The 244,238-nt window shown below is 43.5% G+C and overlaps 1 protein-coding gene across 3 annotated transcripts; it reads left to right on the forward strand.

Moving 5' to 3' along the window:
* Nucleotides 1–83,069: 83,069 nt before the first annotated feature.
* On the forward strand, nt 83,070–228,448 carry CAMK2A (calcium/calmodulin dependent protein kinase II alpha). 3 transcript variants are annotated; one of them, XM_072145593.1, is made up of 19 exons: nt 83,071–83,723; nt 121,170–121,264; nt 138,765–138,824; nt 166,757–166,811; nt 167,881–167,946; nt 169,158–169,230; nt 174,241–174,343; nt 180,603–180,686; nt 181,155–181,249; nt 186,477–186,599; nt 186,686–186,769; nt 202,035–202,077; nt 202,916–202,956; nt 216,535–216,567; nt 218,382–218,430; nt 220,646–220,721; nt 224,488–224,582; nt 226,122–226,350; nt 227,696–228,448. In XM_072145593.1, exons 1-19 carry the CDS (start codon nt 83,662–83,664, stop codon nt 227,697–227,699), a joined length of 1,470 nt encoding a protein of 489 aa, XP_072001694.1. In that variant the 5' UTR covers nt 83,071–83,661; the 3' UTR covers nt 227,700–228,448. The 3 variants fall into 3 exon arrangements, with proteins under 3 accessions (XP_072001696.1, XP_072001694.1, XP_072001695.1); XM_072145594.1 differs by lacking the exon at nt 216,535–216,567 and having other exon boundaries at nt 83,075–83,723; XM_072145595.1 differs by lacking the exons at nt 216,535–216,567; nt 227,696–228,448 and having other exon boundaries at nt 83,070–83,723; nt 226,122–226,354.
* The last annotated feature ends 15,790 nt before the right edge of the window (nt 228,449–244,238 follow it).

Here is a 244,238-nt window from a genome sequence, read left to right on the forward strand (position 1 = left end):
GAAATACTCGTCCGAGCAACGAGCCGTTTCGAGTACCTTAATACTCGAACGAGCATCAAGCTCGGACGAGTATACTCGCTCATCTCTAATAATAAACTTATATACTTACCCTGTGGCGCTCACCTGCGGGGTCTTCTTCTCCCTGGATCTCCTTTTCCGCTCTTCGGGTTTTTGGCAACATGGGCAGAGGCAAGTCTATGTGCTCTGCCCGCGCATACACTATGACATCATACTGTATGCACGAGCAGAATGCAAAGACACAGGGACACAGGTGAGCGCTGGACGGAAAGTATATACATTTTTTTTGTTGAGGGGGCTAAATATTTAATTAGTGAGTGGGCTTGGCTGGACAATTAATTACTGAGGGGGCAGAACAGGACATTTAATTATTGAGGGGTATGACATCGACATTTAATTAGTCTGGGGGCATGGATGGACATTTAATTAGTGAGGGGGCACAGTAGGACATTTAATTAGCGAGGGTGTAGGACAGGTCATTGAGGGGGCATGGCTGGACAGTTAATTAGTGAGGGGGCACTGCTGGAAATTTAATTAGTGAGGTAGAAATGCAGGAGATTTAATTAATGAGGGGGCATGGCCGGATATTTAATTAGTGAGGGGGCACGTCTGGACAATTAGTAAGGGAGCACAGCAGGACATTTACGTCTGGAAATTTAGTTAGTGAGGGGGCACAGCTGGATGTTTCATTAGTGAGGGGAGGCTGCTTCTGGATGTTTCATTAGTAAGGGGAGGCTCCTGGACATTTTATTAAAGAGCAGTGGCTGCAATACTCGAGTCAATAATCTTGAGCAAAAGTTTTCCCGTTTTTTCTTGGTAAAATAAGGTCCTTGGCTTATACTCGGGTCGGTATATATGGTAGGAATAAGTAAATTCCTGATGAGTACTTTAATTAGTAGGAACTCCAGGTCCAGGTTGAGGGGGTTTGTTGTTGTTTCATGCATGAACCTCTCTGCCCTTGCCCAGCTTGACTTTGTTCACTGGATTGAGGTTGACCTGCAATACCAAACCTAGCCAGGGTACTACGGTGGCGCTATTTGTGCTAAACTAAATCCTAATAGCTATAGATATATTTGATGGAGGAATTGGCATGCAGGCAATGAAGTAAAAATAACCTTTAAAGTTGTATTGTGCGAGACACTTTTGTTTAAAATGGAAATGGAATTTAATCTCTATACACCCCCTTCATAGCTAGAAATGTTATAAAAGATTGCCTCTCATAATAATGACTATCATCATAAAAACAACAGATTTTCCAAGCCTCGGGTAATGTCACGTCACTCAAGCACCAAGGGCACAAACATATGTCCTGCCACTTAGTCTTATATATTACAAATTCAAGTCCGAATGCTGCGTGCCTCTCGATTGGACACAGAGGACTGATGGTTTTTTACCCCCTGATGAATACCTGTTCTAAAACATATCCAAAATCAATATGTACATTAAAATAACATTCATAATCAGATATGGGGCAGTAATGTTGTCATCAAAGTATAATACATATCAGTATAATGAATTTCAACTGACTCAACCATAAGGATTAAGAGAAGGAAACTGTAAAGTAAATTTGGCAGCCAAAATTATACGTTGGAGTCATTGGGTGGGGAAGAGGTGGGGCATATGTTATGAGATATGATACCCTCTTGCCCCAGTGCTACATGCACCTAATTTATCATGAGACACAGACCTCATTATAAATGGGGCGAGAGGCCTCATATTTGAGTAGCTAGAAGGAAAGCTGTGTCTGTACAGATATGTGGATGCAGAAGTCTTCTATACAGAAAAGTGAGGTAGAAAGGTTCCCATGTTCTCTTTCAGGCCCTCCATCTCGGACTGTGATTCCTCAGAACTTTCTTTGTCTCTCTTTGTACCACAAGCTGTGTCATAGACTCTACTTTAGTGACCTTAACTCACTGTCTGCACTCTGGAAACTTTCTACACAGCAGGAAAGCTGTTAAAGGATATCTTCCATCAAATGTAAGCATGATAAACCAGGGGCACGTACTGAAAGATCCTGGCACTACAACAGTGGTAATCTTCTTATAATTGTTATCCATGGCCTCCTTATTTCTAAAATAAAATTATGCTAATGAGCCAAAGGGGCTATGGCCGGTTTATGTGAAGCCCTCTGTGACGCAGCTACATTGGCTGTTACATTTAGAAGGAGCACATCCCCCTCTCACTGTATGCTCACTGCTGCTGAGATAACCAGAAGTACCAAGGGAACGTGAGGGGGAGGGGGAGAAAGAGACAGGCTGCTGCAGTGTAACAGCCTGTTAATTACAGGACAAGAAGGTCTTCTGTAACATGCTTACAGCCTTTCTTTCTCATACACATAATTACAAAAGGGAGGAGGCCATGGACAACAAATATTAGAGGATTACCACAGTCACAGTCCCTGGTTTATCAAGTTTGATTTGGATGGTAGATTTCTTTTAACCCTTGGAGCTCACACAGCACAGACTTTAGATTTTATGTAACTGTTTCACTGTTGGTTTCTACTACTTATTCCATGCTCATCTATGTGATGAAAGCTGCCAGGCTAGTCACTATGTAGATTATGTATGTACATACTATACAGTGTTCAATGGATTTAATTGTATAAATATCATTGGATTTATTGTGTTCCTTTAGTTAACTCTGGGTTATTTCTCACTGGAGTTGCTTCATGAGAGAACACAAATCATTACGGGAGATGATGGCAGCTATGATTTACTCAGATTTAGGACAAAGACAGGAAGAAGTTAGTTTACTACCAATTCACTGCTGTTGAGGAAGATTTCTGACAAGCAGCTTCAGAATCGAAAATGCCATAAGTCTTGGAAGGAAAGGACGAACAGCATAATATGGGCAACATTGCATTTATTTTGAAAGTGGAACATATCATTATTAAATCAGAGTTAGGCTACATTCAGACAATCATCAGGGGACATATATACGGCTGGCAATGGGCACACCGCGCAGTACGGAGTGGTAGGCTGCCGTACCCGTGAAAACATAGGGCATGTCCTGTCTTTTCCTGTATTACGGTGCCACGTTCCATATCTATGGAGAGGGGCGGGGCGAGCAGGGCTCACCCCACCTCCTCTCCCGTGCGCCGACATGTGCCCACTGTGCTACGGCACGGTGGGCACACGTTTTTCTGAATGTAGCCTTAATAAAGCATATTGTAAAATTTACTATTGTCACCTGCACTATTCATTTCTAAAATTAAGAATATGTTAAAGGGCTTAGATACACTATATAACTTCCCTCAGGCATCCATATTGAATACAAAAGCCAATTCTTGTAAGTGTAGGGTGTATGTTTTATTGATTTTTCAGGAAAGGGATGGAGTATTTCCAATCACCCGAGACGAGACAATGACGAGGTAAGTCACACTTGTATCACTATGTAGACTTCCAGTAGACCAATAACGTGATGAAGTAACTCTGCTAATCCAGTTCCAATCTACACAGCAAAGCCAACAACTAAAATGCTGTAAACAATATGTGTTAGACTTCTTTGACTGCTTGAATGGCCAGTGAAAAGACCATTACCAAATTTTTGTGGATAGACGCATAATTATTTTTTTTTTTACACTGTATTTAAAATAAAACCTGATGGAAATACTATGTCTTCTAGTAGCTGTAGTTTGTGAATGAGACCACCATCGTTTAAATGGTATAATTACAGGGAATACAAGAGATGAGTAATTAGAGTGTCACACCGGACCTCTGTTTCCCAGCGACAGCTGACAGCAGGAGCGAGTTTATTTTCCAATAAACAGCGCCCTACACAACTTCAATTACAGAGCAGAGAAGACATGCGGTGACAGGCGTCTGTAAATGTGTAATAATGATAGGCAATGCTTTCCGGGATGGCCTGAGGGGCTTTGTGGGAGTTCTGGGGCCAAATACTATTTTCAGGTTTTATTTTCCACCCCTGAGGATTTTTGTGCTTCTTACGAGACACATGACAGGCTGTTGATTCTTCCTAATAAATGTAGCCTTTAGAGGAATTATAGAGGAATGTTCATCCATGAGCATAGTGATTGGTCTAGAGCTCAGATATCTGGGTCAATAATGTACAAGTCATGTGATTTCTCATGTATCCATTTAAACCAGCAAAAGAGACCTGGTCGGGAACGGGAGAGGTTAGAAAACCGATGTCAGTTGACCTAGGACCATAGGGAATCTTTGAGGTCAATATAATTGTTCTATTATTTTACACCATTCTGACTATTTATTTAAAGAGGACCTGTCACCCAATTTATCGGCACTAGGAGCTGCTTACTAAAGTAAGCAGCTCCTAGTGCTTGAACAAACCCCGCAGTGTTAGAGTGATAGCGTTACCGGAAACCTCCGATAACGCTATCAAATACTGCGGCGGGGTCCAATGTAATTGTCGGACAGCTCGCAAGGCTGTCCGACTTATTCATGAGGGGGCGGGGTTGGGGCATGGCTAGGCCTATGGAGCGAGCGGGGCGGTCTGGGGTAGAGGCAGCACCTCGGACCGCCCCCTCATGAATACACCGGACAGCTTTGCAAGCAGTTCGATGATTACATTGTACCCCGCCGCAGTGTTTGATAACGTTAACGGAGGTTTCCGGTAACGCTATCACTCTAACACTGCGGCGTTTGATCAAGCACTAGTGCCGAAAATTTAGGTGACAGGTCCTCTTTAAAAGAAACCTACCACTTGTAGTGGCAGGTTTCTGATGGAAATACCGGGCACCAGCTCAGGGTGAGCTGGTGCCGGAGCTTATTTTCGTTAGTGTTTTAAACCACGGTATCGCGGTTTAAAACACTTTTTAAACTTTATAGCCGGCGCAGGCAGGTACACGCTCGGCGCTTACCATGCGCGCGGCTCTCATTCACTTCCTATGTAGCCGCGCGCACGGTAAGCGCCGAGCGCGTACCTCCCTGCGCCGGCTATAAAGTTTAAAAAGTGTTTTAAACCGTGATACCGTGGTTTAAAACACTAACGAAAATAAGCTCCGGCACCAGCTCACCCTGAGCTGGTGCCCGGTATTTCCATCAGAAACCTGCCACTACAAGTGGTAGGTTTCCTTTAAAGGATTTTTCCAAAATCAAACACCTATGGTATATCCCTATAATATGCCATCTTTAGCTGATAAATGAGTGCTGGATTGTACAGCACAGACTGTACAAGTTACTGCTTATGATTTGACAGGTCCCAATGAAGAAGTTACAATGAAGATCATAGCAGTGCAGCCTCCCTGGCAGTATAATTACAATTTTGGAGATTTTTAGGAAAAAAGGTAATCACACTTTCTTCACTGCAGGTAAATATGGTACAATCTGTAGCTGCCAATGTGATGCTGTGCTGAGGCATCATGAGAATGATAAAAAGATAACACTGAGATAGAGAAATCAAGATGTTTCTCATAAGAGTAGACAGAAGGCTGTGCTGCAAAGAAACGTGTATTTCTCACACTCCGCATTCAGGCAAGGGGTAAAGGGAGAGCTCTACTTACAAAGGTACTAATGATTTGACAGGTTCCTGCCACACAGTTACAATGAAGAAGATGGCAGTGCAGCCTCCCTGGCAGTATAATTACAATCTTGTACATTTCAGGAGAGAAGGCAATCACACTTTCTTCCCTGCAGGCAAATACGGTACAATCTGTAGCTACCAATGTGATGCTGTGCTGAGGCATCATGAGAATGATATAAGACAGCACAGATATAAAGAAATCAAGATGTTTCTGAAAAGAATAGAAGGCAGTGTGTAGAGAAATGCATGTTTTTCACATGCTGCATTCAGCTAAGGGGTACAAGTGGGTGGATATTCTTGAGGGCACACTATATGATAACATGATCAGTTTTGGGGGAGCATATTTATTCTTCTTTAGAAGTAAACTCAATATACAGACTTATTGGCAATGCTCCATGGCGAAATAAAAACTATATGCGGGCTAATTTGCATACAAATATATATCCATATGAAATGCCCCTGAGGTGTCCAGCATGTAGGGTACAAGTCTGGAGTTTGCTTTCTAAACTACAGCAAAGACTCCACAGCCCCGGCGGCACAGTATTGGGTTATTAAAGTGTCGCCTGCCGCTCTATTCAATGAATGATTATGGATAATACGCAAGTGCTTCTATTTCTGGCTAAACATAACTTCCCCGTACAATGAACAGTTTGTTCAAAACAACAATTTTAAGTTGGGAAAATGCGTTTTTAAAGGATTTTAACTTTTAAGTCTTTTGCTTTTTTTAATTTAATAGATTGGTTTATGAAAAGCACATTATCGTTGATCCCTTGATCTTGGTCGTGGACCCTTAAAAGGCTGGGTTAGGAAAAGGACTACTAATGGCTTATTCTGAAGATAGACTATCAATAGTTAAAGTTGGGGATGATACCAGATCCCCCTTTCCGTAACTGTTCAGCTCTTTGGATCACTTTCTGGTTCTGTGTCTATTTTGGAGTCAGAAGCCATTACAAGAGATGAGCTGACCCAAACTTTAGGTTCATCGTCCTCTGTTAGGCAGCTCCTCCTACCCCGGAGCTTGATGGGCTGCATTGGAGCCAATCAGACAGCCTTGTTCCTGTGGTATTCCCGTGGTCCTATGTTGCTGTGGTGGTCCTGTCTTCCTTTGGTGGTCCTGTGTTCCTTTGGCGGTCGTGTATCCAGATGGCCATGCAGAGGTCCTGCCTTCCTGAGGTCCTGCCTTCCCGAGGTCCTTCCATCCCGAGGTCCTGCCATCCCGAGATCCTGCCTACCCGAGGTCCTGCCTTCCCTGTGTCCCTACCTTGGCTGCCACCGGTGGCCTAGTTGCACCTGTGGAATGACCTGGTGGCTGTCCGCCTCAGCAAGACCATGCCGCTTTGCGGCGTGCTCTGGCAAAGACCAGGGGCCACTTAGATTCCGGTCCCGGGTTGCGGCTAGTACCATCATCCCCCACGGTGGTCCAGGGAGTCCCAGACTTTTAGCCCCAAGAGACTCTCCCACACCCCAGTGTATGACAAAAACTACTGAGATTATAGCAACTGCAGGGGAGGTGCAACAGCGTGTGAAGCCAGAGCACAAAGGGCTTCTGTAACACAATGCTCTGAATGACTTGCACAGAATTTTCCTAAAAAGTACCATACAACTCCCGGTAAACCCTGCCCAAGAAGTACCATAGAGTTCCTCAAAATCAGTGCTCCGAAGTAGCAGTATTACGCAGATGGAGGTTTTTTTTCACCCATGACACTTTCCAAATACGTGTCTAGATATTAGGGGGAGATTTATCAGAAGTGTCGGCGGGCAGAACTGTTCTAGTTGCCCATGGCAACCGGCAACCAATCAGAGCTCAACTTTCATGTTCCCACAGCTGTTTATAAAATGAAAACTGAGCTCGGATTGGTTGCAACAGGCAACTAGAAAGATTTAGCTCTCTTCAGATAAATCTTCCCCCTAGAGTTAATTCCCCTTAAACTCATTTCTTGCTATTTTTTATCAAAATAAGAAATTAGGATTTATATTTTGCATCTCTGTTCAGTTCGCTCTCCAGATTTAATCATTCACAAATGATGTTCTTCATGTAGGTCATGTAAGACTTAAAAAAAACATTCTTATGGACAATTGGAAGATAAAACATCTATAATAGACCATGGTCTAGATGACAATCAACTGGAAGCTACTGTTTCAGTGAGTTTGGTGAATTTGTGTTTATTAGGCCTGATAAAGATTGATGAGACATGACAAAAATAAAATCTGCAGCAGGTGTGCTGGTCATTATGTCCCGATGCCAAAATGTTAAGATTCGGTCCATTAAACAATGTCTGTGACGTCTCATGGACTGTCAGTCATTCCAAGAAGAAATGAGATGTTTGTCCTTGCTTAGGACATCTCTATTACTTGAGGAACTAAGGGAAAGGACATCCACCCTCCACGTCAAAGAATGAGAATGAGATAGGGGAACAGTCCATCTTAGCCTCTTCTGGTCATACCCTTAAAGGGATTATCCATGTTTTTAAAAAAATGCTGTGAAATTAAAAAAACAAACAAAAAACATTACTTACATACAATGACTGAGCAATGCAATCCTGGTGGTCACCTGGTGGTTCTGGTGGTCTCTACTGTGTTAGAGAGGTTTGTCCACAAGAGCGAGCTCTCAAATTTTAATCGCCTAGTGATGTTTACACAATAAATATGATTTTTTTACCCTTATACTTTGATGTTTTAGCTCCGATCACTCAGCGATGATCATTGTAAAATTCCAGAGTGTGAAGCAGACACTTCATGATCCCTCTGTGCTATGAGATAATCTGCCCAGATCATCAAGGTACAGGGTTTATCTACAGTTTTTTTAGCTCTTGAACATTCTTCTAGTATCTGACACATAGTAAAAGAGAAATGAGACACATCAGAGATGACAGATCAATGAGAGGGATATAATGGCACTCTCAGCCCTGCTACATAACCTATAACACCCACTGTCAGCTGTGCTATAAAGACCCTATCCTTCTGTAGCTTGTAGACTGCAGACTGTTGCTTGCTGGCAGGTAGTGCCTGTGTCTGAGCTGGTCTTGTAATGCAGGGGGGAGGGGCAGGAGACAGACAAAACTGCAGTGTGCAGACAAGAGAAGCTATTCATGAGAATAATCCCACAAAAGGCAGAAGATTTACAGTCAGATCCAGGGGAAACCAAATTATAAACACCAGGACTGATAGAGACAGGATGGAATTATATCTGTGAAATGCTGTATTTTTGTTAATAACAGTGAATTAGAGAATGTGTTATTTTGTTGTTTATGAATCTTGTCTTCATGGGAATACCCTTTTAATGCTGTTCCACTTGAAAAGGAGCTGAGCTGCAGTTCTTGGAGCCGTCCACTACACTGTTCTACCAGCTCCATTCTTTGTGTTAACTTGATCGCAGTGCGGGCCCTAAGAGTCAAACCACCACGGGTCTGATATTTATAAGCTAATAGGATCTTTAATAATACAAAACTGTAAAACTCCCTTAAATATTAGGTCTAACATGTCTTTACTGCACTTTTCTATTATTCGTGGAGGAGGATAGGACAATATAAAGCTGGTAGATCATAATGGCCAGATTTGACGACTATTACTTAGGAGACAACCAGTAACGGGATAAATATAGGCTGTCAGAGAGACATTTACCTTCCCCAGTGGTGGAGTTGGTGGGGTTGGTTGAGAACATGTGAGATTGGCTTTATGATGGGCTACATGGTGACTTGGACTTTGCCACAAATTGTGCAGATACATCACTTCTTATCTAGGTAAGTTGTGAGAATGAAGTGTTGGCTGTAAAACCGGTATAAAGTGTCGAAATTTTGGAATATTGGTGGTTCAAAAGCTCTGATCTTGACCTATGTAACAGGTGAGGCACATGATGACTCTTCAAAGCAAACAGGAACCAGTCCTAAATTATCCTCAACTTCTAAGACATCTTCCATTTCTTAATCGCATCAAGCTCTTACACTTCCAGGGTTCCACTGCTTAATTTTGGATTTGTATTAGAACAAGGACCAAGATTGCACCTTCTTCCAGGACAACGATCTACCTCCATCCTATAAAGAGAAGAGGTGTTTTTAGTAAAGAGTCTTATCCTGGTGGACCCAATTGGACATTTCTAAGGGTCATATACCCAACAGGATCTACACAAAGGTGGTGTCTAAGCCTGTAGTCTATACTTTATCAAAAATAACATTCACCTGGTGACATTTGCAAGATGCCATGATGGGTTTCTCCAGGGGCGTAACTACAGCGGTAGCAGCCATAGCAGCCGCTATGGGACCCGCAGTGTCAGGGGGCCCCATCATCCGACCTGACAAAATAAAAAATGGAGGATGTGCACCATTATATCTATATTGTACTGCACATTGTCCAGCATAATATGTATACAACATATACTGTGATGTATATATGCAGTATCTATGATGTGTATATGGTGTCTGTATACTCTGTATGTGAGTATGTTACCTATGTGTGTATATGTTGTGTGTGCACATGAGTGTGTATGTAACTCACATGTGTGAGTATACTAATATGTATATTTTGTAAGTGGGAAGGGGGGCCCCATGCAGTAGCCTGCTAGGGGCCCTGTCTCTCCTAGTTACGCCACTGGGTTTCTCCTAAACAACAACAAGGTGCAATAAAAAGTGTGATTGAGTATAAAAACAAGAGAACAAGACAAAATATTGGAAAGATATTGGCAAAACCAGATTATCTTGATCAACAAATGGAATAGGCACAGGATAATCTAATATTCAGAATTTACCGGTTACCCTGTAGTCCGATATATATAAGGCTATATTCACACTGCCGTTGCCCGCCCGTACCGTACCGTAGCGGGCAACGGCAGTGTACGGGGAGAGGAGAAGGAGGTGAGCACAGCTCACCCCCGCCCCTCTCCATAGGAATTAATGGCGCACGGCGCCGTACTACGGAGAAAGATAGGACAGGTCCTATCTTTTTCCCGGGTACGGAGCGGTACGGTGCCGCACGTGTGCTGCACCGTACCGCTCCCGTAGGGCGCCGTGCACCCATTGACGTCTGTGGAGAACGTATATCAGCCGTATATACGTCGGCCATATATACGTCCTCCATACGTCAGTGTGAATGTAGCCTTAGGTAACTTCAATCTAGAACATCCAGCTTCACCCTGGAGGTAATCATCCACGAAAACTGGAATTCCATAACTTCTGAAACATTTTTGTGGGATATAATACGATGAATGGAAATGCCTTTAACTTGAATATGTTTACTTAACAGACGTAGGAGGATGAGAAATAATGTTACGGCAGGAAGCGTCCTTGATGGATTGAGTGACATGTGCATGGACTGAACCAGTGAGCAGTGTCATCTGCCTCTCTTCCCCTTCCTATATCCATTTTTACCGGCACATAATAAACCTACTCCGAAAACTATCCATTAAAGAGCCATCAATAACAGAGTACAGTCACATCCAACATAGTATGGACTAAATTATTTTGGAAGTTATTTAAGATTTCTTGATAATAATGTCTTATTATTAACTGTTTGATATGATTGTAGAAAAAAATTTCTCTAGGTCATATAGTTTAGAAATTCTTAAGAACAAATTCCTAGATCATGCGTTGTTCAATAAATGCAGTAATAGTCCTAAATACCGCAGAATGATAATGATAAATGAATACAGCTAGACAGATTGTAGAGAGTTTCTGTAGACAGCACATTATAGAGCAGTATAAGTAGAGCAGGACTGAGTAGATTAAGCAAAATGTCCTATCTTCAGAGAGCTAAACTGAGCACAGTGTCCTATATGCCGGCATTATATTACCGAACAGGAGGAGCTCAACAGATAGTAAATACAGTAGTGTCCTAACTGCAGGCAGCATATTATAGAGCAGGCGAGCCGATCAGCTTGTACATAGTGTCCTATCTACAGGCAGCATGTTATGTAGCAAGAGGGGCTGAGTAGATTGAACATAGGGCCACATTTATCACTTTTGTGCGCCTAAGTGTAGTAGCTGCTCCTAAATTCTGGCGCACTGTTTTGCCAGAATTATCACAAGCTACAACCATCTGTGATAAGTATATTTTCTGCCTATTATTAATCACTTTACTTTAACACAGTTTAGGCGCAATTTTGGCGCAGTTTAGGCGCAATGTTAGAATCGGGCACTTACATGTCATCCTGCTACAAGCTCCTCTCTGCTTCTCCCACATCCCAGCATGAAGATAACACTCACAGCAGCACCCAGGTGTGTGACACCCAGCACCCAGTGATGTCCTCAGCAGTGGCTTCTCCTGGAGGGGATCCCCCAGTGCTGGTCTCCTGCTGCACCCCTGTACTTCTGCACAGTATCCCCCTCAGACACACTGGTGATACTGTGCAGAATTACATGGGGGACACTTGTATGTCGTATCTGCAACATTCTGCAAACTTATTTTGCTCTTGCTGTGAGCTCAGGAGTTTGCAGAATGTTTTGTAAATAGAAGGTGATGAACTGTAAATAGAGTCTGCAGCTCCTGTCTGCAGAGTATCTAATGTATCTATTATATGTTCCAGTGTCTGGCTGAGCTCTGTTGCTAGAAATGAGCTGTTCTGCAAAGGGGCTCAGTGCTTTCTTCTCAGATAACGCCACCTTCGGGCTGGAGTGTTTTTGCGCCCGTTTTTGTGCCTAAATGAAAACGTTGCAAGTGATGAATATCATTAGGCGCAGCAAAACATCTGGATTGGTAAGATAGATGAGGGAAAGCTGCTTATTTTAGCTGTGCGGCTAATTTGACGTTTAATCGCAAAAATGGCGCAAAAACGGTGCGCCTGAATGAAAAGGCGCAAAAACAACAGAAAAAACTAGTGATACATGTGGCCCACAGTGTCCTATTTGCGGGTGGCATGTTATAGAGCAGGATGAGCTGAGCAGATTGTACATAGTGTCCTATCTGCAGTTAGCATGTTATAGAGCAGGAGGAGCTAAGAAGATTGTACATAGTGTCCTATCTGTGAGTATGCAGATACAGGTATTCCCGGGATACCTACAAGATAGGCTCTTTAGGTTTGTCTTTAAGTTGAATTTGTATGTAAGTCGGAACTGTTTATTTTATCATTGTAACTACAGACAAAATTTTTTTTTGTCCCAGTGACAAGGATTATCAGTAAAACCTCGTTACAGACACCTTACAGCTGATCATTGCAGCCTGGGACTATAGTAACATTCAGAGAGGTCACTAGAGGTCCCAGGGGGCGGAGAGATCCGTCTGTAACTAGGGGTCGTAAGTCTGGTGTGCTTAAGTAGGGGACCACCTGTACTTAATGGGGCACATTAACTTACCCGGCCAATGGAGTTCACCCGAAGTGCATTGTCCAACCGCAATGTGCTGTGCCGCGATTCACTAAGATTGTGCGCCCGATATCCTTCATGTGTCGCTTCCCCGCTCCGGTCCGACGGACTTCACCTTCTTCTTCCTGGTTCATGTTAGTGCTTGATCATGCGACACAATGTTAAATCCCGCTCTCAGTCCGAATCAGTCGGATCGTCCGACGGCCCACCCCCGCCGATTTCTGTCGCATGAAAGCCAGCGCAGCTGCACCCCAATCCAATTGCGTGAAACACAATTCCCTGCCAAATACCTGTCCCAGCAGCACAAATCCCGAAAACTTTGGATAGTCCAATGAAAATGCGATCTGCGGACCCTTAGTAAATAAGCCCCAATGTCTCCTGTGGGGACAGTGCAGGGAATTTAAAACACTTGCTTTGACCTTACAACAGAGATTACAACCATTTGCCTGTTTTACATAATTCAAAAAAGAACTAAATGTCCCAAAATGTGGGTTTTTTCTTTATGTTTTTTTAAGTCCTTTCAGAACATTACCTCTCCGTTAACCTGCAGAATACAAAATGTAAATGCTTTATAAATTATTTCAAATGAATAATAAAAATGAAAGTGGTTTTTTTTCATTTTTTTTCCCATTTAATCTGAAGCTTCGTGTATCCATTATGTGCATTAACATCTGTGGTCGCACGGCTCTTCACTGCGGGGAGAAGTTACACATTTAAGTGACTTTGTCGCGGGGTGTTGTGTATTCAGAGAATCTCTGACTGGGAATTGTTAGCATAATGTTTTGTAGCAAATTAAAAGTTCACCCTGGTTCCTTGTAGCTTGTGATTACTCCCACACAGAGGTGTAACCTGAAGCTGCTGGGCCCCAGGCCAAAATTTATCCCCTCAACTATATATATATTGTTAGTTGTACTGGTCTCTTTACATGGAGGACAGACTCATTGGGGCACATTTATTTACCCGGTCCCTGCGCGATCCCCGAACCGGAATGTCAGACGAGGATGAAGTCTGCTGGGATTCACTACCTGCGTGAGCCCAATATCCTGCATGTGTCGCTTCCCCGCTCAGGTCCGCCGGAGTTCATCGTCTTCTTCCTGGTGCATGTAATTCAGATTGTCCAACGGTTGGCGCGGTTGGCGCGGTTGCGACACAATTCGATTGCGTGCACGAAAATGCAGCTGTGGGCCCCTTAGTAAAAAAAGCCCCATTATATACCTGAGGCTCCTGCTCTCAGGTACCACTGCACCCTCTCTACAGGGTGCAGTCATATTGAAGGGTGACAACCATCAAGAATGTAAACATTAAGGAAATCTATAAATGACTGTGTTGTCCATTGCAAGCAATCACATCACAGCTTTTATTTTAAATTCTCCTCTTGAAAATTAAAGCTGTACTGTGATTGGCTGCTGTAGATAAAAAGACCAGGCTTTCTATACAATCAGTTTTGCTGTGCGGTTTCTCTCCAAACACGAGTGCTTCTGCGACCCATGTCCCGGGTGTACCTCCCTGTGCCCCAGTATGGCCGCGGCGGGAGGACTTACCTTCCCGCGGTCCTGCGATGGTTCCTGTGTTCTAGTGCACGCGTCAACGCATCCTAGGGCGCATGTACACCGGCTCTCTGAAATGTAAAGGGTGAGTGTGCCGCTAATTGGCACTGGCCATCCGCTGATCTATAAATGCCCTGCCTCTTCCTGTTACCCCTGTCAGATCATTGTGTCTTGTTGCCATTCATAAAGCTTGTTACCTATGCCCTGTACGATTTTCTGTTGTGACCAGGGTTCCATTATTTACTTTGATCCGGTGCTGCCTGTCCTGACCCTCCTTCCTGTCTCTGACTACGATTCTGCTATAGGACTTTGTACTTCGCCTTGGCCAACACCGCGGACAAAGTTACGCCAGTAGAGCGACCTGGTGGTACCACGCCTTAGCAAGTCCAACACACTTTGCAACAGGCTCTGGTGAAAACCGGGTACCACTTAGGCCCGTTCCACACTTGCGAGTGTGATGTGATGAACTCGCATCACACTCGCAACGCATGCTGCCGGGAACGCACGGCCCGAACGCTGCACCGCGGGAGTGAACTGACATGCTGAGTTCACTCCCGCGGTGCAGCGTTCGGGTCGTGCGTTCCCGGCAGCATGTGTTGCGAGTGTGATGCAAGTTCATCGCATCACACTCGCAAGTGTGGAACGGGCCTTAGACTCTGCTCCTAGGTATCGGCTTATGTCATCGCCCGCGGTGGTCCAGTGGGTCCACTACCCCTGGTGCCTGACACAAACTGAATTTTTTAATAATAATAATAATAATACTTTATTATCCCAAAACGGGAACTTAAAGTGTCACCTCCGCAAAACAACAATTTGACAAAAAACATCACATATATAAAAAGTCACATAAAAACACATATACCATAAAACAGAAAGAGAGCACTGGTACACATAAATATACATTTCATCGGATTTACAATAAATAGTTAAATGAGTTATTAAAAGTAGTTAATTATAACCTTCCCTTTCTTGTAGTCATACATTATAAGACTTGCATATTCTACCCCTAATCGCTGTATTTGACAGCTCGAGAGCGGCCGGTATAAACGTCTTTCTGACTCCATTTATATTGGAATCATTGTCCCAATCTCTAATGTTTAGCAATAGCACTTTCCTTTAATGATTACTTCTTATCCAGGTATCCTGCTAGTAACACATTAGCAGCGCAATTGTCATTGATTTTATCCCATGAATTCTTCACCCATGTCACAACCTCTTGCAGTATCTACATGATCTACTAATACTAATGGTGTGGGGGGAGCTGCTGCGCTGACTGCCGCTAGGTCTTATTTTCAGGGGAGGCCTTATATTAAGGTTTGAGGGATATCCTATTTTGGGCAAAACAGGGTAGTGCCAAATGTCCAAATCGGTACTTATTTGCTATTTTGCAATACATAAAAACTCGATTGAAAAGTGATCAATAGGACGTACAGTCTCCAAAATGTCATCTTAACCCGCAAAAAATGAGACTGAAAACTGAAGTATGAAAAAATTATCGGGCCTCAGAATATGGAGATATTTTTTTGAACAAAAGATTTCCTTTTTTTTTTTTTTTTAAATGTACCAAAATATAATTAAACCTATAGAAATTGGGATCCCTGTGATCATACCCACCCAAAAAATAAAAGGAAGTGTCATTTGGAGCATACAGTGAAAGTCATAAAGACAGGAGTCAAAAGAAAATGGTGCAAATGTGTTTTTTTTGTCAATTTAGCTGCATTTGGAATTTTTTCTACCTTTCCACTACATGGACCATTAAATATCGTCATTAGGAAGTACAATTTGTCACACAAAAATCAAACCCCCATACTTCTCTGTATAATGAAAAATAAGAAAGTTTGAATGTGGGGAATGAAAAATGGAAGTGCAAAAACGGGCTATGTCCTTTAAGGGATTTCCCACTTCAGAGTCATATTTTGGTGAGTCTCTTCATACTGGGAAGAGACTCCATTTGGTTCCTGGCATGAGTGAGTTTGCACTCAAGTCAGCCTGCCCGGCAATGTTTGCTGAAGGACCAACCCTCTGTGATTATGAAAATCGGGGGTTCCCTCAAGTGCCCATGGGAAGGAGAACTATTGACCAAGAAGTGCTCCATTTACTTTCAAAGAACTGATGGGACAGTCCCATATTTCTCTGTGTGGTGAGATGGCCCATCATGCAATTCGCATGGTGCACTTGCGGACCCCAGTTTTTTTGATTGCTGGGGGCACTAGTAGTCGACTTGTATGTATAGGATAGATGTGTAGAAAGGAAAACCCCTTTAACTGAATCCCAATCTATGTTATCATTGAACACACAGGGCTATCAAACTATTGTTACGTAATATAAAATATTCCAAGGTAATATCCTAGGAATCAATAAACAATATTCCAGGATGATCAGTTTTGTATCTCCCTATTTATAAATGTCAAAGTAATCATTAATCAGTAATCATACAGGAATTTTCTGGAAAAAAAACATATCCTCAAACATACAAACATACAAATGACAGAGTGGGGCACATTTACTTACCCATCCCGTCGTGATCCCCGAGGAGCGCTGTCCGACGAGGATTCGGAGATGCCGCGATTCACTAAGATCGTGAGTCCAATTTCCTGCATGTGTTGCTTCCCCTGTTCGCCGGAGTTCACCTTCTTCTTCCCGGTGCATGTAAGTGCATGGCTTGCGACACAATTTTGAATGTTAAATCCTGCAGTTACTCCGAATCAGTTGGGTTGTCTGACGGCCACGCCCCCAATTTGTGTTGCATGAAAGACAGCGCGATTTAGCCAAAATCCGATCGTGTGCGCAAAAAACCCCAGTTAAATGCGGCGCAATACGGAAAAAGGTGGGAAACCCGGGAAGCCCCAGTGTGATAATAGGCCTATTCTTTAAAACAAACCTGGGAACATGAACATTTATAAACCGATGCACATTACAGTAAAAAACTATTACTTAGGATTCTTTAGGATTTTCAATTGTCGGCCTATCCTGAAAAAAAGGTATCAGAACATGATAAAATTCAACCTTAAAGGGGGTTTCCCACAATGGTCCATTATCTGCGAAACCCTTGATTTGACAAAAAGATTAGGCAGAGCTTCAGGCGTTTCAGTAACCCATTCGGTGCATCTTTGGCAGTTGCAGGGATCAGACCCCCAGTAATCTTAACCTTATTGCCTCTCATATGAATAGCAGATAAGTTTTTTTTGTAGCACATGGCCCACAGAAACCCGCCATACAAGCTCTGATAAATCCCCCAAAATCTTAAGTCCCAGCCACACTCCCAGAATTTGGGTTTAGTTGGTTGGTGTATTATAATGGTTTGGCCACCTAGTGTCCTAGTGCATTGTGGGTTCCATTGGAGCTGGTACAAGCAAGCACCCATGGGTTAATTTGGCAAGTGCACTGAAGGGAGATAGAAGTCATGTGAGGAGGAAGGTCGGAGGTGGCTCACCAGATTGGTTTATGAAAGCAACCATGAAGTTTCTGCTACGTTTGTAACAGCCAAGCTTTACAATGGATCCTCTAAAAAATATCTTTATTATAAAAATGTTATGAGTATGTAAATTACATTGTTTCATTCCACACGGTTACGTTCTTCTTACCTTAGTATATTATCCTTAGTTTACCTATAGATCTGTTTAAAATTGAATGAGATGCATCCATGAGTAATATGGACTGGTGAGTCATCTCCTACTTATAGCCCCTGAATGTAGACATGCATATCATTGGAGAAGGTCAAGGGGTGCTACATCTACCATAAGTGCTCCCATCTGGCCATCTGGATATGGAATATAGTAGCCAGAATAGTCATCACTTACCATATGGTTTCAAGATGTTCACAATGGTCGAGAAATGGTCACAATGGTCGACCATTGCAAACTAGTTATTGAAGAGTGATTCCTGTAAATCAGGATTTAATCAAATACTTTGTAAAATATTCTTGTCTCTAAGTTGTAAAAATAATTTTTTCTTGTTGTTGAGTCATCCCACAAGGGCAGCATTTTAAGAAAACTTCTAAGAAGGCTTCAAGCTGCTCCCGTGGCCACAGTTGATCTTCCTCTGTATTGGTGAACATCTGGAACCTTGAATAAAGTTGTGTAGTCTCTAGGTTTGCTCTTGGGCAGACGTTGGGGTGGTACGTTGTCCGGTTGTGTGGTATGTTCTCCAAAACATAGACAAAATTTTCTTTACATTTTGTAAAGTGTTTTTGGGTTGGTGTTTGTACTGGAACATTACAACCATGGGGTCCTTCAGGCTGAAACTACGATAAATGGGTACACAAATAAGTACAATTAAAAATATGAAGATTTGAGTAGCCCTAACATTTCATCTTCTTGGTAGGTGGTGTGACCAGGAGTGCACCATCCATGAGGTGAGTTGAGGCTCTTGCCTCAGGCGGCACCACCTGCAGCAAGATGGGGGGGGGGCATCAGGTGCGCAGTCTCCTGCTATTAAGCAGGACTTGAAACCTAAAAAAAGTGTCTCTTCAAATCCCAATGCATCGAGAACCTAAAAAAAAATCTTATATATTAATTGTGGATGGGGTTGAGGAGGTGCCGTTCTTTAGATCGCCTCCAACTGCAGAGACTTTAGATTCATCTCTGGGTGTGACCCAATTTTGATTTGCTCCAATGAGCATGATATTCATTTTATTGAAACACGTCGAACCAACCAACGAAAAATCTCCTAGTCGAAGTTAACATTTTGTAGTTTAACTTCATTAAATGTCTGACTCCTAGCAGTGATGGCATTAAGGTCATTTGCCTCAAATCATTAAAAAATAGTAGCTGCAAAATGTTAGAACGAAAAATCGGAGAAATTATAGTCATTAGTCAATGACGGAGCCTTGGTCCTCACACTTCTGTACGAAGCAACCTCTTAATCACAGGGAACCTGTCCACAGTCACCGCTCCAGGACACTTCTCATTACTTTCTATGGGATTCAATTACAGTATACTAAGAATTACAGTTAAATAACCAAATGACACTTTCCCTCCCCAATAAGGAATCCTGACTCCATTCTTCTACCCAGCCACCGGCGCGTGTATATACACTGCTGCAAGCTGTAACAGAGCAATGCAAATGACTTAGTCACCAGCAGCTTCTACGGGGACGTATGAAACAGAGCGCTGCGTAGGAGGAGAGAGCATAGCTGATGGTGGTGGGAGAGAATGGATTGTATGGGAGTCAGTCAGTAGTAGGAGGAGCGGGATTGTAGTCACAGGTTACCTAGGAAGAATCTTTATGGTCTCACAAAGAACTTTTATACCTCATAGCAAAGTGCAATACATTTTAGTGATCATAAAAGGAACATCATTGTGCACCACTTTTATTTTGCTAATTCAACTTATACACATGGCACATAGGGCATAGTCCATACTGCTGTGCTCTAGGGTGACAAAAAAGACACCTTATAGTCAGGGCCGGCTCCAGGTTTCAGTAGGCCCCTGGGCGACAGGGCCTCAGTAGGCCCCTTTGTAGTGAACTCACGTGGCATTAAAAATTGAGAAACAGACTAGCTTATCATCCCAAACAGCCCCTTCATGGTTATTTTTAAAAAGTCCCCCTCATGCCCCATGAATTTCTCATGTACAGCCTTATGTGGCCCCCCCAGCATCTCTGGGCCCCGTCAATTGCTCAGGTATGCCCAATGCTGGCACTGGCTCTGCATATACTGGTTAGGTGCAGGTCTTCTCGGGTTGGAACTAAGAAGGTTCTTGGATGTCCATCCTCATCCACTATGTGTGCTTTAAACTGTATACGCATCCTTTGGGTGCTTATACAATTTAAAACTGTGGTAAAGAAGGAAACAATAGACTACTGCTCTGCCACTCCCAAGACTTAACTGTGTATGGGGCCCCAAAAAAGCGAATTGCAGCCTTTCTTAGAAGGAGGACACCGTGTTGTGTCACTCTCAGTATTATGATGTCAGTAGGAAGTACCAGAAACAATACGAGAGGCATTTGAATCATCAGATTCAACCCCATTAAACTACTAGTCCCCTCAGGTAGGGTATGTGTAGTGTCCTGTAACGAAGGAGCATTGAAATTTGGAAATTTGTGAATATTTGAATATTTCCCCTATGCTAACTCGGCACTTCTTACTTTATTTAACATCAAGGGTTAACTTGCATTAATCTATGGTGTTTTGTTATATGCATTCTGTTTATTATTACGGTATATGTATAGACATATGTATAGTAGAAAGGGTTAATGAACATTGAGAGACATTTCTGACTGTGTATCTCTAACTAAAGAGAACCCAGTAATTTTCCAGCTATAGTATAGATTGTTTTGCAGAAGAAAAACAGACTTGTTCACCAGAGAAACAGACAGTCTGACCTGTAGAATGACAGGTGCTGTCTGGAAAGTTGTTTACACTTTAGAAACTTGCTGCCATAAAATATTATGGGGAGTCAATGTAAGTGTATGGGAAAATGCTTTGTCATTGTTTTTGTGCTGAAATGTAACATGGTAAGGCATGTTACCATCATATCTGGAGAGAAGCAATACATGGTGACATCTCGATGGTGCTTGGCAGACCAAACGTAGCTTTGGACTACCCCCTAACCCATGAACGGCACATGGCCGCAAATATCAGTAGAGTATCTCAGTAAACAGACCTCAGGCTTTAGGCTTGTAACTTCAAGCAATAATATCTCAGATTTTTAGGTATTTTAGGTATATTTTAATGGAAATCTACATCAAGGTTTGTAAACTGAGAATGCCTACATGCTGGTGTGTGCCCCCTCTGGCAGGATCTGATCTTCTTCTAGCTCCTTATGCCATTTGGAATGAATAAAGTGTTATTAAACCTCTTTTATATATCTGTTTTAAAGATATTTTCAATTCTTGCAATATTTTAGGCTACCAGAGAAACAATAGCTTTCTGTAATATGTCTGTCTACAGAGAAAATATGGAAAACTAAGGGCAGTAAAGATAGGGCATGGCAGCTTGGGTAAGGAGCAGCAGTATACTAGGAGGATTGCCATAGTTGTCACAAGCTACACCTGATGATTGGCATATGAGAGCGGTAATGAGACTAGTTGGAGGTTTGCTGCTCTGTATACTACGGTGGGTAATTGGCATCTCCAGTGGCATGGGAATACATCTCCTATCTCCATGGCTTGTCATGTGTCAGCAGATGCTTTCCTACATCACAAATGATGACGAACTCTTGGACAGGCAGAGCATATGGTAACTCTTCATTCCTTCTGATCGTATCTTGGATTTCTAGAATGACATTAAAGGGGATGGAAAGGAAGCAATCAGTAAGGTCCACGTAACCCCTTCTTGAATAAAACATATTGGTGACATAAGTGACTGTTCATTGCCGCCAAACAGATTCTGATCACATCTGATGGAGATAAGGATAGGGTGACGGGTGGCTATGGATGACAGTACATTTTTTGAAGGCTACTTTTCCCCCGATGACATTAAATCTCCAAGAAGACAGAAATTCTGTTCAACCATTTCTCAATTTCGAGTAGGTTTGGATACATCCAAAGCAGCCAGGAGACGAGGTTCAATAGTGTAGCACAAGACATTTACATTGTAAAAGAACCTACTTGATGTGCGGAACCTGTCCAAGACTCTTCTCTCTAGAGTAGCTCCAACAGGAGGTTGGGTAACTAGAACAAACTCCAGGGGTAGGCTTGGTGAAGTAGCCTTGGAGAAGGCCTCCTAATGTACAGCTCCGCACTGAATGACAGATCAAGGCATCTATTTTTCCTCGCTCTGCCATGGCATTATACACAGGACACTTAAACAGGTTAAAGGAGTTGTCCACTTTACAACATGTCTTTTGTAATGTGTGTGTAAGTGTGAGTGTCAGAAATTAGGTAATTTACCAATATACAACTAGTAAAAGTTTTTCTCCACTTTTTTACTATGTAAAGTGAAGCCTCCTGTTTTTTACCTCATCAGTCAGAGATTCCTGACCATAAAATGGCCGCAGATAGAGGGTCATGTGATCTCTAACTGACCATGAGCAATCGCCCTGACAGGACCTTATGATAGTATTCATGAATATAAGATCAAGGTCCTGTCAGGGCGATTGCTCATGGTCAATAAGGTCCTGGCAGGGTGATTGCTTATGGTCAATAATAAAATTATGATAATGAGTCTCTGTCGCTCCTGTGGCTGCCCAGTGCTTCTCCTTTTACCCTAATTATGCACTGCTGTATTCACTGTGTTGTCCCTGAGAGGCAGAAATAATCAATCGCTGCACCATGCTCCAGCTGCTGTGTATGAGTCATCCAGCTTAGGTTGATTAGTCCTGTCTGGACAGTTCAGGAAGCTCTGAGTAATGTGTATGCACAGCAGCCAGTCTGCACCCAGCGTTCCCAAGGTCCTGAATTTTATAATAGTTTTTTGAGCAAAACCACTCATTAATAAACAAGATATGTTTATGCATCAGTGTCGCTACAACATTCTCAAGGTATGTTTGGAAATGATACATTTTCTTTAAGCTCCATTTGTAAAAGAAAAGAAATAAACACAAAGACCAACCACAGTGAATATAATAATTTAACTTGAAGGAGGAGAAGGCTCTGAGGCTGAGTACTCAGACATTTCTGCATGTTATTACCAGGCTGATCTGCAGCTAAAGGGAGCAATTCTGATAAATCCCATTATTGATCGCTTCTCTCATTATTGATGTGCAGTTACGGTAAAATGTCAATTACCAAGCAATTTTCACACATTAAGGGAATGTGTCATCCAGATTTCTTTTTTTCAAAATTTCCTAATTAAACCAGTGACTACAGAGTAGGACTGCTTTCTAATCAGTTTTAGCTTTCTAAATGTAGATGATTTTATTCTATTTTCTGTAGGTTCTGTAGGGCATCCATTTTCCCTAGTCTAATTTTAATAGCATTTTGATATTTACTGGAGATCAAAATGAGAGAACAACACACAGTTTACTAAATGTCATGGTCATTGTGTAGTCCTATGGGACTATATCCCACCGTGAGTAAAATGGCAGTATTTTAAGTTCATTTAATAAAGTGTATATATTGTAAAGCTCAGATTAAAAAGGTGAATGAGATAATTGTAAAAGAACTCTGATCAAAACTAGAGAACACTTTCAGATACCTGCAAGTTATTGGTGTTAATCTGGCACCTGGTTCCATAGCAGTGGAAGTTGGTGGTTTTAAGTCAGTGATTTTTAAAGTACCGTATATACTCGCGTATAAGCCGACCCGAGTATAAGCCGAGACCCCTAATTTTACTACCAGAAACGGGGAAAAACTACTGACTCGAGTATAAGCCGAGGGTCAGGCCCCATTAGTATATAGCCTGCCAGCCCCCAGAAGAATACAGCCTGCCAGCCCCCATGTAGTATTTAGCAGCCCCTAGTAGTATACAGCAGCCCCTAGTAGTATACAGCAGCCCCTAGTAGTATACAGCAAGCCCCAAGTAGTATACAGCAAGCCCCTAGTAGTATACAGCAAGCCCCTAGTAGTATACAGCAGCCCTAGTAGTATACAGCAGCCCCTAGTAGTATACTTCAGCCCCTAGTAGTATACAGCAGCCCCTAGTAGTATACAGCAAGCCCCTAGTAGTATACAGCCAGCCCCTAGTAGTATACAGCAGCCCCTATTAGTATACAGCAGCCCCTAGTAGTATACAGCAAGCCCCTAGTAGTATACAGCAGCCCCTAGTAGTATACAGCAAGCCCCTAGTAGTATACAGCAAGCCCCTAGTAGTATACAGCAGCCTGCCCCCACGGCCCTTAAAAAAATAAACTTAAATACTCATGCCGGAAGAAAGAAGAAAGAAGAGGAGCTGCGGAGAAGAAAGAAGACAGGACGCGCTGACATCGGGGACATCGGGGAGGCGCTGACATCGGAGGGTGAGTATTTAAGTTTAATAATTTAATAATAATAATTTAATAATTTAAGTGGGTAATTTTTGTAATAGACACGTGTATAAGCTGAGGGGACGTTTTTCAGCACATTTTTTGTGCTGAAAAACTCGGCTTATACACGAATATATATGGTATTGTATCTTTACAACATCACAAGTTCATTCATGTCCCTCTGGTCAGCCTTGGAAGAAAAATGTAAGAGAGGACAGGATGATGCGGAGAATCTTCATGGGTAATCATTACAAACACTGCAGCTGAAATTGCTCGCCAGTTCCGCACTGAAAATAATAAGGATCTGTCTCATCATATAGTGTCTCAACGTTTAATAGCATTTCGACAAAAAGACCACTCTGCAGTGACCAAACCTCTCATTAGCAGAAATAATCATAAGGCTGAATAGCACAGTGTCTGGACAGCGGAAAAGTGGTACATTGTTTATTTTAGTGGTGAAAGCAAAATTTAATTTATTTGGATCTGATGGGAAACATTATATTCATCAACAAACTGGGAAAAGACTGAATTAAAGTGTATAAAGAAGTCAGTGAAGGGTGGTGAAGGAAGTGTCATGGTTTGGGGAATGTTTTCTTCAGCAGTTGGACCTCATATATAGCTATGTAACAGTTAATGTAAGTGTGTATCAGAACCTTCTTCAACAGCTTGTGGTTCCTTCCTTGTGTTTTTCACTCAATCAGTCAGCAATTTTAATCCAGGACAATGCCCTTTGTCACACAGCAAAACAGGTAAAGCAGCTCTTTTAAGCCGAAAACATTGAAACAATGAAATGGCCAAACCAGAGTCCTGATCTAAACCCAATATAAAACATTTGGAAAATCCTCGGTGAGAAAGTTATGGCCAAGAAATCAATAACAGTCACAGAACTGTGGAAGAGACCAGAAGAAGAGTGGACCAAAATCCAAGGAGAGCAGTGTGAGAGACTAGTGATGTCCTGTGGCCGCAGATGTGCAGCAGTGATTCACAGCAAAGGCCTGTGCACGTCCTACTGATCGTTGACTGGTGGGGCCTTTAGAAAATGTTATTTTCATCTCTCTCTGTGCTTCAGCCATTGCTGGTCTCTAATTATCATGATTTTGGCAAAATAAAGATTTTATGTTGATATACTTTGGCTATTTTGTAAAACACTGTTCTACCGGCATGGTGTACCCATCATACATTGTTCTCTAGAGTGTGCTTTACGGCAGCTAGATGGTCCATAGGCTGGAGATGTTCACTGAGATCTTTGATATCAGTTTCTTGACAACCATAATACCTCTTAAAAATTCTCGGCACTCTTGGAACAGTACGTTGTGGTATGAGAATCTAAAAGCAAACACAACTTACATAATTAATATTTATTAAGTGTCCCTAAATCTACCCTCTTTTAGTGGGCATCGCAGAGTATAATGATCCCTTTCATTTGCCCCCCTCCACCCGCACTCTCAAAATTCCCCTTCTTTTGACCTCCCCACTAAAAATACTTTTTTTGTAGTCTTCATCTTACGCCCTATACTTGTCTCTAACTACCTTTTGCCTCTGTTGGCCCCGCCTAAAGACCCCTGTCTGTAGTGACCCTATGCCTCCCTTTTTGTAGCCCTTTCTCCCAACCCCGTATCCTGTAGCCTTCTGCCTTCTCAATAGACTTCTCAACAGAGAAGCCAAACAGTTTGAACCCGAAACCTAGACCACTGGAAAGACCACCTTGAAACTTTCGATAACCAAACCATGCTTTGAATTCTTCTTCAACTGTGCCTCCTCCATACCTGTGGAGGTGGACTATGTTAGCAGGCATCATACTCTACGTTCTCATCTTGTCAAATGCACTTACAATACCTCTCGCTACTCCTACTTTATTCACCCCCTGCTTTTCCCAACCCGCTTTGCACTCCACTATTTAACCCCTTTGTCCCTACGGCACCATTATTCTTTGCCCGTTCTCAAAGGCTTCATCCAGCTGTGAGTAGGAGGGGGTTGGATTATTCAATGGTAAAAAATGCAGAACACATGAGCCAGCACCACCGCGGTAACGTAAGGGTGGGAGGAAGCTGGCTACGACATTGTTCTGATTGCAGACTGCATGCAGTAATTGGAATATCCCCTGGCATATGGATTTAATGTCGATATCAACAAACATATTAACAGAGAGATGCATCTCATCGCGGATATCTGAGGCTGCCATCAGACACGGGGAATCATAGATGATCAAAGGAATTCCATCGCTGCCTTTCAAGTTGTATGCCAAGCACATAATGCGTCTCCTTCTATACGACAGTGGCCAAATGGCTGCAACACTAAACAGATCGGCTGGATCCATCCAAAAAGGAAGTGTTAAATATCATTTTCCTTAGAAGTTCATGATGCAGATGCAGATCAATTAAAGATGTCAATACCTCATTAGGAAATCTAATGTCATTAACCATTTCCAGTTCTAACAGTAGATGTTTTTTATAATACTTTGAGTATTTTTACCAACCAGTGTTTTTAGGATTAACAAAAATACTTTCCAAAAAACCATGATGTTTTTGTAAACCTGTAACCTTTCTTCTTCAACATATGCCGGCCATTGACGATCTAGAGACATTTCTGACTTTGTATCTCACAAGTGAGTAATTTACACAGATAGTTTTTCCAGAAGAAAAATAGACTTGTTTACCATACAAGCAGACAGCTTGACCTTTAGAATGACAGGTGCTGTCTGGAAGTTGTTTACTATTTTAGAGTTTTGCTGCCATAGAATACAAGCCTATGGGAAAGCACTTTATCGTTCTTTTGGTGCTAAAATGTAACCACTCCTCCCCTCATAGAAAGTATGTAAGGAGAAAAATCTCAGTCCTTAGTGTCTTGCAGTAAGGGAACAGAGCTTGGGGGAGAAGAATGCCAGTCTACCTGAGCAACCAGAAGACGAACAGGGCCCCAGTTCCCCTTAAAAAGATATATATATATATAAATTTGTACAGACATATATACACACATTTATATACTTACATACACACGCATAAAGTTCTACACTCATACATTCACTTTTCTATGCTCCCACCCACATACCTACATACATGTCTACACTGATACACACACCGTTATGTATTCATATATACATTTATACACTAATACATTGAGTATATACAAACTATTACAGTACTTACACACATACAGTATAAACATATCAAATTTGCACATGTACTCTATATTACATTTATGTATCATATACTTATACATACAGCATACACTCACCATATATACACATACATGCAGTATAAACACACCATATACACACATACTGTATTTACATACAGAATATAGGCACATATTGCATTTACATACAGTATATGCAGCAGAAGGGGAGGAAGCCATTCACTGTGTCAGTCATGCAGTGGTTGGGCGGATGGGAGGCTGCGTCAGCCGGCGGATGGGAGGCTGCTTGGGAGGCAGTGGGCGGGTTGAGCGTAGTAGGGACACAGAGGGATGGGCCCGGGGGCATGGTATCTTTAAATTATGACTTGGCCGTGCATCCCTGGGCCCCTAAACCTTACAGTGGTAAGAGGCCTAGATTCCATCTATATTTGATCGGGATCTGTGTATCTCCATGAAGGGTAAATTCTAATACTAATTAGGACTAAGGCTTTCCAGCCAAAACGGGTAGATCAGAACCCACTGGGGGTCATTTACTAAGGGCCCGAATCACGTTTTACCGGCGGGTTACGCAAATTTTTCCGTTTTGCGCCGATTTTCCCTGTAGTGCCCTGGGTTTTTGGCGCACGCGATCGGATTGTGGCGCATCGGCGCCGGCATGCATGTGATGGAAATCGGGGGGCATGGCCGAACGAAAACCCGACAGATTCGGAAAAACCGCCGCATTTAATTAAAAAAAAAAGTGTCGCTGGACACGCGCTTACCTTCACCAAGTATAGGATCGTGCACTCCGGCGGGCCTCGGCGGACTTCAACGCAGCAGCGACACCTGCCTTAGTGAATCGCCAGAAGAGCCAAATCCACCGCAGAGAACGCGCCGCTGGATCGCGAATGGACCGGGTAAGTAAATCTGCCCCACTGTGTTTTACCCGATGTATGTCCATGCTGTATGCTGAATAAAGAAAATTTGTTTTTAAAGACCAAGGAGCCTGCGCAGGAGTTTCTCTCCGAATGTTCATGCCTTTTCCTTGGGCACTCCGAGCGCGGCTGGCCGGTCCGCTGTGAGGCGGGGGAAGTTAGAGCTAAACAAGTTGTGTAAATTCTAATAATCCATGTTTGTAAACCATCCCCTAGGGTCAAGGGAAATGCCAATGGGGTTGTCATCTACTTGGTCTATGATAATGTATAAGAGCCTGGACCTATAGGTGATGTGGTGGGCCAGTTCAACCTTGAGTTCAACCAGAAAAGTCCAAGATTGCCAGAGATCTGTTCTTCCTATCGATAATTTCCATGCACGAGAGTCCTTACTCTTCGTAGAGAGGGCCCAACATGTATTATTATAGATGTTAACTTCTCATACTCTCCATGGCTTGCCCGCCTCCTTAAATGAGATTAGATTTAACACGATTTACTGCTTGAAGAGCTTTTAGTTTTTGGCTCACCAAGCAAATTGTTCAACTCTGGCCTAACAGCGGATGCTTCAGTACGTCTAAATTTATAAGGGATTTGATGCGGAGATCAGGGGAATAGGGAAAATGGAGACACGTTATTATAGATATAATTAAAATATTCTTATTGTTAATCTTCATCCTAATTATTCATGATAATAGCTCCCAAGGCGATGCCTGTTGTGATTAGAAGGATCACTTCAATCTACTCGCCTTGGATTGTTTAACAGTCTCTATTTTCATTGCAATGAATTGACATGACAATAGTACAGAAGGTGGATTTGAAGGAAATGTTTGTGCTTTTGTATCAGTGTCTGTAAACACGTATGACGGATTGTAACGAGGTTTATTATACGACAATGACACAAAAACATGGATCCTACAACAATCACTTGCATGTTTCCTGACTACGGATATGTCAAGCTGCTCCGTCTTATACTCTCTCCCCGTGCCCCTTCTCTCCCATGTTTGAATACAAACTACACTGATTTCTCATTGGATAAATTTGGACACAGCAGCAATTGTATCAACGGACATAACAAATAACAGTTATATATATATCATAAACATATATATTTACATAAACATTTTCCCCGGTAGGTGGCCAATCACTGCCAATCTGCAGCCAATATCCCCTATTACCCTCAACCGCTACCACGGGTTTGGAGACACCATCTCACCCCTGCAGATATATATATATGAATATATGTAATTTTCTCCACTCCTCAGGACACCACCCAGCAGGAGCCCAAAGATCCAGACCACCAATCAGGATCCTTTAAAGGATATGGGTTGAAAAGGCCACTCTATTCGTCCCCTTTTCCATATCACCACCCACTCCAAGGATCCCCTAATCACCATCACCGCCGCGACTCAAGCCCAAAACCACCTAACTACCTGTAGACCCTATTACCTCAATTTCCTCCCAAAATACATAACAGCTGACGCCTCATACCCATCAAAAAAGTGGATGGATGGGCTTTGTCTGCTGATCAAACCAAAATTGCTTCTCCTTCTATCCTCCCTATCCCTCTTATCTCCTCCCCCTAGCTACCCTTCTCCATAATCCCTCCTTCCCCAGCTACCTGTCTCCACCCTTCATGCCGTGTCATGATCGTTTCCCCTGACCCTCCGTTCCGGGTCCAGCCTCTCCTTTACTACAGCTGAGAAGTCATTAAACCCACAATGTCCAACCAGCCAAGCCAGACATTTAGGAGACATTTAGGTTTCACTAGTGGTGGACATTCATTGCCACAATGGACATAGAAATATTGATACTGTTCTCCACAGATTATTGCCTAGCTCTTCATACATGTGGGTCCAACCTCTGTGACCCTCAGGTTATTGTTATTTTGTTGGCGATTCACATCTGTCAAGTACTCTGTTCACTTCAGTGGAGAACTCTCCACTAAAGTCAACAGAACATGTGGAGATAGGCAATTGTATTCCAATTATATGTGGGTCACAGAGGTTGGAGCCACAGTTGTCAAGTGTCAACGGGGGTTACACAAAAGTTCAGTGGAACATAATGTTTTGGGAAGGTCATAAACTGTGTACCCTCCCATTCCATGTATGCAGGAGGGAGAAATTAGTTGCCTGAAGTGTTGCCACAATTATCAGAATGGTGTAAATGGTGTAAATGTGTAAATGGAGCAGCTGTTACATATTACCCTATGGATTGTGCCACTCTATCCATGGATCAATGACCTCATACAGGCCTAACCGTCACCTTTTTATAGTCAATGCAACTGCTGAGGCTTTTTGAGGACCGGAACCCTTTAATAAGGTGCCTGAGCAATGTTCTTTTGGTTCCTGAAAAAACCTGTATGAGGTATTTACTTTAACATTAGAACTTAGGATTCTCATAGCCTGCAGGTGACTTGGACAAACTTAGTGTTTGGGCATCCACTTGGAAAATGAGGTTCAATGTAGATAAATGTAAGGTTATGCACCTCGGGGCCAATAATCCACAGGCAACACATGTCCTTAGTGGAGTAAATATGAGTCTCTTGTTGAGAAAAACCTGGGTAGATCATAAATTAAATACTAACATGCAATGTCAATAAACAGCAAGATCTTGTCATGTATCAAAAGCGGTATGAACTCTCTGGACAGGGATGTAACATTGCCACTGTACAAAGCATTGGTCTAGAAAAGAGACGACTACGAGGGGACATGATTAATTTATATAAATATATGAATGATCCATACAAAAAATATGGTGGAATGTTGTTCGAGGTTAAATCAAATCAAAAGACGAGGGGGCACTGTCTCCGTCTGGAGAAAACAAGGTTTAATCCCCAGAGGCCACAGGGTTTTTTTACTTTGAGAACTGTCAATCTGTGGAATAGCCTGCCTCAGGCGCGGGTCACAGCAGGGACAGCAGAGAGCTTCCAGGAGGGTTTAGATGCCTTTTTACACCTAAATATCATGGTTATGTTACATAGAATTGTTCCCTTCCCTTCTTCGTTTGAATGTTATGGACATGTGTCTTTTTTCAACCGTATAAACTATGTTGCTATGTAACATTTGGCACTGATCTGGATTGTATGCTTTTACCTGTCTTACAATCCTGACCTTTGCTTAAAACCTAACCAGGAGGAAACCTAGTATATACCTTTGCCAAATCCATCCGCAATGGCCATGTTCCCGATAAGATCTTGTCCACAGCCAAGCACAACTGAGCTCGATATATGCAAGTCATCCTCTAATTCCATTTTCAACATGTCCAGTGACGACCATTTTTGAGGAGACAAATAGTTTTTTGTTAAAAAAGAACATTTTGAGCAGAGATATCACAGCATTCATGACTCTAGTCTCTATTTCTCTTTGAATCAGGAGATATAGAACTGAAGTGGCTGGAGGTCTCTCTCCATTGCACCTGCTTTTAGATTCTTTTACTGCAGAATGAATAGAGACAAACTATTCTTTAGCTGAAACCTCATTCAATGATAAGAACTTCATTCCATTTTGAAATGAGTCACTCTCTAAATGGCAAATGACAAAGAAAAGAAGATCAGTTTAGCAAAAAACATGATAGTTTAATAGACCTGTCGTATTTGTTAGACCGGTCGTACACATTGGAAAGATTTCGGCTGAAGCTTGCTTGACCGATGGCTATCTCTCTAGACAGGCATGACCAAAGGCATATGTGTTTTTCAGAGGTAAGGGAGGCTGACAGACAGCTTTGACAATGGCCTCTCTCCCCTTCCAACACAATAGGATCGGTCATGTTCTGATATAGCACAGTACTGTCCAGATATTAGGTGCTGTCCTGCTGTCCTGGGCAGTACACAGATCCATACACTGTGACTGTGAAAATCTTCTTAAATTTGTTATCCATGGCCTCCTTCTTTCTAAAATGAGCTTTTTAGCCCCGAGCCCCCTTGTGATTGGGCTTTTAGACTGTTTCAACCTCTCCTCTTCTTCAACTCGAAGAGCTCACAGAACAAGTTTTGAGGTCGATTGAGTAACAATCGACCCTGACCGGGTCTGTGGATGAAGGGGGCCCACAGGGGAAGATAATCAATTGTATGTCTGTAAGACAGGCACACAATTGATAACCGAAGCACACGGGCAGAGACATGTCTGTGCGCTCTGCCCTGTATGATGTGGTGGTGGCACCACTGGATGACATGTACATTGTGCAGGGGCAGAGCGCACAGACATGTCTCTGTCTATACATCTGAATGGAAAGAAGAGGAAGACGCAGTACATGAGGTAAGTACTGCATTCATTTTTTGTTTATAAGACAATGGGTCATGTGACTACTAATTTATGATTTATTAGTGTAGGAGACTGCTGCTAGACATTTAAGTAATAAGAGGAGGCTGCTGCCGGACATTTTAATGAGGGGAGGGTGCTCCTGCACATTTTATTGAGGGGAGGCTGCTGCTTGACAATTTATTAAGGAGAGGCTGCTGCTGTACATTTTATTCAGAAGAGGCTGCTTTAGGACATTTTATTGAGTGGAGGCTGCTGCTAAATATATTACTGAGGGGAGGCTGCTGCTGAATATATTATTGAGGGGAGGCTGCTGGGCACTATATTGAAGGGTGGCTGCGGCAGAATATTTTATTGAGGAGAGGCTGTTGTAAAGCCTAATCACATAAAGGCTAGGGTAGCCTCTCAGGCTCATTAGCATAAAACTTGATTTTGGAAGGAAGGAGGCCATGGATTACGGATATAAGAAGGTTACCGCAGTCACAGTGCCTGCTTATTATGTTTAATTTTGATGTTAAATTTCCTTTATCTTATGTCAGTTTGATACATCACATATCTATCTTAAATGGTACCATTAAAAATACAACACATTCTGCAAAAAACAAGCCCTAACATTGCAAATTCAACTGTAAAATAAATTGATATTGGGCAAAATTAATTAAGACATTTAGAAACCAGTCTTAAAATTACCCTGCCCCCACTGGCGTTCTGACACCCAAACCTACTAAGGCCTCTTCGGAGATCTGGGGGCAACCTAGTCTAAACCCAGTCAAAAGTGGTCTAACCTTGAGGAGATTTCATCTATTGCCTCTGGGTAGATTTTTTTGGTGGAGACTATAGTAAATATGACAAGTTCTGATCTCCACCCAACACATCCACCCAAGTGTCTTGCGGGCGAGAATGCTCCAAACTGGCAAAAATGGGGACATTTACACCCCTTCTCCACCAGAAAAGGCTTAATAAATCTCCTACACTGGCTCTTGGAATTTGACACTTCAGAAATCCAAAATGCATGGTTGGACCTCAAGAACCAAAATAGAAAGTCTTTTTTCGTTCAATATGGGATGGTCACCAAAAGACGACAATTCTACACAGGGAAGATCCACCATGATTTTTGTCCCCAATCAACAGCAAGGGGCATAATATGACTATTACTGTTATTATTATTCTATCATTGATGTTTGGTGAAATTTTTTATTTAATTTATTATTCAATTGAAACCTTCCCCTCGACTATTTTAAGAGGAACATCTCATACAACTCATCGTAATCCTATCCGCAGACTGGGATCCAATTCCGCTCTTATTTCCTTGGGAGATAAACTCTATATTGCGAATGACTGTCACATTCCTAAGGTTTATGTCGTCTTATTCAAGGACAGTGTTTTATGTCTTGAGCTGAGACGTTGGAGGCTCCGGGAAGAAAAAGTATTACGAGTGGAAATGGCGCAATTAGATGAAAATGAATGTTAATGTTTGGTTCGTCCTCCCTCTCTCCCTCCATCATGTTTTTACTCCTCACACCTTTCTTGCACTTTCTTCGCTCCCTCCTTCTTACTACTTTCACCTTCTTAACATCTTCATTTCTGTAAAGCTGATAGCAACTCACATTAAAATAACCATTTCAAGTATGATTATTCACATTCATATTCATACAATCTATTGATACAATTACCATATATACTCGAGTATAAGCTGAAGCCCCTAATCTTACCACAAAAAACTCGGAACACTTAAGTATAACCAAGTATAAGCCTACAGTGGGAAATACAGCCGCCACCAATTGGAGTGTGGGTATCGTTGTATTAGGATTAGTGTAGTCGCTTTAAAGGGACAGTATTAAGGTCCTGCCCTTGCAAGGTCAGGAGCTATAATGGGGATGTGAGGAGTCAGATTTTAGGACAGGGAAACTAGTGACCTCCCAACGACATCCACCCACTCCTGACCTCGCGACTACGCGTCCAGCCGGTGGTAAGATCGTTCCACATTTTCTATTTGAGCACCGGTGGCTCCTGAACACAGGATGTTTATGTCTAAGTTTTGATCTTTTAAAGATATTCTGTAAAAGTTACGTTTTAATTGGTCATACTGTGCTTATAGTTGAGCACGCCACAACTTAATAAAATGGAAAGCAGCCTCCCCTCATTAATAAAATGAACAGCTGCCTCCCATCATTAATACAATGTCAAACAGAGCCCTCTCAATAATAAATATGTCCAGCAGAGTCCCCTTAATAATTAATATATTTCCAGCAGAGCTCCTTAAAAATATAAAAATTAGTATTCATCGCTGCTCTCCTCCCTGCAGCTCCTCTTCTCCTCGTGGCTATGGCTTCTTCTTCTTGTGGCTTTCGAGCAGTGCAGGCAGTGGCTCGTCTATGTGCTTTGCCCATGTGCACACACTATAATGTCACACTATGAAGTCTCACTAGTGTGGCGTGTTATAGTATCTCATAGTGTGTGCGTGGGCAGAGCCACAAGAAGAAGCACCAGACAACTAAGTTTTTTATTTTAATACTTGAGCGGAAAAACTTGCCTTATTGAGGAGGATATATGGTATATAGTACCTACTATCATTATTGACAATGATATGGACAGCAGCACATGGATTGACCCATCTTGAAAATGATTAGCTCAAAGATGATCGCTGCAACCACATATTTCTACTGCAGTGGCCACTGCAGGAGAAATGTGGTATTACATGCCACTGATTCAAGTCAATGGATGATTATATGATATAAATAAACACATAGATGTATGCTATATGACCAAAAAAGTATATACAATTTTATTGATTATACAAAAGCACAACAAGAACAGACAACAATAAAAACATTTAAAAAAGTGTGCAGAGCACACAAGTACAACAAGCAGAGCAACCCAGCATATGATAGTGCTGGTTGCTCTGCACACCACCAGCTCCCCCTACCTGCAGAAAAACCCCTTCTTCTGCACCAATATAAGGCAATATGTTTGAGGTAAATCGGTTGAAAAACCGTGCTGTGTCCCTAGACAAAGATGTGATTTGGCTAGGTAGTCGGATGTGCAAAGTATGGGGGAAAAAAATCCCAATGCTGCTGTAAAGTAAAGTGGGCACAAGCCCAGATCCCATTTCCTAATTTTGCAATGGATGACACATGGGGCCAGGTGTTTCACTTGTTTTTTCTGTTGTTTTTGTGCCTTTTCATACTGTTGCACTGTTTTTGCACCAGTTTTACGTCTAAACATCAAACTAGCCGCGCAGCAAAATTAACCATATATCCTTACAATCCAGATGTTTTGCTGTGCCTAATAATCATTCATTATTAGAAACTTGTTCATTTAGGTGCAATTTGGACCTAAAAACACTCCAGCCTGAAGGTGGCGTAAACTGAGAAGAAACACTGAGCCCTTGTGTAGAAAGCTTATCCCCAGCAGCAGAGCTCAGCAGACACTACAAACACTACGGACACTATGTGCAGCCTCTGTTTACAGTTCTTGACCTTCTATTTACAAAACAATCTACAAAATCAGCAGCTTAGAGAAGAGAAGTTCATAGGAATTTGAAGATAGTACAGAGAAGTCTCCCCGTGTAGCAGGACAGAAGAGAAATGTGTAGAGGAGAGACAGGACAGAGAAGTGTCCCCGTGTAGCAGGACAGAGGAGAAATGTGTAGAGGAGAGACAGGACAGAGAAGTGTCCCACGTGTAGCAGGACAGAATAGAAGTGTTGTGGAGGAGAGACAGGACAGAGAAGTGTCCCCGTGTAGCAGGACAGAAGAGAAGTGTTGTGGAGGAGAGACAGGACAGAGAAGTGTTCCCGTGGAGCAAGATAGAAGAGAAGTGTCTGGGGGAGAGACAGTACAGAGAAGTGTCCTCGTGCAGCAGGATAGAATAGAAGTGTCTGGGGGAGAGACAGTACAGAGAAGTGTCCCTGTGTAGCAGGATGACCACACTTGTGTCTGAGGAGGATACTGAGCAGAGTTACAGGGGGGCAGCAGAAGATCAGCACTGGGGATCACCTCCAGGAGAAGCCACTGCTGAGGAGATCACTGGGTGCAGCTTGTCACACACCTGGGCTCTGTGAGGGTCATTCTAGGTTTCTCTAGGCAGCCAGCATGCCAGCTTTCACAAGATCCTGAATTTTCTAATAGTTTTTTGAGCAAAAACACTCAGTTCAGGGATTAAACAAGTTATGTTTCTGCATCAGTGTAGCTACAGCCTCCTCAAGATATGATTAAAAACAAATGGTAGATTTCCTTTAAAAAAATTCTTCATTATTACTGAAAATGCAGTGTCAAATGAATTCAATTAAATGTGAATGCCCATATGGGAATTCCCCTTTAAAAGAGATAGATACAGAAGAAAAGAGATAGATTGATTGATAGATAGATAGATAGATAGATAGATAGATAGGAGATAGAGAGATAGATAGATAGATAGGAGATAGATATGAGAGATAGATACAGTAGAAGAGAGATAAAAGATTGATACATGGATAGATAATAGATGGGAGATAGGTAGATATTTTTTACTTTTATTTACTTTTAGATAGATAAATAGATAGATAAAAAGCTAAATCTATATAGATAGGAAATAGACAAATTATAGGAGATAGATATCTAGACAGACAGACAGATGATAGATATATAGACAGGAGATAGATGATAGATGTATGGACAGGAGATAGATGATAGATATATAGACAGGAGATAGATGATAGATGTATAGACAGGAGATAGATGATAGATGTATAGACAGGAGATAGATGATAAGCATCTTCACCTCAGCATTCAACGGAGGGGTATTAAAAGAGCAATACATCCTCTGCCCACAATAATCCAGGGGGCCCCTTTAGGACAAGGGGACTTGGGCAGATGCCCAGTTTGCCACCCCCAAACGCCGGCCCTGCACCCATCCCCCTTCCTATGAATAAAATAAGACATGCTTTTCTCTCCCCCCTACTCAACGCCACCCACCACACTGACTTCCTTTCATTGTGCAATAACTAATCATATACAGCGGCAATGTAAGGGATTATTACGTTGCTAATTGCTTGTACGGCATGTATGCAGCTGTTTAATTATCCATACAAGTGCCGTCTATTCATTTATCAGTGCAACCATTGCTATGAATATTAACCTTTTCTTGTACCAATATTAATCAACACAATTGATGCCGAACTTTCCATTGAACAGCATATGTCATTCTGGCTACAATGATGGATGGTGTCACAAATCTAAGGAAAAGTTTCCAGGTCATTAAGCCGCTCGAGATCAGTCAAATAGGATTAAAGGCTATGAGTGATCATCAAAGCTAATACGGTCGAGGTTTGAAGATTGCAATGTTTAGAATATTAACCATAATTCCCTGGGCTTTCTTATTATGGAGATAAGCCATATTCCACTTATGATGGACGTCTGGTCAAAGCCCACTGAAGAAATGTTTGATGGCTTACAAAAAGTACTAAAAAACATCTTACAAAATCTCCAGCCAAACTTAGACTTCCATGTGCTCCATTATGATATTGCATTTCTCAGTCTCTCACTTTTTCATCTTTTCGTTGTTTCTATTTATATATATATATGGTATTGGGATATTGTTTTAGCTGTAGTATGAACTAGCATCTAGTCTAGTTCTTTTGTTGTGCCCTGTAACAGGAGCAATGAACTCTGGACAAGTAGGCAGTCTGAACCTTAGAATGACAGGTGCTGTCTGGAAAGTTGTTTACACTTATGACTCATTAAATGTATAAAATTCTCAGTGCCAGACAGTATTTCTCTATGTATCAGTATGAAAGAGGCAGAAGAAGAATAAGAGGCCATGTTGCAATCTCTTTTCTTCAGTCTATGTGTGAACTTCATACAGTGAGAGGGTAATCATTGCTGTAATTTGTCCTACTTCATCTGTGTATGGAATTCATGCTCTTGGATGGGAGAAGGAGCAGCAGGGAAGTGGTACGCAGCAAAACCTTACAACTCTACACTGACAAAAATTTAAATATGATACTAACAAGAAAAATATTTTCTATAAGTTGTGGTTTATTAATACACAGCGTATTATTAAAAAAAATGAAACCACATGTCTACTAAAGTCTTAATCACAAGGCATTGGAAGGATCCTCTCTGCCGACCAATAGATAAAGTAGTAAGACAACAAAACACCACATGCACCCATGAAAAAGACATTTGAATATTTCCCCTATGTGAATTCAGAACTTCTTACTTTATTACTCTATAGTATTTTGTTATATATATTATGTTTATTACTACTGTATCTGTATAAACTAGTAGAAGGGGTTAATGAACATTGAGAGACATTTATGACTGTGTATCTGTTTTGTAGAAAAAAACAGACTTGTTTACCAGACAAGCAGACAGCCTGACCTTAGAATGACAGGTGCTGTCTGGAAAGTTGTTTACACTTTAGAATCTTGCTGCCATATAATATTATTGGGGCTGAAAGTAAGTCTATGGGAAAATGCTTTGTCATTGTTTTTGTGCTGAAATGTAACCATTCCTCCCCTGGTAGAAGGTATATAAGGTGAACAGTCCCAGTCCCAGAGCTTGGAGAAGATGACTGCCACTTTACCTGAGCAACCAGAAGAAGAAGCTGATGAGGTAAAAGACAGGAGGCTTCACTTTACATATCAAGAAAGAGGAGCAGAACTTTTAATAAATTTTCATTGGTAAATTAACTAATATCCTGCCCCCCACACAAATGACAAAAAACATGAGGTAAAATGGCCAAGCCCTTTAAATGACACCTGTCATCAGGTCTGTGTCACTTGTCCTGTCACCTCTTCCTGTTGGAGCAGCTCACAAGGATCAATCCCAGCCGTTATCTAGTTATTTCATACATTATTCATTGTAAAATCATCTATTTTTTATCATGAACATGAGGCTGGTCACATGGTCAGAGGCAGTGATGTCACCCCTGTTCCCCCTCCCCTCTCCTCCCGCTGCTCAGGTCTGTGTGTAATGTATAGTAAAGCATGGCTAGTGTGTGCTGCATCTGCTGACATGCTGCATCCTCCTAATACACATGTGAGAGACACAGACATCAGCTACACATGAATCTGACATGTTCTGCTGTAACATGGCTGCCTGGAGCTGCTGTATCTCTCCTAAACACACACACACATGCACACACAGGCTGCAGAGGGCGTGGCCACCAGCACCAGGAAGCACATCATTATACAGCCTCACTCCATTATACAGGCTGTCAGTCAAGCACTGGGGGTGTGGCCGTACCTCCCACTCATGAATAGAGTGGACAGCTTGAATTTGCTAATGCTTCATTGGACATTTCACAGGTCATTTGCATACAGCTTTAGGACCTCATTGCTTAGGTTTACAGACATGTAGAGGGACAATGAAGGGATAGAGGCAATGCTCTCTAATGGCAGTTTATGAAAATATATTTAGTTTAGGGGGTTATTTTGCATGACGGGTTCTCTTTAAGGCCCTTCTTAAACATGTACCTAGCATCTGCCATCAGAACATCCTATGGTAGTCTCCTCTTTTACATTGTGTAGAATATAGATGATCCTAAGGCTAAATGGTTTTATAATGCTGTGCTGAGGCATCATGTGGTTGACAACGTAGAAAAGAGGAAGAAAAATACAGAAAGTACAAGAATTAAGATGGCATCTATATAAAAGCAGGAAAGAGATTCCAATGGGTTAAAGTAAACTGTGTTTAAAGGAAACCTACCACTTACAAGTGGTAGGTTTAGACACATATACATGGCACCAGCTCAGGGTGAGCTGGTGCCAGAGCATATTTTTGTTAGGGGAACAAAGCCCCTATCGCCGTTTTATAAGTTATATTAACTTATAACTCGGCGCACCGCACTTGGGCACGGCGCATCATGCGCGTGCCCGTGCGTGCGCCGGATTCTAACGTGCTGGAGAGCCGGTGACGTCACCGAGCTCTCCGGCACACGCGCGCCTGCGCAACTTAGCACGGGCAAACAGGCCGTGCCAAGTTGCGCAGGCGCGCATGTGCTGGAGAGCTCGGTGACGTCACCGGCTCTCCAGCACTTTAGAATCCGGCGCACGCACGGGCACGCGCATGATGCGCCGTGCCCAAGTGCGGTGCGCCGAGTTATAAGTTAATATAACTTATAAAACGGCGATAGGGGCTTTGTTCCCCTAACATGCTCTGGAACCAGCTCACCCTGAGCTGGTGCCATGTGTATGTGTCTAAACCTACCACTTTTAAGTGGTAGGTTTCCTTTAAAGAAATGCAGAGTGAAATACTCAGATTGGAGGGGTGCAGTGGTGGGAGCACCCCCCCAATGTAGGTCTGTGAAACATTTATTACATTCAATGTGGTCTGTATTATGTTATCAATCAAAAGCAATGAACTCATCAATTGTCACCTACATTCTCTTTGCAGATATTCAAAAATCTCCTTATCACTCATAAAATGTATAAAATTCTCTGTGCCAGACAGTATTTCTCTATGTATCAGTATGAAAGAGGCAGAAGGAGAAGAAGATACCATGTTACAGTTCTTTTCTTCAGTCTATGCGTAAACTTCATACTGTGATAGGGGAAGGGGAGGGGGAATCATTGCTTTAGTGTCTCTTACTCTGTCAGTGTATGGGATTCATGCTGTGGGAGGGGAGAAGGAGCAGCAGGGAGGTGGTACACAGCAAAACCTTACATCTCTACACTGGAAAAATGTCCATGTGATACTAACAAGAAAAAAATCTCCATAAGTTGTTGATTATTAATATGCAGAGTAGTTTTTATTTTAAAAAAATGAAGCCAAATACAGGACCTTTACATAACCAGATTGCGTCCCGGTCACCATAGTCATCTGTTGGTAGATGTAAACCTGTGGTTCTGGAGTGTTCAGCATTAAAAATATCCTTCTATTAGGATAGACTTTACTATAATGTAAAATACTATGAATAAATTATGGTTATGAAATAGATGTGAAGTAACTAAAATAAAATCTGCCGGACTGAAATCATTGGTCAAGTGATTAGTTAGAGTTTCATCAGTGTCAGTTCGGGAGTAGTAATTATTTCTTCCCACAAATGTGGATTAATCAAAATTTTATGCAGGAAGAAAGTGATGATCATTGCCCACTGTGGGATATACATGAGTACATATTAGGGATGGAGTTAGGTGTCAAACATCTGGAGGTCCTGATGCCAGTGTGAGGGCCTGTAATCCTAAATATTATTCTTGTGGAGTGGCCCTTAGTACTGTCAGTGGTGTTGGATTATCATTGGATTTTAGCATCTTTGTGTAAAATATTTTTACATCACTGTGTGCATTATCCCTGTACTGTGACATCACTGTGTGCAGGGGCGTCGCTAGGTCAAAAGATCCGGGGCTCGTGCCCCGGATCTTTTGGCCAGTGCCCCGAATCTCCTCGGGTCAGCAGATCATCTGCCCCGCTGCCAGGGAGATTTCTGTGTCTGAGGACACAGATCGTGATGAGAACGAGTGCAGGCGCTGCTTTCCCCTGCAAGGACCTAGCCTCCGGGAGTTCCAGAGGCTGAAGGACCTGTGATGATGTCATGATCACATGACCTGCTGGGGAAAGCAGCGCACAGAAAGAGAGAGCTGCATCTGTGAGGTGAGAAACATGATAGGGACTAGGAAAAGGGGAGAACATTGTGGGCAATGTGAGGCACATTATTTACTGGGGGGATCTGTGAGGCACATTATTTACTGGGGGGGCTGTGTGGGGCACATTATTTACTGGGAGGCTGTGTGAGGCACATTACTTACTGGGGGGCTGTGTGGGGCACATTATTTACTGGGGGGACTGTGTGGGCACATTATTTACTGGGGGCTGTGTGGGGCACATTATTTACTGGGGGGCTGTGTGAGGCACATTACTTACTGGGGGGACAGTGTGGGCACATTATTTACTGGGGGGACTGTGTGGGCACATTATTTACTGGGGGGCTGTGTGGGCACATTATTTACTGGGGGGACTGTGTGGGCACATTATTTACTGGGGGGACTGTGTGGGCACATTATTTACTGGGGGACTGTGGGCACATTACTTACTGGGGGACTGTGTGGGCACATTACTTACTGGGGGGCTGTGTTAGGCACATTACTTACTGGGGGGCTGTGGGGTCACATTACTTACTGTGGGGCTGTGTGGGGGACATTTCTTGGAGCGTGTTCACACATGGCACTAGGACGGGCCTCGGTTTAATCTCATCTGCGTTTCCAGTAATACACATGTGATGGGTAACATGCACCTGGTGTTGTTTAAATGCAAGACAAACGTGTGAGCGCTGCCTTATAGTATTTGGGGAGATTGTTAGGGGCGGCAGCAGGATAACACTGGCAGGGAACCAAGATGTCGGAACAATGAGGAACATAAGATGTGGTGATGGGGATTTCTCCTTTGTTCTCTGTAGCTGTATATACCAGAAGTAACCTTGTTATTGGCACAACCACGTGTGAGGGGGTTATGTACAGGAGGGGGCATTACTGAAAGTGCAATACACGTGCATTGGGGCCCGTGCCCCAAATCTTTTACCACCCTAGCAACGCCCCTGACTGTGTGTATTATCTCTGTACTGTGACATCACTGTGTGTATTATCTCTGTGCTGTGACATCACTGTGTGTATTATCTCTGTACAGTGACATCACTGTGTGTATTATCCCTATACTGTGACATCACTGTGTGTATTATCCCTGTACTGTGACATCACTGTGTGTATTACCACTGTACTGTGACATCACTGTGTGTATTATCTCTGTACTGTGACATCACTGTGTGTATTATCCCTGTACTGTGACATCACTGTGTGTATTATCTCTGTACTGTGACATCACTGTGTGTATTATCCCTGTACTGTGACATCCCTGTGTGTATTATCTCTGTACTGTGACATGACTGTGTGTATTATCCCTGTACTGTGACATCACTGCGTGTATTATCCCTGTACTGTGACATCACTGCATGTATTATCCCTGTACTGTGACATCCCTGTGTGTATTATCCCTGTACTGTGACATCACTGTGTGTATTATCCCTGTACTGTGACATCGCTGTGTGTATTATCCCTGTACTGTGACATCACTGCATGTATTATCCCTGTACTGTGACATCACTGTGTGCATTATCCCTGTACTGTGACATCACTATGTGCATTATCTCTGTACTGTGACATCACTGTGTGTATTATCCCTGTACTGTGACATCACTGTGTGTATTATCCCTGTACTGTGACATCACTGTGTGTATTATCCCTGTACTGTGACATCCCTGTGTGTATTATCTCTGTACTGTGACATCACTCTGTGTATTATCCCTGTACTGTGACATCACTGTGTGTATTATCCCTGTACTGTGACATCACTGCATGTATTATCCCTGTACTGTGACATCTCTATGTATTTTCCCTATTCTGTAACATTAATGTTTGTATTTTCTCTGTACTGTGACATCACTGTGTGCATTAACTCTATACTTTGACATCATTGTGCAAATTCTCTATACATCATTATCTAAGTCTTTAGAAATATGAAGGTGTCATGTTGTAATAGTATGGTGCCTTATGGTTGCCCCAGCTAAACCCTTATGCCTCCAGCTTTGTACATGATGGTCTATGCCTTCCTGAAACTCATGTAAGACTCTGACTTCTGTACATCAGCACATTTCTTGCCTTAAATATAAAAGCCCATGTAAAAAGAATTTCCTTGATTTTTCAGATCAAGAAAGCCAATTTCTGTCCTAGACTCTAAGATGAGATTTTTATGAGAAGACCTCCCTCTTATAAATCAGAATTCTAGAAGACTGGATCTGGAAATGCTGGGAAGGGGAGTGATGGGAAGAACCTCTTTTAAATGTAGACATTAAGCTGTAGCCCATGATATTTTTGTTCTAAAGAATATAAACCTCCTGCGGCAGAAAGTTCCATAGTCTCACTGCTCTTACAGTAAAGAATCCCAGTCTATGGTGATGGTAGAATCCCCTTGCCTCTAGGTGTAGAGGATGCCCCTGTCTATGGTGATCATATAAGAATTACCATATACCTAATTACCATATAAAGAGTAGAAGATTCCCCCTTTATATGGTAATGGTAGAGCTGCATCTCCTCTAGGTATATAGGATGCCCCCTGTCTATAGTGATGGTAGAGGTGCCTTTAGATGTTGAGGATGCCCCCTGTCTCACTGCTCTTACAGTAAAGAATCATTGCCTATGGTGATGGTAGAACCGCCTCTCCTCTAGGTGTAGAGGATGCCCCCTGCCTATGGTGATGGTAGAACCACCTCTCCTCTAGGTGTAGAGGATGTCCCCTGTCTATGGTGATGGTAGAACCGCCTCTCCTCTAGGTGTAGAGGATGCCCCCTGTCTATGGTGATGGTAGAACCACCTCTCCTCTAGGTGTAGAGGATGCCCCCTGTCTATGGTGATGGTAGAACCTCCTCTCCTCTATGTGTAGAGGATGTCCCCTGTTTATGGTGATGGTAGAACCGCCTCTCCTCTAGGTGTAGAGGATGCCCCCTGTTTATGGTAATGGTAGAACCTCCTCTCCTCTTGGTGTAGAGGATGCCCCCTGTCTATGGTGATGGTAGAATCCCCTTGCCTCTGGGTGTAGAGGATGCCCCTGTCTATGGTGATCATATAAGAATTACCATATACCTAATTACCATATAAAGAGTAGAAGATTCCCCCTTTATATGGTAATGGTAGAGCTGCATCTCCTCTAGGTATAGAGGATGCCCCCTGTCTATAGTGATGGTAGAGGTGCCTTTAGATGTTGAGGATGCCCCCTGTCTCACTGCTCTTACAGTAAAGAATCATTGCCTATGGTGATGGTAGAACCGCCTCTCCTCTAGGTGTAGAGGATGCCCCCTGCCTATGGTGATGGTAGAACCACCTCTCCTCTAGGTGTAGAGGATGTCCCCTGTCTATGGTGATGGTAGAACCGCCTCTCCTCTAGGTGTAGAGGATGCCCCCTGTCTATGGTGATGGTAGAACCACCTCTCCTCTAGGTGTAGAGGATGCCCCCTGTCTATGGTGATGGTAGAACCTCCTCTCCTCTATGTGTAGAGGATGTCCCCTGTTTATGGTGATGGTAGAACCGCCTCTCCTCTAGGTGTAGAGGATGCCCCCTGTTTATGGTGATGGTAGAACCTCCTCTCCTCTTGGTGTAGAGGATGCCCCCTGTCTATGGTGATGGTAGAATCCCCTTGCCTCTGGGTGTAGAGGATGCCCCTGTCTATGGTGATCATATAAGAATTACCATATACCTAATTACCATATAAAGAGTAGAAGATTCCCCCTTTATATGGTAATGGTAGAGCTGCATCTCCTCTAGGTATAGAGGATGCCCCCTGTCTATAGTGATGGTAGAGGTGCCTTTAGATGTTGAGGATGCCCCCTGTCTCACTGCTCTTACAGTAAAGAATCATTGCCTATGGTGATGGTAGAACCGCCTCTCCTCTAGGTGTAGAGGATGCCCCCTGCCTATGGTGATGGTAGAACCACCTCTCCTCTAGGTGTAGAGGATGTCCCCTGTCTATGGTGATGGTAGAACCGCCTCTCCTCTAGGTGTAGAGGATGCCCCCTGTCTATGGTGATGGTAGAACCACCTCTCCTCTAGGTGTAGGGGATGCCCCCTGTCTATGGTGATGGTAGAACCTCCTCTCCTCTATGTGTAGAGGATGTCCCCTGTTTATGGTGATGGTAGAACCGCCTCTCCTCTAGGTGTAGAGGATGCCCCCTGTTTATGGTGATGGTAGAACCTCCTCTCCTCTTGGTGTAGAGGATGCCCCCTGTCTATGGTGATGGTAGAACCACCTCTCCTATAGGTGTAGAGGATGTCCCCTGTCTATGGTGATGGCAGAACCACCCCTCCTCTAGGTGTAGAGGATGTCCCCTGTCTATGGTGATGGTAGAACCTCCTCTCTTCTAGGTGTAGAGGATGCCCCCTGTCTATGGTGATGGTAGAACCTCCTCTCCTCTAGGTGTATAGGATGCCCCCTGTCTATGGTGATGGTAGAACCTCCTCTCCTCTAGGTGTAGAGGATACCCCCTGTCTATGGTGATGGTAGAACCTCCTCTCCTCTATGTGTAGAGGATGCCCCCTGTCTATGGTGATGGTAGAACCTCCTCTCCTCTAGGTGTAGAGGATGCCCCCTATCTATGGTGATGGTAGAACCACCCCTCCTCTAGGTGTAGAGGATGTCCCCTGTCTATGGTGATGGTAGAACCACCCCTCCTCTAGGTGTAGAGGATGCCCCCTGTCTATGATGATGGTAGAACCACCCCTCCTCTAGGTGTAGAGGATGTCCCCTGTCTGTGGTGATGGTAGAACCTCCTCTCCTCTATGTGTAGAGGATGCCCCCTGTCTATGGTGATGGTAGAACCTCCTCTCCTCTATGTGTAGAGGATGCCCCCTGTCTATGGTGATGGTAGAACCTCCTCTCCTCTAGGTGTAGAGGATGCCCCCTGTTTATGGTGATGGTAGAACCTCCTCTCCTCTATGTGTAGAGGATGCCCCCTGTCTATGGCAATAGTAGAACCGCCTCTCCTCTAGGTGTAGAGGATGCCCCCTATCTATGGTGATGGTAGAACCACCCCTCCTCTAGGTGTAGAGGATGTCCCCTGTCTATGGTGATGGTAGAACCACCTCTCCTCTAGGTGTAGAGGATGCCCCCTGTCTATGGTCATGGTAGAACCTCCTCTCCTCTAGGTGTAGAGGATGCCCCCTGTCTATGGTGATGGTAGAACCTCCTCTCCTCTAGGTGTAGAGGATGCCCCCTGTCTATGGTGATGGTAGAATCTCCTCTCCTCTAGGTGTAGAGGATGTCCCCTGTCTGTGGTGATGGTAGAACCTCCTCTCCTCTAGGTGTAGAGGATGCCTCCTGTCTATGGTGATGGTAGAACCACCTCTCCTCTAGGTGTAGAGGATGCCCCCTGTCTATGGTGATGGTAGAACCTCCCCTCCTCTAGGTGTAGAGGATGCCCCCTGTCTATGCAATGGCAGAACCGCCTCTCCTCTAGGTGTAGAGGATGTCCCCTGTCTATGGCAATGGTAGAACCACCCCTCCTCTAGGTGTAGAGGATGCCCCCTGTCTATGGTGATGGTAGAACTACCTCTCCTCTAGGTGTAGAGGATGCCCCCTGTCTATGGTGATGGTAGAACCTCCTCTCCTCTAGGTGTAGAGGATACCCCCTGTCTATGGTGATGGTAGAACCTCCTCTCCTCTATGTGTAGAGGATGCCCCCTGTCTATGGTGATGGTAGAACCTCCTCTCCTCTAGGTGTAGAGGATGCCCCCTATCTATGGTGATGGTAGAACCACCCCTCCTCTAGGTGTAGAGGATGTCCCCTGTCTATGGTGATGGTAGAACCACCCCTCCTCTAGGTGTAGAGGATGCCCCCTGTCTATGATGATGGTAGAACCACCCCTCCTCTAGGTGTAGAGGATGTCCCCTGTCTGTGGTGATGGTAGAACCTCCTCTCCTCTATGTGTAGAGGATGCCCCCTGTCTATGGTCATGGTAGAACCTCCTCTCCTCTATGTGTAGAGGATGCCCCCTGTCTATGGTGATGGTAGAACCTCCTCTCCTCTAGGTGTAGAGGATGCCCCCTGTTTATGGTGATGGTAGAACCTCCTCTCCTCTATGTGTAGAGGATGCCCCCTGTCTATGGCAATAGTAGAACCACCTCTCCTCTAGGTGTAGAGGATGCCCCCTATCTATGGTGATGGTAGAACCACCCCTCCTCTAGGTGTAGAGGATGTCCCCTGTCTATGGTGATGGTAGAACCACCTCTCCTCTAGGTGTAGAGGATGCCCCCTGTCTATGGTCATGGTAGAACCTCCTCTCCTCTAGGTGTAGAGGATGCCCCCTGTCTATGGTGATGGTAGAACCTCCTCTCCTCTAGGTGTAGAGGATGCCCCCTGTCTATGGTGATGGTAGAATCTCCTCTCCTCTAGGTGTAGAGGATGTTCCCTGTCTGTGGTGATGGTAGAACCTCCTCTCCTCTAAGTGTAGAGGATGCCTCCTGTCTATGGTGATGGTAGAACCACCTCTCCTCTAGGTGTAGAGGATGCCCCCTGTCTATGGTGATGGTAGAACCTCCCCTCCTCTAGGTGTAGAGGATGCCCCCTGTCTATGCAATGGCAGAACCGCCTCTCCTCTAGGTGTAGAGGATGTCCCCTGTCTATGGCAATGGTAGAACCACCCCTCCTCTAGGTGTAGAGGATGCCCCCTGTCTATGGTGATGGTAGAACTACCTCTCCTCTAGGTGTAGAGGATGCCCCCTGTCTATGGTGATGGTAGAACCTCCCCTCCTCTAGGTGTAGAGGATGCCCCCTGTCTATGCAATGGCAGAACCGCCTCTCCTCTAGGTGTAGAGGATGTCCCCTGTCTATGGCAATGGTAGAACCACCCCTCCTCTAGGTGTAGAGGATGCCCCCTGTCTATGGTGATGGTAGAACCTCCTCTCCTCTAGGGGTAGAGGATGCCTCCTGTCTATGGTGATGATAGAACCTCCTCTCCTCTAGGTGTAGAGGATGTCCCCTGTCTATGGTGATGGTAGAATTGTCTCTCCTCTAGGTGTAGAGGATGCCCCCTGTCTATGGTGATGGTAGAACCTCCTCTTCTCTAGGTGTAGAGGATGCCCCCTGTCTATAGTGATAATAGAACCGCCTCTCCTCTAGGTGTAGAGGATTCCCCCTGTCTATGGTGATGGTAGAACCGCCTCTCCTCTAGGTGTAGAGGATGTCCCTATCTATGGTGATGGTAGAACCACCTTTCCTCTAGGTGTAGAGGATGCCCCCTGTCTATGGCGATGGTAGAACCTCCTCTTCTCTAGGTGTAGTCTAGTGGTAGTCGTCTAGTGGTAGTCTTCTGGAAAAAAACTTCAAAATTAGACAACGTGCAGCCTTTAAATATTTTTAGGTAAATATCCAGTCTCCATCAGATCCTCCACCTGAAGATCGTTGTCATTCTCTCTGGACTGAGGGACATCCCCGTGTGGAGGTGAGATACTAGTAATGTCTGGCATTAAACCTTTGCCTTTTAGACATGCTTCCAACCTTCAGGTAATTAGGCCTGGGGGAATCACCACCATAGTTAATTCATGGGATATTGATGACCTACTTAGCACTAGACACAATACATGAATCTACACATATGTCAAGGCTCCAGTCAAAGTTTTTGTTGATTTCATGTATTTTTTACATTATTTGTCCTTGGTAATATGATTTCATTAGAGCGATACAAGAATCATATGTTCAGTAATTCTGATAAATGTCCATATCGGACGGAATCGATCATATGCCTTGTGATATAAATCATGTTTATTGATGTAGTGGCAGAACTAATGTTTTTTTATTGAAAACCATTCATCACCATCTGTACCAAGAACACATATGCCATATACGGGGGGCCCATTAGGGTGTCTGAGCCCCGGCATAATTTATAGCCTCAGTAATTAAGACTGTCTTGAAGAATAGACTAGTAGTAGCTCCTACTATTCTTTGCTCTCCCAGGACTCTACTAAAATGTATGTTTTTTCCAGTTTTAGTTCCAATACGCTGCAAGCCATGTCTGGACAAAGCCCTATACATTATTTTGTATGCGATACAGGACTACTTAAAGCAAACCTATCACCAGAAATGTCATTTTTAGCTGGTGACAGGTTCCAATAGCCTATACTATGCTGATTTAAAAAATGCCTTTGTCAGCATTCTGAGTACTGCCACTACTTTATAAAATTTTCTTCCACATTACCTGATTACCTGCCATCAGTGTAAGGTGAGTCCCTTGGGAGCAGCTGCAGCAGCATATATCTCCACACTCATTTAGCAACCCTTTGGCTGCTGAAGCTCAACTCCCATGGACTTACCACACACATACTGCTGGCAGGCAATGTGAACTAAAGTTTTATAAAGTACTGAAATTAATTAGAAACCTGATTTTTTTTTCAAAATCTGCATAGCACATGCTATTGGATCCTGTCAAAAGCTAAAAATGATATTCCTGGTGACAGATTTGATTTAAGATGGTCCCTTCAGCATTCCACTTCAAGTGTGTTCTCTGACATCACAGGAAGCAGTAGGAGACATTGCTTAGCCAATCCATGGTGGTAGTGGTGACCTGCCTTAGGTACTGCTTGGCTGATGCAGTTGTCCCAAGTGTTTCCTATGTGATCAGGAGACACACATTCACAGTAAGCACCGCTTTATTACGTTACTGGCCCTCAGCAGACCTTTTTCACTATAATTTTACATAGCTCTTTGTGTATGTTATTGTTTTTAGCCATGGTAACATGGATTCATATTCCAAGATGGAAGCTTCTCCAAGTACACTGGGATCACACTGCTCTTCTCATAGATTGCTGTATTGAGAAGCTTTGCTACACTCATCTCTGATTGTTGCTGTGATATGCAACTCTAAGCATGCTACAGCTTTTACTCAGAGCAGAGCAGCTGTGGAAAAGCTAAATTGAGAAAGCTAACAGCACAAGAGTAAGAGGACATACCCCAACACACTTTAAAAAGCTGCAATCCTGGAATAAAAATCCATAGTCCTGCTGCTACTAACATGGATACAAGTATGAATAAATAGTTCTAAATGGAGGTTACCTAATACTGTTTGGAGTTTTGCATGGTAAAACTGCTAATGTATTCCTTTCAATTCCCTTTATATTAATATTAAAGGGTAAACAAGTTAAGGAGGTACCTTGGACTCCATCAACCCCCCCCCCCCGTTCTTGTGATCTGTGGAGACCCTCACCAATCAGCAAGTTAGGGCCTATCCTGTGGGAAAACCCTTTTAAGGAAAAATTACTCTATGTAATTTATTATCTCTTTTATCAAAAATATGAAGGGCTGATCACAGTAGCTGAGACTAGAATATATTCACCGGCCACTTTATTAGGTACACCTGTCCAACTGCTCGTTAACACTTAATTTCTAATCAGCCAATCACATGGTGGCAACTCAGTGCATTTAGGCATGTAGACATGGTCAAGACAATCTCCTGCAGTTCAAACCGAGCATCAGTATGGGGAAGAAAGGTGATTTGAGGGCCTTTGAACGTGGCATGGTTGTTGGTGCCAGAAGGGCTGGTCTGAGTATTTTTGAAACTGCTGATCTACTGGGATTTTCACGCACAACCATCTCTAGGGTTTACAGAGAATGGTCCGAAAAAGAAAAAACATCCAGTGAGCGGCAGTTCTGTGGGCGGAAATGCCTTGTTGATGCCAGAGGTCAGAGGAGAATGGGCAGACTGGTTCGAGCTGATAGAAAGGCAACAGTGACTCAAATCGCCACCCGTTACAACCAAGGTAGGCAGAAGAGCATCTCTGAACGCACAGTATGTCGAACTTTGAGGCAGATGGGCTACAGCAGCAGAAGACCACACCGGGTGCCACTCCTTTCAGCTAAGAACAGGAAACTGAGGCTACAATTTGCACAAGCTCATCGAAATTGGACAGTAGAAGATTGGAAAAACGTTGCCTGGTCTGATGAGTCTCGATTTCTGCTGCGACATTCGGATGGTAGGGTCAGAATTTGGCGTCAACATGAAAGCATGGATCCATCCTGCCTTGTATCAACGGTTCAGGCTGGAGGTGGTGGTGTCATGGTGTGGGGAATATTTTCTTGGCACTCTTTGGGCCCCTTGGTACCAATTGAGCATCGTTGCAACGCCACAGCCTACCTGAGTATTGTTGCTGACCATGTCCATCCCTTTATGAGCACAATGTACCCTGTAACATCTGATGGCTACTTTCAGCAGGATAATGCGCCATGTCATAAAGCTGGAATCATCTCAGACTGGTTTCTTGAACATGACAATGAGGTCACTGGACTCAAATGGCCTCCACAGTCACCAGATCTCAATCCAATAGAGCATCTTTGGGAGGTGGTGGAACGGGAGATTCGCATCATGGATGTGCAGCCGACAAATCTGGGGCAACTGTGTGATGCCATCATGTCAATATGGAGCAAAATCTCTGAGGAATGTTTCCAGCACCTTGTTGTATCTATGCCACGAAGAATTGAGGCAGTTCTGAAGGCAAAAGGGGGTCCAACCCGTTACTAGCATGGTGTACCTAATAAAGTGGCCGGTGAGTGTATATCCCCTGATGACTTTGTGCCCAATCTTACACACAAAAATTTTTTCAGCAACAGGGGCACAGGCACCTGCTACAAAGCACAACTTGACCCTTAAAATTATTGCGGCACATTTACTTACCAGTCTCTGGTGCGTTCCCCGATCCGGAATGTCCGACTGGAATGCACTCTGCCGCGATTCACTTAGATTGTGCGCCCGATTTCCTGCATGTGTCGCTTCCCTTCTCAGGTCCGCCGGAGTTCACCATCTTCTTCCCAATGCATGTAAGTACATCGTCTTGCAACTTTATAGTTAAATCCCACGCTCAGTCCGAATTAGTTGTATCGTCTGACAGCCCATTCTCCGATTTCTGTCACATGAAAGTCGACATGATTGCACCAAAATCCGATTGCGTGCACCTAAATCCCCTTCTAAATACCTGTCCCAGCCGTGCGAAACCCAAAAACGTTGGAATATCCGACAAAAGTGCGATCTTAGAAAATAAGCCCCATTGTTTCTCCACACCTGTTGTCAGCATGGGTGTGAGACTCCACGGAGAATCCATATACTTTCTATTTTTATAGCCTAATATATGACTACCGGATGAGGTGGAGGGGCGCCATTCTATAGCTCGCCTCAGGCAGTTGAGAGTTCAGGTTCACCCCTGGGAACAACTTGTCTAACACGTGTCTACAACAAAAATATGTGGCTTAGTAAATCTCCTCCTTTGAATGAAATGTAACAATGGAGGACTTGACCTTGCAACGTGCACTTGACAATTTGGAGTGATGATGGAGCTTCAACTTCCATCTGCTGACCATCATCCATTACCACCAAATGACCTGCCGACAAACGTTAAAGTCCTTGCCCTGATAATATATCTCAACAAAGTATGGAAGCCCCTGGGAGGCAAAACACTTCAAGATAAAGCAACATTTAGGAAAGTCATAGAAAAGGCACATTGATATACACATCACAGTGCGACCTCATATGAAGCTTTTCACTTGTCTCTCGAGAATGGAGAAATTTCATAAAAGCTATAAAAGAAGTAATTCTAGAAGAGAAATGCCCCTCATCTCTGTCCTGTGGGTTGTTCTTTGTCAGTACAATAGGGCAATGAGGATGTTTGGTCTCTACAGACATCTATAATTAGACTAGAATTAGACATCAGCGTTAGCAGGCACTTGTGACTGGAGTGGTAAGTCCAGAGTGGTGCAGCATGAGGAGAGAGTGGTCTTTATCATCAATCTCTAGTGCAGGGGTAGGGAACCTATGGCTCTTGTTGTTGGCTGCATCTGGCTCTCAGACATAAATAGTGATGGCTGCTGCGTGTCTCTTAGACTGATCACTGGACACGGGCAGCGATGTTACAGCGAGTATGTGCTGTGCCTACCTATCCACTGGGAGTATGTGCTGTGGCTACCTATCCACTGGGAGTATGTGCTGTGGCTACCTATCTACTGGGAGTATGTGCTGTGACTACCTATCCACTGGGAGTATGTGCTGTGGCTACCTATCCACTGGGAGTATGTGCTGTGGCTACCTATATACTTGGGGCATATGCTGTAGCTACCTATATACTGAGGGCATGTGCTGTGGCTAGCCATCTACTGGGGTATGTGCTGTGGCTAGCCATCTACTGGGGGCATGTGCTGTGGCTACCTACATCCTGGGGGCATGTGCTGTAGCTAGCCATCTACTGGGAGTATGTGCTGTGGCTACCTATCCACTGGGAGTATGTGCTGTGGCTACCTATATACTTGGGGCATGTGCTGTGGCTACCTATATACTGGGGGCATGTGCTGTGGCTAGCCATCTACTGGGGTATGTGTTGTGGCTAGCCATCTACTGGGGGCATGTGCTGTGGCTACCTATATACTTGGGGCATGTGCTGTGGCTACCTATATCCTGGGGGCATGTGCTGTAGCTAGCCATCTACTGGGGGTATGTGCTGGGGCTACCTATATACTGGGAGGCATACTCATGGAGATTGGGTGAAATGCTTCATCTGATCTCCATTACAGCGGTCAGGAGGGTCTAGCATCAAGGGATGACAAAGTCCTGTGTGGACGAAACACGTGTCGGGGAGGTGCTGGGCCGCTCTCTCTTTATGCGCCTTACCACACTCTATTTTTAAGGTATATACTGTGATTTGTTTCCTTGTGCTGCAATTATTTGTTTTTTGTGTTTAGAAAGGATTGTCTTTTTAGGCTTGGCACTATGCACTTTATGACAGTTCTGTACTACATGCATAATGCTCATTGTATACTTTTGCTGCCCAGCACCTTGTTGGCTTCTGCCATGTAACCACCTATATTTATGTGATGTTCTACTTTTTAAGGATAATCAATAAAATTTACATATGTTTTAGTAACGTTTGCTCATGATATTTTTGTTTTTGGTATTGTCTGCTCTTGGAGCATAACAGCTTTACATTGTCCAGTGCCCTTTCCCATTTGAGCAACTTTGCGGGCATATATACTACCTTTTATGGTCCATTTTTTCTAATAGGTCAGTAGTGAAGGAGCAGAAGCAGGAACAGGTCCGGGGTCACAATGGGAGGTCAAAGCTTGCTCAAAGGCATGAAGCACTAAGATCTGACAGGGAATGCTGGTAGCCGCCGGTCTTTATAGGAACCCGGCAAGTGTGGCAGCGCCAATCAGCCGCGCACTGGGTCTCTAAATCTGTGAGTGCCAGCCCATGCATGCTGGCCAGCCGGGATGGGAGCAGGAAAGTGATGAGTTGAGTGAACTTGGAAAGGGGCGCCGCCACAGAGAAAGCCTGCGATCTCAGATGGGGATCGCAGGGGCACCCGTGACACTGGTACTTCCTATCTACCGGGGGGCATGTGCATATGGTACAGCTCTTACGGAATAACATTTTAAAATATGTGCCGTTCATGGCTCTCATAGCCAAAAAGGTTCCTGACCCCTGCTCTAGTGTATCTGGCGGTAATGTTAAAGGGGAGGCCTATGATGTTACACAGCATTGAGCAAGGATAAAACTCACTGGGGCACATTTACTTACCTGGCCGAAGAGTTCCCTGGAAAGTGCATTGTCCGACCCGAATGCACAGGGCGATTCACCAAGATCGTGCGCCCGATATCCTGCATGTGTTGCTTACCCCTCTGGTCCGAAGGAGATCACCTTCTTCTTCTTGGTGCATGTAAGTGCATTGTCTTGTGACACAATGGGGGTCATTTACTAAGGGCCCGCTTCGGGTTTTCACGTGTTACCCGAATATTTCCGATTTTCGCCGATTGTACCTGAATTGCACCGGGATTGTGGCGCACGAGATCGGATTGGAAATGGGGGGGCGTGGCCGAACGAAAACCCGACGTATTCGGAAAAACCGCCGCATTTAAGAACGGAAAATGTGTCGCTTGGGACGCGCTTACCTTCACTCAGCCCAAGCCGGTGAACTCCAGCGCGTTCAGATGCTTTTCAGCGCAGCAGCGCCACCTGGTGGACGGCGGAGGAACTACCTTATTAAATCCCGGCCGGACCCGAATCCAGCGCAGAGAACGCGCCGCTGGATCGCGAATGGACCGGGTAAGTAAATCTGCCCCAATATGAATCTTAAATCCTGCACTCAGTCCAAATCAGTTGGATTGTCTGACGGTACGCCCCCTTTTTCTGTCGCATGCCACAATCTGATATCCGATTGCATGCGGCACAATCCCGAGTTAAATACCTGTCACAGCGGCGCAAATCACGAAAACTTTAAACTGAGAAAGTGCGATCCGCGGACCCTTAGTAAATAAGCATCACTGTTCCTTTAATTAGAACAAGTTATAGGTACAGCAGACATGACCCGGCGATGACTGAGATCAAGGGCTGTGAAAAAACCATACACTTCTAGCCTAACCACCCATCTACCTAATAAAAACACAGAGACAGTTATCTGTTGGAAAGATGAATGGTCACAGCTTTATTAATAATTGTTGAATACAATCTGAAAGTAGAAAAAATACAATTATTCAATGAAATAACATGTATAACATCAAAATAATGATGGCTGAGCTCTTGGCAACACCACTAAAATCGCATGCCTTCCCGGCTAAACGAAAAACATTCAATGACTAGAATAAATTCTAGTCTCCTGAAACCAAAATTGCACGCTCAGCGCACGAGAACCACACCCCCAGCTCCACTTGCCAACAACCTCCTATCTCAGTGGCAAACAAAGGTGTGGTCCTAGACCAACCATTGGAGACTAAAAAACCACCTTCCTCCCGGTAAAGCCCCCCCGGGGGAAAAACATCAGTTATTGTTCTCAAACCACCAACCTTACTATAGTGGTTAAATTCCATAACCACAGAAATTTAAATGCACTAACTGGGTATTGCCAAGAACCCGCCACCTCACAACTGGCATCCTAACTACTCCTACCCTACCCCCTCCTAACAATTAGCTTTTAAACTACGTGTATCCCTACTCCCAAAACACGCATACGCGTCCCTATACAACAAAAGCTAAGGGAGGGTGGGCGAGACAAAAATTTTTCTGGCCAGAATGAGGCTTGCCCTTCCTGCCAGCCCTTATAAGCCCACTAAACTCCTCCCCCCATTTTAAACCCCCTATCACCTCACACTGCATTTCCTCCCCCCAATAAGCTCAACCCAAGTTTATAGCCCCTTCCCAGTCCAGCTAGTTATGCCCGCTCTCCGCCCACCTGCATCAGGCTCCGCGCTCACATTCTGCGAAATGCAAACGTATCGTACTTCCTCCCTCCAGAAAAACGTCCGTGCCGCATATTTGTCGAACTATACGACAAGTACTATACTTTGCAGCGTGGTAGCCTTACACGGTCACGGTGCGATGATGCATGTGTTCTCTGTGCCGTGAACCGGAGCCATAGAAATTTATGAGGGCCTGATTTGCGACAAGATCATGGCCCCTATAGCGGCCGTGTGAATGAGCCCTTACACTAGATGTCTTGAAGTGCTTCTTACAGACTCGGTCCAAGTTGGATGTATTAAAGAGGGTGAGGACTTGGCTTAAAGGGAGACTATAGTTTCATCTGCTCACGGGTACAAGAATAATGGACTGAAACTTAATGTTACTAGGACTAAAGATATGGTCATTCATTTCTCGAGGTCGGCAGCCATTAGTTATTGATGAAGCTGCTATTGAGATTGTCTCGAAGTCTAAGTATCTGGCGTGTGGATAGACGAGACGTTGGATTGGCATGCGCAGGTTGCATCAGTTTTTGCGTTCGTCTCGATCTCCAGAAGAAGGTAATAGGATGTTAATTCCTTTTATCAGTCGACTGTGGCAAGTTTTCTATTTTTTGTAGTGGGCCATGGGGTCTGTTGTGTCTCCTCGTCTGACGCAAAAAGACTACAAGAGGTGATTAAAAAGTTAGAAGCTTTTACAGGTCTTAGGCCCCTTCCACACTAGCGAGTGTGATGCGATGAACTCGCATCACACTCGCAACGCAAGCTGCCGGGAACGCACGGCCCGAACCCTGCACCGCGGGAGTGAACTGACATGCTGAGTTCACTCCCGCGGTGCAGCGATCGGGCCGTGCGTTCCCGGCAGCTTGCGTTGCGAGTGTGATGCGAGTTCATCGCATCACACTCGCTAGTGTGGAAGGGGCCTTAAGGTGGACAATTGGGAAACGGTCTTCTAGAAAGAAACATTATCCAGGTTTTTGAAAATAGAAGAAAATGTTGCTGATCCATTAGATGAACTAGTGAAGGGGCCGTGTAGCAGCTTCAGTAACTGATTTATTCATTTAGGCCGCGTTCTGAAAGGTATCACAAATCCTTTTTTCCATCTGCACTTTAATTGGCTCGCAGGGGTCAGAGCTACATGGATAACTAGCGACAAAATATTTGAACTAACCAATATAGTGATATTATGCTCCTAAAGGCATCAATATATATATACCGTATATATATATTAGAGTAAAAGCCGACGTGAGTATAAGCTGAGGTACCTAATTTTACCACAAAATACTTCTTATTAACTCGAGTATAAGCCAAGGGTGGAAAATGCATTGGTCATAGGCTCCCCCCCCCCGCCCCCCCCAAGAATTTTAGTACCAAGCAGCTTCCCCCAGTAATGTAATGCCTTGCAGCCACCTCCAGTAATGTAATGCTTCATGCAGCCTCCCCCAGTAATGTAATGCCTAGCAGCCTCCCCCCAGTAATGTAATGCCTAGCAGCCTCCCCCCAGTAATGTAATGCCTAGCAGCCTCCCCCCAGTAATGTAATGCCTAGCAGCCGCCCCCCAGTAATGTAATGCCTAGCAGCCTCCCCCAGTAATGGAATGGTAAGAAACCTACCATTTGATTTGATGCATTATGAATAGAGATGAGCGAACATACTCGTCCGAGCTTGATGCTCGATCGAGCATTAGCGTACTCGTAACTGCTCGTTGCTCGGACGAGTATTTCGCCCGCTCGAGAAAATGGCAGCTCCCGCCGTTTTGCTTTTTGGCGGCCAGAAACAGAGCCAATCACAAGCCAGGAGACTCTGCACTCCACCCAGCATGACGTGGTACCCTTACACGTAGATAGCAGTGGTTGGCTGGCCAGATCAGGTGACCCTGGGATAGACTAGCCGCTGCCCGCGCTGCTCGGATCATTCTCTGTCTGGATGCCGCTAGGGAGAGAGCTGCTGCTGGTCAGGGAAAGCGTTAGGGTGTTCTATTAGCTTACTGTTAGGCAGGAGTGATTCTAAAAGAACCCAACAGCCCTTCTTAGGGCTACAATAACGTTATACTTTTTTTTTTTTTATTTGCAGCTAGTACCATATTGTGAGGAATTTGCAGGGGGACTTGCTACCGTTGTGTCTAGCTCTTAGTGACACACATATCCACCTCAAACACCAAAGTGGGAAAATTTATTAGGGGTTTGAGTAGAATTAGGCACAGTCTGCCAGTTTCTTTTTATTTTACGTTTATTGTTTTAATAACTCAGTGTCATCTCATCTGGCATAGTAGTGTGCTTTCATACTTGGCTAGAAAATAGCCATAGGAGAATACAAACGGCTTAATTACGCCTACGGTAGCGTTATATATATTTGATTTCTGGTTGATCTGCTGGTGGCTGTAGTTGTTGCAGTGCATCTACTAGTAAATTGTGAGCAATTTGGAGTCAGACTTGCGACCACTGTGTTTTAGTGACGCACATATCCATCGCAAAGACCGAAGTGGGAAAATTTATTAGGGCCCGGGGTTGTATTTCAATTAGGCACAGTCTGCCATTTCCTTTTTTATTTTACGTTTATTTTTTTCATAACTCAGCGTCATCTCATCTGGCATAGTAGTGTGCTGTAATACTTGGCTAGAAAATAGCCATAGGAGAATACAAACGGCTTAATTACGCCTACAGTAGCGTTATATATATTTGATTTCTGGTTGATCTGCTGGTGGCTGTAGTTGTTGCAGTGCATCTACTAGTAAATTGTGAGCAATTTGGAGTCAGACTTGCGACCACTGTGTTTTAGTGACGCACATATCCATCGCAAAGACCGAAGTGGGAAAATTTATTAGGGCCCGGGGTTGTATTTCAATTAGGCACAGTCTGCCATTTCCTTTTTTATTTTACGTTTATTTTTTTCATAACTCAGCGTCATCTCATCTGGCATAGTAGTGTGCTGTAATACTTGGCTAGAAAATAGCCATAGGAGAATACAAACGGCTTAATTACGCCTACAGTAGCGTTATATATATTTGATTTCTGGTTGATCTGCTGGTGGCTGTAGTTGTTGCAGTGCATCTACTAGCAAATTGTGAGCAATTTGGAGTCAGACTTGCGACCACTGTGTTTTAGTGATGCACATATCCATCGCAAAGACCGAAGTGGGAAAATTTATTAGGGCCCGGGGTTGTATTTCAATTAGGCACAGTCTGCCATTTCCTTTTTTATTTTACGTTTATTTTTTTCATAACTCAGCGTCATCTCATCTGGCATAGCAGTGTGCTTTCATACTTGGCTATAAAATAGCCATAGCAATAGGATAGCATCGTTTGGTTTTAAAAACTAAAAAACACAAAAAAAAACAAAAAAACAAAAAAAAAGTTAAAAAAAAAATTCAAGTTATAACTCTCATTTTCAAAATGTTTAACCCGAGGGCTAGGGGTAGAGGACGAGGGCGGGGACGTGGGCGTCCAACTACTGCAGGGGTCAGAGGCTGTGGTCCTGGGCGGGGTGAGACACCACCTGCTTATGAGGGAGCAGGGGAACGCCGCAGAGCTACACTCCCTAGGTTCATGTCTGAAGTTACTGGGACTCGTGGTAGAGCACTGTTGAGGCCAGAACAGTGCGAACAGGTGATGTCGTGGATTGCCGACAATGCTTCGAGCAATTTGTCCACCAGTCAGTCTTCCACGCAGTCCACCCATGTCACCGAAATCGGCACTCCTCCAGCTCCGGCACCTCAGCCTCCTCCCCTCCAGTCTGCCCCCTCCCAGCAAAATTTGCCATTTGGACCGGCATACTCTGAGGAACTGTTTTCTGGACCCTTCCCACAGTCACAAACCACTTGTCCGGTTGCTGATGAGCAATTTTCCGATGCCCAGGTTTTCCACCAGTCGCAGTCTGTGGGTGATGATGACCTTGTTGACGTACTGGAAGAAGTGTGTAAAAAGGTGTCCGACGATGAGGAGACACGGTTGTCAGACAGTGGGGAAGTTGTTGTCAGGGCAGGAAGTCCGATGGGGGAGCAGACTGAGGGATCGGATCATGATGAGGTGACAGACCCAAGCTGGGTTGAGAGGCCGGGTGAACACAGTGCTTCTGAGACGGAGGAGAGTCCTCGACCAGAACAGGTTGGAAGAGGCAGTGGTGGGGCCAGACGGAGAGGCAGGGCCAGAGCTGGTGCATCAGCGCCAAATGTGTCAACTAGTGAAGCTCCCGTGGCGAGGGCTCCTGCGGCGAGGGCTAGATTTTCAGAAGTCTGGAGGTTCTTTAAGGAAACACCGGATGACCGACGGACTGTGGTGTGCCACATTTGCCAAACCAGGATCAGCAGGGGTTCCACCACTACTAGCTTAACTACCACCAGTATGCGCAGGCATATGAATGCTAAACACCCCACTCAGTGGCAACAAGCGCGTTCACCTCCGGCCGTGCACACCACTGCTCCTTCCCCTGTGTCAGCTGATAGTCAGCCCCCTGCCCAGGACCCTGCCACAAAAACCCCATCGTCGCCTCCACGATCCTCCACAGCATCCACCAGCGTTCAGCTCTCCATACCCCAGACGCTGGAGCGGAAACGCAAATATAGTGCAACCCACCCGCACGCCCAAGCCCTTAATGTGCACATCTCCAGATTGCTAAGCCTGGAGATGCTGCCCTATAGGCTAGTAGAGACCGAGGCCTTTCGTAGCCTCATGGCGGCGGCCGCCCCTCGGTATTCGGTCCCCAGCCGCCACTACTTTTCCCGATGTGCCGTCCCAGCCCTGCACCAGCACGTGTCAGACAACATAATCCGTGCCCTGACCAACGTTGTTTCTGACAAGGTCCACCTGACCACGGACACGTGGACGAGTGCTGCCGGGCAGGGCCACTATATATCTCTGACGGCACATTGGGTTAACTTGGTGGAGGCTGGGACCGAGTCTGACCCTGCGGCTGGTCATATACTGCCGACGCCGAGGATTGCGGGGCCTACCTCGGTCCAGGTGTTTGAGGCCTACTATGCCTCCTCCTCCTCCCACCCCTCCTCCACCTCCTCCGAACGACCATCCGTGGGCATGGCGCCATCAGTCGGTAGCTCTAGGCACAGCAGCAGTGCCGTCGCTAAGCGACAGCAGGCGGTGCTCAAACTGCTGAGCCTAGGCGATAAAAGGCACACCGCCCAAGAACTATTACAGGGCATCACGGCGCAGACTGATCTGTGGCTGGCACCGCTGAACCTGAAGCCAGGCATGGTTGTGTGTGACAACGGCCGTAACCTGGTGGCGGCTCTGCAACTCGGCAGACTGACACATGTGCCATGCCTGGCCCATGTGTTAAATCTGATAGTTCAGCGTTTCCTCAAGACATACCCCAATCTGTCTGATTTGCTCACGAAGGTGCGCCGCATCTGTGCGCATTTCAGGAAGTCCAGCACAGATGCTGCCACTCTCAGGGCAGCGCAGCGCCTCCTCCAACTGCCCGCTCACCGACTGTTGTGCGACGTGCCCACGAGGTGGAATTCAACACTGACCATGTTATCCAGAGTTTACCAGCAGCGCCGAGCGATTGTAGACTGCCAGATGTCAACTTCCACCAGAACTGGTAGTCAGGTCAGTCAGCTTCCTCAAGTCTACAATGAGGAGTGGACGTGGATGTCTGATATCTGTCAGGTGCTGAGTAACTTTGAGGAGTCAACACAGATGGTCAGTGGCGATGCCGCCATCATCAGCCTCACCATCCCGCTGCTTGGCCTGTTGAAAAACTCTCTGGTCAGCATGAAGTCGGAAGCTTTGCGCTCCTCACAAGAGACGGGGGAAGAAGATTCCCTTGTTGATAGCCAAAGCACCCTTAGGTCTGTTTCTCAGCGCATATCGGAGGAGGTGGAGGTGGAGGAGGAAGAGGAGGAGAATGTTGGCGAGACACAAGAGGGGACCATTGTTGAGTCCTTCACTGTTGAGCGTGTATGGGCAGAAGAAGAGGAATTGGAGGAGTTGGAGGAGGAGGAAATGGACAGTCAGGCCAGTGAGGGGAGCGAATTCTTACGCGTTGGTACTCTGGCGCATATGGCAGATTTCATGCTAGGCTGCCTATCCCGTGACCCTCGCGTTCAAAGAATTTATTCCAGCACCGATTACTGGGTGTTCACTCTCCTGGACCCACGGTACAAGCAAAATCTTTCCACTCTCATCCCTGGAGAGGAAAGGAGTGTGAGAATGCATGAATACCAGCAGGCCCTGGTGCACAAGCTGAAACAGTATTTCCCTTCTGACAGCGCTAGCGGCAGAGTGCGTAGTTCTGCGGGACAAGTAGCGAGGGAGAGTAGGCAAGCAGGCAGCTTGTCCAGCACTGGCAAGGGTACGCTTTACAAGGCTTTTGCCAGCTTTATGTCACCCCAGCAAGACACTGTCACCTGTCCCCAGTCTCGGCAGAGTAGGGCTGATCTTTACAGAAAGATGGTGAGGGAGTACGTAGCTGACCATACCATCGTCCTAAATGATCACACAGCTCCCTACAACTACTGGGTTTCAAAGCTGGACATGTGGCACGAACTGGCGCTGTACGCCTTGGAGGTTCTTGCCTGCCCTGCCGCTAGCGTCTTGTCCGAGCGGGTTTTCAGTGCAGCTGGTGGCATCATCACCGATAAGCGTACACGCCTGTCGACTGACAGCGCTGACAGGCTGACGCTTATCAAGATGAATAAAGCATGGATTTCTCCTAATTTCCAATCTCCAGCAGGTGAAGGAAGCTCAACCTGAATAATTTATCCACTCCTCCTTCTCCTCCTCCTCATTTTCCTCCTTCTCCTGCTCTTTGTACAGTAAAGCAGAGGAAACTGGCTATTTTTTGACAGGGCCCACTGGCTCTACCTATAGTACTTTATGCATTTAATTTTTCTGGAGGGCCACCGACCCGGTCCTCTGTTTTAAACAATTTTTGGGAGTGCCACATACAGGCACTCAATCTATTCCATTTTTCTGGAGGGCCACCTACCTGCTCCTCTGGTTTGAAAACTTTTTTGGACTGCCACATACAGGCACTCAATCTATTCCATTTTTCTGGAGGGCCACCTACCTGCTCCTCTGGTTTGAAAACTTTTTTGCACTGCCACATACAGGCACTCAATCTATTCCATTTTTCTGGAGGGCCACCTACCTGCTCCTCTGGTTTGAAAACTTTTTTGGACTGCCACATACAGGCACTCAATCTATTCCATTTTTCTGGAGGGCCACCTACCTGCTCCTCTGGTTTGAAAACTTTTTTGGACTGCCACATACAGGCACTCAATCTATTCCATTTTTCTGGAGGGCCACCTACCTGCTCCTCTGGTTTGAAAACTTTTTTGGACTGCCACATACAGGCACTCAATCTATTCCATTTTTCTGGAGGGCCACCTACCTGCTCCTCTGGTTTGAAAACTTTTTTGGACTGCCACATACAGGCACTCAATCTATTCCATTTTTCTGGAGGGCCACCTACCTGCTCCTCTGGTTTGAAAACTTTTTTGGACTGCCACATACAGGCACTCAATCTATTCCATTTTTCTGGAGGGCCACCTACCTGCTCCTCTGGTTTGAAAACTTTTTTGGACTGCCACATACAGGCACTATCCAAATTAAATTGTCTCCATAGCAGCCTCCACACGTTGTCTCCATTGCTTCCTCCAAAAGTCGTCCATATAGCTGCCTCCATACATCGTCCCTTTATCAAACGAGGTGTGTCAGGCAGAAATTTGGGTTGTTTTCATGGATTCCACATCAAAGTTGTTAACTTTGTCGCCACCCAGCTGTGTTATCCACAAAATATACTGGCAAACTTTTATCATTTACCAATATTATTTCAGCGCTTCTTGCACTTCTGTTTACATTCCCCTCACCCGCCATATCCTAAACTTATAAGAACGCTACTACACTTGATCTTATACAAAAGGTTCTTAGAAGTGCTGTTTGGGGAGTAGCCTAGAGACACGGGCTTGGATTGGCGAAAGCTCGCCTGGCAGCGGAGCGCCAGCTCCATGCCAAGATCCAACTAACATAGTTTTAACTGCAGCACCTTTAATCTACTACTAGTTCACTGCCTCCATACATGGTCCCCTTATCAAACGAGCTTTGTCAGGCAGAATTTTGGGTTGTTTTCATGGCTTCCACAACAATCTTGTTAACTTTGTCGCCACCCTGCTGTGTTATCCACAAAATATACTGGCAAACTTTTATCATTTACCAATATTATTTCAGCGCTTCTTGCGCATCTGTTTACATTCCCCTCACCCGCCATATCCCAAACTTATAAGAACGCTACTACACTTAACTTGGTGCACGCTGGGACCGAGTCTGACCCTGGGGTTGGTGATATACTGCCGACGCAGAGGATTGCGGGGCCTACCTCGGTCCAGGTCTCAAAAGCCTACTATACCTCCTCCTCCTCCCACCCCTCCTCCACCTCCTCCTCCTCCGAATTACCATCCGTGGCCATGGCGCCATCAGTCGGTAGCTCTAGGCACAGCAGCAGTGCCGTCGCTAAGCGACAGCAGGCGGTGCTCAAACTGCTGAGCCTAGCCGATAAAAGGCACACCGCCCAAGAGCTATTACAGGGCATTCCACATCAAACTTGTTAACTTTCTCGCCACCCTGCTGTGTAATCCAGAAAAGATACTGGCAAACTTTTATCATTTACCAATATTATTTCAGCGCTTTTTGCGCATCTGTTTCCATTCCCCTCACCCGCCATATCCTTAACTTATAAGAACGCTATTACACTTGATCTTATACAAAAGGTTCTTAGAAGTGCTGTTTGGGGAGTAGCCTAGAGACAGGGGCTTGGATTGGCGAAAGCTCGCCTGGCAGCGGAGCGCCAGCTCCATGCCAAGATCCAACTAACATAGTTTTAACTGCAGCACCTTTAATCTACTACTAGTTCACTGCCTCCATACATGGTCCCCTTATCAAACGAGCTGTGTCAGGCAGAATTTTGGGTTGTTTTCATGGCTTCCATGTTAACTTTGTCGCCACCCTGCTGTGTAATCCACAAAATATACTGGCAAACTTTTATCATGTACCGATATTATTTGAGCGCTTCTTGCTCACCTCCTTTGGTTCCTCTCTGCCACCCATTGGTTTGAAGCCTGAGTCCATTTAGGGTATGTCGCCATGCCACTCTCTAGCCTGCCGCTGCTGCCGCTGCCTCTGCATGAAGTCCCCTATAGTGTCAGGGTCAATTATTGGATGTTTTAGATGCTATCTAGCTTCATTCTGTCACTCTGTCATGGCCATGCTGTTGCCCATAATTTTGGCATAATGGTGCGATTAAGCAGCCTCAGAGGCATCCATGCATGCTGCCCCTGCTGTTTCCTGTCCATTTCCGTGGTGTTTCCATCCTTTTCTGAGGTTCCCAGGTGTTTGGCCAAGCTTCCCTGTGCAGAGCCTTGGTCCCCTTGAAAAATGCTCGAGTCTCCCATTGACTTCAATGGGGCTCGTTATTCGAGACGAGCACTCGAGCATCGGGAAAAGTTCGTCTCGAATAACGAGTACCCGAGCATTTTAGTGCTCGCTCATCTCTAATTATGAACCAAACATACCTTGAGAATGCTGTACCTGCACTGATGCAAGCACATATCTTGTTTAATCCCTGTGCTAAGTGCTTTTTGCTGAAAAAACAATGATACAATTCTGATAATGAAGCTCTTTCACTGGCTCTGGTGTTTTTCCTCTTACATTAAGTATGCTCTGCACCAAAGAATGATGTAATTACTGTGTTGTCCCTGACAGGCAGAAGTAATCAATCACTGCACCATTCCCCAGCAGCTGTCTATGGGTCATCCAGCTCAGGTTGATTAGTCCTGTGTAGACAATTCAGGAAGCTTTGTGTGTAATGTGTTTATGTAGGCACCCAGCTTTCCCTAGGTCCTTTTATAATTGTTTTTTCAGCACAACCACTCAGCTCAGGGATTAAACAGGATATGTTTCTGCATCAGTGTAGCTACAGCATTCTCAAGGTATGTTTGGTTCATAATGCATGAAATCAAATGGTAGACTTTCTTTAACCCCTTCCCGACATTTGACGTAATAGTACTGCATGGCGGGAGGTGCGTTCCCGCAAAATGCAGTATTATTACGTCATGCTTCTGGCCCCGGCTCCTGAACGGAGCCGGGGCCAGAAGCTGCGGGTGTCGGCTATATATTATAGCCGACACCTGCCCCTAACACCCGCGATCGGAGATTTCTCCGATCGCGGGTGTTAACCCCTAACACGCCGCGGTCGCGCTGACCGCGGCGTGTTAGAGGCATTTAAAGTTTGACAAGAGGGAATCGGACCCCCCCGGGGCGCTTACCGGGGGGGTCCGCTGCTCCGATCGCAGCCCCGGGACTGCCGGTGCCCGGGGCTGCGAGATCTTCATCCCGGTGCCGGGTCCCTGCCTCCTGGCAGGACCCGGCTGTAAGACACTGGGCATGCGCAGCATGCTCAGTGTCTTACATTACACAGTGCAATACATCTGTATTGCACTGTGTAACCTGTAAAATAGCTTGAACAAGTGATCAGAAGATCACTTGTTCAAGCTTAGATGGCAGTAACTGTAAAAAAAGTAAAAATAAATAAATAAAGGTTTTTTTAAATAAAAATAAATAATAAAAGAAAGTGAAAGTCCCCCCAAACACCACATTTCCCTGTACACAAGTAATAAAGTATAAAAAACACTAAATCACAAAAAAAACCCACTTATTTGGTATCGCCGCGTCCGTAACAATCTGTACAATAAATCCTAATCATAATTGGACCCCCTCGGTGAACGTGGTAAAAAAAAAACCCCAAAAACATGCCAAAAATTTAAACTTTTTATCAAATTGCTTTACAAAAAATGTTCTAAAAAGTTATCCGAAAAAGTTACAAGCACCAAAATGATACCAATGAAAAGAACAACTTGTCACGCAAAAAATAAGCTTACAACCAGCTCCGTCAACCAAAAAATACTATAGTTATGCTGCTATAAAAATGGAAATACTAAAACAAATGCAATTTTTTCTATTCTAGTTTTCCTTCAATAAAATTGGACAAATATGAAATAAACTATATAAATGAGGTATCACCGTAATCGTAGTGATCCGTAGAATAAAGATAATATATTATTGTTATGCTACAGTGAACAACCCCCCAAAAAAATGCTAAAAACCCAAAACAAGAATTGATGATTTTATTTTCCTCCACACGTAAAAAGTTAATAAAATTGCTTCAATAAGCTAAAAACCCACTAAAATTAAGTTTTTTTTACAGTGCATCTCATCTCGCAAAAAATAAGCCATTATGTGTCTAAATAGCTTAAAAAATAAATAAAGATTGTATAGCCTATTCCCAACGCGCATTGTTATAGAACGGTGCGGCGGGTAGTGACTTGCCAACACGGTTCAGACACAGTGATCGGGGTAAGACGGCGGCTGTTCCTGACGGCCATTCATCCTGCCCCATGGACCAGAAGGGTTACGTCCCCCCCACATGATCGCTGCTACTGGCTCATCAATTCAGACCAGCCAATAGCAGCGAATTTACTTATGACGTCAGTAATACCGGTCACCATGTCTGTAGACACGGTGATCGGGGCAGGGTGGCGGCTGTTCCTGACAGCCACCAATTTTGCCTTGCGGTCCAGAGGGGTTTTGTTGCCCCCCTCTGTCCATGTTTGCCGCTATTGGCTGGTCGATTTGGTCCAGCCAAAAGCAGCAATATTCGTCACAATGGGCATCGCTAGGGTGAATAAGAGCAACACTTGGCGAAAATTTCCCTACGAAAAAACAAGATTTGGTACAAAAGCGCTGGTCGTGCACATTGTACAGATTACGCTGTACAACTCTTACGTGCTGTTCCAATGTGCAGGTCCTGCCGTATCATTTCTCCATTTTCAAGAGGAAGATATTAGGAAACTAATATTGGGACAAGAAGGACGGAGCCCCAGTACCTCTGGTTTAGATGTTCCTGTGTTTTGCCAGGACAGCATTTTCCCGGTGAATTCTGCTGCTTCTAAAGGTAGGACTCAATAAAGAGTCTGTTCCAAAAGAGAAGTTAGGATGGACACTATATACTAAGGATGGACACTATATACTACTAAGAGACATGCGACAACTCCAGAGTGACAAAAGTTTAGTTGGTCCCTTGGTATATTCCACCTCCTTATACGCAACACATTCACAATTCACGCCCAACCTGTTGTGAATTAATTTCGGTAAAATGAATAATTGTAACAACTGTTAGGTTACGATGCTCCCTATAACCCTCCATTATTTCATATGGGGCGCCACATAACGGGCACTGAACTTTCCAGAAATAATTGAAATTTCCATCTTGGACTCCATTGCACATCATATTTGGAAACCACCTATATGTTCAAAATGCTCATTTCACCACATGTATTACACTATACCACATATTACACCTTGCTATATTCCCCAAGTGGTGTACATTCAACAATTAGGGTCACTTTTCGGGTTTTCCTCTGTTTTGGTACCACTACGTCTCTCCAAATGTATCCTGACACATGTGAAGGATTTCTGTCAAATTTGGCCTCTAAAAGACAAACATCCCTCTTTTCCTCTACTGTGCGCCCATAAAGCATTTTATATGCACATGTGGGGTACTTCTACACTCGGGAGAAATAGTTTCACTCCTTTTTTGGGGTTATTTAATATATTATCCCTTGTGGCTTACAAAAATTAGGGGTAAAGTGACATTTATAGGAAAATTTTCACCTTTTTAATGTTTAGGGCCTAATTGGATCATTCACCTGTAGGGGCAAATACATATATTACACATTGCAAAATTCTCTAAGGGGTGTGCGTTCAAAAATTAGGGTCACTTTTCGGATTCTTATCTGTTTTATACCACTAGGGTTCTCCAAATGCATGTCAAACATTTCTGTCAAATTTGGCTTCTAAAAGGCAAACATTCCCCTTTCCTTTTACTGTGCGCCCATACAACATTTTATATACACATGTGGGGTACTTCTACACTTGAGAGAAATAGGTTTACACATTTTGGGGGGTTATTACATTTTTTTTATCCCTTGTGGCTATAAAAAATTAGGGGTAAACTGACCTTTATAGGAAAATTTTTAACTTTTTCCTATTTAAGTCCTAATTAAATCAAACACCTTTATGGACAAATACACATATTACACCTTGCTAAATTCTCTAAGGGGTGTGCTTTCCAAAATGGTGACACTTGTTGGGGTTCCCCTCTGTTTTGGTACCACTACGGCTCTCTAAATGCATCCTGACATATGTAAAGGATGTCTGTCAAATTTGGCTTCTAAAAGTCCAACGCCCCTCTTTCCCTTCTGAGCTTCACTGCGTACCCATACAACATTTTATTTGCATGTGTGGGGCAATTTTATACTCGGGAGAAATGCTAGTACACATTTTTTTGGGGTTGTTTCATCTTTAATGCCTTATGGGATACAAAAATTAGCCGTAAAAGTGACTTTTTTGGGAAAATGTTCATCTTTTTCCTTTTAGGGACCTATTTGAAGCAAACACCTGTAGGGGAAAATACACATATTACACCTTGCTAAATTCTCCAAAGGGTGCACTTTCCAAAATGGTGACACTTGTTGGGGTTCCCCTCTGTTTTGGTACCACTAGGGCTCTCCAAATGCATCCTGACACATGTAAAGGATGATTGTCAAATCTGGCTTCTAAAAGGCCAAAGCCCCTATTTCCCTTCTGAGCCCTACTTTACACCCATACAACACTTTATATGCAAAAGTGGTGCAGTTCTATGCTTAGGAGAAATAGTTCTACACATTTATGGGGGGTGTTTCATCTTTTATCCCTTGTGGCTTACAAAAATTTGGGGTAAAAGTGACTTTTTTGAGAAAATTTTCACCTTTTTTCCTTTTTGGGGCCTAATTGAATCAAACACCTGTTGGGGCAAATACACAAATTACACCTTGCTAAACTCTCCAAGGGGTGTACTTTCCAGAATGGTGTCTCTTGTTGGGGCTTTCCTCTGTTTTGGTACCATTATGGCTCTCCAAATGCATCCTGACACATGAAAACTTTTTCAGCCATATTTGGCCTCCAAAAACGAAACAACGCTCTTTCCATTCCAAGTGCCCCCCTGTGCCCGTACAGAAGGGTACAGTGACAAAATGGGTATTGGCATACTCAGGAGGAATTGCCCTCAACATTGTAAAATGCATTTTCCTTTTTAACCCATTGTGAAGGTGCAAATTTTAGTGTTCAATGAATCTATAGTAAGATAAAATTACATTTCTGTAATTTCACTTTCATTTATCTTTCACCCTCATGAAACGTTCATAGGGTTAACAAAATTCCCAAAGGTTGTTTTGAATATTTTGAGGGGTGTAGTTTCTAAAATGGTGTCATTTGTGGGGGTTTCTTGTCATGTGGGCCTTATAAAGTCACTTCTAACTAAATTGACCCTCCAAAAGTAGGTTTTGATGATTTTCGTGAAAATCTGAAAAATTGCACCTAAAGTTATAAGCCTCCTAACATCCTAAAAAAAGGAAAAGATGTTTGAAAAATGATGCCAAGTTAAAGCAGACATATGGAAAATGTTAGTTATCAAGTTATTTTAGTGATATGACCAACTTTCCAAAAAGTAGAAAATTTTGAATTTGGAAAACATAGTTTTTTTCAAAATTTTTGCCAAATTTCCATTTATTTCATAAATAAATACTAAACATATTGATTAAATTTCTCAACCAGCATGAAGTACAATGTGTCACGAAAAAACAATCTCAAAATCAACTGGATATGTTAAAGTGTTCCAAAGTTATAACCATTTATAGTGACACAGGGCAGATTTGAAAAAATGGGCCGTGTCAGGAAGGTGAAAAGTGGCTTCAGCGTTAAGGGGTTAAATACACCCCCAACATCCTACCGGTGGCATATTTTATATAAATGTTTGTAAACTATCAGGTAAAACCCGAAATAATTAGTCGACAGCCTTCAGTCATATGGGAATCTGGTTAATACTGTATAATCAGCATCATTTGGAATGCAGATTATATGGGATTGATATGCACCATCTGGAAGGACACTACGGAGCAGGACACTGGCACTGGATTCGGATTCCATCTTGTCTATTGGATACGGTGGGGGGATACGACGGACCCTGTTCAGTATTTTAGAAGCTTATAATCACTGCCAGCAGTTCACAGGTTATCAAGGGGAGTTTTAATGTTATTCCCGTTTATAACAAAATAATAAGCTTTTAGCACACTGAGAATAGCACACTGTGAATGTGTGGGTGTGGGACTATTATGCTGGGTATGTTCTGCATAGCGCTGCTATTAAGCTGCTTTACAGCGCTGACATTGTGCCTGTTATCATAATGAAGATATGGGGGATGTTGCTTAAACTTCTCTGGACACCATAACTTTTGTAATAGAGACTCACGGAGAGATTTATCAGGGCCAATTTCTGGCCTACAAACCCTGAAATAATTGAATTGTGCCAGGTATTGCGATTATTTCCTCCATTACTCCACCTCAATGCCAAGTGGGTGTGGCTGTGGGGGGTGTGCAGGTGGCCGTGGCCTGTGCACTCACTACAGGCAACAAATTATTACCTGGCATAGAATTATCCACCGGTTCTGCCGTTCTGCTGCAAACATCAAGAAGCCAGAGCCTCCTAATGTATCCGGTAGCCGGAGGGGCGAAACTTTGTCTCTCGCGCGCCGGCATATGATAAATGTCCCCTCCGACTGTGTTTGGTTACTTATATCAACAAGCCATACGGAAAACAATGGTTGGAGAACAAAGGGAAAGATCAGTGGCATACATAGATGATAAAAATGGAGCCCCTCATACGGAGCTGCTTGACACCACTACAGTGTCAGACTGGCCCACCGGAGAATCTACCGATGGGCCAAGGCTCTCCCCAATATTGGACCCCAGAAGTCTTGCAGAATACAACCGACTTTGGAAGCTACCAGGGTTTATTTCCTTGATAAAGGGTGATGCAACAAAATAATTGTATGTGGTGGGCCAAGATACCTGAGTCCAACATTGCCACCACACTCCATAAAAGAAGGTGTCATAATAATAATAATTCTTTAATTATATAGTGCACACAGATTACGCAGCGCTGCACAGAGTTGCCAAATCAGTCCCTGTCCCCAATGGGGCTCACAATCTAATCAACCCACCAGTATGTTTTGGAGTGTGGGAGGAAACCGGAGGAAGTGGAGGAAACCCACGCAATCAGTTTTATAGCAAATACATTTTACAAACCCATTCCCGTGGAAGTTGTCACCACCAATGGATATTGACAAGACCCTCTTGTATTGGTCTCCCTTTCTCTTGGGATAGAAATTATATTATATGATATGTCCAACTAACACAGGTCAAAATTGATTACAATGGTCTTCCATAACAAAGATATTGGAGACCTATCAGATCTATGGAGGTCCGTTAACATCCACCCTCCCAGAAAACTGCAATATTCAGACAATCTTTGAAACCCCTTTACTATTCAACAATGTCAGTGGCAACTCGTCTTCCATTCATTTTAATGTCCTAACTGGCCAGTAGGGGTTAGGAAGATGGGGTCCATCCAGGCGGCAGTACCCTAGTTCTCTGACTGTGGTTGGTTACTTATAGCAACCAGCCATACTGAAATCAATGGTTGGAGAATGAAAGGAAAAATCAATGGCATAAGTGGGTGATAAATATTGGGCCCTTTTATGGAGCTGCATGACATCATCACACAGTGTCAGACTGGCCCACCAGAGAATCAGAGGATCCTCCAGTGGGCCAAGGCTCTACCCAATATTGAAGCCTAGAGGTCTCACAACCAAATAACGAGGCTACGAGGGGGCATTTCCCACAAAATAATCTGGTAGGCCAAGTTGCCTGGGTCCAGCATTGCCACCATACTTCATGGAAGGAGGTCTCTTCTAAGTTCTATGTCAAATACATTTTCCAAACCCATTCCTGTGCAAGTTGATACCACCGAAAAATATTGTCCAGACCCTTCTGCATTGGTCTCCCTTTCTCTTGGGACATAGAAGTTGTATTTTCTGCCTCCATGATACGTCCACCTAACAGAGATCAAGTTTTATTACAATGGTCTTCACAACAACGATACTGGTGACCTATCAGATCTGTGGGGGTTCATCCAAAATCCACCACTTTTGAAGACTGCAGAAGTTAGACAATCATTACAACCCCTTTACTGCTCCCCAATGTCTACAGCTCAGCTTCCATTCATTTCAATGTCCAAACTAGCCAGTTGTAGTTGGGAACGTGGGGGGCCTATCCAGGCAGCTCTTCGAGTAACCCGTTCTCATAAATGTCCATTATTGTTATATTTTCCCCCTTTTCTTCTGGTCGATGTGCTCTCATTATGTAACAAATAATAAATCACTTCCAAAGATGATATATAATGAAAGGCACGAGGTAGATAGCAAACATATGAGTACATGGAAAACAGATCCAAAAACCTGGCAACTCTAGCATATGGTGCTTTCACTGTAACAAGAGTTTCTGGAAACAGGCATATCAATGAGGAAATTAGAATATCTGACTCTGAATAGATAGTGAGCCACAGATTTAAAGGGAGTGTTAGATAAGGGGAAGCGGATATCACTTTAATGGGGTCACTAACTGGGGTAAGGAAGCTGATGAGATGAGGAGGAACATTTGTTTCCATGGATGTATTAGTCTTCAATGTGTTAGGTCTTCTGGCAAAATTGTGCAGCAATCATGAAAATCATCCATAATCATTTTCGGAGGGTTCCATCAGTCCCCAATCAGTAGGAAGTGCACAGACCTTTGCTTTGTATGACTTCTCTGTGACCACAGGACATCACTAAGCTCTCACACTGCTCTGGTGAGATTAAGGTCCACTCTTCTTCTAGTCTCTTCTTCAGTTCTGTGACTGTTGTGGGTTTTATGGCCATAACTTTGTCACCAAGGATTTTCCAGAGGTTTTCTATTGGGTTTATATCAGGACTCAGGGCCATATTATTGTCTCGATGTTTTCATTTTCAAGGAACTGCTTTACTTGCACTTGCATTCACTCTGTCGTGAAGCTGTATGATAGATCCTGTTGCACAAAACCATCCCAAACCATGACACTTCCTCTACCACCTTTCACTGACTTCTTTACACACTGTACGTTCAGTCTTTCCCCAGTTTGTGATGAACAAAATGTTTACCATTACATTACATTTTCCATAGATTAAACTTGCTTTCATCACTAAAATGAACTGTAGACCACTTCTCCTCTGTCCACACGACATGTTCCTCAGCCAAGGTAAGTTTAACCTTTTGATTCTTTCTGCTAATGAGTGGTTTGGTCACTGCAGAGTGGTCTTTCAGGCCAGGTTCATCCAGACGCTGTATGATGAGACAGCTCCTTACCCGTTTCAGTGCTAAACTGGTGAGAAATTACCATTGCAATGTTGTAATGATTACCCACGGAGATTCTCACCATTATCCTGTCCTCTCTTGCATTTGTCTTTTGTGGGTGACCATCTTTATTTCGGTAATTGAATGAGTTTGTGACTTTTGACTACGTTCTGGTTTTCAGGTGCAGTTTTCTATGCCCAAACTAGGAGTGGAGTGACATAAAGACACTAAAATCTTCCTTATCTTACTTTGTGACACCAGCAGTGGATAATAGATAGGAGGTTTGGAAGGTAGCTGGAGTCCAAGCCTTCAAGGGGACCCAGGGTCACCCAAACCATGCACCAAATTTTATACTGAGAAGGGTCTTTACCCATGAAATCCTCCTACATCTGTTCCTGCTCTCAATACACATTTAAACAAGCCATTTTGGGACCTTTGAAGATCTTTCAAATGTCCTGAATTGACAGATTGAAGGCAGGCAGAAGGGACATATGCTCCATTCTCCAAGGAGCTGATTCTAGTATCATATGTAAGAAATTATTCCAGGCTTGTAGGGGCTATAATATTCATATATCCCAGGGCCGATGGCAGTCTTAAAGGGAATCTGTCACCAGGAATTTCATTTTCACTAAAGACTTGGTTGCAAAAGCCCATTACACCTGCATTGCAAATCTACCTTTCTGCTTTCTCTGAGCATTTGCATAACAATATAATTGTGTGTTATAACCTACCTTGCACCCTGACAGAATCCTCTGTGTAGTCCCAGGAGTTGGGCTTTGGTTTGGACAAACCAGCACAGCCAGGGCCGCCGATAGGGCAGTACAACTGCCCTAAGACACTAGGGGGGGGCCCGCAGGGCCGCATCTGCCATGAGCAGAGCCGGATCATCATTGGCGCTATTGGAGCGCTAGCGCCGGGCCCCCGGATCCGGATTTATTGGTTGGGGGCCCCCGGCCTGGCGCTCCAATAGCGCCGATATTCATGCTCCTGCTGGGGCCCCGGCAGGCCCCGACACTCTCCACGGTAGACGGGCAGGGACCTCCGTCCGTCCGGACCGGAAGCTCCTGCCCGTCACTGTATAGTGCTCGATGCGGCCGGAAACGGCCGCTCGAGCACTATTACTGGAGCGATGTGCGCCGGGGTTGTCTTCCGGCCACATCGCTCCATGAATTAGGATGCGCGGCCGCGCGATGACGTCATCACGCGGCCGCGCACCCTTTCCTGCCTGGCCGCGGGCTGAAGAAAGAAGATGTGGGAGCCTGAGGTGAGTACGAGTTTTTTTTTTTTTTAAATCAAATAGCAGTAAAAACATGGTGGGGGCTTATTAAAATATGGGGGCAGAACATTATATAATTCATGGTGGGGGAGGAGGCAGCATATTAAATAATTCAGTGTGGAGGGGCAGCACATCATTTAATTCCTTGTGGGGGGGCAGCACATCATTTAATTCATTGTGGGGGGGGGCAGCACATCATTTAATCCATTGTGGGGGGGGGGGGCAGCACATCATTTAATTCCTTGTGGGGGGGCAGCACATCATTTAATTCCTTGTGGGGGGGCAGCACATCATTTATTCCATTGTGGGGGGGCAGCACATCATTTTATTCCATTGGGGGGGGGGCAGCATATCATTTATTCTATTGTGGGGGGGGGGCAGCATATCATTTATTCCATTGTGGGGGGGCAGCATATCATTTAATTCATTGTGTGGGGGGGGCAGCATATCATTTAATCCATTGTGGGGGGGGGGCAGCATATCATTTAATCCATTGTGGGGGGCGGCATATCATTTAATTCATTGTGGGGGGGCAGCATATCATTTAATCCATTGTGGGGGGGGGCAGCATATCATTTAATTCATTGTGGGGGGGGGCAGCATATCATTTAATTCATTGTGGGGGGCAGCATATCATTTAATTCATTGTGGGGGGCAGCATATTATTTAATCCATTGTGGGGGGGGGCAGCATATTATTTAATCCATTGTGGGGGGGGGGCGGCATATCATTTATTCCATTGTGGGGGGGCAGCACATCATTTAATCCATTGTGGGGGGCAGCATATTATTTAATCCATTGTGGGGGGGGGGGGGCAGCATATTATTTAATCCATTGTGGGGGGGGGGGGCGGCATATCATTTAATTCATTGTGGGGGGCAGCATATTTATTCCATTGTGGGGGGGCAGCATATCATTTATTCCATTGTGGGGGGGCAGCATATCATTTAATCCATTGTGGGGGGGGACGGCATATCAATTAATTCATTGTGGGGGGCGGCATATCATTTAATTTATTGTGGGGGGCGGCATATCATTTCATTCCTTGTGGGGGAGGGGCGGCATATCATTTTATTCATTGTGGGGGGGCAGCATATCATTTCATTCCTTGTGGGGGGCAGCATATCAAATAAATCATTGTGGGGGGGGGCAGCATATCAATAATGAGGGGATGTGTTCTATGTGGGGTAGCGTGCGGTCAGTTGTGTTGTGAGGGGTATATATTATTTAGGAGCGCAGTGTTGTTATCCAGGAGACTTTATACTGTAAGTGACTGTGGTATTTTTAGGGACGCCGGGTGGAGATGCTGCACAGAGCTGAAGATATCCGGCTGTGAATTCACCTGTGATACGTCATGGATTGGAGAACCCGGAATAAAGTCCTCCTGATGGAAGAGATTGTCATCTATAAGGTACTAGATGCCACTAATGACTCCCAGATCCTGTAGTCAGTCACACAGTGTCAGGGAGCTGTCTGTAGGGATGTTAATTGTTAGTAAAGTTTTCAGCATTTTCTGAACAGGTAGCGGAATTTGATAAAAGATTTTGCAAATCTGAAAGTAAGAAGACTGATTGCTCCGTGAATCTGAATTTGCGGTTACTTTGCCAAGATCTAGCTGATGTGGCTTCAGGCCAGAGTATAGTTTGTAGAACATGGTCCTTGCTGACCGCGTCACAAGGACTGCACCCTAAGCCAGTTATAATGCAAGGAATTCCACAGTGCTTGGAGTGGCAGTGCACTGTAAAGACAAACGATGTCATTACAGTTCACTGCAGCTCCAAGTGCTCAGAGCTCCCTGCATCATATATGGGTTATGATGTGAGAAGTGCAGTCCTTGTGATGCAGTCAGCACAAGGACCATGTTGCACCAACTGTACACTTTTTTGGAGCTGCTGGGACCAACTGTTTGTTGCAATAGAGGCTCAAAGTGATTTGAGTTGGTTTAATTTTTTGTTTACACCTATGGTGAAGTTTACATATATTTATAAACATTGTTGCATTTACTTTATCCATTGAATGCTGATGCTTATTTATTGGCATTCTTGTGACTACACACTTATAGATGCATGCATCTAATAAAGTTATTTTTACAGTGTGGTACATGAGTATTTTGTCTTTATATATATCCCTTGTTTAAAGGGAATCGAGCACCAGGTGCACAGCATAGTACCTGAAGGTATCATGCTATGCACCTGATGACCCTGACTTCAGCACTGTAAGTTCCATCAAAATGGCCTCTATGGTTATCCTTTAATGCTTTTATAAAGAATTATGTTAATTACCAGCTTAGGAGCAGTGGGAGTGCTCCAGTGCACCTAAGGGCTCCTTATGTCACCCAGCGGCCAGTCCTGCGGACTGCGGTGATCCGAAATCCCGATACCTGTGCCTGCTCAGCAGCCTCTGTGAATCAGTGTGCAGGTGCAGGGACTTTAGGTTTCCTTGGGGCATGCAATGAACGCTCCTTCTTTTCCTTCCCATTGGTTCTGAGGAAATATGAAGTCCTGACCCTTATGCAGTGATTCACAGAGGTTGCTGAGCAGGCACAGGTACCAGGACTTCAGATTACCTCAGGACTGGTGGTGACGTAAAGAGCCCTTAGGTGCACTGGAGCACCCCCACTGGTAATTAACACAATTCTTTATTAAAACATTAAAAGATAGTGGCGGCCCTAGCAATTGCACTTTATAATGTTATATTTGTTATATGTTGTCTGTTAAACACTTTTATATGTTTACTGTTCACCATGCTTTAGTTTTTGATGCCATATTTGCACTATAATAAATATACTTGACCAAAAGTATGACTCCTATTGGCAATCTACCAGAAGAGTGTGCCTTGTCGTAGCAACAGGCCTCAAACCCTGTTTGTGAAAGGTCACTGCGGGGGGCAGGAGGCTTGTTCGGTTTTGGGGTGTGTTCGGGCCCAGACACTTTTGCTGTATGGGGCCCCGAATTTCCTGATGGCTGCCCTGAGCACAGCTCCACAGAGCTTCACAGAGCTTACAGCCTGGCGAGCTGACTTCTGTGGGAGAGGGAGGAGCTGTACAGGAGCACAAAGGTGGGGGCCGAGAGCTGAGCAGTCTGCAGCACAGACAAGTTACATGTTGTTTTTTGAAATGCATCCAAGCCAAAGCCCAACCCCTGGGACTACACAGAGGATTTTGTCAGGGTCCAAGGTAAGTTATAACACACAATTCTATTGCAATGCAAATTCTCAGAGAAGGCAGAAAGACATATATGCACTGCAGGTGTAACGGGCTTCTGTAACTTGTCTTTAGTGAAAATGAGATCTCTAGTGACAGGTTCCCTTTAATGTGCCCCTGTGTGATGGCATGAGAAAATTAATTGTTCACTGTTATCAGCCACCTCAATGGGGAAGATCTGACCGTATTCAGAAGGGTTCTTCACAAAATCAATAACACCAGTCTGTTCTGATGATCGCTCCCTTATCTTACATATCCTTCAGTTCTTAGATTCTTGAGACACATTTATATTCATTTGGAATCATATTAGCATTTTTCTTCATTTATTAGCTCTGTCCTGGGGAAATATGAGCTAATATTACAGAACTTGAGCTCTTTACAAAAGACTCATAGCCTTACACTTTCCAGAGTACGAAGATAAATGTGCAAAATTAGTCGTCATTTGTCAATTTCCCAGAATGCACGTGACCGGCCAGATAAAAGATGGGGATTTTTTTTTTGTCATGAACTGAGACTTTGAATGTCCCCTGAGCTGCCAAGTTGTATTTGCAGAAGAAAAGTATGAGCAAGACTTGTATCCGCTAAAGGTGGCGGAGTGCGAAGATGCGAAAATGAAACACTTGTAACAAGGCGGCGGCTTTTATTGTGATTGACTACAAAATGACTGCAGCGGATAGAAGTGTAGACGCTGACATTTGTGCACTTGAAAGATGAAGAAAACAACTTGTTTTAAACTCACTTCTTGCACATAGCAGGATTTATTACCTCTGGGTATAGGATGTGCAGATTTCCATCAATGAGTCTGTCCTGAAATGCTGTAGCTACACTGATGCAGAAACACATCTTGTTTAATCCCTGAAAACAGTCGTTTTGCTAAAAAAAAAAAATTATAAAATCCAGGACCTTAGGAAAGTTGGGTTGCAAGCAGGCTGCTTACATAAACACATTACACGAAGCTTCATGAACTGTCCAGACAGGACTAATCAACCTGAGCTGGATGACTCATACATAGCAGCTGGGGGATGGTGGAGCTATTGATTACTTCTGCCTGTCAATCGCAATAATAAATAATAATAATAATTCCTGTATTCATATAGCACACACAGATTACGCAGCGCTGCACAGAGCTTGTCAAATCAGACCCTGTCCCCATGGGGCTCACAATCTAATCAACCTACCAGTATGTTTTGGAGCGTTGGAGAAAACCGGAGTACCCGGAGGAAACCCATGCAAACACGGAGAGAACATGCAAACTCTTTGCAGATGTTGACCTGGGTGGGATTTGAACCCAGGACCCCAGCGCTGCAAGGCTGTAGTGCATAATGTGCAGAGCATAATTAGGGTAAGAGGAGAAGCGCCGGGGCAGCCACAGGAGCAACAGAGCTTCATTATCATAATTTTATAACTTTAATTTTACAACTCAGTACAGGGATTAAACAAGATATGTTTCTGTATCAGTGTAGTTACAGCATTCTCAATGTATGTTTGCTTCATAATGCATAAAAGCAAATGGTAGATTTCCTTTAAATCTACCATTAAATACATCATGATACACAAGCAAAGTTATAAAATGATATGTAGCAGAATTGTAAAAATATATACAGTTATAAAAAAGTATTGCAGGATTTCAACATAATAGTCTACTCTTCTTTTCCTTTCTTTTTTCTTTTTTTATTTTAATGTGCCACTTTTGTCCACAGGTTGTGTCTGGTATTGCAGCTCAGATCGACTTGAAAATCTTCTTATTCTTATATTTGCTACCTAAGGTCTCCTTCCATATGGAATCAACTTTTTAAATTATGCTAATGAACAAAAAGAGTTCCTCCATGCTGTAGCTTCACAGGATGTTACACTGTTTCCCCTTTCCCCTTGCCTGCTGTAATCCCACACAGTGTGATGAGGAAGTATTCCTACACAGTGTAACAGCCTGTAAAACTGCAGCATGGAGGACCTCTGGTAACAGCCCCCAGAGCCCTTCTGACTCATTTGCATAATGTTAAAAGTTTTTTTAGAAGGGAGGAGGCCATCGATAGCAAATATAAGAAGATTACCACAGTCACGGTGCCTGGATTTATGAGTAAGGCCCGTTCCACACTTGCGAGTGTGATGGGGTGAACTCGCATCACACTCGCAACGCATGCTGCCGGGAACGCACGGCCCAAACGCTGGTTTATCATGATGGGTTTTAATGGTAGATTTTTTTCTTAAGTCGGTCTGAGCTGCAATACCAGTCACAACCTGTGGACAAAAGTGGCGCCGTTCCTTGTAAAAAAAAAATTAAAAAAAGAAAGTAAGGAAAAAGAAAAGTAGACGATTATGTCGAAATCCTGCAATACTCCTTTATAACTGTATTTTACTGAACAATTCTGCTGCATATCGTTTTATAACTTTACTGTAAAATCGCTTCACAAACTCCTCAATCCGAATCCGATTCGGACAACGCACGGGATTTAACATTCAAAATTGTGTCGCAAGCCAAGTACTTACATACACCAGGAAGAAGATGGTGAACTCCGGCGGAAGCGACACATGCAGGATATCGGCGCAGGATCTTAGTGAATCGCAGCAGCTCCGAATCCTCGTCGGACAACGCTCCTCGGGGATCGCGACGGGACGGGTAAGTAGATGTGCCCCAATAACTTTAATAACTCCTTAATAAACTAAGTTCAAAAATAAATTATTCGCAGTCCCTCTATTTGCTATACGTGTGTGATGCGTCCTGCGTATATATACTGTCCCTATAATAATGACTTCCATATACCGACAAATCCTAATAGTTTGATGGCGCGTAATAACGGGGCAGAGATTTCTCTCGTTTGGGGCAATTAACTTGCACTTGCTTGGAAACAATTTGGTACCTGTCTATTGTAAGGTATCAATCATAGTCGCCATGGTAACAACATCCTGTCTTCCTGGGGACCAACTCTGAAGCTGTTGTTACCATAGCGAACTATCAGCTTGTCCTAGGGGGAACAGGGTCACCGTCCTCGGGATGGATCCGAGATGTCATCTGTCTTTGCATTCTTCTATTATACGGGATTTTTGGTAAAGTCATGAGCGCTGTGGATGGAAGGAGGAAGAAGAAGGGAGGAAAGGGGGCAGATGTTTGGGAAGCAGTTTCCCTGGCAACAGAGTTAGGGCGTTTCGGAGGGTGGTTGCTATGGAGATGTGGATGCTGACGACGGCTGGTAAGGTTGGGAGGACAGATTGGCTTCATGCTTATCTGCAGGCTTGTCAGTCAGAGCCCCTGCCTTCCTCACCTTCAAGATAGCAGCAGGGACCGAGAGCGCAGAGATATTCCACAGTGCCAGGCAGCACACATATCAGGAGAGGGCTACAGCTAGGAGAGGCTCAGGCGCGAGCCATAGAGAAAGACCATTTCAGGGATAAACACCCAATTTTATGGAAACCTACATTTGAACCTATAGCTTACGCACCGGTGGAGTAGGAAGACGTTCACCGAGAAGGCGAAGAAGAGGGCGACAGGCTTAGTCAGTGACAGAGGGGGAGGATAGTGACATCTGAACACCTCCAAACACCAGCCGAAAAGGAGATAAACCCTCAGAAGATTGTTCATCAGCCTGTGACATCTCCATCCAAACGATCAACTAGTGAACATTCTCCAGGTGACCTCAACGTGGGTTAAAGCATGGCTACCATCACCTGCACACGTTTCAGCGAGGAGTACCAACTCTTTGAGGAACTGGGAAAGTAAGTCTTATGTTCTTGTGATGTCCATTGTGATGTCCATGATTAAGCCTTGATCTCAGGAGCTTTGAAGGTTCCTCGTCTTAGAAAGTTGGTGGGAAGTGTCTTGAACTACGACATATGTATCTCGTATTTGATACTCAGGTTGACAACTTGGTTGAGGGACTATAAGTTTCATGTCTTTCTAGTTCTTCTATTCCTTTGCCAAGGTGTCCGACTGGTCATCTAATCCTTCTACGTTCTTCTCTTGAGTATGGATGCATTCCTTTATAATAGGGTTTGGATGCTTTAAGTAATGTGTATCCTTTAATTAGCCTTGGCAATATAGATGTGTCTCAGATGGTCCCAGAAGGGACTATAAAGTCTTCATGTTATCCCTTTAACTCAATCAATCATGTAATAAATTACTAGTGGTGACTGCTATCTGGTCCTAGCCCCTGGGGGTCATCTTGTACGAATCCTTTTCAGGAAATTCTTAGTGACATATGGCCGCCACGGTGCATGGGGGAATAAGAGCGGTTTACAAAATCAAGGGCATCTTACACCTTCCAGCTGGCAGCGAGTCACAGAAACCCTGCGAGGGATGGAAGGAGTGATGGTGTTTCCTGATATGGTGTCTGCAGCCAGTAGTTTCCCGTAAGGAATTCAGCTAATCCCAATCCGTATTAGATTAATTATACATACGGTTTAAGCATATTGTATCTGATGGGACTACGCTGTCTGGTTTTGGAGTAACGGAGCAGCAATTTCTCCTGTATAATGATAGTATAGGTGATCTAGTGACAGCGTGTCCATGTAATGCCGCCATGTGGTGTCGCACGCTAGGCGGATAATAATTGCGATCACATAGGAGGATTTTTGTGCTGTTTTATGTTACCTATTTATTGCTAACTTGGCTACCTATAGATATCGCATACAAAACAGCCACATATTGCGAAGCGCTGCTCATTTGCTTTAACAATTTCGTATCCAAACCCACAAAACAAAAAACGTCACGCCAAATGACAAATTGAGCCAACTCGGCGGAGCTGTAATTTCATGTGCATAGATTTTGTTTTTCTTCCATATGTTCCCTTACCAGGCATTAACATGGCACAGTGAGATTCGCTAACATACACCCCCCCCCCTTCCTCCTTTAAAGCAACAAGAATCCTGTTGCGTTTAACATCTTCACTGCTGGGGAGGTGCCACATCGTTAATGGCTTCCGAGCAAATACCATGCTTAAAGCTTTGCTGCGATTGGATAATCGTTACGTGAAGCATTTGGTTATTGGAAGGGTTAAGCTCGCAATGAGAAAGAGGCTAAAGAAGATAGAGGCGGAAAACTAAATTTGATACACCCCCCAGCTCGAATGGATGTTCCTGACAGCTTTTTCCCACCCACTGCAGTGTAATGACATCCAGCACGGAGAGGCTTAATGGGGGACCCCACGCTGCTCTCCGAGGCTGCCCCTAGAGCTTTCACATACAGCTGAATTGCACTTCGCAGGGGAATCTATAGAAACAGTTGCCGTCACACAAGACTATGTTTTTTTAAGAATAAAAAATAGCAGAAAGTTTTTGTCCTTTTGTGCGGCCGGATTTGCATTAAATTGGATAAGTGCGTAGCCGGAAGGTGAAGTACAGATTGTATTTGTCTGGTAGTGGGAAGAAGAAGAAAATTGTCCCAGCGTGGGACTATTGACCAATCTATACTTCAACCACTGAGCTTGTGCCCTCGCCAAAATCGTACAAAAACAGTGCGATGCTCTTAATACTATTGTAAGAATAGAGAGGTGACCAATAAGCTGCAGAGATATATAGGGACCAACTGAGTCCCCCTATTAAGGGGTATGGGTCCTATACCGTCCATTATGTCTGTAATGTACTTGGGTTAATTTAATAAAGTACATTTCAGAAAATGAACCTGGCAAAGGGTTGTGCAAAAACATTAACCCTATTGCACTGCCTAATGTCTCTACCAGCGATCCCCTCTATTGAAGGGGATTCATCGGCTTAGGTGGCACCAAGAGCTTGCAGCACCGATCTGCCATCGGAAGCACTTACTTATGTAGAGGTTGAGTTAACTGGTCATTCACTTTCGAAAATTTTGGCTGGACCGAGAGACCATCTAATTAGTACAGGGGTCTCCTTATATCTGTTGTCATTATTATTGTGGATCCTATTGTTTGGGACAAACCACTGAAGGAATGCGGTAAGCCTATGCCAAATACCTCTCCCCAAGACCAAAAGCTTTAGATGTGTTGAACTCCAACTGCCCAGAGCTTCTATCCTTAGACACCTTCCATTAAAGAAGAGTTTGGAGGCCTCCATAGGAGGTTGGCCGACCCCACTGGAATTGGAAGGCTTGACCACCATTAATCCAACGTGAATTGCCCATCTTATTGACAATTACACAATACATTCATGTCGCGGCTATGATGTCATGGGTGCACGGTCTAATATCCATCGCCTGCCATGTCCATACACTTGGAGCTTTTCCACAGGAATTTTTTTGGAATGTTATTCCATAGATACTTAGAAGCTTCCCTCTTACAGAGAGCACAAAAGCAGCAAGCAACATGTTAATACTCGCACATTGCAAGAAGATGTCTACGTTAGATACCCTCAATACTGTAGATAAGGCTACCACTCCCATTGGCAGATAGGTGTCAGGAGTGTTTCTTGCCTTTTCCTAGAATAATTGTGCAACCATATTATTATTCTGCTTTGCACAGTATATTGGACATAACATGTCACTCAAGGGTTATTGTATAATGTGCATTCCCACAGAGCACTACTGCGCCTCTACTGTATTATGTAGCATTCTCTTCAGGGCTTTACTATTGTGTTGGTAACATGTTGGTAAATAATGTAAACACTACACAATAACAGGTCCTAAAGGGCCCGAAGATCCCCTGACAGACCTAGGATATACACAATAATAGGTCCCTGAGGTCTATGAGATCCTCCGGTAGACCTAGGTTCTTACACAATAATAGGTCACAGAGGTCTACATGATCCTCTGGTAGACCTAGGTTCTTACACAATAATAGGTCCCAGAGGTCTAGATGATCCTCTGGTAGACCTAGGTTCTTACACAATAATAGATCCCGGAGGTCTATAAGATCCTCTGGTAGACCTAGGTTCTTACATAATAATAGGTCCCTGAGGTCTCAAAGATCCTCTGGTAGACCTAGGTTCTTACACAATAATAGGTCCCAGAGGTCTAGATGATCCTCTGGTAGACCTAGGTTCTTACACAATATGATGATCCTCTGCTGGACCTAGGCTCCTACACAATAGTAGGTCCCTGAAGTCTCGTAGATCCTCTGGTAGACCTAGGGTCTTACACTATAATAGGTCACAGAGGTCTAGATGATCCTCTGGTAGACCTAGGCTCCTACACAATAATAGGTCCCTGAGATCTCGACAATCCTCTGGTACACCTAGGTTCTTACACAATAATAGGTCACATAGGTCTAGATGATACTCTGCTGGACCTAGGCTCTTACACAATAGTAGGTTCCTGAGGTCTATAAGATCCTCTGGTAGACCTAGGTTCTTACACAATAATAGGTCCCTGAGGTCTCAAAGATCCTCTTGTAGACCTAGGTTCTTAAACAATATGATGATCCTCTGCTGGACCTAGGCTCTTGCACAATAGTAGGTCCCTGAAGTCTCGTAGATCCTCTGGTAGACCTAGGTTCTTACACAATAATAGGTCACAGAAGTCTATAAGATCCTCTGGTAAACCTAGGCTCCTACACAATAATAGGTCTCTGAGGTCTCGAAGATCCTCTGATAGACCTAGGTTCTTACACAATAATAGGACAAAGAGGTCTAGGTGATCCGCTGTTGGGCCTAGGCTCTTGCACAATAGTAGGTCCCTGAGGTCTATAAGATCCTCTGGTAGAATTAGGCTCTTACACAATTATAGGTCACAGAGGTCTAGATGATCCTCTGGTAGACCTAGGCTCCTACACAATAATAGGTCCCTGAGATCTCGACGATCCTCTGGTACACCTAGGTTCTTACACAATAATAGGTCACATGGGTCTAGATGATACTCTGCTGGACCTAGGCTCTTACACAATAGTAGGTCCCTGAGGTCTAGTAGATCCTCTGGTAGACCTAGGGTCTTACACAATAATAGGTCACAGAGGTCTAGATGATCCTCTGGTAGACCTAAGCTCCTACACAATAATAGGTCCAAGAGGTCCAACCCAATTTGGAGGTTACCTGACTCTATTTCCAGGGTTTATAATTGGGGAACCCCCAGAATCATATCACTTGCAGTGCCCAAAGGACTTCTTTGCCCTTTGTTCGTGGGGGTTGTGGGTTGACCAGACAATTCCAGTTTCCTGAGGCAGACTGGTTGCTATGGATTTTCTGCCTAGCAACCCCTTGAAAATGAATTGTTTCCATAGTAACCTGATTTTTTATTAACTGGAAACTGCATTGGCAGTATAGACCCTCAATCAAATAGATAGCTGCTAGCTAAATGTTCGTTTGTTTTAGTCCTTCATACTTGGCTGAATGTTTGGTCCATCTGGCTACAGTATATCTCCAGAGAACAGATGAATGGCAACTAAACTGATCCATACCTCCCACTATATCTGCAATGCAAGGAAAGTCAGGGTAGGATTGGGAATCCCCATACACATAAAATGGCTGGCCACAATTTCCTACTATTGTATATATTCAACCACCACTCATGAGACCCTCATTCTCGTGACTGGTCCCGGAAGTCCCGTTATTTAGACACCGGTCACCTCTCCTCTATATAGTTGATAATTATTTTGAATATGGGGCAACCCTTTAAAGTGTTTCAAATGGACCTGAAGGGACTATTGTCATAGGCTTTTAGAAGGTGAATCTGCCCTGTTCTAGGTGCCAGGGAAGAATAATTATAGACGCTTTTCCAACCCAGACAAAGTAAGGAGAGATATCCAGTCCTCTAAAGGACCTGATACTTGACTTGTGATGTAATTCAAATGGTCATTAAATCTTGATTGATATATGCTATACATTTCAGCCCAGAACTTGGGCCTTCTTCAGGCATAAAATGAAGGCCCAAATACTCGAGCATCAAGACCTTTAGAGAGCTGGATATCTCGCAGTACTTCCTTTCGGTTGAAAATGCATCTCATATGACATTACTACATTTGTTGGACCCCATGGATCTGAGATTCATTGCCTTACAAAAAAAATCTAGTAACCAGAAGCCCCCACACATGAACTAAGGACACACCACTACCTAGATGTCAAATCTCTCACTTTCCCAATTCAGGTCCATTCGCATTTGATGAAGCAAACCATTGATAATGGGTTTGGTGTTCTTAAAGAAAACCTACCATTTAATTTAAAGGCATTATGAAGCAAACATACCTTGAGAATGCTGTAGCTACACTGATGCAGGATCATATCTTGTTTAATCTCTCTGCTGAGTGGTTTTGCTGAAAAAACAGATATAACATTATGATAATGAAGCTCTGTCTCTTCTATGGCTGCTTCAGCGCTAACTCCTAGCACTTGAGTTATTCTCTGCAGGAGAGGATGATGTAATCCCTGGGTTGTGCCTGAAGACAGAATAATCAATTGCTGCACCATCCCCCAGCTTCTGTGTATGATTTATCCAGCTCAGGTTGATTAGTCATGTCTTGACTAACCTCCATTTGTAATTACAAGCTCCAGTGTGTAATTTGTTTATGTCAGCCAGTCTGACCCAGCTTTTCCAAGGTCCTGAATGTTATAATAGTTTTTTTCAGCAAAACCACTCAGCTCAGGGATTCACCAAGATATGATCCTGCATCAGTGTAGCTACAGCATTCTCAAGGTATGTTTGCTTCATAATGCATCAAACAAATTGTAGGTTTCCTTTAAAATGGGCAGGACCATCTGGCTGGTAGTCTGACACCTTGACCATCAGGTTACTAGGCCACCTAAGCCACCAACATCTGTGAGTCCTACTCCCTATTATGGCTGATAGTTTTACATTTCAAAGTTGCACACCTTATATATATATTTGACACTAAAAAACCTCAGTCCTTGAAGTTTCAGGTGGTCAGGATGCTTTGAAAGCTGGTTGAGGACGACATTTTTAATGCATTTTAGCACTCAAAGCTTCTGTGTTTGTAAATGCTGGGAGCAGATGCTTCACTGCTCTTTAGGAAATGTATGGAACTGACAGCTACAACTAGATGGAAAACCGCCTGCATATGACAGTGTAGCACTGGTGCGCCACAAGGTGAAGGTGAGGACATTGCCACATGAAGGTCACTGCGTTCTTCAGTGCAATCAGATGTGACCTGACCATTCTGCCATCAGGGACCTGTCCAGGATCTCATTACCAGCAGCAGCCGACAGTCAAATGGACCAATTTTAAAGGGAACCTTATATGTTGAACCGATATAAAAAGTCCATCACTTTTTTCCTTTTGTACTCCAATCGAAATTCTCATCTTTGGATTATGTTGAAAATGCTGTATAATCTTTGGGCAGCATATTATAGAACAGGAGGGGAAAGCAGATTCATTTATATTTAATGGGAATACATTCAGTATAATTTGTAAAACATCTTGATTCATACACATGGCGCTTACGAGTCTAGGGAATTGTCCTATTAGTGATTCAGAGCTGTCAACCTCCCCACGGTACTCCCAAGCCAGAGATGAGTAGTTAATGGGGTAAAATGTTAGGAGGAATAGAATCTTTTCCTCCTGTTCAACATGCCTGTAGAAAGAGTACAATGTATAATTTACATTCTTCTTAGCTCCCCCTGCTCTATAACATGCTCCCAACAGATAGGACACAATCTTCTCAGCTACCCCTGCTCTATAACATGCTCTCAACAGATAGGACGCATTGGGGCACATTTACTTACCCGGTCCTGTCATGATTCCCGAGGTGCGTTGTCCGACGAGGATGAAGTCCGGCGCAATTCACTCACAATCTGCTCAGCTCCACCCGCTATATAACAATCGGCCTGCAGAAAGGACATCTTCATTCACTTCATTTCATTAGATTTCTGAGTCTTCCATTATGCAAATTAGAAAAATATAAACCCAATCCAATACGATTTCAGTACCTGCATCAGGAGTAATTATATCTTCTGGGGTTTCCGGACTATCCCCTTTTAACCATCTTTACTAACTCCAACTCTTTGTACAGTTCACCATCTAAATCCATCATGATAAACCAGGGACATTACTCATAGATCCAGGCACCAGGACTGTGGTAATCTTCTTATATGTGTTATCTATGGCCTCCATCCTTCTAAAATCAATTTATAAAATTATGCTACCAAAGCATCTTCATACTGTAGTTTCACAGTTACACTTTCTCCCCATCCCCTTCTGCTCCCTCAGCACTTGCCCGCTCCCTCTGCCTTCGGATACAAGTGCTCGTGGACAGTATAACAGCCTATGAATCTACAGCACAGAAAGGGCTCTCTCAGAGCCCTTTCAGTGAATAAGCATTTTAAAAGTGGATGTTAGAAGAAAGTAAGCCATGGATAACAAATATAAGAAGATACCACAATCGCGGTGCCTGGATCTATGAGTAAGTGTCTCTGGTTTATCATGATGGATTTTTATGCTAGATTATCTTTAAGAGTTGCAGCTCCACTGATTCTGGCACAATTGGAACTTTTTTCCAAAAGTGGCCAGTGTGGTTATTTCTAGCACCCAATATAATAAATTGTTTCTATAGTGTCATGTGGGCGGTCCTCGTCCTGGCACAACCCACTTAACAGCTACATTAGGATATTGGGGCAGATTTACTTACCCGGTCCATTCGCGATCCAGCGGTGCGTTCTCTGCGCTGGATTCGGGTCCGGCCGGGATTTAATAAGGTAGTTCCTCCGCCGTCCACCAGGTGGCGCTGCTGCGCTGAAAAGCATCTGAACGTGCCGGAATTCACCAAGGCCTGCTGAGTGAAGGTAAGCGCGTCCCGAGCGACACATTTTCCGTTTTTAAATGCGGCGGTTTTTCCGAATACGTCGGGTTTTCGTTCGGCCACGCCCCCCGATTTCCGTCGCGTGCATGCCAGCGCCGATGCGCCACAATCCGATCGCGTGCGCCAAAATCCCGGGGCAATTCAGGTACAATCGGCGCAAATCGGAAATATTCGGGTAACACGTCGGGAAAACGCAAATCGGGCCCTTAGTAAATGACCCCCATTGTGTGCCCAAAACTAATGGCACAGGTACATTTGGTGAAAGGTCCTCATAAACTTTCCTAAAGATTTTACCAGAAGAGTCTGGATGTTTCTTGTGTCCTGTCCCCATTGCTATGATATAAATGCATATTTCATAGGGAATATATTGTTATGTCACGAGCGCCGCTTTCCGGGACACTGACCCGACCCCCGCTCCAAACTCATCTCTCCATGCTCCCTCTCCCGTTCAGCCTGGCCCGTGCACATACCCGCATCATAGGGCGCGCGCGCCGGCACTCAAGGATTTAAAGGGCCAGCGCACCACTGATCGGCGCTGCCACTTCTGGGTTTCCTTAAAGGCCGGCTGTTCCCAGGATTCTGTGCCGGATCTTTGAACTATGGTGAGAAGAGAAAGCTTCCTTTGCCTTGTTCCAGTTTCTGCTGATCTCCTGTTGTTGACCTGGGACTTGAACTTTGACCTTGCATCTCTGCCGCCTGCCCTGACTACGTGCATGTATCCTACTACGAGACTACCCGCTGTATCTGTACCTCGACCTCAGCTGCCACCGCTTGCTAGTTGCACCTGTGGAACGACCTGGTGGCACCCTGCCACAGCAAGACCTTCCCGGTTAGATTCCGGACCCAGGTGTCGGCTAGTACCATCTCCCGCGGTGGTCCAGAGGGTCCTCTGACCCTGAACCCTGACAGTTACATAGAGTTTCTCTGGAGAGAATAAGGAAAGAGGACTAGTAGAACGTGTCACATACTATCTCCTAATGTCTGCCTGGGCTCAAGTTACTGCTCCATAAAATAATGATGAGTATAAATGGCGGATACGCAACTGAATACATAGACCACAATCATTAGAGGTTGCTGAATCGATTTGTCAGGTCTAAGATTCTCCAAAGAATCGACAGTTTCTACTTATTGAAGGATTTTGTTACCATGAGGTCATCTTAAAGGAAATCTACCATTTGCTTTTATGCATTGTGAGCCAAACATACCTTGAGAATGCTGTAGCTACGCTGATGCAGAAACATATCTTGTCTAATCCCTGAACCGAGTGGTTCTGCTGAAATCTCACGGACACTTTATAAATACATGTGCAAGCAGTTTGCACTGAAATGAACGTGCAAAGTCTGACAAAAAACTGGGCACCTGCCACTAGGATAAAGGACTGTATGGAAATGAGACTAAGGGGCTCCTGACTCCATAGGTGTTAATGGAGCCTGGCGCCCCTCACACTCATTTGCATACAGTCTTTCATCCTGGTGGTAGATGCCTTTTAATAAATGTGGGCCGGTGTGTCCAACAGTCTTAGAAATACATTAATTTTGGCAACAGGCGCTGCTTACTAAAGTGGACCACCACCGCACAGCTTTGCGAGCAGTCCGGCGTTTACATTGTACTCCGCTGCAGTGTAAGATAGCGTTACCGGAGATTTCCGGTATCATGCTAACACTGCGGCGTTTGTTTAAGCATTAGGAGCTGCTTACTTTAGTAATTAGCTCCTAGTGCCGAATTTATGGGTGACAGGTCCTCTTTAAAGAAAGTTCTACTTGACTTTTATTTTGCTGTAGATGTGCTGGGCTGCGGAACTCCTTTTCATTCCAAATTCTCCTGTTAGCAATTGAAGAGGACAAATTCTATTACACCGGCCTCTATGGGTAAATATTTCAGCCTCTTGTGTTTTTTTGCTAATTGGGTAAAGACATTTTAATGTCAGATATATTTCCCAATCGATGATGCAAATGTCACTTAATGGGGGTCATTTACTAAGGGCCCGATTCACGTTTTCCTGACGTGTTACCCGAATATTTCCGATTTGCGGATTGTGGCACATCGGCGCTGGCATGCATGCAACGGAAATCGGTGGCTGAACGAAAACCCGACGGATTCGGAAAAAACGCCGCATTTAAAAAAAAAAAATGTGTTGCAAAAATTGCACTTACCTTCACTCGGCCCGGCTCTGTGTATTCCAGTGCGTTCCGATGCTCTTCAGCGCAGCAGCGACATCTGGTGGACAGCAGAGGAACTACCTTAATAAATCCCGGCCAGACCCGAATCCAGCGCAGAGAACGCGCCGCTGGATCGTGAATGGACCGGGTAAGTAAATCTGCCCCAATGTGATCGTATGGGCAGCCTGTAGGCTACAAAACGGTATTTCCAAAACAAGTGTGATTTCTATACAATTTCTATTTAATCCCATAGTAGATTCTTTCTGCGTATCATATTATATTTTATATAGTGGGGTATTTTTAGGAGATTTAATAAATCCACTTTATTTATCTAACAAATGAAAGCAGACCTCGCGTATGCAAATTTGCAGAAGTCTGATGTATGTATAGGAAGAGTTACACTTTTCCTGGTGATTATGTGACATGTAATACTCCCATCAGTCTGTATCTCTAGTGTGAATTTGTCTCTATGGTAGTAGGTGGAGACCTAGCTGCTGTGACTCCCTCCCCAATCCATGGACTTATATGTCAGTGAGCTTCTGTCTGATTTGCTGGCAGGTTCAAGGCACTGAGTGAGCTACCTAAGCCGCTCCTGGTTTGTATCTTGACCTGACTTGTTGCCAGGGCTGGGGCGAGGCATTTTGGTGCCCCAGGCAGACAAGCAGAATTGATTAACAGAGGATGATTATCACTGCAGAATTTATTACCCTGGTGACTGTGGCCTCTGAAGAACATCTCCACGCTTCTACTCTAGAAAAAATCACAGTCAATATAATATCCCCCGGCTATCACTTATGTGCTCCTCAAAATGACCACAATCCCCCCTTTTATATACAGATAATACACTGTGACCCCTCAATATACTGTATTATAATATATACTAGAATATAGATTCCCTCTAATTAATTCATATTTAACACCAGCACCTCCTCATTAATTTAGAGAGTGAAGAATCCTCAGTATGTATGTAGCCCAGCACATGCCCCCAGTATATAAGTAGCTCAGATCAACACAAGCCCCCAGTCTATACAAATATGTAGGTAGCCCATACCAACACACTTCATCTAGTATATAGGTAGCCCAACAGATGACCCCCAGTGTATAGGTAGCCCAGCACATGTCCCCAGTATATAAGTAGCCCAGACCAAAACATGCCCCCAGTTTATACAAATATATAGGTAGCCCATACTAACACAATCCATCTAGTATATAGGTAGCCCAACACATGCCCCCCAATATATAGGTAGCCCAGCACATGCACTCAGTATATAAGTAGCCCAGATCAACACATATCCCCAGTCTATACAAGTATACAGTCAGCCCATACCAACATAGTTCATCTAGTATATAGGTAGCCCAACACATGTCCCCCAGTATTATAAGTTGCCCAGCACATGCCCCTAGTATATAGGAATAACCCAGGAGCGGTTCTCACCTAAGCAATGTCATCATTACAGCCTGGGTAACATCACTGCCTTCATCTATTGAGGTCCAGGACAGCGCCCCTTAGAGTAGAAGGCAAGTGTGGCACCCTAGGCGATTGCCTATCCCTACCCCTGCATGTTGCTTATGTTTTGATAAAAATTTGGACCAATCACCTCTTGCTTCTTAGGTGCGTTCTCTAACCAATGTAATTTTTCGTAAACATTTCATCTTTTTCATGGTTTTGCATTGAGACTTAGGAGCAGCAAGTCACACCAGTTATCGACATTGCAATTAGGAAAAGGTTCATGGGTTGAGAGCAATTTTATTTGTGGAGTCCATCAATGATAAAAAAAATAATAGTTCTCATGTGTCAAACATATCCTGGAGCAAAAATTGTTCTCTAACCTACAACTTTCATCAGGCATCCAGCTTGATCTCCAATGGACTCTGATTGGCCAATATGGAGATCAAGGACAATTGTCTCCTTGTACATTATGATACTTGAGGTCCCACATCTTCCCAGCTTAAGATTAATGAGTAACCTACTTCTTTCTGAGTAGCCTACTTTCCACTGTCTTCTATAAGGTTTCCTCATAAAACGTTGAATGATCCCACAAGGCCACTAACACAGACTGAATCATGGAGTAATATGCTAACAGCAATAGACATGATGCATACTAATATCTCCGCACGCCCCTTTAACAAATGGTTCCTACCAAGTTTCAATTAAAAGAAAACCCTCGATAATAGAAGCGGCTTTCCAAGATGTGGGACTGAGCGTCTCTTCTGGTCACAATACAAATTACACACTCAATGCACAATACATTGTTATAATACCTTTGCAGCAACCTATATAAGGAGTAACTGGTGCCACCATATAAATCGGAAGGCAGTGCCTAGTGAACTGGGGCTTTTTCATATGTCTTTTCGCGATGCGGTAGCGTATCATAAATGTCTGAGACAAACTGTAATGAATACAGCTGTATTGCAGTTTAAAATCTAAGTGATCAGACCCCCTAGGGTTCAAGTACCCTAGGGGGGCTGAAATAATAGTAAAAGATTTGTGTTAAATTTTCATAAAATTGAAAAAAAATTTAAAACAAACAAAAATTTCAAGTCACCCTCCTTTCCCTTGAACACATATAGAAATAAACGAATAAAATCACATATTTTGTCTTATATTTTGCGGTTGTCTAATTAGAAAACCTCTTAAATACAGAGTATTATACGGTGGGTATAGAAAGTATTTATACATATATATATTACTATATCATGTATAGGTTTTTGTTGGGTCCTTTTTGCGCCTGCACGTATGTATGTGTGATCATTTCTTTTTTTTTCTTGTGATACATGTTTAGTTTTTTCCCACCCTGGCAGGTGAAACTTTTTTTTTTTTTAGATTTTTTGTCTCAAATATACATGGACACAAGCCTTGTGAACGGAAGGTTAAATACAGATGTGGACACTACTGTAAATTTTGGATTGAGGCCATTGCCTGTATTTTTAAGCACTGAAGCCAGACCCCAGGGAGATGACGACATATGAGGATGTGGTCACACGTGGTAGTAACGCGTGCGTTTTCAAACACATCACAGCAGCTGAGAAGAGGAGATTTGTCTATTTACCGTATATTCCGGCGTATAAGACGACCTGGTGTATAAGACGACCCCCCTACTTTCCTGTTAAAATACAGAGTTTAAGATATATTCGCCGTATAAGACTACCCCTTTTCCAACGCATACAAAACACCGGTAAAAATTAAAAAAAAAAAACAGATTTGAATTTAACATGGTCCTAAACATAAGGCATACAACAACAACATTACCATTGTCCATTTTACTGTAAATGTTACCATACTGTACCTTAAATTTTTATTTTATTAAATATTCCATGCCATGTACTCAGAAGCGGGAAAAAAATTCCAAATGCAATGAAAATGGTGAAAAAACGCAATTGCGCCATTTTCTTGTGGGCTTGGATATTACGTCTTTCACTGAGCGCCCCAAATGACATGTCTACTTTAGTCTTTGGGTCGGCAATATGCAGCAAAGACTTACCGGCTATGGAGAGGGCTCAGCCCGTGAGCCCTCTCCATGCAGAGCGACCCGACCGGCGATTCATTAAGATCATGCGCCTGATATCCTGCATGTGTCACTTCCCCTGTTCAGGTCCGCTGCATTATCTTGCGACACTAATTGAATGTTAAATCCCGCGCTCAGTCCGAATCAGTCGGATCGTCTGACGGCACCACCCCCCAATTACTGTCCCATGAAAGCCGGCACAGCTGCGTGAAAATATGATGGTGTGCGACAAAATTCCCTGCTAAATACCTGTCACCGGCGTGCAATCCTCAAAAATGTTGGAAAATCCGACTAAAGTGTGGCGGAAAGTGTGACCCAGCGGAAAAACGTGATTCGGACCCTTAGTAAATGTGCCCCATTGTGTTTATAAAATGCATTATGCATTAAAATTTAAGAATAAAAAAAAAAGCCCAAACTTTCAACAGGTAAACATTTAAAGCATGTGAAAAAAATCCAATTTAAATGTTAAAATAGGGTCCATGAAAAAAAATCCTTCCTCTACACCTGCCCTGGACCAGGTGCAGATTTGTGCCTAAAAAGTCACAAAGTAAGCAAAAAAAGTGATACATAAGTAACACAGAAAATAGCAAAAGTCACAGCGAAAAGTCGCAAAAAACGACAAAAGTCACAGTGAAAAGTCGCAAAAAACGACAAAAGTCACAGTGAAAAGTCGCAAAAAAACGACAAAAGTCACAAAATGAGACCAGCAAAAATAAAGATACACGTCCCCCTTTGTTTCATTGCAGCCAATTGGCCAAAATCCAAAAAGTTCTTACTTTTGCTCATTAATGTGCACTCTGCACCAAATCGTCACAGAAAAAAAAAATGTAGAAATTTATACTAATTTATTAAACAAGAAAAACTGAACTATCACTTGGTCATAAGTATACGGCCCTTTAGCTCAGTGATGAGTAGAAGCAGCTTTGGAGCTGGTGTAGCCAGGAGTTTTCTTGGGAAGATGCAACAAGTTTCTCCCCCCCGGATTTGGTGATCCTCTGCTTCTTCGTCTCCAGTTCCCTTAGGTTGGATGGTGAACGTTGGTGGAAGCCATTTTCATGATTCTCCAGAGATGCTCAGTTGGGTTTAGGTTCGGGCTCTGGCTGGGCCAGTCAGGAATGGTCACAGAGATGTTCTGAATTCTCTGTTTTGTTATTTTAGCTGTGAGCTTAGGGTCATTGTCTTGTTGGAAGGTTCGGCCCAGTCTGAGGTCCAGAGCTCTGGAAGAGGTTTTCATCCAGGATATCTCTGTACTAGGCCACATTCATCTTTCCTTCAATTACAACCAGTGGTCCTGTCCCTGCCCCCCATAGAATGATGCTGCCCCCACCACCATGTGTCACTGCTGGGATTGTATTTAGCAGGTGATGAGCGGCTCCTGGTTTTCTCCACTGCTTAAAATTAACACCACAAAGTTTAATCATGTCTCATCAGACCAGAGACGCTTATTTCTCATAGTCTGGGAATCCTTCATGTGTTTTGCACTGTATGCGGCTTTCATATGTCTTGCACTGAGGAGAGGCTTCTGTCGGCACACTCTGCCATAAAGCCCTGACTGCTGGAGGCTGCCGTGATAGGTGACTTTGTTGAACTTTCTCCCATCTGCCTACTGCATCTTTGGAGCTTAGTCATGTTGATCTTGGGGTTCTTCTTTACCTCTCTCACCAAGGCTCTTCTCCCACCATTGCTAAGTTTGGTTGGGCGGCCAAAGAGTTGTGGTTGTCTTAAACTTCTTCCATTTAAGTAGCATGAAGGCCACCATGTTCTTAGGAACCTTAAGTGCTGCAAAAAATTCTTTTGTAACCTTGGCCAGATCTGTGCCTTGCCACAATTATATCTCAGAGCTTCTTGGGCAGTTCCTTAGACCTCATGATTCTTGTCTACTCTAACATGCATTGTAAGCTGTGAGGTCTTTATAGACAGGGGTGTGCCTTTCCTAATCAGCTCCAATCAGTTAATGCATGATATAAATCACAGAGAAGGAGGCATTCAGAGCTCCCCACCTTGACTCTCTGCCTCCTTGACTTTATACAACCAATTCACAACTTCAAAGTTGATTTTCTGTATGATGCCGCCACCCTGCACCATGAAAGAAACAAAAACTAGAAGGTGTTATGCTACCTGACAATGTACTAGTATTGGTCTATTATCAAAAATATCTACATTTCAGTTATTTTCTGTCAAGATGAGGGCAGGGTCTACATTAATGAGCAAACAGAAATAACTATTTTGATCTTACCAATTGGTTACAATGAAACAGAGTGAAAAATGTAAAGGGGTCTGAATACTTTCTGTACCCACTGTAATATTATAGAAATATTAAGTTTTTTTCAGCAGGTCCTTGCCCTTCCCCTATCCTGGGCCACCCTTTCACATTTTAGCTCCTGCCTGACTCTTGCTCTCTTTTCATGGATATGAAGCACAGGTTTCACATTTGATACGTTGTTCTGACTGCTCTGATGTTCTGGATGCTACTAGATTTGTAAAACCTGAAGCCCAGCAGGTAGTCTTTAGTATTCCCACGCACCAATACTTCAAGGCCGCCATACCGAGGTGTTAGGATCAGTGGATCCTCTGGACCACCGCGGGAGATGTAACTAGCCAACACCCGGAACCGGAGCCTAGCGGCACCTGGTTTTCACCAGAGCCCGCCGCAAAGCGGGTTGGACTTGCTGCGGCAGGATACCACTAGGTCGTTCCCAGGTGTGACTAGCCCACGGTGGCAGCCGAGGTCGAGGTACCTTAACGGATGACAAACTCGTAGTCGGGTCCAGGCACAGGGTCAGGGCAGGCGGCAGAGATGCAACGTCAGGTTCAAGTCCGGGGTCAGCAACAGGAGGTCCAGGCAGGAGGGAACGGGAACACAGGCACACAGCAACAGGGAGGAACACAGGTAACACGGCAACACAGAACTCAGGAACGGGAACACACAGGAATACACTGGAACGCAGGAATACAGGAATACGCAGGAACACAGCAATACTCGCTAGGAAGCTTTCTCTAAGGCTAAGAGGCACAAAGATCCGGCAGGGAATGATGGGAGACAAAGGGTTATATACAAAACAGGAAATTACCAATACTAATCACCTGTGCGCTGGCCCTTTAAATCTTGAGGCAGTGCCGCGCGCGCGCCCTAGGGAGCGGGGCCGCGCGCGAGACCCAGTCCGGACGGGAGCGGGAGCCAGGAGAGGTGAGTGCACCGGAGCAGCAGTGGGGCAGCGGAGGGAGGCACGGGTGCACCCGCGATCCGCGATATGGATCGCGGGGGTGCCCGCAACGGAGGCACGGGTGCACCCGCGATCCGCGGTATGGATCGCGGGGGTGCCCGTGACAGTACCCCCCCCCTTCGGCCTCCCCCTCTTCTTTTTGGTCCCAAGAAACCTCTGGAGGAGAGTCCGATCAAAAATATTCTCTTCAGGCTCCCAGGATCTCTCCTCAGGCCCGAACCCCTTCCAATCTACAAGGAAGAACCGCTTACCCCTAACGAACTTCATGTCCAGAACCTCCTTGACTTCATATACATCTGGAGAATCAGCCTCAGGAGCCGGAGGAGGGGATTGCTGGGAGAAGCGGTTCAAGACGACTGGCTTCAGGAGGGATACATGAAAGGAGTTCGGGATGCGCATAGATGGAGGAAGGCGGAGCTTGTATGCCACTTGATTAATGCGCTTGATTACCTCAAAGGGGCCAAGGAACCGGGGCCCAAGTTTATAGCTGGGTATCTTAAGCCGGACGTATCTGGAGGATAGCCATACTTTGTCACCAGGAGAGAAGACAGGAGGAGCTCGACGTCTTTTATCAGCCTGGGTCTTGGTACGGTCTGAAGCTTGTAGAAGGGACTGGCGGGTCTGGTCCCAAACAGCCTTGAGATCCTGCACCAGATCCTCCACCGCAGGGACAACAGAGGGAGTAGACAGCGGGAGAGGTGGGCGAGGAATACGTCCATAGACCACGAAGAACGGAGCCGAACCAGTAGATCCCGAGTCCAGAGAATTGTAAGAGAACACAGCCCAAGGTAGAAGGTCAGTCCAATTGTCTTGACGGGCTGAGACGAAGTGGCGCAAGTAGCAGCCCAAAGTCTGGTTCACCCTCTCTACTTGACCATTCGACTGAGGGTGGTAAGCAGAAGAAAAGTCAAGGATGACCTGCAGTTGGTTACATAAAGAACGCCAGAATTTAGAGACAAACTGGACTCCTCGATCGGACACAATGTGAAGCGGAAGGCCATGCAGACGGAAGATATGTTTGAAGAACAAACTGGCAAGCTGTGGAGAAGACGGAAGACCTGGAAGGGGAACAAAATGGGACATTTTGGAAAACCGGTCCGTCACCACCCAGATGACAGTATTGCCCGAGGAGACAGGCAAATCAGTAACAAAGTCCATTGCCACGTGAGACCACGGGCGACTGGGTATCGGCAACGGGAGTAACAGTCCAGCCGGTTTGAGACGAGAGGCTTTATTGCGGGCACAGGAGGAGCAGGATCCCACAAACTCCCGAACATCTTTGACCAGGTCTGGCCACCAGTAATAGCGGGAGATGAGGGCCAAGGAGCGCTGCACCCCAGGGTGCCCAGCCAGACGAGAAGAATGTCCCCAAGACAGAATCCTCTTCCTGAGAGCAGGTCTAACATACGTCTTGCCAGGAGGCAGCTGCCGAAGGTCCACCGGAGCTGCAACAACAAGTTGATCAGGAGAAATTATGTGCCGAGGAACTGGTTCATCTCCAACAACATCTGACGAACGGGACAGAGCATCAGCCTTGATATTCTTGTCTGCCGGACGAAAATGAATCAGCAAGTCAAAGCGGGAGAAGAACAAAGACCACCGGGCTTGCCTGGGATTCAGGCGCTGGGCTGTCTGGAGGTACAGAAGATTCTTGTGGTCAGTGTACACACAAACAGGATGGAGAGCTCCCTCCAGAAGATATCGCCATTCTTCAAGAGCAAGTTTGATGGCTAATAGTTCTCTGTCTCCAATGGAATAATTTCTCTCAGCAGGAGAAAAAGTCTTGGAAAAGAAACCGCAAGTCAAAGTTCGGCCCTTGGGCCCTTTCTGAGTGAGCACCGCTCCAGCTCCTATGGAGGATGCGTCCACCTCCAGAAGAAAGGGTTTGTCCGTATCTGGCCTAGAGAGTACGGGAGCCGAGGAGAAAGCAGACTTTAACTTGGAGAAGGCCATTTCAGCAGCTGGAGACCAGGCACGTGGATTGGCACCCTTCTTGGTGAGCGCCACGATGGGGGACACCAGAGTGGAGAAATGGGGAATAAACTGACGGTAATAGTTCGCAAACCCCAGGAACCTCTGTATGGCTCGGAGACCCTCTGGACGTGGCCACTGAAGAACTGCAGACAGCTTCGCGGGGTCCATCTGAAGGCCTCTGTTGGAAATTATGTAACCAAGGAAGGGAAGGCAGTGCTGGTGAAACAGGCATTTTTCTAACTTGGCATAGAGGTGATTGGCACGAAGTCGACCTAGAACTTGTCGTACGTGTGCCTGGTGGGACTCAAGGTCTGGAGAGTACACCAAGATGTCGTCGAGGTAGACCACGACACAAGTATAAAGAAGGTCCCGAAAAATGTCGTTCACAAACTCCTGAAAAACAGCAGGGGCATTACACAGTCCAAAGGGCATCACTAGGTACTCAAAGTGCCCGTCACGGGTGTTAAACGCCGTCTTCCACTCATCACCTTTGCGGATCCGGATGAGATTGTAAGCCCCACGGAGGTCCAGCTTGGAGAACACCTTGGAACCACGTAGGCGATCAAAGAGTTCTGTAATCAACGGCAGAGGGTAACGGTTTTTTACCGTGATCTTATTCAGCCCACGATAGTCTATACAGGGACGTAGGGAGCCGTCCTTCTTGGTAACGAAGAAAAACCCTGCGCCAGCCGGAGAGGAGGACTTGCGTATAAAACCCCTCTGCAGATTCTCCTTGATGTAGTCGGACATGGCTAGAGACTCAGGTACTGAAAGAGGGTAGACACGACCTCTGGGAGGAGTGGCGCCAGGAAGAAGATCCACAGGGCAATCATAGGGACGATGTGGTGGTAGAATCTCCGCCTGCTTCTTGGAGAAAACGTCCGAAAAGTCCCGATAACAAGCTGGCAGACCCTCCAGAGACTTGGGAGCCAGAGTCGAAGTCCTCACAGGTAGCGGACGGGGAACCTGCATACAACGTGAAGCACAGTTCGGACCCCAACGGAGGATATGCCCGGAGGACCAGTCCAGTACAGGGGCATGAAGCTGCAACCAGGGGAGACCCAGCAGTAGAGCAGATGTGCTTTGGGGCAGCACAAAAAACGAAAGTCTCTCTTGATGTAGGGCACCAACTTGCAGAAGCAGGGGCTCCGTGCGAAACCAGATGGGTACGGAGAGAATCTGACCATTGACCGAGGCAATAGACAATGGCTTCTCAAGACGAACCACCGGGAAGTGATGCCGAGAGACCAAGGCTGCATCCACGAAGTTCGCTGTAGAGCCCGAGTCCAGGAAGGCAGTAACCTGGATCTGGGTACCGGTGCCAACGCTGAGGAGCACGGGAAGAGTCAGACGTGGAGAAGCTGTATTTACACCTAGGGACGCTTCTCCCAAGAAGCCTAGGTGCTGGCGTTTCCCGGACGTTGAGGACGGACAGGACAGGAACCGATGAAATGCTCAGGGCTGGCACAGTACAGACATAGGTTCTCCTGTCGGCGTCTTGAACGCTCACGTAGAGTGAGCCGGGTTCGGTCAACCTGCATGGGTTCCTCAGCAGAAGATTCAGGCGGACCCTGGAGCGGTCTTTGGAAGACTGGCGCCAGGCGAGGAATGCGTCTAACACGGCCTTGGGGATACTCGGAGCGTAGTTCCTCAGCTCGCTCCTTAAACCGAACATCAATTCGAGTGGCCAAGGTGATGAGGTCACACAGAGTAGATGGAAGATCCCGAGCTGCCAGTGCGTCCTTGACCTGCGCAGAGAGCCCTTTCTTAAATGTAGCGATGAGGGCTGCATCGTTCCACGCAAGTTCAGAAGCCAGGGTGCGGAATTGAACTGCATACTCTCCCACCGATGAGTTGCCCTGACGCAAGTTCAACAATGCAGACTCCGCAGAGGAGGCTCGTGCTGGTTCCTCGAAGACAGACCGGAACTCTGACAGAAACGCAGTGAGGTTAGACACAACCGGGTCATCTCTGTCCCAAAGCGGAGTAGCCCAGGCCAGGGCTTTCCCGGAAAGAAGGCTGAGGACAAATGCCACCTTGGACCGCTCTGTGGCAAATTGCGACGGCATCAGTTCTATGTGCAAGGAGCACTGGGTTATGAAGCCCCTGCACATCTTTGGATCTCCATCATACTTGCCGGGCAAAGAGAGGCGTAGCCTGGGTTCAGCAGCAGGAAGATAAGCCGGAGCAGCAGGGGTCGCAGCGGCCGCTTCAGGAGACTGTTGCTGATGTTGGGTAGCAAGTAGTTGTTGGAGCATGGCGGTGACTTGCTCTAGCTGATTCCGCTGTGCTGCAATCTGCCGGGACTGGTGGATCACGATGGTGGCGAGATCAGGCTGACTGGGAGAAGGAGCCTCGGCGGGATCCATGGCCGGATCTTACTGTTAGGATCAGTGGATCCTCTGGACCACCGCGGGAGATGTAACTAGCCAACACCCGGAACCGGAGCCTAGCGGCACCTGGTTTTCACCAGAGCCCGCCGCAAAGCGGGTTGGACTTGCTGCGGCAGGATACCACTAGGTCGTTCCCAGGTGTGACTAGCCCACGGTGGCAGCCGAGGTCGAGGTACCTTAACGGATGACAAACTCGTAGTCGGGTCCAGGCACAGGGTCAGGGCAGGCGGCAGAGATGCAACGTCAGGTTCAAGTCCGGGGTCAGCAACAGGAGGTCCAGGCAGGAGGGAACGGGAACACAGGCACACAGCAACAGGGAGGAACACAGGTAACACGGCAACACAGAACTCAGGAACGGGAACACACAGGAATACACTGGAACGCAGGAATACAGGAATACGCAGGAACACAGCAATACTCGCTAGGAAGCTTTCTCTAAGGCTAAGAGGCACAAAGATCCGGCAGGGAATGATGGGAGACAAAGGGTTATATACAAAACAGGAAATTACCAATACTAATCACCTGTGCGCTGGCCCTTTAAATCTTGAGGCAGTGCCGCGCGCGCGCCCTAGGGAGCGGGGCCGCGCGCGAGACCCAGTCCGGACGGGAGCGGGAGCCAGGAGAGGTGAGTGCACCGGAGCAGCAGTGGGGCAGCGGAGGGAGGCACGGGTGCACCCGCGATCCGCGATATGGATCGCGGGGGTGCCCGCAACGGAGGCACGGGTGCACCCGCGATCCGCGGTATGGATCGCGGGGGTGCCCGTGACACGAGGGAGGATATTGTGTTCCCTTCAAGCATGCTACCATATGACATTTCACAGTGGCTACTACTATATTATTTCATACAGGATGTAATGGTTATTGCATATACAATGTTACCCCACCAGAGCCTGACAGCAATATTCCATGCCGTGTACTGGGAAGCGGGAAAAAAATTGGTGAAAAAATGCATTTACACCGATTTCTTGTGGGCTTAGATTTTACAGCTTTCACTGAGCGCCCCAAATGACATGTCTACTTTATTCTTTGGGTCAGTACAATTAAGGGGATACCAAATTTGTATAGGTTTTATAATGTTTTCATACATTTACAAAAATTAAAACCTCCTGTACAAAAAACTTTTTCATACTTTAGAGTTGTGCGTGGTGTAATTTTTTATGACTTTTGATGCCATTTTCAATGCTAACATTTTAAGGACTATACAGCCTTTTGATCACTTTTTGTAGAATTTTTTTATGTTTTTCAAAATGGCAAAAAAGTGTCATTTTCAAATTTGGGCCCTATTTTCCATTACGGGGTTAAATGCCAGGAATAAAAAAAATATTATATTTTGATAGATTTGACATTTTTGGACGCTGTGATACCTAACATGTTTTTGATTTATACTCTTTAATTATTTTATTTTTTATTTATATCAGTTATAGGGAAAGGTGGTGATTAGAATTTTTAGTTTTTTTAATTAATTAATTATTTTTTTTTACCATTTTTCAGACCCCTAGGGTACTTTAACCAATCAGGGATTTAAATGTCACACATCCTGCACCACCACATTACATCCATGTTACACTGTACCCTACACCCCCTTTCCCTTCACACAGCCTACCTCTGCATTACTCACCTCCATACCTTGTCTCTATACCACATGGCAAGAGCTTTGGGATCTACATCCTTCCTTGCTGTTGCATGTTCATGATGTCATTGGAGATCCTTTAGACCACTAGAAAATAGCGTCTAGCCCTTCGGCCGGATCGCAGCCCCAGGTTAGCGGCCAGATGTGGGGCCTGTCAGAATTTTTTTTTAAAATAATAAAAAGCTATTGCATGTAAAATAAGGGGAACTCAAGTTTTAAAGTGGAAGGAAGCTTTAAAGTGGCATGGGAGTCTGACCAGGAAACCATCTGGTGCTAAATTTAGTAATGACCCATCCAGCGGGACATTACACATACAGACTATGGATTAGATATTTAGGTCTATAATTCAATTTAAAGGGGTATGCCAGGATCTTTTCCAGTATCACCTATCATCATCTATGTTATTCAAAGTGGAGCTGTATTTAAGGGGATCCTCCTGACAACCAAATCCCTAACTACGAAAATATTTCACAGCTGAATCTGTGTTTATAAGAACATCTATGTTCTTGCCTGACTTCTTGATCCAGCAGGTAAAATGCCATTGCCAAATACTTTTCCTCTCCGAAATCTGCTGACAAGGGAGAGTCGAGAAAAGCACTGGCCAACTTTTATCTGCTCTATTCTCTAGGCTGGAAAACTGGGACGTTGTAGTAGCCTGCAAGAGGGTACTGCGTACCAAAGGATGATGAGTAATGGGTACCGTATTTTGCGGACTATAAGGCGCACAAAAAATCCTTTGATTCTCTCAGAAATCAAAGGTGCGCCTAATAGTCCAGTGCGCCTTATATATGAACTGCTGCCTTGAGCTGTGCACAGGTCTGCCACCTGCTGGTCATTCATCCTTATACTCCGGTGCGCCTTATATATGAACCTTGACGTTTTAGCAGGCATTTATTGAAGGTGCGCCTTATAATCCGGTGCACCTTATAGTCCGAAAAATACTGTAAGTGAAAAATTCCCCTCTGAGAATTTTTGGCCTCAAGCTGGCCTGAAGGTTGTGTTGTTGTCCCTCCTGCTCATTGCTCCTTGGTGGGTCATTACGGTTTAATTCAGGAGGCAGTGAAGTGAAATGCTTCAAATTGCTTTACGAACAACTCATTCTGATCATTTCAATGGTATAATGAGGCTTGACAGACCGGTAAAATCTTTCCGATGGTGCAACAGAAAACGAGAATTCTTTGTCGGGGCACAGAAAGCCAAAAATTATGTTAATGTATTTGAGAGGTTTTTCTGTCCTTTTACAGTTACCAAGGTAACACCAGAAATGTTTAATTATAAAACACTTCCATTTCCAGGAGCGTGATGGCATACAGATACACACGCTGTATATGACTTATTATTATTTTCATTGTACTTTTGGGGGGGGGTAAAAGTGTAACGTGTTCATCATCATGTCACTTTGTCCTTCTTCGACTAGCGGCTTGCGTTCCTCTTGTACGTTTCGTGCTGAGCAGTTTTAGATTTGCATACACTTATCATTTACAAAAATAACATACAAAGTGTTCTTTGAAATTTTTCTCTCTTTGACGTTTAAGTATGGAAAAATCTGCGGGATGTTGTTTTCGGGAAGATTAGATGGGAGAATACCAGATCTCTCCTTCTAAGCTCCTTCTAAGAGATGTTATCTAGAAGGGGAACTCCACCATGACCCGCATTGGTAACATCCGCAATCAAAGATTTCCATTTACCGTATATACCCGAGTATAAGCCGAGACCCGTAATTTCAACACAAAAAACTGGGAATACCTATTGACCCGAGTATAAGCCAAGGGTGGGAAATGCATTGGTCACAGCCTCCCAGTATATAGCCTGCCAGCCCCCTGTAGTATATAGCCAGCCAGCCCCTGTAGAATATATCCTGCCCAGCCCCTGAAGCATATATCCTGCCTGGTCCCTGTAGCATATATCCTGCCCAGCCCCTGTAGTATACAGCCTGTCCAGCCCCTGTAGTATACAGCCTGCCCAGCCCCCTGTAGTATACAGCCTGCCCAGCCCCCTGTAGTATACAGTCTGCCCAGCCCCTGTAGTATACAGCCTGCCCAGCCCCTGTAGTATACAGCCTGCCATCCCCTGTAGTATACAGCCTGCCCAGCCCCCTGTAGTATACAGCCTGCCCAGCCCCCTGTAGTATACAGCCTGCCCAGCCCCCTGTAGTATACAGCCTGCCCAGCCCCCTGTAGTATACAGCCTGCCCAGCCCCCTGTAGTATACAGCCTGCCCAGCCCCTGTAGTATACAGCCTGCCCAGCCCCCTGTAGTATACAGCCTGCCCAGCCCCTGTAGTATACAGCCTGCCATCCCCTGTTGTATACAGCCTGCCCAGCCAGAGGAGTCGAAGAGGAGCAGAAGAACGCAAAGAGGATCCGAAGGACCTGAGGTGGCACCGGAGCATCGAAGACAGAAGAGGACCTACGGGTGACGTCAGAGAGGTGAGTTTTGACTTTATTTTTTTAGCTGACTCGAGTATAAGCCGAGTTAGGGTTTTCAAGCACAAATTTTGTGCTGAAAAACTAGGCTTATACTTGAGTGTATATGGTAAGTTTTTTCTACTAATGTTCTTCAGACTTCCTGGTGAAATATATTTGGCTTGAAGTTATTACAAAATAGGTGCCGATACCGTGATCAAATGTCCATATTACCGAGTAGATTCAGTGAAGTCATTTCCTGTCAAGAATTAGTATAACATCAAGTGTGGCTTATGTTTTTTCCCCAAAACCGGTTCCACAACTGTCCATAGGTTGGACGTGGTATGACTTTAACATTTGCCTCAGTATTTCAATGGATCTGAGTTGCAATGCCAGCTTAACTCTTGGACAGGGGTGATGATGTTTCTGGAAATGTATCTAGATCACTAATCTGGACCAGCAAAGACCAAAGATAACACCAGGTATCCTGCTGAACTCCAAAGCCCAAGCAAGGACATATAAATTCATAAAATATTGATTATATTATTATATATTATTATTATTATTATTATTATTATTATTATATATTACTATATATATTATATATTATTAAATTATTATATAAATATAAAGGACATATATATTCATTGGACCCCAAGAAAGCTTCCAATGGGAATCCACAACCTGGATATTAAGTACCGTTAACTACAAACTTCATGCGTGGTCTATCATTTGCTTAGCCTTAAAGGACATCTACCATTAGTTTACTGATGGTAGATGTGTCCTAATTAGAAGTTCCTGCGGAACTTCTTTTATTATAACTCTATAGAGTTATAAAGTGATGCAAATTACCCTGGGGCTCAAACGAGCCACTCAGGGAGCCTCGTATTTAAAGTTATGCACTTCCCCTGCCCGGTCCCTTCTCTATACACAATGGGTGGCCCAACTGGGCGGGAGCTCTAGCACTACAGGGGGAGTGCATAAATAAAAATACAAGACTCTCTGAGACACTTGGATGACGTATCCTGAGTGCCCCTGGGTGATTTGCACATCACAATAGTGGCATATAGAGTCAGAAAAAAGTTCCTCTATCTTCAGTAAACTGAGTGAATCCAAAACAAATCAAAATTAGTGATGAGAGGAACTGTAAAAATTTGGTTTAGGTTTGGGTACTTTACCTGAACGCTCACCCGCACTGGTAACCTCCATGATCGGTTCTCACACTGATTGTAGGTGTTACCTTTCATGGGGAGCGTGAGTGGCATTAATATTGCAGCGTGTACATACTGGTGAGTCAATACCCGTGATCGATGCTAGGACCAATCATGGGTGTTAATGGAAAAGAAGGGTAATTGAACACCAAACCCGAACTTCTGGGTGAATTCAAGGTTCAGATTCAAAGGACCCAGAGTTGCAATGTTCAGCTCCTACCGGAACATTGAAGGTTCGGGTTCAGTCATCACTAATCATAATATTCCCCCCAGCTAAACCAAGACACGCAGTGTAAGGGATTTTGTATTCTTCATTGGCATTCTGGGACTAACCTAGAGTAGCCTCCGATTCATGACGGCGAAAGTAGTCCACAATCATGGGTAGATAGCAGGATGAACAGGGCAAAGAGGGTGGCGATTTAAATGTACCATCCAGTAGTTCAGGAGAGAAGTACAAGGGGCAAATCAAAAAGAAACCCCTGATCCAAAGTGTCTAGGTTTGTGAAAGCCATGATACAATCCAATGCCGTTGTAGAGAAGGTTGGAGCATCCACGGAGGAGAATAGTGTTTTAGGTTGCCCAGAGGAATGGAGTGTCTGGAGCAGCACAAGGGTCACCAGTATCAGATAAGAAGGGGTCCAGTTACCGCCCAATGCACTGATGAGCTAAGTAAAAGGGTTGATCACTTTTTGCCTTGGTTACCGCACAGCGCCCGACTCTTGCTAGTGGCCGTGCCTCATATTACAACTCATTGCAGCTCAATCTCATTGAATGGAATGGGACTAATTGGAAGTAACAACATTTCCACATATTACAATCTGAATATTCCAGCAGTAACGGATAAGAATATGCTTATATTTTGCCAGACTCTACAAATATAAGCGAATCAATGAGGCATAAATCCCCTGCGTTATCTCAGGTATACATAGTAATAGCAGGATTACCGACTCTTTGTACTCTGGGTCTTACACTTCACTATTGGGATGCAGTTTGGAGAATGGATTTACCCGGTGAAATGATCCTCATTTATCATCAGACGAGTACTTAACGTCTAACAAAGAGAAAACATGGAATTTAAGGCTGGAATTAAAAAGGAACCCGGCTAATAAGCTTCACGGGAGATTTTCCAGGAGTGTGCATTAAGAAGGTATTATTGTGCTGGCGGATGACATTAAAGAGTTGCATCAAGGCTCCTCCGAGCTTCTAACACCAGAGATTAGCAAACAATAAGGAACCCGGAGGAATAAGAACCTACAAGGCGTAACGGCATCAGACACTGGGTGGTATTTTGGGATTTGTGAACCAATCAAGCTAAACCTTACAGGTGTCTCTAGAAAGCAACCCCCCGGGTATATGGATATCGTTATTGGGATTTCCACTGAATGGGAAAACCCCACAGACCCAACAATATCTGCAGAGAATTAGCAATTCCAAATCTACATAAGATTACTGAGATTATGGATTGTTAAACAGCAGTTTATATAGAAATATTACAGGGAACCTGTCATCAGGAGGCCTTGTTATGCCTTCCCCCATGTCCCCATAGAGAATAGCGTATACATTTCTAGAGTTTTTATAGCTTTTTACGAAAAAAAAGCTAAATTGGATGAAAGTTTACCTTTCTGTGTGCAGACCAGTGTCCTGTGTCCCATGGGAGTGGCCAGTGAGTAGTGGGGTGGACATGTATGACATCCTGAGGGGGGAAGCAACTGGGGCGGGGAGATATGGGGGACATGGGAGTTTCATTCAAATTTGAATTTGATGCACGGCGGAGCGTTTTTTTCGATGGTGGGGGTGGGGGAGAAACCGCTTCTCACTGGCCACTCCCATGGGACTAGGGACACTGCTCTGCATACAGAAGGGTAAACTTTGATCTAACTTATCTATTTTTTTCGGAAAAAGCCAGTTTTATTATAAAAACACTTTGGCAATGTGCACACTCTATGGGTACATGGGGGAGCCGGAAAAAGGGCTTCTGATGCGATTTCTGGATTTATGATATTGCTAAAACTGGAATAACAACAGCTAGAGGTCTCGCTCTGTGTATTGGTTGGCCCCAGGGATCAACAACTGAGCTCTTATTCAATGCAACTGTTTGGTGGGGGTCTCGAGTGCCAAACCCCCATCAATCTCACATGGGCAGTTGGATCCTACGGATAAAATTCATGAACATGGGAAACCCCATAGCCCATGAACATGTTTGGTTCTTTTTATGAGAATAAAACTGAGGGGTTTTTTTGTATTCTAAACAACCCCTTTAAATGAAATCTGCCATAAAAATCAATGATGATAAACCAGGGACACTTAATTAAATCCAAACACTGTGACCGTGGTAATCTTGTTATATTTGTTAGCCATGGTCTTCTTCCTTCTAGCTTTAGCTTTTTTAGCTATGCTAATGAGCCTGCAGCAGATTCACAGGCTGTTACAATGAGCAGAACACGCCTCACACAACCCCCTGCTGTCATTCTCCTCCTTCTGCCTGTGTAATCTAGCAGAAGCAAAAAGTGCAGGGAGAGTGGAGACCTGCTCTGCTCATTGTAACAGCAAAGAAAAACTATATTACTGAGGGGCTCTCCTCATTAGCATAATTTTAAAGTTGATTTTAGAAATTGGTATGCCATGTATAACAAATATAAGAAGATTACCAAAGTCCTGGTGCCTGGAGCTATGAGTAAGTGTCCCTGGTTTATCATGATGATTTTGATGATAGATTTTCTTTAAGGTTGGAATATGATGGCGCTACGTAAATAAAGATTAATATTATTATTATTATTATTATTATTAAGGCATGTACAGTTGCAATTTCTCTCATATTTCCCATGCACCTTTTTGAGTGTTCTCCTCTTCACCCCAATATGTTCAGCTATTAACATAATAATAATCATAACTTGTTACCATTGCCCCAGGACCGCCAGCAGGTAAAATAATATTATATACTGTAGTGCCTATAGGTACATTGGCATTTTAGCATTTGCATCATTCCTAGACACATCTTAGAGCTCAATGCACATTGGTGCATTGGTTACAGTTCTCATAAACTACTATAATATCATATTGCCACCACCTATATTGTACCTAAATACATCCCATATTATAAGTTTAACCTCTGATTCCATATTGCACCTCCAACTATGATATTCCTAAAACTGGAATAACAACAGCTGGAAGTATCGATCTGTGTATTGCCCAAAATAGCCCAATATTATAACTTGAGCTTACTTTCCTATATTGTACCAACACCTATTTTGTGTGCCTTATTATAGTTTGATTCTCCATTGTAATACAGTGCCATGAGGAGTGCCTATATGTGTATAACATGGATCTTTAGGGACTCTATGGTGGAGATTTATCGAGCTGCCTAAGAGTAAGAATGTGCTTAGTTGCCCATGGCAACCAATCACAGCTCCCCTTTAAAATATTCATGAGCACATGTAAAATGAAAGCTGAGCTCTAATTGGTTGCCATGGGCAAGTAAGCACATTCTTAGTCTTAGGCAGCTCAAAAACTCTCCCCCTATGACTCTATGCATGGCTTTGTCTGTGTATGAGGCACGACTTGTCGTCTTCAAGTTGTCCCAACAATTAATTATGTTCTAATAAAAAAGGACAATGTAGACTAGACTGAGTAACTCGGTTGTCACACAATTATTCAGTACGTCTGGCGCTTAGCCAAGGCCTGGTGGCTGATTATGGGCCGATCTGCCAAGTAGAGAAAGACTGGTTGCCAATTAGCAATCACAAATTTTGCCAGAACGGATTCATGTACAGTCATGCGTCTACCCTGTCAATGTAGATCCTCAAGAAATAACATTGAAGATAGGGCTGTCTGTCCCAGGGTCGGCGCCATCACTAGGCACACCTGGGTAAGGGCCCAAAGCTGCTGGGGGGGCCCACATAAGGCTGTATAATAAGGAATCCAAGGGGGTAAAGGGGTACTTTTCCTACTGATTCCATAGGGTGTGAGGGGGCTTATATAAAATAACCATGAGGGGGCTGTTAAATTGATAAATTAGGGAACAGGAAACTGTTTTTGAATTTTTAATGCCACCACGTGAGTTTACTGCAAAGGGGCCCACTGAGGCTCTGTCGCCCAAGGACATGAAACCTGGAGCCGACCCTGGTCTGTCCTATTGGCCATATATTTGAGTGATCATATAGTAGCTGTCCCTTAAAAGCAGGAAAGCTCATATTACACTACCGTTCATAGGAAGCTATTCTGTGAGTCAATGCCTGACCTATTAAAGAGCCCTGGAATACCAACCAAATCAGAGACACTCATCTGTAGACAGATTGTTCAGCATTTTTTTCTCCTCATCAGTAGACGGCATGGTACTGGTTGGCTGTGTGAGAAGATGGGATGTAGCCATCTTCTTTTGGAGGTACTCTGAGGAGTTGTGTTGAACACAGTTCACGTGGCTGACTTGCAGGGATGTATCTAAACTCTCTGCTGCCTGCGGCGTTATTGTCTCAATAACTAGCATCAGGTTACAAGAGACACTATTTTTAGGTCTCAGTTCCTGCTTTATAGCAGTTGATTGTGCCCCATTGTGTTGCCCTGTATCTTGCTGCAGGTGTTGTTGCCTGAGGCAAGAGGCTCAACTCGTCTCATGAGTAGTGCAGCCCTGCTTACTTAGGTATTTAATACGTCACATAAACACATCAGATTACTCAGTTTTACAAGTTTACTTATGTGAATAGGTCCTGGCTATAGATACCAGCTATATTGCTCAAGGCTATCACTGTATTCTGTCTCTCCTACAGACTTTCACCATGTAACAAAGTATAGACCCCCAGTTCCACTAAACTATTACCAGTTGCGTAATCTGCAGGGTCCCAGTGCAAAGTCTGTGCCAGGCCCCATGACTATAATGTATGTTTTATAGTACTAGTCTTCTCATATGGCAGTGATGGCTAACCTATGGCACTGGTGCCAGAGGTGGCACTCAGAGCCCTTTCTGTGGGCACTCAGGCCATCACCAGAAATGACTCCAGGTATCTTCCTGCAGTCCCAGACAGCCCAGGACTTGCTGTACCCAGAGCTATTTTAAAGTGACAGCTCTACCTGGGACTATTTTCTGCTTTATTGGTGTCCTCAGGGGCAGGTATCAATGAAAACAGTAACAGAGAAGGGAGTATAAATCACAAATTACATTTCTGTGCTGGCACTTTGCGATAAATAAGTGGGTCTTTGTTGTAGTTTGGGCACTCGGCCTCTAAAAGGTTTGCCATCACTGTCATATGGGAATGTGATACCTTATGGGCCCCTATGCCTCATGGGCCCAGTTGCGGTCGCACCCTCTGCACCCCCTCAAGTTACGCCCCTGACTCTTACCAAAGACAATGTCCAAGAGGTCCCCTGGCATGCACCAGCAGGTGGAACCTCCAGGTTCCTTAGAAAAAGCTGAAGAAGAATCAGTTTAGTGATGGCCGACCCATCTAGGTCAATAGACACCAGTGTGAGGAACGAACAGGGCAGAAGGCAACATAGTCAGAAAACAAGCAGAGGCCAGGGTTAGCAAAATTCTGTTGTAAACATTATTCAGGAATCTGCCACCATTGGGTAAGGTGCCACAAATATCCACCACAGCTTAGAGAAATAACTCACTGTTATTTAAAGGGGTATTCTCGTCTGGGCACTCACATTCAGTTTCACTAATCTTCCATATATAAACATTTCTTTAATTGGATGTTATTAAAAAAAATGTTCCTGTGTGAAGATAATTTCCTATAAATGTAGTCATGTGGTCCCTTAGAAACCAGATAGCTTCCTCGGATACGACCACGTCACGCTCTGGCAGCGGTGGCCAGACTTGGGCTATAGAGTCCTGGATTCAGCAATCATTACCACAGGACGGCTGTAGAACCTGCAGTTACTCCCGGACATTTCATATACAAAACCTTTTTGTTTATCTGTGCAATCTCTCAGGCAGAGGTGGCCGTATCCAAGGAAGCCATCTCGTTTCTAAGGGACAAAATGACTACATTTATGAGAAATTATCTTCACACAGGAACATTTTTTTTAATAACATCTAATTGAAGAAATGTTTATATATGGAAGATTAATGAAACTGAATGTGAGTGTCCAGACGAGAATACCCCTTTAATCTAACTAAGCTCTGGCATTGTTGGTGGCTTGTCCAATGTTCCATCTCAATATGTATGAACATTTGCATCTCCTTCACTGGAGAGTAATCTGTCTCTCTTGTCTCCATTTTGATTCCCATCCATCTGGTCATCATAAGTTCTCCAGTTTGGCCAAGCCTTGCTTTCAGATATTTCAGGCTATTTCATGGCCAGATGCCTTGGGCTTGTCCTACTTAGAATTCAACCTCAAAACCCAGTACTGCTGAGAACAGATAATGGTGAGGGGCTCTCTAAGATGAAACAGATCCGCTTCATGCCTTATTTTCTAGACAGATGGATATTTTGAGATGAAGCCAGCAATTAGACGCTCAGAACGAAAGACTTTTTCAGACCGGCACCATCATAACTCTTTATTCCAAACAATCGATTTCTGTTACTAAGGCCACAATTTCCAGGGCATGTGTCAGGACCAGCTGCTCCAATCTTCCGTTTCAAAGAAATTGGACAGGTCCAGGATGAAAACTGGTAATGAGATAAGGACAATCTTCCAACGTATGGAAACTGAGACACTTTATTTAGTCCCAGGGCTACCAATAACTGGAGAAAGCAGCTTCAGCATTTTTGCTCCTCATCAGTAAATATATACATATGCATGAAGTTCTAGTCTTTCTCCAAATAAAGTATCAGAATAACATGGGGTCCATCAAAAGAAACCTACAAACCTTCAGTGTTGATCCAGAGGAAGGCAAAAAAAACACTACAATTCTGTTTCCCATAGACTCCAATAACTCCCTGGATCAACATCAATGTTTGCTCCCATAAGTTATGATATTTTTGCGCTCAATAAAAGCAATATTGTAAATAAAGGTTCTGGTTCGCTTAGTTTGGCCAAACCCGACCGTTCGCCCCAGTGACAGCACTGCCCCTGGGTGTTACCAGCAGGGGTTAAGCCTGAATGTTGAACCTGAACGTCTGTCTGAACTCCAGGTTCTGGGACCTGAATCTACAATGTTCGGCATAGGCTCAAAAATTGTGGGATCGGGTCCGCTTAACACGATCCGAAAGGATCAAAAACGTATCAGATGTGTGAACTGCTCCTGATTCATGCTGGTTTTATGGCTTTCACTGTGACAAAGAAATAAAGGATTTATGGTTTTGCAGAAGGATGGCAGTGCAGACAACAATATTTAAATACTCACACATGTTACGCTCACGCACATTGATATACATATATGTTCAGCATATACACACCATATACACACATATAGCATAAACATACATACAGTATACACACAGCACATATACATACATAAAGAATATACACCCATGCATACAGTACCATATAGACACATGCATCATATACACATCACATATACACACATACTACATATGCATACAATATACAGACATACAGCATATTCACTCACAACCAGTATATACACACCAAACCCATACATACAATATACAGACATACAGGGGCACATTTACTAAGGGTCCGAATCACGTTTTTCAGCCGGGTTTCCCGAATTTTCCGATTTGCACCAAATTGCCCCGGGATTTTGGCACACGCGATCGGATTGTGGCTCATTGGCGCCGGATTTCACGCGGCAGAAATTGTGTGTGTGTGTGTGGGGGGGGGAATCCGTTGAAACTGCGGAATTAAAAAAAAAAATGTTGTTGCCAAAACAGCACTCACATACACCTAGACAAAGAAGGTGAACTCCGGCGGACTTCAGCGCAGCAGCAACACCTAGTGGACATCGGGCGCACGACCTTAGTGAATCCCGGCAGAACCCAAATCAGCGTCGGAAAAAGCGCCGCTGGATTGCGAATGGATCGGTTAAGTAAATCTGCCCCACAGCATATACAAACACATTGGGGCACATTTACTTACCCGGTCCTGTCGCGATCCCCGATCCGGACTGTCCAACTGTCCCCCAATTTGTTATGCATGAAAGTTGCTGCGATTGCGCCAAAACTGGCTCTTGTGCGCCAAAAACCCCTGTTAAATGCGGCACAAAACGGAAATAGTCGGGAAACCCAACGGAAATGCAATGTGCGGACACTTAATAAATGTGCCCCATTGAGTATATAAACAATACGCACACATACAGCATATACACACCAAATAGACTAGATTACGGGGCCCCCTGACACTGTTGGCCAAAAGTGGCCACTATGGTTGTTACCACTGTCGTTACGCCCCTGTTAAAGAGGTTTCAGCAAGACCTTTACGATCTAGGGTAGTGAAGGGGACATTAGTGACCATAGAACATACATGTTTTAGAACAAGACTTGGACAAAGTACAACTGATTTTGAGATTTATAGTGGTGCCCCCTACAGGACTGTCCATATAGGCGCATATATCAATGTTATATTTGTATATAATATACATAATGTACATAATATACAGTATAAGGAGTCTATAGGACATGTATACATAGAGCTCATACTACTTGGCATTGCTATAGCACAACCCCCTCTGATCTTACTTAAAATGGACATAATTCATTGGAAAAACCTCTAAATATACATCCCCTTAAACCATTGTTCATTAAAGTGTACAGTTTCTGCTTGACGCACACTATATCATTATATTCCCGGGGGTCATGCTCTATATTTATCTCCTCCGTGAATAATAGACTTTAGGGGTAAATTGTTCTACATTTGATACAATTCATCATGTGTAAGGTATAACCCGCGCTGGCAGTTCTCCTGCGGGTCACATTGGCATAGTAGGCAGAGATGCCTTCCTTGGCTTCTACATATTTATGTATAAGACAGTGAGAATAGGATGAGAGAATTAACCCCTTCCCGCCAATGCCCTTTCACTGAACAAAGGCAAAGGGGTCCCTTTAAAACCCATTTGAGTGATAGGATGGTCATCATTTGACCATGGCAAAAAAAACTATTTCCCTTTTTGGGATTATTAAATTTTTTATCTCCACCTGTACCATAAAAATAGTCAGTGTGCCTCCTCTTTATCAGCAAGAGAGATAATAGTAAAAGAGATACCTATTCTTCAGAGTAGGAGTTGGACCTCCATCAATCCATGGTATTTCCCCTATTCTGTAGACAAAGAATAAGATGTATTAATAAGTAAACCCCATCAATACTTAAAGAGGACCTGTCACCTCTAAAAACTAAAGTAAGCAGCTCCTAGTGCTGCAACAGACGCCGCAGTGTTACACTGCTAGCGTTATAGGAAAACTCCGATAACGCTAACAAACACGGCAGCACTGTACAATGGAAAACCGACTGTAAGCGGTCGGGCGTATTCGTGAGGGGGCGGTCCGAGGCGCTGCTTCTCTCCCGGACCGTCATCCTACTCCCTTCTGGCTCATTAGCATAATTTTAAAAATAGATTTTAGAAGGGAGGTGGTCATCGATAACAAATATAAGATGATTACCACAGTCATTGTACCTGGATCTATGAGTAACTGCGCCATCTATGAGTAAGAATCAATCATGTCCATGGGCTATGTCAATTATTACAGATCACTATGTACCTTATGCAATGTAGTTAGTAATAGCACATAGAGGGAGATTTACTTACCCAATCCTTGGAGTTCACCTAAAGTTCATTGTCCGCCAATCATACACTGTGTCGCAATTCACTAAGATCGTGCGCCCGATATCCTGCATGTGTCGCTTCCCCTCTCAGGTCCCCGGAGTTCACCTTCTTCTTCCTGGTGCATGTGAGTGCATTGTCTTGCAACACAATTTAAATCTTAAATCCCACACTTAGTCCAAATCAGACAGATCGTCCGACAGCCCGCCCCCCGATTTATGTTGCATGGAAGCCGGCACAGCCTCGCCACAAACCCATCGCGTGCGGCACAATCCCAGCGCACCCCCCCTGTTAAATACCTGTCAAACCTGCGCAAATCCCAAAACTGACGAACAGTCCGACGAAAGTGAGCAGCCCCATAAAGTAATCCCCTACTGAGAGGTATACAGTTGTGTATCAATGTAGACAATGGGGGTCATTTACTAAGGGCCCGATTCGCGTTTTCCCGACGTGTTACCCGAATATTTCCGATTTGCGCCGATTTCCCCTGAATTGCCCCGGGATTTTGGCGCACGTGATCGGATTGTGGCGTATCGGCGCCGGCATGCACGCAACGGAAATCGGGGGGCGTGGCCGAACGAAAACCCGACGGATTCGGAAAAACCACCGCATTTAAAAAAAAAAATGTGTCGCGAAAATTGCACTTACCTTCACTCGGCCCGGCTCGGTGTATTCCAGTGCGTTCCAATGCTCTTCAGCGCAGCAGCGCCACCTGGTGGACAGCGGAGGAACTACCTTAATAAATCCCGGCCAGACCCGAATCCAGCGCAGAGAAGGCGCCGCTGGATCGCGAATGGGCCGGGTAAGTAAATCTGCCCCAATGTTATACTGATTAAGCGTTGATAGAGTATTTGTAATATTGTATGGTCAAAAAATTGGGAGAATAGAGCTGAGCTGCAACACCAAACTCAACAGGTGAACAAGAATGAATTTTCCTGGTGTTTATGTAACAAAATGATTCTAAATAGTAATAAAAACTATCCAAGGGTTGTTAAATATTAGTAGTGATGGTTTGGTGTAAAAATAGTGAAAATATACATTATAAACCTCTCTGGGGGCGTCTTGGTTCCTGTGCGCATGTTCTGGTCCCCAGGGCTAAGAGTCATGTGAATAAATGTGAAGCCCAGAGCAGCTGTGATGGAACTAAGGTGCCTCCGGAGAAGTGAGGAGCCTTCCCCTATAACAAATATTAAAGACACCCCCTTTATATGTAGAAAAATTGAAAAACTTTTCCAGAGTCGTCAAAGTTTTGCAACATTCCATCTGTATAATTCCTGTTGCCATCCGTGATTTCTGCTGACTTTTCTATGTATGATAACTGAATATTGACTGCGCTGCCTTTCTCTTCCCTAGGGGAGCTTTCTCCATTGTCCGCAGATGCGTGAAAGTTTTATCTGGTCAGGAGTATGCAGCAAAAATCATTAACACCAAGAAGCTTTCAGCTCGAGGTGAGTGCGGGGGTGCAAACCTTTATTTCTTCCTGGCTGCCACGGATAGATAAGGTCACGGCTCCATATGGAATAAATCTAGATCCTATCTGTGGAAAACTAATTAAAAAAAAACTGAATGTGGGGCAGGAGAGGGCACATGTGTCACCGTGATGGAGAAGATGAGATGTAACTGATAGAGAGACAACAAGGGGGTGAGAGCTGAATCGGTACAAGAGTTATATTGTAATTACCCCATGAAATAGATCCCTTAGCACAGCACAAATAGGGACCTTTAGGTCAGGTATGTACACAGCTTTTTTATTTGGATAAAAAAACTAAAATGAATGTTAAAAATTAAAGAGGTATTCTCATCTGGGTGTAGACATTTCATAGCATTCATTTGCCATATATATAGATTTCTTCAATTGGATGTTATTAAAATCATCAGATTATTTCACATAAATGTAGTCATTTATAAATTAGAAATTAGATCGTTGTCCTTGGACACAACCACGGCTGCTGGAGTGATTGCAAAAGAAACAAATAGTTTTTGGGAGTTACTGCATGTCCCACAGCTGCCCTGTGGTAATGAATGCTGAGTCCAGGTGGTCGGGTGACTCAAAAGCGCAAGTCAGGCTTTGCTGCCAGAGTGTAGAGGTGGTCGTATCCAAGGGCATCTAGTTTCTAAGCGACAACATAGCTATGTTTATGGTAAATTATCTTCACTTAGGTACATCTTCTTAGTAGCACCCAATTGAAAAAAAGTATATGTATGGTAGATGAATTAAACTAAATATGAATATGCCAAGTGAGAATACCCCTTTAAATTTTAGGCAATCGAAAACTAACATAACCCATAATAAGTAAATAGGATTCCTAGCGAGGTGATCAGTCTCCCTAGGCAGCTCCTAACAGGGAGAGGGAACTATCCGCAACAACTACCCACTCTATGCATCGGCAGGGTTGTTGCAGATGGTGCACCCTTGCCTACTACAGACCCATACAATATAGAAACCCAGGCCTTGTTAGAGCCATGAAATACGGAACATTTGTCATTCATATTTCCTGGTCTGAAGACTGTGCAGGGATCTGAAGTAACCATTTGTGATGACAGGAGTGCCTGCTCCTTATAGTCCTAAGCCGTATACTGTGATCATGGTTAGAGTCCTGGACAGGACCCCCATGGGAAGGCAGGATCTACTATGATTGATTTTGATGCTAGGATAACTGTCTTTATTTCTTTTGACCTTCTGTCATTTGACCCTTGAAATCAATTCCACCTGGATGGTTTTCCAGCACCAGCACCAGTGGAAGTCCAATGACTACCATAACGTTAAAATTATTTTTATGTCATCAGACATAAAGTCCATGGATGCCTCCAGGTTTAGTGCTTGATTCCCGGAAATATGATTCTAAATCCTTTTTTTTTTCAAATCTGTACATATGTTTTGTAGATTTAGATGATTTGGAGAGTGTCCATCTTGCCTAAGCATGTATTCCCTTCTGTTAACAGCAGTTGGGTATATGCTTTACAGCAGTCATATGGCCTATAACAGGGGTATCTTCATGCAGTGCCACACAGTCCAGGACTTGCCGCGACAGCACTGCCCAGAACTACAGGATGAGTGGGAAGGTGTGGACAGATCTGGATTATCATTGTGGCTCCTGCTCTAATTGCAACAATTCTTCCTGTTCAGGGGACCTACTGTATTGGTGTCCTCAGGACCCTGATACGGCTGAAAGCTATGACAGAGCAGGGAGCAATAAGTTACTGATTAAAGTGCTATGTTGGCACTTTCTGATAAATAAGTGGGTTTTGGTTTTAGTTTGGGCACCCAATCTCTAAAAGGTTCCCCATTGATGGCCTATAGAAATCTGTGGTATAGAGATGACGTGTTCTTTGACTTGAGCAAATTCATGCATAGTAGGTGAACTTTGTCCATAAACTACAGTCACTGATAAATCCTGTGCAAACTTCTCTCAACTTCATATCAATGATGGTACCACCCATAGGAATAGGTGCCTCTCTTTATTTTGCCTGAGTTCTTACGGTTTGCCACCACCACAGGTGACCTCATTGTATGAGGTTAATCCATGGTAGAAAACGAAGGCCCTTTGTTGCAGATCCAAAGGGACAAAGTCTGAGATCCTTATAATGGAGTAATGGATCAGATTTTGAGGTAGATAAGATAAGATCTCCTAAAAAGTGAACACGATGCTACACTGATAATTCTAGAATCTTTTATGTTGTATTCTTCTTCAATTTTTGGTTTAGTCAGCAGACATGTAGAACTTTGCATAACATATCAGTATCTCCCCGTGTTGCCCCTCCTCCCGATTTATTGTGCTAACAGTAACGTTACTTCATCTGGATGAGCAGATGCCACCACAGTATGTATGGCATCATATAATATGAACAATGTATAATATACATGCAAAATGGAAAGAGAGAGGTAATAACAACTTCAGGGAGCCTGGTGATTGGCCACAAGTCAATACCTTTCAATCCTGTCACAGTGTTTTAAGATTATATTAGCTCCATTACTTAAAAATGATTCTCTGTATCGTTATGATCCCAGAGATACCAAATTTATATAGGTTGTATTATGTTTTAATAGATTTTTAAAAATTAAAACTTTTTGTACCAATTTTTTTTTTCTGGTGCTAAGAACTTTTTAATACCATATATACTCAAATATAAACAAAGACCCCTAATTTTACCACCAAAACTGTGAAAACCTATTGACTCGAGTATAAGCCAAGGGTGGGAAATGCATTGGTCACAGCCTCCCCCAGTATATAGCCAGCAAGCCCCCAGTAGTATATAGCCAGCCAGCTCCCAGTAGTATACATCCAGCCTGCCCCCTGTAGTATACAGCTAGCCCAGCCCCCATGCAGTGTACAGCCAGCCCAGCCTGCCCCCAGTAGTATACAGCCAACCCAGCCTGCGCCCTGTAGTATACAGCCATCTTAGCCTGCCCCCTGTAGTATACAGCCAGCCCAGCCTGCCCCCTGTAATATACAGCCAGCCTAGCCTGCCCCCAGTAGTATACAGCCAGCCCAGCCTGCCCCCTGTAGTATACAGCCAGCCCAGCCTGCCCCCAGTAGTATACAGTCAGCCTGCCCCCAGTAGTATACAGCCCAGCCCATCCTGCCCCCTGTTTTATACAGTCAGCCCAGCCTGCCCCCAGTAGTATACTTCCAGCCCAGCCTGCCCCCAGTAGTATACAGCCAGCCCAGCCTGCCCCCAGTAGTATACAGCCAGCCCAGCCTGCCCCCAGCAGTATACAGCCAGCCCAGCCTGCCCCCAGTAGTATACAGCCAGCCCAGCCTGTCCCCAGTAGTATACAGTCAGCCCAGCCTGCCCCCAGTAGTATACTTCCAGCCCAGCCTGCCCCCAGTAGTATACTGCCAGTCCACCCAGCCCCCCCTGTAGTATACAGCCAGCCCAGCCTGCCCCCAGTAGTATACAGCCAGCCCAGCCTGCCCCCAGTCGTATACTTCCAGCCCAGCCTGCCCCCAGTAGTATACAGCCAGTCCACCCAGCCCCCCCTGTAGTATACAGCCAGCCCAGCCTGCCCCCAGTAGTATACAGCCAGCCCAGCCTGCCCCCAGTAGTATACTTCCAGCCCAGCCTGCCCCCAGTAGTATACTGCCAGTCCACTCAGCCCCCCCTGTAGTATACAGCCAGCACTGCCACTGATGACATCATAGTATGCGCCGGCCAGGAAGATAATATGGCCGCGTTCCTGCCGCGGGGAGCCGCGGTAAACATCGGGCCGCGGAGGGTGAGTATATAAGTTTATTTTTTTTATTGACTCAAGCAAAAAAATGTGCTGAAAAACTCAGCTTATACACGAGTATATACGGTACTTCAATGTACAGACCTGTGTAAGGTGTCCTTTGTATTGTTACCATTTGGGGGTATGACCTTTTGATCACTTTAAATTCCAAATTTTATGTGCAGCAAAATGGCACAATGTTGACGTTTCAGATGTTTGCAACTTTCCATTCGGGTGTTCAAAGGTTGCACAAAACATTATAAGGCCGGATATATACAACCATATTTTTGGGGGCCTTGAGCTAGCAGCACAAATTACGGGTATCTCATGGCTCCCATTGAGGTCTATTGTGCATGTTCAAGGTGCAGTGATGCACGGGTCAGCTGGGCACTTTCAATGATCATTAATGGGTTGAGTGGAGCTCTTAAGCTGTCATCCTATGGACCGTAAACACAGGCACAGGGCCTGTATACTGAACACGGTTTTGTGGATAAGCTCCTGAGCTCCTTTAAAGTCAAAATTAACACCAAGCCTATAAATTTGTTGTTGTGACAGTCAAGATAACAACTCACTACAACAGGCCAGAGAACATCTCATCAGGACAGTCCAGATACATGTTCCCACAACAAGCCAGATATCATCTCATGAGAGGCCAGAAAGCATCTCCTCATGACAGCACAGAGAACATCTCATAACACCAACCGAGATAACATCTCCTCATGGCAGCACAGAGAACATCTCATAACACCAACCCAGATAACATCTCCTCATGACAGGCCAGAAAACATCACCTCATGACAGGCCAGAGACCATTTGCTCATGATAGACCAGATAGCATCTCTAGACATCTCAATCATCTCTCATTATGACAAGCCAGATAACATCACATCACGAAAGTCTATATGACATCATATCAACTCAGACCAAATAACATCTCTTTATGACCAGATAGACAGATACATCTAAAGACTTGCTAATTTCTCAGAATTGACCAGGAATGGCCTAATGTGAAGACATGTCACGATGGTCTAGATACATCACATCATCACAACAAGCCAGATATCATCTCACGACCTGCCCGAAAACATCTCCTCATGACAGGCCAGAAAAAGTCTTATCAAAACCACCTAATATCTTATGACAAGCATGAGAACATCTCTTCTCCTCATGACAGACCAGATAGCATCTTCTCACGACTGGCCGGATGACATCTTATCACAACAGGCCAGATAGCATCTCTGATAACACGGCTCAGGACAGGCCAGAGACTATCTTATAAAATCAGGCCAGATCACTCAAGACCGGCCAGATGACATATCCTCTCAACAGGCCAAATAACTTCTCACTACTGGACAGATAGTATCTCCTGAAGATAGGCCAGAGAACATCTACACACGACTATTTCAATAAAGCATTGCATAAATTTCTTTAACTTTGCAAGAGAAAGCGAAGTATTGTCATGGCAATCAAAAGAAAATATGAGATTTAGGACTATAAATCTTAGCAGGAAATTTCAATAAGATGCAAATTAGTTCTAATAATTTCAAGTAATACACCCATCCGTCTGCAATGAGAGTCTGTAGGGTGTCCAATAATACGCTCATTAGAAGTAAGAGACTCGTTAGCCCCAGTATTACTCCTAATGAGTCCTATCAGGAATGGTTATCGGACCAGTAGCAATCCTGGCCCATGATCACACATGCCGGGCTGCTTATCAGTAGACTTTGTGGTATTAATATATTATTTCGACAAAATCTATAAGATATATTTGGAATAATTCACATAAAATGCTTGTCATATCCCATCTCCTTCCTATTCCCTGACTGGCCACCAGTGTGATTTCAAGGATTTACGTTCACAGGTCTATCAGAACTTGACACTTCGACAACTTGTAAATTGAAAACCTGCATTTCTGCCTATTCTTGAACATCATTTCATCACCTCATCACCTCATTTCATTTCAAGTCTTACACAACAAAAAACAGAAAACACAAAAAATGTGTGTTGTCCCTAGGTGAGATACTGAAAGTATATAACAGGGCAAAATACTACAAGTTGTGGCAAAGGTCAACACAGCACAAATGTATATACATATATACTTATCACTTATTTCATGAAAAGTATGGTTTTTGACTTGAGGTCTACTATCCAGGTCTTCTCAGGTGGCATAAACGCTTAGGCCTGCCTACGATGGAATCTGGGTAAGGAATACGCAAATACGTTTCCAGGGTGGGAAAAGGAAAACTATGCTTCCAGTGCTAGCTTAAATAAGGCACCCTCCTCTACATCGATGTCACAAGAGGTCTAGTGACATGATGTGGGATCATAACCAAACCAGTAACTTAAATACAAAAGATGCACCAAGCATGGCGTGTTGCGAAAAATGTTTTGGCCTTTGGTCTGCTCATTACTCCACCCCACACAGTATAATTCCACCCTAAGTTACCTCCCATCTCCCACTCAAACTGTTGCCACCTGATATTGTGCATCCCATAGCTCCGCCTGATATTGTGCTCCCCAGCAGCTCCCCCTCATATTGTGACCCCCCAGCAGCTCCCCCTCATATTGTGACCCCCTCAGCAGCTCCCCCTCATATTGTGGCCTTCAAAAGCCACCCTCATAATAGGCCCAACCACAGTAGCTCCACCTTATATCATGCTCCTCTTCATATTGAGGCCATTCCAGCAGCTCCCCCTAATATTGTGGACCCTTATCTTCCTATATAAATAAAATAAACATCAAAGATATTCACCTCTCCTCAATCCCCTCTCCTGATATTGCTGTGTGTTGCTCTGAAGGTGGCAGTTGAATACCATCATCATTTTGTGCCTTCCGGGCCCCTGTACACAGAGGCAGCAGAGGCACAGTGATAATGCAGAGAGCTGACAGCATTATCACTCTATGAGACGTTATTGGTGTCCAGATGATTCTAATAGAGTTTATGTCCCGGGACATACCGCCAGGCAGGATGGCAAGACAGATCCTGCAATCCTGGACTGTCGTATGAGAAGCTAGTATAGTGTAAGAAACTGGACTCCAGCTCTTTGTCATCATATAATTGGCCAAGAATGTAATAATTGTGGTGCAAGGCATGCATGCCAGTGCTTTGGTGCAAATTGTGCCGTAATTCTCTCAGTATTTGCTACTTCATCCAACAAGCACAATTCCCCTTTAATTCACCACTTAGCTACCTTTAAATATACAGCTATTGGCTTTTATAAGCGACAGATCAGGTCCAAGGTGAATACAAGTCATGGAATAACAGATGGCCATGACAGCCTCAGTTCCTGCTGCCATCGTTGGGCTGGGGCTGTCAGCTTGTTCCTGGTCTCCTCCTGATCCTAGACAAATATTACTATTCAATCTGATGCGATGTAATTAGCAAATGGTTAGAAAACATCACATTTACTGAAAAGTGACAATGATGTGATGTCTAATCTCACAGCAATTAAAAGTGTCAGGATTATAGTGAAATCCTATTGATCAGGAGCCCCTGCTGCTATGGATCCGAGGTAATGCGCATGAGCTGCCATACCAGGCCCTGCAGCTACACAACGTATGGGATCCCCTCTTCAAGTAGCTGATCCATTAGCTTGGGCAGAAACCAACTACAAATGGTGACCTGGGCTTTGCATTACTCACATTAGAAAAAGATCGTCTGAACAGTGGCGTAACTAGAAGCCGGTGGGTCACAGAGCAAAGGCTGTGCCAGCCCCCCGACTATAATGTATGGTTTATAGTACTATTTACTAAGGGTCCTGCGGGCATATTTCAGGTTTTCTGACTTTTTGGGGATTGCGCTGCCGGGACAGGCATTTAGAAGGGGATTGTGTGGCACGTGATCAGATTTTGGCGTATCGGTCCCGGCTTTCATGCGACAGAAATCGGGCGGCGGGCTGTCGGACGATCCGACATATTCGGACAAACCGCAGGATTTAACTTAAAAATTGTGCCGCAAGCCATGCACTTAAATACACCGGGAGGAAGATGGTGAACTCTGGCGGACCTGATCAGGGAGGCAACACATTCACCAAATCGGGCGCACGATCTTCTAGAATCGCGGCACAGTGAGTTGTCTTCGGACAATGCACTTTCAGTATCTCCTCCGGACTGGGTAAGTAAATGTGCCCCAATGTGTTTTATATCCCTCTCATGGATCTCATCATTTCTTATGTCTGATCTGTCTCATCTCTGTCAGATGTTAGTAGAGTGTTCAGAAATTCTAAGCACATTGTCAACACACAGCATCTCACAGCACTAGAGGAATCATGAAGTGTCTACTTAGAGAGTCCCCGCCCACACTGGAATTTTACAATGACAATCACTGAGTGATAGGAGCTAAAACAACAATAAAATTGAGTAAAATTCTGACGTAAGGGGTTAAAAATGATCTTTATTGCTTAAACATCACTAGGGGATTGAAATATAAAAACTAATTAAGGAGTATTCCACCAATGAGTAGGTACTGTAGTATTAGTTTATACATTTAAGATGAGGGAGCAATCTTCACATATTCCTTCAAGGACTTCTAGATTTTTGGGCTGAAAGAGCTTCAGGAGAGGTGGTCCTGGGACTTTTTCAGAAGTACTTTTTGGTGTCCTACACCATTAGATCTCTTATTATGATATTTACCGAAGTAACTATCTTTGCTATTTGGGTAACATGTTTTTGTTTTCCAACCAGCAGTTTGGGTAGGTAAGGGGTCAACAGTTTAATTGGTACCCCAGGTCATTCCTGACGTCAGCCATTAACAGACTCAGCCACTTCCCACCTCCCACGCGTTTCATTAGAAAAGCCTTCTTCAAGGGATTATTGTTTGTGCTCATGCTCGATGACTTTTCTCATTTTTTGACTTCTATAAGACGATAGTGAATGTTTTTACAAATAGTTTTTTAAGTGGATACAACATTTTGGCATGATGTTTTTAATAATATGAGGAGCCGTCTCATCCGAGGTTTTGTTCGGTTGAGCTCTTCTTGGCAATAGAAGCATGCAGTCACTGCGCTGTGGGCACACAATGGCTTCTGATTGTTCAGCAAAGTCTCCGTCGTCCCACTGTGTGATTGCTGCCTGTTCTCTAATGCAATTACCTTTCATTGTATCTCAGGCAACAACGACAAAAAAAAGCTTTGGTCTCTAAAATAAAGTGTAAAGCATAAAATAGGGAGACGGAAGAAATAAAATTAGGGAGAGAAACAGTACACAGAAAAACAGCAAAAATAGAAAAAATCTGTTTTATACCTGGCAATTCTAGGATGTGAAGTCTACAATAATGGAGTGCACCTAGGATAGATCCACAATAGCAAAATGACTCGCTGTGGCACCTACAGGGGTGGATTAAGGCCACGGGCCCTGGGCTATATGAATATTACAGCCCCTAAAAGTCTGGAATCACTTCCTACATCTGGTACTAGAATCAGCTTCTTGGGGAATGGAGGATGTGTCCCTTCTGCCTGCTTTCAATTGGCGATTTTTCAGGACCATTGGAGGACCTTCAAAGGTCCTGAAATGGCTCTTGTGTACATGTGTATTGAGAGCAGGAACAGATTTAAAAATGATTTCATGGGTGAAGTGCCTTCTTATTATAAATTTGGTGGGTGGTGTGGGTGGCTGACCATGGGCACCCTAGAAAGCTTCTACCGCCCAAACTGCCTTTATTATAATCCACTATTGGGCATCTCCATAGTAAAATCACAATCTTCTTTATCGACCTTCCATCATAGAAAACATGTAAAAAACATGCAGTCGGTGTAGGAAAAAAAAACTAATACGTTTCAGCTTACTACAAAGCCTGTAACCAGAATAAACAGTTTGCTATATATTGAGGAAAAACCTCAATATATGGAGCAAAAAATCTAGAAATATACTGTAATTCAAAAATCACAAATTAGGGGCAAAGCCATTGCACCACGTTTCTTGTTTCTATGCTTTTTTTCTCCAGGAGATCTCCAGAAGATCAGTCTAAAGGGTCACTGATAGGTGGCAGTGGGCACCGTAGTATAAGTATGCACCAGCTGTCATGAGAAAAATCTTAATGCGCAGTGAGCTTAATTTGCATAATTTTGAAATTACGTTTAGGAAGTGGGAAAGGTATGACAGGAAAACGTGTTTGGTGTCATTAGTAGAACGAGTTTATTGAGAACCAAGGAAATGTTGTGGAGATAGTGGGAGTGGGATTGTACAATGTAAGGAAGGGGTGGAGAGTTAAAGGTACTTCATTATTCAAAGCCAAGGACTGGGGCCTAGGACAGTGGTGGCGAACCTATGGCACGGGTGCCAGAGGTGGCACTCGGAGCCCTCTATATGGGCACCCGTGCCATCACTCCAGGGGAGAGTTTGCCAAACAGGACTCAAGGCCTCTTGCAATCCCAGGCAGCCCAGGACCCTAGAAGGAAGCTACAATGACAATCCCAACTTCTTCTCCTTCTTTCTACTGTATTGGTGTCCTCAGGTGCCTATACAATTTAAACATGTGACAGAGCAGGGAGGAATAAGTTACTGCTTAAATTGTCGCATTGGCACTTTGCGAAAAATGTGCAGGTTTTGGTTGTAGTTTGGACACTCTAAAAGGTTTGCCATCACTGGCCTAGGAGATGAGGAAGCCTACTGTCTCCTTAAAAGCAACTCAAAATTGATGACTATTGAATTGGCAATACTAACCATTACATTGATAGTCATTCTATGCAGCAAGAGATTCGAAAACAGTCCTTGAACTGGCCCGTTTCTGTATTTGCTTATTCTTCATCAGTTTTTGGTTTGGAACAAGAAACCAAGAATTCTTTGTGGTAGATGTTGACCTCCAGGGCAAAAGGCCACAACAAGGATGCATTTTCATGGTAGTTGAAGGAAATTAGGTCTTGGATGGTATTTTGTTTAGGTACATTCAAAGCAGTGGTTCATCAGGTCCACCAGATAAAACGGTTTCGGGAACCCTCCATTCATTAAACCATCAGAAATAGATTGTGGTAGCCTTCAAATAGGTTTATCTTCATTGAGGCCTACGTTATCCTCATTGTATGTTTGAGGTAGGGGGTCACTTGAAGATCCTCTGGTTCATTCCAACTCTGATTCATGGTGTGGTAAATTGAATTGGTTTGAGTTCTACCGAGAGTTCATGGATTATGAACCAGATTATTAACCAAAGTAAATACTGGTAACTCTGATTTTGTATTATGGGATTGGGTGCAAATAACTTTCTCCTGGGTAAAGGTCTTCCAAGACCAAGATGTTCCTGAATGAACTTGAAGGTGTATTAAATTTATATGCTCTGACACTGAACACTGAAATCTTTACAATAACCACAGGCGAGACAAGCAGCGTAACATGATGTAAATTATTAAACTCACAAAATGCTGGGAGCAGCTGTCTCATGCCAGCTGCGACCCGATGAATAAGGGTAAATTCCATAATTCTTCATGCCTCCGCTGTTTAGAGCAATGCAAAGCAGTATGGCCGTGAAACTTCTTCTGGTTACATTTTTAAAGGGAACCTATCATCAGAAATCGGCCTAATAAACCACTACCAATGTGTTGTCAAGTAGTTGAACAGCTTCTAGATCATGTTTCTCTCATGTAATGGCATCATCCAGAAAATCAACTTTGAAGTGAGATGTAAGTTAGATGTATAATGTCAGGGAGGCGGATAGTTTAACACTGAAGTCAAGCTCTCCTCACCTCAGAGCACCTCCTCATCAATCAGAGTTCAGGAGATCTGATCTCACTGGATGCAGGACCATCAATTACAGTAAAGGAGGCGTTCTTAGGCAAGGAAAGCTTGACTTCAGTGTTAAACGCTCCGCCTCCTTGACTTCTTCAAACCAATTTACACCTGACTTCAAAGTTGATTTTCTGGATGATGCCATGACACCAAGCCATGGAGGAAACATCATCTAGAACTGGTAGTGGCATATTAAGCCATTGGGGCAGATTTATCAAGCTGTCTGAAAGTCAGAATATTTCTAGTTGCCCATGGCAACCAATCACAGCTCAGCTTTCATTATACCAGTGCTCATGAATATTTTAAAGTGGAGCCGTGATTGGTTGCCATGGGCAACTAGAAATATTCTGACTTTCAGACAACTTGATAAATCTGCCCCATTGAGTCTACATTGATGACTTAATGTCACAGAATGGACGCAAAACTGTTCAAATTTTACTTGGATATTTCAAGTGAAAAATTTCAGGTGATTTATTTTTTTTTTAAATCAACAATAAACTTTATTAAAGGGTATTTGGAGAAACAATGCACATGGCAGATACAGCACATGGTCTCCACGGCAAAGAGATAGAAACATAAAGAGTAAAATTTAGCACTTATAGCGACAAACAAATTGAAACATAAACAGCATAAAGCACCCAACCACGCACCTGTGGGCCGTATCTAATGGTGTAACTAAACAAGGATAAGAAAGACCCATACATATGAGAGAGTGTGACTACGATGGAATTTGGGGGATTGCAGTAAAGCAGGAGTCGATCCTTTTGTCCCAGATGGTATGGAACCTCCTACCCTTCTTCCTGTGAATAAATAAACACTTTTTTAAGTGGAAGAGTATTATTCACTGCATTTCAGGTGATTTATTTTATTTTTGTACTTAAATACTTGGTATTTTTAGTAAATTATACTGACAAAAGTTTCCATATTGCTTAAATAATCAATAAGCGATGACTGCCGAAGGTTTTTTTTAAGGCATGCCTTTTCCAACATTTTTTTTCTTTTCTGTGTATGCCTTTTATGAAGAGACTAAGATCATTTTACCAATAGGGATATATTTAAAATTTCCTACCCTTCAGCCAGACAGAGCTTCTGTGATGCTTTCACTCTAAAATGTATAAATAGGTGACTAAAATTCAGATGGTCAACTCCCTTTCTTTTCTCATGCAAAAGCCTCTGCGGCCAGCTCCAGAAAGTCCTGCAGCTCTCAGCCCCAACCTCCCATCTCAAAGCAGACAGCTCAGTCTTATACAATACAATCCTGCTGCTCTCCTCCCTCAGCTACACTCCTTCCTCCATCGTACAGTAACATCTCAGTCTGATACAGCTTAATCCTGCTACTCTCCTACCTCAGACCCTCCCTCTTCCATCTCCTCCCTGAGCCACACCCTTTCCATCTCACAGCAGACAGCTCAATCCTGCTTCTCTCCTCCCTCAGCCACACCCCCATCTCACAGTAACAGCTCAGTCTGATATGGCTCAATCCTGCTGCCCTTCTCCCTCAGAAACATCCCCTCCCCCTCTTTGGGTAATACTAATTAATTGCTTAGTCTTTACTTTCCCACATCTTGTAGTTTCAATAGATAAAATCCTTTTTTTTGGGATAGAATTCTGTCTTAGTTTATATACTGTATATAAGAAGGGCAAATGAGAAATAGATGTATAAATCTAGTACTGGTGATTTACTAGTTGTGCAGTGTAAGTATAGACGGGAGGGGGAGTGCTCACTAATGTGCGCTACAGACCGACTGCTGATGAGTGCCAGAGACCTCAACACGGCCAAAACTCTGAATATAGAAGAAGCTGCGTTTTGGAAATAATGATTTATAAATCCATAGTGAAGAAAACAGCTAATATGCGTTATATTTTACCATAGAAAATTACAGAAAAAATATCATGTATGTTTATTGATTCCTTGTACATAAATTCTGTACTGAATTCTAAATTCAAATTTTTACTCTTTTAAAACTTTTTATTCCTTAATTTACAGAAATACTTTTAAAAAGCCTCTTCTTCCTCTTTAGGCTACATGGCAGATCTGTTAACGTATTATAGGTGTCTAGCCAATACCACCATTCATTAAAGACCGCCTTCAAAAATGGCACTAGGAGCTTCTTACTAAAGTAATCCGCTCCTGGTGCTACAACAGACGCAGCAGTGTTACACTGCTAGCGTTTTCAGAAACATCCGATAATGCTAACAAACACCGCTGCGCTGTACAATAGAAATGCCGGACCGCTCTCAAAGCGGTCTGGCGTATTCCTAAGGGGGGGGGGGTCGTTCCCGCCTTGCTCTCTCCATAGGTCAGCGGTACTGCTGTGCGTCATGCGGCAGTCTCCGCCCCAAAACCTGCCCCCTCCTGAATACACCGGACCGCTATGAGAGTGGTCCGGCATTTCTAGTGTATAGCTCAGCAGTGTTTGCTATTGTTTTAGGAGGTTTCCGATATGCTAGCATTGTAACACTGCTGCATCTGTCTCAGCACTAGGAGCTGGTTACCCATTTTTGAGGGTGACAGGTCCTCTAATTTCTTTTTTTCTACATCGCTTGAAATGCTGAAGAAAATTGTATTTTTGTTGCTTTTACACAATGCACAATATGTTCCTTGTTCTTTTAAACTTGGGCTAAGAAAGTGGTCCTTTCATGACACCTTGGGGCACCACTGAAGGAACTCACTTCCATCAAATAAGACAAGTGCCTGAGAAATGAGGATCAGGTCTACAAATTTTTTCATACTCACAAAAACACAGGAAAAAGCAATAATTACTATTCACCTGAGAATAAGGTTTTTGTGATTTTTTTTTAAATTGGCATCCCATTGTCTTCTCTACAAGTCAGTGGAAAAAGCTCTAGTGTGAATGAGCTTTTTTGGATCTTAAAGGGAACCTGCCACCAGGGACCTCATTTTCACTAAAGACAGATGGTAAAAGCCCATGACACCTGCAGTGCAAATCTGCCTCACTGCCTTTTCTAAGCATTTGCATTACAATATAATTGTGTGTTATAAATTTGCTCTTGTACCCTGACAAAATCCTGGGGTAGTCACAGGGGTTGGCCTTTGGTTTGGATGCATTTCAAAAAACAACATGTGACTTGTCTGAGCTGCAGGCTGCCTCCATTTTTGTGTTCCTGTACAGCTCCTCCCTCCCCCACTGATGTCAGCTCACCAGGCTGTGACCTCTGAGGAGTAGCAGGAGGTGGAGCTGTACAGGAGCACAAAGCTCTGAGGAGGGAGTAACACAGACACGTCACTTGTGGTTTTTGAAATACATTCAAACCAAAGCCCAGCCCCTGTGACTACCCCAGGATTTTGTCAGGGAGCAAGGTAAGTTATAGAACACAATTCTATTGTAATGCAAATGATTAGAAAAGGCAGAAAGGCAGATTTGCACTGCAGGTGTGATGGGCTTTTACAATCTGTCTTTAGTGAAAATGAGGTCCCTGGTGACAGGTTCCCTTTAATCTTTTTTTTTTTTTATCAACTCTTTATTTTTGTATTTTTTCAATAGAAACAAAAATATACATCGAAATGCAGAAAAAGTACATAGAAGAACCGAGGGGAGTACAGGATTCCACAGTAGCAAAACATAGTAAACAAGAAAGAAAAGAACAAAAAACAAAATCAAGTAACAACCGTCACATATAATAAGTATTTCTTATAGCACAGCATAAATATGATAGCATCCCAAGTAGTGTAATTACTCATTAACATCAGGAAATCAATCTAGCGTTATATGCGTCCCATTGAGTCCAGGTCTTTTCGAATTTATCACAAGTGTGACGAAGCACAGCGGTAATATATTCCATTGATCGGAGATCACGAAGTCGTGCATATAATTCCAACAATGATGGAGGGGCGGACCGTCTCCAATTCAATGATATTAAACACTTTGCTGCCGTAACTATATGTAGGAACAACCTGGCACTCGGACCCCTAAGAGAGCTGGGATATAGATTGAGTATATAGATTTCAGGGTCCAGCGGGACTTGCACACTGAGGATCCCTCCAACAAGGGACCTGACCTCCAGCCAAAAATGAATCAGGGCAGGGCAACTCCAAAAGATATGGAAGAGTGTAGCGTCAGGCCCTCCACACCTCCAGCACAAATTAGGAACTGACGGGTAAAATCTATGTAAGAGCTCAGGGGTGCGGTACCAATTTAGTAAAATTTTTAGTTGGTTCTCCTTATAGAGAGTGCAGATAGACGTTTGTCGTGCTCTCGTCCAGATATTCTGCCACTGGTCAGGGGTAAGACGTTTACCCAACCATGTTTCCCACCTTCCCTTTAATCTTAACAGTGATGAGCAGACCGTTTCAGGATTGCCGAGTTCGGACAAACCTTGAACAATAGTTCAGTTAGGGGACCCGAGCTGTAACACCCGCAATTGGTGCTAGCTGAAAAACCCATTTAAATAGTTCGCTCATCGCTACCGACTGGCTCTGACCAAGGGTGTTTACATTTTAAATGGTTCCAGCACCCTGCTGGACCCTTCTCCTCCTAAGCAGCCTTTGCACTTGCAACCTGGACGGATTTCCTAGGAGATACAACCACTTCCTTCAAATTGTCCCGCAAAATATCTTGTAGTTGCCGCTGGCATTTAATGGGTTAACACTCAGTGCTAGCAACGACCACGGGTGTTACTGACAGGGTTGAACCCGAAACAGTGAGCTTGAAATTCTGGCCGAAGTCCGACTTGCATCGCTCATACCAAAACAGCACTAATGAACCTGAACCTGGACCTCCCCTCCATGATATCAACATGTCTTAGTAGGGGATCAGGAATCGGTGTAAGGAGTGAGCCGGTGGTCATTCCATTCTAGGAATATTTCAGCTCCAATGTGAATGGAACCGCATAAAACTTTATTTTTTAAGTGATAGATTTTGGGAAACATCTCAGATCAATGCCGTATGAAATCTCGAGCAGATGTACCTGATGATATCATACTTTGATTCCTGCATAATTTTCTTTTTGTAATCTGGGAAAGGCACCAATTTTGAAGCCTGAGCTTTCAATGACTAAACAACCTTAATAAAAAAACATGACACAATTATGGATCACTGCAGACGGTTCCTATTTTTTAACGTTTATTTCTACTTCCAGGAATCCATTGACTCAGATGTGTGGGAGAGAGGGCGATAAAAGAAGACTAATTGTGGATAACATTGTCTGTTCCTAAATAAAGGTTCAATCTTAGGACAGAGGTCACATGGGAAGGTTTTTTAGGCCATTTGTCAGTTCTACTTCAGCATTGTGGTTGGTTTACTTAAAGACTTATATATGGGTGCTGTCAGCATTGGGCATACCAGGGCAGGTGTAGGGCCCAGAGTTGCTGGGGGCCCACATATGGCTGTATATAAGGAATCCATGGGGGCGAGTGGGGCTGTATCTAATGAATCCATGGGGGTGAGGGGAGCTTTATATAAAATAACCATGAGGGGCTGTTATATAAATATTAAACTAGGGAATATTTTAGGGAACAGGAGACTGTTTTAGTTACCAAATTTTTAATGCCGCCACATGAGTTCACTGCAAAGGGGCCCACTGAGGATATGTCGACCTGGAGCCGACCCTGGACTTATGTCATATATTGATGCATCCATATCTGAGAATCTTTGTAATTCGCCATTTATAGCAATTCCTTCTGATGTCACATTGTGTTACCTGGACAATTTACAAACTAAGTTTTCTCAAGGGAAGATATCGCAAACCAAAAAATGGGATGACACATAACAAATTTATCACTGATATTTCTAAATGTACAAAGGTAGTGAAAAGGGCACCTATCATGTACACTAAAACCTCTTTTACCAGACCTCCCAATTTGCACAGAAAATTGGTCTTTTGAAAGGGTGGTCTGCTCATAGGGGGCAGCTTCGATAAGGTATAATGGGTCAAAGAAAGTCGCAGTGGGTCTACTCTAAGGGATGGACTTCTGGAGAGGTTTCATGTCGTAGTTAAATTGGTTACTTGAGCATCCTTCAAGTGTAATAGTCAACTTTTTGTCTCTTTTATTTCTTCAGATCATCAGAAACTGGAGCGTGAAGCAAGAATCTGTCGTCTCCTGAAGCATCCAAATATAGGTCAGTCTTAAGTATTAAACAAAAATGTTTTAAGGTGTGGATAAAAACAATCCCATCCCCCATAGCAGATGGTTATACAAAGGGAAACAATGGGGTTATCTATAGAAACATTAAAGGACATCTACCATCAAAATCCATCATGATAAACCAGGGGCAGTTACTCATAGACCGTGATTGTGGTCATCTTCTTAGATTTGTTATTCATGGCCTCCTTCCTTCTAACATCAACTTTTGAAAATATGGTAATGAGACAGAAGCACCCTGGGGATGGAGGATTCACCAGAACCGCCATTTGCTGTAGCTTCCCAGGTTGTTACACTGAATAAGGATGGGCTGAAGACAGTGATTCAAGTAAGACCCAAGGCCTGGAGAAAAAACAGCCAAGTGGTGAGCAGTCTCTTCTAGTATCCAGAAGTTTGGAATTGGCAAGGGAAGCAGTATTTGGATTCCTAAATGAGCAGACCAGGCAAAAAAAAAAATTAGTCTGCACAAACAGGTCAAAGGTCATATAATTGTATATTTCAGCTAGGTCAGTGGCTCTGACCTCTGACTGCTGAATCTGATCCTTGACTTCTAACCCCTGGCTTCTGATTCCTGACTCTAACCCCTGTCATCTGATATCTGACTTCTGTCAAGTTTGATATTGGAGTTCAGATGTCAGATATACCAGTCAAGTGATAGAGTCATGGGTTAGGTGAGGTGGGTCACCATATTATTCTCTGAGTATACCCAGTTTGTCTTCAAAGAGTAAAAGCTTGTAAACCATCCAAGGTTTCCAAACTTACTACCAGTACTCAGCACCAGATGCTTTATTTATTACTCTATTATCTAATTTTATTAGTCGTTTTTTTGGCAACTTACTGATGTCCTACTTGCCATCAACAATACCAGTGGTCTACTGAATGCTGATGAACTTTTACAAGGTCTAGGTCTATTTGTTGGTTGGCACAAGGTGGGTGGTTCACATCTGCTGACAGTTTTGACAAGTGAAGTGTAAAAACGTTGTAAATATGGACTGTCATCTAATTCAAACCATAACCCAAAGTGTCCCTTGGGTGTTCCATAACTGCGGAGTGTCCTGGGCTGTAATTGCATCATCCCTGCCAGCGCAGACAGCATGCTGGAGCAATGGTAACTTGAACCCGAAATAGCTGGCTATAGGGTGGCTAGGCCCCATATGTCACAGAAGCCTTGGGTTCTCTTATAGGCCTCATCTGTACCTGCCTGGGCCGGCAAGAAGCGGGAAAGGTGGCGTGCCTAAATGGTATTCCACCGGGGCACTCCCAGTGTAGGTGTCTATCACCCCAACAGGTATTAAGTGTTAAACCCTTAATGGCCAAGGACAAACAGAAATTTTCTTTAACAACTCACAGTTCCTTTTATTGGCAGCAAAACAGCAGGCTGGCGATAACTCCTTCCTTCGAGGATAGCATGGCTGTAAATTGGCTGGTTGTGCCCATAGTAAATGCTGTTGGCTAGCAGGAACGTCAGCCTAGACCAGTGGTCGGCTTGGCTGGGAAGAATCTCCTGTGGAACCAGGTGGGCTCTGCTGCATGAACAGCACAACAGCAATCTGTAATAGAGGTCTCAGGACTGAGACAGATCCCAAAATCTCAGAAGTTTTTTTTCTGGAACTTTACAGAGTGCCAGCCAATCATTACCCTTGAAGCTTGCAGGAAGGTACTTTTAACATAACTACAAGGTTTAACACAGGTAATTCCCTATTTCAGTCACTTGGTGGTAGTGTGGTAGGAATACAGTCTACCCAGGTTGATTGACATAGGGTAAAGGATCCCCAGCGTGAATGAGGCTCTTGTGTTGGAACCTAATGGGGTGTTGTCCCAACTCCAGGACATTACATAATTGCTTTCCAAACCTTCACCTCTCCTTAAGTGACGGCTCAAGCATTCATCTTGAATACAACTAGAGCAAAGAGGAGTCGTTAGGATGCATACGTTGCAAGAATTTCACAAGAATCGAAATTTTACTTATAGGTGTTTCCTAAATGGAAGCTCTTGCAAACTGTTGGTAGAGCAAGCAAATCTTCCAAACCCAGTGAACTACTTCCAGATCTCCTGTGCTCAGAGACATCTTACATTGGTTTCAATCACTTTATGTGCTACAAATGTCACTAGAAAGGTTATATAGGCTGTGTGCAATGTTTTTTAGGGATAGGGACTGATATGAATACATTGGGGCAGATTTATCAAGCAGTCTGAAAGTCAGAATATTTCCAGTTGCCCATGGCAACCAATCACAGCTCAGCTTTCATTTCACCAGTGCTCATGAATATTTTAAAGGGGAGCTGTGATTGGTTGCCATGGGCAATTGGAAATATTCTGACTTTCAGACTGCTTGATAAATCTGCCCCATTATGTCTACTACATTAACCTCTTATGGCAAACCGCAGTCCTTTTAGGCTCGTGGGCGGTAAAGGGTTTATGTAGGGGGTCGGAGGCTCAGCCCAGGTGTTTGCTGCATGATACTACAACCTGCAATCGGTGCTGGCATAGACTTAAATGCCACCAATAAAGCATGCGCATCGCCATGTTGGCAAGGTTTGTCGGCCTTTGAGGTGTCATTGGTGGACGATGTTCTGTTGTTGCAACAGACAGAGTCTTTGTGAGACTCCAGGCCCTGTCCTTCAGACAGATCTGTAAGTATCTGCAGTATTTTTACCATATACAAGCGGACCCCAAGCGGTCCCGAACTTACAGACAACCCCTAGTTACAGAAAAGATTGCTCTGCACACTGTGACCTCCTTTACAGCATATACACACATACATACAGTACCATATACACGCATACATCATATGCACAGACATACAGGATATTTGCAAGCCCGGAGGCGTATAGCCGTTGGGCTAATGACTGCACAAAGGGGTCTTAGGTAACGGGGTTATAAGTACAGGAATAGGCCCTCTTTGACTGAGGTGGTTTTTCCTTTCCTTTCTGTCTCCCTGCGTATCCCAGGGCGGTGGGGGCTACGTGACTAGGGGCGGGCTTGTGTCGTGGGTGGTACAGGAAGTGAGCATAGCATAAATAGGGGCCGCAGACGTCACTCACCCTCTTTCTGGATTGTGTTTCCCACCCGCCCTCCCTTTGTTTAAGGTATTTTCGGCGTTGCTTTTGTCATAGCTGGCGGTTAGTTGGGTTATTTGGCCTACATGCCCATTGGCTGGCAGGCATACAGGTGGGAGGGGTTTTGTTGCACTTTGTTTGTTGGTATTTAAATTTGTTTACCTGTTCAAATTATGTTTTAAATAATACAAAAAATAATATAAAAAAAATAAGAAATGTTTATTACAATAATATATAAAGCTGTGGCCGACCCTCACGTCAACCCACATATGTTCAACTTTAATACAAGTCTCTGTGTGTTTTTTATCGGCGAATATTGGTTTTGGGTAAAAGGGGCCTGTGCTCCCGGTGGTTTATGGTTTAACTTTATTTGGGCAGTCATACATCACATATACATAGCCATAAAGGAAATGCACACATACATACAATACCATATACAGTACAGACATCTAGCATATGCACACACATATAGTATATGCACAGCATCAGGGCCGATTCTAGGGTTTTTGCTGCCTGAGGCGAAAATTAAAATGCTGCCCCCACCTGCCCCCCCCCTCCGGCCGCCCCAACACCGGACCTCCCCTGCTACCTGGATATGTTCGGCCCATGAATTTCGACATTTTTAAAAAGCATTTACAACCTGTTAAAAAAAATGCTGACAACATTACTTAAAATTAGTAATTGGCCCTCTGTGACATCACACGTGGTACCACTAGCCGGTCAGTGACACAGACAATAGTGGCATCTAGTACCTCACAGGTGACGATCTGCTCCATCAGGAAGACGACATCATTACATTTTCTCCCACCCAGGACTGTTGAATTTGCTGGCAGATGTCTTCAGCTCCCGGCACCACATCTCTGCACTGCACCGATAATATACCACAGTCACTTACAGTATATATTCACCGAAATAATAGTGTTCCTAAATCATATACTATACACCTCTCATGACACAATGAACCACTCTACCCTCCCCCCCCATACACAGAGTGGATATAGAATCCCTTCTTCATTTATTTAAAAATGTATAATAAAAGCTCCTCTCCCCTAATTAAATTATATACAGATCCTATAGTTTAATTAAAATCTGACCCCTATATCCAGATTCTCCCACATTTAACTATATACAGATTTACCGCCCCAATTTTATTTAAATCATGCCCCCACTCACTTAAATTAGATACAGTACCCCATATAAACCATCCTCCCTTCTAAATACAGCCCCCTCCTATATTTATATAAGATACATCCCCCTCCCATATAATGCTTCACCCACAAGTTATATTAAATACAGCCCACCTTGATTATATAATGTGTAGTTAAAATATGGTTAAAAGCCACCCCCAGGTTACATAATGTCCAACTCACCTCCCATATTATATAATATACAGCCCCCTTATTATAAAATAAGCAGCTCCTGTATTCTATAATATACAACCTCATTAAATAATATGTAGCACCTTATATATACAACCCCCCTCTTCTTATATACACAACCCCCCTCTTCTTATATACACAATCCCCCTCTTCTTATATACACAATCCCCCTCTTATATACACAATCCCCCTCTTCTTATATACACAGTCCCCCTCTTCTTATATACACAGTCCCCCTCTTATATACACAATCCCCCTCTTATTATATACACAGTCCCCCTCTTATTATATACACAGCCCCCCTCTTATTATATACACAGTCCCCCTCTTATATACACAGTCCCCCTCTTCTTATATACAGTCCCCCTCTTATTATATACACAGTCCCCCTCTTATATACACAGTCCCCCAATTATTATATACACAGTCCCCCTCTTATTATATACACAGTCCCCCTCTTATTATATACACAGTCCCCCTTTTCTTATATACACAGTCCCCCTCTTATATACACAGTCCCCCTCTTATTATATACACAGTCCCCCTCTTATATACACAATCCCCCTTTTCTTATATACACAGTCCCCCTCTTCTTATATACAGTCCCCCTCTTATTATATACACAGTCCCCCTCTTATATACATAATCCCCCTCTTATTATATACACAGTCCCCCTCTTATTATATACACAGCCCCCCTCTTATTATATACACAGTCCCCCTCTTATATACACAATCCCCCTTTTTTTATATACACAGCCCCCCTCTTATTATATACACAGTCCCACTCTTATTATATACACAGTCCCCCTCTTATATACACAGCCCCCCTCTTATTATATACACAGTCCCACTCTTATTATATACACAGTCCCCCTCTTCTTATATACACAGTCCCCCTCTTCTTATATACACAGTCCCACTCTTATTATATACACAGTCCCCCTCTTCTTACATACACAGTCCCCCTCTTCTTACATACACAGTCCCCCTCTTCTTACATACACAGTCCCCCTCTTCTTATATACACAGTCCCCCTCTTCTTATATACACAGTCCCCCTCTTCTTATATACACAGTCCCCCTCTTCTTACATACACAGTCCCCCTCTTCTTATATATACAGCCCCCCTCTTCTTATATATACAGCCCTCCTCTTCTTATATATACAATCCCCCCTCTTCTTATATATACAGCCCCCCTCTTCTTATATATACAGCTCCCCTCTTCTTATATATACAATCCCCCCTCTTCTTATATATACAGCCCCCCTCTTCTTATATATACAGCTCCCCTCTTCTTATATATACAACCCCCCCTCTTTTTATATATACAATCCCCCCTCTTTTTATATATACAATCCCCCCTCTTTTTATATATACAATCCCCCCTCTTTTTATATATACAATCCCCCCTCTTCTTATATACACAATCCCCCGGTTTCTATTATATACAGCCCCCCTTTTATAAAAAATAATAAAGCAATCAACTCACCTCGACTCCTGTCACGATCCCGGCCGCGTCCCTTTCCCGGGTCTTCGGCTGCCCTGTGCTCTGTGAGGGGACGCAGGCAGCGTGACGTCATCGCACGCTGCCTGAGTCCTCCAGAGCAACAGAGCGGCACGGACAGAAGGATCTGTGCCGCCGCCGCTCTGTCCATCATTCGCGTCTGTCTCTTAAAGAGACAGACACGATTGATTTTTCATGTGGGCGATTCGGGCGGCAATCGCCACCCGAATCGCCCACATTATGGCCCAAAATTTCGCCGCCTTTATTCAGGGCTCAGCATCCGCCGCCTGATTCGAGATTTTCATCTCGCCTCATGGCAGATGCGGCCCTGCACAGCATACATACCTACTGCATATACACTCCATTACCCCAGATACCAGGGTCCCCTGACACTGTGGGCCCCATAGTAACTGCTATGACCGGTACCTCTGTAGTTATGCCTTTGTTTGACGGTGAGGAGTCAAAAACAGAAACGTAAAAGGACATCAGCGCAAGGGGTGAAAGAACATATAACGAGTCATATAAAAACTATATATATATTTTTTTTTAACTACATATTGTAAAAACTATAAAAAAAATATTTACAGAACATTTTGGTCCCAAAAAATATCCCTACATGTTACAGTAAGGTAACCCTATTAAAAGATTTCTTATTAAGTGATTCCCACAAACATAACAGAAAACTTCCCCATCCCCAGATTTTCTCCTTCCTTATTGTTTTTCCAGTATTTTGTACATAGATACCAGCAATAATAATAATTGATGCAAAATCGGAGCACAGCACAATATTATGTCTCCGCTGCCCGGGTGATATTGCTGTGCACATACACAGCCCAGGAGTGCCAGGGAGTTATTAATGTTTTATATCATTTATGAGCAGCCTGTCAGGTCCAATCTGTCTCCCTAGCACCGCGGACTCTTTCCTCCTCCTTCTTTCTACGGGACAGGAGAACTGCCTCTCGGAGCGGGGGGTTTCCATAGCAACAGGAGTCTAAAGCACATGGAAACACTATAGAAGGCCCACGAGTAGGCCCACTAGAAGCACTAACACATCCGAAACCATATCCATCACCACATCAAGAACATAATCAGGGTTAGCAGGTGCCAGGTGCTAAACACAGTTTAGTTTTTAGGCCAGAATCACACACCAGACCTCATCTAGGAGCTAAAAGATGCCATCAAAAATGAACAAAATTTAGCAGGATAAGAATCAGAGTTGGGCCCATGCTGACCCCTGTCCATAGCTGAAAGCATCTACCATGGACACATAAGCAGGACCACTACTAGGAAATTTGGGACCCCTGACTGGCAAATTTATGGGCGCTCCACCCCCACAGAATGATAATCCGGCCCTTTGTGCACAGTGAGTTCCCTGCACCTGGGAATGCAGGAGGGTTTTCTGTGACTTGGGGCCCCTTCTCCTCCTCAGGGACCCCTGAACACAGTCACACTTATCCCCACCTGGTGGCAGCCCTGCACATGAGCATCAGAACTGGTCAAAGAAGCAAAGTACCAAGATAGTGATCTGGTGGGATGATCAATCATTTATTTCCTTTACATTGTGAGGATAGCCAGGTGTTCGTGTGTAGTTAAGTAAAAACTGTCCTCAGGTAGCGTGACGAGATGAACATGGTCCTGCTGAAAAACCTACGGTCATCACATCTATGTGGATGTTACTTTGACACATAGCACCTACCCTACCCAGACATTGGCCAAACCAAGGGTAACCCTTTATTTTGTACAGGATGGATGGCCTGTTATCAGCCTATTTCTTGGAGGAACATACTAAATACACAAAATAAATATCTCATTTACCCCTTACCGACACGTGTACTTCTAAGCCGGGGCCGACACCAGCACTGGGTATACCTGGGCAAGTGTCGGGACCCAGAGCTGCTGGGGGGGGGCACTTGAGGCTGTACATAAGGAATCCATGGGAGGAGTGGGCTGTATCTAATCAATCCATAAGGGGTGAGGGGGGCTTTATATAAAATAACCATGAGGGGGGTGTTTGATATAATAAACTGGGGAATATTTTGAGGAACAGGAAACTGTTTTAGTTACTGAATTTTTAATGCCACCACGTGAGTTCACTGCAAAGGGGCCTACTGAGGCTCTGTCGCCCAGGGGCTTACTGAAACCTGGAGACAACCCTGTTCTATGCTATCTACATACACACTGCAGAAAACTGTCAAAATCACAACGATAACTCGTTGAATTATGTTGCAGTCAATTGTGAATTCAGTAGCACCTTAGGGTTCTTTCACATTGCCGTTGATGCTAAGCTTTAGTTGCGCTTCTATTGCGTTTTGTCTCTGTCGTGTTTCCGTTTTTTTTCTTCCGTTTTGTCACTGTGTCTGCATAAAAAAAACTGAAGGTTAAACATTGCTTTGAAAACATCACACGTGGTTTTTCAGCCTCAGTGAAAAAAAACAGATGTTTTATCCGTTTTTTGAGGACCCATAGACTTCTATTGCCTTCCGTGATCCGCATCTGGGGAAAAAAATAGGACATGTTTCATAATTTTAGTGAAAATCTGTGAAATACAAGCAAATGTAAAAAGAAGCCAATAGAAATCAACGGCTTGTGAGGCATCCGTGGAAATCACTGAATCACGGAGGTAAAAAACGACGCCAATGTGAAAGAGCGCTAATTCACACCAATTGGTGGACCCAAGCATGTGATTGAAGGCATTGAACGGTTGCAGTGACAGCCAGGAGCCGTCAAAGACTTCCAGGTCTGTCATCATATAACCACTTAAATCAGTTTCGAACTTAAAGGGGTAGGAAAATGTTTAAGTTTTTGTAATGTGTGTGCAGGATATCTGGTAATTTACCAATATCCATCTATTAATAGTTCTGCTTTCTTGATATGAAGCCTGTCTTTTATCTCATCAGCCATAGATTCCTGCCCATAAAATGGCGGCAGATGGAGGGTCATGTGATCTCTATCTGCCCATGAACAATTTCCTGGACAGATAGAGATCACATGACCCTCCATCTGCAGCCATTTTATGGTCAGAAATATCTGGCTGACGATGTAAAAGACAGGAGGCTTCACTTTACATATCAAGAAAGCGGAGCAGAACTATTAATAGATGTATATAGGTAAATTATCTTATACCCCCCACACACACACATTTACACAAACATTACAAAAATATGAGGTAAAGTGGCCAACCCCTTTCCAAGATAGGAAACCCCTTCACGCATATTCAAACACAATTTCACTCAGGTTGGGTTCACACGTGGCGTTTGCCTTGCGTTTACAAGGCACCCCCTGTGGGCGGTGCTTGGGCTCATCGCATGAGATCGGTAATGAGCACCCGTTTCATGGAAACACATATGCGAAAGGCCCAAGCAACGCCAACGGGAGTTTTCTTTGCGTTTATAAATGAAAGGCAAAGGCCATATGTGAACACGTCCTCGAAGCTGACCCCTTTCAGCAGGATCATCCTAGCTGACGCAGATGCAATGGGGCCCAGCCCCACCCCAGAATTTTCATTGCGTTGGTAAATGCAAATGTAAACGTATCCTTATATTTTTTTTCCTAGCATCCACCATTCCTGAGCAATCAGTGCCCTTATTTATTTTAGCACCCAATTACATTCCTTACTGTCAGGTGGGTGGTCACAGATTGTCTACTCCAGCCCGGGTCCACTCACCTGACAGTAGAGGTCCTAATTAGTATATTGGGTACCAAAACTAACGCCTCCGATCGCTTAGGAATGGTGGGGGCTGGAGAAGTCAGAATCAGCGGTGCGGAGCCTATTAAAGGAAGCAAGAATTGGAGTTGGTGAAGGTGGTGAAAGGTTCTCCTTAATAGGGATCATATATCGTAAAAAACACTAAGCCCCAATTTTTAATTAAAGACCTGCAATTATAATTTTTTTTTTCATGACGCATTCAAACACATTTGTGTAGTATACCTGACATAATAAAAGACACGTGTGAGATTGATAGATTTTTTTTTTTTCCTATGGGAGGAAAAATGAGCTTCTTAGTGATTTGCATCTTGGGGACATCGACTTCTTTCTTATACATCGTTCTCGCAGCCTAAACACATTCAAGATGAGGTCACGTTATGTAACGTAGATGAAATAATTAGTGAGGGAGATGACACAAGAAGGAATAGAGAGAAGCTTGAAGAGCGAGAAAACGAAGGGAGGGAGATTTGTAAAAAATAAGCAAATGCTTTGGGCTTCGACAAGCTCAAGGTCACCAAGAATAGTGTAGGATAAGCACAGAATGGGAAGCCATTAAAACGTCACCGGTGCCCATAGATCTCGGCTGCAGAATATGAAGCTCTGTGGTACAATTATACTTTATTTTATTTAAGATTTAGTTTTTCATGTGCGTTTCAATATCAAAGGAAAAGTAAACCCAAGGACGTCGGAGATAGAAAAGAATCTACCTGCCTATGCCTTTTTATGAGCATTTACTCCATTAAGATGGAATATACAGAACTATTCACTTTTATGTAGAAGTAGGTACTCTTATGTTGTTAATGTGTAGTCTTGGACTGGCCCTCCCTGTACTAGAGGATATTCTAGTGTCTCAGAAATCCAGACGATGACAAACCTATTTAGAAAACATCAATTGATGCAAGGAGTCTCAATGATAAGAGATTATCTACATGAAGATATTATTAGGGTAGGTCCTCAGTATCATTAATGTCAGACCATGACTAGGAACTGACATATGAACATTTTATCTAGTTTGAAACACGTTGGTATTTTTGATATGTACCCCGCATATGTTGCTATATTTTATTGGATTTAATAAACTAAAGATGTGTCACCCCCTCATCCTCATAGACTGTAAGCTCTTGTGTCACCCCTCATCCTCATAGACTGTAAGCTCTTGTGTCACCCCCTCATCCTCATAGACTGTAAGCTCTTGTGTCACCCCCTCATCCTCATAGACTGTTAGCTCTTGTGTCACCTCCTCATCCTCATAGACTGTAAGCTCTTGTGTCACCCCCTCATCCTCATAGACTGTAAGCTCTTGTGTCACCCCCTCATCCTCATAGACTGTAAGCTCTTGTGTCACCCCCTCATCCTCATAGACTGTAAGCTCTTGTGTCATCTCCGTCATCCTCATACACTGTAAGCTCTTGTGTCACCCCTCATCCTCATAGACTGTAAGCTCTTGTGTCACCCCCTCATCCTCATAGACTGTAAGCTCTTGTGTCACCTCCTCATCCTCATAGACGGTAAGCTCTTGTGTCACCCCCTCATCCTCATAGACTGTAAGCTCTTGTGTCACCTCCACATCCTCATAGACTGTAAGCTCTTGTGTCACCTCCATATCCTCATAGACTGTAAGCTCTTGTGTCACCCCCTCATCCTCATAGACTGTAAGCTCTTGTGTCACCCCCTCATCCTCATAGACTGTAAGCTCTTGTGATCAGGGCCCTCGCTCCTATTGTCCCATATGACGGTTTGTACTGTGTAATGTAATATTATATATTTGTATATGTCCCCTATGATGTGTATAAGCGCCACGGAATTTGATGGCGCTATAGAAATAAAGATTATTATTATTAAAGATGTTGTAATAAATTTGTTAGTGCCGGAGAGAACATTTAATCTTTTGTAGTACTGCTGTATGCCGAGGACCGGCACGGTATTTCGGATTCCATTGCTCTCCCCCCCCCCCCCTCTTTCTTTTTGCAATATAATAAAATACCGGCAGATCAGCCAAATACATCTCGCTACTAAATTCCCAAGCTTCCAGACAAATGCACCTTGATTGTAGCGTGGGCCGGCGATGTAACGCAGATGTTATCACACCTGCCTCTGGTGCCGGCACCCTCGGAGAAGTAGGTCACAGCGGAGCAGTATCTCTCCAGGGATGCCAGCTTATAAAGATGAAGGTTGTGTTCCATTGTCAGTCCTGGAGAGCCACAGGCGGGCAGCAGCATGGCATTCTGACAGCTCCTTGGCAGGGAAGATTAGCATTGAAACTCATCTATCTAGACAATGGGATGTTTGTCACTGACAGAGGGAAGACAATGGAATTAAACTGTGTTTTTCTACATTGTGTGCAGTGCCAACAGAGTCAGGGCTGGGTCTTCACCTCGAAATACCCTGACCAACAGTGGTGTAACTAGAAGCTGATGGGCCCCAGTGCAAAATCTGTGCCAGGCCCCTGACTACAATCTATGATTTATAGTAAAAGTCTTCTCATATGGGAAAGTGACACCATAAGGGCCCCCTAAACCTCTTGGGCCCCGGGTGCGACCGCAACCTCTGCACCCCCTAAAGTTATGCCCCTGCTGACCAGGGCAGGTTGGGTTGTGTGCACCTTCTACCTGGTACCCAACTCCGAGAGTGCTGGTTCATGATAAATGGAATCCAGGCAGTCCCCAACTTAAGGACACCTAACATACAGACGGACCTCTGTGACCTCTGGATGTTTTGTTACTCCCAGGCACTGATCAGCTGTAATGAAGTTTTATTGATAATCCTTGTTGCCAATACAGGTGGTCCCCTACTTAAGGACACCTGACTTACAGACAACCCCTGGTTAAAGACGGACACCTCTGCCCACTGTGACCTCTGGTGAAGCTCACTGAATGCTTTACTGTAGTCCCAGGCTGCAATGATCAGCTGTAAGGTGTCTGTGATGAAGCTTTATTGATAATCCTTGTTGCCAATACAGGAGGTCCCCTACTTAAGTACACCCGACTTACAGGCGACCCTTAGTTAAAGACGGACCCCTCTGCCCACTGTGACCTCTAGTGAAGCTCTCTGGATGCTTTACTATAGTCCCAGACTGCAATGATCACCTGTAAGGTGTCTGTCATGAAGCTTTATTGATAATCCTTGTTGCCATTACAGCTAAAAATTTTCAAAATCCAATTGTCACTGGGATGCACATTTTTTTTGTATGAAGCTACAATTATAAAATATACAGTTTCCACTTACATACAAATTCCACTTAAGCACAAACCTAAAGAACTTATCTTGTACATAACCTGGGGACTGCCTGTATATACCGTAGTATCAAAATTCAAATTTTTAGCGACCCCTTCATCAGCTAAATAGGCCATTACGTGAAGTCAACAATCCCTTTAAACAAACAATAGATGGCTGCTACAAACTGCCTTATTTTCTTGACCCCCGACTCGATTGACATCCATACGTTTGGATCTATTTTATTATTAATACACAATGGTTAATGGTTTAGGGGCCAGGCCCTTTTCTATTTTTCCGTTTTCATTTTATCCACTATTTTTCAAATATTATTTTGACCCCTAAAGGGGACCCAGTAGTTGGACACCCACAATCAGCTAGTTATTCCCTACCTGGTGTGAAGGGGATAAATTATATACTGGTGACATCCACTTTAACCTGCGTGGACCTAAAATTATACAGTGGTGTGGACAGGGGCGGATTAAGACTGTCATGTGCCCTGGGGTGTATGGCTGTTATAGCCCCTACAAGTCCGGAATTCACTTCCAACGTATAAAACTTCTTGGGTAATGGAGGATGCATCTTTTTTGCCTACTTTCAAACTACTGTTTCAGGACCTTCAGGGCCTTCAAAGGTCCTGGATTGGCTCTCGTGTGCATGTGTATTGAGAGCAAGAATAGACGTATGAGGATTATATGGGTGAAGGTACATCTCAGTATAAAATTTGGTGGGGGATTTGGGTGGCCATGGTCCCCCTATTAGGCTTGGGCCCTGGGCTACTGCCCAAATCTTCTATATTATGATCCACTACTGAATGTGGAAAACTATTTGCTCATTTCAGATTTCTTAACCTTTTGGATATTTGTCACACTTTAAAGTTTCAGATCGCCAAATGCATTTAAATATTAGACAGATATAACACAAGTAAATACAAAATGCCTTTTATAAATGCATTATTGTGGAAAAGGGTAATTAAAAACTTAAAACTACACTACCCTCTGTGTAAAAATAATCCCCCCCCCAAACCTAATAACTGGTCCTTAGTACCCTCTTTCCCCTAAAATAAGACATCCCCCGAAAATAAGACCTAGTACAATTTTGTTCAATCTTAGAAATATAAGGCCTCCCCTGAAAATAAGACCTAGCGGCCGCCATTGCAGCAGCTCCCCCCATGTCCTACATTAGTATTAGTAGATGCTGCAAGAGGTTGTGACATGCGGGAAGAATTACAGAATAAAATCACTGACTGTTGCAGGACAAATACGCTACAAGCTGCTACATGGACATGAAGTGCTCATTTAAGGAAAGTTCTATTGCTAAACATGAGAGATTGGGGCCAAAAATTCCAATAGTTCAGAGTTTGGAGAGTAATAAGGATGTTTTAGAAGTTTATTTATTTTTGTTCACCAATAAATGTAAATTCTTGTACATGGAAAAATAAGACATTCCCTGAAAATAAGACCTAGTGCCTCTTAAGGAGCAAAAATTAATATAAGGCACTGTCTTATTTTCGGGGAAACAGGGTAGCAACAATTGCAATGGAATGATTGTGATAATGGCCAATGAGTCTGGAGAGATTTTGGCCATTCAACTTTAAAGATTTGTTTTATTTCACCCACATTGGAGGTTTCTGACCTTTTTTAAGGTTTTCACACAGTGGGGCACATTTACTTACCCGGTCATGTTGCGATCCCCGATCCGGACGCTCCGACGAAGATGAAGTCCGGCGCGATTCACCAACGTCAAAATCCAATCTCGTGCGACACAAACCCCCGTTAAATGCGGTGCTAATCGGAAATCGTCGGGAAACCAGACGAAAATGCGCTCCGCAGACCCTTAGTAAATGAGCCCCACTATCTCAAATGGTTTAAGGTCATTATTTTATTTGACTTCTCTTAATTTAGCTTTTTTTTTTGTTTGACTAGTGTAAGGGTATTGGTCCAGTAGAGAATGAGGTACCAGAGATTTGTGATGCAGTTCAAGACAGTGACACCAAAGCCCAGTTCAAAACATCTCTCACCTGCCTTTATTCCAACAACAGGTACCAAAAAAATAGCCTTCACACTCGTCTGGGTGCTAGCTATACAAAGGGTTACCCTAAATCACCACTAAGGGTGATGCCACACATGGGGGCAGATTTATCAAGCAGTCTGAAAGTCAGAATATTTCCAATTGCCCATGGCAACCAATCACAGCTCCCCTTTAAAATATTCATGAGCACTGGTGAAATGAAAGCTGAGCTGTGATTGGTTGCCATGGGCAACTGGAAATATTCTGACTTTCAGACTGCTTGATAAATCTGCCCCATGGTGTTTTGAACCCGTTTTTTGTCCATTTTTAAGCAGTCCGTCAAAAAAAGCATGCGTTTTTTGAAAACCTATCCGTTTTTCACCAGTTTTAATTAAGATAATTGGTAATGCCTGTAAAAAACGAATGTGTTTTCAAAAAACGCATGCGTTTTTTAATGTACTGCTTAAAAACGGACCAAAAACGGGTTCAAAACGCAGAGTGTGGCATCACCCTAAGACATGTAGTCACTTCGTAGGGATATCACCGTCTTAGTCTCTGATACTCTGCTGCCCTCCTCAGCAGCCTTATGGAGCCTGATTAGGCTGCTACCACCACCTGTGTCCAAAACTGCTCCAACAAAAAGCTTTTTCGAGCCGTACTTCACAGATTTACAGTGTTTGCTGTTGGACAAACACATCCTCCATATTAAGGCCAGGGCATATTTCAAGGGCGGATTAAGAGTGCCATGGGCCCTGGGCTGTAGGAATATTATATCCCCTAAAAGTCTGGATTCACTTCCTACATATGGTACTAGAATCAGCTTCTTGGAGATTGGAGGATGCGTCTCTTCTGCCTTCTTACAACCTGCGGTTTCAGGACCTTTGAAGGACCTTCAAAGGTCCTGAGCAGGAACAGATGTATGAGAATTTCATGGTGTACTTCTGAGCAAAAAATTTGGTGGGTAGTTTGGGTGACCCAGGGCCCCCTAGAAGGTTTGGGCCCTGGGCTACCGCCCAAACATCCTATTTTATAATCCAGTACTGATTGTTGCTGCTAAGGTCCCAACCAGTTATTAGATTAAGGGGCAAGTTACTTTTTTTTACAATAAGCCCTTTAGGTTTTGATAAAGAACTGCATTTTTTGTTCACTTGTGTTAAGTTCTTAAAGTTGGCTTAAGTTAGAATTAGAGATGAGCGAGCACTAAAATGCTCGGGTACTCGTTATTCGAGACGAACTTTTCCCGATGCTCGAGTGCTCGTCTCGAATAACGAGCCCCATTGAAGTCAATGGGAGACTCGAGCATTTTTCAAGGGGACCAAGGCTCTGCACAGGGAAGCTTGGCCAAGCACCTGGGAACCTCAGAAAAGGATGGAAACACCACGGAAATGGACAGGAAACAGCAGGGGCAGCATGCATGGATGCCTCTGAGGCTGCTTAATCGCACCATTATGCCAAAATTATGGGCAACAGCATGGCCATGACAGAGTGACAGAATGAAGCTAGATAGCATCTAAAACATCCAATAATTGACCCTGACACTATAGGGGACGGCATGCAGAGGCAGCGGCAGCAGCGGCAGGCTAGAGAGTGGCATGGCGACATACCCTAAATGGACTCAGGCTTCAAACCAATGGGTGGCAGAGAGGAACCAAAGGAGGTGAGCAAGAAGCGCTCAAATAATATCGGTACATGATAAAAGTTTGCCAGTATATTTTGTGGATTACACAGCAGGGTGGCGACAAACTTAACATGGAAGCCATGAAAACAATCCAAAATTCTGCCTGACACAGCTCGTTTGATAAGGGGACCATGTATGGAGGCAGTGAACTAGTAGTAGATTAAAGGTGCTGCAGTTAAAACTATGTTAGTTGGATCTTGGCATGGAGCTGGCGCTCCGCTGCCAGGCGAGCTTTCGCCAATCCAAGCCCCTGTCTCTAGGCTACTCCCCAAACAGCACTTCTAAGAACCTTTTGTATAAGATCAAGTGTAGTAGCGTTCTTATAAGTTTAGGATATGGCGGGTGAGGGGAATGTAAACAGATGCGCAAGAAGCGCTGAAATAATATCGGTAAATGATAAAAGTTTGCCAGTATATTTTGTGGATTACACAGCAGGGTGGCGACAAAGTTAACAACTTTGATGTGGAATCCATGAAAACAACCCAAATTTCTGCCTGACACACCTCGTTTGATAAGGGGATGATGTATGGAGGCAGCTATATGGACGACTTTTGGAGGTAGCAATGGAGACAACGTGTGGAGGCTGCTATGGAGACAATTTAATTTGGATAGTGCCTGTATGTGGCAGTCCAAAAAAGTTTTCAAACCAGAGGAGCAGGTAGGTGGCCCTCCAGAAAAATGAAATAGATTGAGTGCCTATATGTGGCAGTCCTAAAAAGTTTTCAAACCAGAGGAGCAGGTAGGTGGCCCTCCAGAAAAATTGAATAGATTGAGTGCCTGTATGTGGCAGTCCAAAAAAGTTTTCAAACCAGAGGAGCAGGTAGGTGGCCCTCCAGAAAAATGAAATAGATTGAGTGCCTGTATGTGGCAGTCCAAAAAAGTTTTCAAACCAGAGGAGCAGGTAGGTGGCCCTCCTGAAAAATTGAATAGATTGAGTGCCTGTATGTGGCAGTCCCAAAAATTGTTTAAAACAGAGGACCGGGTAGGTGGCCCTCCAGAAAAATTAAATGCATAAAGTACTATAGCTAGAGCCAGTGGGCCCTGTCAAAAAATAGCCAGTTTCCTCTGCTTTAGTGTACAAAGAGGAGGAGAAGGAGGAAAATGAGGAGGAGGAGGAGTGGATAAATTATTCAGGTTGAGCTTCCTTCACCTGGTGGAGATTGGAAATTATGAGAAATCCAGGCTTTATTCATCTTGATAAGCGTCAGCCTGTCAGCGCTGTCAGTCGACAGGCGTGTACGCTTATCGGTGATGATGCCACCAGCTGCACTGAAAACCCGCTCGGACAACACGCTAGCGGCAGGGCAGGCAAGAACCTCCAAGGCGTACAGCGCCAGTTCGTGCCACATGTCCAGCTTTGAAACCCAGTAGTTGTAGGGAGCTGTGTGATCATTTAGGACGATGGTATGGTCAGCTACGTACTCCCTCACCATCTTTCTGTAAAGATCAGCCCTACTCTGCCGAGACTGGGGACAGGTGACAGTGTCTTGCTGGGGTGACATAAAGCTGGCAAAAGCCTTGTAAAGCGTACCCTTGCCAGTGCTGGACAAGCTGCCTGCTCGCCTACTCTCCCTCGCTACTTGTCCCGCAGAACTACGCACTCTGCCGCTAGCGCTGTCAGAAGGGAAATACTGTTTCAGCTTGTGCACCAGGGCCTGCTGGTATTCATGCATTCTCACACTCCTTTCCTCTCCAGGGATGAGAGTGGAAAGATTTTGCTTGTACCGTGGGTCCAGGAGAGTGAATACCCAGTAATCGGTGCTGGAATAAATTCTTTGAACGCGAGGGTCACGGGATAGGCAGCCTAGCATGAAATCTGCCATATGCGCCAGAGTACCAACGCGTAAGAATTCACTCCCCTCACTGGCCTGACTGTCCATTTCCTCCTCCTCCAACTCCTCCAACTCCTCTGCTTCTGCCCATACACGCTGAACAGTGAAGGACTGAACAATGGTCCCCTCTTGTGTCTCGCCAACATTCTCCTCCTCTTCCTCCTCATCCTCCTCCACCTCCACCTCCTCCGATATGCGCTGAGAAACAGACCTAAGGGTGCTTTGGCTATCAACAAGGGAATCTTCTTCCCCCATCTCTTGTGACGAGCGCAAAGCTTCCGACTTCATGCTGACCAGAGAGTTTTTCAACAGGCCAAGCAGCGGGATGGTGAGGCTGATGATGGCGGCATCGCCACTGACCATCTGTGTTAACTCCTGGTGGAAGTTGACATCTGGCAGTCTACAATCGCTCGGCGCTGCTGGTAAACTCTAGATAACATGGTTAATGTTGAATTCCACCTTGTGAGCACGTCGCACAACAGTCGGTGAGCGGGCAGTTGGAGGCGGCGCTGCGCTGCCCTGAGAGTGGCAGCATCTGTGCTGGACTTCCTGAAATGCGCACAGATGCGGCGCACCTTCGCGAGCAAATCAGACAGATTGGGGTATGTCTTGAGGAAACGCTGAACTATCAGATTTTACACATGGCCCAGGACCACGGCCTCTGACCCCTGCAGTAGTTGGACGCCCACGTCCCCGCCCTCGTCCTCTACCCCTAGCCCTCGTGTTAAACATTTTGAAAATGAAAGTTATAACTTTAATTTTTTTTAACTTTTTTTGTGTTTTTTTGTGTTTTTTTTTTTGTGTGTGTTTTTTAGTTTTTAAAACCAAATGATGCTATCCTATTGCTATGGCTATTTTCTAGCCAAGTATGGTCGCAACGGTCGCAAGTCTCACTACAAATTCCTCACAATATGGTAGTAGATGCACTGCAGCAAGGACAGCCACCAGCAGATCAACCAGAAATAAAATATATATAACGCTACTGTAGGCGTAATTAAGCCGTTTGTATTCTCCTATGGCTATTTTCTAGCCAAGTATGAAAGCACACTGCTATGCCAGATGAGATGACACTGAGTTATGAAAAAAATAAACGTAAAATAAAAAAGGAAATGGCAGACTGTGCCTAATTGAAATACAACCCCGGGCCCTAATAAATTTTCCCACTTCGGTCTTTGCGATGGATATGTGCGTCACTAAGCGCAAAACACAGTGGTCGCAAGTCTCACTCCAAATTGCTCACAATTTGCTAGTAGATGCACTGCAACAACTACAGCCACCAGCAGATCAACCAGAAATCAAATATATATAACGCTACTGTAGGCGTAAGTAAGCCGTTTGGATTCTCCTATGGCTATTTTCTAGCCAAGTATTACAGCACACTACTATGCCAGATGAGATGACACTGAGTTATTAAAAAAATAAACGTAAAATAAAAAGAAACTGGCAGACTGTGCCTAATTGAAATACAACCCCGGGCCCTAATAAATTTTCCCACTTTGGTGTTTGAGGTGGATATGTGTGTCACTAAGCGCTAAACACAACGGTAGCAAGTCCCCCTGCTAATTCCTCACAATATGGTACTAGCTGCAAATAAAAAAAAAAAAAAAGTATAACGTTATTGTAGCCCTAAGAAGGGCTGTTGGGTTCTTGTAGAATCACTCCTGCCTAACACTATTCTAATTGAACAGCCTAACGCTTTCCCTGACCAGCAGCAGCTCTCTCCCTAGCGGCATCCAGACACAGAATGATCCGAGCAGCGCGGGCAGCGGCTAGTCTATCCCAGGGTCACCTGATCTGGCCAGCCAACCACTGCTATCTACGTGTAAGGGTACCACGTCATGCTGGGTGGAGTGCAGAGTCTCTTGGCTTGTGATTGGCTCTGTTTCTGGCCGCCAAAAAGCAAAACGGCGGGAGCTGCCATTTTCTCGAGCGGGCGAAGTATTCAAGTATTCAAGCATCAAGCTCGGACGAGTATGTTCGCTCATCTCTAGTAATCATATAGTCGGTTGTAGCATGTAGTATGTAGCATGTGAGCATGTAGTCAGTTGTACTCCGTTTTGTATCTGAAAAGTCTCTAAATTGCTGTAGAATAGTCCAAAAACATATAAAACATCTGTCTTAGGCTACATTAACACAACGTGTGCCGCCATACCTTAGCAAGGCAGGCACAGGTCTACGCCAGGGAGAGGAGGAAGGGGTGAGCGTCCCTCTCCATAGCGATATATGGCGCACGGCGCCATATTCCGGGGAAAGATAGGACATGTACCGCTCCTTTACGGAGTCGTGCACCCATTGCCATCTATGGGGGACGTATACACAGCATATATATGTTGGCCGTATATACGCCCCCCCCCCCCCATAGGATCAGGTGAATATAGCCTTAAAAAATACATTTAGGAACACTTGCAACAGACACACCCACCAGCTAACTTCCAAGACAACTTCAGGGTCTCACAAATGACTGGTCCCCACAGATGACAGGTTCCTTTTAAGAGTGGCAAACATCCAAAAGATCAAGAAATCAGGAATCGGCAAATACTTTTTCACACCTTTGTAGCTGAACTTAATGACAAACCATGCACCAACACATATATATATATATTTTTTAAATGACTTCGAGATTTATTTTAGGAGTTGCGGCAGGAACATTCATGTAGGGTCAGCGAGAAATGTCACTGGCATCAGGATTGATTCGCAATATTTGTTGGCATAAAGCATTTGCAGAGAAGCGTTTGCCACTTGGAGTTGATAATAATGACACTTAATAGGTGCAGTTAGATGTAGATGCGGAGAGTACACTGCTCTTGTAATGGCCACTTTCCATTTCTTTTCCCTACAATTACATGGTGTTCTGAATACAAATGTCCTCGTTGACCCATTTTGTTGTTCATAAATTTGAAGGAATGACATTTAGTCCAAAATCACCTTATTGGAACTATTCGGTACTTTTGGGAATATATGTACAAAATATTTTCAGCTGCTGGAGAGTAGTTTTTTAAAAGAAATGAAGTGAGTCTTTGCAAAATTTTACAACTTAATTGCACCCTGCTGGGGACTTTTTGATGGGTAGCAGGTTTAGTAGGAGGGAGGACTATGATTTAGGATGTCTCCGAAACATGGCTATCATCTTGATAGCCTCCAAACTGGATGAAGGGGAAGTTTTTGCAATGGGAAGGTGATCATGTAACATATCAAAGAAGTGTGTCCAAAACTGATAACTACAGTCATATTTCTAATATCTCCCATGGTGCAAAAGTTTTTAACATTGAAAGGTGTAACAACAACCAGGAATGTACCCTGTGGTGCACAGCTATATGCTGTTGTCCATAGTGCTGAAGGCACTGAATCTAATTGTTATGAACCTCAATGAGAATCTATGGAGAATCTCTGTGCTAATAACACAGAAATACAAGAGATAATAGAAATCTGATAGCAGAATAGATTATGATCAGGATAGGGGATAATGTATGATTGTGGGGGTCTCAGCTGTTGTACACCCGACAATTAATAGAATGGAGTATCACAAGTCACCCTGCTCTGTTCCAACCACTGGGGCTTCTAGGTTTTGGTTGTCATGTAGGCTGATATGGAAGTCTCGAAGAAGTCAATGGTGCACAGGCCATAGCTCCATCCTTTGTCTTACAATGAGACTTCTCGATTGGCTTACTGGATGGCCAAAAAGTCTCAGTTGCATAGTGCAGATCATTGGGTTTTGCAATTCCTTGTGATGGCTGAGGGTCCAACAACCAAAATACCTACCCTCCCCAATCACAAATCTCCCAACCATCCCAGATCTAAGGGGTCAGTCCCGGTTTTTGAGCTCCATCCTGCTGTCCCATCCGGTGTGCTGGGGCGCCAACACAGCCAATAATGATCCTGCAGAGAGCCTGTCGGCTTCAGAGCTACATACAACAAAAGTAAAGGAGAGGAGCTTCCTCGGAGGAAGGGGGTTTGGAATATGAGGAAGAGCTGCTGGGTAGTGCAAATTAAGAGGTGAGCTACTTTGGAGGCACAATATGAAGGGGAGCTAATGGGGGGCACAATAAGAGGGAGGTTACAATAAGAGGCGGAGCTGCAGGAGATGGTACAATAAGAGGGGGTTACAATAAAAGGGGGAACTGCAGGAGATGGCACAATATGAGGGGGAGCTGCAGGGGGGCAAAATAAGAGGGTGAGCTGCTGGGCTGGGGCAAAATAAGAAGATGATGGTGGAGCAAAATAAAATGTGAGGGGGGCACAATAAGAGGAACCCTGCTGGGGGCACAGTAAGAGTGTGGTACAATAACTACTAGAGGGCACAATAAGAGGGGATTTTAATAAGAGGGAAAACTTGGCCAAAATGTCAGGGAGCGGTAGAGAGCACTAAAATGGAAATTATATGGAGCAGAAGACATTGCTTAGGGCAAAAAACTTTTTGGCGGCCGGCATCTTTTGTCCATATTTCTCTCCTACGAAAGTTGGGAGGTATGCGATCAAGAAAACGGGGAACTGCAAGTTTCCATTACCTGCTCAATACCACTGGAGCTTCTGGGTTTGTTGATGATGTGGACATCTCAGAGAGGTCAATGGAGCACACATAGACACACAGGCCCTACAGCAAGTGCCAGTCTCCATACATCTGCCCCCATGCCCTTGCAGAGATGTCTATAGATAGTAAACCTCTTCAGTAGGTTCATCCTATGGATATGTTTGCTATATGACAATCTCATCGCAGTAGATCTATGCGTCGATGAAATATGAGATGATATGAGCGGCGGATAGGACTGATATGTTAGAATCTATACATATTTCAGGTCATCTTACACCTTGCTGTCATCTTTCCATTTATCATCCACGCTGGATATTCATATATGACAATACTTTCCCACCGCCTCCCACCTTCCCCCTGACAATTCCGGTTTCCTTTCATTGTCTTACATGTTAAACGATGGTAAAATCCGCCTCCGTGTTTCTCGAAAAACGATCAGCTTGGGACCACTTTGTTGAGTACAGTCTTACTTAGAACCTTTTTTAGTTACAGTAAAAGATGGCAAAAGAAATCTCAATCTTCCCCGAACACCCCGAGACTCCGGCATGCAAATGTTATTCATTGTAAAAGGTAACAGTCACAACGAGGAGGGGTAGAGCCCAGTGATTTGGAAAATGAACTGGAAATAGAAGCACAAATGGCAGAATGTTCCAAATTCCATTGTGTGCGGAGAGCTGATGTTTTGTAATCACCGCAGGGCTTTGTGGAGGGATTTTAAGTTGCCCTCCGCTGTGTAAGTGTAGTGTGTATGATGGAAGAATTAGGCTACAATTAACATATCCAGAGCTAATTGCCAGGCTTCGAACATACAATTGGGTGTCAGCGTACCGAAATAGCCCAGTATTCCCTCGTTGTTCATCGCCTCAAACATTGCTATTAGCATGTCTCTATATGGAGTCCCCCTCCTACATTGTCCTCCCCTCACAGAGTGGGGTTTTCCACAGTCGAGGGGGTTAAAGACGGAACAATCAGAATTTAATAGGGCTACAATTACGTAATGAAGAGTTCAATCCCACTCCTGAGCGCCTCGTCCTTTCATAAATGAAGATATAAATGAGCTATTATCTAGTCCTACCCTGCTCTGTCATCTCCAGGATGGCTCCCCAAGTGTCAGTGTACTACTATTTTGGGCTGCTGAGTATCACTGTAGTAATGTTTTGTTATCTCTCCTACCAAAAACAGTGAAAGAGGCTGAGATGATTGTGGATAGTCATCAGAAAATCCCACTGAAAATCAATAAGGACATGAGATGGTGGAACATTATGTAATGCTTGTCTTCTCCTATGGGGGCGCTACAGGAGATTGAACAATTACTCCTGTTCATCCCCAAAGCCACATCTCTCAAACATGCTGCCTGCAGATAGGACACTATGTACAATCTGCTCGTCTCCTCCTGCTCTATAACATGCTGCCTGCAGATAGGACACTATGTACAATCTGCTCATCTCCTCCTGCTCTATAACATGCTGCCTGCAGATGGGACACTATGTACAATCTGCTCAGCTCCTCCTGTTCTATAACATACTGCCTGCAGATAGAACACTATGTACAATCGGCTCAGGCCTTCCTGCTCTATAACATGCTGCCTGCAGATAGGACATTATGTACAATCTGCTCAGCCCCTCCTGCTCTATAACATGCTGCCTGCAGATAGGACATTATGTACAATCTGCTCAGCCCCTCCTGCTCTATAACATGCTGCCTGCAGATAGGACATTATGTACAATCTGCTCAGCTCCTCCTGCTCTATAACATGCTGCCTGCAGATAGGACATTATGTACAATCTGCTCAGCTCCTCCTGCTCTATAACATGCTGCCTGCAGACAGGACACTATGTACAATCTGCTCAGCCCCTCCTGCTCTATAACATGCTGCTTGCAGATAGGACATTATGTACAATCTGCTCAGCCCCTCTCCTGCACTACAAAATGCAGGTACCTGCCAACTTTTAACAGCAATTCAACTCTATGTGCGTCCTTATGATGCAAATAGAGTTTAAATCAGGACATTCCGCCCACCCAAAATCCTGGACTGTCACATCAAATCCTGGACAGTTGGAAGACATGTATTTATATGAGCACTGACAAATGACGGCAGACATCTCACATAACAGCATAACTCCATTCCTTTCATCTGTTATATACCTCCAGATCCACACAGCAAAATGTATACAAGCTAACTAGGAGAGGCAGGGCCCCATAGCAGATTTCTGCATGGGCCCCCCTTCCCCATTAAGAATATTCATTCATACACACATGTTTATACAATCACACATATTTATACACTTAAGTAAAGACATATAAATACACACATTGTACACTCACCGCTATGGCTGCTACGGCTGTTGTTGCGCCACTGGTGCAATGAGGCTCAGCTACTATACTAATGTATGCACTGGAGTAATATACAGCATAGTCACAGGGAACTAATAACTTTTTGCTCAGGATAGTCATGTACATAGGAGAATTCAGGGTAAATCTCTTGCAATATCTGGAACAAATCTATCAGGTGATATTTTTGAAACTTGCAGCTTAACCCTCAACCCTTTTCCATTGTTGGTTTTCTGTTTTTGTACCCCCCCCCCCTTTTCAAGAGCCAAAACTCAGATGCATGAGGACTTAGGTACAGGCCCGGCGCCAGCACCCGGCCAACCCGGGCAAGTGCCGGGGCCCTGGGGTACTGGAGGGGCCCACTGGGCCCCCGGATCAATTGTACCAGTGTCGCTATAAGACCATCACCATCCGGATCAATCACGTTTCTGTCTCTATGCTGCGCTGGTTCAGTGTGTCATCAGGGAGAGGGGGTCATTGTGTCAGCAGGGGGGGTCATTGTGTCGGCAGGGGGGTTCAGTGTGTCCGGAGGTGGGGGTCAGTGTGTCCACAGGGGGAGGGGGGAGTTCAGTGTATCCGCAGGGGGAGAGGGGATTCAGTGTGTCCACAGGGGGGTGAGGGGGTCAGTGTGTCCGCAGGGGAGGGGGGGCAGTGTGGCCACTTGAGGGCGGCCCATGGAGGGGCCCACTAAGGCTCTTTCGCCCAGGGGCCCACTAAAACCTGGAGCCGGCCCTGCTTAGGTAGCTGGATAAAAATCAAAGTATGGGGAAATTGCTAAAAAAAAACATAATACAAAAAATAGTTTTGCCATTTTCTAATAAGCTTAGTTTTTTTGGTTCAGATAACACCCCCTCCCTTTATTGTTTGGGTCAGAACAAACATGTAGGTACCAGATTCAGATCACATTGATGTGTTTTAAAATCTGTTTAAAATAAATTTTCAATCGTTTGTAAGTAAAATTTATTTTTTCATATCCTCTGTTTCAACACCTCTAACTTTTTCACGCTTCGGTGTACGGCGCTGTGTAAGGTTCCTTTGTTTTGCAGGACGAGCTGACTGTTTCATTGGTACCATTTTGGTTCGCTATTAAAAATAAGCATCTGCCGTATAATACAGCTGACACCTGCCTGTATTGTAATCCAGGGTATATGGTCATTGTGGAACCAATCGCCTGTGTTTCAATTATTTCCTATGGGAATACTTGCTTTGATATATGAGTGATTTGGATTACGAGGACAAAGTCTGCTTGTAATCCAGGGTATTCAATCATTGTGGAACCAATCCTCTGGGTTTCAATGGTTTCCTATGGGAAAACTTGCTTTGATATATGAGTGATTTGGATTACCAAGACAAATTCTGCTTGTCATCCGTGGTATTTGGTCATTGTGGAACCAATCCTCTGGGTTTTAATGTACAATCTGGAATCTTGGAAAACATGGTTTGACATATGAGAGATTTCAATTACATGTACAAATTCTGCTTGTAATCCAGGGTAATCCGTCATTGTGGAACCAATCATCTGGGTTTCAATGGTATCCTATAGGAAAACGTGCTTTGATATACAAGCAATTTGGATTTAATGCATGTTGCGTGTTCCCAGAACAAGTTATGCTCTTAATCCAAGGTTCCACTGTAATTCTTATATTTCCATAGTTTTTTCCCCCAACAATGGTTAAATATAACATTAACCTATGCTTAATGTATACTATAGGATTTTGAAATTGATAACCTATCCTTTTTTTTGGGGGGGGGGGGGAAGGTTCATCAATAGATGAAGCATCTGGCTCTTCAGCTGATAAGCTAATTTTAGTATCCTCTGCACCAGAATTGAAGCAGCCAGTGCCTTATACTATACAGTGGCCATTTTCGGTTATTGCAGTTAAAGCTGAACTGAATTGCAGCAACGCAATGGACTGTATACTGTGTTATTCCCAAGACAAGGCTCCCAATATTAGATGATTTATAGGGTTCTGGGTGTCAAATTCCCGCCAATACTGATACCGATGACCAATCCTATGAACATATGGGGGGATATTTATCATACTCGTGCGCCAGCGTATGATAGCCCCGCCGCTACAAATTTGCAGGCCAATACATGAAGAGGCTTCTGCCTCTTGATGTGTCGGGCCACCAGTTGCGCAGCGTTTATCCTACGCCAGGCAGGGCCTGGCGTAGAAAAAGACGCAACCGGCGACTTTTCACGTATGAAAAGTCGCCGGCAGCAGTGAGTGCGCAGGCGCGGGGACAGTAACGCCCCACGCCGGCCCACTCCAGTCCGGCCGCGCCCCCCGCTCGGCCGGCCGCGCCCCCCCCCTTTACACCCCTTCATGCCCCACTGGCGTGAAGGTGGCGGATTGGGGAAAATAATCGCAAAAGCTAGCAATAAGCTAGCATTTGCGATTATTTCAGGGCCTCTGCGCCATTGGCGGTGCGCAGAGGTCATGATAAATATCCCCCATGGAATCCATGCATATGACATTAACATTGGTCTAACACCCATAATGTGATATATCAATATACTATAGGCATTTTTATAGTAAAAAAATATGTGTAGACTGTAATAACATGCAAATTATTTCCCTTCCAGGCAGTAATTTTTTTTGCATAATTTATTGCCGGCTGCACTAATTTAATTGCCGCTATTAATGTTTGCCCCCTCCCTTGCAGTGAGACTACATGACAGCATCTCGGAGGAAGGACACCACTACTTAGTGTTTGATCTGTGAGTATGTAATGTATGGTCACCGGTGGCCGCTCTGCTCCCAGTGCATCTATATGTGATTAGAATCGCAATGAATTCGTTTTCACTGTAATGAAACAATTATCGTGCTCGGCTTTTCTGTTTCCCTGCATATTTTACCCTTTGAGTACTTTACCATCCAAATCAACAAGGTAGTAGAGTCCCTTAATCCCTTACTAACCACATCACACAGCTACAATGATGTGATAACCAAAAAATAACCAAGTAATGACTCCAGGGATGGGTCAATTAAAAAATTCCCTGTCAACGCCTATTTTTTTATTGACACATCCCAAAAGTCATTAATTTTCCATCATTGTAGCGGTATGATGTCTTGTTTTTTCTGGGATGGGTTATGGGTTTAAAGGAGGTTTAAATGTAAAGAAATAGTTACATTTACAAATATATATATACAGGCAGTCCCCGGGTTACGTACAAGATAGGGTCCAGAGGTTTGTTCTTAAGTTGAATTTGTATGTAAGTCGAAACTGTATATTTTATAAATGTAGATCCAGACAAAAAATTTTAGCCCCAGTGACAATTGGAGTTTAAACATTTTTTGCTGTAATGGGACCAAGGATTATCAATAAATCTTCATTACAGACACCTTACAGCTGATCATTGCAGCCTGGGACTATAGTAAAGCATTCAGAGAGCTTCACCAGAGGTCAGAGGGGTCTGTCTGTAACTATGGGTTGTCTGTAAGTCGGGTTTCCTTAAGTAGGGGACTGCCTGTATATAATATAATATATATATATATATATATATATATATATATATAACAATGAGGCAAAATACTTTATGATACACTTTTACATTAGAAAACCCCTTTTATGTTCACATTGAGTAGTGGAAGGGCTTGTTTTTTGCAGGATGAATTACTGCTTTCACTGGGAACATTGTGGGTACATATAACAAGTTATCTGTGTCTTATTTCCATTTATGTTGAGCTACTGTAGGATCAAAACATAGAGGAATTTTTGACATATGTTTTAATTTTATATTTTATGGCATTAACATATAGGGCTCATGCGTGCCATCTTTTTTGCAGGGTCACTGGTGGGGAGCTATTTGAGGATATCGTTGCTAGAGAATATTACAGTGAAGCAGATGCCAGGTTAGTATGTTCCACATCCCCATATCATAAGGAAAGATTTTTGATTTCTTTAGTTGGACCCTTTGGCTTTCAGCCCAGAAGTAGCCCTGTATCCCCAGAGCAGGGTCGGCTCCAGGTTTCAGTAGGTCCCTGGGCGACAGAGCCTCAGTGGGCCCCTTTGCAGTGAGCTCACATTGTGGCATTAAAAATTTAGATACTAAAACAGTTTCCTGTTCCCTAAAATAATCCTTAGTTTATAATCCCAAACAGCCCCCTCATGGTTATTTTATATAAGCCCCCTCATACCTATGGATTCATTAGATACTGCCCCTTTCAATCCCATGGATTCCTTATGTACAGCCTTATGTGGGCCCCCCCAGCAGCTCTGGGCCCCGGCACATGCCCAGGTATGCCCAGTACTGTTGCCGACCCTGCCCCAGAGTATGAGATGACCTAATTTTTAGTGAATTAATCCTCAAATTTGGAAACCGGATTAGATACCTAGATTAGAAGTTATTACTCTTGTAAGGGAGAAACTCACTTTCTTAGTTCAATGAACGCAGGAGGACCATATACAATGGGACCCACTACTACTGATCTAGTGATCAGTAAGAGTGACATTGCTGAGGAACCCAAAGAACATACTCTGGTGCCCACCAGTTCTGTGATGGCATTAAACCTGTTTTTTCAGAGAAGTGACATGAAGCTCCTTGGTTTCAGAAGGCCCCTGGGTGACAGAGCCTCAGTGGGCTCCTTTGCAGTAAATTCACATGGTAGCATTAAAAATTCAGAAACTAAAACAGTTTCCTGTTTACTAAAATATTCCCTACTTTATCATTTATCAACTACTTTATCAGCTACTTTATCATCCCAAACAGCCCCCTCATGGTTATTTTATCTAAAGCCCCTTCACCCCCATGGATTCATTAGATACAGCCCCCCTCACCTCCATGGATTCCTTATATACAGCACAATGTGGGCCCCCCAGCAGCTCTGGGCCCCGGCCCTTGCCTTTGCACAAGTGCCCTGCTCTTTGGCCTAGCGTAAAACTTGTCTGTGGCCCATCTACTACCACTCCTACTATTACTAGACATCCGTAGGCCCAATAATATCAGAACCCTCAGCACCCCCTGTAGTTTTGCTTCCATGACAATGATGTGTACTCAGTAGTTGTTAAATTGACCTAATTTGCTTTCTTCAGCTATTTCCTTGTGTTTTTCTCTTATGATCAGCCACTGCATCCAGCAGATCCTAGAAGCAGTACTGCACTGTCACCAGATGGGGGTGGTACACAGAGATCTAAAGGTAAGACTATGTATATATCAATATCCTTAAAGGTACCCTTATATCAACAAACCAAGTTAGGCCCTATCCACAGTATAGGGCCTAATTTGCTGATCGGTGCGGACTCTAAGTGATGCGATCACGAGAACAGAGGTCCGAAAGGGTCCGATCTACCCCAGTCTGACTCCTTGTTGCTCCCCGAGGTGACCGCAGCCTGTTGCGGATGGTTGGACTGCCCCGTTAATCTCTATGGGATGGCCATGGTACATCGGATACCATCGGACCCCTTTCTCTCGATACATGTGGGGGTCTCGTTACAGAGGTTCCTATTCTGTAGAAAACCCCTTTAATTAAACTAATTCTACTATTGGTCAGAGATGAATGGTTTAGAACAAGCAATCTTCCTGAACTCAGTCTAACACAGGAGACACAATGACGTGACATCAAGGTGCCCGCTCTCCAGTTCATATTAGTGTAAAAGAGCGGGGGACTATAGGTTAGCTCCCTGCTCTGCCACAGGTATCAATGATATCTGCTTCTTGAAGACACCAAACTTGAAAAAATTAGGGAAAGAATTTCATGGCCCTAGTGCTCCAATGATAATCCAGTCATGTCCGCACCTCATAGCTCCTTCTGCAGTACCAGCATGTGTCACTTTAAAGGGATTGTCCAGCCTTTAAAAAACTATATATTCGGCTGGGGTGGCTGTAAAAACAAACAAAAAACATATAATTACCTTCTCGACCACTGCTGTTGTCCCGCGCTGCTGCCCGTTAGCGCCGTGGCAATGTTAGTTTACAGAGACAGGCACGCCCACCTGTCCACCGCCGACTATCTGATGTAGCATTCAATCTAATGCTGTACCAGGCGAGCGGAAGTAGTCGGAGGGCAGCTCCTGCCTCTGTAAACAGAGTTACGCAGGTGACGGGTGCCAGCGCGGGACAACGGGAGCGACGAGGAAGGTAAGTATTGTTAGGGTAGGATTTAAGTTATCCTCTTTTAGTGTGCGTTGGCTGTGTTTCTAATCAATAATCATGCAAAGAATGCAAATTGCTTATGCAAGATTTGCTAATGCTGTTACCCAGGGCAAAAATCAGCACTGCACAAGCTTTATTTGGTTTCACAAAACTATATAGAAAAATGGGAAAGAAGCAGAAGAGTTCCCAGCTTATGAAGTCTCTTGATTGGAGAACTTCCCTGCTGTCGCACATTGACTTCAGGTCCGCATTCCTTAGCTTCAAAACTTTGAGGTGCGGTCTAAGATCTCGGCGCCATTTTGATTTCATTGTTTCTATTACAGTACATTTTAGGAAAATAAGACAAGTAGAAATGACAGGATTTGATCAGCTAGGTTTACCTTAACAATATAAGGTGTTTTTTTGCTTTTTTCGCAGCCAGATATTTAATTTATTTTTAAGGTTGAACTCCTTTAAAATATCATGTCTGCCATAGGTTCTCCACCAGGTCTGTACACCATGCACTATTTAAGGGCTGTATACATAACTACAGGACAGGAGCGGACATGCGCTTCTATGTAACATGAAGTACCCATAGGATATACACAGTTGGGGGAGATGTATCATAAGTCTCATGTCAACCAATCAGAGCTCAGCTTAAATTTTCCCACAGCTGTTTATAAAATTAAACCTGAGCTCTGATTGGTTTCCATGGGCAACTAGAAAAGTTTTACCTCAGAAACTTGATGAATAAGTCGCGCCATATTAATACTGTCATTATTACAAGTCTGAATTGCCGCGCGTGAAGGAGACTAAGAAAATAACACCTTTCTACTCACAAAAGAAGTGGCTTTCATGCTCATGTATTCTGCCGCTACTGGAAGCATAATTGTTGTGCCGCTTCCTTGCGAGGACTTTTAATATATTGGGGGATATTTATCATACGCCAGCGCTCGTGCTACTACGTATGATAGCCCCACTGCGTGAGGCTTTAGCCTCTTGATGTATCAGGCAGGGCCTGGCGTACAAATCTACGAGGCCGGCGACTTATCAAATGCGAAAAGTCACCGACTGTCCCAAGTGCGCAAGCGCGCGGACAGTAACGCCCCGCGCCGGCCCACTCCCGGCCGCCTGTCCCCCTTCACGCCCCACTGCCGCGAAAGTGGCAGAGAGGGCTAAATAATCACAAGTGCTAGCAATAAGTTAGCATTTGCAAATATTTCAGGGCTGACAGGGTGCATAGGCCCGGATAAATATGCCCCATTGTCTCTAAATGCGGACCCTAACGTTATCCATAGAGATTGCCAGACAATACTCTATAGGTAACACAACGCTGGCACATCTACCTCTTATAAAGCCTGGGAACAAAGAGATGGCTGATTCATGTGAACGACATGAGCCGGCTCGGATGGCTCACTAAACCCGCCCATAAACGGCTCACCACACCCTCTTTAACCCGATAAAATTGAGTTAAAAATGGAGTTGTGTGGTGGGACTTACTGGCCTGCAGCTTCCTATTATATATTTAATATGGAGCCGTTCAGGAGCCAGAAGAATCGGCTCTTCTTAGTGAGCGGAGCCTAATGAGCCAGCTCACTAAGAAGAGCCGGAATTCCCATCACTACTGGGCATTAGACTTAGGTCAGTAAGGGATCTATTCTCTGTTGACAGCACTGTTGCCATGTCATTGAATCTCATCAGCACAATATAAGAATCTTGTATGGTTAAGAGAGAGGCCATAGACGTAGAATAGGAAGGGATTCCTTCTCCTTACAGAGACTATATACCTAAAAAGTTGGCTAATAAGCCGTTCATGCACCTCCCAGGATTCTGGGTAAGGAAAACGGAAATATCGAGTCCGCTGATCGCTCATCATGAACTATGATTGGAAGAAAACTCTAGATCTCACATCAGTTCTGTTAACGTCATTGCCCGCCAGCCTCTTCTCATACATCTCCTCTGCTCCCAGAGTTCAAGGACGCTAGTAAAAAATATTATTTCGAAACATGGAAATCTTGTATTGCAGATTTTATTTGTCTACTGTCCTTTAAGTGGTGACATTTCTGCAAGTGATAAAATCCGAGTTCCCCTTGGTAGAGCTAATTTTCTATTTACCCAGTCAGTTATCTCTCATTGTGCAGTCATCTTCCAGCCTCCGGCGCTCTCGGGGTCTCAGGCGCTTTGATTTATATTTTAATGCGTTTTTCGCGGTGACCCTTGGCTTTCAAGCATATTGAAGTATCTGACTATCTCTTCAGATGTCTCATAGAGTCTCTTGTTACTGACTGAATGCTGAAAGGTTCTGCTGTGGAATATGTGAAGATAATAAAGAAGCGGAGAATCAGCAGCGCATGAAATTATCGCATGATTCGTTTTTTTTCAGTTTCAGAAAAATATGATTACTGAAGGGGCTGTCCACTTTGAGCAAATAATTGACTTTGTATGTATAATAATAAGTTATACAATTTTCCAATGTACTTCCTGTATTGATTCCTCATGGTATTCTAGATCTCTGCTTGCTTTCATTCAACAGGAAGCTTTATTGTGTACTTCCTGTGGATAAAAACTGGCCCCTGGTCATGTGATGGCACACAGGTGCACAGCTCGTTATATATCCCTGGTCATGTGATGTCACACAGGTGCACAGCTCGTTATATATCCCTGGTCATGTGATGGCACACAGGTGCTCGGCTCGTTATATATCCCTGGTCATGTGATGTCACACAGGTGCACAGCTCGTTATATTCCTGGTCATGTAATGGCACACAGGTGCACAGCTCGGTCTATCCCTGGTCATGAGATGTTACACAGGTGCACAGCTTGTTATATTCCTGCTCATGTGATGTCAAACAGGTGCACGGCTCGTTATTTCCCTGGTCATGTGATGGCACGCAGGTGCACGGCTCGTTATATTCCTGGTCATGTGATGTCACACAGGTGTAAAGCTCATTACAACACACATCTTTGATTAGTCTCTTGGATATAATGAGCCATGCACCTGTGTGACATCACATGACCAGCAATATAATGAGCCATGCAACTGTATGACATCACATAACCAGGGATTTAATGAGCCGTGCACCAATGTGACATTACATGACCAGGGATATAATGAGCCGTGCACCTGTGTGACATCACATGACCAGGGATATAATGAGCCGTGCACCTGTGTGACATCACATGACCAGGGATATAATGAGCCGTGCACCTGTGTGACATCACATGACCAGGGATATAATGAGCTATACTCCTGTGTGAAATATAGGGATATGTGTGAATTGTTGGGATATAACAAGACATGAACCTGTGTGACATCACATGACCAGGGATATAACGAGCCGTGCACCTGTGTGACATCACATGACCAGGGATATAACGAGCCGTGCACAATGACCATGGACTGCTTTTTATCCACAGGAAGTAAACATCGGAACTTTCTGTTGAATAACAGAAATATGGCAAACCACAAGGAATTAATACAGAAAGTATATTGGAAAATGTTATAACTTTTGATTACACAAACAATATCAATTATTTGCTAAAAGTGGACAAACCCTTTTAACCCCTTCCCGACGGGTCCCGGGCCGAGCCCTCTCCATAGCCGGTAAGTCTTTGCTGCATATTGCAGCAAAGGCTTACCGGTAACACCCGCGATCGGTGCTAGCACCGATCGCGGGTGTTTTCACCTCGAATGTGCTGTTTTCCACCTCGAATGTGCTGCTATCAGCACATTGTAATGTATGAGTAGTAAAATCCCCATATACTGCCATACCAATTTTAACACTACTATACTAGCAGCACCTTCAGGTAGGGTATGAAATATCGATTTTGGCATGCTCTATTTTATGTGAAGACTTGCTGATTTACCTATAAAAATCCCCTCTAAAGTTATATGCAAATGAGCTGAGAAGAGTCACTATAAGGGACTGGAGACTGTTTTTGGTTCTATAATTGCTGGGAATGGTGGCATTGTAAAAATTAGAATCTCACTTTTTAAATCAGAGCAGGTTTGTGGTTCTATGCTGTATTGTATATGTATATGTTATATAGACATTTTCTCATTTCATTTCCATAGCCAGAAAACCTGCTACTGGCTTCTAAGCTAAAGGGAGCGGCTGTGAAATTGGCTGACTTTGGGTTGGCTATAGAGGTGGAAGGTGAACAGCAGGCGTGGTTTGGTAAGTACCAGAAAAGTTTTCTTTGGACATGAACTTCTTAAAGAAAAACTTCCATCAAAATCCATTGTGATAAACCAGGGATATTACTCATAGATCCAGGCACCAGGCCTGTGGTAATCTTCTTATATTTGTCATCCATGACCCCCGTCCTTCTAAAATCAACCACCTAATGAGCTAGAAGTTCTTTGGAGGTGGGGCGGCATTACCATTCCCGCTCTCGGCTTCTCCCTTAGCACTTCCTCCTCCTTCTGCCTGCTGTAATTTCAAGTGCTCCTGCGCAGTATAATAGCCTGTGAAGCAACAGCATGAAGGAACACTGGAAGCCCCCCCCTCCCCCCGAGCCCTTCTGGTTCATTAGCATAATTTATAAAAAAAGATTTTAGAAGGAAGGAGGCCCTGGATAACAAATATAAGAAGATTACCACACTCATGGTGCCTGGAGCTATGTGTAAGTGTCCCTGGTTCATCATGATGGATATTTCTGTTATTTGTTCCCATTTAAGATGGTAAGAAGAAAGATGCAAAATATTCAATGTATTTGAAAAGTGAAAATGTTAATGCACATACCTAATGATTGAGAGTCCTCGCGGTGGACCCGGAAAACCTCCATTTATTGGATGACTCTTTTAAAGAGGACCTTTCACCACCTTCATGTGACCATATTTCCCTCTCAAAATAAAAAAATCTAAAATTCCGACCAACAAATTTATGAAATTTTGACCGAAATGCTCTATTTTCCGAGTGGTATTCCCCATATTCCTTAAATTGAATGTTTATTTCAATGGGAGAACGATTTCTCCACAGATTATTTTTTTTACGATTTTTACGGTACTCTGTACTCTACCCAAGAAATCAATGTCATTAGTTTTATCACCCAATATGTTAATACTTTATAGTATTAGGGCAGTACCAGCTCAGGACCACCCACCTTACAGTACCGAGCCTTATTAGCATATTGGGCTCCAAAAACTGCATTAATTACTCAGGAACATTGGGTGCTGGAGAAAAGATCCAACTGCAGCATTAATAGTGGAGCAGAACCTATAAAATTATGTTGGGAGTTCAAGTGCATGAAAGTAATTGTCAGGGTTTCATATAAATGCAGAGATATGAGTATCGGGGAACCTACATGGCATTGAGGCAAGACCTCATGCAGGCCCGGCGCCAGCACCGGCTTACCCGAGCAAGTCCAGGGGCCCAGGGGTTCAAGAGGGGGGGGGGCAGGAAGGCAGAAGGCAGGGGGATAGTGTGGCTATGGTGGGGACGATGTGGTTTATGGGGGGGGGGGTGAGGGCATTGTGGCTACTGGGTAGGGGGTAGTGTGTCTATGGGGGGGGGGGCGGTGTGGCTTATGGGGAGGGTGAGGACAGTTTAGCTACAAGGGGGATGGTGTGGCTTTTAGGAGGGGGGGGGGGTGACGGCAGGGTGGTTGCCGGGGGAGGGGGATGGTGTGGCTTATGAATTTATCAAGCCCCTGGATGCCGCTTTTAGCAGCTGAGTCTAAGACGGAGCTCTAGATTGAAACCTCTCAACTTTCCAGGGATAATATAATAATAATTCATTTATTTATATAGCGCACACAGATTACACAGCGCTGCGCAGAACTTGCCAAATCAGTCCCTGTCCCCAATGGGGCTCACAATCTAATCAACCTGCCAGTATATATTGGATTGTGGGAGGGAACCGGAGGAAACCCACGCAAACACGGAGAGAACATACAAACTCTTCGCAGATGTTGACCTGGATGGGACTTGGACCCAGGACCCCAGCGCCGCAAGGCTGTAGTGCTAACCACTGAGCCACCGTGCTCAGATACTGCAAAGCAGCTGTCAATCAGCTCTGCTCTGATCGGCTCTGAACTCAGCAGCCATTCAGAGGATTCTGAGGGTAATGATGATTACTCCTATGACTTTGCTGAGATATTGGCACTCTGCTTAAAAAATCCCTGATTCCCTATGAAAACATGTTTACTGTTTAAACTAAACTCCAAGTTAAAAAGAGAGTAACTTTTCAGCAAACTTTGTATAAATCAATTTTACAATACAAGAAGCTTTTCAATATATCAGAGTGAAGTGTTTCTTCCCTTCCCTCCCTCTCCTTCTTCCCTCCTTAGGTCATTTGCATGTAGAGACGGCTCTTTCGCATGAACGACGGGAGTCTGCTCCCTTCAGTGAGCTGATGGCTCACTTAGCTCTGCCCCTAATCGACTCTCCACGCCCCTCTAACCCGATAAAATCGGGTTAAAGTGAAGTGGTGTGGGGTGACTGCCTGGCCTGTTCAGTGATCAAGTGATCAAACTCACTAAGAAGAGGCCAGATTTCCCATCACTACTCCTAATCTGCCTTTAATTCCAAAATCTGTTCTGAATTTTAATTTGCTAGCAAGATGGACAATGGCTCACAGAGGTGTCAGATTACACAGAGGTCTATGAAGAGGGGAGGGGGGAGAGTGAGTCCCAGCAGCTAGGTCTCCACTCACCAGCTCGAGATTACAAATGGGAAAGATGTAAAGTGGGGGATTAGAAATAAGAAAATGATTATTAATTCATAATTTTCTAATTCTAAAAGGTTCATATGTTTATAGTAGAACAATAACTTAAGACAATAATTATACGTCATAAGATGTGAATCTTTTTTGGAATGGTTTGATCAGTGATAATTTTGACATGTATGAAATCCGGCATGCTGACAGGTCATTTACCGCGGCGCACTGAACGTCCTGGTCATGGATTGTCAGTAATTGATGGAGCGTTTATAAAAATTGTCTGCATCATTACAATTTGTTGTGTCATTTATGTAACAAATTGAAATTATTATTCTGATAAAAAATTATACGGCCAAGGCCAGATTTATAAATAGCTGAATCTTTATAGTTCTCTGGTCAGAAGAGAAGAAATGGTGTCACCAGGGACCTCATTTTCACTAAAGACAGGTTGCAGAAGCCCATGACGCCTGCAGTGCAAATCTGCCTTTCTGCCTTTTCTAAGCATTTACATTACAATATAATTGTGTGTTATAACTTACCTTACACTCTGACAAAATCCTGGGGTAGTCCCTGGGGCTGGACTTTGGTTTGGATGCATTTCAAAAAACAACATGTTCCTTGTCTGTGTTACTCACTCCTCAGAGCTTAGACCCCACCTTTGTGCTCATGTCTAGCATGTCTAGTTGACTAAAACTAATATTCAAGTGTGCCTTAGGTGTATGTGCCAAAGCATTTCCACAGAAACGACTTTTATTCATGCCATGTCTATACTGGGATCGATGGTGGGTGAGGTGGGGGAGCTCAACCATGCAGTGAAGCTACCCCGGCTTTTCCCTGATGTTTAGACTCCCAACCCTGCCCCCTTCTCAGATGTCACTGTCCTCCTCGGCCTGTGAGTTTGGCACTGGTCCCGGTCATACCCAACTAGCACTGACTGGCTTCGTAGACCTGCTGCGCATGCAGTATCCTCGCTGCACATTGTGACTACTGAGAATGTCGCATGTATTGTCCATCTTAAGGCTGTCCAGGAGAGCAGGATACCTGCAGGACCAGGGCTAAACTCTCACTCACATATGCGCTGCTCCTGTGCAAGGATCATGCCGAGGAGGACAAAGACTGGCGGAGTACCTTGACTGAATGGCTGAGCTCCCCAGCCTCTCACTAGAGACAGGACAGGAGTAAAAGTCATTTTTGTAAAAATGCAAATAAGTTTTCCAGGATGGAATGAGGAAACCACGCACGCCTCTTAGCTACCTTGTAAGGCAGCTCCCTTGACATCAAGCATGACTTTCAGGAAGCCTAATGACATGATTAAAACCAAACCAGTATATATATTCCTGAAGGAGCAAATTCCCAGTGGTAGACAGCGCTGTTTCGATGTGTCTCTACAGTACAGTGTTGGGAGCTGCAACCACATCGAACAATCTACAGCTGGGAATCTGTTCCTTCTGGAATAGATATACTGGTTTGGTTTCAGTTCCTCATCATGTTATTAGGCTTCTTGAAGGTCATGCTTGACGTCAGGGGAGTTGCCTTACAAGGTAGCTAAAAGAGGTGTGGCTTTCCTTATCCCATTCTGGAAAACTTGTTTGTATATTTTCCCAGAATCCCCTAGTGGAGCGCCAACGGTTATAAATCTCCACATGCCTACAAGGCGGCAATAATTGGCAGAGTCTGCATAAGGAGAACTCCTACTTCCCAACCCTAGTAATTTTTGTAGAAATGCTCCAGAACATACAGTCTATAAAAACACCAAAAGCATAGTTGAATAGTTGTCTATAAGGTAATATTTGGGGTTGGTGGGGGGTTTCAGATGTGACAGGTTCCCTTTTATAATACAGCAATTGTTTTTCTTTCTGAATTGGGAAAAATTATTAAATCTGTTGGTAGCATTTTGCGTGTTTATCCCATTAAAAATATTTTATGATTTTGGATGCTTAAATTGGTACTTTTCCTAAAATAGCCCCCCATCTGTCTACAAGTTGTGTGTGGTACTAAAGCACAGCCACATTCTCTTCAATGGAGCTGACCTGCAATACTAGCCATTGCTAGTGGACATTGTAGAAATCAGTAAGGGCTCCTTATTCTTGAAAGCCCCTTATGTCAGATCCCCCACACAGAGGGATTGTGCATAACCAAATAGCAGTTTACAGTAATCATAATGGCCTATGTCTGACTTCATTTGACTGTTGTCGGTGAGGGAGGGGGGATACCACTTTTATGCATTTAGTGAACAGAACCTTAACCCCTTCTATTTGCATCCAATTTCAGTTTTTAGCACTTCTACGTATTAACTTCTATATACAAGTTAATTCTTCCATTTTCTGTAGATGTTTGAGGGCTTGTCTTTTATGAAAAGTGCTGTATTTTTAATGGAACTATTATCCTGCCCCTGATGCAAATGACTAGTAATTACGAGCACAAAGCCGGGTGGAATGAGCTGGGCCCAGCAGAGAGGACCATTTACTAGGGTCCACCAGCTTTTTTTTTTCCTGCAAATGAGCAATCAATTCCTAATTATAAAGGTTATTTTGTATAATGTTATTTCTCAGCTCAAGGGTCTCTTCATAATTCTGCAATTATATACAATTAGTTATATAAGTGTTTATAACTATATAAGTACAGGCAGTCCCCTACTTAAGAATACCTGACTTACAGACGGCTCCTAGTTACAAACAGACCTCTGGATGTTAGTAATTTACAGTACTTTATAATAAACAGATATAACAGTTATCACAGGTGTCAGCAATTAAGCTTTATTGTTAATCCTGGTTATTATGTGAATCCAACATTTTTAAAATTCACAGAGACCAAAAAGAATTTGGCTGGGGGTTACAACTATAAAATATACAGTTCCAACTTACATACAAATTCAACGTAAGAACAAACCTACTGAACCTATCTTGTAAGTAACCCGGGAACTGCCTGTTTATAGTGATAAAGTGTTCCACAGCCTATTCCACTTAAGTAACTTCTCCAGTATTCAGCGTGAAGTCTGCTACAGCTTTCACTCAGAGCAGAGCGGAAGGCTTTGGAGCAGTTGAGTACATACAGCTCAGTGTGAGGATACACCCACAGTGCATTTTGGGAAAGTAGAATTCTGGAATATTACCATTAAGTACTCCTACTATAGTATATACAAAGTTATATAACACAGTCTTCAGCTTTTCATAGCCAAACCCCTTTAATAGGTGGATAACAAGGGGCAGATTAGATAAAAGAGATTTCTGCTGAAGAAAATTGAAAGCTTCTTTTCATTACCTTGAATTATTAATATAATAGTTCCATGGTGAAGGAAGACGCAATGGTGAATAAAATGACTATTTTTTAGCTTTATTCATTTTGCGAAGCTTAGAGCTCACACTGCGTAGATCTAAGGGTGAAAACAACGTCTGAAGGCAACAGATGTACATGTCACTATCTTCCAAGCAATTATCTGTTTAAAGTAGAAAGTGACTACTTTTAACATGTCGGAAAATTGAGCCGGAGCACTGGCTGTTCCCATCGGCATGTGTTTACACCTTAGACCGGAGAAACAGACCGGCCCGATACTGACAACTTGAGCGCCTTGTTGAGTAGCTAAATGCCACAATTATAAATGAGTGAGATTATATGCTCTTGTAATAGACCAGATGAGATGTATTATAGCGCTCTACATGTACAACAACTCTCATCATCCCCTATACTGTACATGTAGACAAGAGTTCTGCTTTTTCCATTCAGCGTCCGAACTGTTTACCAAATATATTTCATTTCTTTTGTCTTTCTACCTCAGGATTTGCGGGAACACCAGGCTACCTCTCTCCAGAAGTGTTACGGAAAGATCCCTATGGAAAAGCTGTAGATCTATGGGCTTGTGGTAATACACACACTTCCAGTATTTTACACTTTCCGACCTCTAGGAAGGTTTATTTTATTTCCTTTCCCTATTTATTCCACATTTGTTATTCTCTGACACAAATCCACATCTTTCAGACTCAAAATCATTCCAACCTGGTGAGGTGCTTGTATGCAACACATGTTGTGAGGCCATGTCCATCAATAGTGTTGGACTGGCCCTCTAGAGTACTAAGGGAACCACCGGTTGACCCAGGATCTAACCTAATACTGAACCCCACTGATACAGCAGAAGACAACCTACGAGATTTAGAGGCCACTATGGCCTGTTCCCAAGACAAAGAAGAGGAGTAAGGAGAGAGGATATGTTTTGTTCATGGAGGACCTAAGGGACTTCAGTCCAACACTACACAATACAGTTGCTTAAATCAAAATGTGATGCAATCCTCCTACCACATATAACCATTTTATATTTTTCCTCCCCTGACAGGAGTCATCCTTTATATCCTGCTTGTTGGTTACCCACCCTTCTGGGATGAGGATCAGCATAGGCTGTACCAGCAGATCAAAGCTGGTGCTTATGATGTAAGTGAACCTACAGGACTTGTTTGTGGGTCTTCATAGAATATCATGTATAGGTTTGGCTCATTTATTGTTGATTGAAAGTACCTGAAACCTGTGTCTTGCTATTTTTGGTGCTTATTTAGATGACTTTTGCGTGTTGTTCGGAGTTGTCTAGTAGCCTGATGGACAGTACCGTGTACCTACAATTTCTTCTTGGGAACTCTTAGTCCTCACAAAATATCTTAAAGCATATCAGATATCAACATGTTCATATCAAAGTGTTTTAATATTTTGTTGGAGGAAATCTTCTTGGGCTGCACCCTGAAGGACACATGGACCTGTATCTTTTCTTGGTGATCAAAAAACAGCCATGAAATATGGACGGAAAAACAGGCTCGACCTCCAAAGTGTTTCTACTCTCTATTGTTTGCTATTCATGATGTATATGGGGAAGCCACATTAACCCAATATTTGTAAAGAAGTAGGATGACCTAAAGTCCCCTGCACTGAGCCCCATAGAACCCATATGACCTACCTCTACTATATTGTTAATGTGGACTTTTCCATGATAGATTTCCATGATAGTCTATAAACAAGTTATCAAAAATTGTGTAGAAGAGACGAGATCCCTAGTCAATGATTTAAACTGGTCTCCCGTCATTGATATGGTTCATGCCATTGATTACAGAATGATCTTCTCCCATGCCCAGTACATGAAGACCATACTATTTAGCATCTTCTGTAGTGGACCTCCACTACTGGAGTACTGGATCGGTACTTCTTACACAAGTACCGATCCAGTAATGGCACAGGGAAGGGGATGCACCAAACCTCTTCCCCCTCCCTTCATGGAGCTTAACCTGCAAGTACAGTACAAGTCTATTTTCCAATTTGGAAAAGTGTGAATATGAAAAAAGCTAAATTTTCTACTTGCCTGCTCAATATGGCTCAAATCTTGGGTACGATTTACTGTGAGAATTCTGATTTACTGAAGTTTGTGTTGTTCAGAAATATTCTGATGACACAGTAGTTGTGGGAAGATCAGGAAGGGGGGAAGATGCAGGTGAGAAATATGTCAAAACGATAAATAATTTTGTGGAGTGGACAAAGAGATCTGGTATGCGTCTGAACATTAACAAAATACAGGCGGTCCCCTACTTAAGGACACCCAACTTACAGACAACCCATAGTTACAGACGGACCCCTCTGCCCACTGTGACCTCTGGTGAAGCTCTCTGGATGCTATTACTATAGTCCCAGACTGCAATGATCAGCTGTAAGGTGTCTGTAATGAAGTTTTATTAATAATCCTTGGTCCAATTACAGAAAAAAGTTTGAAACCACAATTGTCACTGGGGCCAAAAAATTTTTTTATCTGGAACTACAATAGTAAAATATAGTTTCAACTTACATACAAACCTATGGAACCTATCTTGTATGTAACCCGGGGATTGCCTGTAAAGGAACTAGTGGTCATCAGTGATAGGAACAAGCACATTATCGCCGATAAGGATCGGAGATTCTTGTGTGACACACGTATCTTACTACAAGTATTTGGCCGTTCTTCTCGCACCTGGACTGGAAGTTAAACACACTTAAAGATGTTTTAAGATGCTGCGGTAGCTGGGAGTTTGTTTTATGGAATAGCTTGTTTTGGATTGGGTATGACAAAGCCGGACATTGGAAGGCTTGACTGAGTTATCGAGAAAGCTAGGGTCGTAATTGGTGTGGAATTGGAAGGGTTTGCTGAGATGGCGGAATTGAGAATTTTAGACAAACTTAGGTCCATCATGAGCATGACAGCCCACCCTCTCTATGAAGAAGAAGTGTTTTTTAAGTCGGTTTTGGCAGATTAGGATGAAATTTTTAAAAAAGTTTAGAATTTTGTTTTTCCTAACAGCGATACATTTATTTAACGGTGCTGAGAGTGTTCATTGTCCTCCTATGAGAACATATGGTGTGATGTTTTAGTGTTAGTTTTTTAGTGTTTTTATTGTAATATGTTATAATAGTATATTTTATATCTTGAATTTTGTTGTATGTTGTATGTTTATTTTATGTTTTCTTTATGCCATGGGGGATGTTTATCATACGTTGACGCTCATGCACAGCCAGAACATCTGGCGCAGCCCGATACATCAAGTGTTTATTTCTACGCCAGGCCCTACCTGGTGTAGATATACAGGCAGTCCCCGGGTTACATACAAGATAGGGTCTGTAGGTTTGTTCTTAAGTTGAATTTGTATGTAAGTCGGAACTGTATATTTTATCATTGTAATCTCAGCCAGAACTTTTTTGGTCTCTGTGACAATTGGATTTTAAAAATGTTGGGTTGTCATAAGAATCAATATTAACACTAAAGCTTCATTACAGACGCCTGTGATAACTGTTACAGCTGTTTATTGTAGCCTAGGACTAAAGCACAATAAATTACCAATATCCAGAGGTCCGTTTGTAACTAGGGGTCGTATGTAAGTCGAGTGTTCTTAAGTAGGGGACCGCCTGTAAATGCAGCCTGCAAATTTTCATGGAAGGAAATTCACTGGGTGCAGTGAGAACCCCACAGCCCCCTTCACGCCCCTGCACTCCCCTAATAATTGCAAGTGCTAGCAATAAGTTAGCGTTTGCGATTATTTCAGGGCGTGGCACAGAAACCCTGATAAATATCTCCCTATGAATGTATGTGAGTTTTTGTCTATTTTTTGTTGTGGCAAAAATAATATAAAATAATTTCCCTTTTCTTGTATTATTAAGGTTTTATAGTATTTTACATCACGTCGCAGAATGTTTAATAAATTTAGCATATCTTACACCTAACATTTCTTTCCTAAGATGTCCAAATACTTTGTTTATTTTAAAAAGTTGATCTAGATATATCTGGTGAATTTAAATTTTTGGAGATACATTTTCAGGCTAAGTGGGAAAAATATTCTAAATAATGCAAATCAGACTTAACAAATACAAAATCCCAGGACAACCCCTTTGTTCTATTGATGTGGCACATCCTTGCCACGTGTCAAACTAGTGCCAATTAACAGATTTGTCTAAATTAAAGGGGTTGTCCACTTTATGTTTTTTGTAATGTGTGGGAGCAGGATATTAGATAATTCACCAGTATACTGTACAGGGGCGTAACTACAGTGCTAGCAACCATAGCAATTGCTATGGGGCCCACAGTATCAGGGGGGGGGGGCATCATCCAACCTAAAACTGAAGAATAGAGGATGTGCACCATTATATACATATTTTGCTGCACATTGTACAGTATATTATGTATATAACATATATATGCTGTACCTCTGTATATGGCACTATATGTGGTTGTATATGTGATGTATATATGCTTTATATGTTATAAATGTATAAATGTGTGTATGAGTGAAGAACTGTATGTTTATATACATAAATATATGTATATATATATATGAATGTGATAAGTCAATTTTAAAGTGGGAAGGGGGGCCCCATTTTGAAGTCTGCTATGGGGCCCTGTCTTTCCTAGTTACGCCCCTGATACTGTACATCAAGATAGAGCATGCCCTTTCTTTTTTTCGGCCATGGCTCGGAACGTTGAGCACTCGTTGTGCTCACCGTACCGCGCCGAGCGTCATAGGCACCATCCGGATATACGTCCTTCATACGTTCGTGTGTATTTTACAACCATTATATTGTAAAATACATAACATCCTCCCCCCACATTACAAAAACATGAGGGAAAGTGTCCAACCGCTCAAAATTTATGGCACAACTAACACCGGAAATAATCAACAACCATTATCTTAAATTGCAGCAAGCCCAATCAAGAGGAAACAAATCTTTGGAACAGTATCCCTTTAATAAAGGAATTAATTCTGATAAAACATCACCTCTTTACTAGCATCGAGTGCAGATTAACAGATCCCAACCAAAAAATAGAAGCTGCCGTAAACCTGTGATATCATTAGCGGTGTCTTGTGTTGATGTATTCGGCTTTGCATTTCTGGCACCTCCTTAACAAGGTGTTACTTAAGAGCAGAGATTTCGGAACAAAGTGTTTACAAATGCGGATTACGAGAGCTGCAGATTTTTTATGGCCTCCATTTTATTGCCTTAATATACGTTTTAGCCATTTACAATTGGCCTCCAAATGACGGAAGCACCAAAATAATTGGTTACCAAAAATCTCCAGTTCAGTCCTTCCTGATGTAAACCTTCTTTCTATTTTTGGTGTCATTGTTTTTTTTTTTCACCTTTAAGGGCCATAAATTATTCACTTTTCTATATACATAGCCATTGGAGGGCTTGTTTTTTTTTTGCAGAAAGACTTTGTTTAAAGAACATCAACCATCAGTTTATTGATGATACATGCTTCCTAATAAGAAGTTCCTGAGGATATTGGCGTAACTACAGCGGTAGCAGCCATAGCAGCCGCTATAGGGCCCGCAGTGTCAGGGGGCCCCGTCATCCGACCTGACACAATAAAGAGTGGAGGATGTGCACCATTATATCTATATTGTACTGTACATTGTCCAGCATAATATGTATATAACATATACTGTGATGTATAAATGCAGTATCTGTAATGTGTATATGGTGTCTGTATACACTGTATGTGAGTATGTTGCATATGGCACTGTATGTATGTGTATATGCACATGAGTGTGTTTATATGTGATTGTAACTCGCATGTGTGAGTATAATAATATGTATATATGTATATATGTAGTAGCCTGCTAGGGGGCCCTGTCTCTCCTAGTTATGCCACTGCCTGAGGAACATCGTTCCTCGCGACTTCTTTTATTATACCCTATTATAATCATATAGAGTTACTAAAGTTATGCTAATTACCTTGGTGCTCTTAGGCCCGAGCGGCACAGGGAGCCTTGTATTTTAATTTATGCACTCCCCAATAGCACTATAGGTCCTGCCCGTCACCTGCTGTATGCGCTGTTTGGGGCGGGACCACTAGGGCTCCGGGAGAATGCATAAATTAAAAATAGGTGGCTCCCTGAGGTGCTCGGGTGACATAGCCTGGGCATCCCAGGGTAATTAGCAAAACTTTTATAACTCTATATTTCCACAATAGTGGCATATAGAGTTATGATAAAAAGAAGTCCTGGAGAATGATGTTCCTCAGGAACTTTTTATTAGAACACATCTACCATCAGTAAACTCTTGGTAGATATCCTTTAATAATAAATAATTATATACATTTTGACTGTGTAGCCTAAATTGTAAGAATTTTGCTCCTTTCCTTCCATTTCTCCAGTTTCCTTCCCCTGAGTGGGACACCGTGACCCCAGAAGCTAAAGATCTTATTAACAAGATGTTAACTATAAACCCTTCTAAAAGGATCACTGCTGCGGAGGCTCTGAAACACCCTTGGATATCGGTAAGTGTCTTCATCACCTTCTTCCCTCGTGCCCTGAGGTTTTAGTTCAGTCAAAAGAAATTGACTTCATCCATTACTTTTTATAGCATCGCTCTACGGTGGCTTCCTGTATGCACAGACAGGAGACGGTGGACTGCCTGAAGAAGTTCAATGCCAGAAGGAAGCTGAAGGTAAGATGAACTGAGATCTTCTAAGACTCTTCATTGAGTCATGTAAGAAAATCAGTGGTGGTCAGTAAGCTGCATTTCCAAAACGGAAGTTTCATCTGTACCCAATCATTTCTGCCATGGTGATTGGCTTCTATATGTTGAACCGAAGTGAGCTCCATGATATCTGTACCCAATAATTTTTGCCATGGTGATTGCCTTCTATACATCTAAATATATAATAATAGAACCTGTTACCAGCGACAAACCACACACAGAGTCATGCTCACCCCCTCCTTCTTGAGGGAGTGGCTAATGATATAGCAGAGCTGAGTAACACAAAGCCACTGTCTATCTCTCTCACCTGATCCTCACCCCATCCTCAGGTTAGCAGTGTCATCGTCAGTGAGGAGGGTGGGGTAGCTTGACTGTATACTGCTGCTCCCCACCTCCATGACTGGAACAGAGGACGTCGATAGAAGTCTTTTTTTAGAAGAATGGTAGCGCTAATCCCATAGATAGAGGCATCAGTGGAACATGTATAAAGACATGGTGGTCGGTGGTGGCAGGTTCTCTTCAGCTTCACCATTTGACGACTTTGTGTTGAGACTAGAACCTACCTTCATCTCACCTCTTGGCTAAACTATTGTGAATGGTAATAGGGGTATCAGAAGGAATAACTGATGGTTTAAGATCACCTTCTGACATGTTGCTTGGATATGCTGGATGGTAACATCCAGTTGACCCATCACAAAAGAAATAATCCTTATATTTCTTGAGGATTATGGAATCTTTCCACTTGACAATCGGGTTTGTAACAGTAGTTAGACTCATCTACTTGTATATTGATTATTGGAAGACCTTTTAGATTAGGTGGATTTTATGGAGATATGTAGCCTCTTAAAGAGAGCACTAATGGGTATCTAATGGGGTCATGATGAAGGACCTAGATTAATAACCATCAATGATCAAGCTCCACATGTACCTTGCTTATAGGGAACCTGTCACCAGGAGACCCATTTTTAGCACTCCCCCAGTCCCCACAGATCATAGTACATATAGTACATACTCTGCCAAAGTGTTTTTGTATTAAAAATTGGTTTTACAGAAAAAAAGATATGTTATATTGTACCTTTCATTAGCATCTGCTGTGTGACTAGGCACTTGTCACCTGGGAGTAGCTGGAAAGGAGCAGTCCCCCCCCACACCCTTGGGAAACAGCTCCTCCATGTGTCCTTTTCAAATATGAATATGAATAACTCCCCTCACTCGGGATTGGCTGTAGAGGAGGAGGGGCGTCGCTAAGCCAAGTAATTGGTGTTTTCATATATTTGAAAAGGTCACATGGAGGAGCAGTTTCCCAAGGGTGGGGGGGGGGGCTGCTCCTTTCCAGCCCCTCCCAGATGACGAGTGCCTAGTCACACAGCAAGGTACAATATAACATATCTTTTTTTCTGTAAAACCAATTTTTAATACAAAAACACTTTGGCAGTGTATGTACTATGCTCTGTGGGGACTGGGGGAGTGCTAAAAATTGGTCTACTGGTGACAGGTTCCCTTTAACCTCATTCCAACTCCAATTATCTACTAGCCACATTCAGGAACAAAGTAAATTATCAACCTCCTACATCTCGTGACATTTCCACTAATCTCGGGAATCTCTTCCTCTTGATCTCTTCTTTTTATGGTGTGTTCTAATAATGAATCAGTGACCACAGCATCACAGACTTGTGGATTTGGCAGCAGAGTAAAGACTATTGTACGTCGACTCTATTTACACTGGAGCGACACCAACAATGACAACAGCGGAGCCATAGGCGAAGCAGGAACATGACGGTGGTAAGGGGGGGACCTATAACGACTGAATTTAGATGATAGTATTGATGTAAGATGATGGTCCTTGTTAAAAGTACAGAGTGGGTGGGATAGTGTAGTGATGTAAGAGGGGAGGGGCTTAGGGGTAGATGTCACTCCCTGTCCTGTATCTCTCTTTCTCTTTCTCTCTCTAGAAGCACAGAAAGAAACATGTCTGACAGACTCAGAAGGTATAACACTGGGGTTACCACTTTATATCACTCTGCTGTCACCACATACACCTCACACATCATGTACCAGGGTAGACTCAGCTTACACATCATATATGAGAGGATTTTACCTCAGGAATTAATCATTACCACAGGAGTTCATGTCTCCATGTCTCCTCATGTACCTGCTCCCAGCTATCTCACGCATGGCAGCTTTGGCTATGATATATGTGTGAGCTTATAACCCCACACACTGTGGATATGACTGGTTAATGTTACAGGGGAGCAGCATTACCTCATGTAATGTGCACATGGCTGAAGGTATGTAAGAAGCCGCCATGTTTCCTCAGCCATGTGTCCTCAGGAGTCTGCTCCTAGCTATAGTATACCCTGCAGTGATGTCTGTGATATGTGTATGATTATACTCACACACTGTAGATATGACTGGTAATGTTACAGGGGAGCAGCATTACCTCATGTCATGTGCACATGGATGTAAGAAGCCGCCAAGTCTCCTCAGGAGTCTGCTCCCTGCCATCTTATACCCTGCAGCTATGGCGGCGATATCTGTCAGATTATACCTCACTATGAGGGTGTACTTACCTCATACACTGTACATATCACTGATATATATGAGGGTGTAGTTACCTCATACACTGTACATATCACTGATATATATGAGGATATAGTTACCTCATAAACTGTACATATCACTGATTTATATGAGGGTGTACTTACCTCATAAACTGTACATATCACTGATTTATATGAGGGTGTACTTACCTCATACACTTTACATATCACTGATATATATGAGGGTGTACTTACCTCATACACTTTACATATCACTGATATATATGAGGGTGTAGTTACCTCATACACTGTACATATCACTGATATATATGAGGATGTAGTTACCTCATACACTGTACATATCACTGATATATATGAGGGTTTAGTTACCTCATACACTGTACATATCACTGATATATATGAGGGTGTAGTTACCTCATAAACTGTACATATCACTGGTGTATATGAGGGTGTACTTACCTCATACACTGTACATATCACTGATATATATGAGGGTGTAGTTACCTCATACACTGTACATATCATTGATCTATATGAGGGTGTACTTACCGCACATACTGTACATATCACTGATTTATATGAGAATGTACCTACCTCACACTCAGTACTTATCTCTGATTTATATGAGGTCACTGAATTACTTGAGGGTGTACTTACCTCACATACTGTACATATCACTGATATATATGAGGGTGTACTTACCTCACATACTGTACATATCGCTGATTTATATGAGGGTGTACTTACCTCGCACACTGTACATATCGCTAATTTATATGAAGGTGTACTTACCTCACACACTGTACATATCACTGATTTATATGAGGTTGAGTGATGAGTGTGTACTTACCTCACTCACTGCATATATCACTAATTTACATGAGGGTAATGACCTCTTGTATACGGTTTAAGGTTACATTTATACCTTCATGACACAGGTACACATGGCTATTTTAGTACGAATCCTCGTGGCACAGATATGGCAGAGCAATCACAAGTTCCATACTGGAGCTTCTTCAGGAGTTCTGTCCTTTTGGATAGAGACTGAGGGCAGATGTCCACCATTACTCTGCTTGTTATGGGGAGGTTACATGTATTATACACTAGGGAGAGAGGAGCTGCCCAGAGAGAGCACATGTACAGGATCACAGATGGAGGCTGCATTATTACTAGTCTTTTATAATCTCGGTTCTCTATAGTCTTGGTGGCCTACACCTTACTGTGATTTACTGACCATGATAGGTGCAGGTCCCCCACATTCCTGGTCTATATGGCCCAGCATTGACCTGAGTAATTGTAGTGGCTGGATATGGGGAGTTTAGCTATCTGAATAAAACCTCCATGTCACTGATATACATACGGATTCTATAGTAGCCCATCCCAGGTCATTGCTATATAGTCACCACATGTTGCATTCAGATGCTTATGTGCCTGGTGCAGTGTACATGGCTTCCATCTCACTGCTTTATTGTAGTCATGGACCAGGCTGTATCTTACATATATATATATAACTAGCCTTTAGTTGTGGCTTCTATATTATGGACTGTCCATGTATACCTTATGTGCACTCATATATATATATATATATACACTCTAGATTACATGAGTGGTACATGGTACAATACTGAGGGGGTTACATGCCACCTCAGACTATAATGGTGAATTAGCATTGTAATGTTACATTACATTTAGCCCCATGAAATGGCTGGAGAATTAGCCAGACACATGGTCAGTGTTACTGCTGCACCTAATTCTGTAAGATAAATGGATCCTATATATCCAGGCCCTTGGTACATTTATATAATGTCTTATGTGTGGTTGATGTTACTGTCTCCAATGGTTGGTCTAGGGCCACATCTTCTTTCGCCACTTAGCTAGGAGGTTGGCGGCTATGTGGAGCTGGGGATGTGGCTCTCGCGCGCTGTGCGCGTAATTATGGTTTATGGGAGACAAGTTCTCCACACCTGGTTACACCACTAGCTTGGAGGTTGGTGGCTAGTGGATTATATGTGGAGACATATATGCACTTCTCTAAGGGGCGGTCCCTGAGAAGATGGTTCTGGTTCGGTTATCCACACCTAGTTACGCCACTAGCTAAGAGGATAGCGGCTGGTGGATCACTAGAGTGTTGGTTTTGTACGCTGTGCGTGCATTGTATATCACCACTTGCCAGGAGGTTGCGGCTTGTGGATATGGTAGTTATGGTTTCTCTACACGCCGAGCGTGTTTTTTTGAGCAAAAAATTATATTTATGGATTTGGCTTGATATGGCCACATTCTGCTCTCGCCGCTTGCCAGGAGGTTGCGGCTTGTGTATATGGCAGGTGTGGTTTCTCTACACGCTGAGCGTGTTTTTGAGCAAAAAAATTATATTTATGAATTTGGTTTGATATGGCCACATTCTGCTCTCGCCACTTGCCAGGAGGTTGCGGCTTGTGGATATGGTAGTTATGGTTTCTCTACACGCTGAGCGTGTTTTTGAGCAAAAAATTATATTTATGGATTTGGCTTGATATGGCCACATTCTGCTCTCGCCATTTGCCAGGAGGTTGCGGCTTGTGGATATGGTAGTTGTGGTTTCTCTGCACGCTGAGCGTGTTTTTGAGCAAAAAATTATATTTATGGATTTGGCTTGATATGGCCACATTCTGCTCTCGCCGCTTGCCAGGAGGTTGCGGCTTGTGGATATGGTAGTTGTGGTTTCTCTGCACGCTGAGCGTGTTTTTTGAGCAAAGTTACATTTATTTAGTATTATACCGGGCGAAGTTAGTTGTCAAAATGGACAAGCCTTTGCTGTTCTGTTGTCAAGTACTTGCCCGCTATTGCGCTGTATTCTGTATTGGAGCAAGATGGAGCTGGTGCTAGGCCAACTACAAAATAAATTTTACATTGGTTTGCTATAAGGCTTGAGATAAGTATATCTCGGCTAAGCTCACTATGTTATTCTAATACTATATATATATATAAAAAAAAAAAAAAAAAAAAAGACACCGCACAGCATTTTGAACATTTTGTCAGGGGCTATGCCGTGGCAGTGCATACGCTATGACACATAGTGGGGTTGCCCCCCCCCCTTACCTATGCATTAGCTGAGCACAGAAGTAAACGTTCTTCTTCTTTACCTATCCTCTTCATGTCTGTTTTGTCAATAGTATTGATGCATGATACATATATTGAAGTATGACTAGTGGTTCTCTAGATACTGGAGATACAGTAAGCAATATTCCCACTCGGTGGGGAGATAAATCTACTCTTTTGGTGTCTAGTACTTAGTCTTTTCAGAATATATCTAGTTCCGAGGGCAGTTATTCCACATCATGGTTGTACGGTATCCTGCTTCACTATATTGTTGGACACGGTTTGGTATATCTGTAGAAGTTTAGAGTTTAGCAATGTTTTTACCACTTTGTGCATGTGGATTGTATTTGTAATTTTCTCAACACTTTATTCGTTAACCCATTGCATTCCCATTGATGGGATTTTTGTTGTTTGGTGGCGGTCGAGTCCATTTAAGGTGTCAAATGGCCTCTTTGTGGCGGTGGAGGAGTCAGGTGGAAGGTGCAGGCAAGTTATTGGTGGACTAATTTAACTTATAGAGGATGTAAAAGCTCATGGTGGTCAACAGCCTGAGCTTTGGAAGTGGCCAGCCTCAAGGCTCTGGTAATGGAAAAAGCAGCCAGGGGCGGGCACGGTGTTGAAGCACACAATGGATAATCTTCACCAGGGTCATTGGTGCCCTTAAAGTGTACTGGCTCTGCTAGAATGGCAAGCCAGAGCGTGCCGCCCCCCTTTGTTGATGTCTGGCCGGGGGCTGTATGTCAGGCAACTTTAGATTGGGGTATTGGGGAATCCCACCCCTAGCATGTCACCTGACTCCTCCTCTGATTGTTTTATTCCTGTGATTCAAATAAAGCTGTGGCCATTTCACCCATTACGTTATGTGGTTGTGTATTTTTTCCATACACCGTGTTCCATACACTGTTTTAAAATAAAGTGGGGGTCCATCCCATATCCACACGTCATGACAACAGCGGAGCCATAGGCGAAGCAGGAACATGACGGTGGTAAGGGGGGGACCTATAACGACTGAATTTAGATGATAATATTGATGTAAGATGATGGTCCTTGTTAAAAGTACAGAGTGGGTGGGATAGTGTAGTGATGTAAGAGGGGAGGAGCTCAGGAGTAGATGTCACTCCCTGTCCTGTATCTCTCTTTCTCTTTCTCTCTCTAGAAGCACAGAAAGAAACATGTCCCTCCCACCCGCCCTTTACTATCATTAATTTACAACTGGTTATTTACCAATTACATGTATAATTCTATGAAAATGATTGTCCGTTTGTTTTTTGAACTTTGACACTGTTTATCTTGTACCATGTAAATTTCTTAATTGACTGTTGATGAGATGAAGTTGGCGTTATCCTCCTAAGCCCAGGGGAAGGGTGATCCTTCAGCCATGGTTCCCTAGAGGTTTCCTCCAAAGGGGGTTTTTCCTCTCCTGAGCGCTGTGGGATGACTCTTTGTGAGTCGGAGGTTGCACATATTTAAAGTTTCTGCCTGGAGATTAAAAATTCTCAATGTTATGCTCCTGGCTTTAAAATGGAAGAAGAAAGAAATATCTAAATAAAAATGTAGATATAAAATTAAAAACAAATAAATAAAAGAATATGTATTAAAAAAAAAAAAAAATAGAATGGGAGTCAAAGTTTGGCATTTTGTTATCTGTCGCAGCTTTGATTTTGCGGTGGAGGAGTCAGGTGGAAGGTGCAGGCAAGTTATTGGTGGACTAATTTAACTTATAGAGGATGTAAAAGCTCATGGTGGTCAACAGCCTGAGCTTTGGAAGTGGCCAGCCTCAAGGCTCTGGTAATGGAAAAAGCAGCCAGGGGCGGGCACGGTGTTGAAGCACACAATGGATAATCTTCACCAGGGTCATTGGTGCCCTTAAAGTGTACTGGCTCTGCTAGAATGGCAAGCCAGAGCGTGCCGCCCCCCTTTGTTGATGTCTGGCCGGGGGCTGTATGTCAGGCAACTTTAGATTGGGGTATTGGGGAATCCCACCCCTAGCATGTCACCTGACTCCTCCTCTGATTGTTTTATTCCTGTGATTCAAATAAAGCTGTGGCCATTTCACCCATTACGTTATGTGGTTGTGTATTTTTTCCATACACCGTGTTCCATACACTGTTTTAAAATAAAGTGGGGGTCCATCCCATATCCACACGTCATGTCAGGGATCAGTAGGTAAATGTATGTTCTCAGTCACTGGAGCCTGGAAACTATTATATACCCCAGGGAGGAATACAATGGAAAGGCTCTCAGAACAAACAAACAGAAGGGACATGTAACTGTTAGCATCACTTTTGTAAGATTTTGGAACCCAAATTATTCTATTACAAATTAAGTTCCATTTCTAGATTATATTTGTATTAATTACTTGCAGCAACCTGGTCTCTGCCCACATCTCATGGAGCTACATCATTAGAGACACGGCTTAATTACACCCGTCTTACCCGCTATCTCAGGCAATGTGGGATCCTGGCCAGGAACTGTTTGTCAGAAGATATAAAGGGGCTCTGAAGACTTTTTCAGGAAAGTAGATAGACACTTGATAGATAGATATACTTCACAATGCAAGGGATAGATAGATAGATAGATAGATAGATAGATAGATAGATAGATAGATAGATAGATAGGAAATAGATAGATAGGAGATAGATAGATAGATAGGAAATAGATAGATAGATAGATAGATAGATAGATAGATAGATAGATAGATGGATAGGAGATGGATAGATAGATAGATGGATAGGAGATGGATAGATAGATAGATGGATAGGAGATGGATAGATAGATAGATAGATAGATAGATAGATAGATAGATAGATAGATAGATAGGAAATAGATAGATAGGAAATAGATAGATAGATAGGAAATAGATAGATAGATAGATGGATAGGAGATGGATAGATAGATAGATGGATAGGAGATGGATAGATAGATAGATAGATAGATAGATATGAGATAGATAGATAGATAGATAGATATGAGATAGATAGATAGATAGATAGATAGATAGATATGAGATAGATAGATAGATAGATAGATATGAGATAGATAGATAGATAGATAGATAGATAGATAGATAGATAGATAGATAGAGTGGTTACGGAAAGTATTCAGGACCCTTTTTTCACTCTTTGTTTCATTGCAGCCAATTAGTAAGATCATAAATACCACATGATAATAAGTATTCAGCCCCCTTGCTCAGTATTGAGTAGAAGCAGCTTTTGAGCTAGTATAGCCATGAATCTTCTTGGGAATCATGCAATATGTTTTTCCCTGGATTTGGGGATTCTCTGCCATTACTCCTTGCAAATGCTCTCTAGTCCCCTCAAGTTGGATGGTGAACATTGGCTGACAGCTATTGTCAAGTCTCTCCAGAGATGCTCAATTGGGTTTAGGTCCCAAAGTTCTTCCAAAGTGCTGCAGAAATTCTTTTGTAACCTTGACCAGAGTTGCGCCTTGCTACAGTTTTGTTTCTGAGCTCCTTGGGTAGTTCCTTAGACCTCATGATTGTCATTTGCTCTATTGTTGGAAAATGTATAAAATCCCAATGTGTTACAAGGGCATCACCCCTTTTTCAAGTGGGATTTTCTGCCTCCTCGGCATCCTCCTGCAGAACGCTGAGGAGAGCAAAAAGGGGTCACTGATGTCCCCAACATTTTGCAACAATAAGGTCTATTTTATGTATCATCATAGCAATCTGAATGTGTGGTGTGCCTTCTCCTATTTCCCATTCCACAAACTCCAGCCAGATTAGCACCCAACACACAGGTAGGACGGCACTCCGCGTTAGTTGTGGTGCACGAGGACAGGCGAGGGATCCGCCAGACAACGTAGAAAGAGGTATCCCAGCACTCACGAAAGATTTTCTATGTAATCACTTTATTAGCATAAGTCATAGACAGAACGCGTTTCGGCTTACAAAGCCTTTATCAACTGCTAAATGTACATGCTACAGACTTTATTTATATAATGTGAATAGGTCCCTTGTTGTTGACGTCACATCCTCGGTGAATCCAAATCGAGGTGTGACACTGTCAGGAGGCGGAACGTCAATACATCATTCATTTCACCAAACGTTTCTATGGGTAGGAAAACAAAGTAATAAAGAGAAATAATAATAAAAGGAAACAGCTCATCTCCAAATCTAAACAGAGTCATAACCTCGTAACATTGAAATCACGGTTTAACCCCTGGGGTTCCAAAGTGTTCAACGTATAGATCCAAAACGCTTCTCTGCGTAACAGGAGTTGTTTCACACTACCTCCTCGTCTAGGTTGCTCAATTTTTTCTATCACAATAAATTTGAGTTGTGCAATGGTATGCCCACATTTCTGAAAGTGTGAAGGAATAGGTTGGAATATATCTTTGCATCGGATTGTGGACTTGTGTTTACCGATGCGTTCAGAGATACGTTGCATCGTCTCTCCAATGTAAAAGTAACCACAGGGGCATCTGATAAGGTAAACTACATTGGTGGAATTACATGGGAAAAAACCTTTCACTTTAAATGGATGACCTGACCGGGGATGATAAAATGTGTCGCCTCTCATTATATTGGAACATTGTGCACAATTAAGACAGGGAAATGTCCCATTCTTTCTGGAAGCCAGAAAGGTTTGTCGTGGAACCCTTGATGTGCTACCAATGTCTGCCTTAACTAATTTCATGCGCAAATTGGGCGCTTTCTTATTACAGATCAATGGTGGGTTTTTAAATTCCTCTATATCTGGAAATGAGGTTCCCAAGAGTTTCCAATGTTTTCTTACAATCGTGTCAACTCTCCAATTGAGAGGATGGAAGCGATGTGAGAAAACAATCCTTCTCTCCACATCGGTTCTACTTCTGCGAGGTACATCCATAGACAGTTTGGCTTGCTTCAGAACCCTATCAGGATAGCCACGTTGTTTAAACCTTTGTTCCATCTCTTTAAATCTAATTTTCTTCAATTCAGTATCAACCACAATTCTATTGATCCTCTGGAATTGAGATTTAGGTATGGATTTTTTAGTGGAGTAGGGGTGGCTGCTCCTAAAATGGAGTATACTATTTCTATCTGTCACTTTACGATATAAATCAGTTGTCAGAAAACCTTCAGCATCTTTCATCAGTAATGTGTCGAGAAAACTCACTTGAGTCAAGTCGGAGGTGGTAGTGAATTGTAGTTCGTTTCTTATTGAATTAAGAAGAGAGATAAACTCATCGAGGGCCTCCCGTGGCCCCGCCCATATGCAAACTATATCGTCAATAAAACGACGCCATAATTTAACGTATTTCTGATACAAGTAATGGGAATAAACATAGTCTTCCTCAAACATCGCCATATAACAGTTTGCATAGGGCGGGGCCACGTTCGACCCCATGGCCGTTCCGCATTGTTGCAAGAAGAAATTATCCTGAAATAAGAAATAGTTATCCTTTAGAACTACTGTAAGGATGTCGATCAGAAACTCTCTTTGTTCAGGTGAAAGCCTAGGATCACTCAAAAGTAACCTCCTTGTGGCTTCAATGCCCTTGTCATGCTCTATCGACGTATAGAGGCTAACCACGTCTATAGTCACTAAAATGTCATCCTTACCCACCTGTTTAATGTCCTTAATTAGGGACAAAAAAGCTGCAGTGTCCAACAGGAATGCAGGTGTTTTCATAACCAGTGGTGTCAATACTTTTTCTAAAACTTTAGCCAGGGGGGTAAAGACTGAGTTGGTAGATGCCACTATGGGCCTTCCCGGGGGATCTACAAGGGTCTTATGCACCTTAGGTAATATATACAACAATGGTGTCACAGGGTCATGATTAATCAAGTATTTCGCAAGTTTCTCATTAATGGTACCTTTCTGTTTGTGGCTATCGATCAATAGAATAATTTTAGATTTAATCTGAGAAATCGGGTTACCCGGTAGTGGTAAATATGTCTTGGTGTCGGAGAGTTGTCGTTCGATTTCTTTGACATAGGCGGATCGATCTAAAACAACGATCGATCCGCCTTTGTCAGCCGGTTTTATAATTAACTCTTTGTCAGACATCAGTGACTCAAGTGCTTTGAATTCATCACGATTAAGATTGCAATTGACTGTAAATTCACCCAATTTAATATGATTAAATAGAGCATCAACGTCTCTTTTAACAAGACTAATGTATGTCTCAGTAGGGTGAGATTTTTTGGGAGGAGAAAAAGAGCTCTTTAGACTTAAACCAAGACTATCAAGACTTAATACATCAACATCATTACCCTCAGCCTGAGGTTTTCGCATCACATTAGAATCATGAAAAAATGTCTTGAGTCTAACATTTCTAAAAAATCTCTGCAAATCTAACTCCATCTCAAAACAGTCAAAATGTCCAGTTGGACTATATGAAAGTCCCTTTTGCAACAAGTTCATCTGCACATGGTCCAACACTTTAGATGAAATATTAATTACTAGCGATTGTTCACTACCTGGGCCCTCGTCAGCATCGGATCTGGAACAGCGACGGTGGTGACGACCCCCTCGTCTTGTCTTCCTGGAGGTTCTCCGGTCTGCTCCCTTGGAAAAGGAGAGCGATGTGTACGATGCTTGCCACTCCTGTCGCTGCTTGAGCTGGAGTAGCGTCGACCACCTCGTGTGCCAGGCCTTCCCACAAAACCGAAGAAACCGGAGGTATCCCGCCATCTGTAGACTTTGTTGAGCCTGTAATCTTCAGAATCGCGAAAGAATTTTTTTCCTTTTAATCTCTTGGGTATCCGTGCGGTATTTATTGATATAGGTATCAACCGATTCCTTGAGGTTTGTGAATTCACTTGTGTTCAGACAATCTTTTAGTTGTTGTTCAATAGACTCCGTTTTCACTTTTAATGTATCAATTTCTTGTTTAATTCTAGCAATGGTCAGAACAATAATGTCCATAGAACATTTATTAATAATTTTCTCAAAATTGTCACAGAATTCTTTATCCTCTGCAAACATAGAGGGTTGTAACCTCACACGTAGTCCCCTTGGAATACGGCCAACCTTATAATATTCAGCCAGGGTCACAGCATGTAATTCATAGGCTACTAATTTCCTTTGTTCTCTTTCCCAATCTTTCCGTTTGTACTCACTTTGAGGGATGTTGAGAAACTCCGTTGACGAAGTTATCTGAGATACAATTCTAGAAGCTTCATCATCAGAGAACGATAGGGTTGTTGCAGACATTTAGAGTTATCGCAGGTGCACGATCCGGCACAATAGAATCCAACACACAGGTAGGACGGCACTCCGCGTTAGTTGTGGTGCACGAGGACAGGCGAGGGATCCGCCAGACAACGTAGAAAGAGGTATCCCAGCACTCACGAAAGATTTTCTATGCAATCACTTTATTAGCATAAGTCATAGACAGAACGCGTTTCGGCTTACAAAGCCTTTATCAACTGCTAAATGTACATGCTACAGACTTTATTTATATAATGTGAATAGGTCCCTTGTTGTTGACGTCACATCCTCGGTGAATCCAAATCGAGGTGTGACACTGTCAGGAGGCGGAACGTCAATACATCATTCATTTCACCAAACGTTTCTATGGGTAGGAAAACAAAGTAATAAAGAGAAATAATAATAAAAGGAAACAGCTCATCTCCAAATCTAAACAGAGTCATAACCTCGTAACATTGAAATCACGGTTTAACCCCTGGGGTTCCAAAGTGTTCAACGTATAGATCCAAAACGCTTCTCTGCGTAACAGGAGTTGTTTCACACTACCTCCTCGTCTAGGTTGCTCAATTTTTTCTATCACCATAAATTTGAGTTGTGCAATGATTAGCACCCAAAGCTAGAGGTAAGGAGTGTTTTGGCACTACCCATATGGACACTGACACTTACATGAAAGTTGTGCCTTAAATACGTCCACAACAACATCCGGTGAGCGACCAACTTTACAACTTATTGTATCTCTTGCCAAACGTTTTTACCCTATGAGCGCTCTCTAATGTGCTCTGACATGCACTGTGAGCTGTGAGGTCTTACAGGTGTGTGCCCTTCCTAATCAAGTCCAATCAGTTTAATTAAACACAGCTAGACTCCAATGAAGGAGTAGAATCATCACAATGAGGATCAGAAGGAAATGGACAGTATGTCAGTTAAATATGAGTGTCACAGCAAAGAGTCTGAATACTTATCACCATGTGATATTTCAATTTTTCTAGTTTAATAAATTAGCAAAATGATCTACATTTGTTTTTTTCTGTCAAGATGGGGGCAGAGCGTACATTAATGAGAAAAAAAATATTTTTTTTGATCTTATCAATTGACTCCCAACATTATTTTATCTGGAGGTCTATGGCAGCAGAGTGTATACTGAACCCCTGTAAGGAAGGGGGGTTGCAGCTTCCCACAGTTTGAGCTGTCAACCCAAATAGTTATCCAAGGAAAGAGAGGCAGCACATCCGAATTTAAAGCGTATGCTGCAAGGGTGGGTTTATTTTAGTATGATGTTTCTGTGCAGTTCAAACCTTCGTCAAGGTAGATAGAAATACATGGATAGAGAGAGTTAAGCTGCTCAAACTGATTTATGATTACTGTAAGAGATCCTCCATCAATTTTGAAACCTTGTGGTGCTGCCTATTTTGTTCTCATATTCGGTGGACCTATGTGACCTTGTTTCATATGCAAAGTTTTAAAAAAAAAAAAGTTGTTGTACACCAAAAGATTGTGCATAAAACAAACCTCACCTTTAATTGCAAGTTGATGCTTTGGAGTGCTGTTTTTAAGAGTCCTGCCTAGACCTGCAGACGCTGCACCCCTCCTTCTCAGGAGTTTACACATTGTGCTGCCTTGGACGAACGATAGACAGATAGACAGATAGATAGATAGATAGATAGATAGATAGATAGATAGATAGATAGATAGATAGATAGATATGAGATAGATAGATATGAGATAGATAGATAGATAGATAGATAGATATGAGATAGATAGATAGATATGAGATAGATAGATAGATAGATAGATAGATAGATAGATAGATATGAGATAGATAGATATGAGATAGATAGATAGATAGATAGATAGATAGGAGATAGATAGGAGATAGATAGATAGATAGATAGATACATAGATACATAGATACATAGATAGATAGATAGATAGATGATAGATAGATATGAGATAGATAGATATGAGATAGATAGATAGATATGAGATAGATAGATATGAGATAGATAGATAGATATGAGATAGATAGATATGAGATAGATAGTTAGGTAGGAGATAGATAGATAGATAGATAGATAGATATGAGATAGATAGATAGATATGAGATAGATAGATATGAGATAGATAGATAGGTAATACATAAGCTACTAAGCCTGTTGGTTGTGTCCTGAGGCTTGCATAGACATCTTCACCTTGAAGATTAGAACTTTGAGAATAGAGCTAGAATCTATCAGTTTTGTGCACATAATATAATGACATCTCTATTTTACCTCTCCCGGTGATCACTCAAAGATCTCCATAAGTTTTGCGTCTGTCATCACCTATAGCTATAGCAGTCATTATCTTCTCAAGGTTTCCCTCAAGGTTCTTCTATAACTGTGCTTCCAAGTGCTTCTTCCTATGATAGTTATCAGAAACTTTTTGTCTCTAATATAGGGGGCTATTTTGACCACCATGTTGGCAACTCGAAATTTCTCTGGTAAGTGATAACTGACTTTACATACACGTGTATATGGCGTATCTACCTCTTGTACCTACATCTATCTTAAAATGGGTGGTCCTCAATAAAAGCAATGAACAGTCTATCTGTGTAATGCATGAACTTGTTTTTCCATGATAAAATATCCTCTATACTTGCGAACAGATGAAGACCTGAATGTAGTCCTTAGAATATTAAGGGATTAGTCCCATATCGTAGACAAGATAGAGTTTAACACAATACTTCCTGCTTTCAAAATTCCTCCGCTGTCCTTACTCCCGCGAGGAATCCCTCTTGGACGCTCCCGACGAAACTTGTTGGGACACACTTAAGCTTTGTATGAGGGAGGGAAAGATATAGAAGGACAACTGCTTATCATGCACTTGTGCAGCTGTCTATGTGGGATACTTGACCACAACATTATAGGGCTATTATTAGAGAAGAGGGAAGGCTGGGGCGTTCAGGGACGCAGACTGTCCATAGAGATGTGCCTCATCTCCAGCAAGACAAGCTACGTCTAACAAGTCTCCTGGGAGAAGGTTAATTTACGATGGACTAGGATCTCTGCAGGTCCATTAAAAAAACTGATGATTGGATGAGTAGATTTACGAGTGAAGAACTTGTCTAGTAATTCTCAAAATCATGTTAGGTAGATGTCAAAACCTAGTTTCCAGAGTCATAATTGTGAAAATCTATGACCTGCACCTCTACTAGATGTTAGTAGGCATCAGAATCTCTCTACCTGAAGACAGAGCACATCTCATAATGCTTCTCCTGATCTTCTGCATCCTGGTGGCACCCGGGCTGGGTCTTCTTACCGCCTACTTTTTCTTCCTAGGAGGCAAGTGTGGTAGTAACAAGAAGAACGATGGGGTCAAGGTAAGAGATGCCATCTGTGAAGTCAAGTTTTTGTATTTCTAACTTTTTTTTAATGATGTGTATTAAAGTTTTTTTGGTAATAATTATTAATGATACTACTATATAATAATTTATAATACTCTACAATAATTTATATAATGTTAAGAAATGATGTCTTGATTTTGTACATAAATATCTAAAAGTTTGACTGGTAAAGGAGCGTTTACTTGAACTAGACCATCTTGTTCCTTTATTAGACCTTAGGTAGTAGATGGTACCATAGTCAAACTGGACGGATGCAACTGTCGAAGAGATGAATGGAGCAGAACCGACATGCGCGGCGGTCTCCTCTATTCATCTCGGGGAGTGACGAGGGGTTAGATGGAGGTACCTCAGACCCAATAGCACCCCCTCCCACGTTCTCGTGATCTGTGTGGGGTATCATCATTGATCGGCAAGTTAGCTCCTATCCTGTGGATAGGGCCTAACTTGATTGGTGGGAAAGTCCCTTTAAAGGGATGAGTACAGGCAGTCCCTAGGCTACGTACAGAATAGGTTCTGTAGGTTTGTTGAATTTGGATGTCAGTCGGAACAAGGAGATTTAATAAGTGTAACTCCAGGCATAATTTTTATTGGTCCCTTTTAGAATTAGATCCTAAAAATTTTGAGCTGACAAAGGAGCAAGAATTAACAATAAAGTTTTATTGCAGACACCTTATAGTATAGCATCCAGGGATCTTCACCAGAGCTCACAGTGGGCAGAGAGCAACTTCTGTTACTGGGGCTCATCTGTAAGTTGGGTGACGTCTGTATCTTTAAAAGCTGGGCTTATATTAGTATATTCAAATGCCCTTTTACAGGGTGAGTTCAGATTATAATTTTGACATGGGTTTCCACTGGAAAAATCCACCTAAAATTGATTTAAATGGCATGTTTCCTGTAACTTTTATAGTTAAAAACAAAATTGGACATTTCCAATACACTGCATGTAGTCAACCCGTGAAAACCCAATCAGCATATTTCAACATAAAAAATGTCCGCAAATTTTCTACCATGTAGACCAGAGAGACATGGAATCATGTCTTATTCAAAGTCTTTAGTCAATGGCTGTATGTATCCTGTCTCTATGTGAGTGAGCGATATCACCAGCTTCAGACTGAGGCTCCTTGGGCCCCCCAGAGAAAATGATTCTTGGAGCCCTCTCTCTACCCCCTGTAAGTTTCAAAAGGAGCCTCATTATTGCATAGAGTCGAGGCCCACCAGAGGATCCTCTGGTACTCTCGTGGGCCAGTACGCCTCTGGGCGTGGTCTTTTTAAAAAGTTCTAGAATTATGTGATAGGCTAACAAAATAGTGTCAAAGGTCCAAGATAAGAACAGTTCCATCAGTCAGTTACCAGTAAAGTACTTAGAAGACACCATTATTACAGTGTTTAATTCAGCTTACTGAGAATTGTTCAGATCATGAGGATACATAATAAAAGCTATTACTCCAGGCACTATATAGGTGAGAAAACATAATCAGATTCAGTGTGAAGGACCCCTGGGTGAAAGACCTTTGAAGAATAATGTTCTGTTGCTTCTTAGGGTTATTGGTTCCATAATTTATATTGGTTTAGGCTTGTGGAAGATACTGAATATAAAATTATCCCATTAGCACATGAGATAAACTGGTAATACCCTTTATTAGATCTGGAGGGCTTATGGTACCTCCATGTAGTAACAAGTAATTCTTATCCGCAGTGACCTCATAGAAGTGTGACAAATGTACAAGACATCTCATTTATTTATGGCTTGTGGTCTAATGTGCTGTGGTTATTTATATACTATATATATATATATATATATATATATACTTAAATACTCACGGGTTATCTCTGTGTAAGGATACATTTTAGATGAATAAATTATAGAAATATTTCAGATTCTTATGTAAATGACTCTGTGGCCACTAGAGGGCATCACAATGATCATATATAATATTTTATAATGACCCAGGATTTATCTTTCATTGCCAAATGTAATAGTTTGTGGTAGTTTACAGTCTTTTTTTTTACTCCCTTGACCCTGAATAAAGTGGTTTAGTGCTACACAATAACAAAATAATTGTTGTATGAAGATTATTTTACCAACACCCATTTTTCGCCCTGAAATAAATGAAATATTTTAAAGGGAATAAGGGAATTATGTTGTCTTGAATTTGGACATACTTACATAGCTCATGCAAACATTTAGTAAAACATACACACACACATAGACTATAATATACATACATACATAAACTATGATATACATACACACATACATACACTATAATATACATACACACATACATACACTATGATATACATGCACACATGTATACACTATGATATACATACACACATACATACACTATAATATACATACACACATACATACACTATGATATACATACACACATACATACACTATAATATACATACACACATACATACACTATGATATACATGCACACATGTATACACTGTGCCATACGTACTCATATATACACCGTGATATACACACATAATAATACACTGTAAAATACATACACACAAAAAAATGAAGTAAAGCTCCCAACTGTCCCAGATCCGGGAGGTCAGTCCTGGATTTCCGGTCCTGTCCTGCTGTCCAAGTCGTAGGATTTTCCAGAGCTGCATCTCTTCTAGACAAGGGGGTGGGCACAATGTATGGAGTAAGAGTTTATCACACTGTAGGAGGAGGGGCCCACAATATATGGAGAAGGAAAGGGTGGCACAATGTATGAAGGAGGGGAGCACAATGTGAGGGGGAGGTAGGGTATTGTAAGTGTGGGGATAGGGAATACATTAAATAATCAAAGGGGGCATCATACTGGGTGAGGGATGCACCAAGGTGGCATAATAGTATCTGGGGATCACTAAAGGACGGAATGGGAATGCTACGGGTAAGGAGTGGCCAAAGGGCGTGGTCTACAGGGAAATATTTTCCCTTTGACCTCAACTTTCTCCCGTGACATAAATACATTAAATACAAAGTGTGACACCCACATAAATGCACTATAAAATACATAACCGCATATAAAACTAGGCTATAATAGTCCTCTACCTTGACCATTCATCCAGGATAGCCCCTGATTAGTCTCCACCCAAGTGTATCACAAACTGTATGGCATCTATCCTTCTCCCCCAGGTCCTAGTGCCTGCCATGCTAGCCTGTGTCTGCATGGCATCTATCCTCCTCCCCCAGGTCCTAGTGCCTGCCATGCTAGCCCCTGTCTTTACGGCACCTATCCTCCTCCCCAGGTCCTAGTGCCTGCCATTCTAGCATGTGTCTGTATGGCATCTATCCTCCTCCCCCAGGTCCAAATGTCTGCCCAGCTAACCTCTGTCTGTATGGCATCTATTCTCCTCCCCCAGGTCCTAGTGCCTGCCATGCTAGCCTCTTTCTGTATGGCATCTATCCTCCTCCCCCAGGTCCTAGTGCCTGCCAAGCTAGCCTCTGTTTGTATGGCATCTATCCTCCTCCCCCAGGTCCTAGTGCCTGCCCAGCTAGCCTCTGTCTGTATGGCATCTTTCCTCCTCCCCCATGTCCTAGTGCCTGCCATGCTAGCCTCTGTCTGTATGGCATCTATCCTCCTCCCCCAGGTCCTAGTGCCTGCCCAGCTAGCCTCTTTCTGTATGGCATCTACCCTCCTCCCCCACATCCTAGTGCTTGCCACGCTAGCCTCTGTCTGTATGGCATCTATCCTCCTCCCCCAGGTCCTAGTGCTTGCTATGCTAGCCTCTGTCTGTATGGCATCTATCCTCCTCCCCCAGGTCTTAGTGCCTGCCAAGCTAGCCTCTTTCTGTATGGCATCTATCCTCCTCCCCCAGGTCTTAGTGCCTGCCAATCTAGCCTCTTTCTGTATGGCATCTATCCTCCTCCCCCAGGTCCGAATGCCTGCCATGCTAACCTCTGTCTGTATGGCATCTATCCTCCTCCCCCAGGTCCAAGTGCTTGCCCAGCTAGCCTCTTTCTGTATGGCATCTATCCTCCTCCCCCAGGTCCAAGTGCTTGCCAAGCTAGCCTCTGTCTGTATGGCATCTACCCTCCTCCCCCAGGTCCTAGTGCTTGCCATGTTAACTCTTTTCAATAAACATGCACATACAGTGTGACATTACAGTATAACACAGGTGACAGAACATTTCCTCACCCTAAACAAGTCAACAGAATATTTATGGTGATGAGCTTGAAGAAATAAGGGCGCAAGGGAAAACTTTCGATGATGTAACCAACTTGTGTAACCCAGGATATTTATGTAAATATGTGAATTTTAATGGACGAAGGCCGGGGGCGGAGTTAAGAGGATGCACTATGGGATATGGGAGTTTCTCATCGTTTATACTACATGGATGTCAGAACCTGTCGGGATGTAAAGGACGCGCTTCACCGTTGAAGTATTTGTTGTCTTTTTAGGATTTTACATGGGTAAAAACATTGTAACATATGCAAAAGACCCGGGTCGGAGTCGTCAGCTCTCATCCTGAAAGACACTGATGTGATAATTACACGAGGCAGTAATTTCATTGTCATTACCATTTCTACGCTTTTCACTGCTGGTTATATTGTAAAATGCGGCTTTAATTGGGGTTTTGTGTTTAGCGCTATAGTTCGGCGCTGTACACCATCTGTTACACAGCGACTGCTCACAAAGAATACAAATGCTGCAATATGTATGTTTATGGTCAAATTTGTACTGAAAAACTGATTTTTTTTAAATGTGTTTTTCCACTTTTTATTGTTTTTCTGTTTTTTTTCTTCCTTTTTTTTATTACTTGATTCTGTTTTTCAGTTGTAGCATGATGTGGGATGTAGCTTGGACACAACCGGCAAACTACAGCACAGATTATTGGGTCATATGTGCCCAACTTAATTGCATTGACTAAAAGAAGTATTTAAAGGGATGTTCCATGTTTGATTGTTTTCCCTCTTTGTACTGGATAGGGGATATCCATCTGATTGGTGGAGGTCTGACTACTGGGGCCTCCACCAATCACGAGAATGGAATTTCCACATTCACAAGAATGAGGGTCTGGATCAGGGGCGTAACTTGAGGGGGTGCAGAGGCTGCGGTTGCACCGGGGCCCAAGACTTTTAGGGGGCCTTATGGTGTCACTTTCCCATATGAGAAGACTATTACTATAAACTATACATTATAGTCTGGGGCCTGGCACAGACTTTGCACTGGGGCCCATCAGCTTCTAGTTACGCCACTGGTCTGGATATTGATTGAATGATGCAACAGGTAGAGCATGTGTCCTGATTCTCCATTCAATACTATGGGAGTGTGGGAAATTGCAGAGTACAGAGCTCCAGTATCTTGCATTCATTGTCAAAGAGCGAGCCGTAGATAGCTCAGCAATGTTCTCGCCTATTTTTGACACTCTCTTAGTATTGATTGGTACATTAGGACACATACTCACCCATTAGGTAGAACAAGGACCCATTTTTGTTACTGGTGGGAGTTCCAGCAGTCAGATACCCACCAATCAGATTGTTATCCGTTGTCCTGTGGATAGCAATTGATAGCAATAAAACGCCTTTAAGGCCTCTAGGCTATTTATCCCATCTATACATGTCTAGGTCAATGGAATTTTGACTATATGAAAAAAAAGAAAAAATGGAGATTGAAATGGACAGTTCCTTTAAATCTGCTTAAAGGGAACCTGTCACCGCATTTGTCACAAATACAGCTAGTGACAGGTTCAGGAGAGCCCTATTAACTGAATGAAACCCTTGTTTCCCTCACATCCCCATAAAATCAACTTTGTTATCTTACCTGGCATATTGTCAGATCTAGAAGGATTCAGAGGGGTTGTGTCCTGTTCATCTGAGCCCAGCAGCCCCTGTACATATCTCCTTCTCACCACTCAGCACTTCATGACATGTGATCAGCGTTATTGTCTAAGGTCCTTTAACCACTAACATTTGCAAAACCTACCACATTTATTTATGTATCATATGAAATTACAGGATGACTCCATGGAGGATGGCGAGGAGTAGAACTCCATGGAGGCTGCTGTAATTTCATCTGATCAGATACATACATAGGGTAGATTTTGCAAATGTGAGTGAGTAAAGGACCTTAGATGACATCATATGACCTGGTCACATAAAATGAAGTGCTGACTGGTGAGGTGGCATGGGAAGGAGCCACTGGACCCGGCCGAGCAGGACACCCCCCTTTGACGGATTTGGCTGTATGCCAGGTAAGATACCAAAGTTGATTTTATGTGAGGGAAACAATTTTTGGCTTAGAGAAGTCAGTTAGGGTTCTATGGGAACCTGTCAGTAGCTGCATTTGTGAAAAATGTGGTGACAGGTTCCCTTTAAGGGGGTATACCTACTTTGGAGCAAATTTCATGAAAATAATTTTTAAAAACAGCAAGTGCCTTATATAATGTACACTGAGAAAGAAGTTAATCACAGCTCTTATATGCAGAATATACCTGGTTTCAGTTTTTTAAATTATCTAATTAGATCTATTCTTATAAAATCGGATTAATGTTAAAATTAGGTTTTTTTAGATCTCCATCGGACAAAAGCACATGATAGAGGGGGAGATTTTTATGTTAAAAAGCTGTAAATGTTGCCAGGTCTCGTAGAGAAAGCCTGTGAGTCCTGCTTTCTCCGCCCACACATTGAAGAAGCCAATCAGTAAGCTGTCATTCATGTGGGGGTGGGTACAGAAGGACACTCAGGCTTTCTCTGCGAGTATCAGCATTTACAGCTTTTTTATGTAGAAATACTGAATCAAATAATAGAGAACTATATATATATCGCTGAGCTCGGCTTATCCTCCTCTATCTTATCCTGCTCTCACCAGACCTGACTTTTATAAGCAAATGTAGCCATTTTTCTGAAGGTTTTATATGTCGTCATATTTCTATATCTGTAATCTGTGACTATGAGAATTTGCAGAATTATTACTCCCAGCAAAGACTCCATGTATACCATGTATGGTAAACTAGATTGGACTGATCTTCACCAGGAATCAGGAAGCAGTTACTTTGCTTTCAGATCGGAGGGTCTGTAAATTGGGTCTCTTGGGGAGATTCTGGTTATGAACACCTGTTGTTTTTGATGGATTTTGAGGACAGGTGACCAAAAAGGAACCCACAAAACAGTTTCCTGTCATCAGCTGCGCTCCTGCTGCACACTGTCCCCCTGCTGCTCTTCTGCACTGCACACTGTATGACATGCTGGTGTTCTGCACTGCACACTGTATGACATGCTGGTGTCCTGCACTGCACACTGTATGCACTGCACACTGTATGACATGCTGGTGTCCTGCACTGCACACTGTATGACATGCTGGTGTCCTGCACTGCACACTGTATGACATGCTGGTGTCCTGCACTGCACACTGTATGACATGCTGGTGTCCTGCACTGCACACTGTATGACATGCTGGTGTCCTGCACTGCACACTGTATGACATGCTGGTGTCCTGCACTGCACACTGTATGACATGCTGGTGTCCTGTACTGCACACTGTATGCACTGCACACTGTATGACATGCTGGTGTCCTGTACTGCACACTGTATGACATGCTGGTGTCCTGTACTGCACATTGTATGCACTGCACACTGTATGACATGCTGGTGTCCTGCACTGCACACAGTATGACATGCTGGTGTCCTGCACTGCACACTGTATGACATGCTGGTGTCCTGCACTGCACACAGTATGACATGCTGGTGTCCTGCACTGCACACTGTATGGCATGCTGGTGTCCTGCACTGCACACTGTATGACATGCTGGTGTCCTGCACTGCACACTGTATGACATGCTGGTGTCCTGCACTGCACACTGTATGACATGCTGGTGGCCTGCACTGCACACTGTATGACATGCTGGTGTCCTGCACTGCACACTGTATGACATGCTGGTGTCCTGCACTGCACACTGTATGACATGCTGGTGTCCTGCACTGCACACTGTATGACATGCTGGTGTCCTGCACTGCACACTGTATGACATGCTGGTGGCCTGCACTGCACACTGTATGACATGCTGGTGGCCTGCACTGCACACTGTATGCACTGCACACTGTATGACATGCTGGTGTCCTGCACTGCACACTGTATGACATGCTGGTGTCCTGCACTGCACACTGCATGACATGCTGGTGTCCTGCACTGCACACTGTATGACATGCTGGTGTCCTGCACTGCACACTGCATGACATGCTGGTGTCCTGCACTGCACACTGTATGACATGCTGGTGTCCTGCACTGCACCAGATCCATCTGCTGCCTTACTGCACTGCACTGCTGCATCCGCTGCTATTAATCACTGCTGTCCATCATTGACTGGGTCAAAATACTGAGCCAAAATCTGTGAGGTGGGTTTACAGAATGCTAATGTAAAATGTCGGTCAAGTTAGGTATTTATAGCATCTAGGCCCCACTCCAGGAGCTTCCCCATACATCCATTTTGGGAGTTTCTAACATCAACAATTTATGCTGATTATGCTACAGGGATAATACACACAGTGATGTCACAGTACAGAGATATTACACACAGTGATGTCACAGTACACAGGGATAATACACACAGTGATGTCACAGTACAGAGATAATACACACAGTGATGTCACAGTACAGGGATAATACACACAGTGATGTCACAGTACAGAGATATTACACACAGTGATGTCACAGTACATGGATAATACACACAGTGATGTCACAGTACAGGGATAATACACACAGTGATGTCACAGTACAGAGATAATACACACAGTGATGTCACAGTACAGGGATAATACACACAGTGATGTCACAGTACAGAGATATTACACACAGTGATGTCACAGTACACAGGGATAATACACACAGTGATGTCACAGTACAGAGATAATACACACAGTGATGTCACAGTACAGGGATAATACACACAGTGATGTCACAGTACAGAGATATTACACACAGTAATGTCACAGTACACAGGGATAATACACACAGTGAGGTCACAGTACAGGGATAATACACACAGTGAGGTCACAGTACAGGGATAATACACACAGTGATGTCACAGTACAGGGATATTACACACAGTGATGTCACAGTACAGGGGTAATACACACAGTGATGTCACAGTACACAGGGATATTACACACAGTGATGTCACAGTACACAGGGATAATACACACAGTGAGGTCACAGTACAGGGATAATACACACAGTGATGTCACAGTACAGGGATATTACACACAGTGATGTCACAGTACAGGGGTAATACACACAGTGATGTCACAGTACACAGGGATATTACACACAGTGATGTCACAGTGCAGGGATAATACACATATGTGATGTCACAGTACAGGGATAATACACACAGTGATGTCACAGTACAGGGATAATACACTCAGTGATGTCACAGTACAGGGATAATACACACAGTGATGTCACAGTACAGGGATAATACACACAGTGATGTCACAGTACAGGGGTAATACACACAGTGATGTCACAGTACAGGCATAATACACACAGTGATGTCACAGTACAGGGATAATACACACAGTGATGTCACAGTACAGGGATAATACACACATTGATATCACAGTACAGAGATAATACACACAGTGATGTCACAGTACAGAGATAATACACACAGTGATGTCACAGTACAGGGATAATACACACAGTGATGTCACAGTACAGAGATAATACACACAGTGATGTCACAGTACAGAGATATTACACACAGTGATGTCACAGTACACAGGGATAATACACACAGTGATGTCACAGTACAGAGATAATACACACAGTGATGTCACAGTACAGGGATAATACACACAGTGATGTCACAGTACAGAGATATTACACACAGTGATGTCACAGTACACAGGGATAATACACACAGTGATGTCACAGTACAGAGATAATACACACAGTGATGTCACAGTACAGGGATAATACACACAGTGATGTCACAGTACAGAGATATTACACACAGTGATGTCACAGTACACAGGGATAATACACACAGTGATGTCACAGTACAGAGATAATACACACAGTGATGTCACAGTACAGGGATAATACACACAGTGATGTCACAGTACAGAGATATTACACACAGTGATGTCACAGTACACAGGGATAATACACACAGTGAGGTCACAGTACAGGGATAATACACACAGTGATGTCACAGTACAGGGATATTACACACAGTGATGTCACAGTACAGGGTAATACACACAGTGATGTCACAGTACAGGGTAATACACACAGTGATGTCACAGTACAGGGATAATACACACAGTGATGTCACAGTACAGAGATAATACACACAGTGATGTCACAGTACAGGGATAATACACACAGTGATGTCACAGTACAGAGATAATACACACAGTGATGTCACAGTACAGGGATATTACACACAGTGATGTCATAGTACAGAGATAATACACACAGTGATGTCACAGTACAGAGATATTACACACAGTGATGTCACAGTACACAGGGATAATACACACAGTGATGTCACAGTACAGAGATAATATACACAGTGATGTCACAGTACAGAGATAATACACACAGTGATGTCACAGTACAGGGATAATACACACAGTGATGTCACAGTACAGGGATATTACACACAGTGATGTCACAGTACAGAGATAATATACACAGTGATGTCACAGTACAGAGATAATACACACAGTGATGTCACAGTACAGAGCTAATACACACAGTGATGTCACAATACAGGGATATTACACACAGTGATGTCACAGTACAGGGATAATACACACAGTGATGTCACAGTACAGAGATAATACACACAGTGATGTCACAGTACAGGGATAATACACACAGTGATGTCACAGTACAGGGATAATACACACAGTGATGTCACAGTACAGGCATAATACACACAGTGATGTCACAGTACAGGGATAATACACACAGTGATGTAACAATACAGGGATAATACACACAGTGATGTCACAGTACAGAGATAATACACACAGTGATGTAGCAATATAGGGATAATTCACACAGTAATGTAACAGTACAGGGATAATACACAGTGATGTCACAGTACAGGGATAATACACGCAGTGATGTCACAGTACAGGGATAATACACGCAGTGATGTCACAGTACAGGGATTATACACGCAGTGATGTCATAGTACAGGGATAATACACACAGTGATGTCACAGTTCAGGGATAATACACGCAGTTATGTCACAGTGTAGGGATAATACACATATGTGATGTCACAGTACACAGGGATAATACACATATGTGATGTCACAGTACACAGGGATAATACACACAGTGATGTCACAGTACAGAGATAATACACACAGTGATGTCACAGTACAGGGATAATACACACAGTGATGTCACAGTACAGAGATATTACACACAGTGATGTCACAGTACACAGGGATAATACACACAGTGATGTCACAGTACAGAGATAATACACACAGTGATGTCACAGTACAGGGATAATACACACAGTGATGTCACAGTACAGAGATAATTCACACAGTGATGTCACAGTACAGAGATAATACACACAGTGATGTCACAGTACAGGGATTATACACGCAGTGATGTCACAGTACAGGGATAATACACACAGTGATGTTACAGTACAGGGATTATACACGCAGTGATGTCACAGTACAGGGATTATACACGCAGTGATGTCACAGTACAGGGATAATACACACAGTGATGTCACAGTGCAGGGATAATACACATATGTGATGTCACAGTACAGGGATAATACACACAGTGATGTCACAGTACAGGGATAATACACTCAGTGATGTCACAGTACAGGGATAATACACACAGTGATGTCACAGTACAGGGATAATACACACAGTGATGTCACAGTACAGGGGTAATACACACAGTGATGTCACAGTACAGGCATAATACACACAGTGATGTCACAGTACAGGGATAATACACACAGTTATGTCACAGTACAGGGATAATACACACATTGATATCACAGTACAGAGATAATACACACAGTGATGTCACAGTACAGAGATAATACACACAGTGATGTCACAGTACAGGGATAATACACACAGTGATGTCACAGTACAGAGATAATACACACAGTGATGTCACAGTACAGAGATATTACACACAGTGATGTCACAGTACACAGGGATAATACACACAGTGATGTCACAGTACAGGGATAATACACGCAGTGATATCACAGTACAGGGATAATACACAGTGATGTCACAGTACAGAGATAATACACACAGTGATGTCACAGTACAGGGATACTACACACAGTGATGTCACAGTACAGGGATAATACACACAGTGATGTCACAGTACAGGGATAATACACGCAGTGATATCACAGTACAGGGATAATACACTGTGATGTCACAGTACAGAGATAATACACACAGTGATGTCACAGTACAGAGATAATACACACAGTGATGTCACAGTACAGGGATAATACACAGTGATGTCACAGTACAGGGATAATATACACAGTGATGTCACAGTACAGGGATAATACACACAGTGATGTCACAGTACAGGGATAATATACACAGTGATGTCACAGTACAGGGATAATACACATAGCTTTTGGCGAGTGAGAGAAGAAGTTACATGAAACGAAATTGTGGAAATCATTTTCAGCTCCTAATACTGTAAATGCAATTCCACAATTCATATATTACATTTGGCCACGCATCCATTTTCCATTGAAGGTGTACACCACCTGTAGGAAGAAGAGTAGACCCCACCACCAATCTGACCTTCTCCGTACATCCCAGCATGCTTTGCACTACACGTCGAGCAGCTTCGAAAGCAAGTAGCCCCCCCATTGTAAATGTATGTGTCCCCTATAACGCGCCTCATCCAGTATCTGCTCGCTGCTTCCATCCTCTCCCTCTCTCTGGTTAGATTTTGGTCACTGTGATCTGTCCTGAGCCTTGGTCTTGTACTTCTCTTACTTGTGTCACTCACTTTTGTGCAGGTTGACATAGTGCTGAATGTTAGGATGCCTTATTAATGTATGTTCCCTGCTGTGCTCCCTTCTCGGCTCTCCCCCTGACTGTGCTTCTGCCTTCCCTATGCTTCTCTAACGTGTCCTCCAGGGATGGGGAGGATCTCCTACCCAACCACTCAACAGATCTTGTCCCATCAGTTGTGTTCATACCATGTACTGCCGATTGAGGAAGACTCGTGGACAAGGTGTTTAGTGGTTGGTAGGGATCATTGATCCCCTTGGCTCATGGCCATAAGTAGACATTTCTACCTGACCAACGTTGCATGTGGTGTATCTTCTGGAGTTTCCTTCAAGCCGGTCCACCGCCAACTCCATCTAGGCATCTGCACTTGCTATGCTACATGGCTGTGTTGTTGGTTGTGACCCTCAATGTTCCTCGTGTAGTTGACATCTGGCTGGGGCTTCTTCTCGTGATGTGGTCACTGTGTGGACTCCTGTGCTTTCCCCTGTGGTCACTGTGCTGCTGGCTGTGTGTCTCACTCTCCTTCCTATCTGTTCTCCTTGTTTTTCCAGAAAAGAAAGTCCAGTTCCAGTGTCCAGTTGATGGTGAGTCTATGTTTTGTCTTATTCAGTGCTGGTTCCTCTGGGTCCCAGAATGGAGCAATGGTGGTCTTCACTCTCCCTATAAGCTGTGGGATCTGAATAATAAGAATGGACCTTTTGGTGGAGTTGGTGGTCCATGGTTGCACCAGTTGGTTTCCAGATCCTTCATCTTATCGGGGGTTTGGTCTGCTCATACTGACACAGTGCACTTCTTCGTAGAGGCAGAGGAAGGCCCGAGACAAGAAAGTAGAACACTGGATCTAACGATTTTTGGGGTTTGGGTTCTCATAAAGGAGACCCAGCAATATGTGAAGTCTTATTAGAAATGCACCATGGGAAAAAGAACGTAAACCAACACGTTTTCAGAAGGAAGGAAGCAGTTTCCATTGACTCGTATTGGAAGTAGTTTGTGTAGTGGAGATTAAAATTGTCCCTATGTCGTTCAGGACCTTCAGAACCAACTCCTGCCAAATGCTAGAACCTTATTTTCCGGGAATAACCCGACTTTTCAGTAAAAATCCAAGGAAATCATAGCATGTTCTACAAATTTCTAGAAAAGAAGGAGAGTTCAGTACAAGATAAGTAGTTATTCTGTGGATATCAGGAACTTTAACTAGGACCTCTCACCACCTCTAATAACCAGAGATGGATAGAGACATGAAAGTTTTGGGTGCCTATAAGTCTCTTTTTTTAAATGGTTTGATATTTACTGCCTGTATGGTACCAGAACCAAGCTTCTTGGGAATGGAGGGCAGGTCCCTACTGGCTGCTTTTAGTTCTACAGTTTAAGGTTTCTCAGAGGTTCCTTCTTGGATACATGATTGTCGTGAATAAGAATAAGAAGTCATAAGGTAGAGTATGAAAAGGGCTTGTGCAGGGTCTGCTCCAGGTTTCAGTAGTGCCCAGGGCGGTAGAGTCTCAGTGGGCCCCTTTGCAGTGAACTCACATGACGGCATTAAAAATCAGAAACTAAAAGACCACATGGGGGAAGTAGACGGCAGAAATCTAGGACTAGGAGAGATTCCTAGTCCTGACGTTCTGACGTTTACTGTTATATACATATTATGATGTATAATGTGCAGCATAATATGCTTATAATGGTGCATATTCACCATTCATTAGTGTGTGAGACCTGATGCCGGGGCCCCCTGACACTGTCAGATCAGAGAAGGCGCCCTAATAATTAGCTTTTTTTTTTTTTTATAGGGGACAGCAAACATCTAATACTGACTTTCCAAAAGTTAAGCCTGCCCATGGGGTCATGTACCAGATGGCGGCACGTGGTACTCTGCCAGTATGAGCGACCATTCTCTTCCTTCTCCTCTGACTTGACTCTACATGCTCTTTGCTAAGCAAAATAAGGTAAAACAGGGAACTGACTACTAATTGCCCTGTGCCTTTTTGCCCAGCAGAGGGCGTGTCAGTCTACAATTTGGGGCTCTCAGAGGAATGAGCAGCTGTGTTTGTAGTCACAGCTCTGTGCGCAGTCAGTTGGTGCAGCTGGTATTGGGATATGTGGGAGAAATGAATAATGAGGACTGCGCCGGATGGGGATGAGATTGAAACAAACCTCCCCGAGGTGCTGTCACTTCCACAAAATAAAAGAATAACATTAAAAACTTATTCTACTAAAAACATTTTTTTTTCCTGGTGAATGGTGACCTCTAGTGGTCAATGTATAAAAGACAGAAATACTACAACGCATCTTCTGGACAGGAGGAGAACATCTTCTGGATTGGGTGCTCTTCTGGTACCACAAACAACTATGACTAGTTTATAAGAATAATCTGATTCTTCCTCCTTCTTCTTTCATCCAGGAATCCTCAGAAAGCACAAACACTACTATTGAAGATGAAGATACCAAAGGTAGGTCGGGAGGTGGATCGGACACCGTAGTTAATCGGTAAATTGGTTAACATGAATTCGTTTTTTTCCAACCTTGTCCTTGGGGTTAGTAATCTTGGCGGAGCACTGGAGATGAACTTTTGGGAGGCTCCTAAAAAAGTAAAGACCCCAAAGTGCAGGTAGAACTCTATGCCACGTCACTAGGCTTCTTTAAGTCGGGCATTGATCCATACGTACCTGCTTTCTTTAAGATAACAAAATTCTCCTTTTCCCATCCTGGAAAACTTGTTTGCATATACTGTTGCATAGGAAGTCTACTTGACCTTTTACCAATGTATACCATCATAAAAAAAGAAAAAAGAAATCAAAAATAAAGGAAGAAAGATTTGAACCCCCCTTTCCTTGAAAAATCCAAAATGTTTAGATTTTAATATATTTATCAGATTATAGTTATTAAAACATAATGAATGTATATACATTTGGTATCTCTGTGACCACGCTGACCCAAAGAATCAAGGGCAGGTGGCATTTAGAGTGCACAGTGAAAACCATAAAAACTAAGCTCAGCAAATTCACCGCATTTGGAATCAGTTAATCTACCATCATAATCCATCACTGGGACTCTTACTCATAGGGGGAGATTTATCAAGCTGCGTAAGAGGAAGAATGTACTTAATCGCCCATGGCAACCAATTACAGCTCCCATTTAAAGTATTCATGAACACTGGTAAAATGAAAGCTGAGCTGTGATTGGTTGCAATGGGCAACTAAGTACATTCTTACTCTTAGGCAGCTTGATAAATCTCCCCCATAGATCTTATATTTAATAGTCCTGGCCTCCTTTCTTCTAAAACCAACTCTTACAATTATGCTAATGAGCTTGAGGGGCTCTGCAGGGGTGTTTCCAGAGCTCCTCAGTGATATACAGGGAGAAACCATTGCATCAGCCTCTCCCTCCATATTTCTTGCACCCACCACCTGCTGGAGACCTGCCAGGCTGTAGGACAGCCCTCCGGTCCACATACCAAGCACCGTGACCACAGCGTTCCCTAGGCCGCAACAGCCAGCCACTCCGGTATTCTGGGCCCTGGCTGCCTCCAGGCCCCATGAAAAGGCTAGGCCCCGGTGGGGGGATGTTGCATATGATTTATAGTACTAGGTTTCTTATATGGGAAAGTGACCCCTTTTGGCCCCCCTTAGCCTCTTTGGCCAAGTTGCGACCAAACCCTCTGTACCCCCTCAAGTGACGCCCCTGGTAATCAGACCCCCTAGGACAGTGATGGCAAACTTTTTAAAGAGTGCCCAGACTACAACCAACACCCACTTATTTATCGCAAAGTGCCATCACTGCAATTTAAGCAGTAACCTATTGCTCCCTGTACTTCGGCCTCCTGAGGACACCAAAACAGATAACAAGTCAAACTAACATTGTAGCTTCTCTCCAGGGTCCCCTGTACAGGAAGAATTGTGGGGCCAGCCAAAAATAATCTTCCACACATTCTCACTCTTCCTGCAGTCCCAAATAGTCAAGGATGTGACCCTTTAAAACCAGTCTGGTGAACTCTGTGCTGGGGCGATGGCCTGGGTGCCCACACCCATGCCATAGGTTCGGCACTACTCACCTAGGAGATACCTAACATGCTTAAAATTATAAACATGTTATGCTTAAAGGGGCATATACACTCCTAATACACATCCAATACCCCAGATGCTGGGCCCTCCTGACACTGTGTGCCCCATAGCAGCTCCTATGGCTGCTACCCCTGCAGAAAAAAAAATGTAAAAAATATGGCTTGTGAAAGGACCGGACTGAAAAACGGAAACAAAAAAACCCTAAAAAACTTGGTCCTGAAGTTGTTGGGACCACTAGAAAGTACAACATGTTAAGCAAAAAAACAGCTCTCATACAACTCTGTACATGAAAAAAAATCTCAATGGCTTTTGGAGGGTTTGGGAGTTTAAAAAAATGGGAAATAAAAAACAATGCATCCTTAAAAGGTTAAGGAGATATATTCCCCTCCCTGATGCAATTTTCATATCGGATGTGCCTAGAAATCCTGTGTCCTGCCACAACAGTCTCACCAAATGTTGCCAAGTTTATGTTAGCCAACAGTTTGCTCCAGCTTATTAACAGGGCATTAAGGGCTACTCTGTGCTATGTACTGTCTATGTATTTTCCCTTTGTGCAACAGCTCAGGGATCCCAGGATTAACGTCTACTTCTCTCATGCCTACAGTGCGGAAGCAGGAAATTATTAAAGTGACAGAGCAGCTAATAGAAGCCATTAGCAATGGAGACTTTGAATGCTACACGTGAGTATTTGTACAATTTCGCTCCTCCTGGTCTGTAACATGCTGCCTGCAGATAGGGCACTATGTACAATCTGCTCAGCTCCTCCTTCTCTATAACATGCTGCCTGTTTATAGGACACTATGTACAATCTGCTCAGCTCCTCCTGCTCTATAGCATGCTCCCTGCAGATAGGGCACTATGTACAATCTGCTCAGCTCCTCCTGCTCTATAACATACTGCCTGCAGGTAGGACACTATGTACAATCTGCTCAGCTCCTCCTGCTCTATAACATACTGCCTGCAGGTAGGACACTATGTACAATCTGCTCAGCTCCTCCTGCTCTATAGCATGCTCCCTGCAGATAGGGCACTATGTACAATCTGCTCAGCTCCTCCTGCTCTATAACATACTGCCTGCAGGTAGGACACTATGTACAATCTGCTCAGCTCCTCCTGCTCTATAACATACTGCCTGCAGGTAGGACACTATGTACAATCTGCTCAGCTCCTCCTGCTCTATAGCATGCTCCCTGCAGATAGGGCACTATGTACAATCTGCTCAGCTCCTCCTGCTCTATAACATACTGCCTGCAGGTAGGACACTATGTACAATCTGCTCAGCTCCTCCTGCTCTATAACATGCTGCCTGCAGGTAGGACACTATGTACAATCTGCTCAGCTCCTCCTGCTCTATAACATGCTGCCTGTTTATAGGACACTATGTACAATCTGCTCAGCTCCTCCTGCTCTATAGCAAGCTGCCTGCAGATATGGCACTATGTACTATCTGCTCTGTTCCTCCTGCTCTATAACATGCTCCCTGCAGATAGGAAACTATGTACAATATGCTCAGCTCCTCCTGCTCTATAGCATGCTGCCTGCAGATATGGCACTATGTACAATCTGTTCAGCTCCTCCTGCTCTATAACATGCTGCCTGCAGATAGGACACTATTTACAATCTCCTAACCTCCTCCTGCTCTATAATATGCTGCCTGCAGATAGGGCACAATATACAATCTGCTCATCCTCTTCTGCTTTATAACATGCTGCCTGCAGATAGGACACTATGTACAATCTGCTCAGTTCCTCTTGCTCTATAACATGATGCCTGCAGATAGGACACTATGTACAATCTCCTAACCTCCTCCTGCTCTATAATATGCTGCCTGCAGATAGGACACAATATGCAATCTGCTCAGCTCCTCCTGCTCTATAATATGCTGCCTGCAGATAGGAAACAATATGCAATCTGCTCATCCTCTTCTGCTTTATAACATGCTGCCTGCAGATAGGACACTATGTACAATCTGCTCAGTTCCTCTTGCTCTTTAACATGCTGCCTGCAGATAGGACACTATGTATAATCTGCTCAGCTCCTCCTGCTCTATAACATGCTGCCTGCAGATAAGACACTATGTACAATCTGCTCAGCTCCTCCTGCTCTATAACATGCTGCCTGCAGATAAGACACTATGTACAATCTGCTCAGCTCCTCCTGCTCTATAACATGCTGCCTGCAGATAGGACACTACAAACAATCTACTCAGCTCCTCCTGCTCTATAACATGCTGCCTGCAGATAGGACACTACAAACAATCTGCTCAGCTCCTCCTGCTTTATAACACGCTACCTGCAGATAGGACATGGTGTCTATCTGTTCAGTTCCTCCTGCTAAGAGAGTGGGAATCAATTCAGTACTGGTGAGGTACCTTGTCATAGCTGAAGGTTTTAGGGTTTTTGAGAGTATCCATTAGCAGTAGGGCCAAGGGAATTTTCATCCAAAGAGCACAACAGACCTCAGTGGTACTGGACCTGTGGAGGTTTTGTATTTTAGGAGCATGAAGAATAAGGAGCCAAGAGTAACTGAGTTAGCAATTAAAGACTCTTCCCTGAGAAGTGACTGTGAAGACCACCGATCCTTGAGTTAGCTGCCATAAGATATCTGGTAATTTCACCTCTTGGTGTCTATTTTAACATGAATGGCACCAGAATTACCTACCCAGTAGCCAGGAGGTTAAATCACCAGTCAGGTTGCCCACTAGCCACCATAACAACGGACCAGAAAAAGTCATTTCCAGTATATTGAACTGGAACCTTTTGGACCTTTGGTCCAAAATAAGGAGGACCTTTTCCCAAAGATAAATTAAAGGACACCTGTCATCAGGTTTGTGTCACTTGTCCTGTCACCTCTACCTGTTAGAGCAGCTCACAAGGATCCCATCCCAACCTTTATCTAGTTATTTCATACATTATTCATTGTAAAATCATCTATTTTTTATCATGTAAATGAGGCTGGTCACATGGTCAGAGGCAGTGATGTCACCCCTGTTACCCCTCCCCTCTCCTCCCCCTGCTCAGGTCTGTGTGTAATGTATAGTAAAGCATGGCTAGTGTGTGTGCTGCATCTGCTGACATGCTGCATCCTCCTAATATACAGGTGAGAGACACAGACATCAGCTACACATGAATCTGACATGTTCTGCTGTAACATGGCTGCCTGGAGCTGCTGTATCTCTCCTAAACACACACACATGCACACACAGGCTGCAGGAGGCGTGGCCACCAGCACCAGGAAGCACATCATTATACAGCCTCACACCATTATACAGGCTGTCAGTCATGCACTGGGGGTGTGGCTGTGCCTCCCACTCATGAATAGAGTGGACAGCTTGAATATGCTAATGCTTCATTGGACATTTCACAGGTCATTTGCATACAGCTTTAGGACCTCATTGCTTAGGTTTACAGGCATGTAGAGGGACAATGAAGGGATAGAGGCAATGCTCTCTAATGGCAGTTTATGAAAATATATTTAGTTTAGGGGGGTTATTTTGCATGACGGGTTCTCTTTAAGACTGCCATGGGCCCTGGTCTGTATGAATATTACAGCCCCTACATGTCTGGAATCACTTCCTACATCTGGTCCTAGAATCAGCTTCTCATGGAATGGAGGATGTATCCATTCTGCTGCTTTCAATCTATAGTTTCAGGGCCTTTGGAGGACCTTCTAATCTCCTTAATTGTGTACATGTGTATTGAGAGCAGGAACAGATGCACAAGGATTTCATGGGTGAAGGCCCTTCTGAGCATAAAATTTGGTAAGTGGTTTGAGTAGCCATGGGCCCCCTAGAAGACTTGGGCCCCGGGCTACCGCCCAAACCGTCCAGATTGTAATCCATTACTGCCTCTACCCACCACTTCCCAGCGGATTTTCCTTATGGTTTACAAATGCAACATCCAACAGAGTATGTGGGGAATACTGAGGAGACAGGGTCTATGAATGGAGCATTATTTGGTTCTGGTCACTCTACAGCCAGTTATTTGTTTCCCTTACGATCAGCAGGTTTGAGCAGTATGAAAAAGCCCGTTATGAGTCTTTCTTATCTGTGAAATCAAGGTCGATCATTATGACTTGGCTAAGGCTTAATGGCCGTCTATCTAAGCCAAAAGTTCTGGGTAGCGCTGAAGGCATGGCCTGTGACATCTTTGAGATGATTTGGAACATCATTGTCTCATCCAACAACAGTTGGTGTTGTTTTGGCTGAATAAGTGGTAACTCCCACAAATGTTCTCCAAGATCTTTTGGAAAGCTTCCACTAAAAAGTGGAGACGGTAACAGCTGCAAAAGTGGGCCCTCATTCTTTTATACCTGTAATGACCTAATGTAATAGAGTGTAGGTCATTGATAGATAGATTGATAAATGTATCCATGTTCCGTTTCTTCATATCTTATGTTCATCATGAAACCATTTTGCATTAAAATTCTATCTTTCTTCTGTCATAGTAAAATGTGTGACCCTGGAATGACTGCATTTGAACCGGAAGCATTGGGAAACTTGGTGGAGGGTCTAGACTTTCATCGCTTCTACTTTGAAAATTGTGAGTCATGAACTGTTTGTAATACAGCACACTAAGGCTTCATGCACACGACTGTTGCACGAACTGCTGCCGGCTCACCCCATAGACCTCTGTTGTGCACAGCCATGGTGCAGTGAGGTGCTCTTCCTGCCCCAATTTGCTGCAAGGCGCTCACCACTTCCATATCCTCCTGGCCGAAAGGAGGCAAACAGGGAAAAGTTTGCGGCCTGTTTGCGCACAAGGCCCTGTTCATGTAGCCTAAGAAGAAGTTCTTATTTTATGACTTGTGTATAAAGACTTTCACTACATAGTAGAGGATATTTTGGAAATATTCAAACCACATTTTTAGTCTCTGTTTGGACTCTTCTCATTAATAAAATGTCCAGTTGCAGCCTACCCTTATCAATAAAATGTCCAGCTATAGACCTCCTCATTAATAAAATGTCCTGCTGCAGACTCCCCTCTTTAATGAAATATCCAGCAGCAGACTGCCTTCATTAATGAAATATCTAGCTGAAGTCTCCTCTCATTAATGAAATGTCCAGCAGCCTCCCCTCATCAATAAAATGTGAAAGAAGAAGCCTTCCCTCACTAATAAAATGTCCAGCAGCAGCCTCTACTCATTAATGAAATGTCCGGCAGAAGCCTACCCTCATAAATGCAATGTCCAGCTGCAGCCTCCCCACATTGATAAAATGTCCAGCAGCAGACTTCCCTCAATAACGACATATCCAGCAGCAGCCTCCCTTTGTTAATAAAATGTCCAGGTGCAGCCTCCCCTCATTAATAAATGTTCAGCAGCAGCCTCCACTCATAAATGAAATGTCCATCTGCAGACTTCTCTCATTAATAAAATGTCCATCTGCAGCCTCCCCTCTTTAATTAAAAATGTCCAGGTGCAGCTTCCCCTCATAAATGAAAGGTCCAGCAGGAACCTCCCATCATTAATGAGTTGTCCAGCAGCAGACTCCCCTTATTAATGAAATGTCCAGCTGCAGCCTTCCCTCATTAATGAAATGTTCAGCTGCAGGCTCCCCTCATTAATAAAATGTTCAGCAGCAGCCTCCCCTCATAATTGAAATGTCCAGCTACAGACTCCCCTCATTAATAAAACGTCCTGCTGCAGACTCCCCTCGTTATTGAGATGTCCAGCAGCAAACCCCTCTCATTAATGAAATGTCCAGCAGCAGCCCCCTCTCATTAATGAAATGTCTAGCTGCAGAGTCCCCTCACTGATAAAGTACAGGCTTTGCGCTAAGGGTTTTTTGGGTATTTTTATAACTGTATATAACATAATCTGCAGTACTGTCATAGTACTGGAATCAATTTACGGCTTCATGCACGTGGCCGCTATCTTATAGAGCAGGTCCTATTCCTGCCCATATTTGCAGAGTGGGCAGTCATTTTCTATACTCATCGATGGTGTAAGCAGCGCCAATAACAGACTGGGTGCAAGCATCTCATTCCCTCTTTTGCGGCTGCTAAGTTTACAGTAAATATTTCCAGGCTATACATAAAGTGGATGAAATAGCCATAACCTTTTATTTCTTTGTTTTCTAGTGTGGTCTCGAAGCAATAAACCCCTTCATACAACAATCCTCAACCCTCATATCCACTTGATGGGAGATGAGTCCGCCTGCATTGCCTACATCCGCATAACTCAGTATCTCGATACCAGTGGCGTCCCCCGCACTGCCCAGTCAGAGGAGACATGTATTTGGCACCGCCGTGATGGCAAATGGCAAAACGTTCATTTCCACCGATCGGGAGCCCCTTCCGTCCTCCCACAGTAAGGGTCTACTTACTTATTTTCAGATTCATGAGTATTGAAATAGGAAGGAATTCTCTTAAAGGGAACCTGTCACCACAACCCCCATTTTTCACCAAAAGCCCATAACATGATAATTGCATAGTTGCTTTTGTCGGGTTTCTGAGTAGTATAGGTTCACTATAATCATATAGTGTATTTTACCTGGCTCCCTGCTAAGCTCCCCCGCTGAGTCCCGGGGGCAGGAAATCAAAATCAAACAGATGTCTGCTCCTGGATGCTTTCTCCAGTCCACACGCTTCAGTCCCTGCCTCTGAATGAGCTGATGGGCGGCAGCTGGGGAGCAAGGGTCCCTCCCCTGGTTCCTAACTGCCACCCATCCATAACGTCAGGGGGACTTAACCGTGGTGGCTGGAGAAAAGATCCAGGAGCAGACATGCATTAATAAAATGTCCAGCAGCTGTCTCTCATCATTAATGAAATGTCCAGGTGCAACCTTCCTCTTATTAATGAAATGTCCAGGTGCAACCTTCCTCTTATTAATGGAATGTCCAGCAGCAGCTTCCCCTCATTAATGAGATGTCCCACTGCCCCTGGGACTTAGCGTGGGAGTTTGGCCCAAGATGAGTCAGTTTCTTTTCCAGGCTTTCAGTGAACCCCGTCACCTTCTTTTGACTGCCACTCTGCTTCTTCAAATCTCAGCCTCAGTAGACAGGAAGTCCTCTCCTTGCCCTAGGTGGGAAACTGAAGATCTTATCACCATTTCATGCACCCTTTGATTGGGACCAAGTTGCTGTGGGCTAAGCCACAACCACAGCCGGGCACAGTACAGATAAAGGCAGAAATTTGGGGAACCATTTTACTGGTGGGAGGAGGCAGATATAAGCTGGGACGTCTGTGCTGCACTTTTGGAGGGGGTGGTTAGTGGGGTTCTTTGTGCCTGTTTGTGATGACAGGTTCCCTTTAAATAGGGTAACAAGCATTGGGCAGTGTACCGTCTCACCAAGCGATATTTTATGAAGGCCAATCTAATATAGGGTCTTCACTGTAGAACTTCTATTTTTATGGTTTTTGACACCCTTTTAAAGGGATTTTCCCACAAGGGAAAGTTAGGCCCTATCCACGGGATCGGGCCTAACTTGCTGATCAGTGGGGGCTCTCGGTGCTGAAGATTGCAAAAAGGACCCCCCGTCGCTCCATCAGACTAATGGAGCAGACGGCCTTGCATGACCATTCTGCTCCATTAATCTATATGGATCCGACGAAGATCGCCGAGCGTGGATAGGGTCTAACATTTCTTCGTGGGAAAACCCCTTTAAGTGTTCTGGGGTCTGCCACCATACAACTTCTTTTTTTTATCTTTCAGTTGAATCTCCAGCTTTGGTCAAGGACAATAATTATCAACACCAGAAGAAGAAGTCCCATCAGTCTTCTGTTTCTTTGACCCATTCCCTCTCTCTCTCTCTTTCTCTCTTTGCACCTCTCTTATCCCTTGGTCCATCCATGCCTTTCTTTCTTTCTTTCTTTAAATGATATACCAGGTGACAGGTGGCATTGAACAGTGTGTGAGTGTACGTACATACGTGTGTGTGAGCCCGTGAGTGTTGACATGTCCTATGCACACCTACCGTATTAGAGAGAGGAGAGGGGTGTATCTTTCTCTGGAAATTATATCCTCGTGCACTGGTCTTGTGATATCAGTTGCGATATAAACTTCCTTTCACAATTTGAATAGTATTTTTTATCATAAGCTCCTTTAAGACTGACTATTCCCTTGGTGTGTACATTTTGTAACCTATAATACCATCAAGTCTGGAATTAAAATACCCTCCTACTCCAAACAAAACACAAAAGCACAAGTTTTGACATTCTTACAGGAGGGTCCTTTCTCTTCTTGGACCTTCTATGGATGTTGTATAAGATCACCAATCATCAACCACTTCCCCGTTTTACTAGAACTTATTTTTGAGATTCCAAAAGCTTAAGGTTGCCTTAAATACCAGAGCATCCTATCAAGATACACCAGATATAGCAGTCCAGGGAATAAAAAAAAAAGTAATAATAACTACAATAATATGGAAGATCTGTGTCCGACCTCTATCTTGTTGTGTGGTGCCACCAGTTGCGGCATCTTTTCCGAGAAGGCATCTGTATCAAGAGCTAAAGGGTCGATAGTATAAAAAGTTGCAAAGCAACATAAAGCAATGTTGTGCGGAACGGACATACAATAAAAAATAAAGTTCAGCGCAGACCGATCATGCAAGCTATAGTAATAATAAATCTATATAAATATTCTTACATATATATATATTTTGTGGGAATACATCCGTGTGTTAAGGAAAAATCTGTATTTCTATTTGAGGTCTATTATATGCATGCTTTTTATAGAAGTTACACATTCTTGGAATAACCTATTTGCAATATGTTATCACAGAAGATTTTTTTTTTTTTTGTAATGGTTGAAAGCAACTACGGAGGCGCTGTATTCCTTGTGCGTCCGCCTGTTGGTGGATGAGGGTTACCGCTTCAATTTTTGAACTTTTTGAAACTTTGTTTTCATGGCTTGTACAATATTTGGTCGATCGATGAAAGATGGAATTTTTTTTTTCTTTGCATTTTCTTAGGTTTAGAGTGTAGTTTATTTTCTAGTGTAGTGCAGGTTCCAATTTTAACTCAGCGACTGCTTTATTCTATACATAGGAAAGCTCTTAGTACGAGACGCTTCCTAGTGTACGGGGCATTCATGTTTACTGTCCTCTGCATGGTGGCTTCTAAAGTCGACAAAGTCTACAGATGAGATGGTGAAGGCATGTTTACAATGTAGATACAATAGTGATCTGTCCTGTTAGGCTGCTTATCCAATATCTTTATGATAAATGTGTAGGGTCCTTGTTATGCTTTCTTTAAAAAAAAAAAAATTCCAAAAACCACCGGAGAATGACTGATTGTCTCGGAATGTGGTGTTTGTTACTTTTTTCAGTGAAGATGTGGAGTTTTGTCACCCTCTTGATTGCTTGTTCTTGCATCTAACAAGCAGAACGGAAGTAGAACTCGGTGAAGATGTCTTCAAGACTTCAAGTCTTGCCGATGGAATGAAGCTTTGTTTTATGAGAACAAGCAGAACGGAAGTAGAACTGGGTGAAGATGTCTTCAAGACTTCAAGTCTTGCCGATGGAATATAGCTTTGTTTAACAAGAACAAGCAGAACGGAAGAAGAACTGGGTGAAGATGTCTTCAAGACTTCAAGTCTTGCCGATGGAATGAAGCTTTGTTTAACAAGAACAAGCAGAACGGAAGAAGAACTGGGTGAAGATGTCTTCAAGACTTCAAGTCTTGCCGATGGAATGAAGCTTTGTTTAACAAGAACAAGCAGAACGGAAGTAGAACTGGGTGAAGATGTCTTCAAGATTTCAAGTCTTGCCGATGGAATGAAGCTTTGTTTAACAAGAACTTTTGACGGGTCTTGCCATGTGCGAGAATACTCAAGGACTTTGTAATGTTGTCATATCAAAAGTGGAAAAGACATCAGAACTTTTCAATTCAAAGACCAGGCCCGTGGTCATCACTTGCTCTTGCCATCATTGTGTGATCAGTGGTGGGTCCATGGTGGAGTTTATTTGTCTTGGAGATGATCATCCATGACTTTTTTCTTGATTGACCATCATGCTTCATTGCTGAATAGATATTTTTTATTTCTGTAAATACAACGATTGCGTAGGCCTAGAGACCACGGCCTCGGAGCACACCTACAAACACCTCCATTCTTCTCAATCCATGGAGACAATGTCATTTTCTGATCATTGTGATTATAGGCCAACTTTTTTTTTGAAGCCCATTATGGTTTAGAATATGGCCTTTTGAATAGTATTTGACCTACCAGCCGACAAGTTTATTGATGAGGCTTTCTATGTTAACTAGGCTCAAATTGTTGCATGGTATATATGTCGCCCGAATCTGGGCTGTGCCAAATGTCTCCTTAAAGGAGATTCTTTTTGCATTCACTTCTAGAGGTAAATTATGGGAGCAGGGTTGTTTGCAGAATGTCTTGTCTATAGTCTTCCGAAAATTGTACATTCTTTGTGTTTAACCTCTCCTTTAGCACCTACCCTCTCACCTGCAACAGGTCTCATAGTTTTTGGGTTAATGTGGAATTTTTCTTTTTAGATCGAATCTTAGATCTAGTAAAAGGCATTAAAAAGAAGGGTCTGAATAAGTCATGTCTACTATGGGTCGTAAATTAGTGCTAAAACCTGCCTACTACTGGCATTACAACAGTTAAAACTATCACATTTTTTGGTAAATGTCCCCAAAGCTATGTGCTGTTCATAGTATAGTGCTAGAACAAAGCAACATCTAATACAATGGAATAATTGAAAGTTATAGTACACAAGGTTCAGATTGATTGTATCCCTAAGTCTAGTGGAACCTATTTGGAGGTGACTTTGGAGCCAATCACTTGTGACTAGGGTTTATTAGACCTTAATAATCTCTCCTGGGTGTGTAATGATAACAACAACTATAAAACAGTTAAACAATGGGCATGTGCAGGTTCTGTACAGGCATAAAGTAGGAAAAAAACATCTCAAGGACCACTACACCTTATAGAAAATGGTATGTCAAAGCTTAAAGGGTTATTCTCATATGAACATTTAATTTAATTTATCTGGCATATAAAAACACTTCTTCAATTGGATGTTAGTAAAAAAAAAATATCTCTATGAAGATAATTTCCTATAAATGTTGCCATGTTTCCCTTTAGAAATTAGATATCCTTGGATACGACCACCACTGCTGGAGTTATTGCAAAAAGAAACAAATAATTTTTGCATATGAAATGGCCGGGAGATACTGCATGTCCTACAGCCGTCCTGTGGTAATGAAAGCGGAATCCAGGTGGTCAGACAGGACTCAATAGTGCATGTCTGGTCAAGGCAGCTAGAGTTCTGTGGTGGTCGTATCCAAGGACAGCGTTTCTAAGGGACCATTTAACTTCATTTACAGGAAATTATCTTCACAATGCTACATTTTTTAAATAACATGCAATCAAGGAAATGTTTGAATATGTCAGATGAATTAAATTAAATGAGAATGTCCAGATGGAAATACCCTTTTAACCTATAGTTTCATAAAAAGGAACACCAGCAACCTAAAATTGAGTAAGAGGTTTCTAGCATTGGTTTAATAGGAAAAAGAGGATCGGAGCATGACCTGGTATGTCTTGGCTTTTGGGGTGCTTTGTCATTTTTGCTATTACTTTACTTAATGAATGTATCTTCTTGAGTGACCAAACAATTGTTGCCTTATCTGCACCTCTGAACAGAACAGTTTTAAAGTCAGACAGAACCAGTTTATTTCTTGATCCCTTTGTAAAAAAAAAAAACTAGGTGGTTCTCAATCTCGTGGTATTGAGGGGATAGATTTGACATACCTATGTTTCTAATTTTACTTCCAATGAAGATCAGTAGTCAGGGGAAGTTTGGGAACTCGGGGGGGGGGGGGCTGTTGGCCGACAAAACCATTAACCAAGTTTGATACTACACTCCTACACTCTAAATTATTGATACTCTTACAGCACAGTACTGCATATATGGGACTGCACATTACTACTACTGCCATCCTGTATATATGACCACTACTACTACTACTACTACTACTACTGAAAAGCTAAATATATGCCGCAGCACAGTTTGGTTCAATTACTTTAGCTATACACTAACTACATATACTTGTGATAAAGCCCCACAATTTTTATACAGTCCAAGGCCCATGGTGGTCTTAGCCCAAACCTGGTCAAAACAACCATTTTAAGGACTAAACCAGTAAAAACCTAGTTCTTGAGCACCTAAAATGTTCTGAATACTGATGCATGATTCCCATAACTGGTGTATGTGTCTTCTGAATTTTTTAAATTTGTTGCATGTGTATAAGTGAAGTAATGCATATGAGGCAAATCTTTAATCATGAACCGTTCAATCACCCTGCAGCATTCCCGCAGGGGAAATGAGGTATTACACAATTTCTGATTGAAATCAATATGCTGTCAACATAACCCAAAAGTGAGTCTGTTCCTACACTCCTATTCTGAGTTATACATGAATATCTAAAAATAAAAGACCCCAAAGTATAATTCATATACAAATTGCTCATTAAAATATAAGCTAATGTGTAATTAGGTGTTATTTAAAATTTTACTCCCCTTAGCAGAACAATGCTATTGACATACACTGCAATGGAGAATTAAAATGCTGCTGGCCCTTTAATCAGTCCGTTGATTGAGACACAGGACAGAAGATGGCTGCTGGTCACATCACATGTCCTGAACCTGCCAAGGCAGGTCATGTGATCATCACTATGTTTGGCTGTAGTTGGTCGCTTCCAGTATGGCCAGTGTTGTGGTGAGACCCATCTCAGTGAGGTAATGTGCAGTGATGGCAGTTACACATCATTACTATGGTAACAGAGCAAGACAATCTGTTACATCATCACTAGGAGCAGAGAGGGAGCAGCTGTTACTGAGAACTGAGGGACCATGGGAATTGTAGTTATAGATGGTGGCCTTGTTGGAGATAACTCTGCATGCTGTACAAAGTCCATAGAATTTTGTGAATCATAAAAGCAAACTATTTAAGCACCATTTTGTGACTAATGACATTTATTTATAGCTTTATGGGTTTTTGGATCAGACATTCATATTCCAGGAATACCCTTTTAACACTCGAACCACCTCCTTAAACTACATAGGCTTGTACAGTCACAAAGCTTTTGAGGGAGATTTATCAGTAGTGTCTGAGGTAAAACTGTTCTAGTTACCCATGGAAACCAATCAGAGCTCAGCTTTGATTTTACAAACAGCTGTGGGAAAATGAAAACTGAGCTCTGATTGGTTTCCACGGGCAACTAGTACAGTTCTGCTCTCAGACACTTCTAAAAATCCCCCCCATAGTTATGACTATAGGGGTATAGGATATAGATTAGCCAGGATCGCTCTCTTGAGTGAGACCTGTAGAAGGACACCAATGTCTAATAATATATCTTTATAAACCCCCCTGACCCTGTAACAGGTGAGAGGTCAAAGCACAAATCATTTTCCTCTAGGCATAAAAAAAGACAGTAAAAATAAGTAAAATCTATATTTATTTCTTTTGTATTGATTTCTTTTGGTATTGAGACCGTGCACCAGTGTAACGTGTTGCAGAGATGTTCGTTCAGGTTGAGAACTTTTCTTTTTTCTTTTTTAGCCTGCGGCTGTTACACAATAAGGTGGTGGTGAATAAACTGGCACATTTTTTTGCTGGCTGTATATTTTAATCTCGATGTCTAATTTCAATAAATGGCACAATCTGAAATATGCAACGTCTTGCTTCTCAATATTTGGTTCTACGACATTTGCCAAGTTACAGACAAGGTGACGTGGTGACGGTTTTCATGCAGGAAATGCCTTCCCAACCAGTAAGTGATGTGGGCGGGTCACGACACTGATTGGCTGAGAAGATAATTCCCCGCCTTTTCCTGCTGTGTTGAAAACGGTGCCGGATGTGGAGTCTGGTTGAGACCCAGACAACATTTGGACTGCAAACATTTTTGGAGTAAGTATAATTTTTTTTTTTATATATAACCATGTGCAACCCCCTGTCCCATTTCTATACTAATATAAAACAGCTTCACAGTAAATTCTCTCCAGATAACTCCTTGATCCAGACTCAAATTCCTGTGACAGATATTCTATTTTACCATATATTATACTTAATGGCTAATTCGCAGGAGAAGACCCTCAACCCAATTGGACCATTTTGAGTTTATTTCACAAAAACTTGACTTCGGGGCAGTCTTACCACATGCAAAACTTAAAATGGCCCAATAGGTAAAGGGCCCTATGTGATTTAAAAATACCTTCTGATATGTTCTGTACTAACTGATCATATGAATGAAACGGGGTGGGCTGCAGAAGATACAGCCCACCTCATTCCTGGGCCCTGAATTGGTCAAACCAACCATTTGCCCCAGAATACTACATAATGACCTAATAATGTTGGTCTATCCAAGGAAGTAACTATAAAGGTAGAAACTTGATGTCTGATGGTCCTCTACAATGTTTAATTAAGGAGACCACATCAGTTTTGCGTAGCAATCCACAAAACAGTAAGTCTTGAGTGGTTATTACCCTCTCAAACTGAGATGGAGTGATAAAGTATCATGTCCTCCTCTTGGGGGTAAGAGGGATATCTTAAAGTCAATGGAGTCCTCCATTGTTGTATAAGGTTATAGACTTCTCATGGTCTGCATGACCAGAAGATCACCCTTTGAGTAGACCCTGAGCACCTCCAGATTCATATCCCACTGTGCGAAAACAGCCACCCCATGTCAAACCAATGACAAGCATAGTTTGCAGTGGAAACCCATTATAAAAAGCCAGACATTGAACTTCCATGCAGAGTAAGGCCCCTTTCACACTTGCGTTTTTCACGCGCGTTTTCTGTGCGTGCTTTTGACGTGCAGAACTTGCATTGCACTCTGACCCATTGTAATCAATGGGTCTTTTCAGACTTGCATTTTCACGCACACACGCACGTTTTTTTAAATGCGCGTTTAAATCTCGACTTTTGCAAGTCACACGCGTGAAAAACGCACCATACAAGTCTATGGAGACGCATCAAAAACGCATTGCACTCTGAGACACTTGCAAGTGCAATGCGTTTTTCACGCTCAGCCCTGAGTCCATTTCATGCGCATTATCTGCGCGTGAAAAACGCATTGAAATTGCATTGAAAACGCGCATGAAAAACTGAGACACTGAACAAACTCTGACTGAAAACTGATTGCACTCTGATGCAAAATGTGCGTTTTTCACTGACCAAACCCTGATCGCTCCCTGATCAGACTCTGACGTGATCTGCAACGCAAGTGTGGAAGGGGCCTAAGTCCTGAGTGGATGCAATGCATCATTGTACGGGAACAAGTAGTAACAGGAGACATCACAGGTGAAAAGCCTCCATCATCACAACTGGGTAGAAAACCTATAGACATAGGGGGACTTCAGATTTTATGCCGGCAACATAATACAATCAAGATTAGAAGTGGGGAAAAGGGAGCAATGTAGATGGAAACCAAAATAATACAGGAGACCCTTCTCTTAGTAACTGATAATGAGGGCGAAGTCATGTTGAAGACCAAAATTGAGAAAGCGGCAGCGTTGGAAGCCAACAATAATGGAACCATATTGAACTAGGAAACTAATAGGACAAGATGATGACTAAAAATAAGAGAAGTCCATCAATGGTCATGTGTTGGGGCTGGGATGAATGTGTACAGAACGCTGATATTTGGGGTCTTTGAATAATCATGATTTTGGGGTCTTTCATCTTTTTTTAATGTCTATTCATGGCATGTCTGTTGACCGAATTGAAAACTTTCACCTTCATTCTGTCTTTGAGAAGACCAACCTTGTCTGATCATGTGTGGGTTGTACTGGAAGCAGGTTTCACTGTATCTACATTTTACAGTAAATTTTTCCTGCACCTTACTAAATTGGCCCAATGATATGGAGTGAGGAATTACTTTTCAGATGAGGAGAATTCTGGACCAATACACTGACTACTTCTTAGTCAATGTACATGTACAGTCTTCTGAATGTTCCCTTAGAGATGTGACCAAGTAGAGCGGAGAGCCTTCCCATATGCAAGAAATTTTCGCGCAAACCCACCTGGATTGTTGTAACCAATAATTGTCCCATTTTGGAAGCGAGGAGAAGTTACATGAAGTTAAACTTTAGGCCTATAGGATTTTGCCAAGTCAAAAAGACAAGAAGAGTCACCTCCTAGGTCTTACTATGTTTAATCTGCACGCTCCACAGGCAAACGGCACTACTCTTTATAAATGTGGGCCACTGTTTGGAATGTGAGCTGCAGCTAAAGATCCAGTTTTCACTTATTTCTTTGAGCTACACAACTAGAATAAGGGCAGTTACAGAACCACAAGCTTTGAAGATTCTTATGTTTAATATGACACCAAAAGCATCTATCAAGGCCCTGTAATTATGACCCCCCCCCCTTAAAATAAGAATCTTTTAAGCTTATTTGCATATGGTGTAGGAGGCTAATTGGGGGGGGGGGGATTTCACATAAATGAGGGAATTCTAGAAAGGATATGCCATACCCTACCCAAGGGTGCTAGCAGTTTATTGGGGCAAAATCTGGTGACAGGTTCCCTTTAACTGACTGCTTCTCAATGATCTGTGCTTCAATGATCTAGATACATTTCTCCCATTGTGCTTAAACTTAATTGTGGTGGGCAATGATCCTTATAGCTTTGCCCATGGTAGGGGTAGCCACCGGATAGTCCTATCCTATGCCCGGTCTCCACAGGGGTCTGTGCATGTGCCGGACTATGCTTGCGGTTGCTAGGTGGGTACACAAACTCCATAGAGAAGGAATCACCTGCTGTGGTAAGCGAGTTAAGGAGACAAGGTGCTGGCACAAAGGGCGTACATAGGGTGTACATAGTTGAGCCCGAGAGCAGTGGTCCCCAACCTTTTTGCCTAGGGACCAGCTATGAGCATACATTTTCTTTAGGGACCAGTGGGATGGGGTCTGGTGTCTAGCCAAAAAGTATATGTTGGCACCCCTCACTGTAACTCCCTGTGTGCCTAGCCTATATTGTCCTACTCCTGAAGAAGCCCCCCCCCCACTTATATTATCCCCTTTCCTGTAGTTGCCCCCTCCCCACTTCCAATGTCCCCTTTCCTGTTGCTTCCCCCCACCTTCTGCTTCCAATTTCCTCTCTCCTGTAGCAGCCCCCTGCTTCCAATGTGCCCTTTTCGTATAGCTGCCCCCCTTCCAATGTTCCCTTTTCTGTAACTGCTTCCCTGCAATGTCCCCTTTCCTGCAGCTGCCCCCTCCTTCAAAGTCCCCTTTCCTGCAGCTGCCCCCAACCCCTTATTCCTATGGCCCCTTTTTCTGTAGTTGCCCTCATCCCACTTCCAATGGCCCCTTTGCCTTTGATGCCCCCCCCCTCTGCTTCCAATGTCCTTTCTCTTGTAGCAGCCCTCCTGCTTCCAATATCCACTTTTCTGTAACTACCCCCCTTCCTGTAGTATGCCCCCTCCCTACCATGTCTCTTTTCCTGTAGCTGCTTCCAATGTCTCTTTTCCCAGTCAAACTCTGAAAAAAAAATCCAATACTCACCTTCCCCTTTCCCCTTCTGCTGTCTTCTCTTCCTTCACTTCTGCATTAATGCACAGCTCTATTTCTGGCAAACACACTTGCTGTGCATTGATGCGGGAGAGAAGTAAAGGAAGAGAAAACAGCAGCGGGGAATGGGAAAGCTGTGGATTGGATTTTTGTGGTCTTGGGCCGCGCCCGGCGGTATAGCACCACTGCCCTAGAGAGGAGGGATGAGGGAAATGGGCGTTTTTAATTTTTTTGAACCTGGCTAAGAATGGAGCGGTTTCCCGAGGGTGAGGGGAGAACTGCTCCTCACTAGACACACTAGACACAGGAGGACTGACATACAAGTAAACTATTTTTTCTTTTATCTACAAAACCCTAATTGATTTTAAAAACAGTTTGGCATTGGGGGAGACTAAAAACAATCCCCTGGTGACAGATTTCCTTTAAAGGAAACCTACTATTTGATTTGATGCATTATGAAGCAAACATACCTTGAGAATGCTGTAGCTACACTGATGCAGAAACATACCTTGTTCAATCCCTGAACTGAGTGATTTTGCTGAAAAAACAATTATAAAATTATGATAATGAGTTTCTGGTGATGCTGTGGCTGCTCTGGCGCTTCTCCTCTTACCCTAATTATGAACTGCTTCAGAGAATGATGTAATCTCAGGCAGAAGTAATCAATCTCTGCACCATCCCCCAGCTGCTGTGTATGAGTCATCCAGCTCAGGTTCATTAGTCTTGTCTGGACAGTTCAGGAAGCTCCATTTAATGTGTTCAACAGGCTTAATCAAATCCAGCTTTCCCAAGGTCCTGAATGTTATAATTGTTTTTTCAGCAGAATCTCTCAGTTCAGTTATTAAACAAGATATATTTCTGCATCAATGTAGCTCCATCATGATAAACCAGGGACACTTACTCATAAATCCAGGCACCGTGACTCTGGTAATATTCTTATATTTGTTATCCATAATCTACTTCCTTTTATAACCAACTGTTATAATTATGCTAATGAGTCTGAAGGGCCCTGGGAGGCGTTGCCAAAGTCCCTCAATGCTGTATATTCAGGGGCTGGTACAATGTGCAGAGAAGGTCTCCCCTCCCCATGGGAAAACATATTCTAACCACTTTAACAGCCTGTGAATCTGCAGCATTGAGGGGCTCTGGTAACACCCCCAGATACCTTCAGACTCATGATGATAATTATAAAAGCTGATTTTGGAAGGAAGGAACCCATGGATAACAAATATAAGACGATTACCACAGTCACGGTGCCTAGATCTATGAGTAAGTGTCCGTAATTTATCATGATGGATTTTGATAGTAAGTTTTCTTTCTGGTGCCACATGAGTGTTCCCCATTGTTATAATTGAGGGGCCTCGTACAGATACAGCATTTGGGACCATTCAGTACTGGAATTAAGGGGTTCACTTACCCACTGATCCACATTACACACAATTCCTTCCTCTTAGCTGTGTCTCCTTATTACAGGGCACTATAACCTTAGCGCAGACACTGATATAAAGCACAAGTAGAGGAGATTAATACTACATTGTGCCATAAACATAAGTTATATGACTATACGGCCGGCTGCTACTGTTGTAATGACTCCGTCTATTTACCTAGGAAAATAATAACCTATAAATCAGCCGTCATACAATTACTTTAAAGCCTCACTAAAGACCTTAATGAGACTTGATGACCATATACACATTTCCCAGCTTTTTTTATGACCCGCAGTACACAAGTCTTGCCTCCGGGTGGCGACATTAGTCTATAGCAAATATCCAGAACTTCACTTTGACCTCATTTAACTCCTTCTTTGCAGGGATTAAACATTTTTGCATTCCTAGGACGATTTTAGACAGGCGAAGGGGTTAATCTAGGTACGTGTCGCTGTTCACGTACGCGGTTTCCTCCCAGCAGCCTTTGTTCCTTTGTTATCTGGTTGCGATCTGCTTATCATGTCTTTTGAGGCTTCTTCCTCTTGCGGTGGAAAAATAATATTGTGGAATACGTTTATCGCTCGACTCCTGGCACCTTTCCCTGGCACAGCTATTGTCATGTGTCCCTATAAAGGGGACAGATGTGTACAGATACATTCCTATTATCATGTCTTCTAGATGTGTTTTCGTGAGACGTATGTTATATAGGGAAGTCCATTGGATGGTTCCGTGTGTTCTGTTTAGGTCATTGTCATAGTCTGTGATGTTACATTTACACAACTGTGCAGAACAATAATACCGCACATAGTAGTATCGCTGTCAGGATGGCGGTGGGGACATTGTTCTGCGCACATTAGCAGTATTTTGGTTTCCAAATTACACTAGTGGGAGCCGTAAATAAGCCTAATGCCAGGACGTACACAGAGATCCGAACACTATAATGAGTCCTTCATACACTAAGTGTAAAGCCCAGATCTTGGTATGATGTTATGAAGCAAAAGTTACAGGTCATTTCTGCTGCTCAGTCTCAGAAAAGTATATGGTAGAGGGGGAGAAGCTGAGCTCTGTGGTATATAGGTGTATGGGATTTGAAAAATGGAGAAATGTACTGTAAATAATACAAGTGATTGATAGTGAGACACTGATTACTCCGCTCACACACAGTGATTGACAGTGAGAGTCCTGATGATCCCACCTACACAGTGATTGACAGTGAGGGTCCTGAATACTCCGCCCATACACAGTGATTGACAGTGACAGTCCTGATTACCCCTCCCACACAGAGTGATTAACAGTAAGAGTCCTGAATACTACGCCCATACACAGTGATTGAGAGTGGCAGTCCTGATTATTCCTTCTACGTACAGTGATTGACTCTCAGTGAGAGCCCTGATTACTCCGCCCACAAATAGTTATTGACAGTGATAGTCCAGAATACTCCGCCCATACACAGTGATTGAAAGTGACAGTCCTGATTACCCCACCTACACACAGTGATTGACAGTGACAGTCCTGAATACTCCGCCCATACACAGTGATTGACAGTGAGAGTCCTGATTACCCCACCTACACACAGTGATTGACAGTGACAGTCCTGAATACTCCGCCCACACACAGTGATTGACAGTGAGAGTCCTGATGATCCCACCCACACAGTGATTTATAGTGAGAGTCCTGATTACCCCACCCACACAGTGATTTATAGTGAGAGTCCTGATTAACCCACCCACACAGAGTGATTAACAGTGAGAGTCCTGAATACTCCGCCAACAAACAGTGATTGACAGTGACAGTCCTGATTATTCCTTCTACGCACAATGATTGACTCTCAGTGAGAGCCCTGATTACCCCACCCACAAATAGTAATTGACAGTGACAGTCCTGATTACCCATCCCACACACAGTGATTGACATTGAGAGTCCCGATTATTCCTTCTACACACAGTGATTGACAGTGAGAGTCCTGATTATTCCTTCTACACACAGTGAGTGACTGAGAGTCCTGATTACCTCTCCCACACACAGTGATTGACAGTGAGAGTCCTGATTACCCCGCCCACACACAGATTGATAGTGAGAGTCCTGATTACTCCACCCACACACAGTGATTGACAGTGACAGACCAGATTGCTCCACCCACAAACAGTGGTTGATAGCCTTTTCAATACACAAACTCATACAGGGGAGGTATTTTACCTTGAGTTTATTATCGTATGTTGGAGATGCTATGGGGGGTGACATTATACTGAGAGGGACACTAACGTGGCATGCTACTAAGAGACAGTAAGCTCTGCGAAGCATTACCCTTCTCTCTCTGTTAAAGGACCTAAACATAGTCTATCCAAAGCACAGGAAGCCTTACACCCTCACCACTAGGGGAGCTATCTGCATAGAGATATCGGATTTACTAATCGGATTTTTCTAAAATTAAATTCAGATGGAAATTTTCTTCTCTACTTTCTCTCTCCTGTAAGATTTTCTTGACATCTAATACATCTCCTCCCCATCATAGGTAGGTCTAGCCATTATCTGATAATCTGATAACTTTTCAGGTCAAGGACGATGCAGCATTCTGTACATATCTGTATGTGTATGAAGGAGCAGGTCATTGCTGATCTACAGGAGAATAAATGGGCCATAAACTCATCTGACAGACACGCGCAAGCTTCCCTGTCATCATCTGTGGGGGAGAATTGTCACTTTTCCGAGTTATCCCAGTTTATGGGTCTGACATTAGTAGCTTAAACGTCATCATTTTTACTACAAAAGATAAAGGTGACACAACGCTTGTTGACGTATTTGTCAGGCTCCAGGGGTAGTAGACCACTGGACCACGGCGGACGATGACGTAAGCCGTTACCTGGGAGCGGAGTCTAAGTGGCACCCGGTTTTCACCAGAGCTCACGAAGATCCGGCAGGAAATGCTGGGAGAGGCTGGCTTTTAACTATTTCCTGGAATGGCAAGCACCAATCAGCGGTGTGCTGGCCCTTCAAATCTTCGCGGCCCAGTACCTAAGGGTTGGGGAAGCGCACACACAGCCGCCAGAGCCGGATGAGCTGGGGACAGATGAGTCCGCAACCCGCAATATGAGTTGGGGGAGCACCCGTGACAGAATTTTCACAAATTCAATAGACCGTGACACCCAAGTGATTCATACAATGACTCCAACTGGCTCATACATCCACCACTGTCTCCTTGTTGGGTGTATGGCCGTAATTCACACACACATTCCTGCTGCTCCGTGGAAATCTCACATTTCTCTTCTCTCATCTGAAGCTGGATACAAAACACTCTTTGTCTACTACACTGTAATGAGATGTCTCACACCTGACCTGAGTAGAGGCAGCATTAACAGAAGATATAGTGCTTCACAGCAAAACTTAAAACAAGCGCCATCCTGAATGAAAGCTCCAAATCAAGAAGGATTTTTCTTTGACTCCAACATCTGGCAAGAAGCGCTGAGAGGCCTACAGACCCCATCTGCCAATCCATGGTCTCCTCAGACCACAGAATAACACTTGCCCTTAGATATCTCCTATGACGTTAGGCGGCAGAGGATTGGCCGAAGTAAGTCCTGTGACCCCTTCACACTCCATGCCAGTAGCTAAAGACCAGATTTACCACAACAACACTTGAAGTGGTAGCTAGGACAAAGTATGTACACTTCAGGGTTTTACCCATCCCTGCCCTGGCCCACCAAGCAGTTCTTCAGAAGTCCTGGGAAACTCCTTTGAGGGGTTAGAGAGAAACGAAACGTGAAAAGACCCCAAGACATAAATTGGCCCCCAAAATTCCAAATACACCAAAATGCTTAATATTGATTACACTTGTACAATACTTAACAATACAATATTCATTACTATATAATGAATAGAGAACATCTCTGTAGGAAGCAGCAGTGGGTAGATTTCCTCACTATGACCTTTATCTCTTCCATATGTCTCAGGATGAGAACACTTAGGAGGTGTCAACTCCTTATGAATAAATGATGTTCCTTATAAGCTCTTTGGTATTTCTACCTTCCAATTTATAATAAAATAAGACACTTGTTTTAATATCCCATATACATATATGAGAGAAAGAGAGGTTCAGAAGGAGGAAAATCGCAGATATGGTTTACATCTCCAGACATCTTTTCCTCTTCAGATCAGCAGTAGCAACACTCTATTGTATTAGACTTCCCATTGGATGGAGGTTCCTTGTACCCACCGGATAAAATGATCCTGGGTACTTGCCTAACCTCCAGATCCTAGTAGTCTTCAAAAAGGGTTGTCCTTAGTTGGACCTCTGGAGTTCAGAATTGGACACTCCAAAACATACTGGTAGGTTGATTACATTGTGAGCCCCATTGGGGACAGGGACCGATCTGGCAAGCTCTGTGCTGCGCTGCGTAATTTGTGTGCGCTATATAAAGGAATTATTATTATTAATTGGACAAGAGCCTGGGCGCACCGGAGGATCTTCTGGTACTCTGATGGACCCTATTAACTAACTCCAATGCTGTAGCACATGGAACAATAGATTTAACGTTGTCCCAAACACTAGGGTGGATTTTCCATTTTCTTGAGAATCTACCACCAGGATGAAGGATTGTACACCAAGCACACTTACATGCTGCTGTGTGTCCTCTCTGACAAGATCCGCTCTTCATGTAGCTTCTTATATCCCTTTGTTTTGCAATAAAAAAGTCTTTAAAATTTGAATCTAAACCCTTATTCTCTATTGCATAATTTTTAAAGTCTTTTTTTTTTTGTACCAGGGAATGAGAAGCTAAAAAGAGACCAAATTCTGCCAGAGGAGGCACACACCTGCATGTATGTGTGCTTAGTTTACAACCCTTGATACAGGTGGTAGAGTAGCTGTATACAAAAGGGAGCAAACATTGCCAACACTCCTGACAAACAGTCCTTAATTTATGGAGACAGTCCTGGCAAATCTGGGCATGTCCCACTCTGAGAAGGGGATATGGCTTGCAAATCTCACCCCTAAGTGGTCACATGCCACACTATATATTACACTATATCTGTAGAGAGTTCCCCATTATAGTGAAGAACTCACTGTTCCTACAGTAAATGTCCACCTATATTACATGTCATATATGAAGGAGACCAACCTTAAATACCAGTGGCTTAAATATGTATAAATATGTATACAAATATGTATAATTTTGAAGTGGGAAGGGGGGCCCCAAGCCGAAGCCTGCTATGGGGCCCCCCTTCCCACTTCAAAATTATACATATTTGTATACTCACACACGCAAGTTACAATCACACATTTATACACTTATGCACATAT

This window comes from Engystomops pustulosus, chromosome 4 (genome assembly GCF_040894005.1).
Source record: "Engystomops pustulosus chromosome 4, aEngPut4.maternal, whole genome shotgun sequence".
Lineage (NCBI taxonomy): Eukaryota > Metazoa > Chordata > Amphibia > Anura > Leptodactylidae > Engystomops > Engystomops pustulosus.

Excerpts from the sequence above, each read along its gene's own strand:
- CAMK2A (XM_072145593.1), top strand. The coding sequence starts at position 83,662 with ATGGCTACCATCACCTGCACACGTTTCAGCGAGGAGTACCAACTCTTT. Across the intron at positions 174,344-180,602 it reads TGAACAGCAGGCGTGGTTTG|GATTTGCGGGAACACCAGGC; the intron begins GTAAGTACCAGA and ends TTTCTACCTCAG. Across the intron at positions 218,431-220,645 it reads TGAAGATGAAGATACCAAAG|TGCGGAAGCAGGAAATTATT; the intron begins GTAGGTCGGGAG and ends TCATGCCTACAG.